The sequence below is a fragment of the Cavia porcellus genome, unplaced genomic scaffold, assembly GCF_034190915.1.
Source record: "Cavia porcellus strain 051 isolate PalLab524CR breed Dunkin Hartley unplaced genomic scaffold, mCavPor4.1 scaffold_9, whole genome shotgun sequence".
NCBI lineage: Eukaryota > Metazoa > Chordata > Mammalia > Rodentia > Caviidae > Cavia > Cavia porcellus.
The window spans coordinates 13,415,145-13,693,790 of record NW_026947492.1 but is presented as its reverse complement, the minus strand read 5'-3'; the positions used below and the strand labels follow the sequence as shown (position 1 = coordinate 13,693,790).

The 278,646-nt window shown below is 42.2% G+C and overlaps 1 protein-coding gene and 1 pseudogene across 1 annotated transcript; one reads left to right on the top strand and one right to left on the bottom strand.

The window, feature by feature from the left end:
• The first annotated feature begins 111,052 nt into the window (after nt 1-111,052).
• LOC100714410 (heterogeneous nuclear ribonucleoprotein K-like) lies at nt 111,053-112,665 on the top strand (annotated as a pseudogene).
• A 3,804-nt stretch (nt 112,666-116,469) lies between these two features.
• Sorl1 (sortilin related receptor 1) lies at nt 116,470-265,805 on the bottom strand. Its single transcript, XM_003472756.5, has 48 exons — nt 265,354-265,805; nt 249,048-249,164; nt 241,700-241,825; nt 235,098-235,259; nt 233,435-233,502; nt 227,470-227,650; nt 214,005-214,106; nt 212,803-212,972; nt 206,748-206,940; nt 203,771-203,888; nt 203,487-203,560; nt 200,089-200,177; nt 191,073-191,251; nt 189,052-189,238; nt 187,342-187,461; nt 186,774-186,859; nt 182,057-182,229; nt 180,391-180,522; nt 178,130-178,221; nt 176,682-176,928; nt 175,785-175,923; nt 170,914-171,087; nt 168,919-169,032; nt 165,374-165,496; nt 162,750-162,869; nt 157,052-157,177; nt 154,465-154,572; nt 152,588-152,719; nt 151,514-151,645; nt 150,792-150,926; nt 149,580-149,735; nt 146,749-146,898; nt 141,308-141,439; nt 140,613-140,739; nt 140,296-140,465; nt 138,392-138,504; nt 138,043-138,147; nt 137,212-137,284; nt 134,412-134,494; nt 133,027-133,123; nt 130,875-131,059; nt 130,248-130,367; nt 129,098-129,262; nt 127,475-127,649; nt 126,572-126,678; nt 124,070-124,262; nt 121,908-122,120; nt 116,470-120,569 (listed from the first exon to the last, which is right to left on the bottom strand). The coding sequence occupies exons 1-48, from the start codon at nt 265,636-265,638 to the stop codon at nt 120,502-120,504; spliced, it is 6,636 nt and encodes a 2,211-aa protein (XP_003472804.1). The 5' UTR covers nt 265,639-265,805; the 3' UTR covers nt 116,470-120,501.
• Nucleotides 265,806-278,646: the final 12,841 nt, after the last annotated feature.

The following is a 278,646-nucleotide window of genomic DNA, read 5'->3' as shown; positions in this document are numbered from 1 at the left end:
AGTCCTTCGAGGCAAGAAAGCAAAATCATCAGTTCCTGAAAGAGAGGTTAAAAGTAAATTATCACCCCATAAGGAGTCATTCACTGTAAAAGGAATGAAAATAGTTTACTGCTCTATGGAAAATGCAAGCCGCTTCCAAACTTTAGGTTAAAAACTTGGCAGAGGGAGCCTGGCCTCCCTGTGCGTGTGTCTTGGAGATGTTTATCCAGCGGATGGAGATATTGAGATGGACCTGGTTTTCAGGTTTGTTTTTCGTTCCACATAAGGTTTCCATCAGATGCAGTCTGCAAACTGGTGCAAGCCAGGAGGCTGCTGGAAGAGAGGCCCTGATTTAACTGCCATGAGCCCTGCCTAAACCAGAACGGCTGCTTGGTAAGAACAAAGCGATGGCACTGAGACCGATCTAGAGGCCGGGCTGGGAGCCTGTGGAAAGCCCACCGGCTCCTGACTCGGAAGACCTGCTTCCCGGGTCTGCTTCCAGGGTTTACTGCCATGTGGTCTCAGACAAGTCACTTCGTCTCTCTCAATTACAGATTCCCCATCTGTTTGCAGGGAGTCTGGCTTCCAATTACACCTTGAGATTGTTTTAGGGGAGTAATATAAAATATAAGTTCTTTGCAAATGCCATTGGTAGTCTGGGCAAAAATGTGCTTCAAGGGGCCACTAAGAGCTTTCTACAGAGCCAAAGACAATAATTTCTTCCAGTCTTCCCTCTTCTAAAAGAAACCCACAAAGCCAGTGAAGTATGGGCCCTAATAGCACAATTCACTGTTGAAACAGGTTAGGGTCTGGATTTCAGTTCTCTCGTTCAGTAGGGTGTAACATTGGAAATTTTTCCTTAAACTATTTGTACCTCGAGGTTCTTTACTATAAAATGGAAATGATTCTGGCTTCATGGGTTTGCTGTGAGGATTAATACAAGTGGAGGATATATAAAAACCACATAGCAGTTGCTTAATGAAGAGTGCCTGATTTACCTTCTCATTTATTTATCCATTTATTATTTTGGAGTGTTGGGGAATGAACTCAGGGCTTTCACTAAACTGTATCCTCAAGTTGCCTGGATTGACCTTGAACTTGTAAATCCTCTTGCCGTGAGTAGTTAAGTCCCCTTGAGTAGATTACAAATGTGCCTTTCCATGTACTATTTACAATGATGATGATTTTTAATTATCACCTTCTATCATAATATTTAAGATTATATATAAGACATGATATATAAGACAAACATAGATGGACAGAAAATGGCAAGCCAACTGGTAAACTTGGGACCCAAAATCATGGTATTGTATTCCATAGGTTTCCTTTTTTATTTCTTAAATCCAAGACTTTGAATGGAAGAAGTCAGAAATCTGGACATGCCAATGGGCATAGATTAAGAAAAGCCTTAACAACAGTCAGCTCTGTGGCCAAAGTATGAAGAGAGCAGCAGACTAGCAAGATAGAGAACTTTCAGAGAATGATCATAATGTTCTTACCAAAAAGGCAGAGAAATACTATGTCCTATGCCACCCATACTAGCAAAGGCAGTGAATAGCTTAGATTTCTGTCCCTGCTGGTCTACAGTGAGATGCCTCAACATATCCATTAGGTAATACCAGAAAAGAGCACATAAGGAGCTAGAATGGTTGTCCCTGCAGGTAGTTAGAACCCCTTTCCTCAGACTGTCAGTAAAAACCTCATGCAACTTCCACTCCTTACCCAGCAGTATTGACACACTTCTCCTCCTCACCAGGGGTGGTATCAGAGGAAGGATAGTATTGTCAACACTTTCCCATGATTCAGCTATAAAAAGGACATCTCTCCACAGTGGGATGAGAGTGACCAGATGTGGAGAAGTAACAAGGCATTCCTAATCCTCCCAATATGGAACTAGCAATGGAGACCCAGTGAGGACCCAGAACACCCAGCCCGATCAATTAAGAGTAGGAAGTGCCCCACTTGGACGTGCAACACTGGACATCTACTTCTGTCTGGCAGGTGACTCTCTTTACCCATTAGAGATGTGTCAGTTAAAGCAGAATGTTTAAGTAATATCAGCCTATAGCCCTGCCATGTTGGAACTTAGGGCGCTGGATAGCAAAGCAACCCGCTCATGTCCTTGGTAAGCAGCTATGAGCCTACCGGCAGGCGGGCTAAGAATCAAATATTCCATCCTCCACCCCGTTAGCAAATGGGAGCCAGAGGTCTGAGCATCTCTTGGGAGGATGACTGTATGCAATATAGCAAATATGGGGAATTTCCTTCTACCATCTCTATGTTGTTATCACTGTTTTGCTGTGTTCTGATTAATTGTATTGCTTTTTTTAGTACTCTTTTAATAGGTCTTATGATGTTCTGTATTAGGTTTGATTTTGTAATACCTGATTGAAAGGACAACTATTGTGAAGATAATGAGTTATACTATGGTACCTATTACTGTTATCCCAGTAACCTGCTGCGACATTTTGTACCAGTTTCACTGCATTGTCTTGATTGGCTTTGTTCTGTTTTATTCTGTTGTATTTTGCTACCTTCAAAATACTAATACAAAAAATAATAATAATATCAGTATATAATAACAGTACAAAAATTTTCCACAAGGATAACTAAAATAACAATTTAAGACAATATACTTAAGATAAATATGGCAGACCAGTGGAATAACTTGAACCACAAGGAGAAATACAATGTTGAGTTCTAAATAGAGTTTTACCTTCACAACAAAAAATATAAGGACCTCAAACTGAATAAAAAGAAGAAAATCAATAGAAGTCACTACCAATATCAAAATGACAGAGATATTAGAATTGCAAAACAAAGATTTTAAAGGAGTCATGATAAAAATGTTATGACAAATAATTACAAACACACTAAAAACAAATAAAAAATCCCAAATTCTCAACAATATAAGACATACAAAAGAACTAAAAGAAAATTTTAGAACTGAAAACAAAATTGAAATTAAAATTGAAATTAAAACTTATTAATGTAAATGGGTTAAACTCTTCAATCAAAAGACTCAGATTTGTACAATTGGTTTAAAACAAAAACCATAATTCAACTAATAGACATTGCCTAATAGACATTAACTTGATTTTTTTAATGTTGAGCTTTGCTATGCTACTCAGATTGGCCTTACTTTGCTGGGACTCAACTATATTGTCTGCTTCTGCATCCTGAGTAACTGGAATTGGAGATCATTTGACATACAAAAACACAAATAAGTTGAAAATGAAAGAATAAAAAAGATATTTCATGAAATCAGTAGCCAAACAAGAGTAAGCATGGCTATTATCATCAGACAAAACACACTTCAAATTAAATGGTTTTAGTTTTTTTAAATGCTTTATTAAAAGTTTCAATAAAAAATGTTATAAATTGTAAATATTTACACACTAATAACAGACTATCAAATTATGAGAAGCAAAATGTTATAAGATTGAACTGAGTATAATACAGAGGTCTACAGTAATAGTTTGAGATTTTACTATTCCTTTCTCAATAATGGATAAAACCATCAGAAGATAAGTAAGGAAGTAGGGTAATTAAATGACACAATAAGCTATCTAAACTAACAGACATATATAGAACATCCTACTAAACAACAAGAAGCACATTCCTCTCAATTGCCTGGAAATATTCTTCAAGACAGACCAATGTTCACTCAGAAATTAATGTTAATAAATTTTAAAACATATTATATAAAACATATTTTCCAACAATACATAGAAATTAGTAATAGAAAAAATAGAAGATTCACAAATTTATAGAAATGGATCAGCACATCTTTAAATAACCAGTGGATCCAAAAAGAAATCACAAGGAGAATTATTACACTTAGGACAACTGAAAATATGAAGCACAATACAGCCTATTGGAATTTAGGTACACAGTCTTAGGAGGAAATTTTATAGCTATAAATGCATACATTAAAAAAGAAATCTCTCAAATTAATAACCTAAATGTATAACTCAAGAAACTAGAATAAAAGAAGAGCAAATTAAACCCAAATCTAGCAAAAAGAAGAAAATTTTAAATAGTAGAGTAATAGCATAGAGAATATTAAAAATAAAAAAACAACAAAGCCACAACTTGGTCTCTTGAACAGATAAACAAAATTGACAAATTGTTAGCTCTATTGACAGACAGGAGGGAGGGAAGGGGGAGAGGGAGAAAGAAAGAGAGACAAGGAGAGAGGAAGGCTAAAATTACTGAAATCAGAAACCAAAGTGGGGACATTACTGCAAATATTACAAAGATTTAAAAGATTATTAGAGTTGCGGAAAATTATATAATAGCAAATTGTATAACAGAAGTGAAATAGACAAATTCCTGAAAACACAAAACCTACTAAAACTAAATAATAAACAAATAAAACTACTGAACAGACTTAAGACTAGTAAGAAGATTAAATCCATAGTCCAAAGCCTCCCAATAAAAGAAAGTCCTGGGCCTGCTGAGTTCAACAGTGAATTTGACCAAACATTTAAAGAAGTATCATTACTCTTTCTTATACTTTTCCAAATAATAGAAAAATGAGAGAATATTTTAATACCTCATTCAATGAGGCCACATTTGCCTTGATTCCAGAAGCTGACAAAAATACTATAAAAAAGATAACAGATTCATATCCCTCATGAGCATTGATATAAAAATTTCCACCAAAATACTGTCAAATGGAAGTCAGTAGTGTATTAAAAACACAACTTATAATGACCAAGTAGGATTTATTCCTAGAAGATAATATGGTTCAATATATGAAGACCGACCAATGTAATACATCATGTTAAAAATAAAGAGAAAACAAGCATGTGGACCAAATATCATATGATTATTTCAACTGATGTATAATATCATTTGGTAAAATTCAATACTATTTCATGATAAAACAACTAGCAATACAATAATAGAAAGTCATGTATGAAAAACTCAGCAGTCTCAGAGGACCAAAGATGGCAGATAGATGACAATGGGCTACAGAGGCTCCCTGAGATAGTCAACTTAGAATTCAACATAATACAGAGTGGGGAGCTCCAAACAGAGGGAGATGAATTCTTTCATCCCAAGAAGAAATTACGGTGACTTGCCAACGATCCAAGGTCTTGCTGCGACTGGCTGAGGTCCCACCACGACTTGCCGAGCTGTCCGAGGTCCCACCACTTCAACTCAGTGGAGGCACAATTACATTGTGTTTAGGAGTCAGTGAGCCCAATGGAGGGCTGAGTTGGCAGGACACCTGCATTGACCTGTGAGTGATGGGAGTGGAGCCATTCCATAAATAGAGGGGCTCCAGCAAACAACACTCTGGGACGGGGAAGGACTGGCAAGTACACGAAGCAGCAGTGACTTCAGTCAATTGTTCCCTTCCCAAACGGGATTGGTGGAGTGAGCTAAGCCTGGGTCACGTGACCCAGCTGAGACCCAATAGGTTATCGGAGGTCAAGTCCCTGCAGCAGTGGCACATACTAACCACACTGGCCAATTGGGGCCTTGGAGGTTTGGCTGGTCTGGAGGGGAGGCCGCACAAAGTAATACAGTAGTGCAGGCCACAGCAGCTTGGCTGATCCAGAGGGGAGGGGCTAGCATACTCGGTCCCTGTCTGCAACTCACTAGCACACTGCTGTGGGAAGGGTCACCTACCTAGTCAGGGCAATTCAGAAGAACTATAACCAACAAAGAAAGAAACAGAGGCCTCCTGGAAGAAGCAAAAAAGATGGGAAGAGGAAACAAGAAAAAAGTCCCCAGGCCCCAACCCTGAGAATATTGACCCAGGACAGGTGAATACAGAGGAGAATGAGAACAGCAAACATGCAATATCAGACACAGCACCAGTGGACATAAAGAGATATATTCGGGACCTCATAAACAAGTTCAAAAGTGAAATATTTAGCCAAATAAAGAAAGATATAAGATTAATAAAAGAGATACTAAGCACCCCTCAAGCAGACACAGACAGAAGGAGGGAGGAACTCAAACAAAGGAGAGAAATATTTCATGAAGAATATAAAAAATATATAGAATACATGAAGCAGATTCAAAGAGATCACCAGGCAATTAAAAACTCTATGGAAAGATGGCAAATCAGCTTGAAAGAAACTAAGAATAAATTATCCAAACTGTAGGACAATTTTGCAATGTAGGAGTAAGGGAAAACTTTTTAAAAATAACAAGGAAACAAGCAGTAACAATACAAAGGCTAGAAGATGACAAAAGGATCTATAACTTGAGAATAAAGAATGTGAATGAAGAAGCTGGGATACAAACAATGGAACTACAAAGGTTATTCACAGAAATAATTAAGGAAAACTTCCCAAACATAGGAAAAGGAAATGATATTCTGATATATGAGGCATACAGAACTCCAGCCATCCACAACCAAAACAGAGCTATACCCAGGCATATAACAATCAAGATCCCAGAAATTCAATATAAGAACAGAATATTAAAAGGTATTAGAGACAAGCAACAAATAACCTATAAAGGAAGGCCTATCAGAATAATGGCAGACTTCTTGACACAAACCATCAAGTCAAGAAAAGCCTGGAGCAAAATATTCCAAATCCTGAAAGAAAATAACCTCCATCCCAGATTGATATACCCTGCTAAACTGTCTCTAGAAATTAATGGAGAAACAAGATGCTTCCAAGACAAAAAGGAACTTGGGAAATTTGCAACCACCAATTCAACTCTATAGAGAATACTGCAGGGCATTCTAGAGAGAGAGAAAAGTACTAGGATTCCAGGAACAGTGGCAGAGAGGCCTCAATGAATGGAGCAGAAAACAGAATGAAGAAGATAAGCAGACAACTGATGGCAAAAAAAAAAGCATAACAGAAATGGGGAAGAGAAGATTTTATTCAAAACTGATATGATTGGTGGTATCGTCCGAGAGTATAGGCAACTACACTGAAGATGACAAGACTCTACAATACACATTCTGGTTTGATAACTGCCAGTTTTTGAAGTTCTATACTAAGTTGTGTTTTTATTAATACTGTTATATACTGATACATTCAATTATACTATGTCTGATGATATAGCCAATTCTATTGGAGATAACAAGAGACAACACAGGAACCACGGTAGAACTCTTTGTACAATGTCGTATATGTTTATTTCATTTCATGTGTTTATAGGAATATGTTTCATTTTGCCTTGCTTTGTTTTGTTTCTCCCTCTAATACAGAAAGAATAGAAATACATGTTAAGACTCAGGAATGTGTAGAATCTATAAACAGTTTATGAGAACTGATCTTATGACACATGATGAACAAATACTTTGAAGAAAAAGAGACACTAAAATACCCAGTGCTGATTCTGGAGTGTCATAATGTGAAACCCAGCAATAGTATTATTTTTTGTTAAGAGTGATATTAGTCTGCTTGGGTTTATTCAATCTCAAGATAATTGAAGATATGGATAACTGCATGTATGTTTAAGTGTATAGGATGGATAACCATATTTCTAAGTTTTTGTTGGATAGTTGAACAGAACTGGTTGCAATCTCACTGTTTGAATCCCCGCTTTATATGCTTCACTTTAGTATCTTGAATAGCTATTTGTAAGAAGACAATCTGTAATCATCAACTAGTGATTTACTGTTTATTTTTTTCTTTGAAATTATGTATTATTTATACCCATTTTCTGTTTTGTTTAGTCTTTCTTTAAATTAAATTTTAAAAAAAAGACACTATAGTACCCAGTGCTGATCACGGAGTGTAATGATGTGAAATCCAGCAGTACTATTATTCGTTGTTCAGAACATTTTAACCTGCTTCAGTTTGTTTAATCTAAACATAAATGAAGATATGGATAACTGCATGTATGTTTAAGTGTAAAGGATTGAGAACCATGTTACCAAGTTTTTGTTGGAAAGTTGGACAGAACTGTTTGCGGTCTTGCTGTTTGAATTCCCACTTTACATGTTCCATTTTTGTGTCTCGAACAACTATTTGTAAAACGACAATAGGTAAACATCAACTAGTGATTTCTTACTGTTTATCTTTTTTTCTGAACATATGTATTATTTCTACCTATTTTCTGTTTTGTTTAGTCTTTCTTTAAATAAATTTTTTTAAAAAAGAAAAACCCACAGCAAACATAATGCTCAATTAAAGAAGACACTTTCCTGAAAGATCACAAACAAGAGAATGATACCCAATTAGCCAAATCTATTCAGGAAAATACTAGAAGTCTTGGCCAAGCAAATATCAAGGAATATAAGTCATCCATGTTCAAAAATAAGATGCAAAATTATTCCTAATTTGCAGATAACATGCTGCTATATGTAGAAAATTCTAAAATTCTACAAAAAAAGATAGAACTAATAAACAAATTCAGCAAACTAGAAACATACTAAACCAACACACAAAAATGTATGAATTTCTATATACTAACAATGAACAATCTGTAAAAGTAATTAAGAAAACAATTTCATTTGAAATAACACCAAAATCAATAAAATAATAGTAATTACTTTAACCAAGGAAGTGGGTTATTCAATAAGAATGATAAAAACATAGCTGAGGGAAATTTTAGAAGACAGGTAATTGGAAAAAGACATACCATATCTGTGGACTGAAAGATATAATGTTGTGGAAATGTCAGTACTATCCAAAGCCATTTAGAAATTCACTTAAATCCCTATCAAATACCAATAAGATTTTTGCAAAAACAAAAAATTCCAACTTAAAATTCACACGGAAACTCGAGTTACTCCAAAAGGGAGCCAAAACAGTTTTTAAAAAGAACAAACTTGGAGAACACATACATTTGGTTTCAAAGTTACAGCAAAGTATAGTAATCAGAATAATACATTGTGACACAGACATATAAATCAATAAAACCAAAAGCCAGAGTTCAGTCATAAACCCTCACATATATGGTCACCTGGTTTTCAGTAAGTGCAAAAATTACTCAATGGGGAAGGACATACTTTTAAAGAAATGGTTCCGGGAAAACTGAATATTCACAGGCAAAAGAATTAACCAATGGCATATACCCAATAGCATATAGAAATACCAACCTAAAATGAATGAAAGGGCTACATTTAAAAACTAAACTGAAACTTTGGGAAGAAAATACAAGACAAAAGCTTTAAAACTTCAGAACTGACAATAGTGTTGGTTGGAATATCAAAGGCCAGCAATAAAATAAAAAATAAATAAACTTTATTTTGAGGAAATTAAAACTGTGTGCATTGGAAGACATTATCAACTAAAGGAAAAAAGGAAATCCACAAAATAGGAGAAAATATTTGGAAATATATCGGATAGAGGATTAGAATTAAGAATAGAGATAATTCACAAAAACAAAACAAAATGTAATGAATACAGTCCCTAATAGGCATCTTCTCAAAGATATTCAAACACACTAAAAGCACACTAAAGATGTTTGTTATCACTAATCAATAGAGAAATGCAAATCAAAATCACAGTAAGATATCACTTCACACTCATTGCAATGAATGCTCTAAAGAAAGACAAAAACAATTATTAAGTAACTAAAAACATAAGATGTATTGGTGATGATGCAGAGAAAATAGAATTGTTGTACACTGTTCATGGGAATATAAATTGGTATAGCCACTATGGAAAACAGAGATCCTCAAAATATTAAAAATACTATTACCATGTGGTCTAGCAATTCTAATTCTGCTCACCAGAAGTATTTGTACCCCCAAAATATGGAAAACAGGGTTGTGTGTGTATGTCTGTGTGTATGTTGCTGAGCTAAATTCCTGTCCTTTTTATTATTATTTTGAGACAAGTTCTTGGTAGGTTACTAAATTGCCCAGGCTGGCCTCAAATATATGATCCTCCTGCCTCTCCCTGCCAGAGTTCTGAGATTATAGTCACGCACTCCCAAACCCAATGAAAGTTGGATCTGAAAGAGACTTGCACACCCATATTTAAATGATTGTTACTTGTAACAGGCAAAACATAGAAGAAACACAAGTCTTTATCAGCTGATGAATCAGTAGGTAAATGATCAGGCCCGCGGATCAATCTGTGAGGTGTACCTGGAGGAGGAACAGGGATTAAAATAAAAACATGGGGGAGACAGAGAGAGACTGAGGCAAGTTGAGAGAGTCCAATCAAGCCCCATTTTATCCCGGAAGTGATTACATCTTTTATAGGCCAAGGGAGGGCTGGTGGGACAGGAAGAGGCTATGGGGATGAATACAATAGGGTCATCGTCACATCCGGATATGTGACATAAGCAGGAGAGAATTATGGTTAATGTAGGCAGACACAGTGCCCATAGGAGAGAGAGAGAGGCAGGGAGGCAGCCATGGGGCTGTCGCACGGCTCCCTACATCTCCTCCCTTTCTATATTATTGAATCAGGAGTATGGCAGGCCCTGCTGCACAGCTTCTGTCTTAGGTCAAGGACCTCATTACATGAACCCAACCAGGCCTTACCCGTCATGGGCTTGCAGGACAGCAGTTGGTCCTGTGCCTGTCTTAGGTGGCTGCTGGAATTAACATGCATGTCCTAGTTGCCCGTCTCTGACTGCCTGTCAATTGCCCCAGGGCAGTTAGGCCGCATCGTCATATGGGCCACTCGTGGGAATTCCTTCCCGGTAGGTTTGTTGATCTGCCATTTCCAGCTGATGATAGTGTACCTGAATGGGCTTTGTCATAAATGCGTCTATCCGGTTATTAATGAGCATCATAATCCTCTGAAAAATACAAGGACTCACAGAAAGGAGAAGCAATAGGGCAGCTAGGGGACCCAAAAGGGGCGCTAGGTAAGGGGAAAGCTCCCACACACACACACACCGTGGAGAAGGGGTTGGCAGCCATTTGTTACTGTAGTTTTTGAAGTCATTCTTCTAATTTGTGGAGCTTGTTTTCATAACACTGGATGCAGTCTATTTGGCTGGTTTATGTTCCTCTAGACCGAGAAAGGCCTCCTCCGCATCACAGAGGGTTTTGTGCATGGCTGTCAGCAGTTGTGGTCTGTTTGGCAGGGATCTAAATCCACCATGGGTGTGGTACGGCTCAAGGAGAAGGCTGAGTAGGCAGCATAGGGCTCTGGGGAGTTGTGTCACCTGTAAGAGAACACAAGGGATTGTGCCTCAGGAAATGACATTATTCCTGGGCATTGCATGGGGTCTTTGAAGAACTGTCTACTTGTTTTATGAGGTGCTCAGGTAGCCATCTAGCTTCTCTATGTTGTTGAGAGTAAACACATACTGAACCACATCCACATATGAGAATGGGGTCAGGGACATGCCATGAATTAGTCAGGGGGTCTCGCCATAGTACAGAAGCAAATTGCTTTTGTGTTTTAGAATGCCAAAAATGCATGGCTGCTGACTGTCCAGAAGCATCCAAATTTAAAATATTAAAGATGAATAAGGCATGAGATAGAATATTTTTAGGTGTCCTCCTTGTGGAGTACCAGTTCCCCCTTTTTTATCTTATCAACAGTGAGTTTTAGGGAGAGATGTGCCCTTTTAACTATGCCTTGACCTTGAGGGTTATAAGGTATGCCTTTTATATGATCAATATTAAGATGTTGACAGAAATGAGCAAAGGCAGAACTAACATAGCCTGGACCATTATCAGTCTTCAATTGTTGTGGGCATCTCAGAACTGATAAGGCAGTTAACATATGGCTAATAATGTTTGGTAGCTTTGCCAGTCTGGGGGGAGGTATAAACGAAACCACTAAAGATATTTATAGTTACATGAACATTTTTAAGATTGCCAAAGCTCAGGAATGTGGGTGACATCCATTTGCCATAATGCATTGGGGAAAAGTCCTCTAGGATTAACCCCAAAGTGTGGAACTGGGAGGTGCATGGCACAAGAAAGGCAATTTTTTACTATTTGTCTGGCTCATTTTATAGTGATCTTAATACAGAATTACAGAAAAATAAATGGTAAGAAATCAACAGTTGATAAGTTACATATTGTCATCTCAGAAATAGTCATCCAGGCCACAAAATCAAAGCATGTAAAGTCACATCCAAACAGTGACACTACCAACAGTTCCACCCAATGATCCAACAAAAACCCAGCAACATGTTTATCAGTCCCACACTCTTGCCTTCCATCTCAAAGAGGGCAAGACCAAACATATCAAAACAGAACAAAACATTTTTTTTTAAAAAAGATTTAAAGAAATACAGATTTCAAAGCAAGTCCACTGGAGATCTTTATTGTTCATCTAATTGTCTCTAGTTTCCTCCAAACAGTTGTGCCCATCTTTACACACATTAAATACATACTGCATATTATAGAACTAATCAAATCATTACAGGATGATGAAGGCTCCTCGGGATTTTAAGATGTGACATTGAGGAAGACAATAATAACTACCATAGTGTCTCTCATCTTCCTTTCAGCAGCTGTCCCCATCCTTACATATGCTGAAATTAAACTTAAGAGACTAGACCAGTATCACTCCGATCAGTTAAATGAGTCAAAGTAACTGACATTGGAATCTCTATCTCTGGAGTCTTTTTGTAAAATGACCAGTCTCTCCACAGGCAAAACAGTCCTGTTCATGCTTTTGAGACAAGAACTGTCCAACTGCAAACCTCTGCAAGGCAGCAGCCACAGCAAAGGTGTATATATCCTATTAGGCCTGTTCTATTTTTACGAGGTCTGATAGCAGCCTGGCAGACAGTGCCGGTGCCGTTAAAAGCCAGCTGTTCAACAAAATTAGCGCCTGCGTCAGCACGGCCAAAGGCTCCACCAGAAGCAGCAATCAAACAATCAACAAACTCTGAAAAGGATTTATCTGGGCCTTGCTTAATGCTAGTGAGAGAGGAGCTCATATTATCTTTTGCAGGCAGCTTTCTCCATGCTCGAGTAGCCGCTGTTTGAATTTGAGCGAAAAGTATTGTATTAAACTCTTTTTGAGCCTTTCTGCATGCATAGGCATCTTCTACTATTAACATATTAAGGTTTCACCTATTGCCAGCTTGTGTATTGTGCCTGGAGGTCTCTTTGCAATTTTTTGTATATTCTGATTTTTACAAAAGATTATCCCCACCCGATAAAGTCACTTGGGCCAATCTTTGCCAATCTGTAGGTGTGAGCCAGCCATCAGCCAGAGAATTTAAAATAGCAAGAGTGAAAACAGCTGTAAGGCCATATTGGACAATTGCTGTCTTTAATTCTTTTAAAGTTGCCACTGTGAATGGAGTATGTGTCCTAATGACTCATGGAGCTAGCAGCGCAGCGCCCGTGCAGTCTTGCGGTTGTGCGGCACCATCTTGGGGAAGTACGTTTGTTTCCATCACCGGAAATGCAATTTTGGGGAGAGACCCACGCTGATGTGGTGGAAATCAGGCAAGCGCCACTTTAAGAGTGCCATGAGGCTTGCCGGAGGCAGGCGCCATCTTAGGAGCACTATAAGGCTGTGCAGCTCGGAGGGCCTTGTGCAACCATCTCCTCAATCTGAGGATCTGCATGCCACTGGGCAAGCAGCTCAGAGATTAAATTCCAATATGCAAAGGTGGTCACCGGAACCTTTTTCCAGACCAAAAACCCTATAATAATCTTTTAAAGCATCTCTTACTCTTTTTTACCTCTTGGTATCTATAGAACCCTCTAGGGCAAACCTTATGGATAAATTGAAAATACTGCAATAATTCTTTTGTTCTAACGCTTACCCCTCTTGTCTTGAATGCCTTTATAAGGCCTCCCACGAACACTTTGTGTTCGTTCAATGCTTGACCCATGACTGGGAAAGGGAATGGGGTCACTGTTCACTCACCGTGACTCGGGCAGGACATTGGGTAGTCATCTGCGCAGGCCTTGGTACTTGATTTAATGTCCTGTTTCCTTTATCTTTGATCCTTGATTTAGTTTGCTCAGTTCTCGCCATGGTCTCTGGTTCAATTTGCTTTTAGTTTTAGCCAGCTGTCTCGAATGGCTCCCTCGTTGACTCCTCCATGTCAGGAGCCCCACGTTGGGCGCCATTTAATCCAGCCCACGGGTCAATCTGTGGGGTGTACCTGGAGGAGGAATGGGGATTAAAATAAAAACATGGGGGAGACAGAGACTGAGGCAAGTTGAGAGAGTCCAATCAAACCCCGTTTTATTCCAGAAGTGATTACATCTTTTATAGGCCAAGGGCGGGAGATGGGACAGGAAGAGGCTATGGGAGTGAATACATCAGGGTCATCGTTACATCTGGGTATGTGACATAAGCAGGAGAGGATTATGGTTAATGTAGGCAGACACAGTGCCCATAGGAGAGAGAGAGGCAGGGAGGCAGCAATGTCGCATGGCTCCCTACAGGTAAAATATAGTGCACACACACAACAGAATACTGTGCATGAAAAAAAGAAGGAAATTTTTATATATTCTGTGTTATAATTTGGAACTTGAATGTCCCCCTAGAGGCTTGATCTCTGTGTGATCCCAATTAGGAAGTGTTAGGACAATTCAGAGGTCCAGTAGGAGGTCCTTAGGTCATTAAGAGTGTGCTCTTCAAGGAAGCTGTAGGATTTCAACCCATTGCTTCCCCTTTCCACTTTCTGGCCATATGTGTGGGGCTTGGTTGTGCTGCTTCTTCCTTACCATGCAAGACCTGCACCACAACCCCAAAACCAATGAGTCTGCCAATTCCAAGTGCAAAATTATGAGATGAAAATTTTTTTCTCTTTAAAACTTACCTTACTGTTAATTTCTCAAGTGTCTTGTTATAGTGGCAGAAAGCTGACTCATACAAGAAATTGGTACCTAGAAGAGATGCCAGTGACCATAACTATTTCTGAGACACTGCAGAGGAGCCTTGGGAGTTGGTTTATAGAAGTTCAGGAAATGTGAAGAGCAGACTAGAAGTAGCCTAGAATGCTATAAGTCGAACTTCATGGCAATTCTTGTGAGGACTCAAAAGACAAGATTGCTGAAAGAATTGTGAATCTTAGTGGTGAAGCTGGCAATGTTTCAGGTAGAAATAAGGACTCGGAATTAGACTAGAAGCCACTCGGGATACCCCATAGCAAATAATTTGAGTGCATTTTCCCACTGCTCTGGTACATTGTGGAGGGCTGAGGTTAAAATGATGGGCTAGTTTACTTGACAGAGGAGTTTAAGGCAGGACAGCGTTCACCTGTGGTAAGAGTGCTGCTGGCTCCTTACAACGAGAATCAGATGCAAAGAGAAGCAGAGCAAAAAGATTCGGAAATTTTACAACAGAGTCAGAAAACAGTATGTGCTATGTATTGGCCAATCAGGGTCCAGTTATTAGCATCAGTAAAATGGATCCAAATGTTTTGGACTGCAACCACAGGAAGCCTATCTCATGGACATCTCAGACATCTATAAGGCATCTTCTCATCACAGGGTCAGAGCTATAGAAATCCAAATTCGTTTCAGGGACTTTCCAGGGCAAAATCATTTGAGAAAAGATGTTGGGGTGCCTTGCACACCAAGGACTGGCTGTTTCAGCTGACAGAACTCTCAAAAGTGACTATAATGCCTATGGTGTAAGTGGATCTGGGTACAACTCAAACTGATGATAGACCTTGGCCTTGTCCACATGATGCTGGTTTATAAGTACATTGAATTTGAGAGTTACAGGATCATGGAGGCTTCCCCTAAGACTTTAAAAGAAACCCTGGGAAGCCAAGCAATGTGCTATGGGCTCAGAGTACCAGCAAAAAACCCCAACAAGGAGATGTGTAGAGTAGTGGAAAAGAATCTGAAGCTTCAGTGATGGCCCACAAACTGAGAGATGCCAGGAACATGGAATGCTTGATCAAGGGAAGCTTTGGGTAATGAGCAGAGCCAGCCTAAGCAACAAGCCCTGTGGGCTCCAATGAACAAAGCTGTAGAGGTGGGGATGATCAAGTTTTATGGTCTACATGGAGCCTCAGGATTTAATGTTTGCCCTCTTGAGCTTCAATTTTGCTTTGAAATGTCTTTTCTTCCTAGTTTTCTATTCCTTTCTTTTGTTTCTTAAAGAGAATTAAACAAACAGAACAGAACAAAGTAATGCAGTCAACACAAGATTTCGAAACAAGACAACAGGAAATCAACAGTGGCTACCATAATGTCTCTTGTTTTCTTCGAAATAGTTGTCTGTATCTTCAAACACAATGAATTCAAACAAGACAAAAAATAATTCAAAACAAAAGGACAGAACCATTACAGCCTTGAAAACCAGACAATAGGAAAATCAACATTTGCTACCATAAGGTCTCTTGTTCTTTTCAAATAGCTGTCCATATCTTCACACATATTGAAATCAAATAATACAAAGCAAACCAAAACCAATTAAAAACAAAGAATAAAAGCATTACTGGACTTCAGAACAACATGATAGGAAATCCGCAATGGCTACTATAATGTCTCATTTTCTTCAAAGTAGTTGTTCATACCATCACATGTAATAAAATCAGTTCTTGTGGACTCTTTAGGACAAGTTATGGTCTATAAACCGATACATGTACATCCATCCTTTCTATATTAGAGGAAAAAATAAAAAGAATTATGAGAAAAACAAGAAGAGAAGAGATAAATAACAAGAACAAAGAACCCAAAACAATGACTACATAGGCTTCCAAAATGAGGTGATAAGAACATAACTAAGGTTGTTATTTTGCATAGTTATCTTCAAAAGAGTTACTCAGGTTACCAGATATAAACATGCCAAATTGATCTAGTCCTATGAATGTTAACTGCTTTGTTCCAAGAACTAATAGAATTAGTAGCACAATCATTTTAGCTACTTTAAGTGTGTATATACAAATTTGTATCTTTTTTTCTTTTCCCTTGTCCTTTCTTTTGAATAGTAATATCTACCCTGTTCATGGGCCTGCACTGTATTTTGAATGTATACTTTTGTTTTTTATTTTTGCAAGAACTCACAGCTGAGCTTTCCTGGAATCTTAGAACCACTCTGGACACAGACTCTTGAGGAATGATGTAATGGTTAAGACTTCGGAAATCTTGGGGATGGACTAAGTCCATCTTACACTGTGAAGTAGAAATGAATCTCTGGACCAAGGGTAAAATGCTAGAATCTGGAACATGAATGACCTCTACCACAGGTACACAAGATAGGAAGGCTTGGTTCCCAAAGTGTTGCCATTGGGAATGTCAGGTAATTGGGTCATTTGGGGGTGTGCCCTTGAAGAGGATTGTGGTGCCCTGGTCACTTCCCCTCTCTTTATGCTTCCTTGCAATGATATAAGCAGTTTTTCCTGCCACATACTTCCCACTGTTGTAATCCAGCAATCCCACTAGAGGCCTAAAAGCAGTGGGCTCATTCTGTCATGAACAAGGGTCTCTAGAATCATAATCCAAAATAAACCTTTTCTTTTTATGAATGAATTGTCTCAAGTAATTTGTTATAGTGACAGAAAGCTGAACAATACATACTACTACAAGGATGAACCTGAAGATATGCTAAGTGAAATAAGCAAGTCACTGATAAGATAACTATGGTGCAATCCCTAAAATTCCTGTAATAGATTTATTGAGACAAAAAATAGAATGATGACTTGATAAGGTTGCAGGAAAGTAGACAATGGTTACTATCCACAGAGTTTTAGTTTTACAGGAGTTCTGGAGAGGGATGATGGGGATGGTTGCACAAAAATTTAAGCATACTTAATACCATTGACCTATACACTTCAAATGGTTAACATATTAAAAATCATGTTGTGTATATTTTTCCACAATAATTATTTATAATTAAAATAAAAAGGTTAGTAATTTGTAAAAAATTAAAAACTTAGTAGATGTGCTCAAGAGTAGAAGAGAAAAGATAGCATAAAAATCAGCACATTGAAAGAGGGTTCGATAGAAATTATTCAATCTGAACAGAGAGAAAAAAGATCAGAAAGACAATAAACAGAGCTTTAGAGACTTGTGAGACAAAAATGCTATCCAATATTTGGGTAATGAAAGTTCTAGAAGGACAGGAGAAGTAGGATAGAATTCAATATAACACCTTAAGACTTCCCCAGTTTAGAAACAACACAGATTCAGGAAGCTGAGAGAAGCCCAGTAAATTCACTTTAGGGCACAGCATGCTCAAACTTCTGCAAACGAAGGTAAAGAAAAAAAATGTTGAAAACTATAAAAGCAAAATTATATCATAGAATTGAGGAAAAGCAATTTGCATGACAGTAAGTTTCTTTAAAAAAAACTGGAGGAAAGAAGAGAATGTCATGTTTTTCCAAGGCTAAAAGGAAATAACTGTCAAATCAGGATCCTATATCAGGGAAATGATCCTCCAAGGACATAGAAGAATTCAAATGCTTAGACAAAGAAATAATAAAGGGATGTCTTTTTAGTAGACCTGCTCTGAAAGAATAGCTAAAGCCTCTCAACAGTTTATAAATTAAGGAAGTAAGAAGGAGGGAGATGGAAGAGAATCTTGAAATATAGGGAAATAACAAAAGAATCAACAAAAATGTCCAGTGGGTAAACTAGACTTCTTAGGTTTCCAAATTATGTTTGATTGTGGAAGCAAAAAATGATAATCTGGCTGATGTGGTTGTAGATGTATATATAGGGAATATTTAATAATAATAATAATAATAATAATAATAATAATAATAATAATGAGTAAAAGAAGTTAAGTTTTTCATACTTGAACTGGTAGAATTATTACATCAACAGACAATGTCATGTATAAATAACAGTGTATGTATAAATAGCATACATTATATAATGTATGTATAAATAACATGCATACATAAATAACAGAAATGCCATGTAAAACAATATCCTCACTAATATTATGGATAAATCAAAGTCCTGTTCTACAGAAATGTTTAAATAATGGGAAGGAATTTAGGAAAAAGAAAACAGAGAAACGACAAATAGAAAAAAATTGTGGACTTGAGTCCTAAAATGTCAAAAATTCATTTAAAGGTAAGTGCTCTAAATATACTACTTAAAAGCCAAAGACAACACATATGAATCAAACAGCTTCAAAATACATGAGGAGAAAATAGATGAAACTGGAACAAGAAATAGATAAATGCAATATTAGAATTGCAGGCTTCAGCATCCACTGCCTCAACCACTGATAGAACAACTCCCCAGAACATCAGCAAGAAAATAGAACTCATCAACCAAACAAAAGGATCTTATGGATATTTACAGCCAACAACAGCAGAATATGGATCCTTTTTAAGTGCTGCCAGGTATACGTCAAGATTAACTATATACTAAAGCATAAAAAGAAGTTTAACAAATTTTTAAAAATTGAAAACATGCAAAATGTATTCATCAAACACCATAGACTCAAATTAGAAGTCAATAGCAGAAATATAAAGAGGAAATCTCCAAAAACCTGAAAACTAATAATACTTTTTAAAACAATCTGTGAGTCTATGGGAAAATCTTAAGGAAAATTAAAAAATGTGTCAAACTGTGGGGATATTTAAATAAAACATGAAACCTGGGATAGGCACAGTAAAAACATGAGATGAAAATTTATAACAATAAGTTCATATATTAGAAAATCAGAAAAGTCTCGCCTCAGTAACCTAAGCTTCCATCTGAAGAACATGAAAAAAGATCAAATTAAACCCAAAGTAAAGGAAGGAAACAAAAGCAGTTAAGAGCAGAAATCAGTGTGACAAAGGACAAGAAATCAGTGAGACAAAAATCACTGCAGAGCAATAAAGTAGACAAACTTAGGAAAACTGACAAGAGAAGGAGAGAAGACAAATTAGCAACAACAGAAAGTCACCACAGATCTTATAGACATAAAAAAAAAACTTAAAAAGTTATCCATTGCTAGGTTGAGTGGCACATGTCTGTATCCCAGCAGCCTGAGAGGCTGAGAGAGGAGGACGGAAAGTTTGAGCTCATCCTGGACAAATTAGAGACTTAAAAATGAAAGGGGCTTTTATAGCTCACTGTAAAAGCTCTGGGTTTAATCGGTAGTACCTCTATATATTTATTTTTTTTCAATCATTCTACACAAATAAATTTGACAAATTATACAAACTGTATGAATTCCTTGAAAACACAAACTAGCACAACTCATCAATGAAATAATTTGAAAACCTCATATGTGTTAATTTGTAAAAAACTCACCAAAACTGAAGTTCCAGTTTATCGTTTCACTAAAGAGTTTTGTCAAATATTTTAAAAGACCTAACTCTAATTTTATGCAATGTATTCCAAAAAATAAAACACTTCTCAGTTTAATTTTTGATGCTGTTAATAAGTCAGACAAGGGCCAGGGGTTTAGTTCAATGGTATAAGAGCCTGCCTGGCAAGCATGTGGTCTTGTGTCCAATCCCTGGTACAAAAAATAATTAAAAATAAATAGATAAATAATAAATCAGACAAAAGTAGTAAGAAAAATGAAATCTGCAACTCAATATCCTTCAAAAGTGGAGTTCATTAACAAAATATTAATGGGTAAAATTCGTAATTATAAAGATAACTATGTATTATAACCAAGTAGGGATTATTCTATTCAAAGCTGTTCAGTATTCAATTATTGATTAATATAATTCATCATACTAATGGGCTAAAATAGAAAAATTATATGGTATGATAAACATCAGTCAGTGCAGATGAATATTTGATAAAATTCAACACTAACTCCTGATTTGAAAATTAAAAGCTCTCAGAAAAAAATAAGAAACATTTCAACTTGATGAAGACTTCTACAACAAACCTGTGGCCAGCATTATGCTTAATAATAAAAGATTTTTCTCCTAAAATCAAGAATAAGATAAAAATACTTCCTCTGCAGTCCTATTCAACACAGTGCTGGAATTTCTGGACAGTGCAATAAGACAAGAAAAGGACGGGGCAGTGAATTTCTCTCTGTTTTCAGATAACATGTTTATCTGTGTAGAAAGTCCCATGCTAGACTTCAAAAACAACTCATAGAACTAATAAAGGAATCCATAACGCTTCAGGACCTAAGATCAACATCAGAAACTTTATTTTTTTATGTTTAACATTTACATATACATATAAATTTTTTCTATAGATACTAACAGTGCAAATGTTTCTATTTTGACAATGAACATGTTGATAGTGAAGCTTTAAAATACTTCACTTATAATCACTCAAAGGAATCTAATAAAATATATATAGGCTATTCTGACTACTATAAAACAATAATGAAAGAAAACCTAAGTAGACCAACATAGCATTTTTACACTATGAAAGACTTAACATAGTAAAAGATGTAAATTCTCCCTGAGCATATTTATGTGTTTAATTGAATTCCCATCAACAATGTAGAATGATTTTTATAGGTGTACCCAAGATTATTCCAAAATTTACACAGGAAGGCAACAGAGCTAAAATTGTTACAAGGTCGGGGGAGGGTTATACACAGGAGAAATCTACCTCATGTTAAGCCTTTTCCAATAGCAATCAGGATTGTTTTGTATCAGCAGGTAAACAGACTCGTTTATCAGTGAGATAGATTAAAAGACCTAAAACGTGACCCACATGTTTGTGCCAAACTGATTTTCAACAAAAGTTTAGAAGCAACTCAGTGGATGAAATACAGGCTTTTTAACAAAGTGTCCTAATTAGTTATCTATGAGCAAAAAAGAGGAAGAAGAAAAAGAGAAGCAAGAGGAGCAGGAGGGAGAAGAAGGAGACACGAAAGAAAGAGAAAGAAGAGGGGAAAGGAAGAAGGAAGAAAAGACAAAAAGGAAGAATAAGAATGGAAGAAGAGGTTCACCTAATGTTTACCTTTTAAGCCAGAACGCAAGCTCCCGAAGTCCAAATGGATCACAGACTTAATACTGAAAGTAAAATTATTTTTTAAATGAAAGCAAATTTTAAGGACATAAGGCTAGGAAAGGAGATCCTGGACAGCAAGTCAAGAATAAGATGAAAAAGGGTAAATTATACTTCACAAAACCTTGTGAAAGAAATAACCTGCGGAGAATAAAAAGACAAGCAACAGAATAGGAAGAGATCCTTGGAAAGTTACCCATCTGACAATGGGTTAATATCTGGAATACATTTTAAAAAATAAACTCTCAAATCTCAACAGTAAGACACAAACAACCCAATTAGAAAATGTACAAACAACATGAAGAGACATGCCATCAAAAAGAATATGCAGATGGCAAATAAGCACAAGAAAAGATGTTAGCCATTAGGGAAATGCAAATTAAAACTATAATTAGATCACACAATACACCTCACCAAATGCTGGTGATGGTGCAGGAGAAACGGATCATCACACCTTGCTGGTAGGAATGTAAAACAGTACAGACGCTCTGAAGAAGAGTATGATAATTTATCAAAAAAAGCTAGGCAACTACTATTTGGCCCAAAAAATCACACTCTTAGGCATTTTTTCTGGAGGAAGTAAAATGCAATATTCACATTTTAAAATATACACAAATGCTTATAGCAGCATCATTAACAATAGCTTAAAAAAACTAGAAGGAACTCACATATCCTGCAACTGTGTAACAACAAACCAACCCATGGTAGATACATGCCGTGGAACATTACTCAACAATAAAAAAGAATGATCTCTTGGCAGACACAACAATATGGATGGATCTCCATGTTATGTAAGATTCCATTACATAATATTCATGAAATGTCAAAATAAAGAACAGATTCATGGTTGCCAGGATTAAGGAAGCAAAAATGGAAAGATAGCAAATCTGGCTCTCGCAGTACAAAAAAAAAAAAAAATGAGAGGTTCTTGGGATGCAGACATCTTGACTGCAGCAAGGGCAGTATCCTGCGTGGACAGTAGTAGAATTTTGTAAGATGCTGACACTAGAGGAAACCAGCTGAGGGTGCATGGAATCACTCTATCATTTCTTCTTTTTATTTTTTAAAGAGTATAAAACCAAGGAAAACAAAACAATAAAACCAATCAAAACAAACCAGTATAAATGACCAACAATAGTTACCCTAATGCCTTTTGTTGTCTCCAAAATAGCTATAGATACTTTCAGACACAATAAATATCCAACAGAACACAATAGAATAAAAGCAATAAAAAGAGCACAATGAATGTAATAAAGGAATTCAAGACAACAGTAAATTCAAAATGGCAACCATAATGTATCTTGCTATCTTTGAAAGAGGTGCTCGTGTCCCTGGATTTAACATAAGCAAAACAAAACAGAATAAAACTCAACCCAACAAAACAATGAAAACAATAGAAGACTTCAAAACAAGACAATAAAGACTCAACAGTGGTTACCACCTTCAGAAGGAGATTCCCCCAGATGCCACACTGCACACCGTTGTCCTCTGAACAGATGATCAGGCCACTGGTCCTAGACCGGCAAGGTCAGTAAAACACCAAAGCACCACAGGCATCCAAGTGCATTTCACCTGGATAGCTATCATCACAGCCTGTGTTTCTCTGGATCAGCCCATCGCTCACGGGGTGTGGGGGTTAGTACTTTAGTACTCCTTGTTTGTCAGCCCACACTCCAGAAGGAGCTGAGGTCTGGCTGTCCCCACTCCAGCAGCACATGGCGCTGGTTCCCAGGTAGGGCCTGCTTCCTGATGGGGCCTTGTTCTCTCCCCCTTAGTCCAAGAATGGTGCTGACTCACAGAGGGAGGCTTGGGTCTGGCTGTGCGCACTCTGGCAGCACATCCATTGTATCATTTCTCATGACTACATGGAAATCTGTAGCTATCTCGAAAGGTAAATGAAAAATTAATAGTAATACAAATTTAAACAAATCTAGAAATTTCAACTACATGGAAATCTGTAGTTGCATCCAAAGGTTAATGAAAACTTAATAGTAATACATGGAAACTTAAAAAAATCTAGAAAATGCATGAATATACAGAAAAAATAAAACATATTAATTATCTCTGCTACCCGAAGATAATCACTGTAAAATTCAGGAAATTTTAACCAGTTTTTAAAAGTCTTTCTGAGAATGAATAATTTTAAGTTAAGGCAGCTCCTATTGCATGGCAGAGGTTCAATGTACTGCCTTCCTGACATGAAAATTAGTTTAATTCAGAAGCTCCTCCTCCTAAAAGGGCCTGCTTCTGTTCTGAGTCCTTCTGCTAACACTTTGGCTAATTTCCTGAGAGGCTGCTCATCTAACTTCAGACAGGACCAAAATCTGCTTTATATACAAGAATCAGTGAGATCACAGTACCGCTGTTATGAATTTTTGTGTAGAGTGTATTTTGGCCAAATATTCTCTATCTGGGTTATACTATAAGGGAGGTACTAGGTGGTGGTGCCCAAGTGACTGTTATAGTCTGGGTGTACAGGGAAAGAGATTGAATACAGGACACATACTTTCTGAGATGATTTTATAATATTCACCCAAAGAGTCAAATGCTGTACAATAATAGAATACTGTTCAGCAGTAAAAAAAAGAAATGAGATACCAAAACACACAAACCACAAGGATAAATTCTAAAAACATCATATGGTACAAAAGAAGATAGTCACAAAAATGCACATAACACACACTTCCAATATATGAAGCTGAGAACAGGCAAAACTACCTCGTTGGGGGAGGAATCAGAACTACAGTTTTGTCCAGCAAATTGTAGAAATGCAGCTTTAGTTGGTGAGAAAGAAAGATAGTCAATTGTCACTTGCATAAGAAGACAGGTTCTAAAAGTGTGTCACTGGTTGATTTCTTCATTCTGCAAATGGCATGGAGTGAGCTTCCACAAATCTAGATGGCAGAGGTCAAGCGCTCAGCACACAGTCAGAAGATGTGATAAGTCCCAGAGGTCTGAGGCTGCCACCGGGGTCACTCCATATACTGCTTTACAGCATAAGTTTTATCAGAAGGAGGGCATTGCAAAATAATGCCTAAAAGTATATTGAAACATAAACCAGGAGCAATGACGATCATATCAACTGTTATGCACTGTACCTAACTCTATGTCCCATATTTGTATACAACTGGAAGGGGGGTAGGCTTGTTTACACCAGCATCTGCACAAGCACATGAGTAGTGTGTTGTACCACAATGTTACTCGGCTTCAGTGTCGCTGGGTATAAGTTTTATTCAAGACTATTACAATCTTATGGACCCACCGCACATTCCTTTATGTAGACTCACATTAACAGAGACCCAGTTATGTAGTGTGTGATGATAACCGGAAACCGGAATAAAACTTCCTGGGACAATAGAAATGGTTTATGTTTTGCTTAAGGAGGAGGTGTCACAAGTGTATACAATTATTGAGCTCATCAAAAGGAACACTTAAGATGTGTGCATACTACTGTGAGTTTCATCCTAATAAATAGTTCGTTTTTTAATTGTATGATACACCCATATCAAGAGCAGGGAAACATTATTTCCTTTGAATAAATTTTGAATGAGCAGTGAGAAAGAAAATAAAGTTCTGTTTTGGTCACATCCTTGTATTGTGCTTGTTATAGATACCAGTTAAATGCACTGCTTACTTTGTCTAAGAAAGATCTGGAAAGGAAGAAAGGGGATGTCTGACACCTTCCTAAACATTTCCTGTTTAACACATTTATTTTCCTCTATTACTACTTCATTTTTCTGTCCACTGAGAGTATTCACAGACTCCCCACCTCCCTTCATTCTGGGGACCTGCTGGTCTCCTGGGTAGACCTGTGTGGGCTGGGTTGGTACAGAAAATATCTGAAGCCAGAAGATGACGCAAAACACCAAACACGACTGAAGGTTGATTCACATAGTGCCTGTTCTCAGGGCTAAAAGCAACGTAAGGAAAACTTTTCTGAGGGCGTGAAGGAGGTTTCACCGAGGCAATGGGATGAGTGGACTTTGAAAAATGGGAGGATTTTATCCATGGAGCCATCAGAGGGAAATTCCTTAAAGAATATCATAAGCAAAAGTACAGAGTCAGAAAAGCACTAAACAGTTAGGGAAAAGAAAATATATTAAGTATAGCTACTATTGTTGGGTTGTTGCCACTAATTCTGTATATATTTACTCATTTAAGTTTCAGGATATCGTCTCAGGTTACACCCCAGTAAAGGAAGACAGCAAGATGACTAGGGAACTTGTAGGAGGTTGGCAGGCGCAGAGCTGCCTTACAACCCATGTACTTGTAGGAGACCCCATCAGACCTTTGTCCTGGTTCCCACGAAGAGAAGTGATTTAGAAATCAATCATGAATTAAAACACAAAAATATTGTGTAGGAAATTTAAGGTGATACAGAGTGAAAAGACTAGAATGTAAAGGACTTTGAATAACAAGTTAAGAAGCACTGATTTCATTACAGGTAAAGAGAAGTGATTACAGTTCTTAAAACCATATAAACATGAAAGGAGCATGTGGAGAAGTTTTCCCTGGCCACGATGGGCAGGATGAGCAAGGCCGGGGCCAATAACAGGAATAAGAAGACAAGAGGACACTGCAGGACTTCTAGCATGGGTTCTCTTAGGAGTTTAAAGTAAGGAGACATAATAAGAAGAAATGTTGAATACAACTCAAGAAAAAATGCGTCCAAGGCCTATTGTGTGCAGCAGGATGAAGGGCTGAGCAAGCTGAGCGAGGGATGCAGTTATGGCCCCACAGAAGGCTGCGGTTCTGCTACAGAAATAAAGAACAGCTAGAAGAGTGGAAGGGTGGCTGGCTAATCAGTTCAGTGCATCTGAGGTTTGAGATGGGGGGACCAAGAGGTGTGACATATGCATGACAATGGTAGGAGAGCATGGGGTGAGATCAGAAGACTGAACCCTGGGCAGGAGAGTAACTCATTAAGTGTTCGGACTCTGGGGTCCGATGGACCAGATAAGATCCGACACTGCCTTGGTCTGTTTTCTGTGACTGTACCAGAAACCCTGGTTTATGAAGTGTAGAGATTTGGTGGAGACTAGGAAGTCCAAAGCCACAGTGCTGACACCACTGATGGCACCATAACATGGCAGAGTGGAAAGGGGAGGGGAGGGTGTGTGAACGGACTCAGAAGGGCAGTTCCGTTTCATAATAACCTGTGCTCATGAGAGTAAACTCTACCCACTACCATGAAAAAGAGGGCACTAATCCCCCCTCGCGAATTACTCATTTCTCAGAGATTCCATGCTGCACATGGCTGCAAGGGCAGTCTAGTTTCAACATGAGGTCTGGAGGGAACAATTCACATTCAGCTCATTGCTATCTGAGCCTTGGGTCCTCTCTCCATGGAATGTAGTGATGAATGCACCTGGGTGCTAGAAGCATGAAAATGTGTGGTAGGCATTCCAGTGGCAGTTGTGATGATATAGAGGGGTGTGCATATTTGGGGGAAGGACAACAAAGCAGGTCCAGGAGACCCAGATGAAAAAGAAGTAAAAAAATGTGAAAAAGACCTAGAAAAGTGCCCCATGGCATATGCCTAGAGTCTTAAGAAGTGATTGATAAATATGGGTCAAAATGGCTCACTGATATTGGCAATTAGTAGACTTTCAAGTGACTAAAGAAACACTAGATAGTGTCACATTAGCCAGTAGATATAGAAAAATAATGTGGGTGTTTAACAAAAAGACCTGGAAGAGTTACTAGAAAAAGAGCAAAATCAAATAAAAATGTATATTCAATCTCAAGAATACTGAGCTAAGATGGAACAGTAGTAAATTAAGCAAAGGTGCCCCCAACAAAGGAATACAAATACAAGTCTGAGAAAAATAACAAGAGGTAAAGTCTCAGAGACAGGCATGTACCAATGAAGACAAGGGAAAACCTGGGTCTCTTAAGATAGGAAATAAAAGAAAAAAGAAGAAAGAACTCTCTTCTCTAGGCTGAAGATGGAGAAGAGATAGAAAATGAGGTATAGGGGAAAATGGCTTTGGTGCTCTAAGGCTCTGTGGAGGGCACAGAAAGATACTTCTAAGGCTAAGACTCGGAATCCTTCAGGCTACTGTTAACATTCACCTATGAGAAGCAGCATCCCGGCCCACAGGAGGCAGAAAGAGAAGATTACACCCCTCACCATAACTCAAACTAAATGCACACATTACGGCATGGACAATATTTTTGTTTTGCCAAAATAAATAGAACCAAATTAACTGTCCTGGGAGCTTCTCAGTTGTGCTCACCAAAAATATCACTGCAGATGCCCCGTGATAAGGGACCACCATGCTGCAGCTGCAAAGTTTAGCCTAGATTTGATGACACACTGCGTCCCTCCCTAAGTTCCCTCTGGTTCCACGATCTCTCTGGAAATTTTAAATGCCCGGATTCTCGGATGGCTGGGGCTTGGACACCCGAGTCTCAGGGAGGTCTAATCCAGCATTTAGCAATCCATTGGAGTATGTGGTACTTGGGTTTTCATCACTTTGTTACTTAAAGGGCAACTCATTATGTGCAATAGAAACAAATAAAACTCTGTTTCTGACATTTCTAAATCTGAACCCTGAACTCTCCATAAACCTTCCAGTTTCAAAATGATTATTTAAGCAAAGCCCTGGCGTATTCATTCTGAAGCACCGGGTAGTGTTCCTAATGGCTGATGATGCAATCTCCAGTGCAGGGACTTGGGTATTGGACCTTCCCTGAAGCATATTAAACAGTCCCCTATGCTGCAACCCATTAAAGGCAATCTTGTCCTCACAGGCCTCAATCAAATTTGCACAGCAATTAGTCCTGCCCAGAGTTTGATACATTTCTTAATTATAAAACAACTTTGTACTCTATTGGCCCTTTCAGATGGGTTAAGAGAACGTTAATTACCTCCTCCTGAGACATCAAAGAGATTTTTTTAAATTGCTATTTTAGGGATGAAAAAGGCAGGGTGTAGAGAGGAACTGCCACCTATTGAGTACCTACTATGTGTTCCCTTCTGTGGGTAAATTGATAATCTTCTGCAGATGGTAGAAAAAAAGAAACCAGTTTAGAGAAGTTAGATTGTCTGCCTAAAATTGAAGCTTTGTTCTTAGTGCCTTTTAAAGTCGATGATGATTTTCCCCCAGCGTTTTCAAAAACACGAGCATTTATGGTGTATTTTTGGAGCACTTTGGACATTGTGCTAGGCACAGGGAGGACAGAAATGCCTGGGTCCCTGGTTTCTGAGCACAGCTCCACGGTTCCCATAAGAAGGGGAACAACCCTCTGGGGCGTGCGGCTGAGGTCCGGAGAGGTCACACAATGGGGTGGGGGTCTGCTGTGGTCCCAAATCTCTTGCAGATCGCCCTCTCTCCCTTTCAGCGTGTTCTGAGCCAGTCCACTGAGAATAAGTTAAAACGCCTCGGGAACCATCCACGCCAGAAAAAGAACCTAAGCGTTCTCCTGCCTTTAGCTCGGCCACGGAGACGCCAAGCGCTCGCTTCCCTTCCTCTGACTCAGGCACGCGGGCCCCACGCCCTGCCCTCCGCAGCATCCCTCCCCCACCTCCAACCAGTCTAGGCTTTTCTTTTTTTTTTTTTTTCCTCATTGTAATCTTCCTAAATTGCACATTTCATAAGACCTTCAGGAAAAAGTCAGGAAATGAGGTTTGGAGGAAGAGGGAGGCGGAGAGTAGGGGGCGCGTGGGGAGGAGACGGTGGGGAGGCGAGCTTCAGGAGCGCGCGTCTTTCATTCTCGCGACCTGTTCGCGCAGTCCTGCCCCTCTGCCCGCCACCCTCTCGCTGGATGCCAGCCATCCTCCGGGCTAATGAGCAGAGCACAGGAGATAACTAATCCTAATGCAATTACCGCTCGGCATTACACTGATAGGTTTGAGGCGCTCCCCGCGCGCCCCGGAGCCTGAGACAGGCTGGTGCAGATGCGCCCCGGCCTCCTGGCGGCGACGTTTTGACAGCTGTGTGCAGCCCGGGGCCCCGCCCACCGCCCGCGTCCCCCGAGAGCGGTTTTAACAGCGAGCCTGCGCGCAGCCTGTCGGAGGCCAAATGAAATCTCTGCAGCGTGGGGGCAGCCTGGTAGGGCGGCTCGCGTTCATGCTGCTTCGAGGGCGGCGGTGGAACCCGCACAGGCCGGGGCCCCGCTCCCCGGCCGCTCCCCGCCCCCGCCGCTTCCTGAGCGCCGCGCAGGGCGTTTGCGCTCCTGCAGGAGCGCAGCGCGCAGGCCAGGCCTCTGCAGGCGGAGCTCGCGCGCCCGCCGGAGGGGGATGGTTCTCAGCACACATGTTCCTTTGTTTGGCCGGACCACGTGCTCTGTTTGCACAGCAGCATGTGGTACCCCTGGAGGAAATCGAACCAGCACTGAAAGTTCAAGGAACAGCCAAGCTCTGCTGGGAAGCGGCGGGGCCAGGGCCGGGATGCGGTGGGGAACCAGGAGCCGCCGCCCCAGTCTCTCTCTCTTTCTCTGAGAGGGAAGGAGTGGGGTGGGGAGCGCGAGCAAACGCTGTTTGGAATAAAAGAGACCACGTTTTTCTGGCTCCAGCTCACACTGGGGAGGGTTTTCGTCGGTAACCAGCCAGGTCTACCTGCAGTGGGAAGTGAACTTTGATTATAATAATCATTATCTGGTGTTTGAAAGAGCTTTATACTTGGTAAAGGGATCTTACAGTCCTTGTCCTATTTTGCCCTGGTACAAACATGAGTCTAAAGCGCCTCTCCTTGAGGTAGGAAGGGAGAGAGGGCAGGAGTCCCTGAACCGCGGACCCAGTGGGCTGACCTTCCAGGAGGCCCAGCAGGGCTGCTCCTCCAGCTGATGCTGAATGCTTGGAACAGTCCTGGAGTCTCCGCCTCCCCCAGTGCGTGTTTGGAGTCTAAAACAATCCCAATAATACAGAAATAAATGATGTATAGGCCATTTTTTTAAAAACGAAAATTTCCCCAAATTTAGCCATTGAATTTCAGTAATTTCCTGATTTTTCATGTATACTTGAACATATTTGTGCAATTTATCAATATACACATCTTTGTTTTTAATGGTATTTTATCACACATGAATGTATTTTGGCCATATTATCATTCCCAAATAGAATATATAAATCTGTATACACCCGTTCTTTTTAACAGTTGCATTGTGTTTTTATTTGGATGTACCACTAGGTTACTAAATAATCACATGGCTTCCAGTTTTCGTATATTAAAGCAATGCCAAGTTAAATAAACTTGAGAAGATATTGCAAATAGTGAAAGTATAATTATAGGGTGAAATCCTAAAACTGCCGATTCAAACAATGACTGGGTCAAATGCAAGGAACGTTTTAAATTTCAATAGGTATGACCAAGTTCACTCTTTTTTTTTTTAATTTTTAAAGAAATACTAAACAAAACAAAATATGTAGAAATAGTACATACGTTCAGAGGAAAAAATAAACAGTAAAAAAATCACTAGTTGATGTCGTTTTACAAATAGTTGTTCAAGATACAAAAATGGAACATGTGGAAATTCAAACAGAGAGACTGCAAAAAGTTCTGATCAACTGTCCAACAAAAACTTAGTAGCATGGTTGTCAATCCTATACACTTAAACATACATGCAGTTATCCATATCTTCATTTATGTTTAGATTAAACAGACTGAAGCAGGTTAAAATCATTCTGATCAAAAAATAATAGTATTGCTGGATTTCACATCATGACGCTCCATGATCAGCACTGCGTACTGTAGTGTCTTCTTTTTAAAATTGAATTTAAAGAAAGACTAAACAAAACAGAAAATGGGTAGAAATAATACATAATTTCAAAGAAAAAAATAAACAGTAAGAAATCACTAGTTGATGATTACAGATTGTCTTCTTACATATAGTTATTCAAGATACTAAAGTGGAGCATATAAAGTGGGGAGTCAAACAGTTCTGTTCAACTATCCAACAAAAAATTAGAAATATGGTGATCAATCCTACACACTTAAACATACATGCAGTTACCCGTATCTTCAATTATGTTGACATTGAATAAACCCAAGCAGGCTAATATCACTCTGAACAAAGAATAATACTATTGCTGGGTTTCACATTATGACACTCCAGGATCAGTACTGGGTATTTTAGTGTCTCTTTTTCCTCAGAGTATCTGTTCATTTCATCATGTGTCATAAGATCAGTTCTCATAAACTGTTTATAGATTCTACACATGCATGAGTCTTAACATATATTTCTTTTTTTTTTAATTTTGAAAGTAGTAAAAATGCAACAGCACAAGACGGAACAAAGCCAATTGAGACAATGCAGTGAAATTGGTACAGGATTTCACAGTAGGGTACTGGGATACTAGTAGTAAGTATTATGGTATATCTTTTTAACTTAACAATAGTCGTCCAGTCAATTAGGTATTATAAAATCAAACCAAAAATAAAACATTATAAAACCAATTGAGAATACTGCATAGAGCAAAAGAAACATAACAAAACAGTGAAAACAATCTTTGCATTCGAACAGAAGATAGAAGGAAATCCCCCATATTTGGTATACTGCATATGGTCATCCTCCCAAGAGATGCTGAGACATCTAACCCTAGTAGCTATGGGGGGAGGGGGCAGGTGGAGGAAGGGTGCTTGATTTTCAGCCCTCATGGCAGTAGGCTCACAGGTAATGGCTCTCCTCCAGGCCCATGCTGCAGGAGCTTACCAAGAGGGCAGGTGAATAAGCTGCCTGAGTCCCTCCATGGCCAGATCTCTCCAAATTCACTCTAAATTTGTCATAGTCCTAACAATGTTTTAGGGATCATTTGTCATTTTTATTCTATAAGCTGAGTGTTTTGTGTTTGGCTCATGGTTTCGTCACCTTTCCTTATTGATTTGAAGAAATGTATTTAAAACTTTGCAACTTTTTTTTTCCTCCGTTCATCCCTTCTGTTTAATTCTGTAATACAGAAAAGCTTAATATAGTCAAACACTCCAAATTTATCTTTGTGGTCTTTAGGTTTAATGTCATGCTTAGAAAAACTTTCTCAAACTTCCTGAAAATTAAAATATTCCACTATATTTTCATTTAACACTTCTGTAATATTTTCATTTTGTTTAGATTGTTCAGATTTTTTTTATTAAACATATAACATAAGCCAAACACTGTTTTAGAAGCTGGGTACATACACATGGTTTTTGAATTCATAATTCAGAAGAAGCTGAGGGCCAGGATTTAGCTCAGCACCACAAGCACCTCCCTGGCAAGCACAAGGTCATGAGTTGGATCCCTGGTACCAAAAAAAAAAAAAAAAAAAATCATTTGATAGAAGGAGCCTGGTGTGTTAGTACATTGCTGTAATCCCAGCAGCACTAGGGAAGCTGAGGCAGAAAATCATTGCAAGTTTGAGATCAGCCTGAGCTGAAAAGTGAGTTCAAGCCTGAATTGCATAATGAGACCCTGTCTCAAAAATACAAAAAGAAAAAAAAAAAAAAAAAAAAAGGCTGGGGATTTAGCTCAGTGGTATAAGCACCTGTCTAGCAAGTGTGAGGTCATGAGTTCAATACCATAAAAACAAAACAAAACAAAAAAAGTTCAGTGCAACTGAAGCAGTGTGCAAGGGGCCAATGAAAAGATTAACAGCCTTGAGGGACTTCTGGGGAACTTGGCGGATAGATAACAGCAACTATGGAGGCTCTCGGAGATAGCCAGCTTAGAATCCAGGAATTATGCGGTGTGAGGAGTCCTAAGCAAGGGGAGATATGCTCTGCCACCCCAGGAATGAACTAAGCTGAGAGAAACCAACTGGAAATACAATCCTGGTGCTATAACAGGAACAAATAAAATCTCAGTGCCGAAGCTGGAACCTTTGCCTCTGGAAACCGCGATTTGAACTTCCTGCCACCACTGCTGCATCTGAATCAGTACAGCAGGGACAGAGACGCGTGAAAGCTCTGAGAGCAGGAATCCATGAACCAAACAGAGTTGAGAGTGGGACTGGCAGGGAGCCCTGCATCAACCTGAGGTGAGTGAGAGGAACGGGGACCCTTCCATAGAATAGGAGGCTCCAACAGAGGACATTCTGGGACTGGGCAGACTAGCCAGAACAGGACGCTGCAGCGACTTTAGTTGCATATTCCCCTCTCATGTGAGATTGGTAGGGAGCGCTTGGCCTGGGTGATGCCACAGACTAAGATCCAGTAGGCTAGCCCAAACCAGGTCCCAGTGCCTGGCAGTGCATCCTAGCAGTGAAGCCTTCAGTAGGTTGGCCTGGAGGAGTGGGCTCAGCAGAGGCTACCCAGGTCTGTGTCTCCCTAGTACACTGCAGTGGGCAGGAACAACTAGCCGGCAGATTCAAACAAACTGTAACAGACAAAGAGAAAAAAAACTGGGCCTCTTATATATGCTTGTATGGAAGGAACAAAAAGTATGGGAAGAGGGAACAACAAGAAAGGGTCCTCAGTCCCCAATCCTGAGAACACTGATCCAGGAAAGGTAAAGGCAAAGGAGAATTAGGACAGAAAACATTCAATCAGACACGGCACCAATAGACGTAAAACGATATCTCTGGAGCCTCATAGACGAGTTCAAAAGTGAAGTATTTAATGAAATAAAGCAAGATATAAGTAGAATAGTTAGAGAAATGCTAAGCACCACCTAAGAAAAAACAGATGGTGCAATGGAAGAACAGAAAAAAAGGGGAGAATTATTTGATGGAGAAAATAGAGAAAACATAGAATACATGAAGCAGGTTCAAAGAGATTACCAGGAAACTAAAAACTCTATTGAAAGCTGGCATAACAGCTTGAAAGAAACTAAGGATAGATTATCTGAACTGGAGGAAAGATTTGTAAGGTGGGAGCATGAAATGAAAAACTTCTTAAAAATAAGAAGGAAACAAACAGCAATAATACAAAGGCTAGAAGATGATAAGAGGATTTATAACTTAAGAATTAAGAACATAAAAGAATAAGAATGAACTACAAAAGCTATTCACAGAAATAATCCAGAATTTCCCTAATTTAGCAAAAGGTAAAGATACTCAGATGTATGAGGCATACAGGACCCCAGCCACCTACAACCCAGAGCTACACCCAGGCATATAATAATCAAAATTCCAGAAATACATTCTATAAGAACAGAATATTAAAAGCCATTAGAGACGAGAAACGGATCACTTACAAGGGAACACACATCAGAATTACAGCAGACTTCTTGGCACAAAGCATCAAATCACGAAGAGCATGGGGGGAAATAATACAAGCTTTGAAAGATAATAACCTCCAGCCAATATTGATATATCCTGCACAACTGTCTCTAGACATTGATGGAAAAGCAAGATGCTTTCAGGATAAAGAGGAACTAGGGGAATTTGCAACCACCAATTCAACTCTACAAAGAATACTGAAGGATATTCTAAAAAAGAAAAATACCAAGATTCCAGAAACAGTGGCACAGAGGCCACAATGAATGGAGCAGAAAGCGAAATGAAAAAGATAAACTGACAACTAATGACAGAAAAAGAGCTCAATAGAAATGAGGCAGAGAAGGTTGGATGGTAGGAACAGCTATTTTGGAGAAAACAAGACATCATAATAGCTAGTGCTGATTTAATACTATCTTGTTTTGAAGTCCCATCAAGCTTTTGTTCTTCTGTCTCCATTGGTCTTAACATGTTGTATCTTATTGGATTCTATTATATGTGATAATATAAACAAAAACTTTTATAGACAAGGAGATTATACAGAAACCATTGTTCATTTTCTGTTAGTTGATTCTAAATACCTGTAATACTATCATTCTCTTGAATTGTTTTTACATTGTCTTGATATGTTTGATGCTATAGTATACGAAGTTATATTCAAAGATTTCAAGGAAAGAGACACTATGGTAACTACTTTTATGTTGGGATTATCTTGTGGTGAAACACTATTTTGCTTAAATGATTATATTTTGACCTGTGCTGTTTTGTTGTTATACCCTCTTTTATCTCAATCTCCTTTTTTGATTATTTACTTTTTCATTTTTATCCTTTTAATTAGGGAAAAATAAAAAATAGCAGAATATATCATAGTAACCCACTTTGATTTCCTATTAACTTGATTTGAAACCCTATATTGCTCTCACCATCTTGTTTTGACTGATTTTCCTCTATTCTGTTTTGCTTGATAGTACCAAGTTTGAAAGTATAGGCAACAACTGTGAAGACAATAAGATTCATTAGGATGCCCATTCTGGTTGACTATTATCTTCTTTTGAAGTCCTCTAATGTCTCCAATGTTTTGGTTTTATTGGTTTTGTTCTTTACTGTTTTGTTCAATTTTATTATAACTGATGATATAGGCAATTCTTTTTAAGATAGCAAGAGGCATTATGGTAACCATTGTTGATCACCTCGTATTTTGTTTTTACATTATATATTATGTCCATCCTTTTGATTTAACTGACTCTGTTCTGTTATGTCACATTTGGTTTTACTTTCTTCAAAAAAAAATGTAATAAGAACTTTGGGAGTAATAAAACCCAAAATGTGTAATTGTCATTGTACAAAAGAGAAGAAAAGAAAGTGCTCTAAAGGATATAACTGCATGCATATTTAAGTGTATAAGATAGATAACCATATTACTGAGTTTTATTGGATCATTGAACAGAACTGTTTGCAGTCTCACTGTTTGAATGTCCACTTTATATGCTTTAATTTTGAACAACTATTTCTTGAACAACTATTTCTAAGATGACAATATGTAATCCATTAACTAGTGATTTCCTACTGTTTATTTTTTCTGAAATTCTGTATAACTTGTACCCTTTTTCTGTTTTTTTTTTTTTCTTTTTCTCCTTAAATACAATTTTAAAAAAAGAAGATTAACAGCCTTACATACCAGATGAGAAAGAGATTAAGGGGCACTCTATAGACCTGTGTTCTGAGTGCAGTGAGAAGCTATTAAATAATTTTAAAGTGGAAATTAATGCATTTTTTGTTTATTTAATGTAGGAGAGTAAAATTAGGGCCTCACATTTCTAAGACTTCTACTCCACCACTGATCTACAATCCCAATCCCTATTTTTATCTTTTGAACTATAGATTCTCTTCAACTTATTATAAGATCACACCTGATTAAGAAAATTGCAAATTAGAAATATAAGTCAAAAACGCATTGAGTACACTTACCTACTGAGCCTCACAGCTTAGCAACAATATACTATAGACTAATGGTTTTTTCCTCTCATAATGGACAGCTGACTGGGAGTTCTGACTGTTACTGCCCAGCATTGAGAGAGAGAGAACACTGTACTGTATATTGCCACTATAAGCAGAGATAAAAATTTGAAGTGGTTTTACTACATGCATATTGATTTTAAATCCTTGCAAAAGTAAAAAAAAATAATTCAAACCATACAACATTAGAGACAGTATTAAGATGAATTTGGCTTTGTAGTGCTTTATCAGCCTGCAGTGTTGGAGCTATGAACACCATGGTTCCTGAAAGCATTAACATTAAAAAGCAGCTAAATGCTTTACATTAGGACAATAATAAAGATGGTTTAAAAGCATCTCAGAAATCCACTAGACACCACATTTGAAGGGCTCAAGTGTGTAATAGGGTAAAGGAAACCCTTTTGAAATACTTTACCATGATAGAAAGGCCCAAAACATGATGTACAAGAAGGGCCATATAGGAAATTGGTTTCTTATGATTCATTTCTCCATGCTCAGCCATTCAGGCACTCAAAGACTTCTACAGCCATGCTCCAAGGGGGCCCAGATTTCTCTTGAGCTCCTTAGTGTCATCCAGGTGATTCCGGTTTTGCAGGCATCCAGAATGTTGTAGAGTCACAGAGGCTACCCAGATTTCAGAAGATGGCCTGGAAGACCAGATAGTGTGCCCCTTAAAAAGTCAGTGTGCAAAGCTGTAAGAGTGAAGCTGAAGGGGCAGAGAGATCCCAATGTTCCTGGCCATAGATGCCAGGAACATTGAATATCTGTTGAAGAAAACCTCAGAGAGCAAATGGAGCCTGCCTAAGAACGAGGTCCTATGGGCTGCAACTGGCAAGGCCATAGGAAAAGGGCTGCCCCGTCCTTTAGAGCCCTCATCTCAGCACAACCTGTCCTGACTACCAAACATGATGATACATGACTTGATGTGGCCCTTGCTAAGTTTTGGTCTTGCTTTGGTTCCGTTTCTGTCTATCTTCCCATACCTCTCTTGGGGAATGGGAATGTTTATGCAGTGCCATTGTATGTTGGAAATACTTAATTTCTTTTTTATTTTTATAATGGCTTATGGCTATGAGCTTGCCTTGAGTCTCAGAAGAGACATTGGACCTGTATTTTTCAATGATGTTGAAACTTTGGTGACCTTCAGAGACAGACATAATACATACTACATAATGAAACAGACGTGAGCTTTTGGAGGGCCAGGGGCAGAACATTATGGTTTAAATCTAAACTGACTTATGTTTGGAGGTGGGGTCTGGCCAAAAGAACTGGGTGGGGTTGCAGGGGCAGCTTCATGCTTCACTTAGAAGGATGTAAACTTGTACCGGGTTTCTCCTTTCTCTGGCACCTGTCAGCTTTTGGTTAAACAGCTTTCCTTTACCGGACCCTTTGACAACGCCCTCTCTTCCTTGGAGCCAACTGACTATGGACTGAAACCATGAACCAAAATAGAGCTCTCCTCATTTAAGTTGTGTACTTTGGATATTTTATCCCAGCAGATAAAAGATGACTAAGATGCTGACATTACTTGTTTAGGGAGTCCATATGGATAATGAGGGAAAAGCAAAAGTGGAGAGTGGCTTCTGGTAGAATCCAGAATTAATTATTAATTAAATATTTTAAAAGATAATGGACAATTTCTTGAGAAGTAGAGATGGAGAAGAATGTTGAAGGAGGGTCCAAGGGCTCCTTTGTACCATATTGGTTTTGAGTTCATCATGAGAGATGCAAGTGGGCCAGTTAAGTAGATATTTATGTGTGTAAAACTAGTACTTAAAGGAGAAGCCTGCTGGAAGTATATTTTGAAATTGTTGACCACTAGATCATATAGTCTAGGAAAAACATAGATAGGGAAGAGCTTGGGCAGTGGCTAAAGGCCCTGAAGAAATTCCGTGTTTAGCGTTGAGCAGAAGCGAAAAAGCAAAGTAAACTGAAGAGAAATAGCCAGTGAGAGCAGGAAGGAAACCAGGAGAAACTGATGGCTGAGAGACTGGGAGGAGGGACCTCACCTGCAAAGCAGACACCCAGCATAAGGACTAACATCCATTAGTTAAAGAAATACAACTAACTGATGATATTGACAAAAGCAGCTTCAATAGAACCATGAGATAATTTGAGAACAACAGCAACCTCCCTAGGAGAAAGCTTACAATTTAATGGAAATTCTATAGATAAATACTTTCTTCTGGTATTTCTCAAGCTTTGTTGTGCCTGAGATTCATCTAGTCAAGAATTCAGTTGCAAAATGCTGTGGCCACAGTAAGGGATTTAGGAATAAGACACAGTTGTCCTAGGGTCAATATTTTAAATAAAGTTTTCAGGTGATTCTGATACATAACAAAGTGATTATTATAGTTGTAACCCAAGGGTAGATTTTCCACAGTGGAATTTCAGATTCCAAGTCGGACTGAAACAGGAAAGATTAAGGACAGAGGCCTTCAGGTGCCTTTCAGATCATATCACTTGAACAATTGCTTACTCTAATGAAAATAGAGACTATAGAGCAAAATATGTCACCTGTCCTTATATGCTAGTCTTTTGACCTCAGCATAAATCAGATCCGCTGACTCCAAGCTAAACTCCTATTTCTTGTCCTTTCCTGTTTGAAAACAACCACAGGTAGACTCAAATAGCACTGTAAAAATAAAATTCCGGGTTTTTTTTTTTCTTTTTTAAAGGGTGAAGGGTAAAAATCTCTCAAAAATTGAAAATGTCTCTTTCACATTCACTCTGACTATGACTAGGCCGTCTATGATCTATGTCCTTAAATTCAAAACAACTTCAGATTTGTGAATTCTGACTCAACTCCATTTTATTTAGCAGCCATATTCTAGGCAAAAGTTTTTATATACATTAACTCAATGAATCCTTCAATGAATCTTTTGAAGCAATCACATTCACTTCCATCTCATGGGGGAAAATTTGACTGGAATAAATGGTGCCAACATCAGTGGTTAGAGCTGTCACACCAATAACATTCCACTGGCTGTGAATAGATTTGATCTGTGACACCATATTGAAGGAAAAGTGGGTGGCTTGCTGCCCAAATGAGTATGCTGTTGGTTCATCTCCTGATGTGACACAAAGGTGAGAATGTTAATATCCTGGGATTCCTTACCCACTGGATTGTCATCCTTTCCCAGCTGGCATATGGAGCCTAGCAGAGTGAAATGTGAATGAATGAGCTCTAGAACCAGATAACCTCAACTTCACATCCTGGTGCTGCTCCTTCATAAACCTATTGCCATGACAAGCCATTCTGCCTTGTTAAGCTTCACTGTTCTCATGTGTAAATCAAGGAACACTCCCAAGGATGTTGTGACTGTTAAATGATATGTTATGTGTAGTATGCTCAATAATCTTTTTTTTATTTTATTTAAAGACAAACAAAACAGTAAAAGGATACAAGTAATACAGAATTTCAAAAAAAATAAACAGTAAGAAATCACTAGTTAATAGATTACATATTGTCATCTTAGAAATAGTTGTTCAAGTTACAAAATTAAAGCATACGAAGTGGACATTCAAACAGTGAGACTGCAAACAGTTGTGTTCAATGGTCCAACAAAAATTTAGTAATATGGTGATCTATCTTACATACCTAAACACACTTGCAGTTGTATTCTTTAGAGCACTTTCTTTTCCTCTCTTTTTTACAATAACATTTACACATTTTGGGTTTTATTACTCCCACAGTTCTTATTACTTTTTTTTGGAAGAGAATAAAACCAAATGTGACAAAACAAAGCAGTCGGTCAAAACAAAGGATGGACATAGTACATGATGTAAAAGCAGAATACAAGGTAATCAACAGTGGTTACCATAATGCCTCTTGCTACCTTAAAAATAATTGCCTATGTCATCAGGTATAGTAAAATTGAACAAAACAGTATAGAACAAAACCAATAAAACCTAAACATTGGAGACATTACTGAACTTCAAAAGAACATAATAGCCAAACCAGAATGGGAATCATACTGAATCTTACTGCCTTCAGAGTAGTTGCCCACACCCTCAAACTTGAGTATGCTCAGTAATCAATACCATTGTTATCTATAACAAGCCCCATTGTTTTAAGATCCCTCATTCAAATCTTAATTCACCTCCATCTCCTATAGGATAGCCCCTTAACCATTCCTTTAGGAAGTGCTGCTTTTCTTTATTCCTAATTCTTGAATTTTTATTATTTCAACTATTTTCTGCCACTAACTCACATTTCACATAACCACTGCCCCTTCGCAAGGTCTTATTTTGGAGCCAGAAATACTTGTAGGTCCCTTCTGCTCCTTCTGTCTAACTCCAGTATTAATAGAGACATAGTCACCCAGGGAAACTGAAGAAGGTTTCTTTCAAAACTAAATACAGCAAAATGAACACATAACCTGGTATCTAAACATACCATGTTTTCCACAATGTCTGTGTCACCTGGTAAAGCAAGTAATGGCTGGGTACTTCTAGAGGTGGAGAGCTCATTAGCCCTTAGGATAGTCCAATCATTCCACAGCCCTCATAGTAGAAGGTTTTCCTCATGTCCATAAATCTACCTCCAATAGGGCACACTAGCATTTTAAATACTGAGCAAAAACTGGCCGAACCTTCTTGAGTTTTCGCTGTCCAGTTCCTTTGTTCTCAGGTCCTTTGGTTACTCTTTATGTAACACAGATTCTGTTCTCTTTATCATCCTGTCCACCCTCTCCAAATACATCATTTGTGTCCTTGCCACTTAAAACTCTTGCAAAGCTGATGTCTAGCCAGCACTGACAGCAAACATGTATCCTGCTCTTCTCTGTTCTGAATGCTTTTTCTGTTACCTAATTATATCTGATATATTTTTCTATGCACTCATGAGTATTAGAAGGTAGGGGGAAAGTGAAGGCCATCCCACTGTCCTGGAAGGGACAGCTGTGGAGACCAGGGACATCCTTCAGCTGCATCTTTTCATCAACTTTTGCCTGGTTAAGACAATGGTGAAAACAGCACATGCGGTTTCCTGTGAAGTCAGTTGTTCTACAGGTCGCCTCCTGATTCTTCTTCACCCCAACAGAAGTAGAAATAGCAAGCCCATAGCACTTTTAAGAGCCATTCCTGAAGGTTTTGCCTACAACCAGCTTCTTCATGACAAATTTTAAAAGTACCCAGTTCCTTGTAGTTAGTCTCTTGTTGTTTAAAATGAAGTGCATTCTGTCTCATGAAATCTTTTATTGACCATTTTGGACAATAAATGGGATTTCCAAAAACAGAAAATATCATAGCACTTAAAAGATGTTGCTTCTTACTCACTTATATGTGCATCCACAGGACTGAAAAATGGAGGGGCGAATGGCTGAGATTACAGAAGCACAGACTTTGGGAACACTGCCTTCCTGTCTCCTTGTGACTTCTATGAAGTCGTAGGTTCACAATAGTGGCTAACCACCCATGTTACAGATCAAAATATGTAATTTGGCTACAACTATAAATTTTACTATGTTGATCAGAACTCTTTGTTTTGAGAGTTAGAAACAGAAATCAAAATGGTTCAAGCAAAGGGATGATGATAATTCAACAACTAAGTATGTAGATGTGGATATGCCCTTAAGGACATTAAACCAAAGCTTAAATGATCTAAGGCATCTCTCTCCTCAATGCTAATCTCCACATCCTTGTGAATATTAGATGTATTCTCCTAAGCTATCTTACCTAATAGTGTGGGTTCCTGACTTGTGGATACACCAAATTTACCTGAGTTTCCAGAACAAAATAAAAATAAATATTCTCTCTTCTCCAAGGAGTTGAAAAACTCCCAAGAGAAAAATTCTGATCACCCTGTCTTAGATATTATCTAACCAGCACTGACCAACATAGCCTGGGCATGGGGTACCATGATTAACCCAGATTAAACCACAAAATCACCCCTGTAGCAGGGAAGCCTGGTCTATTAGGAGACCTAATAGACTTTTGCCTTAGGAGAAGGCAAAATAGGAACAGAACAAACATTGTGATGCTCATCCACTCAACAAGACCTGAAATGACCTGAGTGAGTCACCAGCTACTGTTATTCGGCTTTGAGAAGTTCACTCTTAGTAGAGGATCTAAAACCTACTGGCACGACTGCTACATTGAGCAATCTGTCTCATTGTTACCATTCCAGCAAGTATATTTCTGAGAAATTTCCCTCATTCAGGACTCTGGTAAAAAGGATTTCAGATTCAATTAATTGACCACATCAACCATTTAAAACCTAGAAATAAGTTAAAAATAGGCTTTAAGTATGTGTTTTCAAAATTAAGTTTTAGGTTTGATTAAAAGGTTTTAGATATAGCTGGTGATGTTTGTTACACAACACTTTCCAAGTACTAATTATCACTGAATTATGCACTTACAGAAGGTTTACATGGCAAATTTTATGTCATTCATGTTTTGCCACCATAAAAAGGTGCAGCTATAAATGTAGTTTATACATTTATAAATATATATTTATAAATGTAAATTTATCTATCATGGAACCATCATTTTACTTTGGTCTCAAAGGAAAATCTAGACTTTGGGCAAATCTATGGAAACAGAGGATCAAAAAATGCTAGAGTCAGAACAATGTTCAGTGCACGCAGCTCTCCAGGTAAAAATCCATGGTGCTGGAGAATTCTTGAGCTGAAAGTGTTAGCTCATCTAGTTAATCCCTCACTTGTCACTAAAGAGCATTTCACTCCATCCATCCAAGACACCTAATTCATCCTAGACACAGTTGCATTAACTGGCTAGAAATACCACTGACAGTAACTGCCCTTCCTGAGCTGCATAAGAAAAACTTAGGTGTGGCCCAGACTGTAAAGAAATTCTCATATGAACAATGCTCGTATAACACGCGCGCGCACACACACACACACACACACACACACACACACTTAATGAGCCAAAGGGCATTTTCCTCCAACTGGTGAAGAATCTGTTAGAAGAAAGGAAGGCTTTTCATGTCCTTAACTTTAAAAACCTAAGGTTGTTTTGTGAGTGGTGAGTGAAAGCAGAATACATTTATCTTTTCTGAATAACAGAGAATATCAACTTCAAGAAATGCTATGTGATATGAATGAAGGTTGTCTGCAAAAATTTGAAGTCTTAGAAATTGAAAGTTTAAAAATTCAACTTTATTCTTCTAGTTCCCTCCATCTTGCAACTGGGCTTTGAGACAGCTTCACTAATCTCACTGAGACCAGGCCACTGTGGAGACGCCACACTTCCAGGAAGAATTTAGATCATTTCTGTAAAACAAGGTTAAAGCGGAGGGCTGCTCTGTGGTCAGAGGGCCAAAGTTTCCCATTTCATTTTCCACTTTAGATTTTCTGGAACTTCTTTGTTTTATTAAAAGAAAAGCTTGTGGGCTTTTTTATATGCATTATAGAAATATCAAACAATAATGGAAAGAAATAAAGTTAAATCTCATCAAGCACTCCTTTGACAGAAGTTTATTGAAGGCACATTACATGCCAGGCTCTAGTTTATTTCTGTGTAGTTCAGTAGCCCAAAATACTATTGTGCTGCGTTTATGATTCCCATCTTCCTCTGTCTCTCCCTTTCCCCTCCCTCTTCTTCCTCTTTTTCTCCTTCATTGTGGCTTCAAGGCTTTTCCATTTCACTTAGACTTCCCACCACTGATCACCTCCCAGGAGCCACATTCTTTATATAACAACTTGCTTCCCATACATGGAAGTGGAGATGCTCAAGTGGAGGATCCAGAAATCCTTGAGCAACTCCTTGGCCACGTTCCGTAGATCAAAGTGAACCATTAAGACCAACCCAAATTCAGGGAACAGGCAGAACAGACTGTGCCTCTCCATGGGAGTGTGGTGTGCAGTTTTAGGTGTGGGACAGGCTTGATGGCCACCATATTGAAGAGAAACCAGCATAGCTGGTGCAAATACAAATCTAGACACAGCTCTGTTCGTGCAGAAAGAGCAAGTGACACAATCAATTAAAAAGGTATTTATAATGCAGGAGGTGTGCACTATTAATAGGACATGTAAAGGAAAGCTCCACCCAAACTTGGGAGATTCAGAAAAAATTCTGGATTCCGAAATATTTTACGTGAGCCCTGGGCAAAACTTGAGGTGACTGTGAAAGGGAAGACAGGAGAGAAGCAGACACAGTATGCTAGACGGCCCAGGAGAAATAAAGAAAAATGTATTTCCATTAAAAAATGGAAATAGTTCCAATGTGTCTGAACAGTAGAGGGAAAAGGAGTCAATGCTGAAACATAAAATTGCAGAGGCCAGAATATAAATCATCATTGTTCTGTACGAACTTAAATTTTTTTAAACTGAAAGTTATTGTGTTTCTTTGCTTTACAAAATGTGTCCAGGTTATTTATAAGATTTTGTGATCTACTATTACTTACTTCTATTACTTACTTTTATTAATACTTTTCTTCCTTGATAAATACACTTCTAAAATAGCACTTTAAAGAAGGGATGTGTAGGGAATTTCCAGTTTCTTTTTACATTTATTCTTAGAAGTATGTCTTAATGGTCTTTAGTGACTCTCTCGATACAGAATTTTTGGGTCACGTTTGAACAACATTTAAAAGTTTTTGACATATTGTACCAAATCATTCAGGAAATTCTATTAATATACAGTACCATCAGAAAGGTAGGAAAATAGTTTCCCTCACTTTCCCATTAATGAGAAAATGATTTTGTTTTGCATTTTTTCAATTTCATAAGTCTAAATTTGTAATTATGTAATAACTAGGGAAACTGAACTTTCTCTGTACTGGTATTTCTTTTTCATGGAAACTTCTCTGAACGATGAACATATCAAAAATAAATTAACAAGTGGTGGTATGGCAAACGTCAAGATGCTATAAAATGTGATATGACACAAAATTTAATCTTTTAGTAAATTTAAACTATAGTTGGACAATACCTCTGCTGGTCTTGGTTTCTTCCTAAATGGTGTCACTGAGCTGTACTGAACCAGTCCCAGTGACTTGGTACGGAGAGCAAGAAAGGAAGTAAAGTGTTGTGGCTGTATAGAGACCCAGACTGAGTTCAATTCCAGTTAAATAGGTGAAGTGGGGTGAGTGAGGGGCTTTATTTCATTCATGATAGCTCGTTGGCTCCCTCCTTTAATGCATTTAATGATCCTGTGAGCTTAATGACTATTGCAATTAAAGTCACCCTGTTTAAGTATTGTGAATTACATTATGCTTGTTAGTGGCTGCCTCTGATAAAACATAATAGCAAGCCCTCTCTTTTACATCATAACTCATTTTGAATATTGCTTTTCTGTATCTGTCCTTTGCCAGTTGATTTATTACCTGGTACTCCTAAGTAGAAGTATAATAAAAAGAAACTTAGGACACGACTAATTCTTCCAGGGTCTGGATAAGTGGACAGCGTGGGGGTGTGGCCCTCAGACCGGCCAGCCTAAGGAGCAGAGGTGAGGAAGAGGAGAGCTCATCTAATTTAATCAGGAATTAAATAAGATAAATTGTACAAAAGGAAAATACAAGCATTTTGTGGCCTCCTTGTCCATCATCTCTTCCGATAGTCAAAGTGAGGCCTCCCAGGAGGAGGTGAGATATTTCCTTATCCAGATAAATCAAAGGAATGGTTCCGAGGACCAGTGCCTGTTTTTGTTTGCCTAACTGGATAAAGGCAGGTTTTGATAAACAGATTGTAAGTCAGAATGAAAAATCTGGTAAAACTGACCAATATTAATTATTTAAGATTTTTTTAAAACACTCTGAAGCTCTCATGTTGCTTTTTGAAGAACCTCCCGCCTCCACTACCAAGTTATCATTGTTTTTGTTCCCTCCTTCTTATTTTTTCTAGCAAACCGAGTCCCCAGTCTTTTGGCAATGTAGTTCGCATATTTTCTCAAAGACAAGCCCATGAGTGCTTGATGTTATTTTTCAATGAATCATATCCTTTTCATCCAGAATTTTTGTCCATATTCATAATATTTACACAAGATGAATTTGGAGTGAAAAAAGTATTCGCTATTTTAGATGAAATGAATCTCAGTCATTCGCAGTGAGTTCACACTGAGGAGTCTCCAGTGATAGCGTATAGAATTAGAGGTGGAAAATATCTACCAGAGAGTACAATCTTGGTGAGCAGCGGGGGACCCTTCCCTTGTGGAGAGGTACAGCTAACTCTGTTGCAACGCATCCAGAAAAGGTTTGGAGTTGCCTGGTATAATGAAAAATTCACAAATCATTGTGAAAATCATTATCATCATGGCTAATAAAAATTACTTTTTTGAGATGCAGAATAATTAGTAAAAAATGCACTACCTGAGGATTCTTATAGAGCTGGATTTGAGACCCGTCTCTGATACTCCCATGCTATTTCTCCATTGACAAATTATCTTAGCTACAGTGAATCATGGTTTCCTCACCTATAAAAAGAAGTGTCATATTGTTATCTTTAAACTTGTTTGAGCTCTTAATGGTCATCAGCCTGCATTCCTGTCCTGATCGCTGCCAGTGGGTTTTGTGATATAAACTCAACAATTTTCCCTTCCAAGCCATTTTCTAATGAAGATATATATTGTGAAAATATCTGTCCTTTTCATACCTAAAAAAGTAAAATAACAATGTAAAATCTTTAGAAAGAAGTCAGTGAATAGGTTATATTTATATTTCTATAGGTTATATAAACTATTAGTTATATAATATATACATCACTGTGATCTTCTATTTTTCTTAATTTTTTGTAATGTACTCATCTCAGACATATCAGTTGCTTAAATTCTATTTTTTCTTGAAAAATAATAACAGTAGCACATAGTCATATTCTGCTTTATAGTCCACAGAATTGAAAGTTAATATTAACACATATAAGGACTATTGACACTAAATCATCAATTCAGAAGATAATATCTATAATTGCACAAAAATGTTCTGAGAAATTTATTAATATTGAATAGATATCATGTTAAAATGACATTGATCTAAGAGTACCCTCTTTAAAAAAAATGAGGTTAACAAAACAGGATAAGCAAAAAAAGAATTACAATGAAAAAGGTATTCCAGTACCCACAATCTTTCTGAAAATAAACTTGGAGAAAATGTACTGGGAGCCTTTTAAATATTCATATGTTGGTGATTACCTTTCTACTAATACAGCCTAAGGAAACTATCCGAAAGTTTTTTTTAAATAAAGATCTTTAAATACAAGTCATTTTTAGTTTAAAAAAACTTGAATCTAGTCTAAATGACCAGTATAAAATCATGACTTTGTAAATTATTGTCTAATTATTGTCTATTGTCTAGGATGAAACAGTATGTAGTCACTAAAAATATATATTTTTTTCAGAATTTTTAGTAAACATGGAAAATTTCCTTTATCTACTCAGTAAAAAAGATATCTTTAAAGGTAATTTAATCTCAAAAGTTATATATCTAGTGAAAGAGAACAAAGTATTTATGGTTATTATTTCCTTCTTTAAATTTCATATAACCCTCAAAATTTTCAAATTGGGAATCTGCTACCTTTAAAAATCAGGAAAAAAAAAAACCCAGGGAAATAAAAAGTGAACATGAAAGACTTCTGGTATTATGACTTCCTGTGACAAGAATGCTTCACGAGGAAGGAAACGGTTTGGTAGATGTGACAAACATAAGTAACTAGGGATCCTTTTCTAAACATCTTTGCTGAAAATCACGCAATCAGCCAATCATTGTTTTCTGAGGACCTAACACACATCACTCAAGGCTCAGGGGCTGTTCTGTTCACTCACAATGGCACCTCGAGGGATTCCAAGAAAGTTCCATTTAGTGAGCACAAATCTGTCAGTCATTGGGGCACCATGCTAAATGGTAATACGCCCTTCATCCTGGCAGAGCACACATCCTAATGAAGAAAAAACCTGAAACAATAACTTCTGAAAGATAGGTACAACGGTTAATAAGCAAAGGGATGAAAATTCTATTATATTATTGTGTGATGAGTTATAATTTTACCTGGAGAGTTCAAACAATATCTCCACAAAAAGACGGGAGAAAAGGGGAGTTTGCAGAATGGACAAATTTACAAGAGAAGGAGTTGCATCGTCTTATTTTGCTTCGCCTCATCTTAGCCAGGCAGAACAAGATAGACAGACACCCAGAGATGGGAAGGAAGCCAGGCATTTAGGGATCCTCCCAGAAAAGAGCAAAGAATCTCTGGCTAGGATGTGGTGGGCAGGTTTTCCCAAAGAATTAATTTGCTTTCTAAACCAGTAAAAAAAAAAAGTCATAAATGAGTCTTTTCTCAATTATCATAGATATTTTGATGCCACGACCATCCATTGGAACACTGAAAATATATTACACTTTTTAAACGTACATGTCAAAGGCTTACCGATATTGCCTTAAATAATAACTGTATTTCTTCATCATCAGATGGCTCCTTACAAAGCTTTTCCCTGTGGTTTATCTTACTTACTCTTCACACACACCCTATGAGACAAGCATTATTATCACCATTTTAGTGATAAGAAAACACTCCAAAAAATCTAATGAATCATGCCCAGTTGTGCGACTCCTAAGTGAGGATTGGGTTTCAGAACTTTTATGAGCAACTGGGCTGCATTCCATTCTGTACCACATCTGCCTTTGACCCAGAGACACATCCTGAGTCAGTCCAAATGTTTTTACCTCTTTCCCAATTTTATTTTAATCACTGTCATATTTCTTTCTTCTTGGATTGTAGAGAGCTGAGGATGCTGTTTAGACTGGGTTTGGATTCATCAAAGCAATCCCCTACTTTCAAAATGTTTTCACACCTCATTTTTCCTTACAACTTTGCAGGTAATTCAGACAAATTAGTTTTTACTTTAGTCTAAATACACCAAAGACAAAATAGGAGCAGAAGGGGAGGAGCAGCTAATTTATCTGACTTCCAGATTCACTTTGTGTTACACAGACTTGGGTAGGAAGGACCTTACCACACTCAAGATGTTAACAAGTACTATGGACTTTTGTCCTTCCCAGGTTGACAGACTCCTAGAACAATAAAAGGCCTGAAATCACTCTTTATGAATTACATTTTTGTTGCACCACTTTACTATCAAAGCCTCTTTCAACATTTGGTTCCATAAGTGAAACAGTTTCTGTCATATGGTTTCAAGTAATCCTCACACTTCTAAAATCGAATATGGCTGCCAACTAATATTGCAAGAGCTAAATAGATGACATCTGGAATGAAGAATTTAAAACCCACAGTTTCATTGCCCCCACCTGTGTCTTTATAGGCAGCGTGAAAGAGAGAGACGAAGCAGCAAAGACATTCCCCTGAAACTTTCTTGAGGGAAAGAGGGAAAAGTTGATGTGAGCAGTGTGATTCATAGTCTGTGTTCTCCTGATGCACCAAATATATCTCAAAATGGGGTGAAACAGAAGGTTGCATAGGAAGCAAATGAGTTCAGAATGCCTTTATAGCCATCATCTTCCAAAACTATAAATCCGATTTCCTAAATCATCAGGCGCACTATGTGTTTGAGCTAAGACATAATGAACAGATAAATCAGTGATACTTATTGAGCACTTCCCATGTCCCCAGTGTAACTTGAGGCAAATCATTTAATATTTCTTACTCCAGGCCTTTCCATCTGAGAAATTAGAATGTTAATAATACTTGCTTTTCCAAACTGACAAAATTATTGTGAAGTTCAAATAACATAATATATGTGCAAGGGATTTCTAAACTCTAAATGCCAGAGAAATACAAGGTATCATTATTATATAATGAATGAATTATTGGATCTGACCCTTGCCTCTAAGGTTCTTGTAATCTATCTAGAGGAACAAAGCATAAACATAGCAAATTTGAGTAATAGGACAAGGATTACATTACCAAAAAGATCACACTGAATGTGATTTGACAAGATAATGTGTAATTACTTGTAAGTGAGAGGCAGAGACTGAGATTTCAACTTGAGACCATACTCATAAGGGAAGTAAATCAGACTCACATGCGTAAACATTACATTGTCTCCCTGGTGTGAGAAACTGAAAGAGTAAATAAGATCTAAAATGTACAATAGATATTGTGAAATGGCTTAAAAGGAAAAAGAAACCAGGATGGGCAAAGAGGGGAAGGAAGGAAACGAAATGGGGTAAAAAGATGCAAGTTAGCTCGACTGTTAGTGTCTCTTCACTCATTGAAAATGAAATTTTGTGCTAATACTGATTGGAGAATTTTATGTCCGTATCTTATACTGTGCGTAACTACTTTGAAGATGATAATATGTAATGTATTGTTAGTTTCCTAACATTTTGTTATGAAATTCTGTTTTACTTTTTTTCCTTAAAATATAAAATGGTCTCCATCAGCTGGAGGGTGGACAGAAAGGCTTGTGGATCTGAGATGCTGTCTTAGTCCATTTTCTGTACTACATCTGAATATCACACACTGGGTCATTTATTTAGAAAGCAAGCAGAATGAATCATACAAGGCAAGATGGAGCCAGCGTGCCAGCTCTCTTCCTATACTAAGAGAGCCTCCAGTGCCATCCTGGAGCCATACCCTCATGACTTCCTCTGATCCTAATTACCTCCTAATATCGGACCTCCAGGGATCATCCAGTGTGAACACATGAGCTTCAGGGGACACATTCAAAGTACAGCAGGTGGTGAGGACAAAGTGCAGGATGTCCCAGAATCTAACCCAAGCTCATGTATAGACACACATGGAGCCATAAAAAGATACGACTCATAAATCACCCCTTCATATGGCCCTAGCATCTGAGGCCAATTGAGACCACATCTTTTTCTATCAGGATATGGCCGGTTTTAAAAAAAAAAAAAAAAAGCCCTCACCACTACCATTATCCTAGAGTCTCAATTTGGAATCCTTTGCCCACCACCAACAGCCAATCCTCACACTCTTTGTCATCCACCTTTAACTTTCCCATGAGGTGTGCCTCATTTCCAAACCATTCGCTTAGCTACTACTGATTATCAGAAAAGTGTTGTTGTTTATAAGGGTGTACTGTCCTGGGTCCCAGGCAAAAGGAAAGAGGTTGTGAAGTGAACCTGAGTAGGTTAGAGAAAGGTGCTAATGAGACCAATGTTAGATTACAATTCCCTACCCATTCATTCAAAAAGCAGTTACTAGTCACAATGTGCTAGACAAAGGAAGCCAGCAGGTGCTATCTGTTCACTATTCTGGTGTACTGTGTAGGTCAAAAGGCAGTTCAGAGCAGCACACAGATAGCTCAGTCCAAACACTGCCATGCGGAGACAGATGCTTAGGAAGCAGATCAAAGCCTACAACATAGCAAGGTCCTAATGTCGTTCTCCACGTGTCTATCTGGTCACCCACTATGGCACACACTTTTCCCAATCTATTGTTTTCTTCTAGTTTTACTTCTCCCCTTTGCTCTGCCGTTTCTCTCATGGATAACACTGGCTCAAATTTTCTACTTTCTTCAAGACTTACGTTTCAATCCTTGCCTCCTCTACAAGGCCATTTCTAATACTGTAATCTTTATTTTTATTTAGGAGAAAAAAAAGACACAGAAAAGAAAAACAAAAAGCAAAAGAAACAAACAAACAGCAATAAATCCAATACAATAACAGTATAGGTTTACAAAACAAGATGATATATATTTATATCATCATATAAATTTATGTCTTTTTCCTTTTCCCTGCCTTCTAATACTCCAGTCTTCTTGGTGTGCCCAGTGTCTTGACTCCTGGCACACTACCAAAGCTTTTCATTTTGGCCCTAAGATTACTCCCTTGACCTTGGCACAGTACTTGGTATATAATAGGTTCTTTCTCAATGTGTGTGTAAGAAATTAATTCCAGTCCCACAGAATGGGAGTAGTGGGGATCTAGAAAGAACAGCCTATGATTTTCCTTTGGGCTTCTCTATTTAATGTGTAAATATCTTATCTTTTCAGTGCACCCATAGTAGCATCAAATAGGAACTTAAGCAACAGGAGAAGGAGAGTTACAGTTAGCCTTTGGTTTTATAATAGTGTTAGACAGGAAGAAAATGTTTGGTTGCACCAGGAGAGAGAAGAATTGTTCATAAAATTGAGTCTATTATTAAATAACTGAAGTAAACAACCTGGGAAGATAATCATAGACTTTTGAAGCATAAAAATGCAGGAATCATCATCTCCTGACCCCACTGATTGTTCCTCTTCTCCAAAATCTGGTTAGTCACAGGTGTGGCTTCTCCCTCCCAAATGTTTCTCATATCTTCCCCCTTTCTTCTTCATTCTTCCATTGGACTGGTATGTATCTTACCTTGAATCCACCTCCTGAGCCTTTTCCCTTCTTTAATACTTCTAAATAAGGCTGACAATGAACATGTCAGTCCTAGGCTTATTAAGCCACAAAATCACACACACACACACACACACACACACACACACACACACACCTTTCTCTTAACAACAAAGTCTGTACTCAGCATGGCTTTCTATCTTGTCCACAACCCACATGTTCACTAATTTCTCATGTGATCCTGCACATCTCATCCTCTAAACATATCTAGCTCTTCATCAATCCCCCAAAATAGAGTATCTTTTCACGTATGTGTCTTAGCCTGCTGCTCTCTCTCTGCTTTGGTATCTCCCCGCTCATACTGCTAATCATCCTGGGAAAACCAGTTTAAAAGTCACTTCTGCAAAGTTTCTCCAACTGTGCTCCTCTTCCCCCATGCCCTGGCTCCTTGGTCAGCTTCCTCACAGAGGACTGTCACAATTATTTTCTCACACTTCATATAAGCCGAGTACTTCAAGTCCCTGTAGAGGTGGAGACTGTGTCTTACCTCTGCATTTTTAGCACCTGGGCACAAAGGAAGCTCAGCATGCATTTGTTGTATGTTCACTGAGTGAATTCATATGGTGTTAAATCCACCTCCCAACCATTAAATCCACTTCCCAAACCTCAGCCCTTTCCTCTGCTTGGTCCCTTTAGGTGTGTCATTTGCCTTCCCTGATACTCTTATAAAAAAAAAAATACATTCATGAAAATGAAACACTAGGTCACCAGCAACAAAACATTTCTATAATAAATCTAGCCCCCCAATTCACTAACTTTTCTTCACTTTCCCAGATCTGATCAGTCACACATCATCCTGACTCCCCTTTTAAAATGTCTCCTACATCTGTCCCCACTTATGGGCCATCCTTAATCCCTAACCATACCTTACCTGAGACGAGCCAGGAGAATTCTATTGACCCAAAAACTCAGCTTTTTCTTTCTCATTCATGCCTTTAACCTGTTATGAAAATCAGTATCTACAACTCTTTCTTCTTAGTCTCACTTGCAATGCAGTACCTACAAGGCAATCTGACATGAAAGAGAGACTTTGGATTGTGAATACAAACACAAAGCTCTTAGTTCCACTTATTCCCCTAAGTGATGGAGTATTCTTCCCCTCTTTAGGTACAAGATTCAGTGCTTTTATAAATGTCAACTGTAAAGTCCCCTAGAATACATAAATTTTGAGCTGGCCTTTCATAGGACAATATTTTCTGAGGAATCTTCTAACTGCAACATTAACAGTCCAAAGTAACACATTTCTACTTGCTTCCCCCTACTCTTTTTCCCTCCTTCCCTTTCACAAGCCTGACCAAAGCTTTGAATTTTATTAGAATTTGTTTCTCTACTACCTTTGTGCCAACACTTTCTACCAAAAATAGGAGGGAAGAATATGAAATATCTATTTCCTTTCCATTGTGTTCTCTCCCCCTCTCACATGGGAATGGTCTATTTGGAGAAGCCAAAATGCTTTCGAATTGAATTCACCAAAGTAACACACACAAGGTTTTAATTTAGGTCTCCAGGTCCCTACATATGAGATCTATAAATGGGATGTGTTGCTACAATCAGTCCCATTGGGAGAAGCTGGATTTAGACTGAGAACAGCTGTATAGCTGTACTCCAACATCAGCTTCTGAATCAGATATGAATTATCAGTTCAGTCACAAAGCTATGGATACATTTCTCCATGGGCACTCACATATAGCCATTAGCAGAAATGAAAGTACCTTTTTCCTCCTTTGCTAGGTTTGGTTAATAATGACTCTCCAATTGGCATACTTTCTTACATCTCAACTTCCGTTTTCTTCATTCTCATTCTGATTTTCTCAAGATCTCAGAGCATCCGCCTGACTAAGGTGAGGCTAATGTCTCCAGGGAGTCCTTTAAAGCTAATGGAAGTCAAATCTGTGTCCTGGGAATACACAAGGATCTTGTAAGGAACCCAGTGCTTGCATTGCACCCCAGACCAATTTAACTAGAGGTTCTGAGATTGGGACCAATGCATCAATATTTTTTAAGCCCTGAAATGATTCCACTATATAATCGAGATTAAAATCAATGTTTTAGAGTAAATTATATCTAAAACACACAGCCCTTTTCTCTACCCCCAAACAACGTGTAGGAAATAAGGATATAAAATATTTCCTTCTTCAAACTGAAATTTTCAAAATACTCAGCTCCTGAGATAATGACTTGTCCCGTAAACCAAAATGTGTAGTCAAAACCTCAAAAAATATACCAGTTAATATCTAGCATATCCAGGTCATGTGCCCTGATCCTGGAAGCAGTTGGTTGTGAAGGGTTACAGGAGGCAGGGAGAGATGTATCAGAGCTCAGTGGCAATAGACCAGTGTTGAGAGAGGCTGTGTCTGGGATTATCGCCAAAGACAGAGCCCATTCAAATTTGGGGGCTCATTTCCTCATCTGCAAATTAATGTGAAGATGGGTGGATTATCATTGTTTTGGTTTAGATATAGGTATCCCCCAAGAGCTTCACATGCTCAAAGGCAGGAATTTTGGAAGATGATTAAATCATGGGGATCATACAGTTAGCTTGCTGTTGGGAGATAGTCTGATCGTAAGAGGTGGGTCACTGGTGCTGTAACTTGAAGGGGTATGTATATCTCCCCTCCAGCTCTTTCTTTCTCTTTTGTGAGCAGTTTATCTCTACCCAGGCCCTTCTGCTGTGCCATTTCTGTGTTTAAACCTACCAAACATGGACTGAAACTTCTGAAACTGTTAGCCAAAATAAAGCTTTTCTTCTTGCAATTATGGGCATCAGATATTGTGTCCCAGAAACAAGACAGTGACTAAAACAGATTCTTGTACCAGAGAAGTGGGGTCATTGGTGTGAGAATTTGGTCACCTGGTCTAGAAGCATTTTGATCTGGTTCACAGGAAGAGTTTGAAAAGATTTGTCAAGGCTGGATAAAGAAACCCTAGAATGCTGTAAGCTGAACTTGATGTGAAATATTAAAGTTCAAAAGACCAGAATGCTGCTAAAAATCCAGGTTGTGAAGAGGTAGTTTCTATTGAGAACAAGAACTTCATTGGCAGTTTGACTGCAGGCCATGAGTGTCATGTTCAGGTAGAAAATTTGTCTACATTTTGCTCATGTCCTCACACTTTTTTGGAGACTGAGCTTAAGCATGGAAGACTTATTAACCTATGGAAGGAAATTACTGACAGCAGCATGCATCCCATGCTACAGCCTGAATGTTAGGATGCCTTTTTGAGAGATTTACACTGAGTAAAAGAGAAAGACCCTCATTTTAAAAACTCTCAATTTTCCCTAAAAGATAACACATGGAAAGTCAGAGAACAGGAGAAAATGGTTGTTAAACAGATTAGCATTTTTTAAAAGCCTAGTACTTTATATCAGGACAAGAATGGTACCCTAAAGGAATCCCTAAAATCATCAGTACACCACTTTATAGATTTAAAAGTCCAACAGTGAAAGATTTTGCTTTGAGAAGAGAGTTCAGGGAAAACTACTCCAAATGGACTGGGTAGAGAATTTGCTGGAATTTATCTAACAGTTTTCAGACATACAAGTAGTCAGAGGCTACTGCAGCCATGATCTCAGGGGGGCATGCCTTCTGCTTAAATTGGTGGCCAACCTTGTCATCATCCAGCTGATGCTAGGTTTTTAGACATGCAGAATGCATGAGTTGTGGGGGTCAGGAAGGCTTCCACCCAGATTTCAGAACAATTCCATGGAGGCCAGGTCATGTGCCCTGAGGAAGACAATGGAGAAAGCTGTGAGAGTAAAGCCAAAAGTGCAGGGAAGACCCCAGCAAGTTGAAGAAGCCAACAATGGTAAATTTCTGAAGAATCCCATAGGCAATGAACAAAATCACCCCCAAGAAATAGGCCATGGATGTATACCCAAGCCACTTGGATTTCACATCTTCGTTCCCAATGCTGAACACCAGGAATTTAATGTTTATCATATCAAACTGCAGTCTTCATTGGTCCCATTGGTTTCTATACTCCATTCCTCTCTTTGGAAATGAAAATTTTTACTTTGTACAATTGTATGTCAGCAATGTTTTACTTTCTTTTTTAGCTTTATAAAGGCTCATAGCTAAGAGCTTTGCTTGAGTCTTAGAGGAGACTTTGGACCTTGGACTTTTTAGTAATACTGGAATTCTTAGATCTTTGGCAACTCTTAGAGATGGACTAAATGTATTTTGTATAAAGACATGTACATGAGCCTTTGGGGGCTAGGGACAGAATGTTATAGTTTAAATCCAGATGTTTCCTGTGCATCATGCATTCATAAGTGAACTTTTGGAAGATGATTGACTCATCAGAGCAATAGAGCTGACTTGTTGGGAGGTGATGTCCAATTGAAAGAGGCAATCATTTGGGGCTTAACCTGAAGGGATGTATCCCACTCTCCAGCTCGCTTCTCCCTTTTTTCTCAGCTTCCTAGCCACCATGATATGAGTAGCTTTCCTGCTCTTTCCCTTCCATCATGCTTTTTCTGTGTTTAGACTTGTCAAACATTGAACTTCTGAGACTGTGAGCCAAAATAACCCCTCCTCCCTTAAATTGTGAAGGTTTGCTATTTTGTCCCAGCGCTCAGGAGAGTTATTAAGATAATCTTTTCAGGTGAAGATTGTCAGTTTGACCAAAATGTTGTGCTACCTCAGTCCACAAGCTTAATTCTTTCCATGATTGTGGCTGCAAATCAAATAGGACAAGAACTGAGTCAAAGTAAAAAGTTAACTTCAAAAATTGAGTCAAATTTAAAATTTGTTTAGTTCAAAATTCAATTCAGTTTGCAACCAAAATCACAGAGAGGATTAAATTCATGAACTGAATAGGGTTACATGTAAAATGCACCCTCTTTTAAACATTGCCCATTTAAATAAAAAAGTAGTTAACACAACTATAAATACCAGTATGTAATCTCTGCTCTTTTCTGAATTGCTAAATATTTAGAAATAAAACTTGATGGAAGCTGGGGGTGAGTCATCCAGCTTGACACTGGACAACGCAACAATAGAGTATCTACTTCCTGCCATTTCAGACATTAAAAGGCCCTAATCTTTCTGCCATATTGGGAAATGCAAAGCTTTCTAGGCCTCTTGTTCTTCCTCCACTATAAAGGTCTTAGTTCAGTCATGAGTTTACTAAAGATCTCTAGTTTCAGGGGCTATTTTAAACCCTTGGGTCTATAACATTAGTTCTAAACCATTTGAATCAGATTGGACATGGTCACACTTGGGCAGTTCTTCCCCTTTTCTGAAGGATGAATAATGATGTTTCCCTTGGAAATATGCCTTTTTGCCTGATCATTAGAATAATTCATGTTGAGTGTTGTTCTCTACTTCAAATTTCACAATTCTTTCTCTTATGTATTCTATCTTTAAATAATTTTTTAAATCTCTTAAACACTCTTCCCTTTGTAATCCCACGGCCATTGCCCAAATTCAAGTCCTCTATTCTTAAGGAAGGCTGTGCATCACAAGAGATGGCTGTAAACAGGCAAGGAACAAAGAGGACACACAATCGATCAATCAATTCAGTAGTGGAAAGCTTGCGGGAAAAGTGAGAGACACACATCCTTTAGGTCACAGCCCAGCTCTTCGTTATCTCTTCCCCAGACAGTTGTAGTAGCCTCCTGATGTGTTCATTTCCTCCTCCAACCACTCATTCTTCTTGAATAAATGATGCACTCTAGGCACCATGCTTGGTGCTAAAGGTAAAACACCTTTTTCTTGCCTTCCAGGATCTCCTTAGCTAGCAGATGAGATAAGGTAAAAGAAACTGTTGCCATGTGGATGCTCTGGGCTGAGGAACAGGGAAGGCTTCAGAACAGAGTTGGTGTTTGAGCTAAGGGACACTCCAAAAAGAAGGAATGGCATGAGAAGCAGCCTTAAAGTAGGAAAAAGCATGATTCACTTTTAAATTACAAGTAGCTCAATATAATGAGCACGAGGGAAAAAAAAATCCATAAGGACCAGCACTAATTAAGTAGGTGAGAACCAGCATCACGGAAAGCTATAAATCCATGTAGCACCAAGCACTGTGAATTTTTTCCCTTAGTCCACAAGGTACCAGTGGGAGTTTTAGGCAGAAAAATCACCTAATCATACTTTAGATTTAGAGACCGAGCATGGGGACAGCTGAAGCTGATAATGTTGCAAAGTCCATGGGAGAAAAGATGAAGCCTAAATAAAGGCTGTGTTTAAAGCCCTCTCTCCAAAATCCTCATGGGATCATAGGTGAGACCTTGCCAGAGGTGACAGGATCTAGAGTGTGTGACACTGGAATTGATTCATGGTGTGATGCTAGGATCAAGGCCATTGGGAATAAGAGTGTGAATGCTCCCCAACCTAAGGAACCTGGATAAAATATAACGGCTAGAAAGGGCTGTAGTCCACTCTTGTTGCTTTGCTACCTCCTGTCTGCCATGAACTATTTTTCCCCTGCTATCCTGTCGGCCAATTCACCCTGACTTGGAGCCAGCTGATTATGGACTGAAACCTCTATAAACTGTGAGCTAAATAAACTTTTTCCCCTTTATCTTTGAGTGTCAGATATTTTGTTTCAGCAATGAAAGAAAAGTGGCTAAGACAGAATTTGGTACATACAGCAGGGTCGTTTGCTGTGAGTTCATGTGACCATGTGGTTCAGGAAGTGGGACTTGCTTGTGGGAAGAGTTCAAAAAGGTTCCAAGATGCCAGCTGAAAAAGCAGAGCTGGGATGGGAGATTATGATCAGAAGTAAAACCAGAATGCTGATAGAAATTCTGCCAGTAAAGACCAGACTCAGGAGTTTTCTGCTGGCAAGAACTGCTTTAGCTGTTGAGTCCCAGATAATGTGTATTATGTCTTGTCAGAAAGTTTGTCTGTGTTTTGCTTTTGTTCAGAGACTGCCTCGGTCTGAAATTAAGAGCAGCAGACTAATTAACCTCGCAGAAGAAATTTCAACACAGTCTAATGTTGAAGTGGTAGCACGGTTACTGTTGGGTACTTTCAACCAGATTTATGTTGAGAATCAAGAGCAAAGAGCCCAGAAGAGTGATTTAAAACATTTTGAGGTTGTCCAGAAAGAAAGCTCCTATAAAGTTGTGGCCTGCAAAGAGAAAGGGGGAGAAACTGGTCACTGAAAAAACCAAGTATTTCAGAAAAAGACAACAGCAAAGATGACTTGGGTACATCACAAGAACCAACAATATTCTAGCTTCAGAGTTGCAAAGGTGAAAGATTTTGCTTTGAGAAGAGAGCCACAGAGCATGATGCTCCGAAATGGTGGGGGCCTAGGGAACTTCTCCTCCAGATTTGGTTCATAGGCACAGGATCCTACTACCAAGAGAAAAGGAAGCCTGGGTACTGCTCCAGCTGGTAGAAGACCCTGGCATCATTTACATGGTCTGGTTTTGGGTACACTGCAAAATGCAAGAATTTGAGGTCAAGAAGGCTTGCACCTAGATTTCAGAAGGAAGCTTGAGAGGTTAGGCAGTGTGCCTCTGAGAAAGCAGTGTTCAACACTGTGAGTGTAAAGCCAAAAGTTCAGTGGAGACCCCAGAAGTTTGGAGATACCAGGAATGTGGATCATCTGAGGAAAACTGCAAAGAAGGAGCAGAGCCAGCCCCAAAGAGAAGCCATGGGGGCTACAACCAATGACATGGCCACCTGATCCCTTTGAAGTCTACAACTTGGCACAGAATGCAGGGGATGCTGGAAGTGGAGCTGTGGGATTTAATGTTTGCCTTGCTTAGATTTTAGTCTTGCTTTGTTATCATTACTTACTATACCCTTGTTGTTAACTTTTGGAATGGAAATGTCTATCTTGTGCCATGAATTTTGGAAGTGTTTAACTTTCTTTTCATTTGTACAAGGGCTTCCAGCTCTTTGCCTTAAATCTCAGAGGAGACCTTGGATTTGAATTTTTCAGCAATGCTGAATCTGTTAGGAATTTGGCAACTCTCAGAGATGGACTGAATGCCAAAGGGATATGCATGAGTCTTTGAGGGTGGAAGGGTGGGATATTATGGCTGTGGTAAATGTCTTTCCAAAGTCTCATGTGGAAGGTGGTGCTTTTCCAGATATGGCTGGATCTACATTGTGTGAACTGATTCATGGTGCAATGCTAGGACTAAGGGCACTAGGATTAGGGGTGTAAGTGCCACCAACTCTAAACGTAGATAGCTTGGAAAAAATAAAAGGGTCAGAAATATGCTATTAAAATCTCTTGTTTATACCTTCTGCCAGCCATGAACTGTTTCTCCGCTGTGATGCCTGTCTGCTGTGCCAGCCTGCCTTTGAGCCAGCTGACTATGGACTGAAATCATTACAAAATGCGAACAAAATAAACCTTTTCCCTTTTAACTTCAGTTGTAGGATATTTTGTCTCAGTAACAAGAGAAAAGTAACTAAGGCAAGTGGTAATGGTGAGGCTAAAAAAAAATAAATTATGTAGATACGTCTCCTGATTCTTCCAGAAATATGGATCTTTTGTGTGTGTATTGTAAAGTCTTGTGCTCCCTATTAATTAAAATATCTCTGAAATCCTTGCAAAATATCCCTGAAAAAAAATTTATACATGTATCTACATAGATAATCTATATAAAAAAATTTATACATGTATCTACATAGATAATCTAGATACATAGAGATAGATAGATAGATAGATAGATAGATAGATAGATAGATTAGTTTTAGGAATGAGGAAATTGGCTCAGAGAATTTAGCTAAACTTGCCCAAAGCCACACAGACAACAGCCACAATATCCTGATACTCAGACTTTCTGACTCAAAGTTAAGTGTTCTTCCAACTGCACCTCTACCAAGTAGTCCTAGGCCCCTTCTTATTCTTTTTTCTTTCCTATTTCCAGATGAAGCATGGCAGATACCATTTGTCTGAGTATAACTTTGGCTCAGAAGGCAGCTATGGATAAAAGCCCAGTTTGGGAGTCTGAGCAGACTGAGTGATGTCTTGAGCAATGACCTTGGAGACTCAGTCTCTTTATCTATCACCAGAAGACAATGACGACATTCAAAGGGGTTACTGTAAGAATTTAATGAAATCTAAGCCCCAGCGCAATAACTAGTACAAGGTTTCCTCTCACAAAATGGCAATCTTTGTTTCTCCTGAACAGTCAAAGAGTGGAGCCACACATAGAAGACATGTTCCATATTTAATACAGTAATATGCTCGTAGAAGTGGAAAAAAGACATAAGCTAGAAACTGATAAAAAAATTTTACATGATTTTTATATTGCCCCATCACCTCCAAGGTAGTTTCCCCCCCCCTTCTTTTTGTGTCACTGAGGTCACTGGAAAGAAATACCCCTAACAGCCTCTCCAGGCAAGCTTTCTACAGGGCTCAGCAGAGCCTTGGACTAAGCGCCTTTAGGGGGGTTTCTGCTTTGGGGTTTTTTTTTTCCCTGTCTCCTTTCATGCTAGAATTAAGAAACCTGTAACTTGCTGCTTATCTCATTATCTCCTGCCTTGCATTTTAATGTGTCGCCTCTAAAAAGACCTCATTGATATTCTGGTTATGTAAGTGTTTGTTTGTGTCTCTCGGGAAAATTTGCTACCGATCTTCCAAGCTGAGCACCAGCACCCTCACAGCTCCAAGTTGGTTCTCTCTTTTGTGTAAAATAAGTGGAGATGGTTTGAATATTTTGCATCCACAAGAAATTGTAAATAAAATAGTTGAAGAGTTACTATCCAAAACTCGGCACAAAAAGGCAGGTGAAGAATTGGGAATCTTCCCAGCCTGCTGGGTTATGTCGATGAATAATTCAAGCTTAAAAGCTCTTAAAACGACACAGTTACCTGGTTTCCCAGATAATTAGAGACCCTGACAAAAAGGTTTTAACCTAATTTAACCAGATAATTAACCAGATTGTCCAGAAAAGAGCAAGCTTTTCATCCTGCCTAAATTATTCAGTCTCATCGTTATTAGGCTCCTGACAACCTTCTCCATTGTTGCTGTGTAGCGTTTACGTTGTGGACCGGGCTGAAATAAACCTTAAGTTAACAGGTGATGTGAAGAGGAGAACAGGAATTCTCTTCCAAATTCTAGCTGCTCTTTTCAAGCATTATGGAGCAGGGCTACTTTCATACAAAGCTCATTGTGAAGCTGAGGAAATTATCCACATTTTTAAAAAAATCTCACCATTAGGAGAAACTAGTAGGGATACCTGATTTTATTGTTTGAACAAATTGAATTATTTAAATAACAGCTTGCTTCAAATGACTTTGCTAAGTAGAAGATTGACGTGGATGCATATTTTTATCTGATGTAGCAACAATTACTACGGTTCATGGAACTTTTTCAGTTAGTAATGAACATCTGCTGCCTCCAAACTAATGTGTGTGAGGAGCTGGCCACCTCTGATACAACATACCTTTACTAAGTACAAAGCATGTGACAAGTCTCTAAAATTTATCACATTGTTTAAACCTAGGGAAAGTCCTTCTTGGCAGGTTTTATTATTGCCAATTTACCGATGAGAAAAATTGAGATTTTAAGCAGTAATGTAACAAGGAGGGGCAGTGGCAGGCTATAGACTCGGGTTGGCTCGAGTCTGGGGTGGACGCAGGTCCATAAACAACATAAAGTTATGTTATATGAGCACAGATCTTCACTGACTCTTAGCATTACCAACATCACACTTTCAAAAGTATGAATCAGGATCCTAAGAACAATCGCAAGAAGAATGGTAAACAAAATCTTCTACAGCTCCGAACTACTGTATTTAGAGCCAAATGGAGATAGGAAAATTTGATGATTAAACAGTGATCACTGGGCTTGACCTGGATTGAATTCTAAATCTATTATTTATTAGCTGTGTAATCTTGAACTAATTATGCTCTCTAATCTGTATTCTCCTTTGTGAAATAAAGGGCCATTATAAATATTAAAAGAGTTGAGCCATGCACAATATTTGGTAAGCACTTAATAAATTGTGACTTTTAAACGTGGAGTAGAGCAGTCATTACTACGAATGAGATGAATGATACAAGCAGTCCTTCATCAATAGTCAATGATCTGGATAATTTCACTGGGAGCAGTTAACATTTATGTATCTAGGTATGGTATAAAGTATTTTGCACATATTAATTTGTTTAATTAATACTTGTAATAAGCCTCTAAAGTGAGCGACCATTATCATGCCATTTACAGATGAGAAAGTTCCTTCAACTCTGAGAAAAGGAGAGGTTAAAAAAAAATAAGTCCAAGGTCACAGAGATTGTAAGAATCAGGACTGTGATTTGAATCCAAAGGGTCCAACTCCAGACTCCATCTTAGCCATTCTGGAGCTGGTATGCTCTTCTGTCTGCCTTCCCCAGCAACAGAGCAGTGTGTTTACAACAGGTACAAGTCATTCCATCCCTGTCACCATTGTCTTCTTTCTTTAATAGGTCCTTGGCCTCACTTCCGTTATGTGCCCAGCAGTAAGGGCACATCCATCAGAGAAATTACATAGATGGAAATTATCATGGTTATTTCTTAGGTTCAACCATTTATTGACTTGTTGAGTCAATAACAAGAAACAAAACTAGTCCTATGGAACCAGATTCTAGACCTCCATTTGGTTGGTAAAGGATATTAACAAGTGAACCTACTTTGCCTTCACAAGAAGTAGAGGAAAAGAGCCAGATGTCTCATTAAAAGCCCTTTCTAACCTAAATGAGTTTGTGACTATGTGTGTTTATACATGTGAGGGTAAAACATACTGTGAGTACCGTCTCTCCCAGTGTATAAGCTGTTCTTGGAGAATGAGGCACTTCAGGAGGCTAATTGAGCACTGGAGGCTGTCTAGCTGGCAGAAAGGAGATTTGGAGCCCCACCCCTGCTCCTAACACACGTATATCCATGCACACGCACATACACACATACTCATTCACACACTCAAGAGAAACCCTGCTAAATCATCTAAAGCAGGTCGACTTCACCCAAAAATAGAACAAATTTAATATCATTTTGCTCCTATAGAAAAACTTTTTACGTTTTCAGGAGCATGCCCAAATAAGTCTGAGTTCTCATTCTGTAAAATGGTCTCTGCAGTCCTTGTGAGTTTCGTGCTGCCTGTTTCCGCCCCAGACTCCGCCATGATACACAGATACACCCGGATTGCCTTTATGAGACTCTGTTCCAGCTTCTGCCCTTGTGTCATTTAGCAGAGTGCACTCAAAACAGAATACAAAGGTGAAACTGAATCCCGCTAGAGACCGAGCCCATATTTTGTATAAAGATGTTATTTTTTCGTTGGTTATTTATTATTGTTGGCCTTTTTGGATTAATTATGGCGCCGTTTTTATAAGTGGCAGGAGCAATCTGTCACCCAGAATTACACAGCAGGCCACCCAAGCTCTGGGCTTCCTGTTATCCTGCTGTAAATCAGTGTAACTTGCAGGAGAGCATGCCACAAGGCACCGATGGCCAGGCTGTCCCCATCACAATCAACACAGTGCCCAGCACTCCCCTCTTCTCACCCCCGAAGGGTCCTGAAAGAGGATTTGTCCAGGAATGCCACAGCCCCACGGTGAGCTGACTTTATAAAGAGGCGAGGTGAAGTAACACTTTTCTTTTTAATACCCCATGGTGTTGAACTGAAATTGCAGCCTGCTCCTATTTTCAGAGGCCTCCTTGGTAAGAGAATGTTTTTTATCTGGAGATACAATGACTGTGCCCCGTACCCTGCAGTTCCCATGGAGCCCTTGCCAAAGCCCATGAATGCTTGCTTTATGAATTGGTCTTGCAGGTGTTCAGGGGGTATGTAATCACTAATGAATAGTCGAAAAACACAGAAACTCTCCACAGCCTCTGGCACCGAGAGCTGCCGGGCTTTATAATTCTGTGAGAAAACACACATGCAATCAGAGCTTTCCCTCAGCTTTAGCATTGCCTGAGGCCAAGTATTCGTCACAGCCCATCCCTGGGCTGGTGGTATGTCCAGAAAGAAAGAGATTTGCAGTCACCGTCACCCTGTGGGCTGGGGAAGTTTGTGGCTCTTACACAGTTTCCCTGCTCTGACTTGGTGCAGTCATGGTTTTGGCCAAGCAGACCATCTTAATGCACAGTTCATTTAAGTAACCCCACAGGCTAGACCACCTGGAGTTCTTATGTGACCTTATGGACTCAGGCCCAGGTGGGTTAGCTAGCTAGGAAAGAAGGCATTCAGAGGTCAAGACCTAAGGACTTCAGGTAATGTGCATATATCCTTGGCAACGTTCACAAAGAGAGTGGGTGGGGGTATAGAACTATTGAAACAAAAACAAAATATTTTTCTCAAGTAGGCTGGGTAAGAAGGCGAGGAAGGGAGAAAAAATAGCATCCCAGGCTTGGTTTGGAGCACCCATTAGAGCAACAGGCCTTATATCTATCGAGAATCTATAGTATCTATTAAAGCTATTGAGAATCCATTGTATCACCTCTGGCCAAGAACAAGAATAATGGAGAGCAAAATCCCTATTGGACAATCTAGCTTCTCCTGCCCTGCCTCACTCAGGGAAAAACAAAGATTAAAACTGCCGGTATGGGAGGAAATGCTTGTTTTTCTTCTGAATTTCTATAACTGCCCTTCCTCTCTACCACCATAAAAGGTTCTCTTGGTATTGATAATTAGGAAAACCTTAACAGTGGCAACTAGATCAACTCTCTGGCCCTCCTGAAGATTATAAAAAAAAAAAAAAATGAGGAACCTTTCTGAGATACCAACGTCTCTGGCTGGTTGAAAGTGTAATGAAGTCTCTTGGCCAGGACAGACATCATCCTCAGCGGGAGCAAATTGAAAACACAGCGCTGGGAGCTAGATTAAAAACTGATAAAAACCTCCAATAAGAACGTTAGGTGGTAGCATGTGGCTCCTTCCGTAGCAGAGAAGATCCCGATGCCTGGCACCAGCAGCACCCCAGGAGCAGACAGAAAAAGGGAATTGGCTGGCATGGCAGGATGTGGGCCTGAGAGGAAGATTTTCTGTCTGCAGTACTGGGGACTGAGTATCCTCTTTCTTGTTCAGAGCCAACAGAAGTGGCTCCAAGGCATAGTTAGGACTGGAATTCAGAATCTGAGACCTCAAGATTATTCGTAAACATTGAAAAATACTGACATCCTCACTTGAAGAGTAGAAAAAGCTTCAAGATATGGGAGCTACAAAGATAGCAAACTCTCTCACAATGTAGCTGCCTCTCTGAACCATGTGTAGATTCTCAGCTTCTCCTCCAACCAGCGGTTGTGGCCAAACCAAGGAAACTTTATCCGGCAAACTGAGCCTTCCTAGTGAAAGGTAATATTTGTAGCAAAAGAATTCTAGTCTTTGATCAGGCCACAGAATCTAGAATAATGTCTCTGGAGCAGTTTCCTCATTCACAAAATGAAAGAGTAGAATATGATCTCTAAGGCTTCTTCTGTAAAAGTGTGGAGCAAAGTTACTTAACCTAGTGTACAGGAATACCGTGGGGTCTTTGGTAATATTTAGGGATCCACGAAACTTAATATTATCTATTTTCATTTATTTTTAACTAAAATGTAGTATTTACCAGCAATCAACCACAGTAATTATCTCTAAACATAGGTACTTTCATACCATGTTACAATTGGTACATGTGAAAACATCTTAAAATATCAATTATGTTCATCACTTCATTGAATTTATGGTAGTATTAAACCTGCAACCAGACTTTGCTATTTAATAGAGGCACACGTATTTCTATATTACAAGTTGAGTTTTTTTATTTGATAACTGCATTTCAGTATAATTGGTTTTTCTTTGTAATCCTATGTAATTTATTTTGCTCATTAAAATCAGTATTGTGAGAAGTACTCCTTGGCTCCCCGAAATGGTTAAGAACCTGGTGTACACAAAACTGAGTTATTAATCTGTCTATTATACTGGTAAAATATATCTGCAGAAATACATGTGGCAGAGGAGTATTTTCTTACACATTTGATGAAAATGAGAATTTTTACAGCCTTTTTCAAAGTCATGTGGCAATATTTCCTAAAGTTTTAAAATATATACATGTATTCTATAATCTTTCTCTGGGAATTTAGCTTATACATATAAAAATACTGGTAACAAAAAATGATAGATGGGCAAACATCATTCATAATGTTAAAAAAGAGACAAACAGACCTAGAAATAAAGAGAATATCTATGGTTCAATAAGTGGTTGAGAAATTACTATAAATCCACATGGCAGAATATTATATTGTCATTGAAAAGCATGAGTCAGAGCTATCTTAGATACCCAAGGATTTCCATAAAGTATCATTGAAACAAAGGAGAGAGTAATACAACTTTATTTTATGTAATTAAAATGTGTTGACACAAAAGCCGTGTCATCTGTACATGGCGGCATTTGTTTATAATTATATGAGCATAGAAAAAGTTAAGGGAAGAGATATCTTAGGATTCTCACTTGTGTTTCTGGGAAGGAAGTAAAACTGATGGAGAAATGAGCCAAGGGAAAATAAACTAAACATAAACAGAAAAAAAAAATACCAGCCTTGACTACAAATTATATGATGGCATTTTTGTATTAATATGAAACTATATTTGTATGATTGAAGGAAGAAATAATTTCTTCCATCTGACAGCCAATCCATCTTCTCAGGGACCTACATTATCAGTTAACTGTTAATCCATTCAGCATTTTTTTTTAATCCTTATTTGCTCAAAACTGTTCCCAACATCTCTGGCAGATTATTTGGGAATTTAAAAGATAAATCTCAGCCAACATGGTTCTATTTAATAAATGAAAGTCTATTTTAATACAAATCACTAATTCATTCATTCCCAGAGAACTGTTAAGTTCCCTGGACTCTAAAAAAAAAAGAAGCAGAAAATTCAGGAAGGAGCAAACAATTTTCCACTCTTCTTGTCTTTAGATTATTTCACTGCTGGTGCTAATTAATGTCCAAGGTGTATTTTTTCTCATTTGCTCTGCTTATTCCTGAGCCTGCTCACAAATTCTCGTCAGATAAGATCAGTGTTCGGCACACCATAGATACTCAACAGAGGCTTACAGAGCCGTGAATGTGAATCCACTTGTCACACCTCTCAAGGTCAGAAGGGACAAACAGTGGCTCCAGCCAGGCGCCATCCTGCCCAGTGACCTAGAAGTTCAGGAATCTGATCAGGCCACTCTGCAGAGGCGTCCACTCCACCAACTGCCCATCGGTTTCCATCCCGATGGCCAAGAGAGAGAACAAAAGAAGTGAAACGCCAGCAGCTTTCAATCTCTCCTCGCCCAGTTCCATGGCCCTTTTGTTTCCTTCCACCTATTCAGATCTAGTCCGGGACCTAGAAACCAAAGAATAGTCTGAGGCTGTCAAACTGCTATTCTGAACTCTTAGGAAGCAAAAAATCTTTCAGCTTTCCCCTTGCACAAAGTAGATGAATTCTAGACTTAGTGGATTCTCTATTACAGGTGGCAACTACCACGAACCAATAATTGTAATTCCTTACCATCCAGGGCACACATTCCACAGTGCTTCCTCCTACCGACAAAATTCCCTGAGAGCCAGGGGACACAGGCAACATTATGCTAACATCTGATGAGGCATCGGAAGCTAGAGATGACATACGGGAAGTAGGAATCTAACCCACATTTCTCAGATAGGAATACAAAAGCAATCAGAATTTTAGAGAAAATAAATGGGTACACAGCACAACAGAGATGTAAGGTGAGCCTTTCATGCAGCCATAATATGGTTCCATGAACAAAGTAAAAAAAAAAAATGAATTTAATTTTATATTTTCATTCAACCCTAATATATTAGAATATCATTTTATTAGGTAGCCAATACAGAAATTTTAAATAAGTTGCTTTATCTTTTATGAAGTCTAACCTATGCTTTTCTTTTCTCTCTTGTTTTTGTACTGAGGACTGAACCCTGGGGTGATCTACCACTGAGCTGCCTCTCTGGTCTTTTATTTTTAAGACAGGATCTCACTGAGCTGCTCAGGCTGGCACTGAACTTTTGACCCTCCTGCCTCAGTCTCCCAATAGCTAACATTATAGGCACGGGTCGCCCCTCTCATTTAATGTGGAGTTTGTAGCTAGAGGACATCTGAACTTGGATTAGCCCTATTTCAAGAGTGCAATAACCACATGTGGCCTGTGACTACCCAATACAGCAGCATGCAAACACAGATAAAGGGAGACAGATAAGAAAGCAGATTGCATTTACAAGTCAGTGAAATTCCCTTTAAAAAAGGAGAAATTTATCTTGCAGATGCGTTTCACTGGAAACAGCCCTGAGAAAGCCAGTATCGACCCTTTGTCGGCTCCCAAGTGTGGAACTGTAGGCTCTAATACTGCAATGTCAAATCGTCAGTAGCAACAGCAAAGCCTGGGAAGGTTATAGAGAAGCTGTTCCCTCCGGGATGAAGGCAGGAACAAATATCCTGGGAGCCTATGAAGCCTCTGTCAATAAGAAACTGGGCTGTACAATAATTTCCAACCACTGTGAGTCCTGACAGGAAACTGACCTAGTAAACCAGACGAATTACTGCTGCAGCTTGGCCAGTCCACCTTCCACTCCATCCCCCAGTGAAACTCCAGCTGTCTGAAAGCCACTTCTGAGCTGTCTGCAGGATAAGAAAGCGGTGTTTGCAAGGAAGACTTTAGGGTTCTGGACAGCTCCAATGATAAGCCCTAGAGTTCTAGGTCACTGTCACACCAAAGAGCAATGCTACAGGGTATGCCCTGGGGAGCACTCAGTGCCATTTGCAGCGTGTCTCTGAGACTGGCTGGGCTTCCATGCTGGACTTTTAGCCTCCCTAAGAGAAGAAGCCGTAATGTTATTCTCTCCTCTGGAACCACATTCAGTAAAGTGGTGAGTTCCTCAGGTAGCAAGAGACCATTCATTAGAATGATATTTAAACTGAACTTGAATACAGTTGGTCTGTGGGCTCATACGGGAAGCCTCGGGCCGGGATCTGATTTCTGACAAGGAGGCTGGAGAGACATAAGAAAAGGAAAACACTGTAAAATAAAAGTTATATTATAAAAGCCTAAATCTCAGGACAAGGATCTTGTGGAGATAGATGGGAGCGGTATCAGTAAAGCCCAAGTGGATAGGAAACAGCCTCTTTGGCTGGAGTTTCCTCCAACTCTGTTCCCTTTGAAGAAGGAAGCCTGGGCCCCTGCTTCACAATTATGCACAGCAAACTATAAATGTGAACAAATGTGGTGTCAACTCAAAGTTTCCAGAAATAGGGCACCTGGAATTATTTGAATGACACTAAACTGGTTAGTTAGAAGTCTTCAGGCAAGTCACAGCAGCATCTGAGCCCCGTCAGTTACACACAAAACAAGGAAAGATGCTTCCCACCTCTGATGTCATCTGTATCTATTTCTGAATCCTCTGCACATTCTGCATATGCCACGGGCTCTTAAACATGCATTGAATAGACACACAAGTGCCCATTTCCACTTAAGAAAGCAAGACGATTCTGGTACCATTTTCTCCTAGTTTCCACTCAAAATGCAAAGAATCTGGAGATTCCATTCTACAGAAAAGAACAAAAAGATGAGTAGAGATAGGAAAAGGCAAAAACAATGAAATTTGAGGAGCCTCGAGTCCCTGACACCCCATGTACAACTTTCTTGCTTCCGTCCGTCTGCCCCTGGGTCCTGAGCATTCGGCTCCCTCCAGCCCATTTGTGTTTCCTCAACCTGTAGAACTTCTCAAGTGCTCCAAATTTTCTGGCTGGTTTAACATCCTTATGGAGGGGTTAAAATCTCAAATTCAAACTGTCAAAGCTATTTAAGGTCTAACAAAGCCTCAGTGATTTAGCTGTGAAACCACGTTCCTTTTCAGGATGAGATACAACCAAGCACTACAATCATGTTTTTGAAAATTCCTATTTTCCTACAGATGCTAAGAAATCTTACTACAGTTTTAGAAAGCAACTAAGTACATAAGAAAATAAAGACAATGCAATTGTTGGCAATGCCTTTTGTTTTCATTCATATTAGTCATGAAAACTCAGAACAGTGGTTTCTGGTGGGAATGTAACCTACGGTAACCTGTGGGGTCCATGCTGGAAGAAGCTATCAAGATACCGGCTTACATCTTCACACTGATTTTCAATAAAAACTTGAACAATTTTCTTGAACCTCTGAGCCTCAGTTTCATCATACAGAGAAAAAATAAAGCAGCCTCTTTTTTTGCATTATTGGTAACTGAACCCAGAACATTCAGACTAAACTACATTCCTACCCCTTTTTATTTTATTTTGAGACAGGATCTTAATAAGTCACTGAATTGCTCATCTTATAGTCAGACTTGCAGTATTCATGCCTCAGATTTGGAGATTGTGGGGAATTACAGATATGTGCCTTTACATCTGCTGGAAAGCAGGCTCTTTCCTACCTAGTAACCCATCAGCAGAAACTTATCAATATATTGTCTTAATAATATGAGTAAATTGAATGATGAAAATACCAAAATAGCAAGGACTGTGGTAGCTTTATAGATTGATTTTTTTCTCTCCTTTATTTTTCAAAAGTTTTTGAAATGTGATTACACTAACTCACATAAAGAAAAATTAATTTGTTGTAAAATGTAGCATAGTTATTTGATAATGTTGGACACCATCAGAGGAAAGTCATGTCATAATTATCCATACACCACTGAATTCATAGTCATAATTATCCATACAGCACTGAAGTGTCGAAATAGAATTGCCTTGGTCAATAAGAATACCTCAGAAACAGCCTCAATCAATCAATCAATCAAAAACTGTACATACATTTATTTTCACCTGTGAGCTCAGCACTGTGGAAAACACTTAGGAATGTTGAAGAGCTATGGTCTTGGTCTGAAAGAGTCATGTGATATCAAAAAACTAACATCAATGTACATAATGGATGCAAAGGGTAAAACTGCATCTATAATCAAGGGTTAAACTGTAGGCATTAAATTCTGAAAATGAAAGAATGTTCAAATAAAATGGTGGACAATATTAAATTGGGGTTCAGGGAACCCTTAAAAAGTAATTAACATTTATCTGTGAGACAGAATGGGGCAAGAGACAGAGCAGAACAAGCACTACTGTTCCAGCCAATTGTAGGTGACTTTACATGTGTAATCATATTGGCTTGATATGTTACCCATGAAATAATGACTTTTACTATCTCCAATTGATGGACGAGAAAAATTAAGCCTTAGCTATGGTGCTACTCATAAGATAACGCAGGGAGTTGCTGGATTGTAGGAGGCACGTTTGTCTGGAAGTATAGTAGTATTAGTCACCTTGTTGTTGCTAGCACAAAATACCCAACACCAGCAACATAAAGGAGGAAAGGTTTATGTTGGTTTTTGATTGCAGAGTTTTCAGTCATGTGCTGTTGGCAGTCTCCAAAGCAGAATCTTCATGGCAGAAAAGCATGGTGGGGGAATGCTGCTAAAACCCTGGCAGCCAGAAAGCACAGGAGACAACAATATCCCCTGCTAGGTCATACCCAGTGCCCCATTTAATAGCACAGTCAGCCAGGAACTCACTAATGGATTAATCCACTGAAGGATGTGTCTCCCCATCATGGTCCAGTCAACTCCCAAAAGTTCCACCTCTGAACGTGAGGCATTTGGTACAATTGAGATCTAACTGTTAACAAAAATGAAACATAAAATAGACTAGAAAGGGACCAGGTGATAATAACTCTGCTGTTCAATATGGTAGCCACAGCCATTGTTGGCTTCTGACCACTTCGGACATGTCCAGACAGGTTACAGAGCTAAAACAGTGGAAATACTTTTCTGTTAAGCACAACACAAACTTACTGTGTTGATAGAATTATATTTTATGTGGACTATTGAAAATTTAGCTTCTCTATTAAGAAGTAGCATAAGTTTTAAAATATACAATAAATTTCAAAACCTCTGTATGAGAATGGAACACAAATATCTCATTAACAATGGATATTTATTACATGATACTATATTGAAATATTGGGTGAAATATACAGTAAAAAAAATCACTACACTTGTTTTCTTCTTTTGCTTTTATGTGGCTGTTAGAAAATTTGAAATTACAAGCATGGCTCTTGCTATGTTGCTATCACATTGGCAGAGAACACAATACAGCATCAGAGGTGAGGGCATGACCAAGAACAGGGCCCAGTGGGAGCACAGCGTGTTAGTGTGTCTTCTACAGGAGCATGAGCCCCATGCAAGGAAAAACTCTGTTCATTAGTGGATCCTCACACGTGCATGAAACAGTACCTGGTACATGGTGGACACTCAGCAATGCCAGCTCTGAATTTCTACCATTGGTACCATTATCAATCTAGTCTACAAGTTTGGAGTTTGCGGTCCCTTTTGTTCCCCACTGTCTGCCATCTTTGGTCATTTCCAAGATCTGCCATTTCTCACTCTGTAGGAACTCTACTGTTCATCCTATTTCTTCATGTCCTCTGCCTTTACTCCAAATCCTTACATCTTAATTTCCTGAATTATCTTAAATGTTTCATTACTTAATTCTCTCCTTCTGCCAATATATTATTTATAACTCACCCTACTCTTCAACAACTAAAGGTTATTTCTATCTTATTAATTTCTTTTTTGGAACTGTTTAGACAATCTCCCATTATCTAATGGACAAAGTTCAAATTCAAAGCTCTGAACCACGAGTTGGCAATGCTTACCGTTTAGTCCCTAGGAGTGTGACCTGAAAATGTCTGTCTCCTTTCCAACTTCTCCCTTCTCTCTCTCTCTGCTCCCAGGCCACTGTGATGAGAATCGCTTTCCTCTACCCAGACCCACATGTACCATCCTGTTTTTGTATATGAGCCTGCCAAACATGGACTGAAACTTCTAAAATGTGAGTCAAAATAAACTTCTCCTCCTGTAAGCTGTGGGTGTCAGGTATTTGGATCAGCAGTGAGGAAAGTGACGAAGACAGGTCTCCTCTCCATTACGCCAACACATTGGCCCCTCCATGTACTTGTCCAGCTCCTGTCTTTTGCTTTACTTTTCTCATATTTGGTGAAAGATTTTTCCCTCCTAAAACCATTGATAGTAACATTCCATAGTATATTCCAGTATTTTATGTTCTTCACAAGAAAAGCACTAATTAAATCCGTGCAGGTGTTATAATCATTGTTATACCAAATATGTCTAAGAATTTAATATGCACATTCTCATCACTAGCACCTTATGTGTCTAAAATGTGATTCCTTTTGTATGTATCTAAAATGTGATGCCCTTTACAGCATCCTTGTGACGTTGTTATGGAACACAGCCATACTGCATTTGAACTGATGTGCTCTGTAGTTTCCTGCTTCTGCTGTTGATTTAGATATTGCTCCATTTGGCTGGGATGCCCTCAAACTAAGAAGAAACCAAATGCATTCCTTAGCAAATATATATATATATGTACATATATATATATATATATATATATATATATTGATGGGTCCACATTATTTCTTATATATTCCATTCTTTGAGTACTCCAAATGATACTTAGAAACAAAAAAAGTTTAGATGTTTGATTTTAAATTTTAAACAATCATGAAGATTGATAGAAGTTGATGCTAAGGATATTCCAATGCTTAAATGGCTTTTTTTAGTCAAATTGCCTTCCTTGACTCAAATCTCCAACTCTTCCTAGTTGTATGTTGTCAGGCATGTTATTTTAGATTTCTAAATATTACTTTCTTCAACTATTAAGTGAAACTGAGTGTAGTGGCACACACCTATGTTCCCACTCTCAAGAAGCTGAGGCAGGAGGATAACCACATGTTCCAGGCCAGCCTGGGCTAGGTAGTGCTCTCAAGGCTAGCTTAAGCTACACAGCAAGACCCTGTCTCAAAAAATAAAAACTATTAACTATTAAGTGAAGATAATAAACAAACACAATTCACAGTGTTGTAATAACTCAAAATTATGTCAAAAAGTAGGTGGCATAGAGTTAAGTATCAGTACATAGTAAAGCGTATTATAAATGAATAAATATTATTGATAAATATTTTATAAAAATAAAAGAGAAATGTTTTCATATTTTTCAAAAATCAAGTTCTGAAAACTTGGTAATAAGCATTATATTTTCTGGCAGAATCACATAAAGTTTTACTAAACATTTGACTTCTAAAGAGTTGATTGCTATAGGCTAGCATGCATTTATTACCCCTAAGTCAAATCCACTAATCTTATTTCCTGTTAGGTGAATTAGTGTAATTGTACAGAGGTCATGCACCCTCATTTTCTTTAGATTTTATACTCTCTTTGTTGATTCCTTTAAGAGAAATATAAACACAATGAAAATTCTGTAACATCAGGATAAAAATATATCATTGTCTATCATGTAATAGATCAATGACCATGATACCAGATATTTCCTCTTGTAATAAATAGCTATGAAACTGGACAAAAGAAATGAGGCTATTGTTTCCAGACATTAGGGAACAAGCAGTGCTGAATTGTGATCTCTGAAAAAGGAGATGCAAGCTAGATGATTCCTATGTTAGGCTAGGCATTCTGTCTGGAAGCATTTTCAAGGCCACAGTATAAACAGAAGCAGCCTGGGCGATGCATAGCAGTCTTGTTGAATTGAGGAGCAGAAATCAGAGCATGAGCAGGCCCGGGCAGCTAGAATTTGTGGAACAGAAAACCACAGAGAAGGACCTGTGCAGGAAAAGAGATCTAAAATTTACACGATGGTCTCCCTTAGTTTCTCAGTACTCAGTTGTACATGTGCCGGAAAATACTCTATGAGGCCTGGTAAAGAACAGATATTAGAATCAGTAAACTAAACAATTCCGATCGCCCTCATGGGGCAGTGAGAAAGATTCCAGCCATCAAGGACAGGGAGAGTTCGTTGGACCTCAGGACATTTAATGGAGACTCCAGAAGGGCTCATTACCCTGATCTTATCATCACATTATATACCTGTAAATGTCACACTGTGCCTCATCATATAGGCAATTATCATGTATTAATTTAAAATAAAAATTTAAAACTAAATGCTATGAGAATTTAAAAGAAAAATATAAAAGTTATGAACTTTTATATTTAAAAAAATCAATCTAGAACTTCCAGAGCTAAAAATGTTATTTATTTCTGAAATGAAAAACTTACTAAATGGACTTACTTAAAGCAGGTTAGGTGCTACAAAAAAACAAATCATGAAATTTTAAGCAAAGCAATAAGAATTCTCCAAACTAACACTACAAAAGAAAAAATATTGGAAGAAAATGAGCATATCATCAGCACATTCAAGACAATAGAAAGCAATCTAACATATGTGTAATTGGAGTTTAAGGGCGAGAATAAAGGAGTATTTAAATAAGTAATGATCAAAGCTTAGCAAATTTGATGACAATTGGAAACCCAGAGATCTAAATCATTCAACCAAGAGCATGTGGAAAGGTAGAAAAAGACACATGATAGCAAAACTGTAAATCAAAGGGAACAGAAAAATTGCAAAAGCATCCTGATGAGAAAAGCATATGTAAAAGAAGCAGAATAATAATAACTGCAGATGTCCCCAGAAAAAATAAAAGCCTGAAGAAAACTGAGAGACCCCTTCAAAGTAAGAGAAAACCAGCCAGCCAGACTTCTACATCCAACAAAGATATGACTCCAAAATGGAAGCAACATAGCTTAAAACACAGAAGCTGACAAGCTAACTGTGTATTGCATTATCACAGTTTCCCATAAATATGCAAATTGTTTATGTAAATAATAACAATAAATAAAAAGAACTCGTAACCAGCATATCTGCATATAAAAATGTTACAGAAGCTCAGGCAGAAGGAAGATGACATCAAAATCATCATACAGAAACTTAGATTTTCACAAACAAAAAGCACTAACGTGATGAATGTATTAGTGAATGTAAAATATATTTAAATAAATTAATAACTTTCCTAAAAAGCAAACAACTTTAGGTTGTATTACTAGTGAGTTCTATCAAATCTATACAGAAAAAATAATACTGTTCTCACAAAAACTTTCCAGAAAATAACAAACAGGGAAAATTGGCCAACTCATTTTAAAGGACAGTAATATTATGATAAAAATAAAATAATAAAACTAAAACTAAAATTTCAAAAATATATCATTCATAAATATAGGTGCAAAAATGTTCATAAATATTAGCAAATTAAATTCAATAATGTATAAAAAGAATATGTATCACAATCAAAGAGCATTTTCAGTAATAATATAATGCAGGTTTAACGTGAAAATCAAACACTGAAATTCACCATAATAAGAAAATAAAGGAGAATATGTGACCATCTCAATATACACAGGAGAAGTGCTTAACAAATTTCACCAGTCATAATAAAAGCTCTCAGCAAAGAAAATTCTTTCAACCTGGTAAAGGACATCTATGAAAACTTACAGCTTATTTCATACTTGAAGTTGAACATTTGAGTGATGTTTTTCCTTTGTTATCAGTATCAAATCTTACTTTTTTATCAGATTCACAATGGAGGTTCTAGCAAAAGAAAAGACATAGAAAGGCTAGCTGTAAGAAATGTGAGTGGTTTTATTTACAGCAGTTGTATTATGTACATAGAAGATCTTAAGGAATCTTAAAAACCAATGGAATTAAGTCAACTGGTATTTCCCAGGAAGCTAGGTCAATACACATGATCAATTGTATTTCTATGCATAAAACAACAAAAATAAATTCTAATGACAATGTGAATACAAGATTTTCTTTATCCATTCATCTGTTGATGAATATTGCCAAATTACATTTAGCTATTATGACTTGTGCTGCTATAAACATGGGTATGCATTTATCTCTGTAATGTCTTTCATTCTTTTGGGAAGATCCTGTGGTGGATTAACTAATGGTCAACCTGTAACATCCATTGGAACTGAATCAGCTGAGTGTGGTTAACCTGCCTGAGGATTGATGTTAACTGCATTACAAAAAAAAGAGAACTGGAGAGGAAGATGGTGTGCGGCTGCTTGTCCTGGAGAAGTTTGTCAAGCTAGTTTTCCTGATATGTACTCAGCTGTTCTCATTGTGGGAGGCGCCCCAGTCCCAGCTGCTTCTGAGGTTGACTGTGGTCCCTTGGAGGAGCTCTGGTCTGTACCTGAGCATCGCTTCCTAGCTCCAGTGCAGATCCCTCAGCCTGAAGGCACAGATCCTTCATCCCACTGGCACACACTTTCTGACTTCCACCACTGACTTTTGGGCCTTCCCAGTGCAGGTCCTTGATACAGACCTGCATGAGACATTGTTGTGGGCTCTAGGCTTCCAGGTAGACTCATGGAGGACATTGTCATGGGTTCTAGGTGTTCAGCCAGACTCACGCAGGACATTGCCATGGAATCCAGGCCCTTGGCTGGATTCTTTGGGTCTCTAGTGTGTGGACAGATCTCCTGTACTCTTTTGTGTTTGACTCTTTGGATGAATATTGTAAAATAGTCCTATAAATTATGCATCATGTATTAAATCTTTTCCCTTCTATTAAATCTAAACTCTGACTACAACAGATATCTACAAGGAAAATAACTGGTCGAATGGAATTTCTAGTTTGAGTTTTTTTATAAATCCTAGAGTAAAAATAAAGAGCAAAGTAAAAGGTAGATAGTCACAGAGCAGATCACTCTCAAAGGGAGAAGGGAGCAAGAGAGGCAGAGAAGGAAATGGAAGAGAAAGAATAAGGCATGAAGAAGAATTAGGGCGTTGTGTACAGGTATTGATTCCATGCATGACATGTAAACATGTACTGCAAACATGAACACACACCAAGAAAAGTACATGGGTGGAAGGGGAAGGAGGGAAGGAAAGGGATGGACCAACATCCCACAAGGAATGTAAGCATTATGTATGACAAAATGTACTTCTAATACATTAAAATTTTAAAAATAAAGATAAAAAGCAATGTGATTTATGATAGCATCCAAAACCATAGAATAACTGGAGTTACACATATAAATATTTGCAAGGTCTATACCCTGACAACTGAAAGTCAAAACCGTTGTTGAGAAAAATCAGAGAAGACCCAAATAAGTATCAAGATATATCCCATATTCATGGATTAGAAGAATAATAAACAATAAGACATCAATTCCCTATCAAATTAATCCCTAGAGTCACAATAACTCAATCCAAAACTTTAATGTTTTTTTAATTTGACAAACTATTTCCAGTGTGAATATGGAAATGCAAAGGATCTATACTATCTAATAAATCTTGGGTAAAGAGAAGTGGAGTTGGAAGGTCACCTTATCTGACTATGTTTCCTAGGAAGCCACACTAATCACCACAGCGTGGTGCTGCTGTGGGGATCAGACACAACTCAAGTTTGATTCTAGAGGACCCAGGTAATGGTTAGGTGATTTTTCAACATCTCGGTCAGTAAACCCAAATAATTGAATGACCAAGGTACACGGTAGGGAACAACAATCATTTTTTGTAAGTGGTGTTAGTTTTGTAAGCGGGCATTTGTGGAGATTATAAATCTTGAACTTTACTTCACACCACATGTAGAAGGTAACTTAAAACAGATCATTAAATTCAACCTAAAGTTTACAAGGATGGAAACACAGGAAGAAATTTTTCCAGTCTTGGGCTGGACAGTGAAAGGCAAATAAAACATTAATTATAAAAAAGTGACAAAATAAATTCCATCCAAATTAAAATTTTCAGTTCTTTTCTTTGAAATACATTTCTAAGGAAATAAAAAGGGAAACCAAAAATTAGAGTAGGGAGAAAGTATTTTCCCCCCAGGATTTATGTCTAAAATTTTTAAAAAATCTTGGCAATAAGAATATGTATAAAAACAACCCAATTTAAAAACAAACACCATAATTGGATCAGACACTTCACAAATAAAGATATGTAAATGGCCAGTTTGCCTGTGAAAACAAGCTCACCTTCATTAGCAATCATAGAAATAAAACTTAATTGCACAATGGCTACATACAGTAGCTGGTGTGACAAGTATGCAAAACTGAACTCTCATCTATTGCTGGAGGCAGGGGGCTATGATTTAGATTCCAGAATGTCCTGCAGAGCTCTCAGGGGCTCCCTGGTGGGGTTTTTGGAAGATGACTGGGGAAAGGGGTGCTGTAGGTGACTTGCTGTTAAGAGGTGGGATGTGATGGAAGCAGGTCATTGGGCCGGTGATCTACAAGGGCACAGCTCCCTTCCCACCTCTCCTCCTCCTCTTCCTCCTCCTCATCCTCCTTCTTCCTCTCTCTCTCTCTCTCTCTCTCTCTCTCTCTCTCTCTCTCTCTATTTCTCCCCATTTTCTGGCCCTCATGATGTGAGCAGCTGCCCTCCACCCAAGCCTTCCTACCACACTGTTTCTGTGTTCGCACCTGTGCTGAAACTCGTGAAACTGTGAGCCAGAATAAATTTCTCTTCCCTTGAATCACGAGCATTGGGCATGGTATCTAAGCAATGAGGAAAGTAACTAAGACAAAGAGTAAAAAGGGAAACCGATGTTAGAAAATTACTGGACAATTTCTAGCACAATGAAGCATAGACTTAGCTTATGACCTAACAGTTCTTCAGCATTTATCTTAATGAACTCATAGATACATCCACACAAAGACCCAAACAGAAATGTATGAGGCTGTTATAATCATGAGAGCTCAGAACTGAAGGTCACCTAAAAGTCCATGGGAAGGTGAATGAATGAACATAGGAGAAATCCATCCAGTGGAATATGTCACAGCAATGAGAGGAACGATGTATTTACCTCAAAAATCTCAAAACTCAAAAGCTTTATGCTGAGTAAAACTCTCCATATGCAAATAGCACACAGTATGATTCCATTTACATGAAATTCTAGAGCATACAAGACTGTCCCAATGTACACATGCATGTAGAGACAGAGTGCAGGATTCCACATCGATCAATTGAGAATAAAGAGGGCAAACAAAGGAATATGATATGGTAGATGAAAGGAATAGTCCACATTTTAATTGTAATAATGTTTGTATGGTTTACATACATTGTCAAAAACTAATTAAAGTGTACATTTTAAGTGCCTTCATTTTGAAGTATTCATTTATATGTAAATTATATCTCAATAATATTCATTTCAGATCATCAAAAAAAAAGACTGTAAATTGGATTATACATACGGAGCTTGGTTTTCAATCTTGCCCTATTGTATACTTTTATACAGCAAAGGGACCCTGTTTATCAAATTTATTGGTGCAACATAGTTGGAAGACTATCTTTTATTTGTTTGCTTTTAAAAATATACTTTAAGCACCTACAATGAGCCAGGCTTAAGACTATACTGATGAGTAAAAATGTAAAGTCTCAACTCTCGTAGCATCACAGTCGAACGGAGGAGGCAGACATTAAGAAAAAGGAGAGATGCTAAGGGGAAGGAAGCTAAGCAGTTCTTTGAGACCTTACAAAAAGTCCAGAGGGAAAGCGGGGGAGACTCTCTGATGAAATACCTGTTCCGACTGGAGCTTACATCCAGCTGGGAGGAGGTAGGACTTATGGAGTTGAGGAGTGTATTTCTGCATTTCCCTCTTGGTGGGAGAGAGGAGCATTTTGAAGATTATGTTCTTAGGGCTGGAGCCAAAGAAGAATGAATTGAGATAAAGCATGCAAGGTAGGGAGCCATGTCCAAGTCACCACGGGGCACTAAGCAAGAGCAATGACATTAATGCAAGTGTGGATGGGAGAATTGGTAACTTATATCAAGTTGATAGCAGTAAGGAAGGGGAAATCACGCATTTGAAAAGTGATTGGGAGGTAAAAATCAGCACATCTTGATGCAGAACTCAATATGGGGATGAAGAACCACAATGGATCAAGAATGACACCAAGTTTCTGCCCTGGACAGTTCTACAGGTGGAAGCCTTCTTCACTGAGACAACTGCACAAGATGAAGAAGCAAACTGAGGGGTGGAGGAGAAGATGAAGGCCATAGTGAATCGAACATATCCAGAAACATTCAGAAGGAAAAGCCCAGATGCATGGACATGTGGTCTTGCTATAGGTATAGCAGCCAACAGGATAGAATGGATTGTCCAGACCTTTAGAAGGATGAAATCACAAAAGCAGAGATAGAGGAGAACAGAGCCCAGAGGGGAACCAACATTGAAGTCCTGGTGGGAAGAAGCAATGAATGGTGGGAAGAAGCAATGAATGATGGGAAGAAGGATCCAGGAAGTAGGAGGAAACAGAAAGATGTTACACCACGGAAACCAAGGAAGAAAAGGGAGCATTTCGGAGAGGATGTAGCTGGTGATGGCAAACTTTCTGTCTCAAGGTTCTAGGTGTATGCATAAAACCAGTGGAAGGGCAGCAGTGATGAAGCCTAATGTAATTGGGTGTTAACCATGCATGGCAGACACTAGTCTTTGCATGTGAAGAGAACCATCTCATGCCATCACCACAACAGCAGCACGGAATGGTAGAAGAGTGGGTCACACTCTTCTAAGGTCTCCCCACCCAAGCCAGAGGGACTGTTGCTTTCCAGTGCTCCTTCCCCATGGTGGGTTTTCACTGGTCTATCCCACCTGGTCATGTATTTTTCCAGAACTGCTCCTTAAACTTGGTGACCCAAATTCTCTGCATCAGGGGATGTGATGTTCACCAAAGATACTTGAGGCTTTGAGCTTCTGGTCTGCTCCATCCTCCTGGCCCACACTGGGGAGGAGATCCAGATGACCAGGGAAGGAGGGGCTGGCATCGAAACTCCAAGGCCAGGAGCTGATAGGGCCCGAGTTGAGGCTTTGAGTTTCTGGTCTGCTCCATCCTGCTGGCCCACTTGACTCTGGCAGGTGACAAGTGTGTCTGTAAGGAATGGCTCTACTCTGCAGGCACCGCATCAGGAGCCCGTCCCACACTCACCCTTTACTATACCTCTAACATCAGGCAGTTGGCAGAACTGGAGCAGCATCATTATTTCTGCAATCTGTGTGGCTGGGGCTGACAGGACACATCTCTAGCTCTCCCCCACACCGCCCTCCCTTCTCCACCTCCTGGACCTTTAGGGCGCCATCCCTCTCTTTCCTTCCCGGGCCTCATACAGTCATGAGGTTTCACGAGTCCCCAGTCCGATTGTCTGCCAGCACCTCTGATCCACCCTGCTGCAAGGCGATGGCTAGGCGAGCTTCTCCTCCGCAGAGGAGCCGGATACCCCATAGATCCATTTTCTGTTTACCCAGCAAGCGCCACCCCCTCGCCCTGACTGCCCAAGGGGGCCTCTTTCCAGCTGCAGTTACTGGCACTGCACACGTGATTGCAAGTTGAGCAGGACGCCAGAATGCGCGGCCTAGTGTCTAGGACCGAGGGGTACGGGGCGCAGGCGGGGTGCACACGGGGTGCAGCTGGGCGGGGTGCGCACCTTGCACGTGGGCAACCAGCAGGTGTCAACCCCGCCTTTCTCGCGGTGCCTGCGCCACGCTGCAGTTCTTTGTGTCTGAGTCTCTGCTCCCGAGCTGCGCTAGACTGGGTGGGGTGGGGGAAGCCGGAAGCAACAAATCAGCGTCTGGTTCTTGCAAACGCCTAGAAGGATGGCCGTTTTCATTAGAAACCCGCGCCCATTTGGAAAGAACAAGTCTGAGAGGGAGGGGGAGGCCCTGCCCCCACACTGGGGCCCTATCAGCTCTCCTGGCCTTGGAGTTGCGCCGCCAGCCCCTCCCTCCCTGGTCATCTGGATCTCGTTGTGCGGCGTTTCCCCAGCTGCCTGTCTGCATTCGCAGCCCCGCACGTGCACACACACGCACATGCTCGGCACCCCCTCCACACCCGCCCCTGTGGCCCTTTACCCCCACAACCCCACACCTTCGGCAGATGCTCAAGGCGGTTCCTTCCCTGGCTCCAGGACCCCCGTAAAGAATGGGCCCTTTATTCCAAAGTAGTAATAGAAAGAGCCTTGGGGATCATTAACTGCAGCAACAGAAACCACCAGGAAGGGCTGCATTTTTGTATGGGACCGTGGGTGGGCGGCTTGTGCGGTTGGGGACATTTTAGTCCTTTCCCAAATAATATATGACCAATCTATTTCTTCACTTTGGGGGTTTTTCTGAATGAAAGCTTTCTGAAAGCCTAAGGCCTTTCTGGAACACCATGAGAAAAATGTTTTCCCCTCATTTTACCTAACGGGCTTTTACTCCTTTCAATTACTGTTCATTTTAGATTTTATACATTAACTAATACGCTTTAAAAGTCAGCAAAAACCTAGGACATTGTCACTTTAAGAATGCAGACGAAAACACCTTAAATGAACTCTGCAGCAGACAGATGAAGAAAAGAAAAGAAAAAAAAAAATCTTCTCTGGCCCTTGCTTCTTTTGCCATTATTCATGATGTAATTTTTCAGGTGTTAGTTTGGCAGAGAAAGATTGGAACAAGCTTGTTGCTAGGACATGAATGAAGAGGAGGAATCCTATTGGTTCTCTGGGACTTAGCAGGAACCAATGGGAATGAAGGGTGTGGGGGGGCACAAAAAAAAAAAAAAGGACTGGTCAGACTATTACTGTGTTGAAGTGAGGGATTGTAAAGTTATGGAGGTCTTTTTAGTCTATTTTTCAGGTGTAGCTGAGCAATTGTGCCCAATGAACCGATTCTGAAGCGTAAGCAATTAAAAGGCATCTTTGCACAGATTGTCCTAGGTTACACTGTCACCCTCAGTCTGAAGCAGTATGCAAACGAGGCTGAGTACATTTCACACCCTCACCCTGCTGCCACAGACCGTTTAGGAAATGCAATTATACTAAAGCTAGAGGCAAGGAGTAAGATGAGCTTGGAGAGGTGCTGCAGTTCTTCCCCTGGTCTTGATCTGGATGAGATGGACTCCAGACAACCTTCTGCTGTGCAAGGGAAGCTGCTTCGTGCGTGCATAAACAGGGACTCCCTACTGGAGGCTTTGGAGCAGCTTCCTACCACCACAATGCCCTGGGCATCTCAGTGGGGTGCAGGCAGATCTGACCCAGCAAACCCTCCAGCTCTGATAACAACCACATGAATGCCCTGTGCAGCAGAGAATGTCACAGGTTTCAAGACTAGAGCTGCACAAACGTTCACCCACTTCAGCTATTTGAGCACAGCCTCCTGGCTAGCGGAGTAAGCAGTTCTAGGTGCCAGCTGTGCTTAGCTGCTTAATTCTAGTCAGTTCCTTGCAAGCCCAGGAAGGAAGAGAAAGAATGGAGCCCCCAGTCTTTCCCGCCACTGACTGCATGGACTCCACACAGTCTCTGCAGTGGCCATGTTCTATTGTCTGGCTGTATCCCACACCTTTTCTATAATAAATGGGCAGGGCTTGCGTTGAATGATTTGAAACACACACAATAAACTGACTTCTATTGGGTTATAGACCTGGCTAGTTTATTTACACCCTGGAGGGGGTTCAACCTCTGCCAGATTCCTAACTTCAGAGATTTTGTGGCTGGAGTCCAGCAACATAAAAGGATTTCTCCTTGTAATCAGAGCACTTCCTAAAACCACAGGCAGTTTCAACCAATTAACGTCTCTGATTGCAATACAAAACTTTTAGGAGACTCAGAAGGACCAGGAGGATTTTGCAACCACAAGCCTTTTATAGATTCATGGCAAGAATTGATCTGAATATTGATTTCTTTCTGTCTATTTTTGTGATTTTTCAGGTTATGAGAGATTTGGGAGGGTGGAGGGTTAGGTGTGCCAGCAAATGGAAAAAGAGAAAACAAAAAGAGACGTTTTCTTAGAAGGCCTTTCTTTCTTTCTTTCTTTCTTTCTTTCTTTCTTTCTTTCTTTCTTTCTTTCTTTCTTTTCCCCAGCCCAACCAATCTCTGCTCACATCCACTCCTCAGCACTGACAGAAAACATAACTCCACGTACAGACCCTAATTGCACCCCTTGGTGACAGGTAGCATGTGCACCTCAGTTCAAAGCCGAAGTCTGGCTTGAACAGATCTGATTTGAGACAACCAGTTCTTCAAAATAAAAGTATGCAAGCTGAGCTCCAAACAGGAAGTTTCCTTGCAGCCTTTCACCAGGAATCCAATGAGAAGCACTCAGTCAAGCTCTCAACTCACTGCATTTGTCCTCCGTTCTCATAAAACCTCCAACTGCTTGCAGAGCTGTCCCACCCCAACTAACTGGAGGCTCCAGAGACTGGTGCCAGGGAGTGTGAAATTCACAGGAATGATGTTGCAGGCAACCAGCCTGTGCAGGGGACTGGGGAGCAATGCAGCAAAGGAGGGACAAAAGGGTCCCAGAAAAAGAAGAGGGAAAGTGGCTTGGTGTTTCTCTCCCTGTATTTCAATGCATTAATCGGCTGAGGATGCTTTTACATTTGTTGAGTAAAATGATCGAGTCATAAGCTCTGAGCTTCCCTTTCCATGGTTAAAAATAAAAGAGAAAGGGTTATGAGGCTGTTGAACAACAAATAGTACAACTCTGTCATTGAAGCCGTATGGGTTACAGGCAAAGCCAGGCTCTAATATTCAGCCTCCAAATAGCCAACCTGGGTATTACCAGTCGTGAATAAAAGCAATGTCAGTCCTTGATGGAAAGAATTAACAAAGGGCTCCCAAGGTAAGGGAATTGCTTAGTGACTCCTAGTCAGCCTGTCCCAGAAAGGGACACCCCGTTCAGATCAGGAAAGGAGCCTCCATCCACCAACAGACTTTAAAAATGAGAAGAACATCTTCATTGCCACTGCTTGAACTATAAGCTAATTATGTTTTCCTGCAAGGAAAGCAAATTATATTGATTGTACAATAAAAGCTATTGTCATTCCCAGTATATACATCATGACTCAGAAAGATGCAAAAATATTGACTTGCTCTAAATAGCATTTTACTTCTGTCTCCAGATGGCAATGTTTTAGGCACGGAATGGCCCAAGATGGTTTTGTTAACTGGCCTTAGGGAGGGAATGTGATGGAAGGGGCAGGAGTTTACGGGCGTGACTGGTGACATCTGCAAAAGACAAATCACTCTACAGAATAGGATACAACACATTTCACACCCCATGAAAGAGTTAACCTGGGTTATTACATACATAGTTTTAAAAATCCTTAAAATTCCCAATAGTACCTACAGTAACACAAAAATAACGAAGCCCACTGACATCTCTGAAAAGAAGGTGATTAATTAAAGTAATTAGGCTACACTGAATTATTAAAATATGAAGACTTCTGTAGGAACGACCAAAAAAGGCAGAACATTTTAGCAGTTCAGAAATTAAAACCATATTCTGGTTCATTAGCTGAGATGGGAACTCACACGTTTTAGCCTACAATCTTACTCACAGATGCGTATGTGTCTAATATTTCACACCTTTGTAATGGTTCTTGTAAAAAGAAAAAGGAGAAAACAGCAACCTGACTTCAATTATTTTATTGCTTATAGAGAAAAAGAAATCTTTTGAGAGAATAGCAAAGAGTCTTTGAAAACGGCTCTAGGCTTTGAATGTCCAGGTGTGTTGGGCCCATGAGTAGAGGACAGCAAAGGACAGAGACAACGCTTAATTCATTCCTACACTATGTCTCCAAAGCACCCACGTCTCTTCCCTTCCTACTAACTCTTACTGAACTCCCTGGCCTGACTTTAAAATCACTCAGCGTATTGCTTGTCCCCTCTCTACTCACACTGTGACACCTGCATCAGTCAGAAAGATGTCATTGTCTTGTTCCACACTGTATTCATACTTCTGCATCCCCGGGGAATTTGTCCTTGCCTGGAATATTCTCTTCTTCTCTCTCTGATTGGCCATAGCCTCTGCATCCCTGAAAAACTGCGCCAGGTGCTCTCTGCTTCATTTCTCCCAGCTTCCCGTGCTGTATTGTTTATGATTTAATTATCCATCTTTTTTTTTGTTTGTTTTGTCTTTTTCCTTTTTATCGGTACCGGGGATCGAACTCACGACTGCCTGCTTGCAAGGCAGGCACTTATGCCGCTGAGCTAAATCTCCAGCCCCTGATTATCCGTCTTATCAGGTCCTTTCTCCTTTGAAATCCTCAGTCGCACCTTTTGCCTTCAGAGTAAATACTTTGGCACATTAGCCTGGTAGGCATGCTTTCTGGAATCCAGCCTTCACCTGCTCCTCCAATGAGTGAACCCTAGCTCTGCAGTAGACTAGTGAGCCCTGGACAAATTACTGAATTTCTTTAAGCCTCACAATTAAGCAAAAACTATCAAAATGAGTGAATATATATATGAAGACTTGGATTTGGGCCAGGTATATATTTGATGCTCCATTAGACATCATTCATTATTTATTTTTTATAGCATAGCCTACCATCAAGTAAACTAATTATCATTTTTTATTGCTTTTCTGTCAACATATCTTTGTTCAAAAATAAATCTATCAACGCCTACCAATCCTTCAGGCCCACCTTGTAATACTGTGTTCTCTGATATCCTATCCAAGACTCAACCCTGCCAGTATTTCCAGGACCTCAGCTTCTTTAGCAGTTTATCTGTACCTCTTTGGGGATACATAGGACCATGTGTGCTGTGTCATCCTTTTGAACAGAAATTGAGAGTAGTGACTATATCTACTTTTTTATCCACTCCCCACTTATACTAGAAACTGTAAAAGCTCATCAAATATTTCAAGTGTTCTACACTATCCAGCCTTCTTCCTATGACCTTATACCCATGTGACTTGTTCAGACCAGTCAATTGTGAGCAGAAGTAACAGATACTATTTGTGGACTTAGGGTTGAAAGCCAGTGTTCTCATTCATCTTTTTCTTCCTTTCCTTGGGACCCCTGAAGTCACATGTCCCAGAAATTTCAGCTTTAAGATGGTGAACTTCCAACAGTATGCATTCCCAAGTAACTAGGAGGAGCAGATAACTCCCAAAAATTATTGATATGACACCTGAGAAAAAATGAACTATTATTGTTTTAAAGCTCTGAAATTTAGAGATTATTGTTACTTGAGCACAGTCTTGTTATACTATTATACTACCTATATGTTCAACTACACATAATTATTCAATATCCAAATGCTGAATAATGTACAAAGTTACTCTTTTTTTGAACATGTCTAATTGTTTAAATTGTCAATCAAATTTCAAATATTTTATTTTGATTCAGTTATGGTTGGGATCCAAAATATCACCTCTAAATGATCCTGGTGTTGAAGTCTTGGTTATTGAAAGACTTTGAAGAAAGTGATTAGGTCATGAGGGTCCTAACTTCATAGGCTAAGATCATAATTTAATGACACTGTTGGAAGGTAATGAACACAGGAAATATTCTAGCTGAGTAGATATACAGGAGTAGATAATCTATAGGAGTGGATTATGAGACATGACCTTGGGATCTATATCTAGTCCATAGCCCTGCCTCTCTAGTTGTCATGAGGTGAGCACCTGTCCTCTGCCATGCCATTCTACCATGATATTTTTGCCTTAGGGCCAGCCCACCATGGACTAAACCTCTGAAATGGTGAGCCAAGACAAACCTCTCCTCCTTTCAGTTTTTATGTATTTTGTCACAGCAATGAAAAACTGAGTAATATGTATTTTTTACCTAAAATTCACATCCTGATAATGCTTCTTGTTGCCCAGAGAACCAGGCACAGTAAAGGTATGTGCTTACAAAGACCTGCTGCTTAGTGAAGGTCAGCCCTCAGCTCACCAGTTCATCAGACATTCGTCTCTCTGGATCACAGCCGATTACAAGGGCTCCAGTGACAGCTGGCTCCTCTGGAGTGAGATCATAATGAGATGATGATCACTGTTGCACCAACTCAGAAACCCCAGCCCTTTGGTCAGAGCAGAGGACAAAAAATGTAACACTATTTTATTTTTTATTCGTATCAATTAGTTGAGATTTTGTTAGCACTTTTGCTAGGTTACAAGCATTCATCCTCTAAAAATAAAAGTAACATGAACATTATCTCTGAAACACAGCTTATTTTTTTTCTCCTTCACCCACTCTAAAGACCCTGACACCCATCAGAACAGCTGAAATGCAGTTGAGGCCCCATTTAGAGTAGCCTTTTGTCATCTTCATTCCAGATAAATGGACCAGGTACCACATGGAACCCCTCACATCCTCACTGAACTTCCTGTGTTGGAAATCTAAAGACTCAAGTTTATGTTCCAAATCTCAATAAATAATTCATTCCCTCTATAGCTCAGTTACCATCCGAAGAGAGTGTGGAGAGAGATATTCCACTTTTCTTTCTCTTCCCATTTCTCTTGCTATAAGAAATATTAAATGAAATACAATTGAAATATGCTTTGAAATAAGGAAGATATGAGCAATTTCCCTCTAGTTGCTTAATAAAAGTCCCTATCCCCCAGAACTCTCTTAGAAATCTTCTCTTGGGAGAATTCACATGCTCCTAGAGTACAATTGTAGCTCTTGATGAGAATGCAGCACAGAAATATCAGCATCACACTCCCATCACTGTCCCAGTCATGGGAAACTGCCCCAGTGGGGAGGACTAACATGTCTATAGAACAAACACAGCTCATTTCAGAAGGAGCAAGGTAAAATTTGAGAAGGGCATAAAAAAAATGAAGAAGGCTAAGAGGAGGCTGATTGGGTCAGCTTAGCTAGGGGACATTTATCTACTCTAGAGTCATACTTACAACCAAGACCCCTAAACCTAAGGCCACACAACCTGGAAAAATGTGTAGAGGGGGGATTTGAATATCTTTAGAAGGGGGATAGTTCAAGAGGAGACATCACCTGGGTAAACTGGGATCCTTTCCAGATTGTTCGAAGAGAGCATCCAAGGATTCAGGTAATTACCATCACCCCAACTTGAGAAATCCACCAATGGTAGATTGTGCCATGGATCCTAGGGATCATTCAATTGCCCTCTTAATTAGTTTTACTCTGTGCCAACTATTCTCGGAGACTTTAAATGCCAGTTTGCCCTATGGGGCATTGCCCCTCGGTAGGCAGAATCAGATCAGAGCTGCCAGGCCCACCAGGGTGTTCGGCTGCTTGGCATCACTAAATGGACAAGGTCAGAATATTCCCGGGGAAGGGTTGGCTGAAGCTGACCAAAGGAAGGCTCAGCCAAGAGAGATAGGCTTTGTCAGGTCACTGTTTAAAATACAGCCAGTAAGCAAAGCTTGTCTCTCAAGCCAGGTGGGAACCAAGGCTGGTAATTAAGAGGTAAGTGACACTGGAACCAGTGGGCTGGCAATTCACTAAGCAGATGGCGGAGGTAGAAGTGCAATTGCTCCCCAGCCAAGTACCCTTGTGCACAAATGACATTGTTGGACAAGGGCTCCAGATCTTTGACACAGCGATGCAACTGCCCTGCCTCCTGCTGTACGGAAACATATGACGCCACACCCACTCCTGCACTGTGCTCCAAGCCTGCTGATCTCAGCCACAGAGGCCTCCAATTTGGGGAGAACTTTACTCTGCTAATTACCCTTTGATATTTTTCTTTTCTTTTCCTTTCTGTTGCATTTATTAGACAATAATCAAATTCCATTTATGTGCCCAGCTTTGTGCTATACCCTGGCAATTCAAAGACAAATAACCCTCCTGTACTCAAAGTTAATTTTAGTCAGTGATACAGACAAGCAAGTATAATACAGCAATACAGTTTCTAGGAGTTAAAGTTCTCAGAACTGATCACTGCTTTCTTCTTAACAGTGTCACCTCTTGTCTTTGGGTGCCATACTCACGTGGTTATTGTCCATCCTTGATGCTGCTCCATCTCAGCCTCTTTTCCTGGGTCTGTCTTCTCCATATCTTCACATTCAGAAAGTCTTATGGAACATTTCTTGGTCTTCTCTTCCAAGTGATCCCAATGACTTTAAGTAACATCTGTGCATTGCCAATTTCCAAATTTGTACCCATGGACTATGCCGTTCCTCAGGTCTATTACATACATCCATCTGCTGACATCTGTGTTTAGATACCTAATAGACTGATTTTCCTCCACCCAGGTCAGCTCCCACCTTCACCACCAACCCAACACTCTCTCAAGCCTGTGGCAAGATCATCACCCAATTGCTTAAATAAAAAATCCAAGAATTATCCTTGTTTCTGCCCATACTCTCCTGATCTTCATTTATTGTCAATAAATTCCAAATAAAATCCAGTATCTACTGCTTTTCACCACTTCTTCTCTCACTCTCACAGTGGAATGCGGAATCTATCCCCATAATGTTGACATATGCAACATTTTCCATATAACTTCAGAGTTTTGTAGACTCGTTCACATGCTATTTAGAAGAGAGGGTTGTCAATAGATTTTTCGTTAAGAACCCAAGTCATCGACTGTTATCAATGAGCGTTCATACTGGTTTGATAGTTTTAGATGTTAGATGTTAAGACTCAGGACAGAGATCTTTTGTGTAATTGTCTCTGTAGGACTGCTGAAACAGTGCCTCACACAGCTAATCCCTTGGTTAAGATTTTTGAATATCACATAGGGAAGAAAAGTAACCATCCATTCAACAAATATTTATTGAACACATACATGTATGAAGACCTGTGCAGGTGATCATGAGGAATACAAAGACTTAGAAAATCATAAAGAGAAAGGTAGCCAATAACAGCACATGACATGGAAAGTAAGAAGTTGAAGAGGTCGAGGAGACCAGGATAGGCTTGTTAAAAAATAAGGCAGCCAGTCTCGCCAAACAGAGGAGCTGTGGAAGGGCTCAATGGGGTCAAGGCTGGAAGGTGGAGTAGTGGAAACAATGCTTATGCAATAGCTTTGAAGTTGGCAAGAAACATAGTCTGGAACCATTCAAAACCTCTTAAATCATTCATAGGTGCTGGGAGTCGTCCTCCATTTGTCTTTTTCTTTTTAACTGAAAGATGGAAAATGAGTTAGATCAAACCATTTGAAGCCACTGGACATCCGAGTACTTGCATAGGGCTAAAAGGCATGAGGGTGCTTCATCACGCACTGTTTGTAAATGTCCTACAGATACGTACCATGGCTTTTCAGCATGACCGGAAGTGACTGGCTATCATTCGTACAGTAAAACTCAATTTGTTTCGCTTTGTTTCTGCAGTGCTGAGAATCAAGTCTGGTGCTTTGAGCACGTTAAGCAAGCACTCTACCACCAAGCTACACCCTCAGCCCTGTAGTAAAACTCTTCAACATGCATCATTTTACTTAATTTTTAAAACTTCCTGGTGAAGGAGCTGTTATTAACCAGCTGTATTTCACAATGAAGAAATCCAGATTTAGAGAAAGAAAGAGAGAGGGAATTCAGATAACTGAGTATCAACTAAGAGAAAATATCACACATATTTCATTTAATCTTCACTAAAAGAGACAGAATAACATGAGTGATTCTGATGTACAGATAGAGAAACTGGGGTTCAGAAGACATAAATAACTTGTTCATCAAAGTGGAACGCGAGGATGGGGTTGGTCCCCTTAAAACTAACATTGAGCACAATGCTAAACACTCAGCAGATACCTCATAAGCTAAAAGTGCTTTCTTGAATCTGTGGATCAGTGGGCAGCAGAATCAATGCACAGAGTTGGCTTGCGAGGGTGCCTGTCTCACTAAGGAGACCACAGAGCCTTCCAGAGTCAAAGTGACCCAAATAGAGTTGTCTGCAAGAAAGAATTCTGCAAACCTCAAGAAAAATTCATTTCAAACTTATCATTCCCTTTTTTCTAGTGGCATCTAAACTCCCCTAGGTAAAGGCCACCAGCATTGGCCTCTAGCCACTCAGAAGATCTTGCTTGGCAGTATCCATCTGTTTCTTAATAGGCCTTTTACAATGTCCACAGTTCACTTTTCTATTCTGATGGTTATGGATTCTTTGCATTGAAATCCAGATGTAAAGAATATTCCAAAATAATGAAGTAGGTCATTTACACACAGCTTTCTTATCACCAGTTCTCTGAATAGCAGTCAGAAGAAGAAACTATTTGTGAAGCCACAGAATTTAGAGATAATACTTCTAAGGAAATGGATTTTGGGAAATTGAGGTCAGAACAGAATTCTTGCGCATAGAAACTTCCATTTAAGACTTTCAGCTGAGTATAATCTCTCCTACTCTGTGTCTCTGCTTCCTAGAATCTCCTTCCTCTGCACTGCTCAAATAGATCTGAGGATTAAAGCAGCTCTGTAGTCCTACAAGAAATTAGGGTACAGAGAAGTGTAGATCTAGACAGGCTTGAGCAATGGACTCCGCATCAAACCCAGGATATGAAGGGCCCATACTAGTGTGAAGTCTTATTCATGAGAGCTACGCTTCAAAAAGATCCCAGAATTTTGTGTACTAGGCTAAACCAAAATGGCTCTATGGCTAGTGGTTAAAAAGGAGTATAATATGCAGTTCTTTGTCATTTTAAAAAATGAAAATCCTGGTGCTGTTGCTTTGAGGACGTAGAATGTCCCTCAGTGGAGGAAGACTCTTCATCCAATCATGTTACTAGGCATTTATGCTGTAATTTGATCCAACATAAAACTTTTGCTTTCTATGAGAATCTCACAAACATAGTTAGCCTAGTATTGAATCATAAAAGCATCTGAACCCCTTTGTCTTATCTTTTGAAAATAAGGGCTCAGGAATGGAGGGACAGGGATGGAGAGAATATTTTGAAAACAGTAATCAAGGAAACATGGCCAGGACAAAACACACAGCCAACCCAATTACCTACCATCTGTTGTATGGACAAGAAGTGGTTACTTAGTGATCAGAAAAAGCCCCGTGGTTCCTGGCTCGGGCTCCTCATGACAACTGCTCTGAAGCTGGTACCTTTGTCTCTCAGCATCTGATTTACTGGTATCTCAAAGGGTAAAGGGCTATTCCCCTGTGAATGTGATGAGGATGCATTTTCTATACAGACTGGGCAGAAATGAGACTGTAGCAATCACTGGATTTAATTAGTGTTTGCTGCATACTTGGTGGATCTACTAGTAAAAATGGTCTTATCTCGAAGAAAAGTCTCATTATGATGGTTTACAACTCAACTCATTTCCCAAGTTCCATGTTGATACATTTTGTAATCCCACTGTGCTTTCACATATGAGATCCTGTGTAATCACTTTTACATGATTCCAGAAAACAGTTTTCCTGAGGAACCTCTTTAGGTTCTCACTGTCTTAGGGAGTTGTGCCTAAAACTCACACTAACACATATGAATGCAGAGATAGAGCTTCAACAACCTATTTATAACTGTTGGACTCTAAACACACAGTCAATTCTCCATTACGCACTCAAGTAAGGAACTAATAATGCAGAGATCTACAGGGACACCAACTTCCTTGTCTGTCCGTTCATTTGCCCACCCATTCTTTCAATAGGCATCTTGGAACACTTGCTAAGAACTAGGCAGTGTGCTAAGTTCTGGAGATTCAGTGCTAACTTTCACTGCAGTAACTCACAGGATAACAGGGAAGATGGACAAAGGACACAAGATGATCCCAGCATACAATGCTAGGTACTAAAGTAATCAGTGTACACCAAACTCCTCTGGGAAGCTGTTGGAGAAAATGCTTTTATTTCTGAGTAAACCCCACTGAGGACAGTCTAACTGAGGGTGGTCCCTGGCTGAGTTTAGAGAACATAGAAGAGATGGCTGTCATCGAGATTGGCCTCACCTGCTCCCTGGGACATCATCAATGAATGAGAGTGACCTGCAGGAGCAACAAGCAAAAAGACCTGATGCTTAATTCAACATGTAGAAGCTGGGGAAAACTTTGCAGAGGTATGATATGTGCTTGTTTTAAAGAATGAGTCGGAATTTACTGCTGAAAGTTCATTAATCAACTAAGCATGAAGTTGTATACCAACCAGTTGTGGCTACAGAATGAAACATATGTTTATTATTCTTCCAAACTGTGTTCATATGCATGTGAGGCCACTTATCACCAGACACCAACCAATATTTATATCCCAGCACATCCCACCCCCTACCTACTATATTTCTATTACATTGACCAATCTCTGTTCCCCAAATAGCCCCTGTAACTGCTTCTGTCATCCCTTTGGGCCTCTTCAGAATAAAACCATACACCCTTTTGTATAAGCAACTCAAATACTGCGCCATCTTGGACTTTCTTTTATTGCTATGAATTCCCTAGGTAAAATTAACCCTTCTCTCTTGTGAACCTTCCCAAACTGTCACTTGCTCCTCTACCAGCCATGCTTTCTTCTGCCTTGGATCAAACATAGCAATTCACACACCAATGAGCAGAAAATGGTAAATAAATAAGAAATATTAAGTTCTGATGGACAGGGACATACTTTTGATGTCCTTTTTTTTAAGTTTGAAAAGTTTTCACCCACAGAAACATCAAGTCGCTAATGAACCCTCCATACTACATCTTTAATCCACCAGCTGCTAACATTCTGGCACATTCACCTTTTTTGAGTCACATGAAGGTGAGTTCCAAACCTCATGACCATCATTCCTAAGTACTTCATTCATTCAGTGTGCCTCTGCAGTGATAAGAACTTTACCTATTAAGCCACATTGCCATAATGGAGTCTAAAAGGTGACACATAATTCCATTCTGAGAGCTACAGATTTCCACATTGCTACAAAAATGTCTTTGCTAACAGTCCCCTGCTTGGATGGAGGATCAGTCAACATTAGTAGGAGTATTGTTATAACTCTTCGTTAGTCTTTTTTAATTTAGAAGAATCATTCTTGGTAGTAAGCATTTCTTAATCATCTTTATTTTTTTAATCTAGGAGGTACTTTACAAATGTGTATAATATGGAAGAAACGGGTAAATGGAGAAACAACTTTGGTGATGAAAGATCCATGGACAATTTTCCCAAGAAGAGACACAATTCTAGAAGACACATGTATATCAAGTACTCTCTATGAAATCACCAGTCACAGGGTAGGAGACCTAGGTATTGTCTTTCTGTGGTTGTTTTTCTCCAGATTTCTTTCTTGAAAAATCATGAGCTAGTGCTTAGTCTACAAGAAATGCCTCACGACTAGTGGGCTTGAAGAAAAAAGAGAATCTGGAGGCTTACATCTGACAGAAGATGGAAGTTTCTAGAAACCAGAGGCTCACTGCCTCTTGAGATGTTAGATCTGGAAGACACCTCAGAAATCATCTCCAATTCCCTGACTTTCCAGAGGAGGCAATTCAGGCCCAGAGGGGTGCTATGGCTTGTCCAAGGTCACACAGGAGCCCCAACTCCCTGTTAGTTTTCGATCCACTTTCCCTGGTCGTTGTGATAATACCCAGATTCTTTGTCTTTTTTGTTCCCAATGAGTGGTGGTAATTTCTTCAGGCTTCAGGCATCAAAGATTTTAAAGTACCCAAGGCAAAACCACTATCAGATACAGACCGATGTGGTAAGGGATTCCTCCAGGCAGAATGGAGTGGGATTTCTGGGGTGCTTGTTTCATCCAATGGAGGAAAGACTAAGAAACAAAGGGCGTCTTGAGCAACTCCAGGAGAAGCCAGGGATCCCTGCCCAGCAGAAGATAGGCAGCTTTCTTGTTTATTTTGCCTCTACCTTCAACATGTCACTGAGCTTTCCTGGGGCCCACAAGTCTCACTCATAAAAACATATAGTGGCAGATTAGTTAGCACCAAGATGGCCATTTACAGGTGTGAATTCCTTTTGGAAACAGCGGTAAATCAGGGTAAGGGGTGATTCTCATTTCTAACTGTCAGAATATAAACATTTATTTAAAGCAGCAGAACAAAATTCCTCAGTAACTATAAAGCATTTGTTCTTTCCAAATTTGTCCCAGACCAACAGGAACACAGGTTAGTAGTCCATAGGTGACTGCATCAAACAAGGACAATAAATAACCAGCTCAGTCATTAACAGCTTGAAGGTTGAGGAAAAGCCTCAGCCATCACTGAGGAGCCAGAGCTCTCACACAGAAATTCCAGCCTTGGACTTGAACTTGTGTGACCTTGGCTGAGCTGTTTAACTCTTACAAATTCTTCTGTTAAAAAAAAAAAAATGGAAATCTAGGTTAGACGTGCATTGCAGTGATTTTTTTAAAATCTGGCTATATATTACGATCAACTCAGGAGGAGGGATGTTAAAAAATATGACTTTACTCCATCAGTCACTTTTTTAGTGTAATATAAGCAGCTCTGGAGTGGGATTCAGACAATCCTCAGGTAGCCAGGACTAAGAATATGATGTCCAAAAGCTGATTCTCCGGAGGAAATAAAGGAAGTGTACAAGCGGAAAGGAAATATAGGGTTTCTCCACTATTCCCTGGCCACACCTGGCAGTTGCTATTGTATTCTCATATTGACTGATGCTGGTTACTCCCCTCATCCCCACCCTAGGTCCAGCATCCCCTAGAATCCAGGAGCAGCTTGTGGCAAAGCATCTGCACTTTCCTAGCAATCTGTGAGGACACATGCATGTTTTCAGCCTTAAAGGAAGATTCAGGGAGCTTGGATCCCTAACTATTCGGGGGGGGGGGGAGGCACCTCGTTTTCCATGCTTAACCCACACCACAGCACAGCCACCAGAACAGAGAAGACAGAACAAGATAACGTTCAGCCTGCCTGCCTGGCAGACGCCAGCACCAGCCACTGGCTCCCGGCAGGCAGGACTTGAAGCATCTGCCAGACGGGTGTCGGCTTTTGATCAGTACCATGTTGAGCCAGAGACCTGCAGGGAAATGGCCAGGCTCCCTGGGGTTGGCTAGCAGGAGTCTTTCGTGCAGCCTAGAGAGAAGTACTTGAAAAATTTGAGCACAGACTGAAAAATGGGGTGGAGATGGGGGAGGGGAAAAAGCATGGCGGAGAGGGTCTCTTCCAAGGCCAGGTTACTCCTTCTCAGCAAAAGGAAGCTAGACACTCTTTCTTGTCGGGACGGGAGTGGAGCGAGCTTTCTGGGCTGCCTTTGCCGACTGTGTTGCTTTGCTTGAGGGCTCTGAGAATCTTTTAAACTCAGCTGACAAAATGTAACAATAACTCCACCGGAATGGGTCCCCACCAAGGTCCTACTGCACCCTACAACTCCATATCGAGCACCAGCACCGGGTGTGGAGGTGACACCCAGGCAAGGCTGTTTACAAAACGCTTGATGACTCCAGCCTGTCCACTTGCCAGAGGCCCTGCAGGAGGCCTCCTTGAGATCTCAGGGGCCCTCTGGGGCCCGAGCTGATGTTCTTAGAAAACCCAGTCTACACTTTTAACAGGGAGGTAGAAGGCCCCAAACGGCCACTGGCTAGGAGAGAGGGTCCCCTGCTCCCTGCCCCTTCAGGAGCAGCCAGGCCAAGTGTTAAGCTCAGCCCGGGTCCAGACACAGCATGCTCTGCGCCTAACAGGAGCAGCCTACGTGACTTGAAGCCTCTTCTCTTAGTAAACCAAATGCCCACCAGTTTTGCTTATTTGCTCTAACCTTCAAAGAGCCCAGAGGTCCCTTCCTAGTTCAACAAATAAATCCAGCTCCACTCTTGCAGGCTTCAGCCGACAAAGTTCTATTGTTACGCCCTCCCTGAACTTCCAGTGTTCGCCGGCTCTCAAGGCACCCCAGCCCCATGCCTGCTCGCCCTTCTTTCGTTTGGGGATAAATCAACCTCCGTTTTGGTTTTGTTTTAATTCTTTCAAAGGGTAAGGAATGTTGACACTCCCCGGAACATGCCTCTCATGTCTGATTAGACTTCAGACGGCTGTATTTGAGCGTGTGCTGACGCAATCGGGTAGATTGGGTTAAACCAAATATTACAATTGCAAGAACTCATCTGGAACTAATAATTTTGAGGCCACCGAAAGTAAAAGGGTCCTGCTTTGGGCTGGCCAGAGGCGGAGGCCAGCTCAGGCCAATGCTGCCACCTGCCGGGGGCTGCGGGGAACAGGGCGCGCCGCCCAGGCCCTGGCGTTGTGTACACGACCCCGGCAGCTCCCACGCAGACAGGTTTGCCAGCCAGCCAGACCCGGGCTATTTTAAAAGGCTAGCGTCTCTCCAGCCTTCGGGGTAAAGATAGCTAGTCTGGCTGCTCCGCGTCTTTGCTGAAAAAAAGACAGGGTCCCAATTACAGAGCCAGGGCTGGCTACCCGGGCAGTTGCAGTTGGAGCTCAATTAAACATGCGCCCCTTGGACTAAACAGCTCCTGTGTCGCTGGCTGGCTCAGGAGGAAGGCTGGTTTAAGTGGGAATTTTTCTTTTGCGGGGGATGAAGGGAACGCACAACTCTGGGTTATGTCGGCATATTGCTGAACTGCAAGTCACATGCCAGACCCAGAAATGATGAAAACATCTGTTTTTGCTTTAGACCAACAAGGCCCTGGCGGAGCAGAGAGAGGGGGGAGGGACGGGAATGGCTCCGCTCGCGAGCGCCATCTGCCGAGCCTGGTGCAAAAAACGCTGGCGTCCCCGAGCAACAATGCCGTTTGCCCATCACCCCGGGAAGGGGGCGATCAACAGGTGAGGGGGTGGTGTCTCTGCCCAGACGATCGCTCTCCCTGGGGGACTGCTCTGATTGTGCCCTGGGGAGTGTGCAATTCCATATTGTCTCCGAGTGTTCACAACAAAGACCTTTGTCCCTGGGGACTGCCCTGGGGCAGAGGAGGAGGAGAGGGTGGCAGCAAATGAATTCCCAGGGTGGAAAGGAAGGTGGTAAAGGGGGAGAGGAGGAGCTCGCTGATGGTTTGCAGACAGTAAAATTTTGCTTTTCCGTTGGGCTGAAATCTACCAGAACAAAGGAACCGCGTCTTTAGGAAAGCCCCCCTTTCCCCCCACCCCCCACCCCGCGCACACATCCCCCAAGCAGCCACCTTTCCCGCTATAGTGGCCTTTACTCCGCAGGTCTCAGAATGTCCTAGTATTCACAGAGCCTGTGCTGCTCAGACAGCCCTCGCCCAGCCCTTTAACCTGAAACCCTCCGGTCTCCAGAACTCAGCGCCGCCGCAGGGTTCTGAAAAGGAGCCATACCAACAGCCCAGCCACAGCCTCCTTTCCACGTTCAGCAAATATTTACTGCCTGCCTGCAAGGTGCCCGGCACTCACTCAACACAACTATTTGTCATACAATTTAAAAACAATACAAATAATGTCAGAAGAAAATGTATGTTTAGTGTCAAGTCGGTGCTGGAGACAGTGACAGCTCTGAGTTCAGAAGCAGGGAGCGGATGACAGGTCCTGGATTCTACCTCTCCTCGGTGTTTGGGGGCAATTTGAGAGAAAGGTTGCTGCTCACGGATCCGTCGGATAGCCCATCCATTCCCTTGGTGACTGATACCTGTCAACCTGCTTCAGCCCTGACCTCCAACCCCCCAGCCTTAGGGAGGAGCCCTGCCCCACAGTTGCTGAGGACTCTGGGGCAGAGGGCCCGCAGCTGCACCCTGTTACTCACAGAGCTGGGTCGGGGTTGATGCAGGTGCAAAACTTGCAACACAACCCCACTAACGGGTGCTTCCCTCCGGTGGCTGAGAGGTTAATCAAAAAGGGGAAAATCTTCAGACAGCTGTAAAAACTCAGGCTTGCAGACCTCAATCAGGACATTGCCTTCTTTTACCCTTAGCTACTGAAAACACTGTCAGTTCTCTGATGCCCACATTTGGGGTTTCCAGAAGAGCAAATGTTGCTAATGAAGACAGAAGTCAATCTGTCTCCTCACTTGAAACCCTCTCATCTATAAATTTCCAAGGTCAAAATGGAAACTGAGGCTTTTCTGTTGGCCCTCAGTCCTTATCATACTTCATTTGAGCCCCAAATAGCTGTTAAAAAGAGCTACCCTTGAATGAGTCTGGGAGCCAGTCTGCCGTCTCAGGGATGTCAGATAACAACACCTTGCACTGGACAGTTGGACAAACACTGTGAGAACCACAGATCTTTGCAGCGCTGCACACGTCTTGCCATGAACTGTATCCCCAGTGACCACATCTATTTCCATAGTATGTTTTTAAATTGGTAAAGCCCAAACTAATCTTCAAAGTTACCTACTGGCCCATCTGTCACTGGCAGCAGTTTGCTCTCTTATTGGAAACCAACAGTTCAAAAGGACTTGTGCAAACCAGTATGATCAACCTCATCTTCCATTTTAGGCCATCAAAGATTAGACTCCCTTGGTTCTGGTGCATGGTAGAGCAAATTGGAAGGGTTTTCTTTGTCTTACAAACTAAGAACACCTAGTCACTGACCCACGTTTCTTTGCTACTCTTCTTGATGTTTTCTTTCATTTCTGTCTGGGTTTGTGACAAGTCCATGTTTGGATCCATGGAGAGCTGGCTATGAGACTTTTCATGCCACACTGGCATCTGTGAGCTCAGAATTTTATTTACATTCAGCAAAATAAAATTCCTGCACTAGCTTTTAACAATAGGGCAGGAAAAAAAGGTGGCCCCAAAATGAACGCTGGTGATTTTGTCTTTCCCTAGGTGTGAATACCAACCTCCTAAACTATTTTTCCAGTTCTCGCTGAGGCTCTTCTCCTCATTATAGAAATAATTTCCATTGCCCAGTTTCATCCCATACATCTTGGTGTGATTCTCTTCACACAGAGAAATAACCTTTGTTCAAAGCTTCGCTTCTCTAAGCTGTGCTGAATTCTGCAAGATCACTCTCCACATACAAGATTAGCGCCTCCTTTCCAGCTCCAAATAGACTCTAATCCAAAAGCTGCTCTTTTAAATAGAGGTTCCTTTTATGCTTAAATTCCTAAATAAAAGAAACATCAATGCTACTGCTAGTCTCCCCAGTTAAATCCGATTTGCAAGAAATGCTGCATGCTCAAAACTCTGGGTGTGAGCTGAAGTCTGGGCTCCAGGAACACATTTGGAATTCTCCAACTATTCTCTATCTGGAGGGCCCTCCAGTGGCCAAAATAATACCTGACATAAACAAAGACCACCAAAGCAAGCATTACAACAAAGGCAGAGAGGGTGGACGCTAGCCTGCGTGCAAAATGCTGCAAGCAAGCCCCATATTTTGCTCCATAGAGGTGTGTCTCCTTTAAAGAAAGCCAAGACAGAATCACAGCTCCTGGAATGGTGACATTATTTGCATTACAAAAAGACCCTTCACTTGTTAAAAGGAGGCAAGTTTGAACTCCATTAAAGGACAACTCCCCCTAATTTCTTTAGGAGTCTATTGAATTTGAAAAAAAAAAAAAGAAAGAAAGAAAAGAAAAAAAAATCAGACTGATATGCAAATTTCCGGAATGCCTGTGTGGCATATAACAAGGTACATTTGTACTCTTCTATAACCCTAGCTACATTTCCACCTCCAAAAATCTCACCAGCACCCTGACCATGAGAGACAGCAGAATGCAGAGGTCAGAATGAGTGGGGCTGACATGAGAAGACTATGGGCAAGTGCAAGGTCCTCAGAGCCCAGAGCTGCCTTCTTGGAGGATTCGGAGAAAGCAGGCAGTCACTACAATACTCTTCACTCTGGATTTGGAAGATGCAGAAGGTTTTCCAGAAGATTCTGCCACATGTTAGCATGCCACATCACCTAGACATGGCTCAGTTTCTTCTGATGTAAAATGAAGGATAACACGAGCCAGTTAAAATGCTCTAAGAGCTTGGATTCCCAGTCATTGTGATGATCTTTGCATCCTGAAAACACTGGGTAAGGAGAAGGCTTTCTTCCATGAAGTGCCTCAAGCACATCGACACACACACACACACACACACACACACACACACACACAGAGCACATATCACGCATGTCTTCACACAGCTGCCCTCTCCCCATTCCTTAGGCAAACTTGTACTCAATCCTCATGATCCAGGGTTAGTGCTCTTCCACCCTGAAGCCTCTTAACTGACCACCCCAAAGTTCAGAAGTGTTTCACCCCACTTTGTGATCCTGAAGCACAGATGCCGCTTCCATCTTACTTATGCTTTGGGAACACAAAGTGGGGTGAACAAATGTGGAAGGGGAAGTTGGGTAAGGCTTGAGGGTGGACTGGCATTTGACCGAGGCCATGAGAAATGGGTTGGTTAGCTCCCTCCAACCTAAGGAACTGGGGGTGCATGAGTTCAGGTGTGTATGTGTTCCTATACCTTCATCCCTAGAGCTGAGTATAGGGTTAGGAGGCATAATGGCTGAGTGAAAGAAGGCGAATCCCGGAAGTGGGACTTCTTCCATTGCCTTAGGAAGGAGCCAGTGTGGGGACCAAGCAGCCCCTCCACCCAGACATGCCCAGGCCTAGACATGCCTAGGACTATAGCATGCCACTCGTCTCCTCTGCATAGTGCAGTGCTGGAGAAGTCCTGTGTTTTTCATCCTTCTCTCTCAGTCAGATTCATCTTTCTGCTTAAGACCAACCCCTCCAATTGATTGGTAGACCTAACCCCAAAGTGATAGGATGAGAGGTGGGGCCTTTGGAAGGTGATTAAGCAATGAGGGCAGACCCTTGTAAAAGAGGTCCCAGAGAGCTACCTCCCCCCATGTCCCATAGGGGATCCAGTGAAAAGTCTATGAACCAAGACTCAGGCCCTTGCCAGGCACCAAATCTCCTGGTGTCTTGATCTTGGGGTTCCAGACTCTTGTTTGGAAGCTACTCTCTCTCCCAGTCTGCAGTGTTTTGTGATAGTAGCCCCAACCGATGGAGACAACCTGGCTTTTCTTTTCATGTTTGCAGAAGCTGCCATGCGAACATTCTAGAATGGCAAGTATTGTGTCTGCTGGGACTTCTGCAAGGGCCAGGCCAGGTCCATCTAATTCAAGAGAAAGGAAATATTTGGAAACAATGATTTTCTGTGGAAGAGGTTGTGTGGGCAGCAGTGCTATGAATTCCGAGGTGACAGAGGTGACCAAGCAACAAGGGACAAGTGTCAGAGCCAGCATCCTGCCCCCAAAGCTTGTCACCAAGCATGCCCCAGTGTCCCTAGTGTCCCCAGACTCACACACTCCTTCCTGGGATCCTTTTCCATGCCAAATCTACTTTCCTATTTCGAATGGAGAGAGCTGCCTCACGTCACTTCTCCTCACCTCCCATTTCTGTCCTCCCTGTCTGTATTAATCAGTGTCTGTGCACTGGCACCCTAAAAACCTTCTTATGTAGGACACCAGTGATTCCCTCCGCTGTAAAAACTGAGTCTGCTCCACACAGGGCTGCAGGTAGAGGGACACTCACAGGTGATTGCGCAGCCCTGGCATTTGACACATATAATTCAGTGTATTTAATTATTCAATTATACCCTCACAACAACAGTTTGAGTTAGATGCTAAACCTTCCTTATTTGCAGAGAAGGAAAGTACAGCGTAAAATATGTTAATCTCCACAGAGTCACATTGCTTCCAAGTCAGGATTGGAATCCAGGCCATCTGCCCTAGTACCCAAATCCTAAACCACTTGTGGATCAACCCAAGAAACATGGTGTGGAAGGGTGCCTGGCGTGAAGACTCAGTCCTCAGCCTTGAGTTGTCCATAGTACTTGAACTCCTATCTCTCTGGCCTGCCCAACACAGCCTGCGCCAGGCTAAACTTTGGAAAGTCTTAAAATGCAGGTGCTATTTCAAGCTTTCTTCTCACTCCTGACATCTCTCTGTAGAGTTTTCTCTCTACCCACCCTTCTGTCACCATTCTATGTAGATTTCCACCACATATCCAACCTCACTGTCTCTGAACTCCATAGACTATGTATTTAGCCCTCTCTCTTGCTTACTGAGTCTGCCTGGGCTCACTACTAAACTCCCTAAAGGCAGAGGAATTATTTTGTTTGTTGTGTCCACTAAAGTATCTCCAGCACCTAGAGTGTACATAGCACACAATCATTTGGGCAAGGTTTACTGCACAAAACGAGCCAAATGTCACCTTGTCACCTCTGCTGGGCTGGGACGCTAGCATCTCAAGATCTCACATTCTGTTCTCATGTCCAGGACAGAACTCACCATCCTTCGGGCCTCTGTCCTTTGTCTGCCCTTCCTGTCCTGGCTGACAGTATTCTCCCAGCAGCACTGGCCTTGTAGACTGAGGATATCAGAATTGTCCTGCACCTTGCTCTGTTCTCAACACTTTTTTTGTATTAAAGGCGATGCTAGCCGTGTTGCATGCTTGGAAGATAGTGTGCTCCTCAGGGTTTTGCAAAACTCCACCTTTGATCTCTGCTCAAGGAGATTCCTTGCAACTTCAGTGGGAAGAAGTTTTTCCTCGATGAAAGTGTTGCAGACCTATGTAAGACTGGATAATAAAATGAGTGGCAGAAATCCTCACAAGAGAGTTTTTTTTTTTTTTTTTTAAGGGATCAATGCCTAGACACCTTCTCCTGTTGCTGATAACCTGTGGAAGCTGCATACATAAAATGTTTTCCAGTTTAAAAGAACTGTACATTTATTTCCTACAGACCTTCAAACATTCCTGTGAGGCTAGCTTCCGCATAATCCCATTTCAGGAATAAGAGGACTGTTATGATTTGGGTTTAAATGCCCTGCCACCATCAAAGCCTCATGAGGTCAAGGTAGAGGGGCTCTCGAAGGCAGCTGAGTCTAGTGTTTGTGATTGGCTTGTTGTCTGGTGCTAGGATTAGTGGGGTGAGTGTTGCCCTACCCTGGGCTGAGTAGTGAGTAGCTCACATATAATATAAGGGAGGAAAGGAGGCACCCTCTTCCCTTTGGGCTTTGTCGCTTGCAACTGGCATGAATAACCATGCCACCCTGCCTTGGAAACAGCTGAGTATGTACTAAAACCTCCAAAAGCTGTAAGCTAAATAAACCTTTCCTTGCTTCATTTTGGGTGTCAAGTATTTTGTCTCAGCAATGAGAGAAAAGTAACCCAGACAAGGACTAAGGCACTGAGTGATTGGGCAGATTGTCACACAGCCTATAAGCACAGAGCCAAGAGGACAATTCAGCCTACATTGCCTCTCTCTGATATGGACCTAGCCAACTGGCCTTCCATATAGGCTGATTTGCTTTCTAACTTTTCAGTTGACTTACTTTTGTCTAACAGAGACTATCCAGCAATTATCAGTTGCCAGGATGATATGACTGATATGTATTCTCTCATTCCTCCTTCCAGAGATAGAAGTGGCATTAAATCAGAGTCCACTTCTCAGACTCCTTGCAGAAGCAGCTGGTCAATGAAACATAATCAGAAGTTGTTAGATGGAGCACATGGGAAAACTCTTCAAAAGGACCCAACATATCTGCAAGGCTGTCTTTTTGCCTTTGCTTCTTCCTTCTTGATACCTGGACCCTGGACACAGTGGCTGGAATGTGAGTTCCATGCAGCCTGCAGACTGCGTAGACCTAAAGGGAGATGTCATGCCATTAATTCCCCTCGGATACTTCCACTCCCCTCAAACACATGCATCCCATGATTCCTGCCATTTCTGAGGCAGCTCTGCAATGAACTGCTATAGGTGTGGTGTCATGGTTGCCTCCGTGTCCTGAACTGAATTAAAACCTTTAATTTTCATGATCACTTGGACTTAGGAGAGAACCAGAGTTGCACAGTGCCAGATCCAGTGAACAGGTCCATGAGGGCACTTTATGTTTTCTTGAGTTTGCCTTCCCACTGGATGCCGCTCAGCAGCAGCGTTCCCTGTATTTTTGATCACACCTCATCAAGAACTCATGAGAGATGACTTCAAAAATTGCTTCAGAAAGGCAAGAATGAGGGGATGTGTCTTCAAAGTGAGGGATCGTTTGAAGGAAATTAGTAGCAATGTGTCTTTTATTGTAATAGAATTTTAAAACTTATGCCTTAACCAAAATTTTAATTTTGATTGCACCCCAAAAGATGACAAAGTAGCAAGACAAGGAGAAACTTGGAACTTTTGCCTTGTTTGCAGTAGCAGAGATGGAACCCAAAGAATGCTGAGCTACCTCCTATTTATTTATTTCTTCATGCAGGCTCTCACTAAGCTCTCCAGGTTGGACTCAAACTTGCTCCATTTAGAAGGGCAGTGAGAAATCCTAAAAAAAGAATCCTTCATAAGTAGGTTATTAAAACATGCATTCCCTATGTGTGTTTTGTAAACCAAAATTTTCTTACCTTTGTACATTTTGCCGAGGTTATTAAATCAGCTTCTATTTCCTCAAGATAAAATAGCAGAATATTATAATGTTATTGGGCACCAAGCTATTCAGTTCACCCTTGCTACACATAAAAACACTGGCCAAAGGTTAAAATGTAGCACATTATTATTCATGAATTTGGGGTATGCAGCCAATAACCACATTTTCCTTCTCCAACACAGGGCTCCTCTGAGAAGCTCTGTTGGAGCCTGGGCTCAGGCAGGAAATCACACTGCATCTGCTCCCTCGATCCAGCAGAATTGTGGGACTTACAAGAGCAGGCTTGATTTCAGGGTTTTAGGACTAAATCTAGTAATTCACTGGTTAGCTGAGCCATGGGGCATTTAACATCCTTCATTTCCATTTTCTCTTTTATAAAATCACTTATACTATGTGGCTCAAAATTTACTCTCAGCCTTGAGGTTTTATTAAACGTTGTTCCAGAGAGCATGCCTTCTTCCTGGTCTCATTCCACACTGTATTTCCAGGCGCTAAGGGAAGACTGCTTTGGTTCAGATTTAAAATGGTTCCAGAACAAGAGATGGAGAGAGACAGGACAGAAACAGTGAAGGGGAAGAAGTCAAGTAAAAAAGAACTGAGGTGTGTTAAACACATGGACTGATTCCCCACAATGACTGTAATCAGTGTGTACTAATAAAAATTTTTGAAAAATTAAGATTTAAAAAATAAAATAGCTCCCAAAGCCTCCTCTGTTTGGATTATGGTGCCCTACAGCTGACTTGCTGTTAGGGTGTAGGACTTGATCAGAAGAAGCAGTCACTAGAGTTATGACCTGGAAGGGTGTCTCTCTCTCCCTGTTCCTTGCCACTCTGCTTTCCAGCCACCACGATGCGAGCAGCTTTCTGCCTCCAGGCCCTTCCACCATGCCCTTCTGCCTGGAGCCAACTGACTATGGATTGAAATCTCTAAGAACCATGAGCCAAAATAAACCTCTCCTCATTAGACTGCGGGTGTGAAGACTGAACATGCATCTCCAATTACTCCGCGAACTGCCCCAGTCCCCATGATCCTCTCTTAGCCCAGCTTGATAATATTCTAATGCAGAGAACTTAAGTGTTTATGACATTCCAGCATGAGGAACGGCATCTATTCAATGGAAGGCATATTTTATACCCTTTGGCTGTGGCATAATGAATTTCGTAATATCCTTGGGTTGCAATATAATACTTAGGGAAACCATTTTGTCGTTTAATACATTTCCTGACCAATTTAAATGGAGACAGTACTTACATCCAACATTAAGAACCTCCCAGACACCTTCCAATTCTTCTTCTCACCCCATCCCAGCTCATGAGGACTGCTATCTGTCTTTAGCAACCTTCACACTACTGTCTTTTATTCCCTAGAGTTTGGGCACATCCTGTCAGTCAGGTAAGATGTGCATAATGTGACAACTAGGTCTGTGACCCATCTTATTCTTATGTGCTCTCTTATGTCTACTTCTGTCCTCTTCTTCCTGGGATGTACTGATAGAGGTTCTTCCCAACTTCCGGGAACCAAAATGCTAATTTAGTGAGCCAAAAAGAAGAGGAAGAGCCAAATGAATTCTCCTATGAACTGCATCGCTATGGACAGCAGCTCAAAGGCCTGGACTACAGCAATGGGAGATGGAAAGATGCACTGGTGTCATGGTGACAACCCGCTGGCTTCACTGCTCTTCAAAGTCTGCACCAACACTGTTCATAGGAAAAAGGAAAAGTATCAGTCTGCTTCCAACATGCAAATTCAGACTCATCTTTTCAGTTAGAGCTAGAGCCTAAGAGAAGAAGCAGAGGCTAGGCAACCTCTAGACACGCACATGCACAACAGAACCAAAAGCAGATGCAATCACTCCTACAGAACAAAGTACTAAAACAGACACGTTAGATGTACACAGAGGTTATCTCTGGGATTACCAGGAAATCTTGTTTTCTTCTTGATGGTGGGTACAAATTCCTTTCATAATCCCCACAAGAACATTATTTAGGAAGGTAAACAAGTAAGTTAAAATAAATTCCTAATATTTGCATGTTTGTTTTACTTTCCTTAGCCATGCTATGACCATAATAGTACCTTCCTTAAAGTATTGCTGTGAGGATTGAGTGAGTTAATACACAAAAAACCCCAAGCAGAGTGTCTGGCGTGTAGTAATAATGTCCTTGCTGTTATTACTTATTGCAGCAGGATTGTTATTGCTCAAAGTATTCAGACCCCTTTTGGGGAGCGGTCTGTTCAGCATCTTAAGCACATTCACTTGAATCGCTTCAGTGGAATTAAAATGTCCTTTCTTGAAGGCATACTAATTCTTAAGAGCAATCAAGTGGTTTGGGGTTCAAAATAAGGCTCACTTATGATGCCAAGGGCTGGGTATTATGGTTTATCTAGTGACTGTTGAGAATTCCACACATGGGTGTTCCAGGCAAAAGCACTGCGGTCACCATTATCCTCAGCTGCTCTGTGCACCGATCTGGCTGTCCTGCCTCATTGCACTTGTTTGTGGAGTATAGATTGGTTTGTCCATTTAACACTAGAAAATGGAAACTGAGCAGCAGGAGGAAACCGTCCCCCAAAACAGAAGCCAAGGGTGAATTTGGCAAATGTCTTACAGAAGATACGGAAAAAGAGCAAGCATTTAAAAGACCTAGAAACACCGATGAGATGGTTGAATCATGAATTCTGCTTCAAAGCAAGAACTCTGGGGCAGTGATTGGAAAAGGAGGCAGGAATATTTAGGCTCTCCGTACAGACTACAGTGCCGGTGTTTCTCAGTCCCAGACAGCAGCGGTCCTGAGCGCGTATTGAGTATCAGTGCTGATATTGAAACAATTGGGGAGATTCTGAAGAAACTCACCCCTGCTTTGGAAGAGTACCAACACTGTAAAGAAAGTGACTTTGACTGTGATCTGAGAATGTTAATTCATCAAAGTCTGGCAGGAGGAATGATTGGGGTCAAAGGTGCTAAAATCAAGGCACTTGGAGAGAACACTCAGACAACAGTCCAGCTTTTCCAGGAATGCTGCCCTCATTGTACTGATAGGGTTATTCTTATTAGAGGAAAGCCTGATAGGGTGGTAGAGTACATAAAGATCATCCTCGATCTTGTAGCTAAGTCTCCCATCAAAGGACATTTACAACCTTCTGATTTCAGTTTTTATGAAACTTAAGATAACTGTGGTTTTACCATAATGGTTGATGACCGCTGTGAATGGCCCGTAGAATTTCCCCCGCGGGGACTGGGTGGTTTCGACAGAATGCCTCCTAGTCGGGGTAGGCATCCTCTGCCTCTTCTAGAAGAGATTATGACGATATGAGCCTTGGTCCGGAACACTTTCCCCCTCCCCCTGGGCGATGTGGCCTGGATGGTAGCAGAGCTCAAAAGTTTCCTCCTCCACCGACACCACTACCTAGAGGAAGAGCTCTAATGGCCTATGACAGAAGAGGAAGACCTGCAGACCACTCCACAGCACGGGTGGTTTCAGTGCTGGTGAAACTTGGGACTCTACAATAGACACATCAAGCCCATCAGAATGACAGATGGCATATGAACCCCAGGGTGGCTCTGGGTATGATTATTCCTATGCAGGGGATTGTAGCTCATGTGGTCATCTTAGTGGACCTACACAAGTAACTATTCCCAAAGATTTGGCTGCGTCTATTATTGGCAAAGGTGGTCAGCAGATTAAATAAATCTGTCAAAATCCGGAGCTTCTTTCAAAATTGATGAGTCTTTAGAAGGATACAAAGATCAGGTCATTACCGTTAGAGGACCAGATACCGAATGCACGGTATTTGCTCCAGAACAGTGGGAAGCAGTATTCTGGAACGTTTTTCTAAGACTAGTGAAGAACTGAAGGAGTCCTGAATCTTTTTTTTTAATCTGCTCTGTTTAAAAAACCAACATTACTCCATAGGTGTTCTGCATTTGAGGTGTAGTAAAATCTTTGCTGTTCACCACATGTAATAATTTAGTTCCTTACAAACAGCGTTGAGGAGAGAGAGCACACAGAAACTAACACTGAAATTTTAAAACAGCAGCAGAATGAGCGGATGTTATTTTTTGTTCATTATTGGTGCTTTTAAAAAAATCCCCCATGTAATTATTGCAAACACTTTGCTTTGTGTGGTCACTGTAAACATTTGGGGAGTGGGACAGAGAAGGAAGTAACAATAGTCCTCATGTCCCTGGCATCTGTTCAGAGTGTAGAATGTAATATTCTTTTGTAAGATTTTTTTAAAAAATACATTTAGTGAACCAAAAAAAAAAAAAATTCCCTACATCATGTGTGTGCCCACACATTCTGACAGATCAGCACCATTTAGGACTGGATCAATCCCTGAGTAGCTAATAGGCTCTGCCTTTGCTAGAAAGAGACTGAAAAGTAAGCCTTCCTTATGAGAACTCTTTGATCAATACTGAAGTCTTTATGGATTGGTGTACAACCAAAAGGTAAATTTCATAAAAGGCTGTTTTACATTTAAAGCTCTGTTTTTTTCTCCCTCGAAGTTTGCTGATGTCAAGTTTTAGCTGTGAAATGTCATTGTTTTCATACAAATATTCCCAAACACTACCAGTTGTCACTTCCAGCATCAAATAGGGTTGCGACATTACGATTATATTAGCATTCTTAAAAGCATAATATCATTGTTCTGTAAATTATTGCAAGATCACACTACACTACATACAATCTTTTTTTTTAAAAATTAATGGGGCCCTAGTGTCGAAGTTAATGGGGCTGATAAAAGGAATAACAGTACTTCCTTCTGCTGGGATTCCAGTGGTCATGTGCTAGCTCTGTTACCGCCCTAATGGAACACGTTGTCATGGTGTACTTTAATGTGTGGGTAAAGGTAAAAACAAAACAAAACCATGCACGGAAATTTTTTTCCCAAGGTGCAAAGGATTTTGACAAAAAGCAAAAGAATCCTCTGTGTTCTAATTATGGAATTCTTTACAAAAATATTTACCAATTTAAAAAAACAAAAGGCTTCACGGCCCTACCATTAGCAGGGAGTATTGTGCTCCACAATTGTGCAAAGAAATCTAAGTATATTTCGTTATGTTTCTGATCATCCTTTTTAATCTTTTGATTGAGAATGATTTTAAAGTTATTACCTGTGCTCTTGGAGTCCCTAGGCAAAGTCACCAGGAGAGACCTCTAGTATTGCACTGTGGTGGATTAACTAATGGTCAACTAGTAATACCCAGTTAAACTGAATCAGAGTGGTTCTGGGTGTGGAAGACTCACATGAGGTTGGTTGCTAGCAGCATAAAAAGAACTGGAGGGGAAGATGGTGCGCTGTTGATTCTCCTTGGAGAAACTTGTCACACTGGATTTCCTGACATGGACTCAGCTGTTCTCATCACAGGAGGAGCTCGGGTCCTTGCTGTTGCTAAGGACAGCTGCAGTTCTCTTGTGGGGAGCTCTGGTCCTTACCTTGAGCATTGCTTCCTGGCTCCAGTGCAGATCCCCCAGCCTTCCTGCACAGATCCTTCACTGGCACAGACATGCAGGCTTCCAACACTGACCTTGGGGCCTTCCCAGTACAGAACCTTGATACAGACTTGCATGAGTCATTGTCATGGGCCTTAGGCCTCCAGCTGCACTCAGAGGACATCGCCATAGGCTGTGGTTCTTCCGCTGAACTCATACAGGACACTGCCATGGAATCCAGACCAGCTGGATTTTTTGGATCTCTAGTACATGGACAGATCTTCTGCACTCCTCAGCATTTGTCTCTTTGGGCAAATACTATAAAATAACCCTATAAAATATGTGTCCTGTATTGAACCTATTCTTCTGCAAACCCTGACAAAACGAACCAACAGGGCAATAGCACGGCCATGAACAGTGCACGCCTAAGAATCAAATACATCTAATTTATCTCACTGACTCTCCCACTTTTTTATACATATTTGCAGTCATGTTAACATTCTTTGTGTGGAATTGGTACATGTACATCTTAATTCCTTTTTCCACCCCACTCGCTCTCCTCCCTCCAGCTCGATCCCTTTTCCAGCTGAGAAAGATTTATCTTCCTACTTTTTATTACCTACCACTGACCCTGCTACTTCATTATGTGTGAGAGCTTGGGGAGCTTACTCTGAAAATCAGCCTTCTTCTTTAAAACAAAGATTAACACTGAAAGCAGAAAATCACTTTTAGAATTTTTAACAATTAATTCTAAAGAGTTTAGCCTAGCAACTACCGAAGACTGGGGACTCAATAAGAGAAAATAACTGTAATACTTCTAAGTATTTGGGCTAAAGTATGGGACTCCATCTCTATGCTAACTGTCGTCTTCAAGCTGTGTTTGTTGGGGTTCTATTATCTCTAACTTAGTTTTCCACTAGTGTAACTCTAAGGCTGTTAGCTTCTCCTCTACTGTTGTCAGGGTTACTTCCCTTCAGCATCCTCTTCCTGGTTTTAACTTGCTGCAGATGTAATGTCACATATTTGCCGACAGATCTACTGAGAACTTGGGAGCTACATTGAGGCACCTCCTAGGATTCAGAAAATGTCTTCCCAGAATTAAACTTCAAAATCAACACAGAACAGGCAGAATCATCTGCCAGACATGATGACTCTCAAGCCAGGAAGTTTGTCTTGTAACTTAGTCTGACTACTTAGCTGCAGCATTTTAGTGAGAGGGAGTTTGTTCAATAAAAAAACACATAAAGCCATGAGTCTGATGTCCAACATGAAGAGGCTAATAAGGTCCAGGGAGACCTTAACAAATGGACTTGCAAGTATGAGATCCCAGGAGCAAGGCCTTAGAAGAAATGGATCACCCAATGGGTGTGCATGGAGTGGTTGATCCTTACTGTACTGTGTTCATATGTTCACTCGTATTTATTGGGCAACCACTCGTGTGGCCCTGGCCCCTCTTCCTTCCATTATTTTTCATCCATCTTCGCTAAGTCTGATTTTACCATCTATTCTCGTTTCTCCTAAGCAAATGATGGAACCTCTCTGAGCCGCTTTTTAAAACCTTGTCTATAATGCTAGATAATAATAAATTTGTTTCGGTTAAGTATCTAAAAACAAGGAGCTGCCCAAAGAATGGCTAAAGATCCCAACCTGATTCCACACCCTCCACTCCTGGCTTCTACATGCAGCTGCCAGCCGTCTGCCCGTGTGGGGTGAGTGTAACACGCTTTGCCAGAAACCTCCTGCAACCAAAGCCCTTCTGCTTGCCTCGCATTTGAAAACCGTCTTCCGAGCAAATGTAGTTACAGCTTTAAGAGAAAGATCCAGTTGTCATTCCTCCTACAGAATAATTCTGTTAACTTTAAGCCAGCTGCTATTTCCCAGTCCTCAGCCAGCACAAAGACATCACCTTCTTCAAAGATCCACTGTCTGAGACCAGTTAATAACAAAACTGTTCCAGGTTTTAATGTTCTTTCACCTACAAAATAAACATACTTCAAGTGACAAATCAGACCGTGTTTAGAGCCTGGGTTAACCATCATTACAGCTCTCCAAAGAACAACTCAACACACCCACAAAGTAGATTTTCTTTCTTCTTTTTTTTACCAGCACCGGGGATCGAACTCAGGACCACCTGCTTGCAAGGCAGGTGCTTATGCCGCTGAGCTAAATCCCTAGCCTCCCACAAAGTAGATTTTCAAACGGATGCTTTTTTTGACCCAGTTAAATTTTTATTCAGTGAAAAAAGTTGACATTGAGACAAAAATTATCTTAAAATTGTGCAACAATATAGTAAAATCTTCAGCAGAAATCAGTGACTTGGAAACTTACCAAGGCAACTGAAATTATAAATACCTAATTTCACTCTGGAAAGAAACAAATTTACAGTGTTTCACTTTAAATAAGAGCAGAACAGGCCTTTATTTTGCTGTAAATACTTTTGACTTTGCCTAAAGTTTCTAATAATTCTGAACAAGAGTCTTCCGATGAGAAGTGACATGGAATATCTGAGGATAATGCGCCATTTCTGCATTCATGCTTGTTCCATTTGCGCCATTACACATGAAACTAATACCATTCTTGGGTTATTACTTGGCTCTGATGATTTAATTCATAATATGGCTGCTCAATTAGTGGGCAGAAACATACGTACAACCTACCCTCCCTCAAGCCATGTTCAGCAGTGGTACTCCTTCTGAAAACGTGTTTCTTGTCCACGTCCCCAACAGTATGCATCTCTTGCTGGCTATTCCATATCTGAGTCTTGCATAGAAAGTAGTCTATATAAACTTAATGCACTAGCTTTTATTACACAAAAATTGTACCTGAAAGGCAGCACACATCCCATTTATGAAAAATAACCTAACAGGAATGTCAAAAAACAATCCCAGTACAAGTGAAGATTCTGCACAGTTTTCAAGTCAACTTCTACAATCCCTATGAGAATAGTATTCGGTTTGGCTTTGGAGCGCTTCACCGAGAGGCCTTCCAACTCTGCTAAAGCAAGAGAATTTCAGGAATTCATCGTGACTCCCTTAGTAGGAAGGAGGACAACTGAACTCCTTGGGGTGGGTCTTGGGCCTTTAAGGGAGGACTGGAGATACAACCTTTAGGATATAGTGACCACTAGGTGGGTGTCTGAAGGTGGGATCCTCCAAGGAAGAGTTAGGTGCTTATCTGCGAGGGGCTCACCATGCCCTTGGTCTCCCTAGCTCCCTGCCAAGTACCTATCGTGTAATGTGTAGTAAGCACAGCTTCATTTAGGGGTTACATGATGGGCAACAGGGAGCAGGCAGTGGTCCCTATCTGTCCCACAAATATCTCTTGTGAAACTTTCACTAGACGAAATACCAGGAGCCTTTCTTCCAAAAGTCCTAAGTTCCCACTAGGTATCCAGTGGTACAACTGTTTACCCAGCTTGTAAGGCTGTCAGTAGCTACTGGAACTGCTTATCTGTCTGGAAACAGATGTGCCCCATCTGGGTCCCTGGAGGAACTCTACTGTGTCATTTCATCTGCCTGGACCCGTGTCTCACAAAGTTCAAGGGTGTTCAACACCGAAAGGCACAAAATCAGCTTCCAGAGAAAACACAAGCACAGTCCCCCTGCCCACCAAATTTTAGTGGCCCAGTAGTAGGCTACAGAGATGTAGTCAATTTGTCAGCTAGAGCTGGGACAGAATAAAACTTTTGTCTGTATAGGGTAAGTTTCAGGGTGGCACCTACACAGTGCAAAAGCCCCTACCCTGCAAGCAACCAGGGGGTCCAAGCGGTCACAGTGGTCACAGTTACCTTCAAAGATTTCACACAGTATTTGTTTTATTTCACTTGCAACTGTCACTTCAACCTCTGGACTCTTGCAGGTGGCATAAGGAACATCAAAACCTTCACAAAACTATGTAGCAGGAAACAGGAGTGCGTGCTTTAAAAGTTCATAAAAATATACAATTTATACATAACTGCATCTATCTAGCTTAGTCGCAAGACCTTGGCTCTTCTGTTTATATAAAATACTCTAGCCCTAAAAGGCTGCTTGTTTTCAAACAGCACAGTGGCATCTTCCGAGGAGGGGTGATGGCCGGTCTGTACAGTACTGTGCACAAGCACCGTGAGGCACTGGAAACTAGAACTGGAGGCTCTGAATATCTCCCACTGCCAGCTGGAGATTTGTGCTGCGTCAAAAGACTTGCCCAGGGCATCACCAGATACGGTACCTTGGAGCCTTTCTATCAGCTTTTACAGATGCCACCAAAAAGCTGGCGACAGAAGAAAATATACTTTCTCGTGGTTCGGATAGACGACTGGCCTCCCCCCAGATTGCTAATCTTGCAGCTACATAGAGAGGTTATTAAAGCAGAGGTGAAAGAGCATAGGGTTTTGAACACAGCTCCAAGATGAGATAAAAGTGATATGAATTCCAGTCTGATGAAAGAAAAATTTAAAAAGGAAGAGGAAAGAGGAGAAAATAAGCCAGAAAATAAGTCATTTGTTCACATGAACTCCAGCCCTACTCATGTGATGTGCTAAATCACTGTAGGTCAAAATACTCCTCATCTAAAATACATATGCATAAATAAAAATTTTAAAAACTAAAACATTTAATTGGTTCTTTGTTTTCTAAACAATCCCTAGGTAGAATGAAACTACAGTACCACCCAAGAATGATATTTTTGGTTAAAATGTAAAAAGTATTTGTGGGAAGATAACAGACTATGGGGTGGGGGATGGACAAAGCTTGCATATATTATAAGGACACACACTTGGAGGCATAATTCTGGAAAATTCTCAGAGTTCACTGCATCTCAGCTGGGAAGAAATTCTGCACTGAGGATGTTCATACAGCACAAGTGACAACATGGATACCCACAATGCTAAGTCCAAAGGAGAAGCATCAGTCTGCAAAGGATTCCATACAACTTTCAAATCACCATAATTTGAATACAGGGATGGCACTGTAATACAGAGGTAAAAAGCACAGGTGGTTTTATGGTGAATACAGAAGGTCCAATGTTGCTGGGACTGTGGACTGAAAAAAGTGGCCAAATGCTTGGACCTCTATCTCCGGAAGTGTGGACAGCATTAGCTCTGAGATTGGGTGGGGATATGGCTGAGGGAGGTGGAAGGGAAGCAAAAGAGAAAGAGAAGGCACTGACCCAATTCAAAATGCCTGCATATAACGATGTGAATTTTTAAGTACAGTTCAGTGGCCACCTAGACCCAAATGTAAAACGTTACATTTGAGAGTATTTGGTGGTAGTGAAAACAAACAAAAAATTTCAAATGGAAAACATACATACTATATTTGCCAGCGTATTTCTCATGGCACAGATCTGAAATGCTCCTACAATCAGAGTAACTTTTTACAATGACAACGATCCCAGTGTATCAGAAAGCAGTGTTAGCATTTGGTAGCTTTCAAAGCCACACCTTGTATAGAGGCGTTTACAGTAAGATCGAGTCAATGAATAGAAGAGGAAGCTGTGGCTTGCAGGGCTTCCAAAGATGCAGCTCTGTTTAACTGAAATCTAGCCATAGCGCAGAGCTTTCTTCTGCCAAAGACTGTTAAATGACACACAAGTGGATAAAATGGGTTGCTTTTGGAATGGCAACAGAATACTTCTGTTCCTTCTCCCCCAACCCTATGGGCCAGGGGATCATAACATACATGGTGCCAGATGACCACAAAAGGTTGGCCTAAATTAAAAAGAAAAAACAAAAAGGCTGGCCTTATACAGAGTCCCAATAAATTAATAAAAGATCATAAAAGAACCTTTCCCCAAACATTTCATGTAAACTAAATCCAAACAAAATTTAAAATTTGAACACGCTTTCAAGGAGAAGGGATTCTACCCATCACTCTCTCTTGAAGTTTTTATTAAATACATTTCTGTGTCTTAGAAAAATAAAAAGAATGGCCAATTTACTGAACCAAAATTATCTCACAGACTTAAAAGCATGCCCAGCAAGCATAGCCCTGTAAGACTACATTAACGTCAAATCAAAGCAATTTGGTTACTAAACTCAACCCGGTTTGAAGTTCACAGTTGATTATTACAAAGTTTATTTATTCCTTTCTTTCCTCTTTTTTTTTTTTTTTGTTTCTTTTTGTTTTGTTTTATTTTTGTCTTTGGCCATATAAAAATAACATATTGCAACTCAAAGTGCATCTTTTAAAATAAACCATCAACTATCTTTATCAAATAAAATATTTACACCATTTGGTTTCTAGTGAGGAAAGCTCTTTCAGGCTATCACCATGGGGACATCATCTGAAAATCCAGTTATCATAGGCGCATCTTCATCATCTTCACCTAGAAACAAAGAGACAGGACTACATGAATTCCAGCACCCCAGCCCACAGCATGACCCACCACAGCTCTCAGCTAAACCCTACCACTGCCAGCCGGACACAGTGATCAGTCCCGAAAGTCAGCTCAGCTTCCTCTGTCACTCTTGGGCCATCTTCTTTGCCATCAATAGGTTGGCAAACTTATTTTAAAGGTAGCTTAAACTTAGCAAAATCAAGCAAATAAAACTTACAGGAAAAAAGACCTCATTATAGACCCAGAAGTCAAATGGGTGATTTGGTTCCCCAGTTTGAGACATCCACGCCCTGAGTGAGTTCAATGAACTTCATTGTTTACTTTCTCCTTTGAACTTGAACTCAAACTGCTTTGAAGAAAAGGATCTTAGAGGGTATAAAAATTTGAGGGCTATCTTCCCAGACTAGTCACTGTTCCTCTGCTCCCTCTGTATAATCCTGTGGAACTGCTGATCTGCTAGTGCTTGTCACACAGTGCTGCAGGAGGGCAACTGTTTTGTCCCCAGCAGGCGGAAGCAAATCCACCACCCCATTCATGTCAGGCAACTCAGGTTACCTGGTGATTAAACAAGAAGAAAAAGCCGGGCTAACGTCACAGGATCAGGGAGTGGGGATACATAAATGTCTTCATAAACGGGAAAACACTAATTAGAAGTAGCTCACAGAAAAGGTAAACAACCAGACTCACACTCGGCAGTTTGAGTTTAGGGAAGCCTTTACCACAGCCACTACATTATATTATGTGGTCTCCTAGCTCGGTGTTTAGGAATTGCAGTGTGCAAAGCTTTCTAAAAGGGATAAAAAGATTTCCTTCTTCCTCCCACACTATGTGTGATGAACACATAGAGGCAGATGATTGGCTGGTGAGACTGTGCTAGCAACTGGAGAGAGAAAGAGCCAGTTGGAAGGGCTTCTTCTCAAAGAAACCAGTGAGGACAGCATTATTTTTTATCTTGACTAGATCTCCTGCGATGTCAGACTTCCACATCTGTAAAGGTGAGACAACAGTTAGGTGGACACTGCTGAGGATTTTCTGCTAATTTGGGGGTCTCCAAAACTCAGGGCCTGTCCACCTTGCCTGGAGGAGTTACAAGACCTCCTCGCAGGTCTTCCCTGTTTCTAGCCAAAGCCACACCACTGAAGTCAATGTCGTATTTTGATTTAGGAAGAAGTTAAAAGCCAGCTGGTTTATCTTATGCAGGGATTCACTACTTAAGGAATATCTTCTCTCATATCAAAAGGCGGGCTGAAGGCAAATCCTTCCTAAGCAGGTCATCGCTTTGCGGGGTCCACCCTGAGAGGAACAGCCACTGCCCTGCCCACTTACCCAGGTCATCCCCTGAGGAGAAGATGGCCGAGCCCAGCCTAGAGCTGTAGTGGCTGTTGGCAAAAGCAGTAAAGCTGTTTTGCAGCCGCCGGTGCTTAGTGTACAGGATGGCGAACCCTACCCCCAGGCTCAGCAGGATCAGGAACAAGATGGGAACCACCACCGCGGCAACGTCAGTGGACCTGGAAGCCTGCACTGCTGCTGCATCTCCACCTGCCGAGGCAAGATCCCCCTCAGTGAGCCTCCTCCCTGAAGACAGGAGAACGGACCAGGCAATCCACAAGGTCCCACCCACCAAAAGAGCTGCGAGTTCGAAACAGCTACCAAAACTGCAGATGCCTGAACATTTTCTGACTACTTGCTATGAGCTGCTAGACGGTGGGCCTTGTGCATGCAAATACGGTAATTACATTAGCCTCCTAATCACTGCCTTGTTGGTTATTTAGATAATCTCTTGGAAGGGAGACCTTTGTTGGGGTATCAACATTGATTTCATTAGCATTATTACTTAAGACCACTTGCTTGCCTTACATAAGAGGATGTGAAATCAGACCACTAATTAACGAGATTGCAATTATTTCCCCCTACTTGGCACCAAAGTCACTCTGAACTGCAATTACCTGAAGCTCCATTAAGTGACACAAACGAGATTCCTTTACTACAATAGTGCCTTAACAGCTCATGAAGTTTTACGAGATTTTTTACTTAAGTAAAAAACAGAGAAACAACCTTTCCGTATACATTTATCATTTTTAAAGCTCTCTGAAAAGCCATTTAGGTGTTTATAACCTAACAAAGATGCTCCTTCCCATGGCCTTAAACCAATGCAGGCTTTGTGATGAGTTACTCATCACTGGCACTGGGGTCAAAGTCACCCCCCACCTTGTACCCTGCTGGGGTGGGGGCCATCCCTTTGAAAGGGGATAGACTCTTCATATTCAAACTCCTGAGGCAAGTCTGAACTTCAGAAAGAAAAATGGAGCTTAGGAATCAGGTTGTAGCAAAAGTAGCAGTGTGAATTTTTGTCCATCTAAGTCTCTATGTGCAAACACAGCTACCCAGGGATTCATCCTAATGAAGTGCTCACAAAGATGGACCAGTGTTGCAAGCCTAATCTACCAATTCAATGTTCACCTGTTTTACATTAGCTCATTCATTGTTTCATGGCTGAAAAGAAAAATTTCTGGCAGAATCTTATTTAATGATCGCAGTCTATCCCAAGTGTGTAGCAGTAAATGGAAGGTGAAGTGTGCACTTGGCTGGAGCAGGGCGGAGATGACAGTGAACTCCCCACCAGCTCCACATCCTAAAGGCAGCTGGCAGAGGTCCTCACAATGGGTTTTCACTAAGAGTATTTCAAAGGTTTGCTGGCTTGTTTTGCTTAAAACAGAATGCTATAAAGGAAGGAATCACTAAATTAATAAGAGATATGTTGTTATAGGTTTTTTTAAAAATCTTTTTGGAGCCTCCAGTATGCATGATTCTCCAAGGGAAAGTAGAAGACAATGTTTTCTTCTTTTGGGAGGATAGTATTCTGCAAGATCACAACCCAGGAAGCATTATGTGATAAACATTTAACAACTCTAACACATGGTTTTGGTTTGAGCCTTTCTGGCTAGGAGTAAATGTAATTAACTAGGCCAGTGGCAAAACATCTCTGGAAAATCTGGTCAAGTTGCTATAAGATAAGCAGACTTTCTATGTAGACCACTAGTGTGGTCCAGCTGATGCCTAGGATTGACCTAAGACAGGGATCCTAGGCCAAATTCACATCTGGATTTGCCACTGACAGCCAAATTGATGGGAAGGGCTACACAGTCAGCTACTCCACAGTGAGGAGAAATGCTACTGGGGGTGCTGAGAAATCTAGAAGCAAACAATAAAACCTCTTGTTAACCTAGCATTTCTCATGCAGAACTTCCTTTTGAGACAGAACCCTTCCTTTCTTGCTCTTTATATTCATGGTCACCTTGTAAACTTGGCTCTTCATGCTATGCTTGGCTCAAGAAGTACTTATTTGTACCAGATGCAACCAATAAATAAGTGCTTTTCTTCTGCTGACAACAGATTTTAGTCATGCTTTAGGAAGACACATGTTCATCAGGCCACACTATATCTCTTCTATTCCCCCAGATGGAGGACAAAAGGTGACAGTGACTTACCAGATCCCAGCTCATCATACAGCAGGACAGCAGGCTCCCCGCAGATCTGGCTGCCAAAAAGGCATTGTGCTTGGACAGTGAATGTGTAATTATGGCCCATCTTCAGGTTGGAAATTTTAAAGAAATTGTCAGTAGTATTCCCAAGGTAAGCAGTGATATTCATGGCACTGTCAAACATGTGGATCTCGTAGCCCTGAAACACACACACAGGAGCCTGCTCAGCAAGTCTGTCACTGGTTCCAACCAAACATGAGCCTCTTCCTGCAGACATCTACAGGGGCTAAAGCACCTTGGGTTTCTCATTAGTTCTTGTCATATGACCACGGCGATACTGGATGCAGACCTAGAAAAGGGGAATGCTTCTCATCCCAGTGTCTCAAAACTGCTGTGCCTACTTAGGAGCTGTAGTGTGGAAGCGGAAGTGTAGCCTCAAGGAAAGCCACTTCAACAAATGCATGCCAAAAGTCTCGCTCTGCTGTCTCTCCTCTCAAGCAATATTAAATGCTGCCAAGAACCTAACCATCTCCACCTCAGCTTGCAGTATAGAATTTGACCAGTAATAAATCCTGGCCATGATGGCTTTTGACAATGGGTTAAGATGAGGGAACTGGCAGTTACAAGAGATAGCCGGTTTCTCCTAGAAGAATATGTAAGAAGATTATCGTCACCTTGCCTCCTAGCTCTTCCTAAGATGACCCTCAACCCTGAACATCTTGGCCTTGATGTAAGAGGGATTTTATCAAGCTCAGGGATCTACTCACCACAGGATAGGATGAAATAATATTCTCAGACTCAGAGAGAGTCCTGGACTCCTATGTTGGCAAAAGTCATCCTGTGACATTCCTGACCCAGCCTGCTGGCTGGGATGAAGTTGACCAGTGAATTTGTTAGCTTATCTCCATGCATTTGAGTGTCAAAGCTACCAACACTCAGTTCAGGTGCCACCCTCTTCCCCTAAATAAAGACTGCATTCTTTGTCTCTATCTACCTACTAGTTTCATTCATAAACATGGTCTCTTGGTCCCCATCCCCTGACCTCTTTATTTTTTGAATCAGGTGGGATGAGCATCTGTGTCTATGCCAGAACCTTCCATGAGGAGTGCATGTTCACCTATAACCCCAACCTACAAGCTGGGCTTCCAATGTCTATGAAGGATCTCATAATGGCAACCAGCTGCTAGACTGGGCTTTGCAACACCTGCTTGGCATCTTATTTCCATATTCTGTTTTTCACAAACTGGCAATTATTATTCACCACCTAATAGATATTCAGTGTAGAACATTTGTGAAATACAGAAAGGTATAAAGATGCTACATTACACACCCAAACGTCAACCACCTATCTTTCAGTAGTTCTCTCTTGCTGTTTTTTATTGTCATAATTAGTACATATGAGTCTTCTACGTGTATTGTTTCTTTAGAGTAAAATCTTAGAATTACTGGATCAAGAAGTATAAATACATTCAAGGTTTCTGATTTGTACTAACCACAAACCCTTTCCAAAGGGTGATCCAATTTATATTCTGAGAGTACTAAGCTCTCCAACTACTAGGCACACTGATAAAGGTCCTCCCCAAGATCTTTTCCAGGGTAGTGCACAAAAGTCACATCTTACCTAGTAAGGCAGAACCTTTCTCCTTTAGATCACCACTGCTGGAGATGTTTACTTATATGTTCTTCAAAATCAGATACTTCTGCTTTGAATTGACTTGAAAGCATTCTTTTTATTTAAGGATATCAACCATGTAGATGTCACAGTTATGAGAGTTGTGTGTATTCTCCAGAGTGGCATGGCTTTTCAAATTTGAGCTGAGCTTTGATTCTGGCATCGCCCTGTGTTTATAGAAGACCCTGGGGCTCTGCCATGAAGCCATAGCAGAGTTATCATGGCTTAACTATGTTTATGCTCTGCCATCAATGGAACAAGCCCAGCTCCATTCAGGAACGTGTCCACCATTGGGTGGCAAACCTCTCAGGTCTCTCTCTGCCTTCCCCAGCTCCTTTGTGAATGCAGTGTTGGCTTACAACAGCAATATGACACAAAACAACGGTGTTCATTAGGCAGCAGAGAACCTTTGGGTTCTTCTGCTCTCTCTAAGAGTTGCTCTAGGAAGAAAGGGATGAGAATGTAGCTCAGCCCCCAGCGGTGTGGGCAGTCAGAGGGCCTGGGAAAGGTGGGATCTTGGTTTGGATGCTAAGCCGCTGCCCAGCTCCAGGAAGCACAGGAGTATTCCAGCCCATGTCCCTTTCCACCAGGGAAGAAAGTGCAGGACTGAAAAGTGCTTAGTGCAGAGATTCTCATCTTTAATGGGCAGAATAAACATTTCCCTAATTAGCAATCACACAGAAAGTACTGCTTTAATTCTCCACTTTACTTCCATGCCCTGCCCTTTCTTCTTCTTCTTTTTTTACACCATCTTTGCCAGCATGCTGTTAATAAGCTCATCTCTGAAATAGCATTTCAATTAGATTTCCAGAGTCATTGACAATGGGGGAACTTACCCTGCTCTCATTAAAATGCTTCTCCTTTAAAGCAAGACTTTTCCAAAACAGAAGAACATGGTCATTTTCCGTTATGATTTTTAAGGCATCAGGTGCTGATAAGGAGACTGAAAACCAAAGATGAGCCAGAGAGCAGTTAGTGGCCACACAGCGGAAGAAGTGAAACATGCTGCTTAGGGTGGACGCTACGAGCGCACGGTAGGTATCTTTCCATTGGCATCCACTGTAGCCAAGAACCGTGACCAGTGTGTAATTTACTAAGAGCCCTCGGACCCAAGGATGGGCAAAAACAAATGAGTCAAGAGAATGGCAAGAAAGGAATGGGATACAGTAAGGAGTCTGTGTGAACCCAGGGCTGGAATAGTACCAACGTATGACCCAGGCCTACGGGTCACACTCCCAGCCTAACAATAGCTGGAACGCCTCACACTGCCTGCTGCTGTCCAAATCACTGAGTTCTCATTCCCATAGTGAACCTGACACCGAATACCCTTTAATCTGCAGCCCAGTTATCGGTCTCCCTTGATTTCGACATGACAGATCGCCACTACGAAGTCCTGTGCCTTAATCTAGGGCTTCAGATGCCGTGCCTCGCCTTGGTGCTAGATATTACTTATATTTTTAACTCTTGGGCAGTCCTCCTCTCTTCTCCCTAGTGATATCAAAATAGCCTAGGGGAAAGAATTAGAAAGAGAGCCACTCCCCAGTCCCCCGTGCCTTGGCCACTTCACTGCAGCCTGGTTATGGGACCCCTGCTCCCTGTGCTTCTCTGGCAGTTTGGAGACACAAGGGCGGCTTGGGCACATCCCAGGCAGCTCCTGATGGAAACTCTCTGTCTAGAAGTCCAGCAGCACTGTAAGTGCTCAGCTGTGCGAGAAGGGCCCTGTGCTCTCTCCTGCTCACCTGTAGTAATTTTTATGCTGGAATCTTTGCTCATGTTCCCAAGTTGGACAATGACATGATATTTCCCTCCCGGCTCCAACTTGCTGATGGTATACTCCACAGTACTGTTGCGGGATTTTACTTTGTAGCTTCTGTCGGTCTTTCTAATCAGATCTTTAACTGCAATTGCATAAAACTGGGATCAAAAAAAAAATAGAATATCTGAGTCGTAATCAGAAACCTGGCATGCTTTACTGTTCATAGTTCAAAGGCAGACAGTGTAACACAAATACAGTCCCCCTTCTACATCTCCGGGAGACTGATTCCAGGAGCCCTGCGGATACCAAATCCCTGACATAAAACGGTGTAGTAATACCAGATAACACAGCCATTTCTCCTGTATACTTTAAATCATCTTTAGGCTAACAAGAACAGCTAATACAATGCAAATGCTACATAAATAGTTGTAGTACTGTATTCTTGAGGGAATAATGACAAGAAAAATATTATTACATGTTCAATATAAACACAATTCCTTTTTCAAATATTTTCAATCTGCAATTGGTTGAATCTGTAGATCCAGGAGCCAGGTACATGACAACAGCTGAGACCCTGAACCACAATATTTGGTAATATTCCAAAAATCTGATCCCATTCTTCAGAAAGCCTTTGGGTTAAACAGGGCCAGCCTTATAACAAGTACGGTACACATGTGAGAGGACTATCCAGAATTCACTCAGAATTATCAACTAGACTCAAAAAAGAAAAAAGAAAAAACCTCTAATGTAACTTGCATTTATTGTGGTATCAGAAGTGAGGTTGGAGCAAGAAAAACATTCAAATCTAGTGCTCGGCCTCTGTATTGCATCCTTGAAACAGTTGACAGACACTGTCAATGGAGAGACAATGAACAAAAGTGTCCCTAGCTCTAGAGGACACTCTATAGAATGTCCGCAGGCTGCTTCTTACACAGTGTGTGACTGGGGAAAATACTAGAACGAGAAACTCCTTCATAGAAGAGGCTTTGCGTTAGTCTTCATAACCAAGCACCTTTTACCAACTACCCCCAGGATGGAGGGCAGAAGAGGGGGAACAGAGGTAAAAGCAGCCCATAATAAGAAAACTGAAAGCCCTTTTCCAAGATGAATGTCTCTTCTTTTACCAGGTCCAGCAAACATTCTGAAAAGGTTCAGATAGTAAATTTTTTAGGTTTTAAGGGCCAGATGGTCCCTACCAAAACTATTAAACTCTGCTGTTTATAGCACAGAAACAGATACAGATCACCTATAAACAAATGGGCATGGCTTGGTTGGAATAAATCTTTTATTTAGGGAAAAAATTTTAGCCAGATTTGGTCTACAGGTATTTGTTTGATGGCCTCTGTTTCAGAGGTTAAGGTGTAGGATTAAGCATGAAAGAAGGAAGGAGAAACCAACACAACAGCTGGATATGGCCAAAGAGTACCACCTAAAAGCAAAAGGGTACCTACAAAGGACCTATGTTTTTATGGATAGAAATGGGAGAGACTGCTGAGCTGTCAAATTAGGCCTGTACTTCCTGCTCCATTACGGGGCCACCTTCCGATCCATGTCACCCTAGGCATGCTAAGAATAAGCAAGCCGCCCAAATGCCCAGCCTGCTCACCAGATCCTGGTCAGGAGAGTCATACGGAGATTCCCATTTGATGACAGCTGAGGTCTTGCCTGTGTGAACCGCGTGCAGGTGACGGGGAGGAAGCCTGCTGTCTGGGATCATCTTCACAACAACGTAGTCCGAGGACGGCCCTTGGTAAGGAACCAACACCCGGACCTAGGGCCCAAGCATATGCACAGGGGAAAAAAGACACAGAGGGTAATGCAATCTTCACTGAACTGTTTTTCAACAAAATAGTGAGCCATGTAACAATTAAACCTCAACTAGTATTGAACATACAAAATAGTTCCCTCCATCCCACACCACTGCTAACAGATTTCTGCACTTCCTTCCACAATGTCCTAGGCAGGGGCGGAGGATATAGCTCATTATTATAACTCATATTATCTTACATGTGCGAAGCCCTGGGCTCAATCCCCAGTGCTACAAAAAAGATGCCCCTAAAATGTCCAAGGCATATACAAGAACAGATATGTTTATGGATATAAATTCATTTTTATATGCAAGTGTAAAAAAATATATATATATATTGTTGGAACAATAATCCAACAACCCAGGAGACCTGCATAAAAAAATATATATATATACATATAAAGATTAATGCATAGAAAACTATATGGCAGCCTGTTGTTCTTAATTTTATACAAATGAGAAAACACTACACATATTATGTTCTTCACTTCTTATACTTAATGATACAGTTTAAAGATTTTTGCATTTCAGTATATGCAAAGTCATATTTCTTTTGGACGGCTGTTTCCATTCCATGAACATGCCATAACATTTTTAATCACTCCATTTTTGAGGGACATTTAAATTATTTCAAGTCTTCTGCTATCTCTAAGTAATAATGGACCACACGTCTTTTGCCATATATCTTGGTAAACATGTAAAACTACATAGTGGAATATAACAAACACTTTGGATTTGTCTGTATCTGTCACCAATCCTCCATGGTGGACTGCAGTTAACTAAGTTCCTATAATGCTTATGACAAAGAAGAGATTTCTTCCCACACACACTGACCACCAGAATCCAGGTGTCCAATTCCCCAAGCCCAGGATTGAGCTCAGGAGCCCAAGACTCAAGAGAGCTCTTACAAAGCAAAAACTTACCTTACCTCACCAGTACAGAAACTTACCAGAAACAAATACTGCTCATCTTTACTGACAATGACTGTCTTGTTGTGGAGTGAAGTAGTCACACTCTTTGGGTTTCGATAAAGGTCAAGAAAGGATGTGGCATAGAAAATCCCATAAACCTGGCAAAAGAGAGGAATGCAAAAGGGTATCAGCCCACGGGTCAGTGACCTCATTTTCTTGAAATCCCTAATTTAATTGAACGCCATTGCCAGATGTCACTCAATGGAAACAGTCTCCCAGAAATATCACACTGAGTCCTCATCTACTTTATCCACCAGATCTGCCACCAGGCGGCTTCTGGCTCTTCCTCAGAGTTAAAACGAACTTGAAGGGTAAATGTTTCAAACATTCTCAGGACATCAAAGTAGTCACTACAGTGCAACTAAAGATGTTCATGAAAGAAGACTTCAAAACTGCCGCAGAACACAGCAAGAATGCCAGACCCGAGACATCAGGTGTCTCCGGCAGGTCATTCAGCTCTGACAGAGAAGGTGGCTTGTGTTTGGGGTGAGCGGGGAAGACACAGCAGCAGAGAACAAAGCCCTGTAGCTGCCCCGTGGCTCAGCACAGAGCTGTGGGGGACTGACTTCATGCGCGCTCAGCGACAGTCACTGTGACCCACTCACCACATTCCTGGGGCCAGTCCAAGTGCATTCCACCGCAGTCTGGTTGATAGCCTTGGCTTTGAGGCTAGGAGCTAGTGGGCGAACTCCACGGGTCACAACATGCTCAAATGCCAGAGGACTATCCCCCAAATCAGTCTTGGCCCAGGCAGAAATCTCATAGGATGTATGAGCTGTCAGATTGTCAACTGTGAAAACAAGGACAAGGGTCACCAGGAGGAAGTTGGGGTGAATGAAGCATTTGTGTCATTATCTCATCTAAAAAAAAAAAATAATCACTAAATCTGAGTCCTACGTGCTGTAGGACTTCATCAATTTACAAGTTTATTTAACATTTATTTACTGATGACTTAATACATGCAGCATGTCTCATGGGCACTGGGTAACTTTTCTTAAAGCTGACCATCTAGGGCTAAAATTCACCCAGTCCTCCTGGGCAGCCATTTGGCCTTGTGTTGTAAGAGCCTTGAAAAAATCACACCCTTCCTGCCCATCCATCCTATGAAATCAGAGAGGGACTCAAAAATCCGGGGACAAAGTCTTGCATTTCAGTGTCTATTAGAGTAGAAGAGCACTGTTATGGCCTGGTTGTCTGGCAACAGGGTGATAATTGAACCATGAATCTTCTGCTAACTACTATACAGCCACTAAAACTTGCTTCAAAGAATATTTAATGACACAGGAAAATGCTCACAATTTTATAGTAAGTGAAAAGGCGAAGAAACAACACTATTCAAACTATTCTCACTTTGTAAAAAAAAAATATATATATATACATATAAAGATTAATGCATAGAAAACTATATGGCAGATATCTGAAATGCAAAAGTGAAACCATAGAGAAATTTAATATTTACTATATGTTTTTGTCTTCTAAATTTTCTGAAAAATGTATGTACTTCTTTTTTAACTGAGGGATCAAATTAAAAGAAGCATGAACAGAGTAGAGGATATGTCAAAAGACACACCTGGGAATCAGTAGGATTCAGGGAGGGTCTCAAGGCCTTTGCTCTGTGGCTGTACATTCTTAGTAAAGACTTTCCAAGCACTGTTTCCTTGTTTGTAAGATGGAGAGATATAACAGCACTTTCAGCCACTGCCTGTTACAGGGATTAAAAAAGACACTGCTCACAGTGTCTGGCATGATGCCGAACACGAAGCCTGTCCCCCACAGACCTCAGGCAACAGCCGGTGAGCCTCTGCCAATCGTACTGCTATGACGGTGAGGCACTGGAATGGCAGCTTTTAGAACTGGAAGATTCGGTTCCAATTGTGGCACTGCCACCTCCAGAGGGAACCACCTATCCTCCAAACCTGGGTTTTGCCTCTGTAGGATAAGCAGCGCTCCTGGAATTACAGGATTATTAGAGCTATGTAGAACAATAATCCAACAACCCAGGAGACCTGCATACATGACTGCTCACAGCAAGTGCTCAATGGTCTTTCTCCCTCATGTGACCTCAAAAGGCAAATTACTGAGCCTAGCAGAACTTCAGTTTCAAAATTATAATACAATAATAAAGTAGAAGATTTGTAGCTTCTATTTCATAAGGAACGAATGAAAATACGATGGAAATAATTCACAAACAGTCTGGAAGAAGATGAAAGCAGGAAATTCTCATGCTATCCTTAACATTCAGAATAGGGATTGAAAGTTTTATCTTAGAAATAAATTAAACTCTGTCTGTGAGCCCACTTTCTGACAGATGATCTGAGGCTCTTCTCTTGCACCAATGACAGAGCAGTTAGATCACTTCCTTCCCCATTTGTTCGGTTCATTTATTCCATCAACAAACACTGAAGCCCAGCCACATACCAGGCTTTGTGTTACTTATTAGCATGGGGAAATAAACTGGACTAGAAAAGAACTATGTTTAAATCTAGGAACTTTTCCTTGGCACAGAAATCATCTGGAAGAGTCAAACTGACCTCTCTCCAGTTCCTCCTCTGTGATCTCCAACTCCCATGAATGTAGGGGGGAGTTTACAGAGGCAGTAAAGTGAAGGTTTTCTTACCAAGCCAGGAGGTCACTGATCGTGTCCTCAACGGACAAGAACCTGTCCACCTCCACGAAAGATGCTCCCTCTCCCAGATACCCCCAAAACAAGCTCTGCTGCCAGGAGACCGCTGAGCCACCGACTACCTCAGGTGCTACCTTTGTGTGACAGTGGGCTCCCTCGGAAGCTCAAGGTCCTCTTCTCTTGTTTGTGGGCGTCAAACGCCCAGAACAGGTTCACCACATAGCCATTCACCTGTCAAGAACCAGGAAGCACGTGACAGAGCAGCTGATACAGTCAGAGGGCATGCCACATGCAACGGCAGGAGCAAGACAATGTTGCTTTTTTCTTCCTTTATGAATCTCAGTTCTTACAATGGACAGTTGGTTTCTTCTGACTTTTAAGCAAGTTCTATTCATGCTATTATAACATTTAGCGAGGCGTCAGAGATGTAGCTCAATGGTGGAGCACTTGTCTAGCATGTGTGAGCCCTTGGATTTGATCTCCAGGACCACAAATAGGAAAGATACTTAGTTATGTTCTAGGTACTTCTAAAAATAAATAGGAGGTCATTTATAATATATCCAAGGAAACAAAAAACAATTAATGCAGCCTAAATGGATAAGAACCAAGAAGTAAAAGTAGAAAAAGGTAAAGTTGAAAAGATAATGAAGCCAGGGTAATTAAGGGCCAGTCTCAGCTCAGGCTGTCCTTGTAGTCAAGGCCAAAAGGTCAGTAAAACTCTGGGTAGGTGAAATCTCATTGTTTAACATGAGTAAATACATCAATACACCAGGAAAGACTTCATTAAGTCCTGAAGGCTTTGATTTAAAGATCTTTAAATGTGGGACCAAAAAAAATTTTTTTTTTCAAGACCAAAGAAGGCCATCTCTTGTACCAGCCCTCTACGAAGCCACGGACCTGATATTAAATTGTAGTTAGGCAGATGGCACAAGGATTCTGAAGCCTTCCTGTTCCACCACAACCTCACAGTTAGGGAGGCGGAGCTGCCAGATGAGGAAGACCATTATAGAAAGAGGATCTCAACTGAGATACCTCAGGGAAGCATAACAATGGTGGAATCTATGTGTAGGCAGACCAAGCCCAACAAGTCAGCGGCAGTGAAAGGGAATGCGTGGGGGATAGATGGAGATGCAGATGGACGTGTTTCCAACACATGGATTCTCACAAGAGGGTTGCTCTTCCACTGTGAGAACCTCTGCATTAGCACTTAGCACCAGGAAATCCAATAAAGCTGAAAATTACAGGGCATACATATTCTGTTAACACCAACTCTTTATTTGCGCTGTAGCTGTGAACCATTTAATTATATGGTTAAAGAAAAAAGGCACCAGGCTGAGGCAGAGTAATTACATGTAGAGACTCGAGTTGTTCTTCGAGGGGGAAAGGAACAAAACTAGTTTTGGTATTTGGCTTCTCTAGATGGAGACATTCATTTTTTTCCTAATCTTACTATACAAAGTCCTATCAGTTCCCATATAAAAAGGAGTCCCACCCAACTGCTAGTTTGAAATTACATTACCTTGATATCACTGTCCATGGTTAGGGTGAAGCTTAGAGAATTTTCATCGTAGCTGTCAATGTGGATATCTGGTGGTGGAATCACTAAAAACAAACAAGCAATTCAAATAGAGAAGCCACAGGGTGAAAAGTGAGGAAGCCAGGGCTTCACAGATTTCAACTCAACAGACAAAGCCATCTTTCAGCTGGGGAAGAAAAGGCATTTCTCTGGCTGTTTTTCACGTCTATCTCTTTCTGTTTTCCTGCAGCTTGCTTGGTGAACGCAGAGCGGCCCTAGCTCCGTCAGCCAGCCTGGCAAGTAGGTAAGGCAGGAAAAATTAGGGTCCAAGTAACCCAGTTTCATTCATTGCAGTGCTCAAAGGTGCAGAGATCTCTGGAAATATCATCGTTATTGGTAATAACAATGTTCCAGTGGTCTCAAGACCTTTTAATAGGATGACACTAAGATGGATCACAAAGTATAAATGTATATGTGGCATAACTGGGAAAGCCCAGCCTCTGGAGTTCCACAAACCTGAGTTCCAATTCCTGACACTTAACAGCCATGGGACCTGGGGCAACTTACTTATCTTCATAGGGTTTAGAGATCTGTATCTCTCTACTTCAGGGAGTTAGAAAGGTTAATTAAAACAATGCATGTACACTGCCTAAAATTCAACTAACATTTCCATTCTCTCTATTTCCACAAAAGTCTAATTTATAACAGGTTAAAGAGCCAGCAAGCAACCAATGCTTTCCAAAAGATCAGAGCTCAAATGAGAATGTGGCCGAGAGAAGAGACCCCTCTCAGTTCACGGCTGTCATTTGAAGTTCTGCCTGCAAGAAAGCTGACAGTACCCAGTGTAACATAACTGAAATGGGCTCTGTGGGACACATAAGATCAAAAGACACCATTCAAGGGACAACTGGTTTACAAGACTCTCAGCAGATGCCTCTTCTCAGGAGAGGCAAGAGAGACACAAAATCTGGTGGCAAAAGAGAGGGATCAAAATGTGGAAAAGTCCCTTCAGGTGGTCAAGCATGGCATGAAACTGAATTTGAGAAAATCCCAAGAATCAGAAGAAAAGCCACGAGAAGATGCAGACAGCTAACTCAGAGGCAATCAGTGGGGTGCTGCAGTAAAGCCCAGGGTGACCAGGGGAGGCCACAATTCTCTCCACAACCAATTTATTCACAAAAGGAATACAAATACAAAAACTTCACATAGAACAAGCGATGTTCTTTCCTCATGGCTATTAATTCACTGCAATCACTAATGAATCTTATGCTTCTGGCCGACACTGCTTCTGGCTTTCTCCTTTGTTCCTTATGTGATTATGATCCCAAGTCACAGATACCTCAGGGAAATACTTTTGGACACAGCACACAGTTACCTTCTGCATATGCCCTAATCAAAACACATGGAGAGAAGCTCAGATGTATCAGAATCAGAGAAGGTGAAGAAAAGCCCAAGCACCCACTGAGAGTTTCAAAGGCATGTGTGACTGGCTCTTTCAGAACTCCAAGTGCACGCTGACCTTCAAAAGTCGCCTCTTTGTGTATGAATGGCCAGTGTGTTTTGACCTACATATTGTACAGAGAAGTGAAAACACAATAAAAACTCTAGGGGAGAATGAATTCAACACACTTTCTTTATTGCCTACAAGTATTCTACCAACTGATTGGTGCCACTAAGTCTGGGAGCCTGCTGCTCTGACCTCTGCATTCTAGACTATAAAGGAACGAAGAATGACTCTCGATGACTCAGAGCTTACGTCACAGGTTTGGGTTAAAGTAAACTCCGAATCACATTCTATACCACTGTGCTCATCTGGTTTGAATATCTTCACATCTAGAAACGAAAGTGCCAGAGCCAAGATGAAGATGAGGAAAACCTTCCTCGGGAGGACCTCTCATGGTTCATCCCCCGACATGAGCCCGAATCTCTCATTTATTTGCTTCAGTTCACTCATCCACCAGCTATTTCTTCAGTTGCACTCGACACCAGTGATAGAGTAGAGAAAAAGAGATCAGATCACAGCTCTTGTGAGATACAGGTGCAGGAGGACAGCCCGCCACCCCAGCAAGCAGAGCAGCCCAGTGGGGTCCAGGCGTCTTAGCCCAGAGGGAAGCATGTAGCAAAATGGTTCAGAGCACAGGCTTCACAGTCAGGTGCGCTGGGTCCTCGTCCCAGACTATGTGGCCTGGGACAAGTGACATATACCTCTTTCCACTCCCTTATATGACCTTGCAGTGTGCAGAGGATCAGCCGGGCAAGCTGATGTATGCACAGTATACAGTCTGCAGAGTGCCCGAAGACCAGCCCTACTCCTGGAATCACCACTGACACCGTTCATTGGTGGCACTGGGAGTCTCGAGTGTTACCATGGAGCTTTCTCCAAAGCACCACAAGTGGGCTGTACCTAAAGCCACCATTATCTTTAAGGAGAACTCAGACTCCTTCTGGTTTAGATGTTGTATATGCTCACAAAGGGGTAGGCATGATGGCCTTTGGAAATTCCTTCAATTGTAGGAGCAAAAATGCAGTCAACAGTCACCCCAAAAGACTTTGTCTCTAAAACACCACAGAAATACCTAGCAGTGTGCAAGCGTCAGGGAGAAAGGAGTGAAGTTTCTCATCCATGCTTCCCCTTTCCAGTCACATTGAAGGTCATTTTCAAAAGGGTTCTTGGAGTCAGGGATTTAGCTCAACAGCATAAGTGCCTGCCTGGCAAGTGCGAGGTCGTGAGTTCAATCCCTGGTGCCAAAAACAAAAGGGGGGGGGGTTCTTTTCTAAATCTGCAAATGCTGGAATCATTTACCTTTTCCTTTTATGGTGGTAATGGATTTAGAATCGCTCCAGTTTCCTATTCCACGACTAGTCACCGCAGCCACCTTTTCAAATCAGAATGTGAATTAGTATGAAATAGAGTTAATATACTACACAGCAAGAATTATGAATGAGCTACAATGGTAAGATTTTGGCAGTGAGGGTAAAAATTATATACAGAGTGACCCAAAATATTCAGATTCACTATTCCACAGTTGAAAAAAGAGGGGTAAGAGACAAAGGAAAGGAACTTGGATAAAAGCAATTATGGTAGCCTTAAGATTGTGGAGCCTCATTTGATTGACAGATGTCAAGGTTCTTCTAAAGGGCAGGGGTGTGTATATTCATACATATAAATTCTAAATTCTATATCCATAAACACACATTAAGAGAAATACTGGAGAAATTTTCAGTGCAAGGGAATCTCTGGAGTGTAAGTATTTAATGATTCCAACAAACACGCTTGTCACAAAATCTATTTTCTTTTCTCTAAAGATGACATTACAGTACATAAGCATCTCATCAAATAAGTTTGTAAATGCCAGTTATCATAGTTCTGAATCATCCTGTAGCTAAAGATAAGCAGAAGAGAGGTAAGTGCAAAAGTACAGGTGTTGGAAAGCTAATAGGATATTTGGGTTACAAGCGGGTAAAGCTGCATTATCATAAAGTTTTGGTTATCTGAGGGAAGTCTGATTTTCCTTAGCACAGGAAGCCAAGCATTTTGCAGACTACTAATATGTATTTCTTAAAAGTAAGCACAGACTTCTTATAACATGCAAACATCTCACTGGTTTCTGAGACTGCCCAGATGGACACTCACCCTGACCGTGTACAGAGCATTGACCAGTAAGTTCTTTATTTCTGTAGCGTTACTAACAGCTCTCTGAGACGCCCACACCTTGGAGCCACTCCTGCTGTACTCTACCTAAAATAAGAAGAAAAATATGAGCAAAAGGTTATCAGAGGGATGGAACACTCTATTATCTTCAAAGAGGTCAACGGAAAGAGTAGAAAGCAGAGTATGAAATATTCTTATCAGTGGGCCATTAGTCTACACCAAATCAATTCTTAAACTCACCAAAACTACACCAAATCAACTCTTAGTCATACAGAACACCTAGCAATCTCTAACTCTCTGATATTCACTGCAACAAATAGAAGGTACTTACAATGTACTCACGAATGAGCCCATGAGCATGGATGGGAGGGGTCCAGTGTCCGATAATCACGCCTTCTGCTTCCCTGTGGAGGGACAGCTGCAGATTTCGAGGGGCATCTGGCACTAGAAAAGAATCAGTTCAGAAGTCAGCCTCCCCCTGGCTAGAAACAATCTGATCTCATGTACAGAAAACCTAAGAACTAAGCAAAAACCTGTTAAAAGTGCTGACTGAATTCAGCAAAGTTGCAAGACACAAGATCAACATATGAAAATCAGTATTTCTATACACCAATAAAAACAAACTAGTTGGAAAAAACCCCAAGAAATCAGTAATATCATTTACAATAGGCACAAAACAACCTAGGAATAAATTTAACAAAGGAGGTGAGAGATCTCTACAATGAAAACTACAAAACACTGATGAAAGAAATTAAAGAACAGAAAAATACTAAGACATTCCATATTCATGGATTAGAAGAATATTGTTAAACTGTGGATACTAAAGTAAACCACAAATATGGTGCCATCAAAAAAACAAATCATATTCTTCACAGAATTTTTTTAAACTTCTTAAATTTTTTTTTTTTGAAACACTCCAAATAACCAAAGCAGTTCAGGAGGGAGGGGGGCGGGAGCTGGAAGCATCATACTACCTAGGCTCAAATTGTACTACAAAGCTATAGTAACCAAAACAGTATGGTACTGTTATAAAAACAAACACACAGACCAATGGAAAAAATAAAGCATCCGGAAGTAAATCTATGTATTTACACCAACTGACTTTTTGGACAAAGGCACCAAGAACATTCACTGAGGAAAAAATATGTACTGTTGTTTCATCTATAAAGAGAGCTAGGGAAACTGAGAAGAATGAAATGGAACTCCTATCATTTACCATGTACAAAAGCATCTCAAAATAGACCAAGACTTACATGTAAGACCCAAAACTATGACAACTAACAGAAGAATGAGGTAAATGCTTCAGGACACTGATTTGAACAAAGACTTTTTAACATGACCTCAAACATTACCAACCCTGAAAGTAAAAATGAACACATGAGCCTACGGCGAACTGAAAACCAATTGGTGGTGCGGATACAATCTACAGGATGGAAGATATTTGCAACCTATCCACCCAGTGAAGAATCAATGTCTACAATATACAAGGAATTCAAATGATCACCTGTAACAAAAATCTGCTTAAAAAATTGACAAGATTGAAATACATATTTCTCAAAAGAAGACACACAAATAACCAAAAAGAATGAGCAAAATATAAGCATCATTAATCACCAAGGAAATGCAAATTAAAACTACAATGAGACATCATTTCACTTCAGTTAGCATGGCGATTACCAAAAAGAGAAACTATAACAAAAGCTGGCAAAGATTCAGAGAGAGGGGAATTCACCTCAACTTTGGAGGAAATATAAATTAGCATAACCATTACAGAAACGAGTTTGTAAATGTCTTAAAAATCTACCAATCCAGTTATCCCATGGTCTAACAATTACACCACTGCAGACACAGGAAAAATACAAAAAACAAGCAAACAGTCACAGGTGTCAACTACATTCAGGAGAAAGGAGGAGAGAACGCTCTTAGACACATAAATTTGGTAAATTTCTTTAAGATCTAGCCACAAAACTGCTGATATGCCTCATATTTTAATGATGGTGAACTAGTAAGTATCAAATACTGGAAAATATTAGAGAAAAAATGTAGAGGACAAAACTGTCTGAGAAATGCAATTAGCACAGTAGTAGAGAGAATTTAAAATTAACTTCTCAAGGAGCAAGAACATTCTCTGCCATAACAAGGAGAATAAATGATCAACAACTCAGCATGACCCTCGAGCAGCCTTGGGGAAACTAAGCTCTTATAAATATCAGACACACGAAGTATAACACTTACACCCTTCTGGAGTCCTCAGGGTGACAAAGTCATTGGTGTTGTGTGCCTTGCTCAGACACTGAACTTGTACCTTAACCTGATATGTGGTATCCGGTTTCAAGACTTTTAATACAGTGTTTGTCTTGTTGCTGTGTGTCTCCAGAGTCTTCCATATGCTCTCTCCAACCACTCTGACCGAAAGAACCAAGATACTGTCACAACAAAGCAGCGACGTGTGGCTGAGATGCATAACTTTGCCAATAAAGTGGCTCACTATAAACATCACAGTTTATGGAACATTCAGTGAAGATGAATGTTGGGGGACAGATGAGACCCACCTGTAGTAGACATTATACACACAAGAAGTAGAGGGCATTTTTTTTGGCCGCATCCAGGTCAAAGTTACATCCCCAGAGAAGTCAGCTGTCCACTGAAGATTCTGTACTTTGTATACCGTTAACTCATCTAAAGAAACAAAGGCGGAAAAGAACAGAAACTTAGGTATTACAAATCCTTGGATTTGAAAAGATCTGAGCTTTCCCATAGAGCTACCATGATCTAAATTGTCAGAAAATCATAATCACTATCTGAAAAGACATTCTAGAAAATGCAGCTAAAATCTCCTTTACAGCTTTCCCTAGGGAGAGTCAGGTTGCTAATTTTCCTTGCATGTCACTTCCTTCCTGCATTTTAAGTTTGATTCTCAACAGAGAATGCTACAAGTCCAAGGACAACGCCACAGCAGAATCTAGTACCAACTGCAGTTCAGAGAAGAGGACTGAACTGATGGGGAGCCTGGCTCTGTGAACAATGGTACAATGGCATCGTCTTCCCCAGAAAACAAATCTAAACCAGAATTCCATCAATAGGGAGCAGGCAGCAGCAAGGCACAGGAATGTCACCTGGTGCTCCGGAGTTGGGTATGCATCTCTTTCACTTTCAGAGGCTGCAAAATTTCTCAAAGGTCCCAGCTTGTCATTCCAACAGCAGGTGAGCCCCCCACAGCCCAGCCCAGCCTGTGGCCAGTGCTCACCACTGCAGGCCTTCTCATCACTCTCATCCGAGCAGTCCAGGAAGCCGTCGCAGCGCTCCGAGAGAACGATGCAGGCCTCGCCGTCCTCGCACTTGAACTCCCTGCTCATGCAGGTCAAGGTGCTGTGTGTGGCTGGAACACAAGGAGCCTCTTAAACCCACAGAGAAAGTGCCGTGGTTTCCTCATCAGACTGTTTGGGAAGAATAGTTTGAAACCTTCCTGAACTAATTGGCTTCTGCTTCCAAGCACATCTCTGGAATGAGCAGAATCTCGCCTTGCACTGTGGTACCATTTTATTTAACAGAATAATTGACTCTTGTTCCAGGGAGGATGTAAGCTCTTGAGTCAAACAAACTAGGGCATAAGCTGTCATTCTGCGTGAGCCTGAGGAAGCTATTAAAGCTGCGGTGACAATCTCACGGCTATTTCATCTGTGGGATCCAAGGAGATCAGGCACCTGCATCAGTGCCTGGCTCCTGGCAGGTGTCAACAATTTGCACCCATTCCTCTATAAGACTAATTACTCTATCCCTATTAGCTGGTGGTCTAGAATGGTGCTCTGACTTCTGATTTGAGTGACACAAATAATGAGGTGAATCACAATGTTAAGATGCACACCTACTTGTAAAGTGGTTTTTAATTGTTCAAGTTTCAAAAGTATTTTCACAGAAAAGGAAATAACACAAGATAAAGAGCTGTGGTAGGTGAACAGTTAACTCGCTGGCAGGCTATTAGTCAAATGCTTCTCTCCAGCAGGGGAGGCTCTAAAAGAAATGATGCTCATGGAGAGGACAGAATGGACCAGTTACAAGACCTGGATCTGCTACCCCAAGGGATCTGAGCCAGGCTGAGGTATCTCACCCTTCCATTACTCTGGTGACATCAGAGACCCAATACCATCAGTAAGTAGGGTCTAATACTGGCTTCATTCAAAGATTTTCATATTCTAATCCTTGTAATCTAAATAATAGGTTACTTTATATGGCAAAAGAGATTTCACAGATGTGATCAAATTGATCTGTATTATCCAGGCGGGCCCAATCTAGCCACATGTTTTGAGACACAGGCAGAGAAACTGGATAATGTTCATTATATTACAGAAATCCATTCCATGCTGAGCTGACATTGGTTTGTCTCACGGAAGTGTCTGAGTGTACCACATATAACAGCATGTTGCACTATTAAAAAATGGTTAAAGAAGTACTCCTATAATGGCCTTAGGAATCCAAGATAGAATTCACCCATCTGTGCAGTGAGCACTGATGAAGAATCTACCATAAATCAGGTCACTAAGAATATGACAATGTGTCAAACAGACAGAGACCTACCCTCAGAGAGTTTATTGTCCACTGAAAGAAACTACAAACAAGTCAACCAACAAATATGTTAAGAATGGTGTAAGAGCTACAGAGAAACATAAAAAAGAGTGTGAGTTAAAGGGCGAGTGGGTTGCACCACTTTATAGTCAGGGTGAGCAGCTGCTCAGAAGGGGATTGTTTAAAAAAAATACAAGATCATCATCCCCCAAGTCTTCCAATTGCTAAGAATGTGAGAAAATACCAGCAGACAACAGATGAGTCAGGTGGCTGAAGAATGTTTCGGACTTCTTTATAAAACATATCTCAAAACTTTAAAAGCAAAAAGTTTCAGAATCGGGAAAGTCCTCTCTGAAAATTCTGAAGCTGATTAGTAAAGAGATGACTGATGGACGCTTAGCACAGAATGCAGTAGCCATCAGTTTCTCTCAGAAGAACCGTGTCAAAACCAAAATGTGGTGACGGCACATCTTGATATTAAGTCCCTTAACTAAATACCATTGTTGCGAACAAGACGGATTTCAAACAGACTGGAGATACTGGCTCACACATTCAATATTTAACGCGTTACTAGCACCCAAGAGGGTGATTCTATTTCTTTTTCTCTTTATTAATTATTTCTCACGTTCATCTTAATGTGCAGTTATGGGGCTCAAATATTTCCTATTGTCGTTTTGGTGAGTGTAGGATCAACCTGTCATGTTGCTTTAATTTCTAAGGGTCAACTTTTTCTTTCTTTTAATGCAAGCATAAAATGTTACACTAATCCCTATTTAAAATTTCAATTTATGTGTGGTGTACCCTTCCATCCTAAGGACTTTCAATACAAATAACACGATGGAAAGATCACAAGTCTTTACCTAAGTAAATATCTCAGTCTGTTACTAAGTGGTCCTCTTCAAATCTTAGTTTTCTCATCTCTAAAATGGAATGATACCAAATCACAAAGTTGAAACGTAAGTGGAACATTACAACAGCAAACATAAGGAGCAAAGTAGAAGCAGCCTGAAGAAGACCATGTATGATAAAGTAAAGAGAAAAATAAAAGCCAAGAGCAAGAAAGCCAACGGGTGAAACAATGAAAAACATATTAATAGGCAATACAGTCAGAGGCTTTTTGGTTCCTGAGTTCCAGATAATTAGAAGCAAGTGTACTGGTGTACAGTTCATCCCCAAAATGTACCCGCCTCTACTTGGTTCCTGATAACTGAGGATGTCATTAATGGGGCACCTTACCATCTTCCTAAACAGCAAGCAAACAAAACAAATCAACCTAGCCTAGAAAATGAGGAATTGGCAAAAGTTACAGGGTATTTCGTGAAAAAAAAAAACCCCTACGGAGCAACTTACCAACTCCTTGATTTTGGATAAAGAAAACCTCTTCAGACAAACAACACAAAAGCACAAGTGACTTTTGTGGAGAAGAAAAGCAGCACAATTGAGGGGAGCCTGGCAACCCACACAGAAAAAGTGCACGTGAAAAAAACAAACTCCACTTACACTGGGTAACAAGAAAGTTTCATCTGTCAGGTTAAGAACTTGGCTAAGACAAAATTTCTGTCTCAAGTCAGCAGCCTCTGAAGACCTCCAGGACATACTGAAACCTGTCTCCACAGGCTGATCACTGTAGAGACAGTTCCGGGGAACCACAGAAGTGTGGAGCCTGGCAAAGATTCACTGGAGATCATGTGGAAGAGCCCCCGACAATGATGACCACATAAGCAGGATGAAAACAACTCCCACGATGACAGATCTACCCTCTAGACAGCCTCTCCCCAGCCTAGCCTCCACTGCCAGTCAGTGAGCCCTCCACGGTCCCAGCCCTGCACAAGGAAGCCTGGCATCCCACCCTTGACTGGCAGCAACGGTACTCCAGTCATCCAGAGCAGGGGACCTCACTCTGCCTTCCTCAGTGGCCACAGCCCCTGATATACCAAGGTCCACTTCCTCCATTTCACCTCTGCAGTCCCATCACAGTGGTCTCCTCAATGGCACTGGATTCCAATCTCACCCCGTTCCTCTAACCCAGATCCTCCTCTAACCCAGATCCTCTCATGACAAAGTCCGAGTGATCTAAAATGTAAGGACACTCCCACTCCTGCTAAAATCTGCAATGGTTCCCTAGGACCAGAAGGATAAAGACCTACTGTGGATGCCCTGCCCAAGCCCCTGCCTGTCTCTCTGCACTCAACCTGTGCCCTGTCCATGGCCCTCCTCAGACCTTTTTTCTGAGCCTCTGGGTGTTCATGCTGTCCCTAGGATGTCTGTCATCTGTCACCTTGCCTCACTGTTGCCCATTAATACTCCTTCAGAGCTGAGAAGCGTGGGGTGCACCTGTAGTCCCTGCTGCTCGGCTGAGAGGCTCGGGGATCACTTGAGTCCAAGAGTTCAGAGCTACCCTGGGTAACATAGTAGAAAAATATTTCTTAAAATAAACGAGTCATCAGCTGGATGCTTTTCCTGACCAGCTCTCACCTCTCCAGGAAGATGGTGAGATCTCTGCGCTACATCAGTTCCTTGAAGAGACTTTCTATTACTGTCGCCCCCATACTGTCCCCTCCATCCATAGGATCCTCCCCAAGCAATGAAGGACTCATGTTCTGCCCACTAGAATCGGTGTCTTCAGTAGCCTGATTGTGCCTGCACATCCTGTGCGATCAACGACTATTCACCAACCAGACTGACGATGTTACCAGACACACACCAAATACCTAGGATAGCACAGAATCTTCCCCACTTGTCTGATGCTGAGAATCACACACAGATGGATTCCTGACGTCCTCTGACAATTGTTCCTGATTCAGTGATTAAAGAAGACCAAAACACTTTTCATAAGCACCTCTTACATGGTCCTGTTACTATGTAAATTTCATAACAGAGTTAGAAGAATTAAGGATAACTAACATTCTCTGTTTTCAATCCTAGTCTACCCTGACCTGGTAGCATTTGGTGGAGTTCCATTTCGGGTTTCAATTTTCACTTATGAAGTGTTATAGAGAGAAATGGGACCAGAACAGGGATCAAAGAAGAGGAACGGAGATACCTTCTGCTTGCGTTAGGGGTAGGGAAGGCTCTCTGCTGAGAGCAGGGTCCCTCTGTGCTACTCTCTGCTCACTGGAGGATAAATCAGACATAGATGAAAGCCCTTTCTGGCAGTAAAGGGCATGTGACTGGCTGGCACATCTCCTGCCTGTAGTCAGTAAGTCACTAGATGGAGAGGAGACCCCCAAAAGGAGGGAGCCCCAACCTGCAGCAATGTCCATCATCAAGTGGCAAGTGGATGGCGGGTGGATGGGCACTCCTTGGCCACCCATTTCCCAAATCACTATAGTCCTACCTATCAGACCAGAGGTGGATTTTGTGTGCAGCCAGGGAACCAAACACTGTCTTTTGGATAAGGAGGAAATGCATGGCCTCATCTCTGTATCCTGACCTCCAGGTGGTCTACTTTTACCCCCTGCCCTCTGACCGTCCTCCTGAGATGTAGGACACCCTTGTTGAGCTCACACTGTGACCCTCAGTGAGCTCACAGAGCCATAGTCTCCCTCTATCATCTACTCCACGAGTCCTCTCTGGAGACACCGGAGAAGCAGGAGTCGAGATTTATTCTGTCTGACAATTGTCTCAAATCAGAACCCACAGACAGTGGGCACATTTTCCCACACTGGGTTCAGACTCACCAACTGGAATTACTCCAGGGGCTAAGGCTAAATTTCTTAACGAGGTGCTGGAGGTGATCTTGCCTAAAAAGTACGGTCTCTGTACCTCATACATGCTTGCTAAACACATCTAGAAGAATGGATGCGTATATGAAAGGTAATGGCTTTATCCACGGGTATCTCAGTCAGTTGAAATTCAGAGCAAAATCCTGATTTCTCTCATTCATTCAGAAAAAAATTTTAATGGATCTGTTCCTGATATTTAAAATTAGCCAGGCAACTTACTTTAAAAATGTGACTACCATATAATATGATGTGGATTTGTGCCATAAAGTCCCTGAGAGCATACTATGAAAGTATAGTTACACTGAAGTGCGTGGACTCCCACTCTCATTCTGTCTCTGTCTCTGTCTCTCTGACAGCTCTCTCGAGGCTGCCTTGGGCTGGGCGCTCTCTAACTACTCACGGCAGTTGGCCTCATCCTGGCCATCTTGGCAATCCTGATGGCCATCACAGCGCTTCCAGTTGGGGATGCACTTCTTGGGTTGGTGACACTGGAACTCAAATCGGTCACACTGCCCAACCTGGGTGGGGGTGGAGGGGGCAGTGACATTCGCTAGAAAAGAGATTATAAAAAGTCACACGTTAGTATTGAGGAGCTCGGCAGTAACAGCATCAACTCGACATGTTAGGAAATCACAGTGCATCAGGGGTTGCTATTAGAGCCTGAAGTCAAGTATGACCTCTGAACCAAGACAGTGGATTGGATGCTGACACCTAATTTGCTCCCTCATAGGACCCAGCAGAGACCAAGTTCAGAGACTGGTTTTAAAGACCTAAACGCACAAGGGCATGGATAATAGGAAAATACACAAAAATAATGAAATTTAGGAAGCTGGACAGCAGACAGACCATGGCAAGTGTCTAAGGAGATGAAAGACGTTTGTATCCTCCTCTGAGATGTAAGAGGAGAAAAAAAAGAACCAACCAGTTCAATACTACAAATCCCTTACAAAGTTCAGAAAGTGGCTCCTTTTAACTGGGGGTGAAGAAGGGGGGAGTAAAATAAAGGAACCAACTGCAAGATGTTTATGAGCATCCACAGGGGCTCAGAGCATAGCCCAGTGGTAGAATGCTTACCTCGCAGGCAACATAACAACATAAACAAAAACAACATAATAGTGGCCACATGCCCTGCATCCCTTCCACCTAACAGCCCCAGGAGACCATCCCCACAGAGCTCATCCTGATAGACGACCAGAAGGCTGTCATGTGAACAGAATAAAAATAGAGAGCTGCTCAGAGAGGCATAGTGGGAGCAAGAGCCCTCTTCCTATAAACCTGGGGTTAAGCCTACGGACAGCAGAATGTGAAGATCTCATTTCTTGTTCCAAAAACTTCATAAAGAAAATCTCCGTTGTATAGGCAAGAGACTGTAGGAATTCTCTCTGGGGATATGGATCAGTCTCAGAGATAACTCTAAAATTACCAAGGTCCTAGAAAGCTAAGCCACAACAAATGATGCCACTTACTTTTGGACAGTAAAGGAGCCATAGGAAAGCCCCAAGAGTGGGGACAGCTATGATCACATATCAGCATGAGTCTCCCAAGAAGACAAGATGAAAGAGAGAAATAAGGATGTGAAACCACTTAGGAAACTTCTACACTAAAGAAATAAAAAGTGACACTGGGAGACAACACCAAGTTTAAATTTATACCAAAGATCTACACAGAAAGAAGGCACAAAAGCAGAATGAGACATACAACTGAGGGTTTACTCACTCGATTAGTCAGAATTTGCTAGAGTATGCTAATATCCTGGTCAGAGTCTCAATAATCAAAAACAACGTTCAGAGAGGGATAAACAAGTTACTCAATAGACAGATGGGCCTTGAAAGTGAAGGACAGAGGTAACAGATTTCTCTTTTTGTAGTTCATTTTAGTTTGAGAAGCATGAATGAGGTACCAACTATTTGCCTATCATAGTGGTAGATACCGCAAAAGATTTAAGCTGTATACAGATGATTCCAAGGCAGGAGCTCCACATAACTCTTATAGAAAAAAAAAAAAAAGGTCTGCACATGTGAAAAAATTAGACTACATAGGGCGGGTCACAGTTAAGAATCAAAAGAGCCAAGGTAAAGCCAATGATCCTGGAAAACACCTACATATCCATTAAGGGAGTCAGAGAAAGCTCCCTGGAGGTGGGGTTTCAAACAAGAATCTCAACCTCAGTGACCCTAAGAAGCCCACGGGGATCTCCTAGGCTCACCCACCTCAGGTGACTCTGTTACAGGTAGTCAATGGGCCGTACTTTAAGAAATACTTATAACATAGCAAGGTCTCTTCTCTATAAAATCCAGGCTTCAATTTGCCTTGATGGGTGGAGGGTTTCGGAGACAGGAGAAGCAGGAGAGTAAGGTAGAGGGCCCAGGAGATTCTGCTAAGGGCAGAAGCCTCACTGCAGACGTACAGCTGGGAAGGAACTGAGTCCAACTGGCACGGATGAGGGGTTCAGCAGGGCTGATGTAAGTATTAAGGGAGCTAAGAAAGAGCTGGTGCACATCGGGCCTTGGAAACTGTAATACGCATCAAGAATTGATGTAGGAAGAACAAGATGATAGTATTGGTGATTTTTAAGCAGGGAAGTACAGTTATCCAGGGAGAGAATCAGATGATTAGATGTCTGCTAGGACAAGGATTATACAAAGCATGGCTAACAAGCCTCTATGCTGTCCTGTTCAAAACACGCTGCCGCTTAGGGAGGAACCCAGCGTCATACACTTTTTGCCCGAGGTGAGAGCACACCCCAAGCAGGTGGGATCCGGAGCAGCCAGCGCCTCACCTTGCCCAGCCCTGTGGTTCCTGCCCAGCCCTGCGGGTTCCCGCCCAGCCCTGCAGCTGCCCCCTGTTCAGCCACTAGATGGCAGTGTTCACTCTTCTTTTACCAGCACAGGCCAGCCAGCCAGCAAACAGGAAAATTGGGCCCTGTCCCGTGAGAGTTTAATACACAGAAGCCTTCTATCATTCCAACTGCAATTTCCCACTGGGAAGGAAGCAGAGGCCGCCGGGCCGCAGCAGGGCTGGGGAGCAGGTGCCTGGCCTCTTCCAGCGGGCAGTTCGGAGGGCAGTTTGGAAATGAGATGCTGCCTTTCAGGCTCCCCTGATTTTCTACCCCAGGAGCAGCACCAGAAGTCTGCCTGCCTCCCCAGTGTTGGGGAGAAGCACGGTGGGGTGCTCCTAGAAGTCCTCTCCCCACAGCAGGAGCCACAGGAGGGGCACAGGGACGGGGCTCACCAAGCGAGGGGCAGGCTTCCTCATCCGAGCCGTCTGCGCAGTCCCGGTAGCCGTCGCACACCCAGGTGTCCATCACACAGGCCCCGTTGCTGCAGCGGAAGTAATTGGGCAGACACGTGGAGGGCCCAGGTGTGGGGGAGGGAAGAATGTGGGAATCTGAGAAGACCAAGCGAGAAGATCCAGAGCATTACTAGAAATCTGACCTCAGACCAAAATGGGTCCCAAACCTACAGCTCATGTCCTAGTCTTAGCTACTCAAGCCCAGAGGCCAGTGACAGGCTCAGAACAGCAGCCCATCTGCAAATCGCTTACAATGGGGAGTCAGAGTAGGGCATCCGCTTGCCTTTTGGGGAGCAGAGTTACCATAGTATCAGATGGATACAAGCTAACTGTGGGGTGAGTTTATCTTTGCAGGGACTTGTGAGGTCTGATGGAAAGAACAGGGGGCCTGGAGGACACAGGATGGCTGGGAAAGCCCCACTGACGCAGTTAATTCATCACGCTGACCGCAGGACCTGCCTTGAAGGTGAGAACACCAAGAGGGAAGTAAGAAAGGCACATGTTCCTCGTCGGTGCTTCTCTGTGTGTCACAGCGTAAGCAGGACCTAGGGACCTTTCACAGTGCAAATTCGCATTCCGGAGATGTGGGGCAGGGCCACAGATTTTGCACTTGTGCATGTGTGTGTGTGTGCGTGTGTGTGTGTGTGTGTGTGTGTGTGTTATTCGGGATTGAACCCAAGATATTGGCACTGAGTTACACTCCAATCCTTTATTAAAATTTTTAAATTTTGAGACAGGGTCTCAGTAAGACACTAAGTTGCCCAGGGCTTGCGTCCTCCTGTCTCAGCCTCCCAAAGTGTTGGGCTAACAGGCCTGCACCACCGCTCTCAGCTGAGATTCTCCATGTCTAACAAGCTCAAAGACCTCGTGCTGAGCAGCAATGCTGTAAACCACCGGTTGTGCCCTGCTAAATCTGCAAAGAATACCCTTGGAAACAGGAGAAAACAATCTCTCTGATTGCAAAACGAAAGAGAAGAGGTCAAAAAATCTCAAGGTCACAACTCTAAAAAAAAAATCGAAAAACATAAGGAATAAAGCAGGCACTCAAGAGACCAAGTTAGATTCGACGCAGACAGGTGAGACTGCTCCAGTGTGTCATGACAGCGTGGTTGGCCAGTTACCCCCACAGCCCCCGGGGGGCCTCCCTCTTACCCCCACAATCCTTCTCGTCAGACCAGTCTCCACAGTCATTCTCCCTGTCACATTTCCACCTGTTGGGGATGCAGTGGCCATTTTCACACCGGAACTGGAAGTAGCGGGAACAGTTTGGAGCTTCTGTGGGGTTTTCTGCAGAAACCAATCACACCCTCAGCATGTCCCCCAAGGCAGTTTAGATGCTAGGCACCTCCTGTCCACCTCCTTCTCGAGGCCCGAGTCCAGGGCCGCCCGCACTGCCCCTCCCGAGGACCCAAGGGCAACGGCACTCGGGTCTCAGCCCTCTGCTCTTGTTCCTCTGCTCTACCTTTTGGTATTCTTGGAGCAATCACGTGAGTTTTTATTTCACCTTTTCACTGAAGGAATAACCTAAGTACTGGTGGTAACTCAGCTGTGTTGTAATTTGTAACTTTGGGGAAGAAAAAGCACACTCTGTAACATGCCCGAGTCCTCACCTAGCCTACCTTCTCTAGATACAGCGTCATCCTCCTAACTGGAGAAAGGACAGAAAATGAAATAAAAACCTTCCTGGCACCTACAAGATCTGAGGTTCCTGCTTCACTCAGTTCTTTCACGGGGGATTTGAGAACTGCAGCAGGCAATGCTAAGGAAGAAGAATACGAAGTCCGCAGGGTGATTTCTAGCTAACCTTTTCTCCTTAACCTCAGGTCCCACTGTCACCCGAAGGCCAGGACACACAGAGGCAGATCTGAACTCACCACAGTTGGCTTCATCAGAGTAATCGCCACAGTCGTCCATTCCATCACATTTCCAAATCAGACTGATGCACACTCCATTCTGACACTGGAAACCAAATTCGTCACACACCCTGTGGAACTCGGGGTCTTGGGCTGCATAAGGAACAAACATCTGTCAGTCCAGATTACTTCTGCACTGGAGAGCTCATGGCAACAGTGCTGCCTCGGAAAGAGGACAGAAGAGCAAACTCAATCTTAATAGAAAACACCTTTGGTTAATTAATCCATTCTGTAAAACTTTATGAGTACTATTATAGACTGAGTTTATCCTTCCAAAATTTATAGGTTGAAGTCCTAATCCCCAGTACTTCAAACAAGTGACTGTTTTGGACATAATTTTAAAGAGCTAATTAAAGTTTAAAGGAGGGCACGAGGGTGGGCCCTAATCCAATATGACTGGTATTTTTATAAATCCAGACACAGGCACGTAGAGAGGAATGGCCATGCAGAGATGCAAGGAGAACGTGGCCATCTATCAGGTCAAGAAAGAGGTCTCAGAGGAAAGCAACTCTGCCAACCTTGACCTTGGACTTCTGGTCTCTAGAACCGCAAGAGAATATACTTCTGTTATGCAAGTCTTTTAATCTGTGGCACTCTGCTATGGTAGCCCAAGTTATAAGCAGGGCACTGTTTGAGGACTGGGGCCATGTCAATGGATGAAACAAAGCCCCTGTTCGGTGACTCGTATTCTAGCAGGAGAGGTAGAGAGTAAAATAAATACACAGTACAAAAATGAAGGGAAGGTGCTGTGCAGACCTTAGGAACAGGTAGGGGAGTACTGAGACTGGGTACTGGGTACATAGTGCTCAGGAAGGCCTCTGGATAAGGTGACACTTGAGCCAAGACCATGGTCATCCATTAGAAGGGACCTCATCCCTTCATGCAAACACTAACAGCTAAAAAGCAGCCTTCTTAAGGAAGGTAACTCAGACAAGGCAAACTCAGATGTGCTGTTGCAACTTGTATGTGCTGGAAGTGCGTTCCAGGGCAGCTCAAACTCATGCCTATGAATGACCGCCCTGCCAGCCCACTCACAGCATCCAGCAAACGCAGGGTCCTCGTCTGATCCATCCCGGCACTGGATGATCCCGTCACACACCATGGAGTGGAACAGGCACTGCTGGCGGTTCTTACACACGAAGTCCATGAAGCGTGTGCAGAGGGGCTCTGTGAGAAGTCGGGGGAAGAAATGGCCATGAGGGCGTGAGGCCAGCTGGGCTCCCCCACTTCTCGGCAAATGACACTGGTCCCAGTGTACACTTGGGAAACAACAGTTACAACCACTGTTGATCGAGCTCTTGCTTTGTGCCAAGGCCAGCACTAAAGTGTTGTTATAAAGAGCATCATTAAACCTTCAACATGATAAGAGATTTAATCATCTCTGCTTTCAAAATGAAAAACACAGGGGTGAGCAGCACTGAATATTGTGCCAAGGATAAATAACTCATGAAGGGGAAGCCAAAGGGAAAGTCAGATCTAATCGGCATCAAAGCCCATGATCTAACTCCCTGTATGACCCTGACTCTTTAATACAGGCACTGGCAAACCTCTTCTGTATGAGACCAGCACTGTAAACTGAATTTTGCTTACCCTTCTTCCCAGAATTCTTACTGTGAAGTTCTAACTCCCAAGTGTAACTGCATTTGCAGGGAGAACCTTTTAAAAATGTCATTAGGTTAAATGAAGTCATCCGAGTCGGGCCCTAATCCAACAGGACTGAGGTCATGAGAAGGGATGGCAGGTATGTAAACAGGGAGAAAAGACCACGGGTGCACAGAGCAGACACGTGGCTTCAAGGGTGAGTTATAGCTGCTTCTCCCCTGGGTTTCCGGCCAAGAGCCTACAGATTTGTCCTGTGACCTCAGCTGGCCATGAATTTCCACCCTGCCAGTTCCCTCTGCAAATTTAGTATTTGCCTGTCCCCATGTGAAACAAGAACTTATAATAAATGTGTCCATCTGTCTGTCTGTCTGTCTGCCTGTCTCTTTCTCTTAATGTCTGTTTTATTTTTTTTCTATGAAGAACCTTACTATCACAGCCAGAGAGCAAAGATGTTAGGCTTTGCACACACACAGCTTCCTGTAGCTGCCCAGTTTCATTGCTATGACATGTGATCAGCCCAGGCAATCCATCAGCAAACAGTGGTTACTGTGTTCCAATACCACTTCATGTAAAAGAACAGAATCTGGTCCACAGCCAGGTTGCCACCCCCTACCTAACACATTATTTCTCACTGTGGCCTGCACGTGAGAAATACATGGAAACAAACAAACAAAAACCCAAGGCCCAAGTCACGCTAAACAACTCAGAATGTTTGGGTTAATGCCCAGGCTCCGGCTCTGCAGGTGATTTCACTGTATACTCAAGGGTGAGCACCACTAGCCCAAGGTACCCTAAAGAGAACTGGGGATGGAAACAGTCACCTGGCATGTAAATGCTTTCTAAAGTAACAATCAGCAACACTCATGAAACCAATCAAAGAGAAGCAACTGTCTAATTGAAAGTAAATGGCCGACTTGCTGTAATTCTTCAGTGCCTAATGCTCCAGCTTTGGAACACTGACAACAATCAAACATAACAAAACATTTTCTCTTCCAGTTCTTATTTCTTGACCTTTTCTCCATAACATATATGAACGTCACATGAAAGTTGAAAAATTACCATCTTCAGTATAAATGAGGTGTACGCGGCAGCCAAACAGTAACACCCAAGCATAAACTAATCCCAGTCCCCAGCCCTCATCCTGCTCTCCTCTGCCCAAGTCTTATCTCCCTGCCTGATCGGTTCCTAGATCCTAGCCAAGCACTCCACAGTCAAGGATCAAAAGCTCACCGGATAGAGGTACTGGAGAAACAACTGGGTTTGACCCAGCTGATACACTTCTTTCACCCTGGTAAGAGGAGAGGACTCACCGCAGTGCTGTTCATCCGAGCCATCGGAGCAGTCCCGTAGGCCATCGCAGTGTTTGCTGGATGGGATACAGGTGCCGTTGGGGCAGCGGAATCCATTGCACTTCTTCTCTAAAATGTAATCCAACAACAGCAACAAATGATGAAGCAATAGGCAGGCACTCACACATCCCTTAAGGCAGGGTGTAAGTTTGTTAACCCTATGATGTCGGCAATAATTAGCAACATTACAAATGTATATATCCTTGGAGCCAACAATTACAAATGTAGAAATGTGTCCTACACAACTGAAAAATAATGTGCATATAAGATGGAGCCAACAACTACAAATGTAGAAATGTGTCCTACGCAACTGAAAAATAATGTGCATATAAGATAAAAGTCTATCCTTAATTTTAAGTACAAGCGTTACACTCCATTGCTAGTTGTAATAGATCAAAACCCAGCTACATGTCCATCATGACGGGACTGTTTAATAAACGACTGTGCATTAGAACGTTAGGCAGCGACACCCAGATTAAAAAGGAGCAATATGGAAATTTTTCCACCAGACATTGGTCATGTGAAAGATAAAAAACCACATGCAGTGTAAGGTTATTTGCATAAAATAGGACAAGAATACAGAGCATATTTAAATTTTGTTTATATAGCAATACATTGCCACAACAGCTATGTTCTGAGAAACCAGTCGATTTTTTTGACATTTGAAAATCAGAATATATTTACACAGACCTAGCTGGTATAGACAGATCACTCAACATGCTCTCTGGATGTTCCACAGATGTGGTAAACACAAGATGTATGAGGCTGCTGCCAGGGCAATGCAGCAGAGCACGCTCCAGTCATTATAGTGAACTTTTCTTCTAGCAATTAGAAGGGTGCATTGTGCAACAGAGATAAAATCCATTGCATAACAAACAGGTCCGTTGGTGACACAGTTGTTTATTATTAATTATCATATGATGTTTGTAATTTTATGTGCTGTACAAATAGCAGTGTGGTATGTTATTTACCACTACAAACACTCAGAGTGTAAAGCACTGCACTCTGAGAAAGGCTACAGTATTACTGGGTGATAGGAAAGTTTCAGTGTCATTACAATCTCATGGGATCACCATCATAAATGTAGTGTATCGCTGATAGAAATATCATTATGGACTGCATGACTGTATATGTGCAAAATATTCTGAAAAGATATTAAAGCCTGGTTTGTTACAAGGATAGGGTCAGAATGGGGCAGACAGAAGAGCAATTTCTACTGCAGTGTTTTTGCATTTCTGCTAGTGTGAACCAAGTAAATGTATCACATATTCAAAAATTAAGTATATCTTTAGGCCAAACAGAAAAGTTTCAGTGAATAGAAAGAAATGAGGACATGAATTCCCATTATAAAATCCTAGATTTTTAAATCTCTTTGACTCACTTGTAGCCTTAATTCTTCAGGAATTCTAACACAAAGCCTGTTTGGAAAAACCCTGCCTAAAAAACTGTTTAAAAGCCTGAGATTTCATAACCAGTTCCAGGGGAAATTAAGCTAGAACCAAGATGAATAATCAGAAGCTCTCACACTAGTTTACCCTCTTTTCTGAGCAGTTGTCACCGCTCAACGTTAGAATTAAACATCAGCTCTACAGGGCAGCTGTAGCCTTGCAAAATCATTGTTTGGCAGATAGCTCCAAGGGGTTTAGATAGAAGGCAAGAAAATGCATTTTAATCCCAGAAAAAGTCATCATTCCTAGGAAATTAGTCAAAGGACAGGACAGTGGTCAGATTTGGGGGACATAGTCACTGACCTGCTGTGGGGAGGTGGAGCCTGGTTGGAGGTGTGCCCCTGGGAGTGTGACCTGGCAGGGTGTCTCCCTCCCTAGTACTGACTTTTTTTTCCCGCTTCCTGGCCACCATGATGTGAGCAGCTTTCCTGGCTACACCTCTCTGCCACTGTGTTGTTTCTGCCTTATAGTCAACCCAGCAAGGACTAGAACCATGAGCCAAAATAAACCCCTCCTCCTGTAAGCTGGGAGTGTTGAGTACTACGACTCGGTGATGAGGAAAGTGACTAAGACAATGCTCCAGGAAATGTTGCAAAAGAAAAACAAGCTTTCACTTCCAAGGACATGATTAACTGTGCCAGCACAACAATATAAAACTAAAAGTACTCAACTGCCCAGGCAGGACTCAACTAAGAGGTTGTAGCAATAAAAACTAAATATGAAACTTCCATAAAACATGCTAACCATAGAAAATAGGGGTACATAGAAACAACTTAAGATGTGTTACGTACATGTACATATAACCAACTTCCCGCAATGCACACGGCCATTATACACTGCAAACTTGTACTAATCATGTTGTTTTTTTTAAGTAGACCATATAAAGACATGTAGATGATAAGCATGATCGTATTAGATGTTGGGTGGTTTGGCAAAGGGATAAGGACAGAAAACCTTAAGAATAGTTGGCGTCAAACAGCACTGTGAATACTGCTTTGTGGTGTGTCATCTCAGACTCTTGGGCTTGTCTAGCACGGCTGCTGCTGATCCTGAGAGCAGTCACTGAGGGAGCTCCAGAGTGAGCGAGGCTCAGTACTTACCACAGCTGACAGGATCCTCATCAGAACCATCCTGACAGTCTGTGTCGCCGTCACATGCCCACCGCTGGGGTATGCAGTGCCCATTGCGGCACTGGAAGTTGGAGGCCTCACAGGTGTGATAGATGGCTGCCAAGATAAAAGGGGGACAGTCACACTTCACTCCTCTCCTCCCCATCAACCATCAGGGGTGGACAGAGATGAGGCTGTGCCAAGGGATTACGGTGTGAACTGCTGGCGCACCTGCAAGGACTCAGGCACCTGAGGCAAATGGGGGAGAAGCTGCTCTCTCTCCACAGGCAGGGATTCCAGGCTGTGGGCTACACGGCAGCATAGGAGCTACTACCCAGGCCTGCATGCCACGCCCAAACTCACCCCTCTTCACCAAGCTCTCTGAGGTCTCATTTCCACAAATGAGAAACAGGCTTGGGAAAATGAACACACTTATATATCATAGCCTGTACTTCTTCTGTAACACGTTGCTACTTTATCCTCTCATATAAGTCCTCCTATTCACCCAGTGCTATGAAATAAGGAATGGTGGTGTGTGCTCTGGAGATAAAGTTCTATACCTGGTCCAACCACTCTCAGGAAGGCTCAAAGTTTTCTGCTTATACTGACATCTACGCAATCTCAGAAGGTCTGAAGGTCTGTGAATTTACAACACTCAAAAACAAAAAGAATGACCCAATTTCAAATTCAGACCACAAAAAACATTAAGGTTCATTCAAAGCTTCAAAGAAAACAGACCTTAGCTCCTAGAAAAACCTGGTGTCCTGGACACTCAAGAGGAACAACCTCCAACCGGTAATAAATAGTGTCCATCACAATCACTTTAAAAAAGGGAAAGAGGAGGAGGAGAAGTACTAGTAGAAAGAGAAGAGGAAGAGGAAGAACAGAAGCGGCTGGAAGGGGAGGAGGAGGAGGAGGAGGAGGAGGAGGAGGAGGAGGAGGAGGAGGAGGAGGAGGAGGAGGAGGAGAAGGACCAGTACACAAATAGAGGAGGATGAGGACCAGGAGGAGGAGGGGGAAGAGGAGCAAAACAAAGGATCAGTTACAAGTGAACCTCATTTCCATATATGGGTTGAGGTCACCTGATGTCCTTTAGAAACATAGCAAAATCTCTGTCAAAAACCAGTGTTCAGGGGCTGGGGATGTGGCTCAGTGCCAGAGCTCTTGTGTTGCATGCACAAGGCCCTGGGTTCGATCCCCAGTATCAAAACCAAACAAAACAAAAACCCCACCAGATTCAAGTGTATAATATCCGCCTCAAACCCAGGAACACTATAAGTGCCTTTTGCATCCCATTTCCCCTTTGCCCTCTATTTGTGTCTATTTGTTGTTCAAGAAAGGCCAGAACTGGCCTTGTTTACAACCAAAATAAAATAAGCCACAGTAATCCTCTGACCCACAGGGAAACATTCTGAGATGTCGTATGGATGCCTAAAACTTTGGCTGTTGGTGAAACATACATATATGGTGTTTCTCCAGGGTAGACACACCAATGAAGTTCAATCATATACCCGATAAGAGATTAACAATAACAAAAAATGAAATAGAGCAATTATAACAACATGAATAACAAAAGTTACTTAAAACTTATGAGTTACTTTTTGCTGGAACTTTCCGTGTAAAATGTTTGGACTATGGTTGTCACAGGTATCTGAAATGATGGGCAGCAAAGCCACGGACGCTGAACCCGAGTGGGGATGAGGCTCTGATAATCTAGCAAGGCTCTGTGTGAGTTTCCGTGAGAACAAGGTGTCTTCATCAGAGGAGGAGGCAAAACAAACCAAAGTGGGTTGTTCAACTACAATTTTCTATTCAACTGCGATAACTGGAAATAAACTGCTCAAGGGTTGGGAAAATTGGCTTACTCTGAGGCTATTATTTTGTGATGGTTAGAAATACAAAGCATCTGACTTTTTGAAACACTTAAGTGCAATCCATTAACTGTGTCTTATCATCTATGGGAACACCAAGGCTGAGTTTGGTAGCATGGAAATAAGTTTCAGTATTTACAACCATTGGCACTTAGCATTCATTAAGTATATTTTAAAAAGACGTTTATCTGTGATAAGATGAATCATGCATGTTACATGAGTTTCTGCCCCAGTAAGAGCCATCACCGGAAATATTTTTGATTTATTGGTGTCACAAGTCTGGCAGCTTTAAAATAAAATTTTTCACTATATCCTTGCTTACTTTCATAAAATATAAAGTCGCCTAAACTGATGCCATACTAATCTACTTATTATTCAGGCTGTGCATTTCATTTTCAACTGAAAACAATTGCAAAGTGCTAGTGGGGTTTCCAAATGACAACTCTGGGAGGCACATCTGAGATCTCCAGATACAATCCCAGAAGCTGAGATCAGAAGCATTGATTGGTTTGCACAATTTCGCTCAAGTGGTCAGGCATGACCAGAATGCATATGAGGTTCTCTTTTTCTGGAATTTTCTATCACGTGAGTAATTTATTAGGCTCTGATTTTCAGTGCCTAGTAAATAACATATGTTTAATTTTTCAAAAAAATTATAAAGACAGAGGAGATTGATTTTAATCCAGATTCAAGAATTTGGGGAGGAAAAGAAGAATCTTCTGCACAAGTGGATTCACCATAAATATGGGAACAGCAGGACTAACAGAATAAAGAATCCAGGAGATAGAGTATCAGTTTCTGATAAAAGTCATTATCCTAGACTTACTCTCTGATTTATATCTTCCCTGACTTACAAGGACCTCCTAGAACATCTGACCAAAAGCAATGAGGAGGACTGTCTCATTTCTTACAAACACTCGACCATTAGGAAGTACACAACAACAACAACAAAATGAACATAAACACAATTTGAATAATTAATGATATAAAAGACAAAACAAAGCATAGAGAGAAACGTTAAAAAATGAAAAGGTACATCTGAAAAAAGATAAACAAGATGTAAAAACTATAATCGTGGTAATAAAAATCTCAACAGATATATCAAACAGCACATTAGATTTAGATGAAAAGAGAACTGTGAAACTGGAAAGCAAGTGGGAAGAAATAACTTAGATTCTAGCACAAAGCCCTAAAGAGACAGCAAACATAAAAACAGGAGGCATAAATAAAAGACAAATAACTCAAAGCAATCGCTTAAAAGAAGACCAGAGAAAGTAGCCAACAGCCATCCCTGTATTATAAAATATTATAACCCAGAATTAATGAGAAATTTAAGTGGTCTGACCTTAAAAAGAAAACAAGATACAATCCAAACAAATAAAAATAACTACATAGAGGTAGGGGAAACTCCAGAACAATGGCAATAAATAAAGGTAAGTGGAGAGCGAAGACTTGTTATTTTAATGGATAATCTCACAGTAGAATTCCAATTGGCATAAGAAACCAGAAAGAAATAGAGTAATTAAAGAAAGTTATTATCAATCTTGAAATTCAGGCCTATTTGAATTCAAGATTGAGCACTAACACATTCACAACAGGGCCAAAATTCATACATCTCACTGCTGGATGGCTCCAAACCACTGGTGGTACATGAGTGATTCACCTATGGGGTGGTAAGGGACAGTCCCATCAGGTAGTACACCCATGCATGTACCACTGGTGGTTTTAACAGTAGAAACATGTTAAGGACATGTTACACTAATGAAACCTTGAGTTTACTTCTCTTGGATTTGTGCTGTGAGAATAACAGAAAAAGCCACCGACTACAAGAAGTAAAGATCCCTGGCAAATAGTTGTGTCCCTAGAGAGGTAAGTTTGATTATTAAGAAGAAAAAAAATGGCAAACTTTTGTTGCTTAGTGGTTCTGGGGAGGGAACCCAGGGGCTGATACACACTAGATATGCACTCACCCCTGAGCTGTGTACTTCGAACACTAATTTTAGGATTTTTAAATTATAAAGCTAAAATACTAAATATTTAGTGCTTTAAAATACATAATACTTTAGTAAGTATTTTAGTGTTGGAATCATAGGCAAGAATTCTAGAGCTTGTATATCTAGGAGAGGAGAATAATATTAAGAACACACACATAATGACTAAAACTAGTAGCTAAAAGAAATCAAATGTATATGCGTGGCTACATCCAAGTGGGTGTGGCTGAGATACAATACAAGGGACAGAAAGAGTCTTCTCTCATAGGCTTTTCTCTTGTTGCTTTTGGTATCTGCTGCCACCATGAACCACTGCCCCTCTGTCATGTGCCACTCTGCTTTGGAGCCAGCTGAGTATGGACTGAAACCTCCACAAACCGTCAGCTAAATAAACTTTTCCTCCCTTTATTTTGGGCAGCAGGTATTTCATCTCAGCAATGAAAGAAAAGTAACCAACACAATGCCCAAAACCAGAGAAGGGTAGGTTGAAGGGAATCCAGACTGCCCAGACCCTCATGCATAGCAGAAGAGGAAGTGAAACAGAGAGCATGTATGCACAACAGGGCAAAGGGAGGTCAGCCCTGACTTATTTTTTTGACATTGTACATCACTGATTTAATACATGAGGAAGTGAAATATCACATCACACATTATAATGGACTTACATCAGGTCTCTAACCATCCTGATATGAGAAGAATCATCCTGAAAACACCTGGATAAACAGCCATGGGAACGAGGCTGCGGCTGAGTGGCATTAACTATAAATTTTCCCTGTGAGCCCTGGCAGGAAAAAGCCAGAGATAAAAGTGGGAGTGCATGAGAAACCCGCCCACAGAACCGAAGTTAGTAATTCATTCTGGAAGACGAGCACATGCTGTTGAAACCAAGACTAGCTAACAGGGTTGTGCAAACAAGATGTTCTACCACACTGCAACTCACAAACTAAAATGCTCAAGTGTATCCCTCTAATTCATTCGCTAATTTTCCATCTAAACCCAAAGCTTCCAGTCAGCTTCTGTGTGTTTCCAGGGCTAACAGCACCTCCTTCAACCACTATATGGGCCACACTTGTGCACAAAAGCATTTTCCAGAAGCAGATGCACAGACATTGAGACTACACCAGAAAGGACATGAGGGAGCTTTCTCAGGGGCTGCAATGTGGTAATGTCACGTAGCATCCCATGTGAGGTACATGGCTACCGACCTGAATGCATGTTGGCTCCATCCTGTACATGGGAGGCAAAGTAGTACCTACTCTCCACACCACAATGTAGGTGGCCACCACTAATTCATTCATGGATTCATAAAAATACTATGAGTGATCCTATAGCAAGAATTAGAACAGTGTCCTTTTCTTATACCTGTTATTCCCTTTACATTTATGTGTCTAATTTTTATTGTTAGTGGAATTTTATGTCAAATAAGCACAAGTATGATTTACTTGTACTGGTTTAGAAGACCCTGAGATGCTCCATTTGAAAAACATGATCTAGCTTAGCCCTACTCCAAGGATGGTCCCCAGACCAGGGGCTGATGGGCGAACTGTTTATTGCTGGACCCAAAGAACTGAGATGAGTGAACCAGAATAAAACCAACTATATCACTCCGCACACTGTTTAGCTCTATCGGCACTTTCCTTACTGAGACTTTATTTATATTCTGGCACAAGCTCCTTGTCTCATCCCAGCCCGCTGAGAATCACTCATCAGTTGGCCTCTAAAGTCCAAGATGATCCTCAGACTTCAGATTCTATGACCAGGTAAGGATGCATGCTAACTTGCACATGAACAGGTAAGTACTGGTGACTGAGGCTAGGAAGTACTGACCGGTACAGTTGGCTTCGTCAGACCAGTCCCTGCAGTCATTGTCCCCGTCGCACACCCAGGACGAGCGGATGCACATGCCAGAGCTGCAGTTGTACTCGTCGCTCCGGCACTGGTGCATTTCTGCAGGGGAGACAACAGATATTGGTGTGAAGATAAAGGCTTGCTCAGAATTCTGTCTGGTATCAAAGCTCGTAGGGCTGGAGACAAGGGCATGGATTACCTGTATATAACTCAGATAAAGAGAACTTTGACTAGGAATGTTTATCATTTTTTACCTGTAAACATATGGCCAGGGAGACCTTTAACCAGTGATATATGTTCACTTAGAGTAATTTCCACCAACATAATGCAAATGGATTATTAACATCCTTAGACTCCCACAGTGGGCTGCCTCTGGCAAGACCAGCCTTGCAGATTTATACTGTGTAGTCCACAGATATCATCGTCTTCTGTGCTAAGATGGGAACAGAGCTGGCAGCAGTGATGCAGGAGATCAAAGAGGAAAATTTTCAAGGAAACCCAAGACTCCTAGAGACATGGCATGTGGTTTGAGAAAACCACATTCTAGTAATGAGAGGTCCATGTGTGCCGATCATGTGGTGAGGCTCGGCTCATGGCAAGAAAGATGAGAGCTGAGCTTCCATGCAGGAGGAAACACATCTTAGGGCAATGTTCTGGATGTCAGTGGGGAAGGCGGTCTCAAAGCCAGTGTATCCTGACATTAGACATGCTACAATATCCTTCCCTAGCTCCATGGAGATGGTTCTCAGAAGCTATGGTCTGAATATGTTCTCTTAAATTTATATGTGCAATTACCTCAAGAGGTGAAGCCTTTTTGAGATCATTAAGCATGGAATGGGTAACCTTACTAAAGAGATACAAGGGTTTACCTTTCCTGTAAGGATATAGAGAAGGTCAATGGGAAAGGTCCTCACCAGACACTGAATCTGGGGGTGATCTGATCTTGGACTTCTCAGCTCCAAAAACAGGAAAAATAAATGTCATTGCTAATAAACTACTCATTCTACGTTATTTCATAATAGCAGCCCCCAAAAGACTGAGACATGGAGCTTTCAAGTGGAATTTTCCACAGTTGGAGGAAATAAGAGGAGCTAAGCAGCAGGTTAACAGTGAAGGTAGTGAAGTGGACACTTACAATGGAGATTCTAGGGGCATGCAGAGGATTTGCATCAGAGAAGGGACGAAGTGGGACCTGGGGATGGATTCGGGACCAATTGGCAGGAATGGGGCATAACGAAGATGCCGACCACGTGCCCTGGGGGAGCTCGGTGACAGGAACACAAAGCCGTGTGGAGCTTCCTCCCCCCTAATCTAGACCTTTGGCTCACTTCAGCCTCCTGAGAACAGCGGAGGCAGAGACAGGAACATGGGAGAAAATGCCTGAGAATCTCAAGCACATGTTTTACAGCCCACAAAGAAGGAGAATTATAGAACCACAAAGAAAAAAAATTCTTCCCAGAGCCAAACCAGGGTTACCATCCATGTGAAAGTGGCCCTGAATGCGCTCCACTCGTTTCCTTGTGTTAAAGTGATTTATGAGCAGTCCCTGCTCGCTTTATTTCAGGCCCTGTGAGTCAAAACACCTGCTCCTAACAAAGCAAGCCCTATCCATGTGCATATGCACAGCTGGCTGGATCTGACCCCGCAGACAGGAGAGAGGGCCTGGCCAGGCACACCGACTCATCGCCATGACCGGGGCAGCATCTGGCCTCCATTCTCACTTCCTTTCTGTGCCTTGGTCCCTCCAACCTGGTGTACTACGCACACTGCACAGCGTTTTCTTCAGTGATCAGCAAGCACAAAACCAGAGCCTGCTAAGGGCTCATGAAACTGACAGCAATGGCGGGCATCAGAAAGAGGATGAGAGCAGGAAATAGGAGACGCAGGTCCCACTCACTTGCTCCTCCATTCTGAACCAGACTACTGTGTCACCCTAAATACGCCCCTGACTCCTATGGACCTCACTGACTCCATGTGGGGATTAAAAGGACCGGACTGTAGAATACTTACCATTCCCTGTCATTGTCAGGCACTGTTCTAAAGTTTTACATTCCCATTCAGAAAACAGGTGTTCGATCAAAGCTTGTATGTCTGCTGACTTTTAACAGAGTTTACCGAATGTGGATAGCTTAAAAAAACAAGCAGTTCACAAAGGTACAGATCTGTGCCTCCAAGCAGCCTGTTTCACACCCACCCCAGTCTGCATTCCTGTTAACCACCCACTGAAACCATTCAGAAATCTTCCTCACCATCACATGTCCCCCTAATAGCGTCTCTGCAAGACAAAGCAGGGTCTGTTTCTGCTTTCCAGATTATAAAACAAAAGCCAAGCAAGGAAAAAAACAAGCGATAGCAGCTGAGTGTAGGCTCTATCTTTTCTGACCATGAATCCCCTTAACTCTGGATCAGTGTCCCCTTAACTCTGATCAGATATTTCTAGAATGCTGCCATGTAGACCGAGATGATCATGCAGCTTAAAGAAAATAAATACTGAAATGCATATCAAAAATCTCCATTCCCTGCCCACCCCACTCACTAGTATAACATGGTAACAGCCCTGCCCCTTCCCCCAGAGTGGATTTCTGGATACCATGTGCCCTTACCACAGTGACTTTCATCACTGTTGTCTCCACAGTCATCCTCGAGGTCACATTTATAGGAGAGTGGGATACAAGTCCCAGACTCCTGGCACCGGAACTGGGTGTCCAGATCACAGATGGTGGTAGCTAAAATGGGAGAGAGAGATGACATACTTGTTAGGTACAATTCATTCCCCTCAGACACAAACTTTCTACTGGAAAACCAATTAAAAAATAGGAGGAAGTCATATGTCATGACACATGCCTGTATCCCAGCACACAGGAGGTTGGGCCAGGAGAGTCCCTGTGAGTTTGAAGCCAGTCTGCAACTACATAATGAGCTGAAGGCCAAGGCTGAGCTACATGGCAAGATCTTGTCTCAAAACACAAAAACAACAAAAATACAAGGAAGCAGATTTTAAGTGTAACAACAGAAATTAGACCTAGACTTAATGGAAGAAATAAATTCCCTGAGAAGAAGAAATTATTAACCAAGAGAGGTAAGAGCAGCTCTTTCCAGGGACAGCTTCAGAGCCTGGAAAAGAAACTCATCTAGCTGGAAGAGAGAGTGAGGGGCTAGACTGCCTCCTACTGCCCCTTCAGAAGCGCAGGCCTGCGCCATGCAGGTGTCTTCATATTACTAAAGCACCCATAGCCACAAACTACTACTGGGGACACCCAATTCCATCCACATAAGGAGGCACCTCACTGTACCTATAGATAGGAAAGGTAATGCAGAGGTAGAATTCTGTAGCAGAGACCTGGGTTCTGTTTGCAGCCAGGCAAGCCTGGGTATCAAATCTGGTCTACACTGCTTTCTTGGGTGATCAATTTGAACCTCCCTGAGCCTCCATTTCCCCAACAGTAAAATAAGAGTATGGTAATGTGACGGTAATGTGGGATTATGGTCAGAAAGATGAAATTTGGAGAGTATTCTACTACCCACCGTTTATTTAACCTGACCCTCTCTGTCTTCTTTATTCCTCTAGAACAGAGTGCAGACATTAACTACCTGGAGAGTATTGTGATGAAAAATAGGAAGAGAACAAGCTTGGGATCACAGCCTCATGCATAAGATATACAGAAATAACGACTCTACAGAGATGTCACTTCTATTCCTTATCACGTTTCATGCCCTTCTGGGATCACAATGAGCACAGAATTGGATTTTCTCCCTCTGCTAAATACAAGCTTGCCGAGCTTGTGCACAAACCCTCACGATTCAAGGCAAGACCCTGCAGGAGAGAGATGGGGAGGAGGGCTGTTCTGCTGAGACAGGGACTGATGCAGGAGACAGCAGGGTGCGGGTGGAGGTGGGGGTGAGCTGCACCATCAAACACCAAATGGCAGCTCTGCCACTGGATAGCCCAGCAGCTCTTATTTGAGGTTCCATTTCTTCTCTGTAATTGAGCTCATGGTGGGAGGCAGGGAATGAATGGGAAATGACAAGGCTGCAGAGGATTTCACGTCAAAACCCTGGTGCCTGACATCCACCCAGCCGGATGGAGGAGTTTGTTTAAGAGGAAGGGAAATCGATTGACAACATCCCTCCTGCACCGCCTCCCTCAGCCCTCCTCAGCTCTTCCCTGGCAGCTGAACTTCCAGCGTGGGCAGCAGCGTCCCTCTCCCGCTGCCTGCCTGTGGGCACAGGTGCCTCTCAGTGTCTAGATACATACACACCTTCCTGGAAAGGGAGACTGTGGGAAGCCTTGCCCATGCCCTTCAGCTTTGTTCCCAAAACAGTGCTTATCTCCTCACCTCTGTCACACATAATGGGTGGGGCTGTAAGCCAAGTGAAACTAGGCGAGAGCAGAGGAGAAAGCAAGTTGCAGGGTTGCAAGAAAAGTGACCCGGCGGTAGACGCTAACACCAAACTAGGAGAACCAAGCCAGCTCCATGCTACATCCCTGGGCAGGAGCTGAAGTCATAAGAAGCTGTGAGGTCAGGCACAGACCTGAGGTGAGGAAAAAGGAGGACCTCACAGAGGGCAGCATAAAGCCAGAAGTGCTTGCTTCACAACCTGGAAGCAATGAGATCCAGTTTGCCTATCGCGCAAACACTTAGCCCAGGGGCAGAGAGGAAATAACACGTTATCTTGTGTTCCTAATCACTGGATATCTAGTTTGTATCTCTCTGCTTCTACTGTGCCTAAATATGTTCAGGCAGTTTTTCTCACAGGTGTGAACTCCAAGAAGGTTCCCACTCTACCAGCCTGATTTGTAATAAATGCTATTCCATTGCTGATTCGTGCTGTTAATAATGTTTATCAATGTCTTTGAAGAGCTGGGCTAATGCTTCACAAATATCACAACTTCCTGTGTCCCTGAGAGCTGGAGATGGCTGTGTCTTTATCAGAGTTCTTTTTTTTTTTTTGTAAAAGACAGAAATGGAGAGGCATATGACTTCCACGCCTGCCACCAAGTAGACAATTTTCCCTGAGTGTAAGAGGCACCAGTTTCTCCCATTCAATTCATTCTGCCAGCAGCTTTTCTTTCCAAAGGTAAAATTTTATCATGTTCATTCAATGGTTGCCAACTGCTCTTCCTATAAAGTGTAAAAGGGTTCTGCAGATCTGGGTTCTGTCTACCAATTCAATTTCTCCCCTTGCTCCACTGGGCCCAATCCTCAGCAATCTACACAAGTCCTGGAACTCAGACTTCTGCCCTTCACATAAGCTACACCCCTGCTCAGGTCTTTCTGCCCTTCACCTCTGCGTGGTGTCCCATCCATCCTTCAGGGCTGTCGATTAGGGTGTCCTACGTCATATGGTGCTTGCCTATCACAGCACTATTGTTTGCTGTAACTACTGCTTAACTTTTTTAACTTGTCCAGCTGACTGTAAACTCCCTGATTTCATCTTGATCACCAGACAGAGCTTAGAACAGAAGGTGCTCGATAAACACACATTGGGTGAGCATACAACCCACAGAAGACAAAGGGTTTCCTTGATGAGGTCAAAGGTATTAAGATTTGTAGTCAATACAGTAATCATTCACTTAAGTAGTTTTCTTTCTGCTTTCTTTAAATCCTGCTAAGCACAGTCATATTATACTTTACTTAGACCTTAGAAACTATTCACTACAAAGATGACATTTATATAGGACCCCTACCAAGATTCCGGGCCAAACTATGAATCACCAATCGATTAGAACAACCTTGTGTAAGCTTGGCAGGGAGCTGACTTCACCTCACTGGAGCAGCACACAAGGTGACACTTGTTGCCCATCCTGGAAAGGCCGATCATTCAACTTAAAAAAAACGTCAACCTCAAAAAACGTCACTGGGTAATCCACTCCAATTCACCAGTTTTCCTATGGGACCAAAACCCAGACTGTCAGTCAGCTCAGTTTCAGTCACGTGATGGACACTTATTGGTAAGTCTCTTGCAATGAGTAGTCAGCTCACTGATTAAACACATGCGTTGCATAGATGATTCTATGTATCTAATACACCTGTGCATGTGGGACTGCGCTTTCTCTGTTGGCTGAGCCCCATCCCTGATGGAGGAGCTGACCAGAATTCTAAGGAAGACTTAGCGTCCTGATAAATGGCCGAGCCACAAGACTCACGGCAGTTCCTCTCGTCGCTCATGTCCCCGCAGTCGTTGTCGAAATCACACCACCAAATGCTGTTGATACAGTTCCCATTGCTGCAGCGATACTGGTTGCGAAGACAGGTGTTCTCTGAGTGGGGAGGAAATGAAACCAGTATTATGCTTCCTGCTGGAGCACGGGACTTTCTGAGTTTCTATTTTCCTTCCTCAAATAACGCTGTGCCTTGAGTGGGAGACACAGGCATGGAAGGAAGGAGACACCTCCCTGCTTCTTTCTTCCTTGATCTTGTGGGAGCAAAAAAGCAGGTTGCAAGCAGCCTTAAGAAGTGGCCGCCAGTAAGACTGGGCATGCTCAGGGTGGTGCGGCCACAATGGCCAGGGGCAGAGAAGAAGAAAGTCAAATTACACACAGGTTCGGTTCCCCATGGTGAATGAGATCGTTACGTATATCGATAATGTACCAATAAAGTTAATTTTAAAAGAAGAAGCGATTACAATGATGAAACAGGACAGTGATGACAGCAGGCGGCTCCCTTGGGAGGCAAGGACAGTGGAGCAGCATTATATCACACAGGTAACTCCGTAAAGGTCCATGTCTACAAAGGACTGGGACACAATAACCATATCCAGGGGTTCCACATCCACAGATTTAACCAACCATGGGTGAAAATATTCCAGGGAAAAAACTGTGTCACCATTAAACATGCATAAACTATTTTTTCTTGTCATTACCCCTACCCAATATGATACCATCTACACCGTATTAGGTATTGTAAGTAATCTAGGCACCATTTAACATGTATGAAACTACATGATTTAACATACATGGGAAGATGTGGGTAGGTTACATGCAAATACTATATCATTTTGTATAAGGGATGTGAGCATCTGTGGAATTTGGTATCCAAAGAAATTCTAGAACCAGTTCCCCTAGGAATATCCATCTATAATTATACAATATGCATCCATATTTATTTAAATATCCAGGTGGTTCACTAAGACAACCAAGAGGTTTTTTTCCTGGCCTATTACTTCTTTAAAACAAGCACTGACACAGGAAAAATGCATTGTTTACTAAACTGGGCCAAGGTTACATGATCACCCTGTTTGGATAATCGGTGCCATTCTAATGGGGCATATGGGGGGAGCTGTTTGTCCTTCTCTTGGAATTCAGTGTTGACTGTTTCTTTCCAGCTTTAAGGTAATGTCCAGATTTCTAAGGAAGGATGGTCCATCCTGTTTTCATTGTATTTCTTAAGGAAGACAAACTACAAGGCTTCCATTGTGTGCCTGCCGGCCCTGGCCTCAGAGGCGGCTATGAGAAGTGAGGTTAGGATTCCAAAGCAAATACAACCTGGAGCCTAAGGAAATGCAGGAATTCTGACCATCAGTCAGGTCCTTTAGGGGCTCAGCATACTGATGGAAAAATGAGGCTGAGCACTGAGAAAGTAGTAACAGTGAGAAGTCTACAGAAAACAAAAAAATGCAACAGTGTCTCAGAGGAAAAGATTTTAAACCCACGTATTCAAATTGCTGGTAAAGAGAAAGTAAGGTTAATCGTCCTGGCTTGGAAGCCAAGACCTTCAGACCTTTATTTAACACTGGTCTGAAGTTCAGCCCTTTGGAGGCCGGAGGCGGCAGAGAGGGAACTGGTGGGTGATGGCAGTGGACTCTGATGGAGTCAAGACATACGTTTTCAAGGTAAGGCGGTCCAACTCATAAAAGTCACAAGAAACAGAAGCTACGGAACCTAGATGTGAAGCATGGGTCGGGGAGGAAGGCACAGAAGAAAACAAGGGTGGACCTGATGATGACTGTGTCAGCTGACCTTAAACCCAAAGGACAGCTATGACTTTGAGCATGGGCCTCTTATGAATGAGCACTGGAGCTCCCAAATCAGGATCCTCCGGCTATCTTGTGGACTTTTTCCAGTATCACGAAGGGTCCATGATGCCACAGAAAATGGGAAAAGGGAAAGAGAACAAGGGCAAAAGCAAAAAAAAGGACTCACCTTCTTTGACACAGGTATTGTTCTTCAGCTGATAGCCCTGGGGGCAGTCACACAGCAGGTCCCCAGAAGGGAGGACACTGCTGGCCACTCCCTCTGGACACCTGCAGCTTTTGCTGTTGTTGGCCTTGGGCAGGCACAGAAGACTGCATGGACTGGGCACGCAGGCGTTGCTTCCTGGAGAGGAGACAGCCAGCCACAGCATGGAGGTTAAAACACAGGGGAGCCCTGAACAAGGACACCTGCAGCAATTGTGTCAGCTATAGACACCACCTGGAGAAGCTTAGGAAGGGCACGTGGCCAGCCCAACACGCCTTCTGTGCCGAGAGCCTTTGCTCAGGGCTCTCAGCAGAACCAACCTCCACAGGTCTGCTTTCCCCAGACTCCCTCTGTATCTCACCCCATCAGACTGCCCTGGAGCCAAACCAGGATGTTCCTCCCCCGTGGATGTGATTGCTGAAGATCAAGAAAACAACCAGGGAGCTGGAGAAGAGTTACAGAGCGCAGGTGCCAAGTAAAACCAAAAGCTTGCACAAGGCAGAGCCTACTAAGGCAAACTTGAGTGCTCAGCTGTCATCAGTCTAAAGAACGTTAGGACACAGCAGTTATGGAGAGATCTCACCAGGGCCCCGGGCAGAACAAGGATGGCTTTGCCGTTCCCAATTGCAGTTCACATAAGACTCCTCCAGAACTCCCAGGCCTGGGCTCTCTACTAGCTCCCTGGCATAGCTCAATCGTGTAAGCTAGCCTGAGGGTTCTGCTCCTTAGCACCCAAAAGCTTTTCCTTCAGAGGATATGCTGGGGGCCTAGATAAAAATCCAATTGCCCCTTTTTGACGTCCTTGACGTGGAACACTTACAACCCATTTGCCACCATTATGCAACAAATCCTCAGAAACGCAGGTTAATGTTGATCTGTCCCACTACTTTCCATCTTCCCTCTGGTTCAACTTGGCAAAGTGAGTGTCACATGCAGTCTGAAGAATCCAACTCTGCACTTTTGAGAGAAGTGCGTGTGTGTGAACAAAAATGGCCAAAGGGTTTTTCTGTCCCTCTTATCTGCAGGAGGCCAGGCAGAGGATGTATAATGTATTTTGTAACAATTCATAAGTAACACAAAAACAAAGCTGTCTTGACCCACAGGTTGGAAAACAGGCTTCCTTAATGATAATCAGTGCTGACAACAGTGACAATACACTCCACAGCTGTGGATGTGTTGGCATCTCATACGTTTTAAGTCACTTATAAATTTTCTTAACCACAACGATTTAGCCACAATGTCACTTTGATGCTAAAAAAAAAAAGTGGCATTACTAAACAGACAAAATATGCACATCACTGAGAGAAATCTATGTGATGAAATATCCAAAAAGACTCGGCAAGTAGCTTAATTAACCGTAAAATGGCTTAACTCCCACAGTAAACTAATCAGTTGATCAGATGACACCTTTGACTATTGCTCACTGGTGATCTGCTGGCACAGACCCCTTCTTTAGCTAAATATACAAGCCACTGGCCCCAAAAGGGATGTGGAGCTGACACAGAGCCCACCACCACTGGAAGACAACTCAGTGGATTTGGCACACGCTCTTTGTATTCAGAGGACAGCACACCACTCGGTGTTCTAAGAAAATGAGCAATACCAGAATATGTAACTGCAACACACTCAATTATAGGATGGTATGTTCACAGGAGTTAGGTCTGCAAAATAACGTGCAAAGCTGATGTTCCCTCCCAGCCAAGAGTGAAGAGTATGGAACCCAAAATACGTTCTATTTCAAGCGGAAAATCTAGGCAAAGATGAAAAAGTGCTAGTCTGAGCGGCAACACCCAAGAGCAAACTCCAAACCAAGCCAACCAGGTCTGGACTAGAGCCGGTAGGCAGGCCGAAAGCCTCAGCTAGGGACAAAGCAAGGGAGCAGAACGTGGGAGTGCTACACCTGATGGACCTGGAAGGGGACACAGAAGAAAGCAGTGGTGTTCCCACTGTGGCCGCAGATCCTGCAGGCAGGTGTAGAGTGAAGAGCACCTAAAGGACGACCATCTTCAAAAGATGTCCCCTTAGAAGCCCAAACAGCCCTGGGACATCATCACAGCAAATTCAGAACATTGTCAGATTTCCTCTACGAAACAAATTCCTCCAGCATCAATTTAGGAGCCACGAATATAATTATCTCACTGAAATTTCTATGTACTTGACAATTATCAAAATAACACGTCCCCAAATAATGAATATTTGCCCTTACTATAAATGTGTACAAGGTTGTATTAATGCAGGCTCAAGAAAATGAACAAGAACTATAAAATATTTTAAAATATTGCAGCATCGACTACATCAATAATCTTGCAAAGTAACTTTTAAAGGAAATTTTTAAAAAACTCTTTGTGCAAAACAAATTCCAGCAACACTACCTAAAAATCTGTCAGTTATCAAGACAAGAAATCCACCCACTTATAACCAAATAGCCTCAATGAATAAATCTCCCAAATGAGCAGAATTTTAGCACAAACCAGTACTAAGCAAAATGTAGAATCCTAAATTTTTGCCATGTTATCAGAGTACCACCATTTCAGTAACAGAGGGTAGACAGAGTACAGTCTGATGGTTTCTCTGAAGTTTACTTAGGTCAAGTAGTTCATAACTCAAACTATTACCACTTACTAAGTGTATGACCTGGACAAGTTACTGAACCTCATTTTTATGTTCTCATTTGTAAAATGGGAATATTCCTAGCACATATTAATTTAGGGAAGATTAAGCAGATTATGCAAACTTAAGAGCACAGGTGTGTGGTGAGTTTGACAGCGTAACTCCCTTAATACACGTACTTACCGTTGTTTTTACATTTGACTAACACAAAGTCGTGTATGTATTTGGAGCAGATAAGAAAAATAATACAGATGCATCGGCATCAGGGGTTGCCAGTATGTAGCAAGAACTTGCCATGCCCTTTCAGTGTGCTAACAGGACAGGACAGGTTAAAAGAAGCAAGCTGAAGGCCAAGAGGTAGGCAGTGTACATAGGTTGCAAAGCTTTGCTCTAACTCCAAGTGGCCTGTGAGATTGTGTGCCTGATCCTCCATCCCTGCATCTGTAGGTAAGAGGACACCTGGAAGCATCTTGCTCACAAGCAATGGACAGCAAGAGGATCTCAAGACAAACAGAGACAGGGCCAGAGATTTAGTAACTGGCCCCGGCCACAGGGATATCACCACTGATCTTACACAAAGGAGTCTGTGTTTCACCCAGTAACACACATCACACTTTCAAGCTGGGCTTTACCTAGCTCAGACCCTACCCTGACCATACACTGAGAAGCGCAGGCCGTCTTTCCTGGACCAGGAGATCACAAGCACTCAGTTATGCTCAAGTTGTTGGGGTAAAACCATGAGCCAAAACAGGAGAGGGGAGTCCAGAGACCACCAGCCTCACCTGGACACAGCCTTGCAGAAGCTGCTGTGTGTACCTCAAAGGTGCGCTTACACACACTTGTAAAATGGAGTCCAGCTCTTCTGGACCAGGTATCAACTCAGAGAAATGCTGGCAACGAACTCCACAAGGCAGTGGGAGGAACGGGACCTCCATCAAACAGAGGCCTGGAGATTTCAACTGCTGGTGCTGAGAAGCAAGATCCCCACATCACTCCCTGTTTTAAAACGTGTATCTCCTCTCAAAAGTATGTGACTTCTCCAAGACTGCAACCAAAGCTCAGCCCCTGTCCTAATGAGAACTTTCGAGAAAGCTAATTAATAACTAAGATTTTTTTCCCAAATCCACAAATACCAATCTTTCCCCTGGCTGGTTAGTAGGGCAAGTTTAACGGTAAGACAGATCTTCATTGGTAGGACACATTATTCTCATGCTGTCTTCCTTGGACTTAAAGGGATAACAATGTTATCTATAACTGTGTTACTTTCCTTGTCTTTTTTCTGTGAGTACAAAGTAAGCCAAGAAGCAGAAAAACAGTATCAACATTCTAGTTCAAAACAAGAAAACTAGAAGTTGTCAATAAAGGAGAGTCAGCAGACCCAGGATGCTATTTAATCCTGCGGTGATAAGGAGGGTAATTGTTAGAGGGACTATTTTTCTTGCCACTGCCCTGCTCTTTATCCTCTAGAATTGCCAGCATGAGTGGGGCCACACAAGAGCAAAGGCCAGCCACGGAAGGAAGCTTTCTACTGAACAATCGCAGCTTCCAGGACCAGCAGGTCAAAGCTTCTAGCAGTGCTTGAAGCCTCCCCCATCTAACAGGTCCTAAGGTGGCAAACACCTACTCAGAGAGCCGCCCTCCCCTCTCTCGTCACCCTTTCTTCCTTTGACAAAAACAAACTGAGCACCAGCAAAAGGCTACAGAACTGGTAAAACTGCTGAGAAACAAACAAACAAAAAAGGCATCATCTTTTCAAAACTTCGTGGGGTTTAGAGGTTCGGGGCAGGAAGCAAGAATGAAAGCAATGTACAACCACGAACAGCATCGCAGCAGAGGTGGAATGCCGGGTGGGCATGTGATTCTGTGAGCACCCAGCCCGGAGCACAGCACGTCTCCCTGTACGTGTGCCAAGAGGGGATTAGGCACACGCTGGCCTCTCCCAGCTGCAACCAAAGCCACACCACCAATCAGCGAGGGGCAGAGGGCAGAAGGAGGCTGTAATTACCACCAAGCACCAACACTCTCGGCAGGCAGAAACATGCTGTCTTCCAGCTGTTTGTGTATCATTAGAAAGGAAATTAAGATATCATTAGGAAAAAATTAAATAATGTGCATGTTGTCGTGACAACAAAGAGCGGACTGCCAGCTCCTGCTCTGAGAGGAGATTGCCCACATGCAGCCCCTTTCTTGAGATCAGCTCTTGGGAGATGAAGGAGGAGACTTACCAGTGTTTTTCCCCTTGTAGAAAATCTTCATGTCCATCAGCCCTGTGAGCTGGCTGGCCAAAATCTCCATATGGGACCCGCTGAATTTGGAAGCTCGGAATATGCTGAGCTGTGACCAGTCATCCCAGTAGATTTCATTCTAAAAAACAAACAAACAAAAAAACGCTTTGCCCATCAGGCCAGCTCTTCCTTAATGGACCCTCTGTAAAGACAAGAACTTCCACATACAGAAGACAACTAACATTTACAGGCTGTGTACTAGCTTAAGATTACTCTCAAATGCAAGAGCAAGTGGCTTGATCCAAACAGAAGGAACTGCCCCCCCCCCCCCCGCGCCGCCAAAAAAAAAAACCTATCTGATGAGCACAGAACTTTGAGTAAGCTCTCAGTTTGAAATCTGCTACCCAGGGCTTATCAGAGGTCTCTGGAATACAAACAGACCTGAAAGAGAACAGAGGGAATATTCTGTTCCTCTTTGGTCAGGGAGGAATGAAGTGAGGAAACCCTGCAGAAGGTGAAGACTCAGAACCAAAACCAAGCTGTCAGTACTGAAGGGCAAATCCAGAAGACTCATGAGAAATAATCTTAGCTCTTTGCCTTTTGAAATGCTACTGGTCTGAAAGCCAGGTCCTCTGGGATCTTTGCCTGGCATCCCTCTTTAGGAATGTAAACAAGCCAGGGTGTGGCTCAGTGGTTAAGCATGGGTCTAGCATGCACAAGGCCCCGGGTTCAATCCCCAGCACCACAGAAAACAAGTTATGTCAAATTTAGAAAAGAGCAAATTTCCTAGAAGTCTGATGGTATCTCTGCAAAATCCAATGGCATCTGGTTCTGGACCTCAGGAGGCTCCTGACCTCCTCTGCAGAGTGCCCACTGGTGGCACGATTGAGGACTCACCTTAAAGACAGCAATGGCATAGGGGTGCGGGAGGTTATCCAGAATGACCGAGCGCTGCTGGCCGCTGAAGGTGATGCGCTCAATGCAGTCCAGGTAGGCATCTGTCCAGTAGATCCACTGGTCATCCACCGCAATGCCATTGGGCCACTTCACATCCTCTGACACAAGACGATGGGCAGAAGAACCATCCATATTGCTTCGATAAATTCCTGGATTCAGGTCTCCCCAGTCAGTCCAGAACATCACCCTGATCCAAACAGGGATAGAACAACCCATCTCATCAAAAAACAAGAGGCATGGGTGCTGAGTACCACTCCAAGGAAGAGAGAACCTCCTAGAACGTTGTTGTCATAATCATCAGGATCTGTAATATCTGAAACCACTAAACCTCCTGACCTACAAATCCATCTCCTGGAATTTATAATCAGATTATGTGAAGATAATGTACAATAATGTACATATACGTATATTAATCACAGTGTCCCCAATAAAGAAAAGCAATAATTGATTGCACATACAGTAGAATATAATAAAAGCTTAAAAAGCTGTATGTGCTTACAGGAAAGTATCATGCACACAAAGATACAATCTCAACATCGATCTCTCTTCATACATATTATATTATATATATAATTTAGTTACAAACTACTAACTGCACTATAATTGTATTTGGTATATCATGTGCCTCTAGGTGTAGGGCATATGTTTTAAAAGATAATGCTTATATGTGAGTAAAAAATAATTCTGAATGATTACAAACTATTAACAATGATTAGCCTAGAATGTATGATGATAAGGAATAAAGAATAAGAACAGAAAGAACAAATATAGTTCGCTTCAGGAACTTCTATTCTCTTTTCAAATTTATAATCAGTACATAGATTGCTTGAAGCATTTTCTTTTTGAAAATGAGTGCTACTGTTTTCAATCATAAGGACTACAGAGGAGGAAGAGCAAGGAAAGCTAATACAGAATTTCCATGTTAGTTGTTTCCTCCAGTTAAAGAGTTAATGAAAAGCACCTTTGCATTCCCCAAGTGCAAAACTAATTTTCAGTCAGAATGGCCACATATCCTGGGGGAAGCAGATAGGAAAAGACAGATTGAATTAAATGTTTGTGCTATGCATGAAACTCAAGATAAAACAGCCCTCACAATACCTAAGCAGGCTTCTGTAGCCTACAGAGACTCTCTTCTAGTGTTACCCTTTTCTAGAGCAACACCCCACAGATGCAAGACATCTGGCAGCCCACAGCGTCTGATGCTTGCTAATGAGAAGCAAATGGAGCTCCCTGACCATGATGACTGCGTGGTGGCTACAAAACCCTCAGTGAACGGATTATTTCCACTAAATTCACGAGGAGCAGAGTTTTCGCCTAGAGATCTGCATGTCTGTATCTACTGTTGCAACATCTGACACAATGCGATTTCCTTTTGAGGATATACTTACCCTTCTTGGGGCACAAGGACCAGGGCTCTGGGCCGATCCAGCACAGAGGAATTGACCACTGTGAGTCGGAAGTCACCATCTGGATTGGCTACCTGAGAAAAAGAGGAAGGGACGGCCAAAATAGGTCTGCGCTCCTTTAGTGAACCTTTCTGCCAAATCCCCTGTCAGTTTCTATCTACAGATGTACACCCTCTGTACCCACCTGATTCCCTTTCCCAGAGCCAACAGAGACACTTGCATCAGTTTCTAGTTAGAAGGAACAGACTTCTCCTCTGACTGATGAGGGAATTTCTACAAGGTCTGATAGAAATGCTAGAACAATACAAGCCTCACCCCCATCACCCCTATTCCTATGGTACAGTGATCTACACAGTTAATGCAGAATCCACAGGCGATTCCTTCTAGGACCTCCCTATACACACACACACACACACACACACACACACAACCGGATACCAAACTCCATGTGCAAGTTTGCAATACTGAATAATATCTGCATATAACCTGCACACCTCTACCTTTATACTTTTAAGTCATCTTCAGACTATTTATAATACCTACTACAATGTGAACGCTATGCAAATAGTCTATACTGTACTGTTTAGGGAATACTAAGAAAAGAAAGACTCTACATGTTCAGTTTGTTTTGCTTTGCTTTGCTGAGTGTTTTCAATCCATAGATACAAAACATGCAGAATGGAGAGGCCAACTGTACTCAATTTTGTTTTCCTCTTAGCCTACCCATGTTTCTCCATGCTTCAGAGCCACCTCTGCACTGCCCACGAAACAAATTCTCATTTTCACAGTCCTCCAATGGAGACCCCACATTCCACCTCTCCCGTTTTGGCTGGGCAGATTATCTCACAGTTCCCCAAGCCTGACACACACACTCCTATCCTCTTCTGCCGCATCCCAGCCCAGGCCTGTCCTCCCCACTCTATCTACCCTAAACACACGGTAACTTATCTTCGACACTCAGCTCCAGGGGCCTCTTTTCTGAAACCTTCTGCCCCACCGTGGCCAAAGCACATCAATAGCTCTGGTTACAGACTGATTTTGCACCATTTGCACCAACAGTATTGGAGGTGAGTGACCAGTGGTCACCCAGCAAGCTTGCGAAAACATGGTAGTTTACAGGTCCCCTGCATTTTTCCAACATGGAATAAAAACACCGAGCTGGCCACCGACAAGAAAAGAAGGGACAGAAATAACAAGGACAAGACCACCATGGCGGCATTCGGTAGGAACCAGGTACTGTGCATTTCTCCACTTTTGCCAACATCCCCCAAGGGATGCAATTAACCTTTTCACAGTCAGACCCGGCTCCAATGCCACAGCATCAGGAGGCCTCCCACTCCCTCGTCTGCCCTCCTCAGGCTGCCCCACACTCAGCCATGCAGTCACCGGCCCCACTTGTGTCCTTGATAGGGCTCAGAAGCAACAGAAGGAATTCTGTACTTCTTCTTCACTTTAATTCCACCACTGAACCTCAAGTTCCATCAGAACAGCTGTTTTGATAACTGCTGTATCATCGGAACCTAACACTGCATCTGACAAACAGCAGACACAAAACATACTTGTGGCACGGCTGAATGACTCAACGAATCTTTGTTTTAACCACGGAGAAACAAAAGCTGGAGGAAAATAAGTCCCCTGTGCCCTGCACTTAGTTGGCAAGGTGAGGCCTGAATTCAGGGCTGCGTTTCAAGACTGTCTTTTGAACTGCACTTGGCTCTGCACATCATGTGGCTTCTCACACGAGGAGGTGGTGCAGGAGTTGAGCACACCTAGCTATGCTCCTAAGTTCAGTGCCATTTACTACCCTCAAAGTTGCCTTGAGTAGAGAAGATGGGACAAGTTACTGGGTAGCTTAGTGACAAACAGGTGGTACAGAGTAATAAGACCCAGGAGGAGGAGAATGATGTCATTACTGCTCTAGAATATTCCTGGACTACTATTGATATGGCATTATTATCTTCTATGCTTCCATTGTCAAAGGATAAACTGCTCCAATCAGCTGCCTCCGTGAAGTCTGACAGAATTAGCATCCTGTTCTCACATGGCATCTTCTTGGCCTGACTCTGAGATGACCCCTCACCCCTTTTCTCCCTTCTCCAGGGGCTCAGCCACTCTGTTCTCTAGTTCTCAAGAAATTTCCAGAGCAATCTAAAACACTGACTCCTACGTCTGTGTCAATCTGGCCCAATGCCCAGGCACTCTGCCTGCGCGCTTAATCAAGAATGACAGGGGATCACGCATACCTCTATCTTCTTAAATCCAGCATCCACCCAGTACAGCAGCTGGCTGAGGGGCTCGAAGGCCACAGCTTCTACCGTCTCCAGGCCGGAACTGATGATCACCTCTTGCCCAGTACTCCCATTCAAACAGAGACGCTAAACAGAGAAAAATCGGACTAAATGCTGTGAAGTGCACAGGGGATCCCTTGCAAGCTCATCCCACAAAGGGGGGTAACCCTTTCTTCAACTGGTTGGACTGCCACGGGAGGCGGCCTTTGATTGCTATAACCTTTCCAGATACACAAAGCTGAGTTTAAAACTGGGTGTAGTGGCCCAAGCCTGTAATCCCAGCATGCAGGAGGCTGAGGCAGGAGGGTCATCTGGAGTTCAAGGCCAACCTAGGCTACACAGTAAGTTCAAGGCCAGACTGAACCATAGCAAGACCCTGTTTCAAAACAAAAACAACACGAAACATAAAACATGAAGCTGGGTTTTAAAAAGAACACTGCTAAAATGTATCACAATTTCCTGTTTTAAACAGAAGGCAGAGAATTTAATCATTTGTATTTCTCTACATTGGCTACCAAATGAGGCCCTGTATCACAATAATGAAGTCAGAGGTTACTGAGCTGCAGGAGTCTGTTTGATTTTAAAATAAATGAACCTGACTGCTGTTGTGTTTGTGTTCTCATGTCTGCTTTTACAGTCCTTCTGCCTTCAGAAGCCTACTGGCCTCTGAGGGGTGTCACCGGGCTAAGCACGATCGGCAGTAAGCAACACCCACTACCACCCCCAAGACCCAGGCAGTAAAATTTTCCCTGGGTTGAGAATAAATATAACACTTCCTGGAACTGCAGTCCTAAATAGAGGAAGTAGACATTGAACACAGATCAATAAGTTTTCCTTTCAAATGCATGGATTCACGGGTAGGAGAGGATGGCTGTGGCTGGCCTATTCAGGGGCCTTAAAGCTTACTTCCTGGTTTATGTGTGTGAGCATGTGTACTTGGAGTGTCTGTTTGATTATGGGGTTTGTTTTCAGAGTTTTGTTAGTTCATCAAACAGAAGAGTCTGTGCTGTCAGTGTTTGATTGTCCACTTTTTATGCTCTGATTTTATAACTTGAACTACTTCTAAGATAATGATATGTAATTTATTAGCCAGTGATTTCTGCTATTGTTTTTGAAATTCTGAAGGTTTTCTACCCTTTTTTCTGTTTTTTTTTTCCCTCTAAATAAAAAAAAAAAGTCAAAAAAGAAAAGAAATGGAATCTTGCTATGTTGCCCAGAATGGCCCCAAACTCCTGCCTCAGCCTCCCATGTAGCTGGGACTACAGTCATACAACACAGTACCCAGTTACCTTCTGGCTCGGGTTGGTGTTTAGAATAATTTAAATGGATACTAACATGAAGTGTGGATAAGTCAAGTGTTACTATATCATGATTTAGGGGATAACTAAAAATCCTACATTATTAATCCCAGTTGGAATTTCCCAGTTGGAAAAATTAAGACCTTAAAGTCAAGGCCATGGATTTGGGGCTTCTCCTATCTTTCTTTTATGGGCAGAAGTTCACAGGGAAAGAAATCACTATAGCACACAGCTGACTAGTTTGTCTGCCAGCCCTCAGATAAGCTACCACACCCCAGTCTCTCCCTGCATAAAGCGTAAGACCAGACCGAGGGCTGACTCACCTGGATGATGTCCAAGGCCAGGTCAGACCAATACAAGCAGTTGCGCTCATAGTCAAAGTCCAGGGCCACCGCTGCCCGCAACCCACTAAGTGGCAACTGCTCAGTGACTCCGGACGCAAGGTCATAGCGGTGGATGGACTTCCGCATGGCGTACAGGATGAACTCGTTCTCCTCTGCCAGGCACAAAACAACAGGGGTGGGCCCCGGAGAGGCTGGAGGCTCCCAGAAAGTCTGCTCTATTTCCTCATACACCAACCCCAACCCCATTGTCATGTGGTCTAAATAAAGTGCAAGGGCAACCCAGACGCAGAAGGCGTGTGACACAATGACAGCTCTGCCTTGGGCAGTGACTTCCAATCCAGCGAGTCTGTTTCTCCACCTGCAACTGTTTTATTCCTTTTTCTTTGTTTCTTCTTCTTTTTTTTTTTTGCATTGGAGATTAAATCTGGTGGCTTTGTACTGAGTTATACCTCTAGCCCCTTTTGTTATTTTGAGATAGGGTCTTGCTAAGTGGCAAAGCTGCCCAGACAAGGCACAAACTTGCCATCCTCCTGCCTTGTCAGCACTGGTATTTCTGAGCCCAGTAGAAAGTCTTTAGCGTCACATTCATCAGCATAAGTGAGACCAAGCCTCGTGGTCTCCCTTCTTGTGACTCTATCCTGTAGACCATACCATTGTTTGCATTGGAATGTCCCCAGAGCCCCTGTGTTAAAGGCTTTGTCCCCAGCCTGCTCTATTGGGCAGTAGCAGAAGCCTTAACAGGTGGGGCATTTGAGCTCTGCCACCGCAGGAGACAGCGGGGCCCTGGCAGGTTCCTCGGTTCTCTTTCTTTCTGGCCCCGTGAGGTTTTGCTCTCCTACACATTCCTTACCACCACTCGCTACCTCGCCACAGGTCCAAAGCAAACAGCCAATGAAGGATGGGCAGGTGTCCAAAACTGTGAGCCAACAGGTTCTTTTCTTTGTAAGTTGATTATCTCGTGGACACCTTACAATGATAGACAGCTACCGTACACTATAACCCTGTTGGCTGCAGATCAGTAGTCACTAAAGACTTACAATCTTTTTTTCTAACAAATTTGCTTATTCGTTTATATTGCTCAGAATGACATGCAGCCATCAGACCAACCTGTTGATATTTCAGAGCAATAATACATTTCTTCCAGAGTATCTGCTAATTTAAAATGTGATTATTTCAGGCCACAGTCATCATACAAATTGTGTTTCTGCTCAACAAACATTTCCGTGATGTACAAACTATGTACCAAGCACTGTTTAATCCTCATAGCAACTATGATGGAAGAACTATTATGAACCCAATATCACAAATAAAAAAAATGAGGCCAAAGTTTACATAACTCACAGGAGGTCACACAACCAGTAAGGAGCAGAACCAAGATCTGAACCCAGGCAGTCTGGGTCCTGAGACTATATTTCACCCCTATACTATGGTGCACCTGATGGTGTAGATGTTAATCACATCTATGTCTTGTTTGTTTTGCTCTCTGGTGCTGAGGCTCAAAGCCAAGGCCACACAGATGCTAAGTGTATGCAAATGCTCAACCACTGAGCTATACCTTCAGCCCACCAATTTTAAGACATAGAAAGAGAGGCCCAGGGTACTTAAGAAATTTACTTATTGTGAAACAATCAGTAACCCAAGACCTAGTGCCTTCTCCTTTCCACCCTGGAAATACCCTGGAGGACATTCAGATTCTTCCACGGGAGCAGAGACGAGCAGAACATTAGTGTTGCTGCCTACGACATCCAGGTGACAGCTTCCGAGCAGCCAATCCCAAGGAAGTCTGTAGAAGACAACACCCCAGGAAGGGAACCTGCACACCAACCTCTCCTACAACTCATCCTGTACATCTCTTCCACCTGGCTGTTCATCTGCAAAATTACTTATAATAAATGGGTAAATGAGGATCTAACACAGAGAAGCTGCAGAGGCCAAACCACAGGGGCAAAATCCAGAGGCGCTGTCAGAAGGTCGCCCAGAAGAAGATTTTGAAGAAAGGAGCATTAGAAGAAGCTGGGAGGCTACGAGGCTTAGGGTAAAACAGGAGATAATGTGTCATTGCTATTTCTTGAATATATGTCCCCATCCCAATATTTGTTATTTGTGTCATCTCCCTAGAGAGACTGAAAGTAAATGACTCGTAAAACGAAAAGTAATTTTTAAAGCATGTTTTGACAGTAGGCTCCAAGATGCAATCTGAATCCCTTCCCCTTCCTCCCACTCTCACCCGGCCATGACTGCTTCTCAAGGAGTTCACATGTGCGAGCCACCTTCTTTATTTTTAAGAAAAAAAAAAATTTAAGCCTTTCCTATAGAAAATTAGTCAAAAAATTAAATCCACCAGAAAATTTTAAGATGGTAAAGTTGTCTTCTTTTCCTCCGGTCTCTCTTCGATTTTGAAGTGCTCAAGCTCCCACCACATGATAAGGAAATTGTCATTTTGTTCCCACTGTCATTCTGGGCAGGAGATGGAGAAGGCTCGGAGCACACAGTGAAAGCCACATCCGTGGCAGTCTCTTTCCAGCATCTAAAATCCTCACTGCCGCTTTGCTTCTTCTAAGAAATTAATTTCCATGTCACACACCCCTGATCCCTAAAGGTCTGTTTTGGAGTGAGGCAGTGAGCAGCCCGCAGGGCAGTCCTGTGACCACCTGACCTCCAAAGGAACAGGATTCTCGGCTGAGGCCCAGAAATGGGCGTTATTACAGCAATCATGAAGGAAGAAAAATTACCGCATTTTAAAAATCCTTCCAGATGCCCGATTACTTCATCTTTGCAAACATGTTATGGTTCCCATTAGTGCTGTAAAACTATCATTATTTTCTTCTGGGCACTTCCCTGCCTTTTATTTTTCTTTCTTCTTTGACATTTAGGAGGTGGCCGACACTGAAATGAAACTTCTCTACTTCATTCCCTGGTCTATCATCTCCTATCAGAAGTGAAAATCGGTTTCTTGCCAGTATTGATGGTTTTAAACAAACTGTGTTGTCCCTCGATGAATTATCTCCGGAAATATTTATTACAAAAGTATGCACTCTAGCCCCTTAAGAGCACTTGCTGGAGCCCCACACACACAGGCCTCAGCAGCAGCAGCTCCTGCGAGGGGAATATTTAATATTTCTGCTCGTTTGCAGGACTCTGCTGGAGCAATGGTTCCTTTGAAGTCTCCACAGCGAGGTGTGTTAATTACGGCGGTAATGACGAGAGGTTAAATCAAGGGACTAATGAGCTTAGTATGAAAAGCACCAGGACAGGCTGGTGGGCAGTGAGCCTACGAAGTGGCCGCCCTGCCACCCTGCAAAGATGCCACATCCCTCAGCTTGTCACCTGCAGCAGCTCCGTGGGACACCAGCACTGCTGACCAAGGCAGCACCCATCACCCACTGCCCCTCCCCAAGAGGGAAGAGAAGGCTTCATGTGAGTAAGAACCAGAAAGACAGGGGAGGAAGAAAAGGCGCAAAGAGACGGACTCTTCTTTAAAGCATCATAATTTCACTTAAATTACAACCGCCGTGTTACATCATCGACTTTAAAACCTGTTCTGACTCACACTACACCTTTACAGTATGTAGCCGCACCAGGAAGCTTTTCTTAATAAGCAGAAATCAGGTTCACTGAAAATAATATGAGTGACACTGATCCGCCATCGCACGATGTCCAATGAAGGGACTTAGGGTGCGAATTTTAATTTAAAACATAAGAACTGTGTGATCTTCTGTGAATCATTGTGCCCTTTCCTCTGAATATGCTTACATTCATGCATATATAAGTATGCATCTGATGGCACCTCATAGGGCTAAGAGGATTAAATTCATGACAAACTGAAAAGTACACTAAAGTCTGTAAGCTTCCATTAAAATGTTAGTTACCATCATTATTATTACTAGAAAATTAAGATAAACCACTTAGCTACTTGTTAAGAAGTCACAAGTCCCTCTTGGATTCAACTCAGACAGACAGATTAAAAACAAAAGTCAGAAGGCTCTCCTCAGCCTCCAAAGACGTAGTAGTTTATATAATGGAATACTACTCAGCCATAAACTCCAGACTTTTACAGTGTAACTAGAAACCATACTCAAAAGTGAAATAAATTAGACTTGTATGTGTAAACACCATACTGTCTTGCTGGAGTAAGAAACTGAAAGAGTAAATAAGATTCAAGTTTTAATAGACACAGTAAAAGTGAAAGAAACTGTTCAAAGGGAAATTATATTGTTTGATTAATCTTGCATGCCTGTATCTCATAGCCTGAGCCATTACTTTGAGAATAACAATACACAATATAACAACCATTATTAAATTCCTATCATTTTGTTTTAAAATTCTGTATTGCCTTTTTTTTTTTGTTGTGTGTTGTTATTGTTGTCATTCTGCTTTTATTATTGTTTTTTAATTGTTTGCTTCTTGATTTTTCTGGGTTTTTTTCCTTTTAAAAAAGGCATAGAATAAATATTTTCGAATAAATGGACTTCCCTCCCAACATTGAGCCAACATAAGATATTTTATATTCCTTTAAGTGTGAGACTAATATAAATTTAGTTTGGTGCTAAGCTTCAGGTGCTAAAGAGGATTCTGTGATGCTTTTTGTACCGTTCTCTCCTCCACTGAGTTAGGAGAGCCACAGCCTGACTTGGGTGAGGTCAGGATGATGCTTCAAGGATGCCTCAAGGTGTCAAGGGAAGCAAAGAGCTCTTACCTGCCAGTGGGCAAGGGACCAGTTCTCCCTCCAGCCGTGCTTCGACGTCTCCTCCACTACAAGTGTCCCCAGAAATCTTCCGGTAGCTGTCCCCAAGGCAAGAGATCAGAAACATCAAAGAAGAGCCAGAGATACCACAATGGGGACATCACCCCACCAGGAGCAAGAGATGCCATGCACACATTTCCATGTGGAACCAGGAGGAAGGTATCAGGTCATTCTGATACCATTCTGAGTCAGCCCTGCTTATATAAACAAAACGGGTCCAGATAATTGAGCATCCCAAGCAAGACTTAAATCTGCCTCATCTCTAGGCTCCTCAAAAGACTTTTCCCTGCTGAGGTATATGACTGAAGATGTGCTGGGGGCCGCAGAGATGCTCCAAGACTCCCACATGCACATTTTTCCCCATGGGGAACTGAAGAGTTTGAAGGTTTCCTAGTTTTAACTGTTGCCCAACTGACTAGAACCTCCTGGTTTGGAACTCTAGGACTTGGACCACACAAGAAGTCCAGGCAGCCCTGGATATTCTCTCCTCTTAGAGCCTTAACAAAGGTATAATACATACCCTCTAGTTCTCCTGTATGTAGAACCCACAGGGCAAGGCACAGGAGGTCTGCCAGAAAATTCCGGGTCTGGAACACAAACTTCTAAAGACAAATCTTCACTCATCTTGAAGCCGAAGTCACTGCAAAGGAACGTGTGGTTCATTCAGGGCAGCACACTGCACATTTCAGGAGCTTCAGGAGCAGCCCTGAAACTCTGACCACATTACTTACTGCTTTTGTTATAAGTTATTTAGTACGTCCTTTTAACAACATACTCACATCTGCAAAAGATGTGCAAAACTACATCTGCAAAAGAATACTTTGATCAGCACTGCCACTGGAAAGCCACTTGTGTATGCCACAGATGCCTATAAATCATGATGCCATAAACAGGATAACATCAGGTTTTTACCCAGCCTCAGCTTCCTAGCTAAGACTCTGGACTGTCCCCCCTTAGTTAAAATGCACTGGCAAATGTTAAATCATTACTAGCTCCAGGGAGACGTTCTCCTTGACATAACCAGGAAAACTGCCAGAGAAATTTAAGAAGAATCTTTTAAAAGTCATTTTGACTAACAATTCATGATCCTGTTTATACATGACACACATCACTTGCAAATCCTCGTTCTGGACTTTGCGATCTAGAAGTTTGGTTCACAAGGCTTCCCATTGTCTGGGACATCATGTGATCTAAAGTTCGCAGCACTGGAAGCAGGAAGCACTAGGATGAACCTTTACTGTCTTTACTGTTTATCTTCTTGGGATCGCGTGTGACAACTGAAAGCCAGGCAGCTATACCATATATTTTCCAAGGCTCCCTCAAGCTGCCAAATGTATAATTCAAAGGAATTTTTCACATTCGTGCACTCTACCTGAAAAGCTTCATTTACTTTATTTAATTCTACAATATTTATTAAACATGTCTTATATGAGAAGTACGATCAGATACAGGGCAAACTGGTCTGTGTGTTTTACTGTGTCTGATCTTTTCCACCTGATCCACTCACTGTTCCTGCTTGCTGCCTCCAAAGAGGCACCCATACCAAGCTGCTAAATGCTCTCCTGCCTCCACCCTGCTGCTGCATGGTCTTGGGATGCCCTGTCCACATATCTCGATATTTCTGTAAAGTCCATCTCAAACAGGGCTTGTCGCAAAACTTCCCTGACCCCCTAATTACAACTCATAGTCTTTGCTTTCCTTTCAAATAATCTCTATAAAAGCATCTGTTTCTCCTTTAAGGTACTTGCGCCTTCCCATCTCCTGCTATAATTATTTAGACACAGGTCACTTCTTTCCTTAGTATTTCCAACAGTGTCTTGTATATCTTGCTAAAAGAGTAAGTTATGGGGGGGAAAGAGTACATATACACATAAACATCGGCTCATTTCAGGGAAAGAAGTAACTCGTTCTAGGGTAGGGGTCCTGTGAACAATCATCTCTCTCCTGTTTCAGGTCATCCTTCTGGAAGTAAATTCCAGAGCTCTTATCCTTGAATAAATGATAAACTTTCCTGGCTCCCAACTGCATCATACAGCAGTAAGAACCACAGAGGGCCTCTTCTGAAGTGTCTAGCATAATTCCTGGCACATAACATATCCTTTTAAAATGTTCATTTCCTTCTATTCCTTTCTCTTCAACAGGGGGCAGGGCCATGCACTTGTCTGGTTTCCCCACCTTGCTGAGAGAACACAAAGCAACGTGACGCCCCAGCAGTGCAAGAAGAACCAACCATTCATAGTCCTCCCGGGTGCAGGAGCAATTGGACACGACCACCGGCCTGTCAAAGTCTTCTCCGTTAAAGCACGTTGCATGCGGAGTCCTCCGTTTGAAAACAGTCTTGTGCCCAAGTAAACACTCATTGCCCCGCTCATCGGAAGGTGACCAGAGCTTGTAGTCATTCTCTGTGCAGGGAACCCCTGAAGACAAACCAAGATAAAGCAAAGCATCAGGGTGAGGCTCGTGTGGGGTTCCCAGTCTCACTTGCCCATCAGCACAGAGCCCTGCTGCCTATGCACACTGCTGCCACCCAGCAGGCACACAGAACTCAGGAGCTGCCCCAGACTCAGATGTGAGCTGAAGCTGGCAGCCCCCATGAGAATAAAATTGATGCTACTTGAGACACAACTGTCGATCTGAGACAGCCAGGAAGAAACACAACATTTTTTAGTACCATCCAAACTTTTGAGTTAGTTTTGCAACAGTCAGAAGTTCCCTGTAGGTGACCAGGGATGTTTCTTTCCTAGGGAAGTAGGCGCCAGTAACTCCTAGATGGGTGGTGTCCTTCGGGGCTTGTGTTCCTTGCCTTCTTGCTCAGTGCTATGGACACATCTGGCAGGGTAGCTGAGCTCAACAGAGATGCGGGATCTTCAAGGAAAGTGAGAAAAACAGCAAGACAACCTGAACAGTTACCCTACCAGCCCACACTGATTTGAAATGTCAGTAGAGTACTTTCTATGGGAATTCTGGATAAACTTGTGTCCATACTGGCAACTGTGTTTTTCAGATACGTCTTCAGTGAGGTTAAAAACCACCTGACACTCATACAGAACCATCAGTTCAATACCATTCAAATCAGCAAAGACTTATTAAACCTGATACGAGACAATCGGGCTACACAGCAGAGGGAATACAAGCTTCCACGGGACTTATTCTTGTTTGAAGGGGCTTTATAATTTAATTGAGGGAAGATGACACACACAGAATAACGGACACAAATTATAACTCAAGGCTTATTTCTGGGTATAAAGAAGACAGATTTCTTCTGGCGGCATTGAATCTGAAAATGTGGAAAAGATTTCAAATAATGGAGGCAGGATGGCTGGAGCAAGAAGGCTCAGGTGAAGTTCTGGGCAGCTGGAAAGATGTTGGCCCCAGGAGACTAGCAGGAAAAGGGCAGGGCGACATGGGAGGTACAGGGGGTGCATGAGGAATTCCACTCCTCCCTGTCTGCTCACACATCCCACATCTAGATGAGCAAGTCATGAATGGACCCCAGAGGGTTTTGAGAGGACTGTGGATTACTGGGCCCAGCGCCTCACAGATAATAAGTCCTTGATGTAGCTCGACCCACCATGGTCCCCAAAGGGTCAGCAGCAAAGTACTTGTGCTGTTCTTGGGAGGAGGTGGAGGTAAGGCCTGGTGGGAGGAAGTCAAGTCACTGGTGGGAGCTTAGTGAGACCCCAGGCCCTCCTCTCTACTTTGATTCCAAGCAGCATGAGGAGAACAGGCTTCCTCCAACACGGTTCCCACTGTGATGTGCTATACTTCGTGTGGACTGAAATCATAAACCCAAGTTAATCTTTTCTCCTTTTAAATTGATTTTTTCCTTTTAAATTGATTTTTTTCAGGCATTTTGTTAAACTGACAGAAAGCTGCCTAACAAAGACATATTCACTGAATATGTCTTCTTCTTCAAACTGCTGAGTTGCAAAAGTGTTTTCCATTCATTACTTCAGGGCAGTTATTCATTCAAACATCCGTATTTGTATCAGCCATAGATTTAGACCTACTGTGTGCCATAGATTTAGACCTACTGTGTGCCATAGATTTAGACCTACTGTGTGCCAGGAACTGCACAAGAACATCAAGAAGCAAAGAGTAACACACATTCCCTACAATGGAACTCCTTTTACTTCGTCCTTTTGATAACCTGCATGTGTCCATCTCCTCCAAAGAGTCACAAACTCTCCTGTGGACCTACCAAGAAGTCAGTCAGTACCTGTGGAAAGGGCCAAAGGGGCCATGGCTTACCCAAGGCATCAGTGGCATTGACCTGCAGGATGAGCCAGCTGTGGACATTTTCTTTGTTGGATCCAAAAATAGTGAAGACGGTGCTCTTCTCCCCAGGTTCCGTGAGGAGCCCATACACAAACACAGGCTTCTCGGAGAAGATGAACGTCTTCCAGGTCTCCCCTTCATTGGTGCTGTATCTGCCCAATGCAAGACAGAGAAGCCGTGCAGTTAAGGTCCAGCTACAGCAGTGTGATTTACAGCCATACCAGCGAGCGAGGGAGTTTCAGAGACTATGGCAGCTGCCTCCGAAGCACACAAGAGCCAAGTGATGGAACTCCAATGGCTGCGCTTAGGAAAAGTTTAACTTTTTATTTAAAAAAGGAAATGGTAGTGATAGATTACGTACCAGGTAAAAATTGAGCATGGATCTCTACTAATACTACAAGAAACATTAGCAAAAGAGGAAAAAGTTTTTTCTTATATCAGATGCCATGCAGTAAACATTAAAAACAGAATGAGAAAAAATATGTATGTATCATTCCATAATCCTTACTGTAATAGCCAAACAAGAAAATGATGCTGATTGGATATTAAAATGACTAGTTAAAAGTTTTGGAGACCAGGATGTCAACATGATCTGAAGATAAAACTCCTAGATAAATTATTTTCTACCCAAGGGGAAATGTAATTTTACAGTAGATGAGTCACAACCTTAACCAAATTTAGCATCACCAATAGCCAGACAAATTACGTGCCTGTTGAGCAAGGTGTCAAGAATAATACATCCTCTAGCCGCTCCACACGAGGAGTGGACAAATCCAAAACCTGGACATTCAACATGGTGACTGCTATAGATCCTTCAAAACCCTTCAGAAGAAACAAAACCGGAAGAGGGCTTGTTACAGATTAAGAGAGCCCAAAGAAATGACCAAACACAACCCAGGATAGAGACCTAGGCTGAGTGAAAACTAGATTACAGGAAAATCCTTTAAAATGCATGAGTCACCAGCAAATGGGATAACTGAGAACATGGGACTATAGCCTATAAGCAATAGGGAGTTCATCTTAATTTTCTTGGGTTTGGAACTAGTGTCATGATCAGATGGGAAAATGCTCTTCCTGACCATACTTGTTTAAGTGCATATCTAATGGGAAGGAGCATGAGTTTTCCACCTTGCTGCCAATGATTCAGGCTCAAAAATCTGAACAGATTGACAGGATAGATAAATATAAAGACAGGAGAAGCAAAGCAAATTGGGAGAATATTAAGAGTTGGTGACTCCGGGGGACGATAACACAGGCGCTTCTTTACAGTGTTTCCAGCTTCTCTGGGGTCTTGTGGTCCTTCAAAGGTTGAAGGAAAAGCGTGTCGAGGGAGGTTATATCAGAACTAGAAAGCAAGCCCTTGAGGGGAACTTCAGTAACTGTACTAAGTTTAAGTTGGCTGTTGTATAGAAAGGAGAGTAGAGGAGAAATAGGGAGGGAGAACAGAAAAGCTGCCTGGCACCTGCTTTATCACCCAGCGAGCTATGAGATGCTCACTACAAGAAACCACCCAGCTAGCAATTTTTTTTTTTTTTTGTCTTTTTCGTTTTCGTCGGTACCAGGGATCGAACTCACGACTGCCTGCTTGCCAGGCAGGCGCTTATACTGCTGAGCTAAATCCCCAGCCCCGAGTTAGTGCTTTCTTGAGAGCACAGAGCTATGAGGCTTTCTTAATTCCTAACTAAACATAAGCCTTTTTCATTTAGAATCGCACTTTTTGAGATTTTAGCTGTATTCTCTCAAAGGACTCCAATACTTGACATATATCTTTTCCAACCTTACTCAATCCAAACACTATCTCTCATATTGAGGTTTCTTACACTGATAATTCTTTTTTTAAAAAAGCTACTGGTTAAGCAAAGTGGGGGGGCCACTTAGCAACATCATGAATGGCAGTGAAAGACTAAGTGGCCCCCTCCACGGACCTTGTAAGAGGGGAAGTTCTCGTCTGGCTGATGGCGTTTTTGGCTAAGGTGGAGTTTAAAGCAAGTTTAAGTGAATTTTGGAATTTGGGTGAAATAAGTCATTTAATCTTTTTGTACCAACATGACGAACTAAAGACATAGCTAGAACCACTTTTAAAGCAAACTGCAGAGTTAAATTGGTTTATTAATCATAGATGATGTGAGTAATCCACCCACTCTGCAAGAACGTTGGTACTTCATCTTTTCATACAGTGCCAAGTTAATTCCATTTAAGAGCTCCTCCAACCAAGGATAACATCAGGAAATGAATCATTCCAGTTCTTGAAAAAGTCCCGGAGGACTCTGAGAGTAACTCATTAATGAGACCACGCAGCAGGTGCATGGCCACGCGCAGTCTTTATCTGAAAATAAACTGCTCATTTAGAACACAGAGTGCTTTCCTTTTTCCAGAATTTTGGAGAAAGGGCAGAGACATTAACAACTGCAATGATCAAGGAAACTTCTATTATGGACTGAATTCTGATTCGTGAAGCAGGGTAACATGAAGACGCCAAAAATCTCAAAAGAGAATAAACCAACCCCTCTTTCATTCTTAAGCAAAAAAGAGGAGTTATATACAGGCCCACAGTCCTTAGCAATAGAGAATTGAAATTATTTAGTTAAAGAGACAGACAAAAACCCCATGGCCAAAAACTCTCAAGAGAATAGAAGGTCAGATAATAATCGTACAAAATAATAAAACAGCCACAGAGACTTTAAAAGGTGATAGCCATGGTAGGCACCTAACTTAAAACAGTATCACGTGGCCACACAGAAAGATCATTGAGAACCTCAGATTTATAAAGGACATGTTCAAGATAAGAAGTCATACTCAAGGGCAAAAAATTGAAGAGCAGCAACCACCTGTAAGTTCATTCTAGCTGCAATTTTTATACCTAGGAATCTGCTAGAAGAGTAGCCAGATAACTCAGGGTCAAAAAGACCCAAGGATTATGTTTCAAATCACTAAAATAACTGGTAGGTCGGTGGTCAGTGGAATGGTGAGCTGGTGAACTAAAAGGTCCTGTAGAGGATCAGAAAAGAGAACCATTGGTCCGATGGTCAACGGTCTAAATAATGATGCAAAAAGAAAAATTTCTATTTGACTTTATCCTCGGGACAAAGAGAATATCTTCAAATGGGACAAGCACAAGATAAAGAGGAAGGCAAGGGATAGAGGAAAATGAGTACAAAGAATATTTTAGAGAACAGAAAAACATAAAGATGGAATGATTGCAGAGTCCTCCGGTGGGGGACTCTGCAGGGCCTTCCTATTAAGCTACATCTCCAGCCATGTTTTGTTGTGTTGTGTTTAGTTTTGTTTTGTGACACTGTGTTGCTAAATGGACCAGGCTGGGATCAAACTTGTAATCTTCCTGCCTCGGCACCCTCAAGGTCCTGAGATTACAGGACCACACCATCCTGCCTGGCTCAAAGTTCACCACTGGGATAGCCCTGAAGAATAAAGATTTCAAAGTCTAGAGGAAGAAAATTGGTTTTATTTCCCTAGAGAAAAGGTGGCTTTGAGAATCGACTGAAGCAGGCAATTTGAGAGCTCTCAGGAATAAAAGGGAGTCAATGCTGGGAACACAAAAGGTCTCGTACACAAGTCACCCCAAACTAATCCCACTTTCTTTTCTCCTGGTTAATTCTTGCTTTGAAGAACAGGATAATCAGAACATTGTCTTTTTAAGGAGATCTTTGCAGACCACACTGGTAGGTAATATTCATTCATTAACTGCTAATAGAACAAATGCTAAGGGAGCTGATACATGGTTTGATTCCAAAATAAGACTTCCTCTTCTCACAGAGCTCAACACATCTGCCAGGGAACTGGACAGCAATGTGAAAGATACCTACCACATTGGCAAAGGTGTGAGGCATGATTTAGTTATATCTGATGGCATGGGCAACTATTTCAAAGATAGCAAGATATATTATGGTAGCCATTTTGGATTTACTATTGTCTTGCTTTGAATTCCTTTACTGCATTCATTGTTTAACTTTTATTAGTTCTGTTCTGTTTTGTTTGATTTTTACTAATGCTGAAGATATCTACAGCTATTTTGAAAACAAGAGGCATTAACGGTAACCATTGTTGATTTCATAGTGTTTTGAAATCCTATGTCACTTCCACTGGTTTGCTTTGATTGGTTTGTTCTGTTTTATTTTGCTTGGGTTTTGTTCCCTTTTTTAGAAAATGAACTGTTTCAAAGCAAAACGGAAACATCTTTTGATCTGAAATCCCCCATTACTAAAATTGTTCAAGCAAGACTAAGATCATCCTCTTATCACAGGTGGCAGGAGGCTGAACCAGATAAATCACATATCCAGGTCACTGTCATCCTGGACATCTCCCCTGAACATATGGTGGCCACTGTGATCCAACCTGCCCAAAGCCACCTTCAGGACATGGCCCACCACGCCTCCTCCCTTCCCTGTTTTGGTGTGAGTGGTACTGTTCCCATTCCTGCTGCCCCAGGCCAGTGAGAAAGTGTGTCCTGGACAGATATTCCTCAAATCTACCCCAGCGCCAGCTCCCGTTTCCAGGCTTCCTTTCTTAAATCCATCCTCTGCATTCTTCCAGAGCTGACTTCTTACAATGCAAATGTGGACTCATCATTCCCCATTTCATATTCTCTAAGGACCTTATTATCTCAAAAGCACAGTTTAATCTCTACACACAGTACAGTGAAGGCCCCAGCGCCTAGCCTTTACCTATATACCTACCTTCAGCCTCATTTCTCACTGTTCAACTCACAATTTGCATCCTACTAAACAAAATTGTGCTACAATGATTTATGCTCCCACCCCTAATCTCAAGTTACCTCTGATCCTGAAATGGCACTGGACCTTGCTTTCTATCCTCAAATCTCAGCTCAGCTCTTCAGAGAATCCTTCCCTGTCTCCTAGGCAGCACCACCTGGTCTGCACTGGCTGTTAAGGCTTTGATCTAACATGTCTCCCAAAAGGTTCATGTGTTTAGAGGCGGGACTTCTGGAAAGTACTTGGGTTATGGGGTTCTATACTCCTCAGGGGCTTGTTAGGAGGTTCAGCCTGATCAGAGGAGGCAGGTCACTGGAGACACGACCTGGAAGGGTATATTCCTGTCCCTAGCTCCTCCCTTCTCTCTCTTGAGTTAAGCAGCCTTCCTCCACCAGGTCCCTTCTGTCATGCTGCTTCTGCTGTGGAACCAACCAACCATGAACTAAACCTCTGAAACCATGACCCAGAATAAATCTCTCCTCCCAGTAACAGGAAAGTCATTAACGTATTGGGGCTCCCACCATACCCTGTGTTCAGTTCAGCCTTACACTCTTATACATTTAAATGGCCTGATCCTGTGAGAGTTTTCTGTTACACTGTGATTCACAACTTCTTAAACTGAGGTTAAAAAGAGATAAGGACCTCAGTTCCTATCCATGTCTAGGGGCAAAAGAAACCCATAGGGTCAGAATGAAACAGGCGCAGCTCACTCTGTGACCCTACTGTATTACTGCCATGTGGCCTGAGATGCTGGATCGAAAGAAGAGGTTAGCTGTGACCTTCCACATTCTGGATCTGCAGGGCCACTTCCAGAACTCAGATCCAGAAAAGACAGCTGCCCTAGTGCATGTAGTCTGTGAGGGGCTTTTCAGGATTCCCACAGGGAATCCCTAGGAAACTGGAAATCTCCCTAGAGAAAAGATGCCTTCAGGCAAATCCAAAATATTAGTAACTATCCATAATATCATCTTGCTGTCAGGAAAACTGCCAAGAAGAAACAGAAATTGATCCCATCCCTCATGATCGAGCTGACAAACTTGTGTTTGGATCTTTTTCATTCAGGGCACAAAAACACAACAGCCTCTTCTCTAAAGGATGCTGATTATACATGAAATTGCTCCCACGCAGCTCCTGGGCGCATGCCTGCTAACCATGTGCTGAATAGATGCGTAAGTGAATCCACAGCAGAGGTTCCCGTTTCAGACCTGTAGACACAACTGCAAAACAAATACTCCCACTGCTTAGTCTCAATTCCAATTAACAATCAAAAAGGTAACAACCTCAGTGGAGAATTAAGACAGAAGCTGAAACAAATGACAGCGGATTCGGTTATCTGTGCTAACCAGAGAGAGAAATAAATGAATAATTTAAATGAACACCCACCAAAAATAAAAATAAAAATAAACCAACTCTTACTGTGAGCAACATTCTTCCTGCTGACCCGATACCTCTTACGGGAATGAGTGACACTCTTCTACTCAGCTTTCCTCCCTAAAAATAGGTTCAGGTCAGAGAGTTACCCATCAAAACAAGCCCCTCCCCCAAGCCTCTGGCTCTAACTGACTAGAAAACATCTCCAAGTTGCGGTGGGCATAGACAGCTCCTAAACCATGCCTTGCTCACCTTGGTGTCCAGCACAACATCTGGTTCACTGTTGATGTTTAACAAATGTTTGTATAATTGACCTGAAATGACTCCTCACGCGCTCATGTTCCAGCATGGGCACTAATGCCTGACAAATCACATTATTTCCCTGTGATCTAAAGGTAGAATGGATGATGTCTCAAGTGCTCCTGGGCACCACTAGATTGCTCACATCCAAGGAGCACTCACTGTGCTCAGGGCTGGCATTTACACCAAACACAACAGCAATGGTCCCCCTTGGGGTTGTGCAAATGACACCACAACCAGATCCCTTCCAGGTTTATAAATGATGAAAAAAAAAAAAAAAAAGACAAGAAGAAGAAAAGCAATCTTAGAACACTAAATATGCATGACCTATTTATTGATCAATCAAACATTTGCTAAGTGCCTGCGAATCCTGTAGACAACAGAAATTCTTCTCTGCAAAAGCCATTCTAATGAGTTGAAGAATTCAGGAGTATAATGAGAAGGTAGCTTTAATGAGGAATCAAACTATCATCAATGACTGATTAATGGGACAGCCAATAAACGCCACAAGGCTGAAAGGACAGAGACCATTATGGTTGGAGAGGACAGGCAGGATGAGCCTGAAGTGCCAGACCAGAGCCCAAATCCTGCTTGTCAGAAGCAGCCTCATGGGTGGTGAGGCATCACAGTAAACCACCACTGTGGTCTGAGAATATGAACTAACTTATCTCCTGCTTTTCAGAGCAGCAGGAGGAGAAGTAAAACATGTCTGTGAGCAACACACTGAGAAAATGCCAGGTGGCTCTGCAGATTTGGGCCAAGCTCAGGGGGATATTTGGGACACATATGAGCCTATCAAAGGAGGCCTGTTTATACTGCCATATTTGTAAATGCTTTATTTGAATCATACATTATACCTCCAAATGACCCATTCAAATACAGGGACGCTACCATGTCCATGATCTCCAAGTCTACAGCCCCAAAGTCATTATGAAATGTCTGGGGAGGGCATTATGATTTCCTGGCAGCAGATTTATTTTCCTGGTCCTGTTTTGCTCCAGCTAGTGTAGAATGACGCTGCGTTCCCAGAGCCCATATGCACCGACAGATGGTGTAAGAGGACCAGAATCACAAGAACTCCTTTGGAGGAGCCAGCTTGGAATGCAAATGTAATCTGTGGCGAAGTTAAACAAGGAAAATTGAGAATTGACGCTGAGCTGCGAAAGTCATACAAAGAATGAAATGTATTCTTAGGAAGCCAAACTGTCCCTGCATGACTTCTACACAGAGCAGTGTACTAAACACAATTGTTTCCTTGCCTGTTTTACAACCGAGAGTGGAATGGAACGCTGAAAGGCAGGGGGACAGCATCCTGGGCTCTTTAGATACACGGTACCCTCTACAAATAATGCTGGCTAAATGTGTGAGATGTGAGCTAAGTTAACAGAGACACATGCCAGCATGTATGCGATAAGCACCACTCTTTGTGATTGTCACTCTGTGACGATAATCATCTGAGCCAACGCCAATCCAAACACAGATTGAGGGTGCTGTGTGCGACAGTGTTGAGTCCTCTGACTTTTGGCTCTGCAGAAGCAACTGACCAGTTCACACAGAAGAGAACAGTCAGGTGGGAAACCAAATGCCAGTTTTGTTTCCCTCAGCTTTCTGGAAGCTGGGCTGCTCTGCACATGTCAAACTAACCACAAGGGGAAACCAGCTGCTAAGGTCTCTTTTTCAAACTGCCCACCTTTCCCTTGCTGCTGGCCTTGATTTCTAAAAGCAGTAAAGAAAAAGAAAAAGTTCCACTTTGTTCTACATGAGATGGTTACAGAAGCCCTCTCCATCTTGTCAGGAATCCATCTAACAGGCTCAGCTCAGAAATGCAGAGAAATGCAGGCCACCCTGCCCTGAGAAACATCCACTGCTCAGTAACTCCAAGAAAGTAATCAAAGAACAGGTTCTGATAAAATCAGGACCTAAGGGAATACAAATTACAAACTCTCCACACTTTGATTTTTCAGCACAATGTATTGCAAAGAATATAAGACATAAACTAAACACTTAGGTGTTAATAATCCCATGTCACTAACAAGTGGGAAGACCTTGGGGAAGTCACTTTACCTTGTTGAGCTTCGGTTGCCTCATCTGTAAAATGAAGCAGCTGATTTCAAACTCCCTTCAATCTCTATCTGAGAACCCCAGCATCAAGTATAGCACAGCAAAAGCTGACTGGCTATCAGGTTATATGCATTCTGTAATTATTATTTCTCTATCATTTTTATTGTTGTTTGTTTTATTCTATGAGTAAATCCAAACACTTATACAAATCAAGGGAAGACAAATTAAGGAGTTTCTGTTAATTTTTAATTTTTATATTTATACAGAGTTGTGCTGTTTCAGAGCAATAAAATTATTTCACTTATGTCTCACAATACCCTTTTGAGATTAAAAAAAAAAAAGAAGTAGGGGTCAGGTTATTGTGCATATTTTCTAAATAAGAAAAGTTCAAGTAATTTCCATAGGTCACAAATTGTGCAGTCAACTACCTAAAGCTGCAGAGAGAGATGGTCGCCTATCACCACAGACATGAATCTCTGGAAGAACAGTTTGATATTAAAAGAAAAGGTTTAATCAGACACACTTACTTCAGCTCATTGGTTTCCATGCCCTGGGCAATGGCCATGATGATGCCGCCATGGTCTCCCCATGTATAGTAGTGAGGTCCAGGAAGTGCCTGCAGAGGAAAGGAGCCATGATGTCACTGCTGGGCAGGTAACTGTGCAAAAGCTGTGCACCCACTGTATGCATGCGCATGTGCAGGTACACACAGACCCACTAGTCTACATACACACACACCCACAGCAGCAGTGTCAACCACTCAGATACAATTTTTCAGTTTAATGAAGACATCCATTATTTCACTGCTTCACACAACCCTAAGAACAGGCAGAGAAGTTCTCATATCCCAATTACTTCCCAAATAAAGAAATAAGACAGAATATAAACAGTAAAGGTGGGACTCAAACGCAATCTCTGACTCTTGCCAAACAGTGATTAAAAATTAAACAGATGAAGTTTGGGGGTGGAGTTCATTAGTAGGGTACTTATATGAGGCCCTCGGTTCCATGCCTAGCACAGAAAAAAAAAAAAAAAAAGTAACCCTGTAGAGTTCCACTTCTACTCTGATATCACAGTCCACTGTAGCCCATCACCAATTTGGACAAAATACAGAAACAAAGACAGACAGAGGGAGACAGAGAGAAATGAAAAGAAGGGAAAAGAGAGAGAAGGGCAGGGCAGGGCAGGGCCACCTCCAGACAACCGATGCAGGCAGCTTGTGGGGGGATTGAAAGCCTGCAGCATCCGCCCATAGTGTGTGTTCCTGGCGCTGCACTGCCCAGCAGGAAAACCCCAGCCACTAAATACCTCAGTGTGAGCCAGAGAACTCAGACTTCAAGAGAAACTTTCTACCAAAGCAGCCAGGAAAAGAATCGCTGTGGGCTGAAGAAATTATGAGAGGAACCCCAAAGAGCAGGGTGTCAAAAAAAATGTAAATCTCCTAATTCTGTTATGAACTTACATAAGGCTCAACCTAACCCCTAAAGTATTCCTCTGGGAAACAGATCCAACCTAGGACAGCAAAGGCCTGGCAGAGCAAACTGACATTTGAGCTACCAGCTACAGAGAGCAAGACAGAACTTATGGTCATAACCTAAACAAGCTGATTGCACACTAAAACAAAAATATAAACCTTTTGCACAAGATTTAATTTTTGGCATTTTACAATGCTTAACTCAAATACAAACTCAAATTTCTCAACATATATACACATCCAAAGAACAGGCTAATTCTCCAGGGAAAACAAAATCAACAAGAGTCAATCCCAAAATGATCCATATATTGGAATTTTAAAATAGCTTTTATAAACATGTTTCATAAGATAAAGGAAATCATAAAGGACTTCTATTGTTGCAAAGTCTCTAAATTTTACATTAAGAATAATATTAACTCAAGAAAACTACAAAAGATAATGCATATTTTTATCTTTAGAGCAACCAGTGAAAAAACATAGAGAAATAAAATTATTAAAATAGAAAAACATATCTAAATAAAATTATCAAAACAGAAAGAGACAGAAAGAAGGGCAGAGAAACGACAAACCAGTAGAGATTTTTTTTAAAAGGAAGTAGTGAAATTCTGGGGTGAAATTCAATCATAACAATAATTGTATTAAATTTTGTAAGTCTAACTTCTGTTAAAAAGCAGAGCTTAACAGAATGAATGAAAAAGCAAGACGCTACTGTATGTTGCCTACAAAGAAAACATTTAAAATACAAAGACAAGCACAAAATAAAGAGAGGGCAAAAGACATAAAAACAGCCTAAGAAAGCTGGGGAAACTATTTCAGTATCATGCAAAATAGAATGCCAGGAGAACGAGCAGCTGGTCATCAGTGTTACAGTGGCCTTCCGCCCAGAGGTCTGACTTCCTTTCCTCTGCCTCCCAGCCTGTGCCATGCCCGAGCTGCGCCTGCAAGGACTCAGACGCACCTTCACAAACAGTCTCAACCCCTTGCCTTCCCCGGCTGGCTCCCCAGATAGGGTCCCTGTGCACGGCTGCTGCCAGGCAGGTTCTGAGGATGCTGAGGGTGGGGGGCACCGACGGCTGCGCCAGCAACAGCCAGTCGACACTTCGCTGGAGGAGAACAGGACACGACTTTCTACCCAGGAGGAAATCACTTTCAGATGTTTAAATCCCAGATTACACCACCAGCAGAAGGTAGAAACAAACCACAGCCTGATGTGCAGAGACGAGAACCACTACCCCCACTCCAAAAGAAAGTGCAGCTCTGCAGACCAGAAAAGCAGCTGCTTTATTGGTCTCCAGAGAAGGACAAAAGAGACCAGAGAATTCCAAACTGCTCAGACTTTTTGGCTTTTCTTGCCTTATCAGTCTCCTTCACCTGAATATGCTACGTGTTCTACCATGCTGTGTGTAATACACACACACATACACACACCTATGCACGCATGCATGCACACACAGCAGGGGTCTCACTCTGCTCATTTGGAGAGATGTAAGCCCTGACACTCACGAGATAAGATATATGAGTCTCTGTAGCTGGAAAGAACCACACAAATGCTCAGGATTTTTGACTGCTTTATAAAGCACAGACTTAAATACAAAAATGTGCACATTACATCCTCAATACAAAGCACCATGAGGACCAGGACCACGTCTGGTGGCTCTTCTAGAACTCCACACCACTTCTGAAATTCTGCCCAGTAACTTCCTGCCCAGGGACCTCCTGAGCTTTACGCAGAGGGTCTCCAGCATTCTTAGGGTCACTGCTATGAAAACAGATATACCTCCCTCAGCCACATAAATCAAGACAGGCTGCTGAGAAACAGCTCTCCAAGTCTGGGAACTCTCCAATGTCCAGTGCAGAACACTGGCTAGAGAACTAATGGTACCTTCAAATCAGCACAACTGGTTCTCAAGGATTAAAACTAGTTATGGAGCCTTACAGTAGAAGCAGTGTGCTTCCACAGCACAGAATGAAATGACAGAGGTCCCTGCAGTGGGACTCAAGCGTCAACATCACACAGACACACAGGCAAAATAACCAGTTTTAGACCCAATATCTCTACAACTCCCCAATACTCCCCAAACATTTATGCAGCATTCGCTCTAGGCCAAGTACTGGTAGACCCCAGGGTTACAGATGTCAGCAAAACAATCAGTGTCTTTGCCTTCATGGAACATACACATGAAAATCTGGTCAAATTCACAGTTATTTTTTTTAAAAGTGAAAAGGTCTGGTTTTATTTAAAGCAATATTTTGGCAAAATCACATCCACATTTTAAGGTATAAATACGAATCAGGGCAGCTGGCTTTCACATCTGGCTTGGGTCCCTCTCATTACATTACAGCCCTCCTGAGCACTGCAGGTCCCCACCAGGGACCAGGGTGTGTCTGAAACTTTGAATCACGATCCATATTCTCACAGACAGAATCACAGGGCGGGAGGAGGGGGCTGACCTCTCGCCACCTGGCTCCCGCGCTGCTAGAGATGTACACATTGGTCTTGCTTGCCAGATTTTTTCCCACAGAGCCTAAAATGAAAGAGGAAGGATTATTTTTCATATTGAGACTGTGTCACAGAATCACTTGTCCAACCAGCAGTTCTGAGTAGCATCTGGCAACCAAGAATGTCCTCAAGCCACAGAGAACAGTCGCTGCCGGAAATGTGAGCGATCGTGCTGTAACCAGCTGCTCCGGAGGAAACTGGCGAAGCCCCTGAGGCAAAGACAGAGCGCACTTACCCGTGGCAATGATGAGCCCAGGGGCTGACTCCTTGGACAGGATGGGCATTCTCCGGAGCTGGAGGTTGAGCAGCTGACTGAGACGCTGGGCCAGATGCAGGGAACAGCCCTGGGAAAGCTACAGAAAGAAAGTGCCAGAAAACAGTGTCAGCACGCAACCCAATGCATAGGCCTTCCCCAAATCCAGCAGCCTATGCAAGGACCCCATAGTTAGACCCAGAGCAAGGAGGCCCCCAGCCCAGAGAAAATCAGACTCACAATCTAGCTGTCTCTACACTCTACCCCCGAGATGGAGTGGATTGTCTGAGCCCCATAAGTGTCTATCATTTAGGAAAAAAGGAAAAATAACTTTACCACTCCTGAGACTCTGAGGAATAACAATTACAAATCAGTGTCAGCTCAACCAGATAGAAAAGGGGTCCCTCACCCCTTATCATCCAGAGATCCTCTCAAGTGACTCAAAGCTAAAGAGAAATGAAATGACGCAATGGTATGTACTTTCTAAGTCAGTGGCTATGTGTTTCCAATATAACCCCAGCAATTCTGTCAGAAGAAAAAGCAAGAATCAGAAATCATAAAGTCTCATTGAGAAGCTCCCAGATGTACAACATATGAGTAATGAACACCAAAGGGTTCACATTAAATGTTTAAAGGCATGTTCTACATCGTGCACAAAAGTGCGGTAGAAAGGAGCAAGGGTCCAAGTTATTTAAACTGACCTCCACCAATTATATGTCTAGAGTTTAATATTCTCTGCAAATCGCCAGAATAGCACTTTTGATACAAGTGCCTGATGCTTTTGACCAGAAAGAGATTGTTCAAGTTCATTAAGGTTCATCCAGCATCCTCACAGAGCCACTCTGCATGTGTTTATGGCACAGATAAAAGCCATGACAAGGTTGGATGTACTTATTTTTTTCACAAAAGTATCTCTAACAAATATCTATCTTGATAGCTTCCTAGTTTGGCTAATGAAAACTGGAGCAAACTACACCAGATGGCAAAGAAATATTTACTTGCCCCAGCCCCCTACTTTTGAGTCATGCATCTTTGACCACAAAGAGGTCTATTCATGATGGTGTTTCTGGGTCTTCAGTCAGATTTTAGCCATCCCTCTCTACTCTTTTCACTGTCTGTTATGGTGTGTATCTGAACTGTTCCCCAAAGGCCATGTGATAAAAGCTTGGTTGACAGCCCGTGGCACTATTAAAAAGTAGGATCCAGTTGAAACAAGTTATACCATTGGTGCATGCCCTTGAAGGGCACCCTGGCACCCCACCCCATCTCTGTTTTCTCTGCTTCCCAGCTGTCATGGTATGAGCAGCCGTGCCCCACCCAGGTACCCTTCAGCCCTGGTACTCAGCTTTATCCCAGGCCCAAAGTGGGGCCAAGTAGCTATGGACTGAAACCTCCGAAAGCATGAGCCAAAATAAATTCCTACCCCTTAAAAACTGATCTTTCTTCGGTAGTTTGTCCCACTGATAGAAACCAAACACACCACCTAATCTCCGAAGTAGAAAGTAAAAGCTGATTAGCTATACTACAGGTCATAAACTGATCGATCCAGGAAATAAAAAACTGAATAGTGTGATTAATTGTATTTAACCAAACTCTGACTCCTATGGCATGCTCAAAAACACCCCAGTCCCATCCACACCAGGATCAAGCTAAACTGCTGAGGTCATAAGACACTACTGGGAAGCAGGGTAAGTACTAAGGTGTTCATTTAGGTATATCTTTCTTTAGATTGGTGACTTCCAAAATTAGAATCAACGTGGTAAATCAAAACCTGTTAGCAAAAGGTGAAAAAAAGTCAAGAGGCAAGGAATGTTTAGGGCGAGAGTCTCCAAAAGAATTTTCTCAAATGGCCCAGATGAAGAACACAGAAAGGTTGCCACCATTGATAAATTCAAAAATGCTGAAAACCAGGTAACTGTAACTAAATGTTATAGGTTAGTTCCTAAAATGTTTACAGTTTTGTGCAAAACAAGCACTGCTTATTTTTTCTGAGTTTCTTCTGCTCATACCCTAGATTTCTTACACAAAATAGGGACAGAGTATAGGTTGTCGCACAAAGCCAAAGTCACAATGGGAGCACTTAAAAGTACCAATAATACATTCTGATATTCTTAGCATTTCGGATAGATCTATAGGCAAGAAAATCATAAGCCTGAGTAACATTCAGAAAAGAATTTTAAAATTAGTTCCATAGAAATAATAACCAATACAAGAGATTCCCAACACAATTGGTGCTCCAATAATGCTTTCTAGCAGAAAAAAATGACAATATGTGTTTTTTACATAGCTATATCCAAACAACTTACCAAGTATATAGGACCTAATTAACTTAGCATATGTTAACTAGACTTTTGAATCATCACAATTACCTGCTAATGGAAGGTAACTTTGAAATCGTATAGGATACTATCACCCTCATTTCCTATTCCACCCCGACAGTTTCACCTTTTTTTTCCCCATCACAGCAACTTCTGAAAATTCAGCTACCCAAAGACACAATGTCTTCAAAAGAAATACAACATGACCTGATGTTGAAACTGTGAACTATTTCAAGCTAGTTACTTAGATAATTCACATGACCTAATAGATGTCTAGTATCGTGGTAGTTCACTCAAAACTTTAAAATGTGGAGCTGTGAGCATAACTTAGTGGTAAAATGTATGCTCAGCATGTGTAAGGTCCTGACTTCAATCCCCAGTAGCACCTGAAAAAACCCATGTATTTTAAATATCCCATTGCTACCCTGTGAGTTCACTACTATACACAATGGTATTAGGTGTTCGGTGCAGAGTCTGGGTGAGAAAAGGTGGAAATTTACATAAACACTTGTTTCACGTGATCTTAACAGAAGACTATGAGATCTTGCATGTTTCTGGTAAACATTAAATATAGGAAACCACCACAGAGCAAAGCTCTTTTCCTTGCATCAGAAAGCCAAACAAGATTAAAGCATCTATACCTCACAATTGATTTTCTCTCCGTATTCTGTGAAGGCTGGAGCTTGAATAAATTCCCAAGTTCCCCCTTTGTCAAAGGTGATGACAGATCTCATGTTCTCCTCATTCATAGAACCATTAATTAGAGTAGCAATGTAGACTCCTTGTAACCCTTCCACGCGATGGAAGTCAGCAAATGGCTCGTTTGCAAAATACCTGCAGTATGAGAAAATAAATAGATGTAAACCTCAAAATGATAATTCACTAGGCTTTTTAAAAAAAATCATACATAACAAAATTTAACCCTTTTAAAGTATAAAGTTCAGTGGCATTGAATACATTTGCAATTTTGTAAACCATCATCACCATCTAGTTCCAGAACATTCTTACCACTTATCCATTTGTCCTTCCCTTCCCAGGTCTGAGCAGACACTGATCTGCTTTCTACTGCTATGGATTTGCTCAGTTTGGCTGCTGTATGTAAGCGGAATCATGTAATATGTTGTCTTTCGTATTTGGTTATTTTCACTTAACAATCTCTTCAAGGTTCACCCATGTGGTAGCATGTAGCACACTCTGTCCTATTTATAATAAATCCTTTTTATGAATAAATAATCTGCTCTTTAAAAAAAGAGTGACTTTGTTTAAATTTTGAAAGCCAAGATGCTTATCTGATCAACAACTCCTAACAAGGGGTTTAGAAGAATGAACATACCATGCAAAAGTTGACAAAGAGGCACAACTATTTCTTCACCATGGAAACTGACCCAAAGCTTCCAGGGCACCTTGACAAAAGGAAATATTACACTGGACTCACAATACACAAACAATGCTGAGGCTTAAAATTCAACTCAATCCGTAGAAAAATAGAGTGCAGGATTACACAGTTATTGCACAAGTGCTTACAACCTAATTATCAAACACCCTGATCACACAGATGCCCACAGGGTTTTCTGTCAAGAAGCCAAGCAACATGAAGATTGCTTCCCAAAGAAGCAATCCATAGACCAAGGCCAGAGCAAGAAAGCCTGAGGTTGTACAGAGGAGCAGAGAATAAGAACCTTGTAGCTGTAGCTAGGCCAGCATATTGTGCTTTCCCTGAGAAAGGGTTTGCATTAAAACAGTGCAAACGTTACAAATATAACCAATTTCTGGGAACTAGTAACCAGGGTTTGCACATGGCTCTTAAAACTGGAACTCTCCCCTTTATCTCAGGGGTTCTGAGCCACCGGGCTACACAATGAAGCAGAGAATTGCTTTTTTCCATCAGATGCCATACAAATCTCCAGAGGTGGATGATTGCTCTGTGTCACCTCAGACCCAGAGACACACACAACAGCCTCTGAGGCAGGAAACAGGAAATAAGCAGCAGCGCCAACAAAGCCACTTCAGAATAACAGAGAAAAATCCTAAATAAAATGCCAGAGTTGAGTCCAAATTCTCTGGTATCTGATCCCTCAGGTCCCTCTTAGTTATTTTTTAGGTGCTGCCTTAGGAATCATCTGAGGGTCTCTCACCTGCTTGCTGTCTACTGACCTTAGCATTCCTGGTTTTGTTTCTTGTTGTCATGAAATTTGCCATCCTCAGCTGCACTGGCTTCTTTGGCACATTTGGGAGGTCTAAGTTGCTCGTGATAGGATAAACCCTATTTCTTTCAGCTGCTCATACTCCTGGAGTTCAGCTCTTACCTCTAAGCCAGAGGTTGTCTTCTTGTACCTCAAAATCCCCCTAATTTACCCTTCACATATCCTTTCACTTTCTCCCTTGGCTCCCTCACTCTCAGTATACTTTAAGAGTCTATTTTCTTTTGTCTTATCCTCATCAGAGCACTTCTCTTTCTCCCAGAATGCCCTGGGCCAAAACTTGCCAGGCAGCTCCCCAAATCCTCTTTAGTAATACTGAATGCAAATCTAGCCACTGGCAGCCATTCCCACCCACCGAGCCAGTGTTCCTCCTAAGGATGCCCCTGGGGGCATGGCATGTCCTCAGCACATCAGTTCCTCCAAAGAGCTTCAACATTCCATGAGATTCCTAAAGTACATCTCATGAATTCCTGAGTAATCTCTGATTAAGAGTTCTTTCTCCATTTCTCTAAGGAAATTAGAACCAGTTCCTCTAACTCATTTCAAAGACCACAGAAGGTTTAACTGAGGCTGTTCGCATCATCAAATTCACCCTTATCCCCCTTCATCTGGCTGAGACTGAGATGTAAATCACTCCATGAAGCACAACCTACCCTTATTGTCTGAGATAAAATCGGAGAAAAAGTCTGGAAGCTATGCAGGATCTTGGTCTTTTTACAAGAATCTATTTTCAATCTCTTAACTGGACTGCAGCCTCAAGCAGAGTGGGAGGAAACTTCACTGCATACCAAGCTGTGTGTATGTGTGAAGTGGTCCTGTGGTCACGTAACTGAGGTCACTACTTCCTGGGAGCCCCTGGCTGCAGCTTCTGGCTCCTCCACTGCCCTACCGTGAGATACTCATCTAAGTATCCTGCAAATGAAGAAGATGAAGAAAATGTTGGCAGTGGCTTATCTACTCCATAGCCAGAGGCTCTAGACAGTAGGAAAAAAAGAGTCAGTGAAACATCCAAAGGATAATGAATATGAATTTTAATTATAAAATGTAAAGATAATAACACTCACTTAGAAAAAGCATGAGGTGCTGATACCTGCTACCTGCGTATGAGTCTCAAAAATATTATGCTGAATGAAAGCAGCCAGACACAGAAACTTGCATATTATTATACAAGTCCATATATATGAAATAGCCAAAAAGGAAAATTTACAAGACGAAAACAAAACTGACGACAAGCCAGGTGTGGTGGTCCACACCTGTCATCCCAGCACATAGGAGGCTGAGGCAGGAGGATCACTGTGAGTTCAGGGTAAGCCTGAACTACAAAGTGAGACACTGTCTTGGAAAAAACAAACAAAAAGAATAATAAAAGAAATTAAACTGATAGCTGCCTGCGGGGTAGGAGAAGGGGATGGTGGGAAAAAAAACTATTACATGGGTATGGGATATTCTTTAGAAGAAATGTAAATATTGTCAAATTAGATAAAGGCAGTTGTTATGGTTTATATTTAGATGTCCCTCCATGAGCCTCATGGGTTCAGGGGAAGAGCCTTTGGAAGGTGACTGAATCATCGGGGCAACGTAGCAGCGGGCTTGCTATTGAGAGGCGGGGCCTGGTCAGCATAGGAAGGCACTGGACACTTGACCAGAGGGTGCATCTCCTTCCCCAGCTCCTCCATTGCTCTCTGCTTCCTGGCTGCTGTGACATGCGCGGTTAACCTACACTCAGACCCTTCTGCTGTGCCGTTTCTGCATGTAAGCCTGCCAAACATGGATGGATACCGCTGAACTCTGAGCCAGAATAAACCTCTGCTCCTCCAGTGGAGCTGGGTCCAAGCAATCAGAAAGTGACTAGGACAGTTGGGCTTTGCACAACTGTGCGAAAGCACTAAATGCTACTGAATCGTTCACTTTCAAGTGCTTAATCTGATGTTATATGAATGCCACATGGATACGTTATTTTTTTAATAAAAAATAAAAAGACACAGGAACCAACCTGAGGAAAGCCAACCAAGCCAAACCACAACAAGCAGAATATCAAAATGAACCATGACAGGAATGTCTCATGACACATTAAATAAAAATAACCCACGAGTCTATATTAGGAGGGAAAAAAAAATGGATAAATACAGCAGTATCTCCAAAGGAGAAGAAACAGGCAATGGGAACACACTATTGCAGACAGGTAAATCTAACATCTAAATAAGTCTAAAAGTGAATTCATGATTCCTCCCCTGGACATGTTTCTCACCCTGCCTCCTAATTCACCACTCGATGGTGGTCCCTTGGGTGCCTTATCCCATACATTGTCCCATTCATCAGCAGATCATTGGCTCTACTTTTAAAATATATTTAGAATCAAAACACTTTGGTCACCTCCACTGATCAAATCTTCCCCTTTTACCCTGGCCCCTACTTTAGTCAGTTTTCTGTGGGGCACTGACAGTAACATCTATGAAACTATGAGACAGGTGTTCACTCAAAGTTACTTCTAACTCTTACATCCATTGATGTTTTCTGTACTTCTTCTTTATGTAATACAATTTATAACTTTTTTTAAATAGGAAAAAACCAGGAGGGTAAGTCAGATGCTATCTATCTCACTTATTAAAAATAGTGTCACTTCTTTTCACGCCCGCAAAGGTCCTAGGATGCTGACTCCTCCTCCTCCTCTCTGCTCTCCTTCGGGGCTCAGAAGCGCCAGGCTTCCAAACTACTCCTCAGGCCACCGCAGCATGACCCCTCTGTCACTGGGCTGGCTGTGCTTCCCATGGTGTCTCCTTTCCCTAACTCAGGCTCCTGCTCAAATACACCTTCCTGGAGCTGCCTATATAAGCTAAGACCCTAACAATTTGCTATACTCTTATCCACCTTTATTTTCCTTCCCAGCGGATTACATATTGGTTTGTGCTCTGTTTCCCCCATACAACATAAGCTCCACAAAGCAAGGACTTTGATGTGCTGCTGCCATCTACACAACCTTGTTGCTGAACTTAGAACCCCACTGAACACAGGGCAGCAGCATGTGGTGGACTGCATCGAAGACAGAATGCATGAGAAACACAACTTTGCAATTATCTTTATAAACCAGCACAAGGGAAGGGTGTGAGCAACAGGCCTGTGTCCTCCGACCTGGTGAGCATAGCTGCAGACCAGCCCAGCCCTCACCCCAGACCACATGGCTTCATGCAGACTGCCCTTTCCAAGAGCAGAAAATGAACCTACCACAGTCATACTGAGTTGTCAGATGACAAATGACAATTAGTGATATATAGCACTCAAAGGATCTTAGAAATCTACCCCTGCCTGCCAATTCTGACTCCTACTCAGCCCTTTGATAGGTACGCAGCCCAGAGAACACCCTTGGCTGAGAGTATAACACTGCTCCATGCATTTGATTTACAGATAAAGGATCCACAATGCTGGGGCCTTTCTTACAAAACACAATCTTGCAATTATCTTTTATAAAGGGAGAGATGATGAGAATTAACCTGAGTTGTTTGGAGGCAGGGCCCCATGGCCACAAACACCAGCTCTCTAGCTTGATATTTTCCAAGTGCTCTTTCTTGCTGGCTCACAGACCACAAAAACCAGATAAGTGAATGGAGCAAGCCCGAGGGAGCAGTTAACTGAGCAACTGTGACCCTAAATGTCATTGAGAACAGAGGCTGTCAGCCTTCGCTGCACACACAGAATGCCTGGGGAGATTTTTACAGTCTTCAAATCCAGGTTGCACCTCAGACCAACTTAACTGAAATCTTTGGGCGTAAGTCAGGTATCATGGCTCTGAAAGTACCCATGTTGGCCCACATGTGCAGCAGATATTGGGAAACTATGGTGTAGATATGAAGTTTCATGCTCTGGGGCATTTCATGGCACTGGCTTTGCTCTGGGTTGAATCCCCAGTTTTGCCAAAAAATGATCCCCCAGGGGCTGGGAATTTAGCTCAGCAGCATAAGCACCTGCCTTGCAAGCAGGCAGTTGTGAGTTCCATCCCCGGTACCGATAAAAAGGAAAACGACAAAAAAAAAAAAAAAAATAGATCCCCCAAAGACTCATGTAAGGAGAGCTCGATTCTCAATGCAGCATTGTTCAAAGCTGAGGCATTAAGAGGCGACTAGATGGTAAGGGTTTAATGCAGTGATGAGTGTATAGCAGGATGGAAGGCCTGCTTGGAGGAGATAGTTCACTGGGGACACAGCTTCAAAGGCCTCTTCCTCTCTGCACGGCCAGGTGCCATAAGGTAAGCAGCTTCCCTTCACCACACCCTTCTGCCACGGTGTTCTGCCGCATTCCAGGTCCACAGGAACAGAATCATCAGAACCAGTGGACTAACTGAAATCTCTGAAACCATAAGCCAAAACCAACCCATCCTGCTTTAAATTGACCTTCCAGGGAATTGTGTCACGATGGCAAACTAACACAGAAAGCACTGAACCAGAAGAGGCCAGTGAGCACATTGATAAAAAGGCAGAGGAGGGTCCCACAGTCTCCTTACCTCACTAGTGTGTCGCTGCCGGCCCCTCCTGGGCTGTAATACAGCACATTCTCCAAGGAGAGAGAGAACTTCAGCCCCTCTGCCTCTGAGATGTATAAATTCGTGCGATTGTTACTGTGACTGACACACACAAAGACCTGGTCCTCCGAGGCATCTGCAATGTAATATTCCTTTGGAATCAAAATTCAAGAAATACGTAAGTCAAAAAATGATTATGCCTTGCGGACTTCTTCTACACATATTAAAGTAATGACTTCCAAATGTCCCAGTGACATAAGTGGGTACAAAGCCCACAGAAAAGTCCCTGACTTTGACAAACAAGCTTTGATGATTTTCCATTCAGAGAACCCGAGGCTGCTTTGCAGCTGGACCAGGATCTTTATGGGGCACAAAAGAGAACTGGACTCAGAAGTGCAAAAATGAACTATAAACCTCTCTTTGGGTATTAATGCCTTCCTTTTTTTACTCGAGGGATTTTTCATTAGTACAAAATGTAATATAGATTAACATGCATTTCATTTCCGTTTCTTTTCCCTAAGGTGACTTAAGGAAGGCAGAACCTACAGAAAGCAGGAAAGAAATGGAAAGATTGTTCTCCATCCTATTCTCCTCTGAGCTACTAACTTTCCACCAAATAATCGCTAATGTCAAAGCCTGCGATGGGACCTCCTCCCCACAGTTACGTCCCCACCACTCCTCCTTATGGTGACCTTTCCAATCAATCTCTGAGTTATAATGTTGCATGTTCAAGGGCTCGACTTTGGTATATTCCTCTGTTCTGTTCTTGGTCTTTCCAATTTATTTCTAAAAGGCAAGTGTCTCCCAATCTGGCCCCTTTGGGAGTCTGGCTACCTGCAAGCTATACAGTAGGTGTTCAATAAGGAAGCTCTTTGGGCACACATTTCCCACTGCTTCAGAACTGTTAAGCGAGACCACGGACTTTGTAACACCCTTCTGCCAATCTTAGTCCATTTAAAGCAAATTAAGGTGGCTAGTGAGCTGCACTTCAAACAATGAAATGGGCAACAACAGGCCAATGTGTCCAAAGCACTAGCAGCCCTTTCTAGGTCATTCTCTGGAAAGGGACTTCTGGGACCCTTCCTACAATATTTACTCCAACAGAGAACTCCCATCCCACCCATCCTCCAACCTCTGACGGGGACAGTAGGATTTCTTTCCAACCTCCAGCAGACCTCACTCACATTTATAGGATGTCTTGTAACAAACTGGGCTGCTCGCATGGGTTTCCGGCCGAAGGAGACCCACAGCTGGACAGAAGATTGTTGGTGATTTTCCAGGAGATGCTGCCAAGAAAGAGAAAAAAATAATTAATTGTGCCAAATGATAGCTATTCAGCACAACTGGTGAAGGAAGTAAGTTAGACCTTTTTCATTCCACTGAAAACACAAAATGAGAGACAATGACTGCAAAATCCTATTTTGGTAATGACTGCCCTCACTGGACAGCTGGGCTGGGCTGTTTTGTGCTGGATATCTGGTCTGCAATAGATACTAGATATTAGATAGGAAGGATAAGGGTACGATGAGAGAACACGGACTTGTGCAGAACGCTGGAAACACTTTGCTTAGGAAGAGTGGGGAAAAGAGAGGGCTATAAACAAGACTAAAGGAAGGGAAGGCAGAGCCTACAGCCTGCAAACTAGCACAGGTGAGATCAGCCACTGGGCAGACACACCTTTCTGCTCCAACTTCTTATTAAGTCATAAAGCTTAAACATGTGCTAAGACTCAAGGGAATCTTCAGTAATCCCATTTTCTAATCTCTGAGTAAGATCTCTTGCTGGAATATATATTCTTTGATGGAATAGAATATTCAACATGATATTGACAGTATCACATTGCATTTCAGAGATTCTGAGCCATCAGTCCAATCTTGAAAATGTGCATAAAAGTACTAGATTAAAGGGATCCTGACTTCTCTGTGGATGGATAGGCTTAAATAGTTCAAATGAATATATATGCATATACATAAATCCCATGAACATATATGTGCAAATTTTTGCACACATATCCTAAATCATTTTGCTAATTTTTTTTTTGTACCAGAGTTTGAACTCACAACCTTGTGCTTGTCAGGCAGCACTTACGCCACTGAGCTAAATCCCTGGCCCTGCTAATCCACTTTAAAACAAACTCTTTTTAAGCATTTGTGCAGTGACAATTTAATATATAAATTTATTTATAAGTAATTTTGTGTTTATCAGCTTGATCCTCACATAGTATTTATAGGGCTTACATGTGCAGAAGATACTGATATGCTCTTTACCCTCTGTAGGAAGTTAGTGTCTATAATAAAAACTATGAAGAGTCCATATCTTTCTTCAGAATTTTAAACATTCCACAACTGGCAAAAGATAAGAACTGTCATAAAGACAATGTATCTTTCAAACTGTAGTAAAAATATGTGACTGGGAATTAAAGGCAAATGCTGCATTATCAGAAAAGACACGGGAATACCTATCACTAAGTGGCCACAATCACACAAACGACTATTAAACTTATTTGAATGCTGGTATCTCCAGCCAGCACGGGGGGCATGGCTTCATTATCCCTGACTGGTTTGCCACTTATTATAATTATTGACTTCCTGCAGGAGGTCAAGAGATAGCAATTGTCTTACCTGCAATATAACAACAATTCAGTATCCTCTGCTTAGGTCTGCCCCACAAATACTTTGTGGGACCACGCTGATCTACACAAAATTACTTCTAATTCATTTACTCAGTATATGCATTCATACTACCACTGCGCAAATGGTTAAACATAGGTTATCACAAAGAAGCCAAGTAGAAAAGTAAAAAAGATTCCTCCTCAAAATGATGCCTTGAAAACCATGGTAATACCTTGTATTCAGTATGGGGCAATAGGAAATGATAACTCTATTGAAAGTGTAAGAGCACATTACATTACATGAATGGAAAAAACAGTACCCATCAAAAGCAGTTAAATATATATCTCCTTGTTGAATTACTTACATTTTATAGTTATGTCAGATGATTTCTTTGAGTGCCCCAATACATATGTAGCTCTTTGTGCACATATATGTGAATATACAGATATTGATGAAATACGTATATTATGCTTTGCATTTTTTACTCATTTCTGACTGTAAGTATAGCTTAAAAAGGAGAGTTCTCAGTGGCAACCAGGGCCATCATTAATTAAAAGTTCTTAAAAACTGTGGCTCAGAGATCCAAGAATTGAGAATATATATCAAGGCCAGTTTGATCCCAAAAATGCAAAAATCATAGAATACTGTAATCATTTAAAATTCAAAAGTGCATTCATCTTATATTCTGGGAAAATTCCTACTAAGCCTGAACAATTCAGATTCACTCCCACAGTATTCTCAAGGAGTTACCGTACTACTGTATTTCAATGTCACCAAGAAAAATGTTAGTATTGAGCCATGCCATGCTACTGACTGTAAGATGCATTATAGCCTCTGATTCTTTCATTCAGAAATTTTCCATGCCTTCACACATAAGCATGTTCATATAGTGACAGATACTGCACTCCCAGCACCGGTATCCCTTTCCCCCAGGACAAGAAGGCCCTCACCACATCCAGAATAAAATACAACCATTTATTTACCTTTCTATAGCTATGCATGCTCTATAGCTACGCATGTGACTATGTACTAGTCAGTGAGGTGCAGCCAGAAGTACAGAAGAACTAGTTTGCCTTTAGGCCTCTCTTTCTTCCAAACTGCAAAAGGACTCAAAGACTAGTGTGGACATTGTCAGAAGGGAACTTACTACTTAGGATGAGAGAACTGATAGATATCTGGGTCCCTTCAAGAGATGGACAGGGGAGGATGGGAAAGAGGGACAAAAAAAAATTAAGGTGTGGTAAGTACATGCACTAACTCCCCATAATGAATGCAGCAATCATTATGACTTGCAAACAGGTACTGATAAAGTAAATAATAATAAATTTTTTTTTGAAGTCTAGGTCCCCAGTATATGGACATTTCACCACATCAGTCCCTAGCTTGCCTACTCCAAGCAGCACTGAAGAGAAAACTAAATGCCTATCTTGGTTAGGCCAGTCTGACTTCTTGTCTGTTATCAGCAGTCCACCATAAATCCAAACTGCCACATGCAGCTGTGTGCAGTGGCACGAATAGCTGTAATGCCAGTCACTTAGGGTGAGGCAAGAGGATCACAAGTGTAAGTCTAGCCAGACAGCTTATGCAGGTGCTGTCTCCAAATTAAAATAAAATAGTGAAGAGCATAGGATGTAGCTTAGTAGTAAAAAAACCCCTGGGTTCCATTCCTGGGGGTGGGTGGGGACGTGATCTATGTGATTTAATCTTTCAAATATAAATCAAGGCATAATACAAACACTGATAAGCAACTTTTTCAATGGATTAGATATCCTACAATTCAACTTTTATTCATTAACAGTGTACCCTAGATATCTTGTGAGTTATAGACACATTTAAGGCTGTTTTCAGAAATACTCTTCAAAGAGCACATATGTATCTATTACCTTTTTTCAGAATCTTGTAACACTTGATAGAATGCAGTCTTAGAAGAATGCCCAAGACGGCTCTTATTCTTGATAAACATCATGAAACGATCCATAGCACCACCATGTATTCAATTCAACTGAAAATCTCATGGTGATGCCTCTGGAGATAACTGGCAACAGTATGAGGCCTCTCCAGGCATACGGTGGCACAGGACAATGACTCAGAAGCACCTGAGCCTTGGCTGTAGCATTCAGTGCTACCTTCTCCTTTGAAACAATATCTCAGTTTCAGCAAAACATCATCCACATTTATGTGGCTTATGCTAACACCATAAATAAAGTTAAAAGCCAAGTACAGTGGAATGCCTGCAGTCCCAGCTACTCAGGAGGGAGAGGCCAGAGGGTCCCTTGAACCCAGAATTTCACAACTAGCCTGGGCAACATAGTGAGACCCCCAACTCAATTAAAATAAATAAATAAATAAAACATGGCATCTGGGATTTATTTTTAAAATATTCTAGAGAAAAGAATAAGCAGTAACTAATGAGACACTGGCAAATGCAGCTAATATTAAAAGCTGGATAAGGGCATATGAGAGATCATATTATTGTTATTAAGTGTTCTTTTGTATAGGCAGGAAAAGGTTCATAATCAAGTTTATAAGGTTAATGTTAATTGGTTAACCTGGGTTATGTTAATGCCTATCCCAAATGGCAGAGAAAGGGATGTTAAATATTCACTGACACTTTTTTTAAAAAGTAAGAAAAATGGAAAAATTCTCAAAATCAACTTTTTTAGAAGTCTGAAAATTAAGTAAAAGTTTGCAAAAATCCAATGAGCATTTTATTCAAGGACAATGGTGGAATCTTGGCAAGAGCCAACTTTGAAATTTTCACTTGGCCTCATCTCTTCCCCTTTCTCCAGCTTGGTGGTAGCCTTGGAGATGCAAAGCTTCAGGGCCACAATAGCTGTGGAAACCAGCAACCTCACTGCCAGAGAGGGTGGAGCAGGGCTGGAGCTCCCCAAAACTCCTGTGTTAGAAAAATGTCCCCCTTCACCTCTCTGGTGACTCACAGGAGAACTGCATTCTCTTATGTTCATACAATTTAACTCACTGTAGGAACAAACAGTCCCACAACCAGGCTGGTGTTCAGGAAGACAGTACCATGACTGATAGGGGGCAAGTATCTAACATCACAGTTGCCAGAGCTGGCATCAGCTGGTGGGGCTCACTGGACACTAACCCTAAAAGCAAAACCTGGGAAGACGATGTTTGGAAAACTCTGGAGGATTCCTGTGAATCTATCAAGTGAATCATATAAGATCTATGAATATGTAATTTCTCACCACCAGCCAGCACTGAGGCTCTGTCCCAACAGGAAGTGAAGGCCAGGGCAACTTTGTAAACTGCCTGCCCAAGCATTGAAGGTTTATCTTAATACACCTTGAGGCTATCAGGGGGGCTGAGCCTTACTGGGTCAAAGCACTTACTGAAACCCTTTTCAAATCATTAGCTAACCATTGCCCTAAACCATCACACACTTCAGAAGATACACAGGAGATGGAGCAGAAAAGGCCCAAACTGTCCTGCCAAGCTCACCTGCAGAATGCAAAGGAGCTGTTGATTCCTCCTCCAACCTCTCCAGCAACCCATTCATTTGCAATATCCCCTGAACTTGACTTACCTTTGACTTTCTTGGAGTCAGTACCACTGTAGTGCGTGTGTGTGTGTGTGTGTGTGTGTGTGTGTGTGTGTGTGTGTGAATCTAGGGCCTTTGTACTGACTTACATCCCCACACCTTTTACTTTTTCCATTTTTTATTTTGGAACAGTTGCCCAGGCTGGGTTCAAACTTGCAAGCCTCCCGTCTCGGCCTTCCAGAGTACTGGGGCTACAGGCAACACGCCTCCACCATCTTTTGTGAGCCAATCACAGATGGCTGTGTCAACTGAAAACCTTAGTGCCAAAAAAAAAAAAAAAAAAAAAAAAAACATGACAAGACAAAAACATGTGCAGGAAATTCTGAGATCACATGCAACAACTGTGTATTTGCACAAGCTCACCGTTTTTGTGTGTAAGCTTTATTTCTTGAGAGCTTGGAGCTCTAACCTGTGCCCTGTCTCTGCGTGAGCTGCAGCGAAGCCTCATTCGGATAGTACTGCCTGCCTTTTCATGATTTCTGTCTTGAATTGAACAAAAGATATCCGGTAACCTCAAAATGAGCTGGTACAAATCAAAAAGCTGTATTTTGCCTTTTTGTGATTTCTCTTCCAAATTGAACAAAAGAATGCCAGGCTGACTGGTAACATACACAATGAAGAACAGAAGCTGTGATGGTTAATCTTGATTGCCAACTATATGTCTATGAGAATGTTTCCAGAGACGACTGACACACGGGACAGAAATCAGGCAGGATTCCCACCTTGAATGGGGTCAGCACAGCCCAGTAGGCTGCGGCCCAGAGCAGACCGGAAGTGGAAGGAGGAAGCCCATTGGAATGTGCATTCTCTACCTTAGCTTCTGAGCTGCACAAGATAAGCAAACTATTTCCACCCTACAGTATTTCTGCCTCACCCCAGGCCTAAAAGAATGCAGCCAACTGCCCATGGACTGAAATCTCAGAAGCCAGGAGCCAAAAGAAACTTTTCCTCCTTTAAACTGATTTTCTCAGGTATTTGGTTAGCACAAAAGACTGACTAATAGAGCAGCAGCATAGGAAATTCATGGAGCAAAATTACCAACAATGAGAGAACCACAGAAGCCCGGGAGTGGGAATTTTGAGATACGGTAAAACCACACAATTTTAAATATCTAATTTAAAAAAAAAAAAAAAAAAAAAACTCTGCAGGACAAGCAAGTTAGCAGCAAAGAACAGGTCACGCTCAAGAAAGGAAAAGCACTCAATAAAGGCAGTGAGAAAGCCCACACCAGGCAAACGCGGAAATCAGTTCAAAGAACTGAAGGACATATGTTAAAACATTACAGTATGAAAACAATGACTAATCGAAGAGAGAATACTAATAAAGAAATTTAAAAAGAAGAAATATTCTGAAGCTAAAAAATACAACTCACAAAAAAGTCATTCACTGGTGTTTTAACAGCAGATCTCAGCTAACAAGAAAAAAGCAGCAGTAAATTTTAAGAACTGTCATTCGTGATGAGTCAGTGTGAGGAAGAGAGAGAAAATGAATTCAGAAAAAGAGCACGAGGCAGACGTACAGCTCAGTTTGTGAGAACAAGCAAAGCCTTGGGTCCAACCTGAAGCACCACAAAAACAAAGTCTGAGAGACCTAATTAAGAAAAGAATTAAAGAATTATTTATAGTGAAATTAAATACTTACGGAAAAATTTAACAGAGGAAATTCAAGACCTGTAACTGAAAACTGAAGAACATAATTGAAAGAAATAAGAGACTAATAAGCAGATAAATACCCTATGTTCACGAAGACAAACTGGTCTTCACAATCAATCCTCTCCCTATTAAAATCCTGTCTGCCTTTTTTTTTTGCAAAAGTAGATAAGCTGACCTTAAAATATATGTAAAGAAATACTGGGAAACCAGAAGATCCAACATAACCCTAAAAAAGAACAAAATTTTAAAAGTCTCCAGATTAAAAATCTCGTAATACCACAGTAATCAAGGTGACAAGATGCTGCATAAGGAGAGACATATTGGATGAACAGAATAGATTTAGGAGTCTAAAAATAAATACTTAGATTTAGGGACAATTAATTTTCAACAAAAAACCAGACAGTTCAAAGGAAAAAATATAGTCCATTAAATTAAAGGGTGCTGCGACAACTGGTTACCCACTCTAAAAATAATCAAAGTAAACATTACTTTACACCATATACAAAAATTAACTGAAAATGAATCACAGACCTATGAGAACTAAAAACTATAAAACTACTAAGGAAACCTTTGACCTTGAATTATAGTATAACATCTTAGATAACACACCTATGTAACAAGCAACAAAAGAAATTATAAGTTATTGCTCCTTAGACAAGATACCAATAGCAGAAACAACAAAAGAAATCATGGATAACTGGACCTCATAAAACTTTAAAACTTTTGTGTAGAAAAGAATAATAAAAAGAAAGTGAAAAGGCCCATAGACACATAGAGTAGCAAAAAAATTGGGAAATCGTAGCTTATATATATAATACAGATTAAGTACAGAACTCGATGATAAAAAAACATTTTAAAAATTTAAAAATAGACAAAGGATTTTTCTCTTCCTGTTTAAGGAAGAGAAATAAATGGTCAACAGCACACAAAAAGATGCTCAACATCATCAGCCATAACAAATTACAAATCAAACCACTATCATCAAAAGGCTGGATTAAATGCTGGAAGGATATAATGAAATTCAAACTTAATACAGTGCTAGTGGGAACACCAATTGGTACGATCACTTTAGAAAACAATTTGACAGTTTCTCATGAAGTCAAACACAGAATTACCATATGGTCCAGAAATTCCACTTCTAAGTGCATGCCCAATAGAAGCAAACAAAATGCCCCTCACACAACCTGCACCTAAATGTTCACAGGAGCAATACTCAGAATAGCCAAAAAGTAGAAACAACCCAAAAGACCACCAACTAATGGGCAGATAAATAAAATGTGTTATCCTTGCAAGATAATACTATTCGGTCATTTAAAATGACTAATGTAAGCCAGGCACAGTAGAACACAACCATAATCCTGGCACTGGGGTGACCGAAGCAGAAGTGTGGAGTCAAGCCCAGAGCGGGCGGGGGACATAGCAAGTTCAAGGCCAGTCTACCGAATAGCAAGATTATCTAGCAAAAAAAGAAAGAAAAGGAAAGAAAAAGTTTGAAATAATGATATATGCTACAATCTGGATGAAAAGAGAAAGCATTATGTTGTTTTAAAGTCATAAAGGTGGGGCCGGGAGTTTAGCTCAGCAGCACAAGTACCTGCTTGGCAAGCTCAGGTCATAAGTTCGATCCCCGGTACCAAAAAAAAAAAAGTCATAAAGGTTCATGTATTATATGGCTCCCTTTGTACAAACTGCCCAAACAGAAAGTAGAGTAGTAATTACCGGTGTCTGGAGGAAGGAAAGGAAAATCATGGAGTTTCTTAGAGGAGGGATAAAAATATTTAGAATTAGGCATTAGTGACTATTGTACAACCTTGTGAATTTGCTGAAAAAGCTACTGAGTTATAATCTTGATAAGGGCGAATTTTAGAAAGCCAGATATGTTGGTGCACACCTGTAAACCCAGCACCCTGGCAGACTGAACTTCCCAAGTTCAAGCCCAGGTTGGACAATTTCACAAGACCCTGTTTCAAAATATTTTAAAAAGAGCTGGGTACTCTTTGCAAAGGCCCTAGGTTCAATCTTCACTACCACAAGAAAGTGAATTTTTATGATATATAAATTACACAAAAACTAAACGTTAACATATTAGCATTAACTTTAATTCAAATTTTAATTTGTAAATGTTTGGGTTTGACTGCTGCATTTGAAAGTTATAAGCTTTAGGTGCTTATTCCTGGCTTTACATTTGTGTACACTTAAGTAATATCATAATTAAAATAATTTGTCAATAGTTTTGTTTTGGTCAGTTATCCTAAAATTCATACCCTAGTTTTGGCCAACAAACTTCTCACCTTGAAGCCCACAACCCTGAGGCAATTAGTGAGCTTTTCTGTTAACTCTGAGGACATCAGACTTTAAAGGTTTAGAAATGGGTGTTCAGTGGTCAAATTAGTGATTGATTAGTTAGAATCATGAAAGTACAAATAGGCTCCCACCAAGGAGATCAGTAGCATTGGAGATACTGTAATGGCCTTAATATTCTGAAGATCCACCCTAAAATTAGCAGAGTGCAACCATTTAAGGAGGCCTGTAACCTGTTTGGTATCAAGCCTCAGATTGGCCAAATCCTTGCGTGCAGTTCTGGTTATCTGATGCCAGCTTAAAGGGTGACAGACAACAGGAGTCAGCAAACTTTTATCTGTAAAGGTGCAGAAAGCAGATGTTTTATGCTCCGTGGCTACACAACCTCTTTGCTATTTCGTTCTTTCACTGTGGCATGAAAGCAGCCAGAGATCACACATAAGCAAAAGCAGGTAGTGGCCCAGTGTCTGTCAGTGTTTATTCTCAAACATGGTGTCTGTATCATGCAAAGTGTGGAGTGCAGCATCCTCTGTAAGGACACAGAGGAGATTTCAGCAAGCCCACAGATCATGTCCTTGTTTACTGATACACGTCTGTGCAAGAAATACTGAGCCTGGCTTGCTATTATCTGATAGTGAGGTTGAAGGAAGTAGCTAACCCACACCAAGCTTAAATATTGAGGAAGTGCTGTTATTTGCCATAAAAAACTCAACAGTAAGATCAGGAGATAGGGTCCATTGAGATGCTCTGCATAGGAAATATAATCAACCTGAAAAAGGGTTTATGGACTGAAAGTCAAAGATGAGAAAATAATGCTCTATGTGACAGGGAACCAGAGAGAAATAGGGGCAGCTCATCCAGCAGCTGCAGATAGGTTGGCAAGACATGACACTTTGTACAGTGGAGAACTACTCAGCTATAATGAAGGAAAACCTTGAAGCCTTTGTAGGTAAAGGAATACAACTTAAGATCAAGTTCAGGGGTAAAAAGGTTTAGAATCACGTAGGTAAATAGAGGGTTGCCCATAATCTAAAAACTAAAGGAGTTAGTGGGACCCAAAATGTACGATGCACCTGTGAAAGTGAAAGGGGAGGAATTCTCTAAAAAAAGGAAGGCAGAGGACATTGTTAATAGTGCATCAGGATTTAAAATCCACATTGTTCTCATCGCTCTGTTAAGTTTGGTTATATTCTGTTCCAGTCTATCTACTTGTACTAGACTTGAGGGCACACACAGCTATTCCAAAAATAGTAGGACATACTAAGGTAACCACCTTGATTTCTTATTAACTTAATTGAAGCCCTGTGCTCCTTACACTGTATTTTTATGACTGATCTTATTTGAACCTGGTTTGTTAGATCGCTGTCTTGTCTTAACTGATTTTATCTGGTCTATTTGATAGAATCAAGTCAGAGAATATAGGCAACTACCCTGAAGACAATTAAGATTCACTAGGATACCATTCTGGCTTGACTGTTACCTGTTTTTCAAGTCCCATAATGTCTCCAATGTTTTGTTTTTATTGATATTGTTCTGTTCTGTACTGCTATGTTCAATTTTACTATGCCTGATGATATAGACAATTCTATTGAAGATTAACAAGGGACATCATAGTAACCAATGTAGATCACCTAGCATTGTGGTTTTAATTGTGTACTATGTCCATCCTTTTGTTTTGAATGACCCCATTTTGTGTCCTTTCTCATTTGGTTTTGTTCTTTTCAAAATAAAATTTTAAAAAATTTGAGGGAGACAGAAGAGAAAAAAATATGTATCATTAGCACTTAACAGATCATAGAGATACCTCATTGCTTCTTTAATGGCCCCACCATTTTGATATCGGCTATTAAGACTAATAAATGAACTTAATGTAAAAAAGCAAGCACTGAAAATTAAACTTGGAATAAGAAAATCAAAGTATATCAAATACAATGCACATATAAAGTCACAGTCAGGCTAACAGCACCATGAAGTTCTAAAGACCCAGGCGCCAGCTCATCTACAGCCCTGGTGGCTGACTTCACATAAACTGAAAAAGTAACTTGCAAAAGATTAAAATCATTTGTAGCACTAGAGGAAGCAGAGTTAATAACCTAAAACCAACTACTGCTAATTTTCAAATTGGTTCCTTGATTTTCTAAATTTGATTTGAATCCATCTAACATTTAAGCCAGTTGGAATCCCCCAAGCCAAGGCAGCCCTAAAACTAAGTAGATCCTATTAACAGCTATACGTGGAGGCTTCAACACTGCTACTGGAAGGGTTAACCAATCAAGGGCAATTTTATCATTGTGGTTTCCCAGTATAATGAAATAATCAAAAAATGCTGCTTTATCACCCACTGCCAGTTGCATTTCTCCTCTCATCAGTTCATCCTTTGAGAAATGTTCTGTTCACTGTATCACTGACTATTGGGTATGGCCATTAGAGCAGTTTTCCAGACCTTGCTGGTACCCCTACGGCACCCTAAGGATGTTCAGAGGAAAAGTGCATTTGCGTCCTCCAGCCTGCGTTTGTAACTCCTACCCCTGCATAATGCCACCACAGATGTTCCTAAGACTATTAGGAAACATGTTCAGTTGGTGGCCTTGCACATTAAATTTGAAGCCACTGATCCTGGAACCTGGAAGCCTGTTTACGTGAAGGAGAGAGAAACCAATACTTAACTCCAGCTTTCCTACCAATAGCAGGTAAATAGAGTTGACAGTTTTGACTATATAGTATCAGCAATGTCCTATTCCCTCATCGAATTAAAAAAAAATCTATCAGTAATAAACATGTTAAGTTAGTTTTAAAAAGATGGCACACGTTCAACTCTACTGCACACCTGCTATGTACCAAATATGTGTATGACCTTGAGGACTGTATCAGCAACAATCAAAACAGATACACCCCTCATATCAGCAATAAAGGGGTAATAAAAACTCACGGACTCTAACAAGCTGTTAGGCTAGAATGGAGAACACAGAATGCTCCAGGAGGGATTCAATTTAAACCCATGAGTGTGAGATCTAGGAATAGCGGGGTACGAGAAAAACACGAAGCAGACGCCTACCCGACCCCACGAAGGTCAAAAAGGAGGGCAAACCAGGGGATCAGTTGCTGTGTTTCAGAACTGAGAAATCAGAACCACACAGTAGCTCCAGGCCAAGAAACTCAAAGAAGAAAGGCCTGTGATCATGGAGAATTTAGACACAGTTTTCAAAGCTACCCTGAAACTTAGGGATGCCCAACACAAGGTGCTGAGACACCAGTGCTTGGACTGGATTTCCGCCTATGTGTTTTCATCACTCCATCCTGCCCAAGGCAATTCAAGCAGGCTTGTGTTGCTGGACCGTTCTCTCTGTGTGTGTGTGTGTGTGTGTGTGTGTGTGTGTGTGTGTGTGTATGCAACAAAGACAGCCAGGTGAGGCAGGGAATAATCCAGTGTCTGAGAGTCAATGCAAACACCTGACAGAAGAAAAGTTACTGCAATGTAATGGTTTAAAAAAACACTTTGCAAGACACTTAATGTGGAACGCCTCTTGCCTCTCGCTATCCATCGCTTTTCATTCCGACCCTGTATGCTACTTGCTGGAGAGTTCCTCTCTGGACCCTGGTATCCTGCCAAAGAGACTATCTACAGTACTTTTCCTTAGCCTGCTACCAATTACAGGAATAAAGGAGAACCTAAGAGCTGAGTGCGGTGGCACAAACCTGTAATTCCAACACCTTGAGGAAAGCACTGTATCCACTTTCAGTTCCTGAGATTACCAGAGACCTTTAACAGAGCCAAGTTGAAGAAAGGGTCACTACCTGCAGCCTCAAGAACACTGATCCAATGCACTCTTAGTAGAACCTAGTTTCTTTCCTTTATACTGGGCAGGAAGGACTGAACTCCAAACAATTGCACAGCAACTCCTGTTAAGCAATCAACTCTGGTTTTAAATGAGCAAAGCCCTCCATTTCAGCATCTGGCTCCAACACATCAAATCAAGGGGCAGATTCTCCCAAAGGCTGAGAGGTTAGCCACTTACTGACAGCTGGAAGCTTCATTATTGCTTTCCTTAGAGTACTAACTCCTGCTAACCAATGGCTACACATCCTATTAGCCATATAAATTAATGTGTCAAAAAATCTCAAAGAAATTGGTCTAAATTTGAAGAAAATCAGTCTGTGGGATTTGAAAAAAAAAAAAAAAACTGAGCCCCAACACTCCTCCCTGGCATGTGCTTGTTTTTGCAATTTGGAGCTAGATCCCAGGACATCACACACGCTAAGTAAGAACTCTACTACTGAGCTATACTCCCAGCCCTTTCTGTGCTGTCAAGGGGCGCCAGGAGACATTCTGAGTGCTAGTCTAGGGCTCCACCACTCCTCCAAACTCAGCACCTTCCAAGTCCCTTGGAAATGTTCACCCATGCCCTGAATCTAGTGATTCAAATTCTGCTACATGAACTCACCTATTGGCCACAAAATACAACCCTCATGAAAGAAATTCACAAGCAGTTGAGTGTGTTCTTCCATGCGCTCTACTTACCACCACCTTTGTAGCAAACATGTACTTGTCCCGAAGCTGAAAATCTCTAACTTCTTCAAGGATGACTTCCTGATTTTCCCGGGACTGGAAGAAGTCTGTACTTCTGAGAACTGTGGAGTAGCCAGAGGGTTCATGCCGTTCAACATAGATGGTGTTCGGTTTGTCATAGGGATCAATTCCCCTGCAATAACAGAAAAGTGTTATCATCTCCATATTTAATCATTAGAAGCATGAAAGTTTTGCATAAGTACAATCAACTAAAATTTAGGGCCACCACGGTTTAAGGCACAATATTCTCTGTGCCTTAAATACAACCCTTTTGTTATGCCTGGGCTCAGCACAGAAGGAGAGGAACTGCCATTTATAAAGGTTCTATGTTGCTACTGTTGTTTGGAAAGCACCCTGGCTTTAGCTCAAGGTAAGCTCTGGCCCTGTAAGAAAAGTACAAAGCAGAAAAGGTACAAAGCAGAATGTTTTTGTTTTTAATTTCTTTTTTTTTCAATTATTTTATTTTAAAGAGAATAAAACAGAACAAAACAGAACAAAGCAGAGCAGAGTAAAACAATGCAAATAACATAGGATTTCAGAAAGAGACAGTAGAATGTTTTGAATAAATAAACCATGGGCTCCTTTGTCAACAAGTTTCTAGTCACAAGTCATGAACCTCGAGGGAATGAAGGAAAGTTTTCCTAAGCTGTTCCATCCTCCGAAGCACAGCCCTAGAAGAAGCCACATTAGGAGCCTCTGAGTGTGTCCACGGATCCTACCCAGTCAGTCCCTGGCTAACATCACCGATCCACACCGTCTGGCATCATCCCACCAGTGCATTTCACTGTCCTACGGTGACTTCACAAACTCTCACACATCTTAACATCCTTCACAAAGGGAGAGCACATTCCTCCCCTGTGCTTTTGCAAAATCAACACTTCCGTGTGGGGTAAAGATGCCTCTGCACACGTTGATACTCTCACCTAAATTCTGCTCTCCTCTGAGGTCAAGATCCAGTCCCCATCACCCAGGAAGCTATCCCTCCACCCTCTCCTCTTCCCCAGCACCAACGAAATATCTGTGCACCATTCAATTTCAAGCATTTTATGTGAGTTTTAATTCTCACAAAAATGTAAAGCCACTGAAGTTGGGTGGATTTTGGACCAAGTACAATTATTATTTTATACAATGGTGTTTCTTACTTAAGTTTGAACTATCTAGTCAAAGGTCATATCTTTTATTTCTTGTTTCCCTACAGCATCCCTAGATGAAGTGATGCTCCTATACTGGATACAGGGGCCACAATTACAGATGCTAATCTAAAATGTAACTGTAAAATGACAAGGTCGTACTACCTTGGAGGAAAAAGCTCTGAATTAGTAGATCCCTAAAAAGGGCCCAACCAGGAGCTAAGAGAACCTATCTGCTCAGGTTTCCTGACACAGGAATGCCAAGGTTGGGCAGACCAGTTAGCAGATGGGAAAAATAATCAGGAAGTCAGGGAAAGAGATTCACAGTGAGCGGACAGAGTGATGCCGTAGGGAGAGAAAGAGGCCTCATTTCTGTCACTCCCTTTGCCAATTTCGACACACAAGACAACGCTCAGAACAATGCAGGTGATCATCCCCAACGCCTTCCAAGATCAGATACACTGTGAACCGTCAAGAGCATGTTCACCGAGCCAAAAAAGGAAAAAGAAAGGAGAGGGGAAAGAAAGAGGATAAGAAATAGAAAAAGAAGTCTCTTTATAACAGTGGAAGGCCTGACTTGAGCGCCACAATCTGGAGTCTGAGCAGGAGAGCGGAGAAAGCCGCAGCCTGGGTCCCAATGTGGGAGAAATCTATTCATTACCAGATGAGCAGTGTGTGGGTGAGTGGTGGCATGTTCCCTTCTCTTCCACAATTAGAAGTACTGATTAAAGTACTTCCTTTAGCCTGGGGGATATGCAAATTCACATGAGGCTGCAGGGTATTTTTTAAAAGGCAGAGAGGAAGGAACCTTCCTTGGGATATTTTGAGATGATCTGATCTCTTATTATTTCTTCCAAGCCAAAAGTAGACATTAACACCGAGATAGGAAGAACTGTAACTCTCATTCCCTTTCTCTTCCATAATCCACCTCTGGACCTCCTGCATCTGTGAGCCACTCCACACACAATTCTCTGGTGCCATCACCTCGCCTTCTAACTGCTTGGGCTCACAGAACAGGCCTACTTCCTGTTCTCTTTGTGCTTGATTTGGATATCCCAAACCTCTACCTTCCTTTGAGTGCAGTCATCAGTGCTCACCAGCCTCTCTTCCAACCCTCAGGGATGCTACACAGGGCATCCTTGAGTCCCTCCCCATAGGTCTTCTGCCATCTCGTCTTGCCAATCTCTGGACAACACAACTCACTGCTTGAATGAATGTATGTTACTGCTCTCAAAGACATCAGATTATACTCTCACTTACTATGGGAAAGTCTGCAGGAAAAATCCCCCAAATAACCTGAAATTCCAATATAAGGCATACTGCTTAATATGAAATAGAACAATCCTATCTCCTAAGACACCTGCCATGTCTTCAAAAGGTAAAATAAATTCCTAAACTCTAATTTCCTTTACATGGTAGTCCTGCTGGCTTGCCAACTTAATATATAGTTCCTTAAACTAATAAAAGATCAACTTGTCCTTTTAAAGTCAAATAAAGCAAAGGAAATTTATAACGGTAGTCCTTGGCAGAAGTTGTCCTTAGATGACATCCTGCTTATGATTTCATTAGGACCCCAAAACATCCGCCCAAAGAAAAAGACAAAAAGGCCAGAAAGAGCCACCTTCTGTTACAAAGGACACCCACATGACTTAGAAGAGGCTGCAGGGCTGCTCCCTCCATCTCCTGCACTTTAGCATCTTCAGTTACTAAAGAAGAAAATCGACTTGGTTCCCTCAGCTTTAAATACGGTGCTAAAAGTGGCACAGAGAGAATCTACATCTTACTGGGTCATTATGTTTAATATGGACTAATACTACGTGTAAAAGTCAAAAGACAAATGAAATGCTGATAAATGTGCACGCACACACACACACACAGCCTATCTCATACCACAGCTAATCTCAAATACATAAAGAACTCCTGGAAATCAATAATAAAAAGACTAAAACTCAGATTTAAAAAAGGGAAAAGGATATGAATAGACATGTCAAAGAAAAAAAGATTAAAAAGAAGAGAGAGAAAGATCCTTAAGCAGAGGGGCTGAGGATTTAGCTCAGCGGCATAAGCACCTGCCTTGCAAGCAGGCAGTCGTGAGTTCGATCCCTGGTACCGATAAAAAGTTTAAAAAAAAAAAAAAAACAAGATCCTTAAGCAGGATAAACGATTCACAAGGAGAAAAGTACTAATTAAAGCCAGAATGAGACACTATTTCTTACCTAATAGCTGCAGAGGAAAACATCATGGTTAAGTGCAAATTTGATACTCTCCATGGAAAAATTTGCCATCACTACCAAAGTTACAGTTTCAGTAGGGATAAATTTATACAAAAATAACAGGAGTCCTCAATCTTGGAGGCTTTCACTTACTGAAGAAAGTCAGTTAATGTGTGTGCTAACTGTATATTAGAACATAATGAAGGACAATACAAAAAACACATGGTACATCGGAAATAATAGAGAAATAGTCTCACTGTTAAATAGGATCCTTAGCAATGTTCATTGAACTACTTGGGACATCAGCTCACTCACAGCAGAACAGCTACCATCAAAAAGACAAGAGATAGAAGAGCGGGAATGGTATGGAGAAAAGAGAGCTCTAGGATCCTATGGAATTGTAGGCTGGTGTGCAGTCATGATGGGAAACAGTAAAGAGGATCTTTAAAAAGTTAAAAATTGAACAAGAATCTGTCTTCTGGACATACGCTCTAAAGGAACTAAAACCACACCCCCTTCTAAAGATGTCTGCATGCCCACAATTACCGCAGATTTATTCACAATGGGCATGATATAGAAACAACTTTTATGCTCATCAACAACAACCAAAAAAATTGAACAAAGAAACCCTGGTCTAAAAAAGAGGAGACATTTGCAACAACATGGATAGATCTAGAAGACACTATGCTTAGGAAATAAGCCAGGCATAAAAAGAAAAACATTGTATGTTCTTGGTTACATGTAGAACAAAAAAATAAATAAAATACAAAATATACAGACGTGAAAAATAAGACAGGATGGGAATGGGAGGGATAGGACACACAGGTCAAAGGAACCAAGTTACCAGATAAGCAGAGTGACTTAGTCTAGTCCTGCTACTAATGCACAACATGAGGTCCATGCTCAATAATAGTGTGTTGTATTTTTGATTCTTGCTCAATGTGTAGACTATAGCTATTCTTGTCACACAAAACATAGGTGAGATGATGGATGTGTTCATTTACTTCATTGTGCTAACATTAATTACATATATGATTTCATAACATCATCTTGGATTCTTTTAATGTGCACAATACAATTTATTTTAAGTAAACAAATAAATACAGTCATTTGGGTAGGCCTCATTTAGAAGGAGTTATTTAAGCAAGATTTAATGAGCTAAGGGAACAAGCAGTATGTTGTACTGATAAAAGCAATCTAGGCTGAGAACACAGCACATGCAAAGGCCCAGGGTCCTGTGGAAAAGGGCACCTGCTATTTCATCTAAGAAAGATGAAGGTGCTTGGAAAGGTGCTAAGGAGAACAAAAATAAACTCCGACCAGTTCTTAATAGGATGGTCTGTCCAGGTCCTGAGAACGAGTTACACGAGTATGAGAATGAAAGCAGGAAGACCAATTGGGACACTCCAGAGCAATGTGGATACTTAACAGAGTGCAGCCAACAGGGTCTCCTGATACATAGGAGTGTGACGCATGAAACCAATGTAGAATCAGCTATACCTCAAAAGCTCTTGACCTAATCAAACCAGAAACTGAACCAGGGAAGGTAATGTAGGGAACTGATTTAGTGTGGTAAAGATCAAAAGTCAACTTGGACAGCATCAAATCTGTTGTGTTTATTAGTCACACGTGTGCCTGGGTTCCTGCGGGGTCACGTCATCTGCTAAACTCCCATCTCAGTCCTAGAAATCGGCACCACACATGGCCAAATACAAGCTCAGGCTCATATTCCGTGTTCCTGTCATGGCATCAGGTCAGAAGCAACATGACTAGGAGCAACTGTGCTTCTCCACGTACACCTTGTCTCTCTCACTCACCTCCACAAAAACCTACAGCGGCATCCTGCTGCTTTTAGAATTTGGTTAAGGTCCTTTATCGAACACTACAGATTCTGACACCAGCCTCCCTTTCTTAAGGGAGTTCCTTTCTAGAATGCTACTCGCTGCATACAGATGCTACCTTCTACCTGCTCGGCACATGCTGGATCAAGAGCAGCCTCCTCCAGGACGATCTGGAACATTCCATCAGGAAGACAGAGTCCTTCCTCTGGCTTCTGATCTTGTGTATTAGTGCTGTGCTTGTTGTACAGAGTGTGTCGTGAACACAATATGCCTTTCCTTACCTCTTACTGCACTTTCCTTAATAACTATATCTACAAATTATTCCACTTCTTGTACCCTAAAGTTTCTTGGAGATTTTATACTTAACAGAACACATTGAAAAAATACTATGAAAGAATAAATGCCTGAGTTTTATATACAGAAATCCCCATTATGATGCTCGAAATATGAAGGCCTTTAATAACTCTATTTCATACAACAGCCAACCCTCCCCTGTGTCCTCTGATGGAGGAAAAAATGCAAAAGCCCTATAACTGCTCTTATAAATAATCTTTCCTCATTGCCCCTTGTGAGTGTGTTACACTTGCAGCTCAATCCTCAGGGCTGCAAAATTTATTTTCTGAGCAAATGACACATATTTCAGGTTAGCACTAAAGATTTGCCTACCACAAAAGAGCTCAAAGTGAAGAGAGGGACTGATATCACCCAAGATTTCCTAGACAACACAACTTACCAAGAAAAGGACTTCACGTGCTCCTGAATCATGATCCAGGTCTGGCCAAAATCATCCGACTTCCACAGCTGCGAAGACCAAGGCAACAAGAAGGGGACATGAGGTGAGAGCTGTGTACAGTCTGAAGGTAGCACTGACCGACACTCACTGAGAGCCTGTCCTCCTCACACACTGTCTGTGAAGACAGGGCTCAGGTCACCAAAGGCAGCTCAGGTAATTCCACAGCAAGCGGGAACTTGGCGACCAGGACAAGACCTTACCTTTCCTTTCATTGCAGTCAGGATGCTTTCGGCAGAAACCAGAAGACAAAATGAGTGTGGCTTGCCCATCACTTATGTATTATCAGAAATGATATTTCACTCAAGAGTAACCCCCATAACTTGGGTGGTAGGATATTGTACCACAATATGAATAGACTTAGACCACTGAGCTGTACACTTTAAAACAGATAAGACAGTAAATTTTATTTCCTATGTATTTACCCACAATAAAAGATAAGGAAGTAGAATAAAAACTATGTTCAGGGGTACAGGTTGGTGGTAAAGCAGGTATGAGCCCCTTGACTTAATTCCTGGAGCTAAAGTAAAAATAAAAACTATAATGAACCTTGGTCATTAAAGCTGTCTCCAAAGGACATGAAAGACACTGGCTGAGTACAGAATGCCAAAAGGAATAAACTGAATGTGTGAACCTGGCCATGACTAATTAACTTGCTAATCTTTGCCAAAGTCCCTCAACCTCCACAGACAAGACCCAAGGGTTCCTTTGGTCCTAACAAACGCATATTAAGAAGCATGAGACCAAAAATAACAATAATCTGCCTCTACTGGTAAACTGACCCAGCCCATGTAAGCTTGGGTTACTCCCTAAGGCAAACGAAGTTAAACAGGATCTGTGTTTTAATTAAACGACCCATGAAGCAAAAGAAATATTCCAAGGCTGTTCTCAACAAAAACATTCAGGACCCGTCGTTAACCCAGTCATACAAAATCTGCAGGTTTCACAGGTTTATGCTCAACCAATACTCTTGACAAGGCAAGTTTCGATCCTGAGACATAAACCTTACCCAGGCTCTCTCTTCACTTGTCCACTTTCCTTCATACCTGAATCCAAGGAGGAAAACAAATGCATTTCTATTATACACACACACATCCACGCTCACACAAAGGGAGAAGATCAGAGTTAAGGATAACTTCAAACAAATGGCAGGCAAAATGTTTAAGGAGGAGCTAGAGGGATAGCTCAATGGTAGAGCACTTGCCTAGAGTACCAAAGGCCCTGGGTTCCAGTCCTAGCACCATAAAAAAAAAAAAAAAAGCTTAAAAACAAGAGGTCACCAAAGAGCTCCAGACTAGAATTCTCTATGTGGCTCTCTGATGAAACTCCAAGGCCTTGTGTAGCCACAAGATAACAAAGGTTCACCTGCCTGGGGAAGGCATGGTGTTGAACTCACAGGGCCTGCCCAGTGCTAGGTACTGCCCACTGGCTGGGACACAGGCACAGAGGGCCAGGGGAAGACACTTTGCTTTAGCTACAGCATGTGAAATAGTAGCTACAAAGGCTAAGCCTGCGAAAAGGGAAACAGGAAGCAGGAGGCAAGGTCATTCAAAGGACACACAGTGCACCCAGGCACCACACCCAACTGTTGGAGAAACCCGCTTACCTGCTTGTTGGGATGTGATCTATCGAAGCCCAGAAGAAGGTTGGAGGCTTTGCTATGGAGGAGGAGGTCAGCAGCCCGGAACGGGATGGAAAAGCCATGAATGGTGTTGCAAAAGTCAAATGTGATCCAGAGGTACTGGGCATAAGCATCTGCAAAGATGTACTACAAGGGAAAACAGGTCAGCTCAGAGCGGTGCACAGCCAGAGGCCCCCCACACTTCCTCCTAAGCGAAAACACACATATGTGGGAAAGTGGGGTGCCAGGCCTTAGGAGGCTCCATAGTGGCTTTCCCCCTCCTCCTGGCAACAAAATGATGCTGGCCACACTGACCAGGCTCAGTGAGTGAAGGGTGCAGTGACGGCCACTAACTGAGCCTGTCTAATCAGGTAATGAAGTTGGTCAAGTCTATTTTTCCTTTCAACCGACCTGGCCACTCTCACTCTGGCAGCTCACATTCTCACAACCAGAGAGTGGCTGTTGGCAGCCAGGACAGAAACACCCTGATCTTCAGATGGCCTGAAAACAGTCAAGACAGCTGTCCGTCCTTGTGTCCTCTGAGCAGTTATAAGAATGCCTTTCTAGGAAATTTGTTAAAATCACACCCAATGAAAAGATAAGCTGTTGTATTATGCCAGGTCACCAGGTAACTCCAGGGAACAGCACAGCTGGAAGACACAGTCTGAGGCACAACAGGAAGCAGCCCTGGGGAGCAGGTGCCTCGCCCTATTTTGCTTCTGTGTGGACCAGTGACTTAGAACAAGTTTGGTTAGATAGAGGCTCCCTCAAAATTTCTCTAGGGGCAGGATCAAGGCAGTTCAAATTAACAGGTGTGTCCTGCAGGCTCACCAGGGGCCAAACACTGGGGATGCCACCAACAAAAAACCAGGATCTTTACCCTCAGCAGCTGGCATCCTAATAATGTGGAAGACAGGCACGTCCACAGCTAACCACTTTCAGAGTTAAATGAGAATCCACAGGCAGAATCCCAGGAGAGTCTGTCTTGCTCAAGATATCAGAACTGACCCTATGAAAGAGACCGTTGAAGGGCAGGGAAGGCTTCCATGGGGAAAGCACATTCCATATCTAGGGCAGCTTAAGTTTGGTCAAAAAGGACAGGAAGAAAACAGTCAAGTGGGTTTCCTGATAGCCTTGAGGGCCTGAGAAAATGATGGGGAAACAGGGCTGGGACACACAGACGCCCAGAGGTCTTGAGTGCACAGGAGAGACCTGGGGGCAGATCTGTTCCCAAAAGAACCAGGGCGGCCCAGGAGACCAAGCTGTGTACCAGAAATGAGGGCGACAGGGCACAGTTCCACAACCAGCCATTCACGCCCTAGAAGACAACCAATCTGAGAAAATTAGCCCAAGGCCACTGCTCCTAAGTGACAACACCTGACCCAGATCAAACTGGCTCTGACTGCAAGCAGCCCTGAGCCTGGGCCGGGACAAACACTTTACCCTTGTTCCCAGGATGCTTTCATCGCTAACCCCCAGCATTCACCCTCTCTCCCCAAATCCTGCCCTAAACTTTCCAGGGCCCATTTTGTGTGTTCTTTCCCTTCTGTTTCTTCTCCAGCATTTAATATAAATCTCTACACTCTGTAGAAGCCTAATTAAATCTAACCCAAAAAGTGGTAAATGTTTTGAAAGCAAAAACTATCCTAGCAAAAACTATCCTAAGCGATGTAATAAAAACAATTACGATCCTTGGGGAATCCTCATAATTTTTATCATGAAAGTATTCCCTAGAAATTGCTTCTTTTCTTGCTTCCAAACCATCCTGATTACTAGGGAAGGGCGTATATTCTCAGCTCAAAAAAAGATTTCTCCAGAAATCTATTTTATGGCTTGCTGCAATCTCTCATTTGTGAATCCAAAGAAGCGATTCCCTCAATCATCGAACTTATTATTAGTGAGAGACCAATTACAGAGAATTGTGGCCCAATTAGCCTCCTGGAGGAGCACAAAGGAGAAAGACAGCAGGTTGTGCTCCTTTGGTAACAGGCAGGGATGAGGTAGGTTGCAGGTTCCGGGGAAAAGTCAATACAGCTTAGATCAGATTGCTTACCCATGCATAAGGGAAAGCAGATGAATCTTGGGTTATTCTAAACATTTGTACCCCGTGTTTGAGTGAATAAAATCAGGATGAGCCAGAAACTCGGAGCTCCTTTGCCTACTAAAGAGTCATCTGTCTGCCTGCTGAACAGACTGTCACTGTCTTTCATCCTCATTCACTTCCAGGCCAGGGTGACAAACTAGCAGGTCTATGTCCCTATGAGTGGCACCAGGGTGGGGAAAGTGGGTTGGTTCCCCACAAGTGACACAGGGGCAGGGACCTGGGACCAGCATGGACCAGTTCGCTACAATTATTATGATAGTATATGAAAATTTTAGGGGAACAACTTGCCACCAAAATAATTACTGCATGCCTGCTATCATTTGGATGTGGTTGGTCCCTGACAGGTTCATAAATTGGAAGGTTGGTCCTCAATGTGATAATGTCAGGAGGTGGTGGAACCTTTAAGATGTGGAGCCTCATGCAAAGTAATTCAGGGTTCTGCTCTCAGAAGGAATGAATGTAGTCCTTTCCTCTCAGCCCTCTGGCTTCCTGTTGCACCTCTCACACCCTCTTTTACCATAAGGCCATCCGCCATGACTGTACACGGCCAAAGGAGGCTGCATCTGAGGCCAAGTTGATGAGGTCGATCTAAGATTTTCAGCCTCTGAAACTAAGAGCCAAATAAAACCTCTCTTCTTTATAAAGTACCCAGTCTCAAGTATTTTATTAGAGTGACAAAAAGTAGTTTAATACAATGATTTTCATAGCTACGGTTAAATCTGACTTTTCACTGAGATTCTACTCTCATTACCTTTGTTCCTTTCTCTGTCATCTCCATTGATGGATCAGGATACTTCACTGGGTTTAAAACTGAATTCTTCAACACCTTCTCACCAAAATCCAATTCTCCAGCTCCATGACTTAAGTCAGGGTTGGGTTTTGACTACATTCCCTCCCCTTAGTTTCCATTTTCAAGTAGCTATCTACCCATTAAGTATTTCTCTAAAATCTCTTTCAAAATCTGTGTCTTCTTTTTTATTTCCAGTGCTACTAATGTGGTCTATATTAGAGACTGACCAAACAGGACTCAGGCACTGGGTTTTATTCATCCACGTATCTTCCAGGACTAACAAGGTATGGAATATGTGGCAGGGACTAGGAGGTTTTGGTGAGCTACTGAGCAACTTCATCGCCCCAATGGTTCCCTTTCCATACTCTTTTCGAATCCTTCCTTTCCAATCCATTATGCATACTTCCAGGAGACACACTTTCCTAAAAGACACTTCCCTGGGGAAGCACTGGGGATTTAGCTCAGCGGCATAAGCGCCTGCCTTGCAAGCAGGCAGTCGTGAGTTCCATCAACACTACTCTACCTATTATGTGTCCATCCTGGAAGCTCCACCCTAATCCAAAGCACTCCATGAAGACTGCACACCTTTGATCCAACCTCCCTTAATCCTCCAGCTCTACTTTGTAACAGGTTCCATTCACCATGGACACACGGTGCACCTTGCTGTGTGTGATGCGTCACACATGCACCTGGTCAGAAAGCACAAACTGTCCCATCTTGCTGTTAAGTCTGGCTGTCAAGTTCACTGGCAGCCAAGCCCATAGGTCTGTCAGCAGTGCTGCCCTGCAGATGTTTCCTAAACTGTGTGACCTCAAGGACATCTTTACTTTCTCCTACTTCCCCATCTCTCTTTGCAAGTGCTGAAAAGCTTGCAAGCTTTCAGAAAAGCTTCATTCTTTCCTCTGAAAATGCACACTACTGCAAACATAATGAACTGAGCTGCAAGACGTGTCCATATGTTATCAACACAGGTGACAATCTCCAGTTTTGAGTACAGAAACCAAGAGTACAGCGAGTGGGGAAAGGGTGGAGCAGGCAATGAGGGAAGAAATGCAAACAGGATTGTCTGCAGCTTTACCTAAGCCCAGCCTCTGCCTGGGGAATGGCGGGCTCAATCCTCACTGCTGCTAAGGCTGAGGCTGTGACGCATGCCACACTTCAGTGGTCCTCTTCAAAGAAGCCAGAATCGGTTAGACGCTACCTGATGCTCGCTGGGGGCTGGCAAGGCTAGTGAAACAGCCAGCTGGCTGCAGCTGCACGCAGGAGGCTAAGAAGAGGAAGTGAGGCTACCGGCATGCGAAAACAGACCTGAATAGTCAGGTGACCCTCCGTCACTGCATTGCCATCAAAGGTCACAGCCGCACGCTGGAGCTGGCTGCCCCCTCACTCCCTCCACTGGCACTTGTTCCCTCCAGCCTTCCATGCGCCCTTCTCTCCTGACATTTTAACCCTCCAGAGCAACTACTGACATTAGCTTCAAGTGCTGACTTGTAGGGGCCCAGCACCCTGCTACTGACAGGGAAGTACCCAGCCCTGGGGAGTTTACCCAGAAGTGGTAGTTCTGGAGAGGCAATTTGCCTTCCAAAGGACAAAGGTAAAAGTCACAAAAGCAATCAGCATAGTAAGAATCATCACTTCCTTCCTGAGATGTCTCAAGAGGGTAACAGCTTTCTCTGGGAAACTAGAAGGGCTCTAACGAAGTCTGCCTGGCTCCCTTAGCCTGCTCCAGGCCTCGGGTTCTCTAAACCCATGTCTCTAAAGACAGCATCTCTGTTCTCCTAACTCCCCATCCTCCCCAACTGCAAAGTGCAGCCAACATACCCACAAATAAGCTTAAATGCATCACTTTGCGTGGCAGGCAGTACTCAGGTTGCACACGTGTGGTACATGTGACCCCCACACCACCATGCAACACCTGGACCTCTTCTATTGCAATCATCCCCATGTTCTGCCTCCCTCTGGCCCCAGGCCATAGCCCCTGCTGAGCCCTGTGCATACCTGATACTCCAAAACCCCCATCCTCTGCCTGCACCAAACCTCCTCTGGGGTCCCAGGCAACATCCTTCCTGCCTTCAACTTTTCAGACCCCAGGTGTGAGTGGTCAGTTACTCACCACAACCCACAACTACCAGGAAAGAAAAAATAAGCCACTTGTAGGCATGTGTGCCCTGAAGGTGCGCAGGGCCAGATACAGCTGAGAAGGGAGAGTCCAGAGTACTACAGGACAGCTTCAAGGTGTGGCTATTGCTAAAGTTAGAGAGAGAATGTAGAAACCTAACAGTAATAACAAAGATTAAACACAGCCTGACAAAGTGAGCAATCCAAGTGTCATTCGTTTCTTGCTAGGCAGGATGCACAGACTTGTATTCAGGGGAGAGGTGGCACAAGCAGCAATCAGGCCCTGAAGTGAGCTCCTCCCCTTTCAGGAATCCAGAGGTAAGGGAGCAGGGGAACCAGGACACCCACAGAACCCTAGGATCAGGCCTGACAAGCCACAGGAAGGGGACCGGGGAGGAGGGGCACGGAAGCCAGCTTCCTGCACTACTTCCTCTTTGCTTTCAACTCAGAGGGAAACTGCTTCCTTGCCCTGCAGTTAGGTGAGACAGAGGAGGCTGCACCAGCCGCAGCTTCACTCAGGTCATTAGGCAGGACTGGTGGGTAACCAGTATGCACCAGTAATGACTATTCTGGTTATGATTTTTTAATCATTCTGTACCAGCTAATAAATAGCCATCCCCGGAAGGGCTCCTCATAAAGCCCTAAATCAGGGCCCCTACCTCAGAACCTCTCGCCAATTTAGCAACTGCAAGATTAAAGCTTGGCCCACCAGGAGCCTCTTGGACCCAGCACCCTCCAGACAGTCTCTGTTCCGATTGGTCAGGGCCTCAGCCACATCAGTTGCTAAATATTTTTAATGCAACCCCTGCTAGGAGACCACATGCAAGCTGGAAGCCAGTGATGGGGCCCTGAAGAAGGCTCTTGTGGGTCCTCTTCACTGAGCTCATTCTGCATAAGCAGGAAGTAGCAGTTTAGAAAGCTTCCACACTAACAAGTGTTTCTGCAAAGGGTCTTTCCATTGAAGAAGTCATTCAACCCTAGTAAAAAAGCTAGGCAATGTAAGAAGGGTAGAAAGTAATTTAACATAACTCTCAGAGCTAAGAGACCTGCCTGGGGGGTCCCGACCCAAGAAACAAGCCTCCAGGCATGCCACGTGGGGAAACAAGCAGGAGGCACAGCTCTATCTGCTGCCGTGGTTTTCTTTTCCATATTTATATAGGTTCAGGGAAAGGGAATTTATATAGGTTCAGAGGAATGCACAAGCACAATCATGTCTGCACACATCCATGCACACACACCCATGCTGCGATGCCAGCTAACCTGGCTTTTAGCAGCCGCTTTTGGAAACCATGGATTAGACTGCCATGCAAGTCCCAGAATAGCTGGCTAACATTTTTGCCATGAGTAAGTTAGGCAATTTATTGGTTGGCAGATTTTCTGTGCTTTAACCTACCCTTGTTTGTCTGGAAATCCTGCCTGCCTGATTGTACAGACCTACCCTAAGAACTGTACTGTCACAATCTCCCAGGTTAGCCGAAACACAGTTGACTACCAGTCACACGGCAAAGACCACGACAGGCTCTGTCTCCCAATACCCATCCAGCGTAGCAATCATTTGATCAGTGGCTTCCTCACCCGCTTGTTGTCCGCAGGACTATGGTAGAACTGGGCAATCACAGCTTCACTGGTATTTCCTATGCCGAAGTTCAGCTTCTCTGAAATCTTACTGAATGATTTTCCATAGTCGTAAGACACGTATACCTGGAATACAGAGGAGAAGAAGAGGAAAAGAGTTGGTTGAGAAATCAGGCAGAAAGATCTTCACAGTTCTCCTTCCCAGCATTCTGCTCTAACCCTGACCCTGCATATGGATCCCACTGGGTCCCTGACAACATGAATTACTGACGTTACCAGACAGCCCACAGACACCTCCGTTTCTGTCTCCAAGCTTGTAAGGTGCAGAAAGCATGGAAGGGCTACAGCCACCTCTGCCTGCAGTGTGTTAGTCTCTTTGCTGAGGCAAAGCTAAGTCCTTGAAGCATGCAACAGACACAGAAACAATGATAACATCCCCATTGTGGCCATGATAAGTGTTTAACAAATTATATCCAGAGACAGAGAGAAGGTGCTCCTCTGAAGGATAAAAGGTTGGAAATTTGTTTTGCCATCTGTGGAAATGAATCCAGCAGGGCAATTTGAGTCCGTATCCCTTTGCTGGGATGTTCTCTTCTTAGAGCATCCCATGCTCAGGGAAAAAACCCTCATGGGCCCCCATGAGATGGAAGAGTCCTAAGTGATTAAATATCACAGCGGTGTGGTTCATAGTACAGAACCTACTTAGTGTGCATGAGGCCCTGGGTTCCATCCCCAACACTGAGAAAAATAATCAGTACTAGAATGCCTTTCTGCACTAGATGTGTGATTCTGTGGCATGGAGATAATAGTGGCAGCAGGATCCATGTCCAGGCTGACAATATTTGCTTCTCCACTGCTTTCGGTTTCTTGCAATGTAGTAGCCATGTTGATAAACAAAGAACAACTATCACTCTCTTAGTGCTTACTGTGCGCAGAGACAGTACTAAGCTCTTCCAGCTCAGGCAACTCTCACAATCCTACGGCAAATGGAATTGTTAAAATCGTGAGATTAGGTACTCGCCATAGTCATAACAAAAGCAGATTAGGATCTTAATTTAGGCTGCTTGCGTCAAAGCCAGCAACCTCAAAGCCATTACCATGGAGGGCAGAATGGAAGCAGTCAGATGAAACAGACCTAGACTTGAGTACTTATGAGATGTGAAAAGTCATTAGCATAATCAAGAAACTAAAAAACCCAAACCTGGTAGATGATTGTAACAGTGAAAATCATAATTCAGTCACTTTTCAAATGATTTAGGAGAAAGAGAATAGAGGGTCACACTAAAGAAAAATGTCAGCTGAATCCCACGAAGAATAAGAATTAATGAACAAATCCCAAAAAGTGTATGGCCAACCCTTCCCATTTGACTCCATACCAAATATGCTTTGAGAGTTTCACAAGAGCCAGAAACTATGCTGGGCACCAGAAGTACAAAGATAAAGACGGACAGATGGGCATGGAACCATGTGTGTGTTTGCGGACACACCCCAGGTAAACAACGAAAGATGGCAGACTGTTCACAGGGAACCAACTGCTCCTGAGGGTCATTAACGTTCAACAGAAGTCAAGGTTAGAAGCAGCTAAGACAGAGGTGCTGCCTTTTTCTAGGTCACCATGGGAGGAACGAGTAGGAACACGGGCTGTGCTCCCAACAACCAACACACAGTAAGGGCAGCTGCAAAAGCAGCTTCAGGAATTTAGCAGGCTGAGAGCTCACAGACAATTTAGGTGGGTAAAAAGATGAAGTGGGACTTTCTCAGGCCAAGAAGGAACCCCAAGTTCCAGGGAGGCTCAGAATTCATGCATAGCCAGTTAATGGCTCCCCAAACAGAGAACAAAGGCCCTTCCTAGCTCCAAAATCTCCTAACTTGATAATTTGCTATCATTTAGTTCTTGAGAAACACAAATAAGATATGTCCACATAAGGTAGCTTTTCCAGCATCTAATATTCTTTCATATTATCATTTATCTCTCTTCCTCTTTAAAAATCTCACAAGGTAGTTTACCTTCGGGGCATCTCAAAGATACCAAGTAGTCTGCAAAGACTTTGGCAAAGAATAAGTATGATTATAAGGCAAAGAGCAACTAAATGAATGTGTCAAATAAATTAACAAAAAAGGGATCTGAGTGAAGCAGTGAGTGACACAGTATACAGCTGTCCTTCCGTATCCACAGGGCAGTTGGTTCCAGGACTCCATGGACACTGAAATCTGTGGCCAATCAAATTCCCTTTTATAAAACAGAATAGTATCTGCATGGCACCTGTCCACATCTTCTGTGTATTCTCTATCCTCACTAAAGTACTTACATCACCTAAGACAATGTAATTGCTGTGTAAGTAACTGTCCTACAAGGAAAGTGTGTGCATGTTTAGTACAGATGCAACTGTTTTCCTACCATTTTCAATTTCCAGTTGGCTGAACCATAAATGCAGAACCCATAGATACTGAGGGTTGACTGTCACGATTTCCATTTAAGAGAAAACAAAAACTAAGACAGAAGAGAATGACTAGCCCAGGGTCCTATTGTTAGTAAGTTAAAAAAAAAATTGTGACTTTTTTCCAATGCCAACTTAGTCATCTTTTCAGTCTGTGAGCACTTTCTTGGAGATGTTCTCTTTTCTCTACTTTGCTTCCATTGTACCCCAAATGTCAGTCCCAGCACCAGAAGAAGTGCTGGCCAACAAGGAAGGAAAGACCTACTCCAGCAAATTACAGTCTTTCCTGGATTCTCCGCCACTGTTCCCACTGTGTACTTGAAGGGGAAACCATTCTCACTATCAGAAAGTTCTTTCTTATTTTTCCCCAGCAAGCAAAACCCATCTCTTGGATCTTATATTTATTAGAGGTTAAGAGTACGTACAGCGGAGCATGGTGGAGCACTCCTGTAATCCCACCAACTTGGCAGGCAGAGGCAGGAGGGTCACAATTGAGGCAACTTAGCAAAATCTTGTCTCAAAAAAATAAAAAGGGGGCTGGGAATTTGGCTAGGTGGCATAAGCTCCTGCCTAGCAAGCATGGGATAATGAATTTGATCCCCGGTACCAAAAAAAACTTTAGAAAATTAAAAGGGCTGGGGATGTAGCTCAGTGATAGAGTACCCCTGGGCTGATCCCCAGTTTGGGGGAAGTGGTTGGGAAATGAGTACCTAAGGGTCCATCCTGTACCTGAAAGAAATCATACTTGCATCAATCTCCCTTGCCTTCTGCAGGTTGAACAATTCCAAGATGGTATTTTTATCCGACCCTCATAATTCTAATTTCCATTTGATGGCCACAGACCATAAGCACCACAGGGCAAATATTAGGCTCAAGGCTGGTGCAGTTATCCACTCGTCTCTAAACAGAACAGTGTACAGAAGGCCCTGACTGTGCTGAGTTAAACTTCAGTGGGCTGATGGCTTTGTGGGCTGTATACTGCATCAACAAGTGTGAGTTCCAACTCAGGCTGTCTTTGTCCAGGGCAGCAAGATACTGCTGACTCACTGCCTACTGTCATCTCCAGGTAAACTAGAGCTGACACCGCATCCTCCCTGCCCTGGGGCTTCCGGGAGCCTGTTCCTTTCCATTCAGACACAGCTTTCGGCACTAATTGGTCCTCTCTGACCTCAATGCGACACTGTGTTCCCTGTAGAATAAAATTCAACAAGGGAGGAGTCGCTAAGCTGCCCATGGTTACATCATAGTGTAACCATGCATAGTGTAAATGCATAGTGTAAAACTTCTTTCCTCTGAAGTACATAGTTTAAAACTCGTTTCCTTGTACTTTAAAACTAGGTAATAATAATAATAATAATGGGGGGACTCATATGTACAGAAAACATCTCCACATCTGGCACCTTTCCTGGTTTTGTACAGGACTGCTTCTCAAATTTTAATGTGCTTACAAATTACCACCCGGCAGGCCACTGGCCAAGTGCAGCTCCTGATTCAAAAACTCTGGATGGGATCTGAGAGTGTGCATTTCTAAATAGCTCCCAAAAATCCTTGTGGAGTCCACACAACACAGTTTAATCCATACAACACACTTTGGCTAACAAGGTACTGTCTCAGTGATAAACTGCTCTAGTTTAGACCTTGAAAGTCCCCAAAGGCCCATATATAAAGGTTTAGTGGTGTGACACGGAAGCGGTGGAATTTTGAGGGGTGGACCCCTATCGGAGGTCTTTAGAACACTGTGGGTGTGTCCTTAGAGGATTCTGAGGTGCTGGTCCCCTCCTCACTGTGGTCTTTTGGCTCCTGATGTGTTTTTGTTCCACCAATTACTCCCCACTACTGCTACCCCAGTAAGTACCCCCACCCAAGACCTAAAAACAATGGTGACAACAATCATAGACTGAAACCTTCAAAACTGTGAGCCAAAATAAAATTTTCCTTTTTATATGTTGATCATTGCTGGTATTTTGCTACAGTAACACAAAGCTGACTAGCACAAAGACCAACAAGAAGGTTAAAAAAAAATGCTAGCCCAGAAACAGATTATTAATAAATGTCAGAGCCAGGATTGCAATTTAAGCATTCTAATTTCAGAGCCTGTGCTCAGCCAGACACCAGCCTCCCAAGGCTACAAGTCTACATGTTAGCAAGGACTGACCCTGCAAACCATTAAATTTCAGGGGAACAAATCACAACATTGTACTACCGTGGTGTTACTGGGGAGAGACAAAGACAGTGAGCTCTACCATTCAGCATTCATACATCTTTCTAGCTGAGCTAGATTTTTTTTTTTTTTTGAGACAGAGTCTTTCTGTGTATTTTAGGCTGGTCTTGAACTCACAGCAATCCTCTGACCTCAGCCTTCCAAGTACTGAGATTACAGGTATGCACCATCACACCCAGAAATCCTGATCTTCTGATAGATAATATATCTCAGTAGTTCTTTGGCTAATTATACTACAAGTAAGAACTTTGCAAAACACAGCACAAGAAAAGATAAAAATGAAATATCAAGATAAACTACATCTATTGTTCCATTTCATCAGCTTTCATAGATGAAGATCAATGTTCCTTATCTAATCACACTGGCACCAGTTCATTAGGTAGTAATTTTTTTTTTTTCCCTGTGTAAGATCAAAGTATCTGGGATCCTAGCTTGTAGAACCATCCTTTTTCATATACTAAATATGCACGACCTTGGCCCTTTCCCACAGTTCACAGAGGTCCTTATCTATATAAATTCTTTCCCTTTAGACTTCTAATGGGGCCTTATGAACCAACCTCGCAGTCTTTAAAAGAAAAGTTGGATTGTTACCGCTCCAACACCACCAACTCTGCCTCTGAGTCACAGTTTATTTTTGCATTAACTTTTTACATCAGAACATCTTAGTTTCATCTGCCAATTCTTTAATGTAGTTTGTATACAGATGGAGGAAATTTCTGCCATCTCTATTTATTAACTCTGGGCATTACATCTCCTTTCCATTTAATCTTACCTTACATTTCATTCCAAAATAACTAATCACTTCAACTGCTCAATCGGTTCTTAGTATGACATACCCCAATATTTAGACAGAGTAAGAGCTAAGCTGAATAGAGCTTCAATCCTTCACCCAAGACTGGAGACACAGGGGGTTGTAGAACACAGGGCTTTCAATGCTGAGTCCAGACAAGTGGGTCATTTAGTGACACCACAGTCTCATACACTGAATACGTGACAGGGTCTTGGTCTCATCACCCCCAAACTTACCCACAGACATGCTGAGTAACTCCATGTGAATCCTTTTATGCCCCTAAGCTCCTATTTGTCTATCAAAACTATGAAATAAGTATTAAGTTGTCTTACCTAGCTTGCAAAATCCAGTCAAAGAATTTATTTTAAAGCATAAAAACCCCATAGAAGATTTCTTAACACGGTACAGCCCAGAGCCGGCATCTGTGGTTAGTAGGGATACACAGAAACAACACTGCCCTAAACACATGCACAGGTGCCTACAGAGTATCATGGGATCAGCAAGCATTCCTATGTGGCTGCCTGTAAACCCTGATCACATTTAGAAACTGGCCAAAGTCATTGCCCTATGCTACTCTAGCTCTGTTTTTATGCACTATACCCAGACCAGACCAATTGCTGCAGTTGTCTAGGTATTGTGGCTCTGAACTCACCCATAGCAAAGCTACCCACCATTACAGCCGGCCATTCTTTGGCCCTCCCTGTCTGGGGTTACCTAATTGAATTCACCAGACACAGCCCAAGGCTCCCTCAGAACGCATCTGACACAGACAGTAGATACAAAAGAGGGACATCACCAAGACCAAACCTACACTCAAGAATTACAAGTGCATCCTTAAGGCTGGTGTAAAGTGCCAGCAAATCCATCAGCTTTCCCCTGGCCAGGACACAGGGTAACCAGTGCTCAATGTGTTATTCTGTCCAGGGCCTCCACCTGGACCCCTATCTGGGGCAGGGGAAGTTTCTTCTGCCCACAAGGAGAAGGTTGGAACGCAGGTTACAGACTTGGGACTCAAGGGCCAGCTCTGACCCTCTCTTGTATTTTACTTGGCCCAGGCAGTGTTTGTAAAATTATACATTAGCTGCCAATTTCGAAGAGTCAGCAGTTTCACAGAAACATCCAGACCTCTGGGCTTCTCTTGAAAAAAAAAATCAGACCTGGCAACATGAGACTTGGCATCCTAGATGCTATCAGAGCCTAGAACTTCTTCCCAGCACCTCGCCATCACAGAGATGAAGTAACAGTTGCCACATACTAAGTAAGACACAGGGGAATGTTTCTTGTCCCTGGATCTCTATGAAAACTGGGGAGACTGTCCAAGCAGGTCACAGACTTGAAGAAATATGGGACAATCCTTTTCTATTTACGGATATAGTGTTGTACACTTAGAGCTGGGTTCCTCCCCATCCTTTACCTGCCCTCTTACAGATCTTTGAGTTTGTAACGCTTCCTACTTCTTGGTCTGTTGGCAGAGATGAAGTGAATTTGTAACCCTTGGTCTCCTGTCCTTAAAGCATTGAATTAAACACAGTCAGTATCCAATAGTGGAAATTAAGAAATTTCAACAGCTCATCCAATGGTCGTGTGCTACAAGACACGGGCATGTGGGAAAATCAATCAGGTGGGTGAGCAAATCGTTGAGCAGATATAACCACCCAGGCCACCTAGAACTTCACAAAAACAATCACACGGTGCATACATCTGCTTGGCACACAGACTGCACCCTGTGTTCAGTAAACAAGGAATATATGAATTATTTCCCTGACTCTCTTCCCTGTCATAGAATTCACCCCACCCATTCTCTAACTACCCGCTATTTTTTCTCGCATGATAATATCAGAGCATCAAAAAGGGCATGGTGAGGGCACTAGGGAGTGCCCAGAGCACACAAATACTTACATCACTGCTCTTGGGCCTCGCCAGCGCCAAGCTGTCCCGGGCCAAGGCCACAATGACGTTGCTTTTCTCTCCAGCCCAGTGCACCACCATCTGATTGTGGGAGTCATTCAGACTGACCTGAAAGAGACAAACACATGAATCAGGAACCATGGGGAGTAAGCGCCACACACACTCAAAATCAAGGTCCCCCCTCCTCTGTCATTCAGGAGCCACAAGATTGTGAGATGTGGGCTGGGGATTTAGCTCAGTGGCACAAGTGCCCGCCTGGCAAGTGCAAGGTCATGAGTTTGATCCCCAGTACCAAAAATAAAAAAGATTGTGAGATGTGAAACACTGGGCCATGGCAGCCTATTCTCCCCACTGTGGACACTCTATCTGACTCAACTTCTCAAGAGGAGACACTAGTCCCCTCTTTACATATACTTGTACTTCAGAAAATCTGTGCAGGATCTCATTAGCATAACCTAGTCTTTTGCTTTATTTTCATCCTTCATAACATCAGTCGTGTTACTCTGATTCTTATTCCATGTGTGACATGCAATCATGAGGGCCTACACCAAAACACTGAAACATTCCTCTTATTCGAAAAGAAAAGAGAAAAACTTTCCCAGCAGTTCTGGAAGGGCAAGGAAAAGTGACAGAAATGGTTATGGGCGCACAAGACTGTGCACAAAGCCCTGGGTTCAAAAAGAGAAAAAAAAAGCATTTGGATACAAGGAATGACTTCTGATGTACCACAGCAAAACGGGATAACTATGATTAATAAATATTAATTGTGTATTTCAAATTAACTAGCAGAAAAGGTTCGGAATGTTCTCGACACAAAAAAACTGATAAATGTTTAAGGTGACAGAGAAGTCAACTACCTGGACATCCCAGTTACCTGATTGTTACATGCTCTATACCTCTATTGAAATAGCAAACAGTGCCCCATAACTATGTAATTATATATTAATGAAAATTATCTTAAGCAAAGAAATGTCTTCCAGAAATCATCAGAATTGACCTTTGAATTACTACTTGAACAGTAGATCCCAGATGTTCTGTAAGCCAATAAAATAAAAATAGATTAGGAAGGTGGCAGAGGATTGGATACTGATTTCCAGTTTACTGGGTAAAGACATGAACAAAACCAGACATGGTATCAGAACTTAACTCACCGTTTTCTGTTTTCTTCTCTGCTTTGTGAGGACACCACAGACTCATCGGGCAAGATGAGGCCCTGAGATTGAGGGTGATCAGAGCCCCCACAGGGTCCCATTTTCTTGCCCTGTCTGGACTCAGGTTGCATTCAAAGGACCTCAAAGCCTTAGAACAGTGAAGGTGAACCTTTTGGAGCTTTCGGTGATACAAACAGCCTGCTATGGCACGCATGCCATAGGTTCGCCACCCCTGCCCTAGAAGCTAGCAAAGCCGAGCACAGACAGAAGGGACCTGTGTGACAGAGAGGGTGATCTTCTACCTTGAGCTTCTCAGAATCAGGCGATCTTGTTACACCACTGAGGTTTGGGGATTCATTTGCTAAAACGGAGGAGGGATATAATCTCAGAATAGAGAAAAGTTCCTTTAGATGACATTTTTGTCCTGTGGAAACATAACTACGTCCCTTTTCTTTCCCCCTTATTTCACCATTCCATTTATTGGCTGTGCCGTCTTAAGCCCAGGCTTTCTATTTCACTATCCATCAGTGGACACCAGCTCAAGCACTGGCACTTCAGAACGCGTGAGTTATTCATGTCACCTCACCTGTATGGAGAGCAAACGGATGAGGAGACTAACAAAGCTCCTGGCAGCTGCTGCCACAGGCAGAGGCAGGACAAAGCCCCCAAATCAGGAGCATGTGCCATCTCTCTTACTGAGTGACATCTGAGATCAGTCTATCCCACCAGCCATCTCAGTTGTTGTGGGCACACTGGGCAGAGAATTGAGCTTTGGGGACTCAGAGATGTCCCCTGAGAGTCTAGCTGGGACAGCATATCCCACCCACTTCATCACCAATTCTTGAATTAATGAAGTGCAAGTCAGCTGACCTGCCCTTAGAGCTGTGCTTTTTAGTACAGCTCTGGGACAGAAAACCTTCCCCCTACTAGCCCCCCATACCTCTTTCTCCATCCTTTCTTCCCTTTCTCCACCACCACACCCTAACTTTCCCCACCTACTCTCTCAGGGGCCCTCAGATGTCACAGAAGGACAAACACCTGGGCCACAAATTTGGCAGCCAGATCAACCGAGGAGTTAATCCATAACGACTATGCTTTGGGCTTTAAGCACCTGCATCTAATTTGATCCAGGATCCAAACTCTTTTCAAAAGCATTTGAAATAAGACCTTTTTAAAGAAAAAGACCCTTGATATTTTTTAGGAAAACATGCCATTCCAAAAAAAAGTCACTTCTCATTCCTGATAGATAAGTCCAGGCAAGCATCAAAAGACAAGCGCAAATAAAAAACATAAATTATTTAACCCAGGATGCTATCAGCAGAAAGCAGTTAACGGAATCCCCTGGGCCACTGAAGCTTCCCTCCAACCTTCCCTCCTCCCACTCTATTTCCAGCCCAGGTTTCTGGGAAGAATCTGGAAGCATTTGTAGATCAGAAGCCCACCAGCACAGGAACCCTAGGAATCCAGGCTAAAGTCTTTTCCCCTAACCAACCATCCTCACCCTTGGAACCAAATGGGAATAAACAGAGAACTATGCAAACGTCAGTACAATAAAGGATTAAGAACCTGCAAGAGCCCCTCAGGTTCACTGAGGTCTGAGATGAAAAGGTCCAGCAATGTCCAACTTGGGCATCCTCAAAGGCGCGGTCAAAGCACCCCCTCTGGCAGGTAACAATCAGATGATGCTTTGAACAGGCTACAAAGTTTTCAGGGATCTGAATGGGAGAGAGGTCTGAAAACAACTTGCTGAAGTCTTTCTACACAGAAGATAAGAGATTATGAGACCTCCCTCAATCATCCCAAGGGGAGAGAGACGAGATGAGCACAGAGACAAGCATCCAAACATTCAAAGGCTTTTTTTTTTAATAATAAAGCCTGCAGAAGGCAAGCTCAGTGAAACACCTATTTACAGAAAAACAAGGCTTTTCTATTAAATGTCTGCTTTTTTTTTCTAAGAGCAGATTGAAAAAGGGCAGCCCAGCGGAGGAAAAGAAAATATCCTTGGCAAGAAACAGCTTGTCCGAGGGCCACCAGGCGCTCACACATACTGCTCTGCTCCTTGCCTTGGCGAGAAGTCAGGCACATCCTGGTCATGAGAATAACTCCCTGATGAGTCAGGCTGATCCCCAGGGCAGCCCAGGTGCCCATCCCCCGAACACATGACCAGAGTCAGTTGCAGGAACCAGTGCACCCAGAGGATGACAAGAGGCTAGCAGGCCATCATTTTTATTAAAGCCAAGACATGCAGTCCACTCTCTGGCTTCACCTTCCTCCTCTCCATCCCCACCCCCACAATCTCAAGCCACCAAGAAACCAGCAGCCCAGGCGCAGCTCCTGTAATGAAGAACAACCCCCAGATCCCCAGCAAGATCTTTTACTTAAAGAGGTGACTTCCTGTTTGTTCCGGTCCTTTCCCTTCCAGGCACCCCCTCCTCCAACCCTCCCCATCACCAGCATCTGAGCAGCTGCAGGCCTCTAGATCTCTCAAATCATCCTCTCCCATTCTAGTCCCACACAGGGATCCAGAAGATCTTGGCCAGGGAGGAAGGAGAGTGTGGCTTTTCTAGGAACATAACCTTGAGGTACAGTCAGTTATAATCACAACCCCAGGGCATGAACAACCTTCCTGCTCCCGTCTCTGGTTCACAAGCTGGAACTTGATAAATGACACATAATTAATTGGAACTGTAAAGGCAGCAGGAAAGGGTCCAGCATCTCCCCACAGAAGACAAACACATCGCTGGTCAGCAACTGCATCAGGAGCCACAGGCAGGGCCTGGGAGGTACTTCAGATCTCTGCAGGTTCACAGGCAGGCAGTTAAGATAATGCCTGGGGTCACTGGTCTAGGATCAGAAGCACCTAAAACCCCACCCAGCCTACTGATTCAGCAGCCTTCTGAATGGAGTTCAGGAATAGGTATATTTTTAAAATATATTTTAAGCTCCAATGCGGCTTACTTGGGTATCCCCAAATCCAATCCATTTCTCTACTTTCGGGCTGGACTTATGACTAAATTAGAGGATCGAGAGTGATTCACTCTTTTGGGTAAGATGGGGAAAGATCTGTCTTTGGGGGTTTGGTGTGACTGTTAAGACTTTGTGTTGTATTGTTACTTGCTGCAGTGTGGATGAATCTTGCAAACAGTATGATAAGTGAAAGAAGCCAAATGCAAAAGGTCACATATTGCATGATTCCATTTATATGAATTATCCAAGAGAGGTGAATCCACAGAGACAGCAAGCAGATTAGTGGCTGCCAGGGGGAAGGCAAGAGGAGGGAGTAACTGTAAGGGATTTTCTTGGAGGGTGATGAAAATATTTTGGAGCTAAACAGAGCTAGTTTTTGCACAACATTCACATGCACTAAATGTCACTACAGTGTTCACTTTACAATGGTTTATGTTATGTAAATAAACTCTCTGCCACCTGTGTAAAACACAACACCTTTCAAGTACAGACCCAGTAGGAACTCCCACTCTTCAGAGGCGCTTCTTGCATCTCATCTCATCTCAAGTCTTCCTGCTACCAATCTATGCAGCCAGAATGAGTCATAGAGGAGGCAGACTGGGGATTGGGTCTCTGGCCAACGCAATCCTTCAAAACACTGTCAGCAGCATCTGCAGAGCCACAGCATCCGCACAAGCCCGGCTGTCCCCAGTTGGAGTGATGACCACAGGCTCGGAGCTGGTATCCAATGCCAGCTCATGACAATCAGCACCACCCACACCTTGACATACCTCGGTCTTTATCAAACATCACCTCCCATGCCTATTTATCTCTCAGCTCCCCAGCATGCCCTGGAGAGCCAAAGAGGCAAATGATCTGCCTCCTATTATTCAGAGTAGGAGGAAGAATCTGCTGCCACCTCATCCTCCAGCTCAGAGCTGTTATAAATAAAAGAAAGGAAATAAATTGCTTGTTGCATAAAGGTACTGATTACTCATGCATTCACTTATCAGGGAAGTACGCACTGAGGTTCACGAGGTGCCAGGCACACCCTATAGGTTCTTTAATGATTGCTAAACTGCAAATATATAGGGAACACTGCTGGGGGGAAATAGTGTGGTAAGTCTAAAGCAACCGTGAGAATTTTCCAAGAAAACCACTCTAGACTAAGACCCTTGAAGCTTACTGAGGAAGAAAGGAGTCTGCATTGAATGGGTCAGAAATGTTCTCTCCATTCATTTTCTGCAGGATATCTCCTTCTCATTGGTCAGCTCAAAGCTCAGGATGTCTTAGACACCCACAGCTTGGTGTCCTCACGCCTCCCACATAGCTTCTTTCCAGAACACAGTATGAGGCGTTACAAACAAGGCAGTCTGGCTCATCTCTCAGCTGCTCTAGCAGAGAAATACAAAGCAGCATTTTTAAAATTCTACAATGAACTGTAAAACAAATATCCTGTCCTTCAACTCTGAAGACAGACACAGCCACCAAGTGGCCCAAACAATATGAGACCATGAGCCTTGCAGAAACCACAGACAGACTCTTCAGGTCCAAGAACAACAAGGTTTTCTCAAACCACTCCGACCTAAATGCTAGGCATGCAAATCACCACCCAGTATCCCCTTTCAAGACGGTGTTCTCGCTATATTTAGAAAGCTCATTACACTCCTGGACTCCCCCCACCTCAGGAGAGCTGAAATCTAGTTTATGAGGGCTCCCCAAAGACAACGAGGCTGGAGACCTTCAGCACACACACTTCACTTTGTGTCAGCCCAAGATATTCCCATCATCCAGTTAACTCAGTACCCACTGTCCGGACAAAGTTACACAACCCATTTTACAGATGAGAAAACAAAAGACAAATGCCCTTGGACTAAAGTTTGGCATTTCAATAGTTTTTTTTTTAATTTAATTACGCCTTTTCCCTCCTTTTTGCCAAAGTGATCAGAAGCATATTCTGACTGACTTACAGATACAGTTCAGAGAGTATCATTCCTTGCTGACAAGAGGGTGGACTGATGTGCCAGCCACACCCTGCAGATAGCCTTAGTCATTCAGCATGCACTGCTGCAGAAAGTTTCCCTGTAATGGAGCCTCCGGAAACATGGAGCCACGAACACAACTGCCCCATTCTTTACGAGTGGGTAAGAACCAGAGCCACAAGGATGCTCAGAGGACAACCAGACCCAATTGTTACCTTTCCTAGAGAGGTTCGCCTCAGAGACAGAGGAGACAAGCGCTCCAGCAGGGCCAGTACCAGGCTAAAGTACCCCACAACCGAGTCAACCGGCCTCCTGGCACAAACCGCCTGCCTGCCTCCCAGTGATTCGCCTTAGAACCCAAGCCATTTGTATGAGCTCTTAAGACAATCTCAGACCATCTACCTCCCTGACTCCCCGGTTGGCTCCACAGCTTCACCATAAATAGCTTTACTTTATTCATTCATTAAGTATTTACTGAGCACTTATTACAAACCCAATGCTACATGAGGTGTTGGGCAAACAGCAGACTTCTAGGCCCTGCCTTGGGGCTCTTCCATCAGTAGAGGGAAGATGCATCAAACAACAAATTCAACAAACAATGATGGAATTCCAGGTGCTCAACATGGAGCTTTAGGTGGGGGAACAAGGATATTGCAGGCAAGACCCGATTTGTTTGCTCCCTGATAGCATAGGATGAGGAGGAGGGGATGGAGGGATCTGGAGAGAAGACAGCCCTGCACCTAGAAGGGCCCTGCGACTTGGTTCATTTGAAAAATTTAAAAGACCAGTGCACCCAGGAGAGCCCAGGAGGCGTAAGGTTTTGGGTTGTTTGGGCAGGGGCAGTGTGTGTGTGTGTGTGTGTGTGCACATTTCACAGCAAAAAAAAAAAAAAAAAACCTATGGGTCAGCTGGGCATGGAGGTACACATCTGTGATCCTGCCTGTGCAGGAGGCTGAGGCAGGAGGATCACAAGTTCAAGACCAGTTTAAGCAACTTAGTAAGACCCTGTCTCAAAATAAAAAAATACAAGGTGTTGGAGATGTAGCTCGGTGGTAGAGCATCTGCTTAGCAGGTGTGAGGCCCTGTGTTCAATCCCCAGCACTGCAAAAGGCAAAAAAAGAAAACAAAAGAAAGCTTTGTATCTCTGCCTTAGAGGAAAGATTCCATTACATCACTAGATTGTGAAAGAGAGACAGCGTGTCATAGTAAATCTGAAGCACGTCAGAGCCCTGGTTTGAGTGTCAGTTTCCACAATTGGTAGCTATCTGATTGGGGTCAGTTGCTTCACTTTCTAAGCCACAAGCTATGCTCTGTGCAGCGTGGATGCATAATAATTCCTACTTGCCAAGTTTGCAGGACTGTTGCTAGATGCAAATGAGATGTAAACCATGAATGTACTTCATAATATCAACATCCATAAACATCATTTCTTTTCATGTCCAAATGGCTCTCTACCAAAACAGGCCATTCTTCACAAAACAGCACACATGAAAAATTAATGTGTGCCTCACCAGAGTCAGGACACAGACACCCAGAAGCAAGCAGCAACATAAATACAATGACAAACACCACACACTTGAGCCAATCTCAAAACTTGGTAGCCAAGTGGCATTTTCAGGCAGTTTTCCTCACACTCCACTGTGACGCTCAGGCAGGCAAAAGACGACCTCCAAGCCCTGGGACTCCAGCACTCAGTTGACACGGTCTTCTAGCGCATCCCTCAAAGGGAAAGGATCTCAACACCACATCTTTGAACCAAAGGCCTCGTGAGTGGCTCCTGTCCCACAGTAGGGAAGAAGCTACACACAGACTACTCAACAAGGGAGAGCATGCCAACCCCCAAAATGTGGCCAGTGTCTCAGTGACAGATGGCCTCAGTGCTACCAGGAGGGCCAGGCGGCTGTCCAGAGCACCCTTCTGCTTGCCTCATTCTTGAGCTTTGCTTTGGAAGCTCTTTTGCGTGTCCCCAACTGCCCACATCCACTCCCCAGTGCCCCTCTTCCAGCCACTCAAGGCCCGCTCTCCGCGGTCACCCTCCTGTCACTAACCCTCAAGGCACACACTGCCAAAGTCAGCAAACCCCATATACTTAACTGCAAGATTTTTCTTTAACTATCCAGTAAGAGAATTTCAGGGAACTAAATATACACAGATGAGGTAAGTAATAGGTAATGGGTCTCATGTTACTCAATTAATTGAGCACAGGTTTAAAAAGCTCAAGTGCCCCCCTACACTCCCCACTTTATGGGGCACTCCCCCAGCTCTGCTCTGCTCTACCCTCACTCCATAGATTGGATTCCTTGGCTGAGACCCTCAGGAAGCCCAGAGGTCAGCCCTGCCTTTCTCCCAGGCCCCAGGACAGCCAACAAGGCTCTGTCTCAACGTCCCTCTGGGCTAATGGAGAATGAGGTGCCTAGCTATCTAAGCCCTTCACCTGGATATCGTAGATATCCACTTGAGTATCTCTAGTGACAGTCCCTGAACTAGACCTTCCGCCCAGTGGCTTTTAACCTAAGTCCTCCAGGCACAATGGGGTCAGCCCAGCTTCCCCACACACTGCCCCCTCCCCCTGGCTCAAAGGCTCCTAAGAGTTAAAAACGTCACTGAGGCACTATTTCTCAGCTGTCAGTCCACCAAAGTAGGATGGAACATGGTCACCTCAGCACCTCTAACATGCTAAAATTCCAACTAAGGACCCACTCACGGGCTCATACCCACATTTATTCCACATGACAGCCACCATGACCACTTTCTACCAGAACTGCCTCCGATCCAGTTATTGAGGAGAAGGTTTCTACTCAGCAGGCTGCTGTCCTTTCTAATAACTGAAGCCCACCGGCTACCTTCAGCAATTTTTTTAAATGAAAGGGAGGGGTAATAAAGACTACGTTGGCCTCTTCATGGCACAAAACGCATTTGATAAACGTGCATCTTCTTATTGCCCTTGTCTGCCACTCAGATTTCGGATATAATCACATCAGCCTGCCTTTCTGAGAATTCGTAGCTGTGTTTTTAATCTAATTCAAGGGACTGGAGATAAATCATCATGAAGGGTTCCGATTTTCCAAGCCAAGAGCCTGCAGCGGCAGCACAGCAAAGGCATGCTAAGCTAAAGGGCCAGCCGGGAGGGGGCGGGGCTTGCACGCAGTGATGAAGACCACACGCCTCTATTGTTTGTCTTTGTGCCAGTCTGAAGGCTTGAAGGGATGAAAGACAGACCCGGCTGCACTGAGGTAAGTCAACAAGCACACAGGAAGTGAAGGGCAGGGGCGGGGAGATGGCTTCGCTGTTAAAGCACTGTTTACATCTTTCTACACGGATCGCACACATGGGCTCTGCACAGCACCTCAGCCTGGATGACAACCCGGGATCCAGGGGACTGTCTGTGACAGGCCAGGTCACAAGGGAAGGCACGGAGGGGTGGCTGCTCTTGTGAACGGTCAGCCTTCAAGGCCTACGTGACCAAAAGAAGGAGGCAACTCTGCAGAGGCATCCCCCAAAGATGACCTCTGTGCCTGCCAGCACTCCATGGTGTTCAGATGGACCCCTCCTTACCTAGGAAGAAGAGCCGCTGTCTTCTGAACCTCAATTTGACAGTCAACAGCCCCCCAAACCCAGATTTATGAAGCCCTCAATTCTTGCTTTCACCCCCTATTTGTGAGGCGCACAATGCTGGCCTTTGCTCTAACTTCTTTCCTGGGTGAAACGGGTTGCCTCAGGCTGGGAAAGGAGGCCTCTTGCAGCCCACCAGAGCCCTGCAGGTTATGCAAGAGCCAGAAGCCACATGCAGCTGTTTAAATGTTAACTTACTTGAAGTAAAAGAATCAGCCTCATTTCAAGCGCTCACTGGCCACATGTGCCTGCTAGACACTCTGGACACACAGATACTGAACATACCTGCAGAAACACCTGTCCAACAGTGCTGCCATGAGGTAAGGGGCACAGGATCACCAGGCTTTGAGTAGTAGTGCCATGGGCATGGATGTACCATTATAATTAACAGTTACCCAGGGCTGGCTGTGTAGCTCAGTGGTAAAACATAGGCTTAGTATGTACAAGGTACTGGGTTCAATCCCCAGCACTGCCCGCCTTATATAAAAAAGAATATATAATGGGTGTGTATTTATGCAAGATCTGTATGGAATAATGCAGTATTTGACAGATACATTTATAAGCATAAATAATTACAAATTAGTAGATAATAGAAATTTGTAATTATTTACTGTGGTTTTGATGGTTATAAAGTCCTATCTTCATAGAACCCATCCGACCATGCACAAAGCATTCCTCATGTTTCAGTTTACAAACACAGCATTTCACAACAACCTAACATGAAACCCAAATCTTGATCATGACCAGCAGCCCACCCTTCCTTCCCTGAGTTTTAGCATCATCAGCCACTTTGATGCTAGAAGGCCACCAGGGCCACTTCTTCGAAGACCCAAGGTTCACAGGTCGATAAACCAATAAATTAGGTCGAAATTAACTGTGGCTCATTTTAAACTGAGGGAAATTGATTTTTGCATGTACGTGGCTGGACTGAATATGCCATCTGCCCACAGATTCTGGCACAGCTAGAGAATGCATAGGCTGTGTTTATAAGAAAGATCCCATTCTTATAAACAAAGAACACCTCCCCTGTCACCCAGACCGCATTTGGAGAAACACTAATCCCAAAGGTTTCACCCCAAAAGGTAGTGCACCATAGTTGCCATCACATTTATCTGAATCTAAATAAATGGAGGAGAGTCAATGTAATGTCCCAGTTTCAATACAGTTCTATGCAGTCAACTCTCAACGATCTACATATGAATTATTGTTGAATATTCTAAACTCCAAACTGGCTTTCCCTGAACACATTTAGACCAGCCATTTCCCCTGTCGGCAGCTCAAAGAGTGCATTTTAATATTCACCTAAGCAAAATTTAATTCAGAAGGTAAACTGATGCTTTAGGAAACAAAGACTAAATACATAGCAAAAGCAAACTATTTAAGGGAATGCGTGTGCTCCAGACCAGAATGCTTCTGTGTCCCTCCAATACAGTGGACAGGACACAGTTGGCTCCATCTACCTCTGCCCTGGGATGAAACAATGGCACTACAAAGATGGCTGTGATCTCTACGGAGGAACACACTAAAATCTGACAATGAACTGTGCCTACTACACGCACCCTTTGCCTTAAGATTTTCATTGTTGAGTCGGGGGTTTAGCTCAGCGTCATATGCACCTGCTTGGCAAGCACAAGGTCATGAGTTCGATCCCTGGTACCAAAAAAAAAAGGCAGAACAAGAAGATTTTCATTGTTGTTAGGCTCTACCTTGTGGATCCCAATTCTCAAAAGCAATTTATTAAGCATACCATTAACTTCATTTTACAGAATATAATGAAAACACTCTCAAAAAGAACACGAGTTAAAGCTCATATCTAGGATCTCTCTCTCTTCTGATGTTCTCACAGACCCGGGCTTTACATCTGTATGGATGAGTGGACTTCATAATGCTGCCCTGCTCACTCACCGGGAGAGATTCGAGAGATTTCTTTCACCTTGCCTGGAGAAAGGTAGCCATCCATTTTATACTGTGACACTTCAGGTAACATCCTGACTATTCCCTGCCATGCCACAAATGTATTTTAGAGCTAACGTTAATCTCATTACGCATAACACCAGAGGCTCAGGTAACACAGACGTTTGTCTATCAAGCTTGAATTTTTATGTACATACATGTTATATACACATACAGTATTTCTGGAAAGGTATACAGAAATCTGCTAACAATGGTGATGAATAAGGACATGAAAGGAAGGGAAATGTATTTGTCACTACAGACTCCTCACAAATTTTGTACATTACCTCCTGAAGGTCAAGTAAAAATATTGGATGGTTCATCCTTTAATTTTCTATTTATTTATATTATTGCATGCTTGCAGGACATAATGCTTACACTCATTGTGGGGAGTTGGCCCATGTACATAACACATCTTAATTCTTTTTTATTTTTATGCCTTTCCCTACTCTCCTCTTCCCTCCTTCCCCTGCCCTCCACCCCTTAGTCCCTTTCCTTCTTGTAGAAGTTCTATTTTTCCTTTGATTCTCAATCTCGCTCCTCTAAGGATTCCTTTTCTTCATTCCTTCCACCATTCAAAGTCCCCAGTCTCCAGGCTCAAGACATGCGAACTACTGAGGCACCAAACAGCAGCCAGACAGGAACAAAACTCAGGAAGAGAAGCTGAGTGCAACCAGCAAGTTTTTCCCACCCTTCCTGAGCCAACCTAAGATGCCAAGCAAGTCTTTACCTACACAGAAGCCAAGTTAAAACAGCAAATGCTTTGCCTCCTCATCTTCACTTGGAATCACACATATCAAACATTCTAACTTCGGAATCAACTAACCAATTTTTTCCCAAGTCAGTGTATCATGCAAGAATCCACACAGAAGAGTTCTAAAGCCAAACAGTGCTCTGCCCCCAAAGGACAGCCTTTGTCTCTGGGCCTTGTACTGTAACAGACACTTGATTTTCAGTCTCAAATCAGGATACTGAATACTCCCTGGCCTCTAAAATGCAAGAATTATGAAAAGAGAGCTTGTTGGAAACAAAATAAACCTGTAAATCCTGTTAGGCTTTGCACTTCATTCCAAACGATTTTTCCCCAAAAACAATACCATTAGGACATACCAATATGATAGTCCTGAGAGGGATGATTCTGTAAAATAAATCCTCATTCTTCATTCAAATAACTCCCAGATAGCACCAGAAAATCTGGCTGCACCACCCAGGGGCCAGGTCATCTGCACCCTCACCACTGAGCCAGCCAACTCCTTTCAACATCCATTTGTGTGCTCACCACGGTCCTCTTTATAAAAATACCTTTTATATAACTTGAATGTGCTGCCTACCCCTCAGGCTTTTTTTCTTCCGTGTGTGCAGTTGGTTCACAAATACTCATTAAGGGCCTCTCGGTGCCAGGAAACACCGAAAAGGGCTAGATTTACGCCCTCCAGGAGTGCACAGGGCAGTGAAGCAAGTATAACGCGGGGCGGTCAGAACTGGAATCAAGCTCAAAGAACTCTTTCCACTGGACCCTGGCAATACCAAGGGTGACGCTGAAGAACGGATCCGGGGTTCTCAGGCCAAGGAAAGAGTGGGGGGTGGTAAGGACAAAGCAAGTATGAAGACACAGTGGCAGGGAGCCGACATGAAATCAGGAAGAAATCACAGTAGTAGCATCTATGGAGCTCCTCTTCTTGAACTTGGCCTTTTAAAGGAAAGGCCTACCTGCTATAGATGTCCATTATTACGAACATTACCTCTCAGAAATCGTGTCAGAAGCCAGTCTTCCACTGCTAGAGATTTTTCTAGTTGACCCACAAGTTAGCAGGGCACAGGAAAAAGAGTGGCTAGCGATGCCAATGCAGGCTCTATCGCAGATGCAAATAAACCTTGCGAAAGCCATCCTTTCCATTCTTTTTCCTATCACTGAAGCTGGTGGCCTCCCACTCACCTCTCACTTCTAGCTAGAGCAGAAGTCACGAAGCTGCAGAACGCCTGTGCCCTTTATCACTCCATCCCTGGAGTCCCTCCTGTCACACAGCCCACTAATGTACTGCTGTGTGCTGCATCCAAGTTCACTGTTCCCACAAGGTACATTTACACGCCTGCATCTGCATCTGCTTCATCTCCTCCTTAACTTCTGAGCTGCCTGAAACAGGGATAAAAATCTTATTCCCCACCTGCTCTCTATTCTCAGAGCTCCATTCAGAAAACACCACCGTTAAAAGCTGAAGGAAACCTGGATCTGATGGCTCCTACCTGTAATCTCAGCCACTCAGAAGGCCAAGGCAGAAGGATGACATGTTCCAGGCCAGTCTAGGGGACTTAGTAAGACCTTGTCTCAAAAAAAAGAAAAGATTTTAAAAGGAGCTTGGGGGCTATTGGTGTGGCTCATGGCTCACCGAGTTCAAGCCCCAGTATTGCAGGAGGAATTTGAGAGGGGATTATGAAGTGGAACTTGACATACAGTGAGAGGTACAATGACTATAACCAGACACTTTTGAGAGTGAAGGGAGCACTCACATAACTGGGTCCATCCCAGGAGAAACAAGCAATCGGTCATCCTTGCTAGAAAGGTCACTCCAAAGACATGTGAGCTACACCAGAGTTCCAAGCAGACCCAGACCCCTGCAGGCACTGATTCCTGTGACTGAAGAGTCTGTACCAGATGGAACTTGCAGGAGAAATCTTATATCAGAAAGTTCTTCCATCTGACTCAGATCCTTAAAGATTTAGGTTAATACCACTTTTCATTAACCTCAGGGCAACAAAGAACAAGGATTTCAGAAAGTAGCCACAGTCTTGCCCATCCACCAGGAATGTCTCATTATGAGTTCTGTGGCTAGTTCTGCACCCTTCAGCTGAACCAAACTCAGTCTGCCTGGCCCAGAATCATAAAAGCTGAAGGATCTGGAATTGTTCCCAATGAGAACAGAGTTCATCTCTAACTTGCCCCAAATCCCCAAGAGATTTGCACTGACCAAACCCAAGGAAGAAATGGCACCTGTGCACATATTTCTGAGACCAAAAAGCTCCTCTCCCAATGAAAACTACGGCTTCAGGGAACCTAAGCTCTGGGAAGGACTGTCCCCCACCCTCCACTCCTGGCAAAGAGCAAGGCAAAGCAGGGCTGGCTGGAGAGGCTCAGTGAACAAGGGAGCATTTATCCCCCACCCCAATCAGCTCCAAGCTGCTGTCCCTGCGGTAAGCAAGGACCTTCCTGACTTCCTTTCGGCAATACAAAAAAGAAGTTTCAAGTGGCAGGGGGCAAGAGCAGGTGGACTCCAGCAGCCTGAGGCCCCCAGCAGTTACAGCCCTGGCACAGGGGTGACATTCCCACCCATTCATCCTCACCCATTCCCCCCTTTAGAGCCATATATATTTTTTATTCTAGAAAGGAGGTATTTAAGAAGCACTGTATAAACACAGTGTGACTTCCACCGTCCAGAGGTCAATGAGACAACGGCGATCAAAGCTGCAGTCCTAGTTATGACCTTGGGTTAGTCACTACACCTGCTTCAGTTTTAGTTTCTTCAGCAAGGAAATGACACAACAGGGTGACATGGTACCTAAGGTTTTTCCCGGCTCCGAGGATTGAACACTGCACCGTACCTATTTCCTGAAGGGAAGAATTGGCTACAGCAAGATCGATGAAGTAAAGCACAACTCAGGCTAACCGTTTAATCTCTGCTTTAAAAGGGAACATTTTGACTCTGGGATTGGTGCATGTTCACCACCTCCCTTGGCCCCACCTTTTCTCCCCCTGCGACCTTCCAGTTTTGCTGATGTCAATCTTAACCGCAGGACTGGGAGACTCAGGAGGCAGTAACACGGGCAAATAAATTTTGCGGATGCTGATATTAACCTACCAACTCAGTTTGCAATTCCTTGCAGTCAGTCTAGCCATAAAGTAAAATTCATGTTACTTATGATCCAATAAACCCATTGCCTGGATAGAAATAAATCACGCAGTGAATAATAATCCTTACCAAATTTCTTGCAGTCTTTTTAAATACCCAAATACCACGAGGCATATTCTGGCCCCAAATAAAGTCATTAGGAGGGTGCGGGGTGGACCGAATCTCACATCCCCACAAAAATAAAAAACAAAAAATTCAGCCCTTCCACTTTACAGAGAGCGAGACAGAGGCAGACAGCGAGACAGACTCTTCTTTTGACTACACTTAGGCTGTTGCCAGTCTTCCGAGTTTGCCCCCCTTTATTGGGGTTCAGCACGGCGTGTGGAACCCCTTCCGCCTGCTGTTCTGTGTAAGCGCACTGCAACCGCAGGGCGCTCGCCTCCAGCCTCCACCGCCAACTGATGATTCCCTGAAGAAAGCCCTTGTTTTATCCAGCGATAAAAACCAGGCTGGACCCTCTTATACCTGCCGAAACTACGCGGGTCTGCACACACCCTGGGGAAATATGCACCGCACCTGGCGAGTTACCTGGACTAGGTTCGCTAAGACGGACGGGAAGAAGGAAAGAACACCTCGATGGAGTGCTGACGGTTGTACTCATGTGAGGGGGGAAGAAAAACAAATGCAAGCCGGGAAGTCCCCGGAGGTGCCCGCACCTGGGAGACGCCTGCAAAGGATGGATGCGGGGGTGAGGAAGTGCGAGGGGAGGAAAGGGCTGGAAGGAGGCGCGCAGCAGCAGCCTGCTCACCTGTCCGTACACCTTGATGGGCTGGGGCTGCAGGGCAGCGCTCCGTCGCGTCCGGAGCGGCTTCTGCTCCGCCGGGCTCGCCCCCCTGGCATCGCCGCGCGCCCACAGCCGCAGCTCGCGCGGGTCGCCCTGCACCACGAGGACGCCCCGGTCCTGGGGCAGAGGCGCGCGGCCGCCGTGCAGCCTCGGAGTCCAGTCCGCGCAGAGAGCCCGGGGCGGCAGCAGCGCCAGCAGGGTGAAGAGGAAAGGGAGTCGCGACTCCCTCCTGCTGCTCCGTGTCGCCATGTTCGGGCGAACGCTACTGCAGGTGGCGCCGCCGCCAGGAGAGAATGTGCAGCGCGAGGCCGGGAGAGCGCCGGCCGGGGCCGCGCGCGCCGCTCGCGCTCCCGCTCCCGGGGCTCCGGGTCGCCGCGCCGCTGCGGGCCGTCCCCGCCGCCGCCGCCAGGTCCCTCTCGGCCCGGCGCAGCGCTGTCACGTGTGCGCTCGCAGCGCGTCTCCTTCGCGCACTTTCTCGCTCTGCAGCCTCGGTGAGGACTCCGGCCCCTCCCACGCAGATATGGGGAAGTCGAGGCCTGGAGCGCTGGCGAGCGTGCGTCCGGCTCCCGGGCGCGCCCACCGCGTTCTTCTTGCACGATTAAGAATTACGCGGGGCTCACTGTTTTGCTCCCTGGAGTTAGTTGCATCCTCCACGGGGTCGTGCCCACGTCGTTCTAAACTTGGGTCGGTCGCCTTTCCTGGCTGCCCAGCCCCCTATCCAGCCTGACCACCAAAGCTCCCAGTCCTGGCTTCACACACACCTGGGCTGGGGCTGCAGAGCTGAAAGCCAGAAACCTGCTTCAGGCACAACGCCCTTCCCCCTTGTGAAACTCAGTTTCAACTCCTTTGGACACAGAAACGTATTCGATGTGGCCGCAGCCAAAAAACTACCCTTGTTCAAGCTAACCTACCCCTGTCTCCGAGCATATGTGCTGCACAGAGGCAGTAAAACACGAAGGCATGGCTGACAAGGAACTTGACACACCTGTACAATTACAGTTATAAAATAGGTCGTTGCACGCATGAATAGCTAAGCACGGCCCGGGGCCCCAGTGCACTGGCTTGCTCGTGATCCCTCCAAGGTTACCAAGCACTCAGCCTCCCCACCTCAGCAGTCAATGGGCATATTTACCAGTTCCTCCCTTCAGCTTGCAGCCCAGGCTGCCTGCCCACGCCAAAGATGTAACAATATATGTTGTGACTGGTAGCAGGAGGGGGCAGGCACCCAAAGAGGAGGGAGGACTCCCTTTAACATCAGCTCCAAGAGCCAGACTCCCTGAACTCTCTGAACCGCAAGGAGATAAAACTTCTATGGTTGGAACTGCTCAGGCACACTCGAAGAACATCCTTTTCTTCGGAGGTTGAGGGAGCAGGCTGGTGATATAGGATACTGCAGTCTCCCCTATTCCGTTTTATATCTCTGTGCTCTTCTCACAGATTCTGGTTATTTGTATGAGTGAAGACAGAATGGGGCTGAAGGAGAAACTACATCTGTAGATCAGAGAGTCCAAGTCCGCCGGGCTCCTCCACCTTCTCCTCAACAAACCACAGTAGCTTGACCCTATTGTCCACTGGACTTCTGGTCAGCTTGACAGAACCCCAGCATCCCATTGCCTATCTGCTGAAAGGTAGCACTATGCTTTGAATTTGATTACCACTGTGGCAGTGCAGCCAGTTGGAGCATTTAAGAGGTTAGTGGGTCACTGAGAACTAATGCCTTTCTCACCTGAGTGACTTTGTTGTCCCAAGAGCAAGCCACCTCTGTTTTTTGTCTGTTCTGAAACACCTGCTTGCCCTTCAGCTGTCCTCTGACATGAGTTGAAACAATGTGAGGCCTTCGTCAGACAATAAGCAGATGTTGATACCATGTTTTGGGACTTCCCAGCCTTCAGAACCGTGAGCCAAAGCCTAGGTTCTTTATAAATCACCCAGTCTCAGATAATCTTAGGGCAACAGAAAATGAACTAACAGAGACAACATTGCCTCCCCTTCCCACAGTCCAGCATCCCACCACCCTTCTCTACCCCTGGCCAGTCTCGCTGCGGTCCTACACCTCAGGTTCCACAGTCCCCCGCCTCCTCTCGCCCCTCTAATCAAGTCATTTGGGCCACCTTGACATAATTACAGAACCACAATTTTCCCTCCCAAGACCCTGAACCACTGCTACCTCCTACTGCCCATCTAGACCAGCCCCATCTGGTCAGTATCATCGAACCAGGTCAGGATCATCAAATCACTGCCAGGGCCTCCTGGGACCAGTAGCAAAGACATATCTAATCCCCAAGGGAAAATGAAGAGCGATGGCCTGAGTCAGAACAGCCTACAGATGACTGTTACATATATTTAATGAGAACCAAAAGCAAGTGTCAGAGTCCCGGCAGAAAACAGAAATGTGCCTCTGAAGTGTAGATTGGAAGATAGAGAACAGGTTTGTCCACATGAACTGCTGACTTAAGGATCAGATGGCAATTTGCATGGATGGATTAGTGGGGCAAGGCCAGCTACTTGCTCATTTTGATTTTGATTTTCAACTTTGATGCTGGAACACTGGCAGGAATGCTCAGGCACGGTTAATTTACTTCGTGCAAGCCCTCTCCTCTAATCATTATCTACATTCCAAACTGTTCTCAGGTGGCTAATCAGCAACCTTCGAGACTGCGAGCTGTGTAACCACAGGGCACAATAGGAAACACTTTGAATTTTGAGTCAGAATGTCTTACTTTGTGGCTCTGGGGCGCTGGGCTCAGTGACCTCCACTGAGCTCTGGTTTTCTTATCTGCAAAATAAGGATCTTAATCCTGCCTAACTCACAGACTGGCTAAGAGTACCAGATGATATCATGTGTATAAAAAGTGTGGGCAAGCCAGGGATGGTGGCGTACACCTGTCATTCCCCACCCTGAGAGGCTGAGGGAAGAGGATTTCGAGTTCAACTTAGGGACTTCAAAAGAACCTATTTCAAAATAAAAACAATATTTTTAAAAGAGGTGGGTGTGTAGCTCGATGTGAAGACCCTATATTTTAAAAAGTGGGGCTGTGCAGTATTGTGAAGGCCCTCAGATAAGAGTCTAGCATGAAAAAAAAAAAATAGTCTGGCATGTAGGTTGTATTAGAGACGTGGATTCAAATCCTAGCTCTGCAACTGAGTGACCACATGATTTTCATCCTTGGCGAGGAGACCTCGCAGTCCTGTCCATTCTTTATCCCTGCAGGCCTCCACAGAAGCACGAAACAGGAAGGGCTGTAGGCAAAGTCGCCTGGAACAGGAGTTGAAGCTGAATTGTGCAACAGGAGTGGGGTGTTTCTCCTAAATCCAAAATAGCCTTTGGCTTGTAAACAAACCTCCACTTTACTTCCTCCATCCCTCCGAGAGAACATCCAAGCTGGGGTGAGTATACAGACAGAGGGAAACCATACTCCGTCCCACTCTATCCCAGCTCTCCCGTGCTCCCTAACATCGTGGTGAAAAGCAATGCACATAGTAATTTTTTTTCAGATGAGGATAAATCCAGGACCTTGCAAGGCAAATGCTCTACCACTGAGCCACATCCCCAGTCCCAACAGGAAAAGCAGTAATTTCATGATAGGCTCACAGCTGTGTGTAAGAACACTCTAAGCCTGTAGTTAGGCTTTAAATTGCCCCCTGACCCGCCATGTCCTTCCATCTTCCTAAGGTCACCCTAAACAAAGCTGGAGAATAAGCTACAGAAAATCCTACAGAGGTTGTAGTGTGCTTCATTTGTACGGAGGGCAAGTCATACTGCAGAGGATAGCCACAAAGAGAAAAGGGAATCTCCTAAATGCCAGTTTGACCTGCTTCCCACTGTATGCTCACTCTCCTCCCCAACCCCGGGCTGGCCACCTTCTGCTCATCCTTTGCTTTTCAGAGAAGCCTCCCTTAGGACCTAGGTTGGTTACGTCCTTGCTCTAAGATCCTGGTCCTCTGTGTCTAGCCTTTGATGTTTCTTCTCTGGTCACATTACTTAACTCTGTCTTCTTAAACTAGAAGCAGCAGCATTACCAATACGCTGAGGGTTCTTTTGCTCAGTTTGTGTAGAAATAACAACCAGACATTAGTACATCTCTTTTAGTGTAAACAACCCCAAGTTTTCCATGCCATCCTCCACCACTATACTGGCAGCCAGAACCAGCAGTTATTAGCAACCTCAGAAACACTTCTAATGGCTGTTCTTGACAATTCTCCACCATCTTGCATCATTCTGTGCTGCCAGCTAGCTTGCATGTAACCAGCTCTGGATCCTGACCTGTCTTGATGCCAGCAGTCTTTACCAGCTCAGCCTCTTCTACTCTGGATAGAAAGACAGAAATCATGAATAAGCAAAAATGCCATCCTAAAGAGGCTTTGTTAGGATTATGCTGTAGCCCAAGGATAAACACAGCATGGACCACCTTCCCAAGGGAGGTGTTTGTCTGAAAGAAAAAGTCAGACTTCCTGGCATGGTGGAGGTTGGTCCTTGAGGACCTGATTGCAAATGGCTGCAGAGGGGTGGAGTTGTCTTGAGTGGACCAGTAACCAAAGCTTGCTGTTGCTGAAGCAAACCAGTCTGTCTTCATCATGTCATTGTCCCCAGTCCACAGTACCTGGTACATGGTGTGTTCCTGGCACATGGTGGGTACTCAGTGATATTTATAGAATGTATCAGAAAAAAGAGATTTGTTCTGCTACATTCTGAAGGTTCAATGTTTGAGACTCTGAAATAGACTGATGCTAGAATGACAGAAAAAGAGATATACGAATTTATCATGTGTCTTTGTACCAGGAGCCAAACAAATCAGGAGTCTCAAAGAAAGCCCCAGTGGCTGAAGTTTATATAGTGTTCTGAGGTTCAGAAGGTTGAGGTTTCTGGGCAGAGGTTACCACAGGTTAAGAAAACACAAGAGGAGATAATAAATAGCAAACAAATTATCTTCGTAAGAACATATGGTCTCTTAGTAGCATTCCTCAGAAGAAGAAATGGTATGATCTTTAGCCTTTCTTGAGAATTTTTCTCTACGTAGTGAGATACAGAAAAATCCATATATGGTGGGGACTCAAGACAGGTACACTCCTGGAAGCACTTCCCTGCATCATGTAAGGAACTTCAGAGAAAGGCTCACCCCACTCTTCCAAAAAGAAAATGTAAGGGAAGAAGAGGGAGAGTCAGAGAGACTTTGGTACTCAGCCTGTTCCTGGGTTTTTCAATCTCTTTTAGTTCGAAGGACTCAGCATAACGAGTCACCATGTCTCAGGGTATATTTTCTGATCCCCAACAAAAATATGTATGAATGGAGCAGAAGTGACAGCTCTTCCCTTTCTTGTGATGGTAAGAGTTGATTGGTTAAGAGCCATTAGGGAAGAATCTTAGATCACAATATATGCTCCACTTCTTGCCTCCAAAGCTGGCCTGTCCAGGTCATAGCCAGAGTCATTAAAGCAGCACAGAGACCCTGCTGCAGTGAAGATTAATGAACTTCATTTCCTCTTTCATATAACATTACCAAACAACTGTGATTTACCTCACCAGCCAGGGTAAAACAGAAATACCTTCCTGCACCAAAGAAATAATTCCTTTTTTCCTGCTGATGCCAAAAACTACTTTAGTTAAGAAAAAGTTCATGCTAATTGATGAAACTTAAAATATGGAGACACCCAGAACGTAAAATAAGAAACTTATATTCTCATTCTTGAATAAATTAAATTCAAAAAAGGAGGTTCTGGAAATAGCAATTACTTACTTTTGCATAGAAGTGATTTACATTTGCATACCATTATAATAGCATTATCTATCTTTTGCATCTCACTGCAACCCTTTGAAGTGAGCCAAAGTGTGCGTTATTGTTACTCCCAATTTACAAATTTTGAGAACTAAGGCTCGGGACAGGAGGTTACTTATTTGCCTAAAGACACGCAGGCCTATGAACTTGTAGCTTTAAGGTATAGCTACAAACTCAGGCTCTCTGACTTTTTCTGCCATATCTGATACTCACCCTATTTACAAAGAAAATATATACAGTTTCAAGTCCTGTTTAAAGCCAGTAAGATCAGAACAGAAAAGGAAAAGCCAGAGGCCCACTTCTCTCCACCACTCACTCAGCTTGTTGTAACTGTTGTAACTCCCCAAAAAGGCCTCGAAAAGAAAAACGGGGCAAGACCCCCAAGATGATAAATGGGGCAAGACATCTTTTTTAAAAGAAGCGCTTTTATTTTAGCTGGCCCAGAAACACAGTGCAGATGGAATTTGCAAAGCTGTGCAACTGAGTTAGAATTTTGACTGATTTTTATAGTTCATTTATGATTAGCTCATTGATCATTAAGTACATAGTGATGAGAAACAGAAACAAGGTGGGCCTTTGTTCCCCTTTGCTTGAGGTCAGAGGCATTTCACAGTGGATGGTTAGCCAATTCATAGCCCTTGGTCTGCCAATTCCAGGAACATTTGTCTCTCATAAAGGGAACAATGGTTGACACAGCATTGTTTGTCTCTTATGAGGGGAACAAAGGTTGACATAGCAAACAGGTAACTTGGGGGACGACCCATACAGAACAGCATGACAACGCGGTCAGTTAATCTATAACTATGTGGTTGGTGTTTGATTACTAGGGTAACTGACTCAGCCCAGAATGACAATACTGCTAATAACGATCCTTTTAACTATTTTTGCTAATTATCTTTTAATTAACTATCTTAATTTTTCAGCATCTTAGTATAAAAGTAACCCAGTGCCAACCACTGTATCTCCCTGCTGGGCACTTCACCTAGCTATGATGCTTCTGCAGTACCTAACCCTCTCCTCAAGCCCTGAATGGGCCAAGTGGGCATAAATGCTGCCTTTACATACTTCCCATGACCAATGAAAAGAAAAATCCTGTTTTCTATGCTTTTCTAGACGAGTCACTTAACAAGAGATTTGATTTGCAAGGTGGTTTAAAGCTTATGAAGGAGCATAGTTTTGATTTGACTGCTTACCATGTCTGGCATGGATCTCTATTTAGATCTGTCTTCTCAACTGTGTGCAGTACAAATCTACTCAAACTCATTATTGTTATGTAGACACATAACAAAATGGACAAATATCTCCTGCTATTGTCTCCCTCCCAGTGAAAATGGAAGAAAGGATGACCCCTCCCCCAGGGGGCTTGGGATAAATGGGAAGATCTGAAGGGGGAGGGCCTCTGAAAACCCATGAAGAATTGCGTATCAAAAGCTTGCATAACCTTCCCTTGGGACCTTTGAGGCTAAGTGGGTGAGCCAGTCTAAGCGCAGAAGCAGCATAGAGGTCACCAATCAGCTTGGACACAATGTAGTTTAAACTGCTTTACTTCAACAGATGCCCCAGAACTAATGCGATGGGAAAGGCAGCTTCTAGGGCACCTCCTAGGCCCCTTCTCCGAGATACATTCAACACAGAAGGAGGACACTCAGACCCCTCTTTCCTCTCTGCATTAGTTAGGACAGATCAAAATGTTCCTTCCTCTGGGCATTGTTTTTGCATTAACTAAAAGACCACTTCTTGCCAGGCATGGTGACCCTACAGGGAGGCTGAGGCAGGAAGATCAAAAGTTAGAGGCCTATCTAGCAAATTCAAGGCCTGCCTGAATTACACAGTGAATCCCTGTTCCAAAAAGCAAAATAGGCAAGTAAGTAATAAGTAAAAGGCCACTTTTTGATCTCTGTCAAAATTTTCTCTGGCCACTAAGAAGCCCGGAAATGCTCATATGTTGATAGAGTTCTGTCTTCTATTGTAACATCTCAGTTTTTACTTCATTTTCTAAATTGAAATTATGTCTTTGGCTCTATCTCCCTGTTTTGAACATAGTAGGAGTACTTTGGGGAGGGGAATAGTTTTACCCAGGCACCTCGTACTCTTGAGCAGTTAATTGTACAATGAGGAACAGTTTTGAATTAATGCTCTGGGGAGACTGAATTTGCATCATAGTTTTTACTCCTAACAATTCTACAAAGACAGCTGAGGGACAGGTCAGTACCAGGTAAACCAATCTGGTCCCAAAAAAAGTCTTTTTCTTACAAAATACTTTGATGTAACTCTTACTCATTATGCTTGCCCGATAATAGGGTCCAAGTGTCCATAAAGACGCTCTACTTGCAAAACATCTGAAGAAAGAAAAGATACATATAAAACTAAAAGAAATATATTTATTTTATTTTAGTACTAGGAATGGAAGTCAGGACCAGGCAGGCAGTTACACTGCTGATCTCTATCCATGGCCTAGAAAAATACATGAACTCAGGAAGAGTTGTGCTTTGTGAATAGGGACGGCCATCAGGCACGGTGGTGCACGCTAGTAACTCTGGTACTCAGAAGACTGCTGCAAGCTCGAGGCAAGCGTGGGCTACAAAGTGAGTTCAAGGCCAACCTGAACCACAGAGCAAGACCCTGTCTTGAGAGAGGAAAAGACATGACCAGCTGATGGCTTTGGAGAAGGGGAAGGGAGCAAACTTTCTGGAGAACAAGTTGGTACATGGCAGTGAGGGCGGGGCAAGAAGGGAAGGTTGGAATGCTCTATCCAAGACAAGGGGAACGGTTACTGTAAGAGCCTGAGGAGGAAGAGGAAATGTCCCACGGGAGGCAACACTAGCAGGATAGAGTGCAGGGAGCAACTAGTTGTGATTCATTCAGGCAGGACCTGCTGGGGGAAGCTGGGAAAGCCAAGCGTGAAGGAAACAGGAGAGCTATGGAGACGGCAGAACCTGGGACAGAAATGCTCATCTGATTCATTTTAGCACTGCAGCAAGACTCCTGATGGACACTGCAGCCAGGACGCCCTGCAAAGCACTTTGTCAAGAAGCTACTTCGTCAGGAGTGTGAGACGGGCTCTGTAACTTCACATTAGCCCCTCTTGTTCAAGCACTGGATGGCACCTGTCTGCCAGGCATGTAGTCTTCCGTCGTGTACCAGACCATCCACACCTCTGCCAGTCTACCATCTCCAAATCCATCACACGGGAATTCTGCATGGTGTGATCAGCTAAATTAACACCTGTTAAAATTGTCATTCCCAACAGACCCAAAATTGTAAGTCTTCTTAATGAGGCCCTGCATGATAGAGGAATACATTTTCCTGGGCCCCTAAACAAGTTATATTAAATCCTTCACACCTAATAAATTATGGAAGCAGCAGTGAGGGTTTAGATGATACCAATGAACTATTCAGAGACATACACACTCTCATTTGGGCTTCAACCTGACACTAGGGTTAATAAACACCCTAACCACCTAAACTGAGGGGTTAGTGAAGAATTCTCTCCTTTTCATTGGTTATTTAAACAAGATCTTCAGTATTAAAATTAGCTACAGGCTTTTGTATATGAATTTTCTTTGCATTCTAACATTATGTAAATGAAAAACCCAACAAAGTGCAAATGAAGACTATTCTTAATTCTAAAAGGCTGCTATTCTGTGCTAATGATGTCACGGAGCTCTTCACAGTCTGCCGAGCACGGTGTGCAGCTTCCTGCTCCCCCATCTGCCTATCTGTCTCCCAGCAGGGGGGCACCCACTGTGCCCTTCTTTTTTTTCTGCCCACTAAACTCAGATCCAGTCCACTCCTCCTCCTCCTCCAGAATTTAATCTCACCAAGGTCATTTCATCACCTCAGAGTAAGAGGCTAAGCTGGACCTACCCTCCGCCACAGAGAAGTGTCAAGAGGTCTCAAGGCCCGACATCCGGGAGCCAGCTCACCTGGTTTCTCGCCCAGCTCTGTTATGCACCAGCTGCAAAATTATCTCAGGCCTCCTCTCAGAATCTAATTTTCTTCGTCTGTAAAATGAATTACCTCCCTCCGCAGGTTTAAAAGATTACATGAGATTATATATGTTAAGGTTTAAATAAAAACCTGACACATAAAACTTGTTCAACCTATTGCTGTTTTGGAAAGTTTGGGTTGGCTATTGCTGCTGAATCTATTTGACCATTCAGCAATCATCAGGTTTCTATTCAGGTCTATATGTGGTCTTTCTACTTCACTATCAGGTTGTAGTTGCTATAAAAAGTAATCTTGGGACTGGGGGTATAGCTTGTGATAAAGTGGATTTGGGGCCCTGGGTTCAGTTCCTAGCACTGATCTGAACTCCTACCCACCCACCAATAAAAGCCTTCTAGTCTCAGGCTCACAAAAATGGAAAGACTGAGGGGCCATCACATAGCCAATCCCAGCAAGGGGACGGAAGACTCGGTTCTCACATATTATTCTCTTCTCCAAGGTCATTGCAGGAAAACCTGAATTCCAGGCAGACATAGCAGAGTTCTGAGGTCAGGAAACGCTAAGTTGATGGCCACGTCAGGTAACAGTTTCACATAAACGGGGGACAAGAGACCAGATGAACCCCCATCTTCAGCATGGCTCTAACAGACCAGTTCGCCTGCCAGGTTTGTTAGATTCTTGGGGGCAAAACAGGAGATTGTTTTGTTGCATTTTGGTTTAGTGTTTGCTTTTGTTTTTGAGATACGATCTCACTATGTAGTTTGTGCTGGACTTGAACTCACTGTGTAGCCCAGGCTGGCCTTGAACTCGTGGTGATTTCTTACTTCAGCCTCCAGAGTGCTGGGAATATAGGTATGTACCACCACATCAGCCTATGCATTCTTATATCTTTTTCATCCAAGCCCTCTCTAGCTAATCGTGTGTTTTAGGCAGCAAAAATTTCACCAATGAAAAAATATTTCCAATATTCCTCAGACTATCTAGTGTATCATCTGATTCAGATTTAAATTATGATGTTGCCCAGTTTTGATTCTTGACCACATGCTTCAAATGCTTCAAATGCTGATCAGACTTAAGGGCATGAATCCCTGATGAGGGTCCTTCAGAGGTTAACTGTTCACACCCTGCCCCGTTTGGATTGAGGTCAGTTTATACACAAGTACACGATACTGTTTATATTAACATATTTAAAAGTAAATTACAAACCATATAACAAAGATAAATAACGAGAGGCTTCCTGTATCAACTAAAAGAAAGGTTTTAAAACTATGGATTCTCCTTTAATGGCAGTATTTGTGCCTTAGCTTCTTGTCTAATGGATATGGCTTTAGAAAGTCCGAGATTTATGTAAGATGTGTCATAGAAATAGGCGGCCAGATATTACTGCATTAGTTTGGTCAGTGCCCTAGGACAGTCATTTGTTCAATAAAGAATTCTTTCCTCAGAATGGTCAGCTAGTATTAGAAAGCCCATAGTCCAAGGTAGCTATTAAAAGAGCTTTGGTGATCCTAATCTCCATTAATGTAAGGGATTTTTTTTTACTAATTTACATAACAAATGTTAAGAGTGAATTTTCATTAGTGGCCAGCTAATTAGTTGAAAGTATTACAAATGGGTTCTCATTAGTAAATTCAGAAGTATTCAAGACCCGCGGCTTATCAAAATTATTTTAAAAGCACACCCTTCCTTTGTATGGACAAGTGTAGGAAGAAAGATGCTAGACGATGCTAGAAGAAAATGATCTTCTAGCATCAGACATGGCAAGTGAGTCTCCAGTCCTCATTCACCCTGCATCCTTGGGTCCAAAATTTCTTATGCCCTGATGCTAATAAGTACTTATTTAATAAATACCTGCTTGTGAGGCAGAATCTGTTCAAAACTGTTGGTGAAATCATAAGAAAGTAACTAAGCCTGCCGACCTAATTTGACAACTAACCCTGTGTATCAAAAATAATTAATAATGGTCTTGGACAAACTGACTTAAGCCATCATATGTAGTTATAGAGTGATCCCATGGGAAAACTAGGGTGAGGCACAAATTTTTTAGGACCCATGCATTAGCTGGACTAAAGTTTCATTTGCAAGTTATACAGACCCAAAATGCTGATGGCTTATACCAGACAGATGCTTATTTGTCTCGCGCATTACTTAGAATGGTTTTTCTGCCATCCCAGGGTCCATTCTTTGTCGGCATGGTTCACAGTGGCTCACATCTTCAATCTAGCCAATGGTAGGAGGAAGGGCACAAACTAATGTGCACATATCATTTTTGCTCACATCCGATTGGCCAAAACTTAATGACATGGCCACTTGCGAGGAGATAGAGGTTTATGTATTGATTGATTGAGTTTTGGGGAGGACAGGGTCTTGCTCCATAGTTCAGGCTGGCTTGGAACTCCTGGCCCAGAATGTCCTTGAACTCCCTGCATTCCTGCTGTTTTAGTCTCTCAAGTGCTGTTTACAGTCTTGGACCACCACACCTGACTTAATTGATTGATTTTGAGACAGAGTTACACTAAGTAACTGAGGCAGGTCTTGAACTTGCAATTCTTTTGCCTCAGCCTCCCAAATAGCTGGGATTATATCCCTACCCAGACAGAGGCTTAATTCTGAGCATCTGTGTACCCATCTGAAAATCAAGTATTCTCTGCCCATTAGAAGATGTGGGAAACAATACTAAGCAACATTGTTTCCTTCCAAAATCAGAAACAACAGGGAGAACAAGATTGAGAATCAGTGGGCAGTTTCCAATCATGATACTATGGTTGTAGAAACATTGAAATATTTGTATTTCTATTGGAAAAGTCACTTCCTTAATCCCTAAGCAGTATCACCCTCTGTGCCATTCCAGCCACCCTGCCTGACTCCCAGGATGCCATGGTCTCCCACATCACACACACCAGGGTTCAGTTACTAAACATTAGTTAATGTCTGGCCTCGTAGGCTTTGACCAAGCCCAATGACCTTTGTCCTTCTGGTTGGTCAATGGCCTTGCCTTACTGAATTTTTTTAATGTTTGGAATATAATTAGTACCACCAATGTCTAGAAATCATATTTTAAGAAAAAGTTGAAGAAATAAAGATATTCAACTTAGAGCAGAAGAGGTTTAACAGAAAGGACAGCTTAGCTATACCTTTCACATATTGATAATAATTAATCATTGCTTGTAGGTCTTATTTTAATGGCTAATCATATGCCAAAATCTGAACTGGCCTAAGGAGTGTGCGTGTGTGTGTGTGTGTGTGTGTTCCATCCTCGTTCTGTGGATAGAACCCAGGGCCTCTGTCACTCATCTATACACTCCCTCAAACTCTCAAAGTCGTCCTGTATGCTGGAAATTATTGTCATTTTGTTGGCAAAGTCACTGAAGTCAGGAACATTCTGTTACTTTTACAAGACACACAGATAGACAAGATTCAAACCCCTGGGAATCTGACTCCACACTGGAAAATGTCTCCACACTACCAAAGCACTCATAAACAGAATATATGAAGAAGTCTTACAATACATTATATGAATATGTATATGTGGGCA

Excerpts from the sequence above, each read along its gene's own strand:
- Sorl1 (XM_003472756.5), bottom strand. The coding sequence starts at position 265,638 with ATGGCGACACGGAGCAGCAGGAGGGAGTCGCGACTCCCTTTCCTCTTC. Across the intron at positions 203,561-203,770 it reads TGGGCTCATCATTGCCACGG|GCTCTGTGGGAAAAAATCTG; the intron begins GTAAGTGCGCTC and ends CTTTCATTTTAG. Across the intron at positions 140,740-141,307 it reads TGATGAGAAGGCCTGCAGTG|ATGAGTTAACGGTATACAAA; the intron begins GTGAGCACTGGC and ends TTGTTTCTTTAG.